The sequence below is a fragment of the Falco cherrug genome, chromosome 4, assembly GCF_023634085.1.
Source record: "Falco cherrug isolate bFalChe1 chromosome 4, bFalChe1.pri, whole genome shotgun sequence".
NCBI classification, from domain to species: domain Eukaryota; kingdom Metazoa; phylum Chordata; class Aves; order Falconiformes; family Falconidae; genus Falco; species Falco cherrug.
The window spans coordinates 6,528,406-6,772,280 of NC_073700.1; the positions used below are offsets into that span (position 1 = coordinate 6,528,406).

Sequence of the window (243,875 nt, forward strand, 5' to 3'; positions counted from 1 at the left end):
TGCGGCTGCTCGGGGCACCGGGCGCCCCGGAGCGTGAGGCTGCGGCGCGGCCCGCTCTCCTCCCGCGGAGCTGCCCGGGGACCGGAGCCCCCAGCCCAGCGCGGGCAGCCCCGGCAGCGCTGAGGGGCGGGGCGGGCAGAGCGGGCGGGGCCGCGGGGCCGGGGCTCGGCCAATGGGAGAGCGGCGCGGTCGGTGACGCGGCGGGGCGGGCGGGAGGCGCAGGAAGCGCGGCGGGGGGGGGCGCGGCCTCGGCCGCCGGTCGCGACGTCGCCGCCGCCGCCATGCGCCGCTGAGGCGGGCGCTGGCCGGGCCTCGCCATGGGGGCGCCGCCACCCAACGGCAGCCTCGGCCTCACCGACAGCCCCCCGCAGCCGGGCGGGGCGGCGGCGGCGGGGCCGGGAGACCGCGGCTGCGAGAACGGGGCCCTCATGGACAGCTTCGGCATCTTCCTGCAGGGGCTCCTGGGCGTCGTGGCCTTCAGCACCCTCATGCGTGAGTGGCGGCGGGGGCGGGCCGCGGCCTCCGGGCCTCGCCGGCCGGGCGGGGGTGGGCCGCGGCCGGGCTGCTCTCTTCCTCCTTGGGGCGCGGAGGCCCGGGCTCGGTTAGCGGTGCCGCGACCTGGCTGCGGTGTCCCGGGGCCGTCCGGGACGGGCGCCGGGCTGTTCCGGGCCACCGGCCGTGCAGCCGCCGCTGTGTCCGTGCCGGGGTTGCCGGAGCGGGGCCGTGACCGAGGCCTCCTCGCCGTTCCCGGCAGGGCGGGAGCGGGGCGTTAGCGCCGGCCGCAGCCGCCGGAGGGGCCGGCGGGCGGGCCGCGGGCAGAGGCGGTGTCCGGGAGGGTTCCCGGTACTAAACGCGAATGCACTTTCTGAAATGGGCTTCCCTAAAGCTCGCCCCATGCTGGCAGGGCTGACCGCGGCGGGGGGGGCACGTATTCTGCTTCGAATGCAGCCAACAAGATGCGGCGGTGTGTGTGGAATCACTCGGGTTTAGGACTTGCAAAAGAAAATGGGCGAGGCAGCGTCACCTTACCCCAAGCGTACCTCGTCATGTCATCAACAGCAAAGGAAGGCACAGCTGTCTGAATCCCAGCGCACTGCACCGCGCTGTCTCAGGGTGCTGGACCTTGGAGCTGGAGCAGCCGCTGCGCTGGCGTGGCTGTTCGCCGCAGCTCAGCTGATGAGCAGTAACTTGTCACGCTGCTCATTTGAGTTTGGTGAGAAGACGAGAAAGGCTGGAGGCTGTCCTGACGTCAACCCTGCCGGCTCTGAGGGAATCACAGCAAGGCGCAACAGTTCTGGTAGACTTTTCTCTCTATTCCATACTGCAGTTAACCTTTTCCTTGAGGAGTGAAAAAGAAGCCTAGTGCCGTTACTCAGCTGACCATGAAGTTTCTGTTAACAAAATGTGGGAGAGGAAGAAGGGAACGTCCGTGGCAAGTGTTTTACAGTTTGATCCAAAGACCAAGATCCTGTTTACGTTAGAATTGCACTGATACCGTTTCATGCTAGCATCATGCTATTGTGGTTAAGTCAGAAGTTTGCTAACACACTGTATTTGCATACTTTAGTGTTTCAGTCACAGTTAACAATTGCATTGCTCGTATAAAAGCTATGCACGTAGCAGTCATTGTTATGTTATTCAATGACAACACTAGTCACTGGTGTGACATTTGGTCAGTCAGAGCATCCTCGTAATTAGAAGTTTTGGTAGTTTCCAAACAAAAGTACCTCTCTTTAGGAAGATGAAATATATATGCATTATTGGTTTTAAAGAGGAGAGATACAAATAGATAATCCTTATGGATCATGCATCAAAAGGTGAAGAACTGCAAATGGATAGTATCTTTTTTTATGGAAATGGTATCACTTTAGTCATTTTACAATAGCACAGGAATACTCAGTGAAAGCAAGAAAAAGTAAACAGAAAAAGTAAAGACTAGGAAAACAAAAGCCTAGTTGTTAGCTGCGCTTCCTAACTTTGATTACATACTTTTAAACCATGAACTCTTAGGGGGAGACTTGACGAAATGCTTGCGGTTGTAGAAGAAGGGAGTGAAAGGAAGGTAGCCAATCCTCACAGTGGTACTGGTGAGAAAAGGAATGTGTTTCCAAAGTGTAATAGAGCAAAAAAGTAGCAACTTGTTGTGTTTACAGAAGGATAGGTATGTTCTTCTCAATTTTGACAGCCATGTGCTCTTCCACCTTATTTTGGGCCTCTGCCCTAGCAGGAGGAGCAACTGGCCTCACTACATGGAGCAGTTACACCAGTAAAAGAACAGTTCTCTCTCAGTGAAGTGCTGTGCTGGAGGGGTGGTTCTGTTCTGTCTTAGTTTTGTTGAATGTTTCTGTCCTTTTTATATCAAATACAAAATGCCTGGTGCATTGTTTCAAAACCTGTAAAGTTGTCTCAACAAAGAGGACTTATTGTGATCCATGTGGCAGATCTGATGTGACAGAGAAGCAGGAACTTGTGGCTGAGAACAAGAGGGAGAGTGTGAGCTTTCCTCAGCAGTCACCTTGGCACCTACGCAGTGGTTCCTGTCCCTGAGCTGCTGTGGCTGGACTTCTGGAGCTGGATCACAGAACCAATACAGCAAGAAAAATAAACAGGGAGACATGGTTAGTTTTAAGCATTAGTGTTTCCGTGCTTTGGTCCTCTAGCTGTCCGCCACAACAGAGGTGATAGTGCTGAGGGAGAAACAAGTGGCTGTAGGCAGGCACCACTTGAGACGCAGCACCGCTGTCAGGTCAGAGGCGGGCCTCCCTTTTGGACAGCATTCCTTCTCTGTATGCGGCTGTATCGCTTCTCCAGCTCTCAGCCGTAAAAAGTCAGAGAACTGAAAACACATGACTGGCTGGTATTTAAAACTAACTTCTAAAGAACAAGTCACTTGCCTTTATTTTCTGAAAGGGAGCCCTCAGAGATACTCCAATACTTGGGTTGCAATGAATGGTGCAGAACTCTCTGTAGAAAAAGACATGAAAGTAACAGCAACAGAGATACATTGTACAATTGCTGTACACACAGAGGCTGTTTTCCTTTGAAAAATACTTGATTTGACATGTAAAGAATAAGAATTTTTGGTAAGTGGCTAAATCAAAGGCTGACCCAGATTTGCCCTTTTCTAGATGAATCTTACCATGCTTGCATTCAGTGGAACAAAGAAAATTAAAAAAAAAAAAATCTGATTGTAGTAACTAGCTGTAAGAGGAGGAGGAGGGCCTTTTCTGTGCCTCATTGGTAGATGTTCATCTACAAGTGACTGAAGGATTGTTCTTAAAGCAAAATTATTTAAGATGCAACGCTCCAGTTTGCCACCTTCTTGTGCATGCCCCTACTGAATTGCTGTAAAGTTATACTATCAACTGACCTGCCAATGACATAAGTTAAACTTCATGTTTTAAGGGCTAAAATGCGGTTAAGTGTCAGGTTTTTAAGTTGTTGGAAGATGTGGTGACTCTCTGTCAGAGGGAGCATGGAAACTGCATTGCTGCAACTATCATCTAATACTACAAGGAAAGGTTTTTACCCTAATCACAGTATTAGCCTAACTTGTGCATGCCACTGCTACTGAATTGGCACAACCAAGAAGTGACAGGAATGGAGAATTTCTTGCTTTGAGCTCATCCTTTGACAAAATGATCATTTGCAATTAAATCTGGTTTCCTTTGCAGTTCTTGTGCTCTTGCTCTGTCACATGAGGAAGAATAGCTTAACTTACTGTCTTACCTCATAGTAGCCTTTTTAATGAGTGATTTTTCTTCTATTACTTTCAGATTCAAATGTACAACCTGTCGTATCCTCTTCATCTTTTTGTTGTAGAAGATGCTTTAGCTACTTATCATCTATTCTGACTTTATATGGGAGCCTCCCTAACCGCCAAAGAGTAGAAGTTTGCCTTTATTTTTGTTGCTATAAGTTGTTTAAGGCCTCCCAAATCCACTTCTTAGTCACTCTGATCTCAAGTCTTCTCCTCCTGTTCTTTGTGTAAGGCATTGTGCACTGGAGGAGCAAGGTCCTTTTCTGGTTTCTGAATCGGTAGGGAATATACTTAATACTATCAGAGCCCACCAGTGTGTTGTCTTTAGTCACTGTGAATTGATTCTTACTGCTCAGAGTTTAGTCCTCTGCTGTGAAGCTAAAAATGTGTTGAAACAGTTTCACCCAGACACTACAGACGTGCCAGTATGTCAGAAATCGTACTGACGTCCAGTGAGACAACTTTTGTTGTTTTTCTCTCAACCATAGGCTCTAACACCCTGTCAAAGGGAACTAACTGGTTAAAAACTACCCCTTTCTGGCAAATCTGCTTGGAATGGCAGCCCTTTTGAATTCTGGTCACTAATTCTCAGGTCTGTTAGCCTGCTTTTTTTGAAGTCTGTTACTAAATTTTGCACTTGTCCCTCCTGCCTAAGTATGTGTTATTTTCCACCCTAGTTTATTTAAGCCAAGCCACATCATAACAGGAAGTCGTAATGGGTTTTCCTTGATGGAAGAGTTGTATGTTTATGCTTCAGGTCAGTAAGCCAAAGATAATATTTGTTTCAAAGTTTGCCATTATAATGCTTGTATCTTATTTCATGGGGATATTGTTTTAAAATGACAGCTTTGCTGCTTAGGTGGTTTCTGGTTTTTTTTGGTGCAGGGAAGTTTTTTTATTACTGATGCCACAAAGCTGGTTTAAAAAATATATATATATATAATTATTATTTTTTTATGATGTGATATGTTTTGTCAGTAATTCCAAGCACCCCCTGAGCATTCTTTGGTTAGGCTTTTGTTGATAATGAATTATTAGGGAGTGGTGTTGGCATAGTATTCCCTCACATGCATTATTTACAGCTACACCTTACATTGTACAATTTCTATTAGCCGAACCTGCAGAAAGGTATGGGGGGGAAGAACCATTGCTCATCCCGTTCCCCTGTCTGACACAAACTGTTTCAAGTATTTCATCTTGAATATGTAGTTTCTTTACTAAGCTAGTTTGCCAGAAGATTGGTACTTTACCAGAGTGTGGCGATCTTTGTTTCAGATACTTAAAAACAGGTGAGAAATTAGATGTGAGTTGTACTGATGAACTATTGAAATAGAAGAGTCATCTGGTCCTCTGCAGGTAAAAGGTTTGTGTCCACCTGTGAGGAAAATAAAAATATGCTGTAAAGGAGACCAGAGCGTGTGGGTCTGTTACTGTTTTACGACTTTAATACAGTTTGAGTCTGTACTCACGCTGAGAAGGGTGAAAGCTTCTGTGTTAACAGAAGTGAAATGATTGGTACAGGTGTAGTGGATAGGTGAGTAGGTGGGTTTGCTGTTGAGGGTCATAGCTGGGAGAAAAAACCCAAACAATTATTGTAGAGGATACCATGTATATTTTTTTATGTCCTCTCTTTGCTTACAGTGCCTTAAGAGAAGTACCTTAAAAACTACATCCTTAAGGTCAGTTTACTTTACAGCAAGGTTTTCCCACCTGATGAGCCATGCAAGGAAAATGAGTGCTTCTTCATATAATAAGCTATCTTAGTAGGTAGTTTAGTAGAATTTGAAATGCTTTAGCCAAAATGTGATTTTCAGAGGAATGATTTCATGTTTGCATGAAGGTAGAATTTGAAATGCTTTAGCCAAAATGTGATTTTCAGAGGAATGATTTCATGTTTGCATGAAGGTAGAATTTGAAATGCTTTAGCCAAAATGTGATTTTTCAGAGGAATGATTTCATGTTTGCATGAAGGTAGAATTTGAAATGCTTTAGCCAAAATGTGATTTTTCAGAGGAATGATTTCATGTTTGCATGAAGGTAGAATTTGAAATGCTTTAGCCAAAATGTGATTTTTCAGAGGAATGATTTCATGTTTGCATGAAGGTAGAATTTGAAATGCTTTAGCCAAAATGTGATTTTTCAGAGGAATGATTTCATGTTTGCATGAAGGTAGAATTTGAAATGCTTTAGCCAAAATGTGATTTTTCAGAGGAATGATTTCATGTTTGCATGAAGGTAGAATTTGAAATGCTTTAGCCAAAATGTGATTTTTCAGAGGAATGATTTCATGTTTGCATGAAGGTAGAATTTGAAATGCTTTAGCCAAAATGTGATTTTTCAGAGGAATGATTTCATGTTTGCATGAAGGTAGAATTTGAAATGCTTTAGCCAAAATGTGATTTTTCAGAGGAATGATTTCATGTTTGCATGAAGGTAGAATTTGAAATGCTTTAGCCAAAATGTGATTTTTCAGAGGAATGATTTCATGTTTGCATGAAGGTAGAATTTGAAATGCTTTAGCCAAAATGTGATTTTTCAGAGGAATGATTTCATGTTTGCATGAAGGTAGAATTTGAAATGCTTTAGCCAAAATGTGATTTTTCAGAGGAATGATTTCATGTTTGCATGAAGGTAGAATTTGAAATGCTTTAGCCAAAATGTGATTTTTCAGAGGAATGATTTCATGTTTGCATGAAGGTAGAATTTGAAATGCTTTAGCCAAAATGTGATTTTTCAGAGGAATGATTTCATGTTTGCATGAAGGTAGAATTTGAAATGCTTTAGCCAAAATGTGATTTTCAGAGGAATGATTTCATGTTTGCATGAAGGTAAGAGAGTACTATTAGGGGGAATAATGTTCTAGGGAGCAGGAACTTGAGAAGGAATCAATCTAGTGGCCTTTCAAAAAAAAAAAAAAAAAGTCAGCTTAAAGAAAACTACTAGATAGAAAAGAACTAAAACATATAATTTGCAGTTGTTTTCTATATGAATTTCCTTTTAGCTTGAGCAGCTTTTAAAAAAATGTGAAAATATTAGGGAAATGGCTTTGATACCCCATAACATCAGCAGTGAATACAGGATTCTGAGTAACAGTAACAAGTTTATCCTACATGGTGGTTTCCTAAGACGTAGGGCAGTGGCCCACTAGCAAGGTGGTGTTTTATCAATAAAGGTATTATGTAAGAAGACTTGATATCCCGACTCAATAGTGTCTCATCCTTGTAAGTATATGCTCTGAGTGACACAGTACATGTTCACGTGAATTGCTGAGGACCACCTCAGAAAGGCTCTTCGCACAACTGATTTTAAAACTTGTCTCCTACAGAAGCTTCAAATCACAAATAGGATCTTTCATATTTACAAAGATACTAACAGTATTGTACTCACTGGGTCCCACTTTGAAGAATGCATTTGGTTCTTTTTCCTGGAACTCTTCACAAGTGCAAGTTCCTGGTGAATTGTCAGACACGTGCAGAACTTACATTCCGGTGCATGTTTGGGGATTACCGAGTGTTGGGCACTCTGAAATTACCTGAAGGACTGCTTTCCAGTATGGCAGCAATGGGGATGAATCCCTCTTAGTGTCAAGGAAAACTGTTAAGATATGCTATTAAACTAGGTTAAAAGGCAAAATTTGGGGAAGGAGCGAAGGGAGAGTAAGTTTTTAAAAAGGCGGAGGTGAAAAAAAAAAAAAAAAAGTCCAGAACTTGGAAGTAGCAGGACTTTCCCATGCGAAAGCGAGCGGGTGGCGGGGCCGCAGGACCCCTGGGCGGCCCCGGGGGCGGCCGGGCGGAGCAGGACCCTGGACAGCGCCCGGCCGCGGAGCCGGACCTGGCGGCGCTGCGGGCTTGGCGGGCTGACGTGAAGCCGTGATGCCACCCCCCATCGGGCTGGGGGCCAGGGAGGGAGCAGAACTGGGGTGTGACGGTCCTAGGAAAGAAGGTGGTTTATCCTCTTGCTCCTCCGGGCCCAATCCGTGGTAGTCAGCAATGATCAGTATCTCAGTTGGCTACAGTAGCTATTATTCTGCAGGTTAAGTGGCCGCTGTGACTGCAGGACTTGGAAAAGCCCTGTGAGGCCACAGCCAAGTACATTATGCCTTACAGTGATCAAGTGTGTTATCCCCACATGGTGACATGTCGCTTGCATCTATATTACATGGCTGCGTCTTGTTTAAATAAAACATCAGTTTTTTCAGTATCTCTGTGACATCCTTATCCATGTTGAAAACAGAAATGAAAGATGTACTGTGAGCTGCAGCAGGAAAAAACCCAAATGCAAGCACGTGGGTAAATTAGCTAAGTGCATTGTTTTCTTTTACCGTGCTAATGTTGCGGTATTCTTTACTATATGAAACATCTAGCTGGGATGAATTATGTTCATTGTGAGCTCTCCAGAAAAAGACAAATCTTGCCAATAAATTTCATGTTGTACAAAAGCAAGTAACAGTAGTGTTGGGAACTGCTTAGCTGATCCTTTCTAAAGGGAAGCAAGTAACCCGAAACAAAGTTAGGAATAAAAATTTTGGATTTGTTTTCTGTTTTGAAAACAGAAGACCGGTCTTGTTTTGTCGCATAGTTAGGTATGTGTCTTTGTGTTTACTGACAATGGGAGAGGCAAGTTTTCATCACGTTTAGTCTTGCTTAAGCTATATTTCCTTGTTTTTTTGAAAACAGACAACTTGCAAGCAGAATCTCTGTTGGATATAGATTGTAATAGTACTTTATTAGGTGGCTTAACATCCTGATCGTGTCAGGTTATAAATATTTTGGTGTCACTAAATGTAGCCACTATTCTTGAAATGCCGTGCCAGTAAAAGTTAAGGGGGGGGGGGGGGGGGGGAGATGCCCATTTAGACAAATAATCTGTAACTTGCACTTTTCATTAACAGTTGACTGATGTCCTCTTTTGTCTTGTTGGCTCAGAACATACTACATTTTCTTATTACTCAGCTGATTGCTGGGTATAATTGTACTCCAGATAATAAGCTTGTTCTAAGTATAATTACACATGTCATTCACATTATGAAATGTTTAGAAAAAAGGATAAGTTATGCTGACATTTGTAAACTATTAAAATGAGAAATTATCCAGAAACTCTGAATCTGTGTTTAATTAGAACTAACTTCTGGACCGTTAGCTAGACCGTTGTTTAATTGTAAACTGCATAATGAATGTGTTCTTGAGTAGTGTTTTATAATTAAATTTGTAAGGAGCTGATTTGTACAAACACAGTGTGCATTTTTGTGTTCTGCAGTGATATTAATTTCATGGTTAATGAAGTTTGCATTCTCAAACTGGTATTTAACAAGGTCTTATCTGTGTGGATTTTGTTGATGAAATGAAAAATCAGGTCTGCTTTCTCATGCCTGCTGGTAGGAAACGCTTCACATTCGCAAAGATTTCTTGATCACGGCAAAATGTATTCCCTATGAAACTTATTATGTTAAATCTCTCTGGCAGACTGAATATAAGCTTGGAGCTTGCATGAGACTGCCTTTGCAGGTAGTGTGGTATAGGGATGAGGTTTTACGGTTTAATCGGGAATAATTAAACATGTTCACGCTGTTGGTCAAGGTACTGAAGACCTGTTTTTCTACCAGTGACCCTGAATCACTTGTTGTCATAACCTCATACATACGTTGTCATGTGAAATGAATGCTGAGGATGAAAACATGCTAAAATGGATTCACAGTTCAGATTCCTCATAGTTCACATACATGGTTCAGACTCAGTTACAGGTGTAAGTTAGGTCACAAGCGTTCTGAGCTAGAGTAGGAAAAAGTTATCCCAGGGAAGGTACTAAACTTGTTTTATTTTGTTGTTCATGGTGGATTTTTTTTTCTCTAGATGTTGCAATTTTTAAAAAATAATCAAATATTTTTATAATTTGAAATGTTTTGGCTTTGGGCATCTTAACTTCTGTGAAGTTTTTGGCTACCCCAGACTCTAAGATACCACCTTATTGCTCTCTACAGCTACCTGAAAGGAGGTTTAGCAAGGTGGAGGTTGGTCTCTTCTCCCAGGTAACAAGCATTAGGACAGAGGAAATGGCCTCAAGTTGCACCAGGGGAGGTTTAGATTGGATATTAGGAACAATTTTTTCACCTGAAGGGTTGTCAGGCATTAGAACAGGCTGCCCAGGGAAGTGATTGAGTCACCATCCCCAGAGGTATTTAAAAGACTTGTAGCTGTGGCGCTGAGCGACATGGTTTAGTGGTGGGCTTGGCAGTGCTGGGTTAACATTTGGACTCTGATCTTCGACGTCCTTTCCAACCTAAACGATTCTATGATTTTAGGATTCCTCCTCTTGTTGGCTCACCTGGGAGAAGAGGAAGACAGTGTTACGTTTCCTTGTTTTATCTGGTCACAGGGCATTAAATAGAGCCCAGGAGGACTTGGGAAGCAGCAAGGTGCTCAGGATGTGAAGATTTGTGAAAAGAAGTTTATTTGTGTACTCCTTTTGTTTGAAAGGTCTCTCCATTGCTGTGCTCCACTGACACTGTTGAAAGAGATGAACCAATGGAAGTAAGTGGAAATTGTTGGTGAGAGGTGAACTCGAGAGAGGCGATCCTGAACTTTTAAGGGTTTCACATGTAACAGTTCTATAGGACTAACGTCGGTTTGGTAACTGGTACAACTTAAAAGATTGTCCTGGGCCTCAGTGCTCAGAACTTGGCCAGGTACTGTTCTATAGGGTTCATCTTACCAATTCTGGACAGGCTAGTCAGTCACCTTGAATGTGAGTACTTTACAGAAATAACCTTTACTTGTTTTTTTGTTGTTTTACTTTTTTTTTTTTTTCTATTTGTCAAAAATATTTTTTCCATTAAAAAAAATTAAAATTACAATCAAGTATTCACAGCTAACAACAAATATCCTCTGTCTCTAATAATTTTTGAAGATGATATGCTCTAAAATTTTAATTACTTTTTTAGAATAATTGCTCTTACTTTCTTTCTTGGGCTGGAAAAGCTACTATGCAACATCTTCCAGCATAGCTTTCTTGTTTTGAGGAGGATGGTGTGACTAGCAGCGTATGTTATGTGTCTAGGTTTCTAATACTTTCTTTGAGAGGTAATTGTAATGTTAGAAGATTAAATAGTCTAAGAAGCTTCCAAATTAAACAGGGGAGGAGTGGGGGACAACACACACCCACTCTCCTCCACCTGAACCTAAAAGCTTGAGCCTTCTTATGGCAGTGGTTTTAGTGCTGGCATTAGGTTTTGGTGTTTTTATGAAACTTGCACAAATGTTAAGAAGTGTGAAGCTTTATCATTAAAAAGAATGCTCATGCACATGGAAATTATTACATGTGTTCACCTTGATTTCAGAAATTTAATTTATGCCGTGGATATCTAACTGTTAGATATGTTGTATCAAAGTAGTCTGCATAATTGGCCACTGACTCTCCTTTCATGCTATTTCATTGTCTGTAAAGAGAGTGTATGAAAGCAGGTTGTATATTTTTTGTTCTTTTTAAAACAACTGGTATTATGTGAAATGTCTTGCTTGCATCAATAGTTTCAGCAGCCTAGGAAGAATGAATCTGGTAAGCCAAGCTACTTACAAATTAAATGGACTCTAAACATATCGTGTATGTCCACCTTTGGCCTCCACGATTTAATATATTTGCTTTTTATAGTTTTCTATAAATGGAAACAGTTTTCCTTTTGCATTCATTTTCTGTATATCTGAACTTAAATTTTGGGTTTGCTTTCTGCTTTTCAAACTGCTACAGTTACTGGCTTAATTAATATTTTAATGTATGATGAGTGAGCTTGTAGCTGTGCTTTGGCAGTTCCAGCAGTTCCCAGGAGCTGGTTTAAAACAACCAGCTTGAATGACTCAAAGTTCATTGATATCCGTTGTCATACTAATAATGTTAGGAAAGCTTCATGTATTATTGAGTGATCTTGTGAATGCTGTACGTGAAAACAGTGTTGTGAATCGTAAATTGCTGCTTAGTGCACATTAATATGGATTGATTCTGTTTGGTTTGCACTAAATAATTCATGTTTCCCAAATGGTTCTTATTTTTAATAGAAAAAAATCCACTTGAACACAGCAGACTGTATTTTTCAGCTCTCACTAGGTGTGTGGATCACATGGTAGGAATGGTACATGCATTTCTCTAGCAACCTACCCTTTTCTTTTTTTTGGTGTGGTTGTTTAATAACACCTGGTTCAGAGTATAAGTATTTGCAAGAGACCTCTGTATTAAATTTCTAAACCCAGTCTCGCAGGCACTTTTAGGGCTGGAAGTTTAGATTTACTTTGCTTTAATTATCTCATACCTATTGAAACAGAATAGCATATGCTTCTGTCTCTGAGAGTGCTGGGAAACTGTGATTTGTATTATGACCTTTCAGATAGAGCACATCTTGACTGAATGGTGCTACATATGCTAAATGCAAAGATAACAAATGCTTGTCTCCAAGATCAAATCTTGTCTTACAACTGTAGTATTTGTATAAATACTTCCTAAGCTACTTGTGCTATTTATCTTGGAGTTCTTAAATCAGTTACTTGTAACCCTTTATTTTTAGTATTGTTATAGTATCGGCATGCCTTTCAGGATGTAAAGGGCTGAATACTTTTGTTTAAGTAGTGTGTGTTACATGTGTTTTCTGACTTGTAAAGTGCTGGGCTGTCTGGGGAGATAGCGAGTAAATCAGCAATTGTGAGTGAGAACTTGTGTCTAATTCTTTGTCTGCTAAGTTGGTTTACCTATTTTAAAATTAAGCTTTACCTTTAAAATAAAAAAGGGCCAAAGCTCAATTACAGTAGCTGTTGATGTGGTATGTCTGGGTTGCATGCGCTACTAAGACACATTTGTTCCCTTTATTGACAGCCAAGTTAATGTTTCTGTCAGAACCACACTATCATGTGCTACCAGGCTGTGTGAGATCAGCCTTGGTGAAATTGTATTAGACTGAGTTGTATGTGACAGGTAGTATGACTTGTTTGTGTGTCCCTCAGCCAATCTTTACAAGCTAAGCATTTGGAAAATTATTTTTTTTTTAAGCTTAAAATATGCATGTGTTAGGAATAAAAGCCCACCAACTGCATGTAATGCATTTGGCTACCCTTCCTGAAGGAGCAACGTAATCTGTTTTATTCCAAAGCTCAGGTTTTGGGTTTTTTTCTGATAATGATTTGTCCTCTCCTCCCCTGCGTTGTGAAGGGAGCTTCACTGTGTGATCTCCATTCCCTTAGCTATCACCAAACCTTTTTTGTAGGGACAAAATGCACAGGTCGGTTTTAGCTGGGTGTGGAAGCAGGTAGGTAGTAATGTTTTTACAGAGGTTACTTCCAGTAACAGTAACTCTCCAGCATTTATCCAGCAAGCACTGCTGCCCATTTGATAAACTATGTGAAATCCAGTGCTGGCACATCGTTTTCCATCACCTTATGTCATCTGTGTGAGACAAAAGAGCCCTGGTCATGAGATATCTGGGCTTGGCGGATGCTTGGCATTAGCGTATTTAATGTTGCAGTAAAACAAAATCCCTTGTTCTCTGCTCTCACAAGAGTGTCAGTCAGACCTGTTTAACTATCGCCAGGTTTTTGTGGCTAAAAACTGTAGCCGCAATGTTATTCTAACTGCTGCCATTGGAACGAAGAGACTGGGATAAGATCTGCAGTTTTGCAGGTACCGTGGGGCTGTCTGGACACTGAATCATTAGTCTTACGATGTCCCTGAATAACTAACTAGCTGGGTCATTAAACTTTATTGTGTCCAATATTTCTATAAAGTTTCTGCCTGGGTGACTGTCTTTAATGGACAGGTTCTTAATTACACACATATCTCTAGAGAACCATTGAGGCCAAGGACACAGTAGAGTTAAGAAAAGGGGTTGGGTACTTGCATGGCTAATACCGCTTTTTGTCTTACAGAAATTTTGAAAATCCTTTTTGCTGGTGAGCTTATGCACTTCATAGTATGTCAGTCTTTAACACTGACTAGAACAAAATTTTCCTCTGAGTGAGTTATTCCATAACTTTCTTCATCATGAGGAAACCATGGTTTCTGCTGTCATTCTTCAATACGTGTGATTTTCGTTATATGTATGTACGCATACAGATGTAGCTGGCCATCAGTTGCTCTAGTCCAGTATAATTTCTGCTTTAGTATAATTGGTGTCCAAGAGTGTTGACAAGTCTAGGTCATTAAGCAAAAATATAATTAAGATCTTGGGAGTTCTTTTGTAGGGAATTAAGCAGCAGGCTTTCAGGGTATCCTGTGTTTGAGCATCTCAGTTGTAGTTAATGTAGGGCATAGGAAGAGAGGGAGCAATTGCAGTAGGGCAAAAATTGAATTACCAAGACTGTAGCACGTTTTCTTTTTTGTTTGGAGAAATGAGCAGCAAGCCAAAACTACTGGCTCTTTTGGTCTTTTTTTGCGATCACATTTATTACCTCTCTTTAAACACACACGCCCCATGTTCCCATTTTTTTTAAGCTATGAATATAGGGAGATGCTGAGTTCGTAAGTGTCAAAAACTTTTGGCAGTCAAGTTATATGTGGTTTATACATTTGTACACCTTTTTGTAAGGCATCATTGTAGATCATTATCATTAGGCATGTTGTTTCTTGCAAAATTAATTTAAAAAAGAAAAATTCTATATTGGGGAAGTCTGTAATTTCTTATTTCCTCTTTGCTGCTACCAAGAGAATAACGGGGGTGATAAACAGCAAGACAAGCCTTTTAAAAGCTTTGCTTTAGTGGGAAAGGGAGGGGAGTTCAAATGTGTGATAAAGATCACAGGTAACATAAAATCCACCGATAGTTGTCATTCCGTGGTGGTGGTGTGTATTTTCAGGAATTATTAGGGTGTCTGTGCCTATTCATTACATATGGTTCCCACTGTTGTGGGGGAAGTGTTGATACTAACAAGGAGAATAGTGTTTTTGACAGTCTTCCTAAAAAGAATTTTAAAAAATTGAAATCTGGCCTGCATATGTAGTTGATTTTTACAAGTTTTTTACAGTGTTAGAAATTGCAGGATCAAATTTATGATGCATATGTTCTCCTGATTACCAAATGTTCCGAAAATAGTTCACTTGTCTGAGAGTAGCCATATGAAATTCTGCATCCAATTCTGAGTTTGGATGCTAAGGCTTGGTGTAACTCTTCAGCTGTTACTCCATACATAATTAGCAAAACAGCATTCTACTGGAAACTTTAATACTTGTCTTGCATGTTGGAAACCATGTGAATTAAAATCAAAGTAACCCCACAGATCACAACAGTCTTGCACTGTAAGGGCTGTGTTGGAGGATTTGGTTGGTTGTAATGTGTTATTCAGGAAGCCCAGCAAAGCCAACCTGCTGGAGGAGATGGAACATTCTCATGATATAACACTGTACGAAAGCTCAAACTGCAGCAGATTTCTCACTGTTAAAATTCTGTGCATGCATATGTATGTGTGTATGTATAGGTTTTGGTTAACCACACTTTGGTCCTTTGGTAACTGGCTCAATCTCGGGAACTTTTAAGCATCATATCACAGAAAGATGACTCGTAGACTTACAGACCAGTTTTTGTTGGAAGAGAGCCTAAATGTCACCTGCCCCCACCTCCTCCTCAGAGCAGGGCCAGCCTGTGTCCCCTTGCTCAGAGCATCGTCCAGGTGAATTTTCAAGGTCTGTGAGACTGAAGTCTTTGCACCCTCTCTGGGCAACTTGTTGCAGAGTTTAATTGGTCTCATTGGAAACATTTTACTTCCACTATGTTGGAATTTCCTTGGCTGCAACTTGTGGCTGTTTCCTTGTGCCTGTTGCCTGTACGCCCGCAAGAAGGGTCTGATTCTGTTCTCACTGAAAGTGCCCACGCACGTGCGCAGGTTTGCATGTGTGACGTGTGAATGTGACCTTACCCTCGCTAACTTTTCCTACTTTTGGTTTTCTTCTTCTGTTTGCCTAGCTCAGCTGTGGCTTTGCTGAGATCTGGTGGCAGAAATGTGTAGCAGGTTTATGAAATGAAACATTTTTCTCACATGCTTTGTCTTTGACCTGGTTTTGAAGAAGTTTTGAGAAGCAGTGGACATACAGATGAAATTCCCAATTGTCGTCTCAGAAAAGCAGTGTTATTGTAGTACAGCTGCGGAGAACATCAAATATGTTGAATATTCTTTAGCTTGTTTTCCTTTTTTTGAATTTCAAATTAATGAGCTAGTGAAATCTTCTTAGATCTTTACTGGGATCAGAAGGTTTCTTATTGTGAACTTCCAGAACACGTGTCTAAGAAATGCAGTGATACATGCTATGTAAAAACATTTCATATGTTTGAGTTGAGCCAGTTTTGCGCTGCTGCAAGAGCAGCCACCCAGAAGCGTGGAGTTCTTGAAACCATGTTGAAGTTACTTCACATCAGAAAAATTTGCCCTCTGGGACGTTTGAGGAAGTGAAGGAGGGAGAGAAGGAAAGGCTGAATTCCAAATGCAGATTCAAGTGTTGCTTTTCATATTGACAGATTGAAGAGGCTTTTTGTTTCTTGTCTCTGTTCTTATATATGAACATTTATCTTTATTCTTCCCTGTGAGTCTTCAGTTTTCTGGAATACTGACTGCAGAACTCCTGTGTTAAAGTAACTGTTGGAAACCTTTCCACAGTACTCTGGCGTTAATTATTTCTAGAATTTCAATGAAATGGGAAGATGATTCAAGGAACTTGAATTTTGCATTAGCAATACTCTGCCTTATATGCTTATCTATTAACTGTCCATCTGGCAGCTCACATGCTTGTTGGCAGAAGTGCTTTTGTTTCCTTTCTTGAATGTTTCTGGCATGGAGCGTATAAACAAGCAGCACTTCTTTCTTCATTTATAATTCAGTATGAAATTCTGAACATTATTAGTTAATTAATATTAAATATGGTGAATTCTTGCTAGTGCGAGTATAGCGCTCCGAATTGAAGCATATGGAGTGGTACTGTCTCCTCGGAGTGAGAAGTTGGCAGATTGAGATCCATCTGTCAGCTGACACACGCACCAGTGCACGTCTCTGAGTTTACAGTGAGGCAGTGCAGACTGCCAAGAGAAACTGTGAGAGGGGCTGAAAACTTCGACAATCGTGGCATATTTGGGGGGAGGGCAAGTGGGAGAATTGCTTTCCCCTCCCCAATTTGATAGATGCTTAAAAAATTTACAGAAGCTTTATCTGACAAAATGTGCTGGCTTTTGGTTGCAAAATTAATTTGTTAATATTCAGCTCTGAGCTTACCAGTGTGATTATCTACAGCCTGTCATTTTTTTGCTCATATTACTTACTGGGAAGGCCCCAGGTGTCTACAGCCATCCAGAAAGCACGCTCCCGTGCTGGGGGAGAAGTTGAATTGCTGTCGACTTCAGCCACTCTGATGTGATAGCCCGTTGTGCCAGATAGGCAGCGTAACCCAGATACTGCGCAGGGGTGTGCAGGAAAATACCTGGCAATATCTGGTATGTCAGAAATACCTGATGCTCACAGACATAGAGCTGCAAGAAACTAGGCTGAGAAAACAACCCTGTTTCCTCTGGATCTACTGGGCTTTCAAGTGTACAGGTACACATTCATCAAGTAGCAACTCCTAAAGCATTTAAACAGATTATCTCATTTCATTTAGCGGGGGATGGAAGTATGTGGTGTGATCAGCCATTTAATACATTCCCAAAAGACATCTGAAAGCCTCTAGGCTTTCAGAGCTAACTCTCCTGTTTAATGTTAACTCAAATGAAATGTTATGTTCTCGGAACTGGCCAGAGAAACGTGGACCTTCTGAAGTCTTTTTCTCAGTATGGATAAAATTTGAAGTGGTGTTAGTTGAATTGTTTTTGAGTATCCTCTTCCAAACAATTGTTTTGTGGATACTTCAGAGAAAGAAACGAATCCACAGGCTTATACAGCTTCTTCATAGTAAAAATAGACGTAAGTCTAAGCTTGGAATTCCCACCTCTCCCCCCCAGATATGCAAATCTTACCAGTTTATTTTCTATTTTGTCTGCAGAAAAAGATCTTGCACAAACTCCACAGTAAGTTGAAACTTCTGTTTCTTGCATTTATTTTGTGATGCTTTGTGGCTTCCTGTTGTTGTGGGAAAGTGGCACTAAAGTAATCCATAGTGTGACTGGGGGGGACCGGTCATAAACGGCAAACTCCTTAACTTAGCTGGGTGTTGCTCATTTTTAGCAGAAGTTTTATATTTATGGCATTCTGTTCTCAGAGGAAACTGCTGGCAAATGTTGCTATTACAGCTTTAGCTTTGGTGTAAATGAACGGTCTTTTCCTCTTGTCACTTTTTAATTTCTAACGGTCAGATTACACAGGAGTGAAACACAGTTTCTCTCTCTCTCTGCTGTCGGAAGCAGTGACGGAAAAATGGCAAGCTGTTAGCTCACTGCTCCCTGGAAATGCTGCCCCTCCACCTCAGCGGTGAATGTTTATGTATTTATTTAATTAAAGGCATTCAGGTAATTACATTAATGCTGTATTGTATGAGGATGGTTGGCTTTGGGTGAGCTTGCCTTCCTTGTGAAAAAGTTGTGATTGATTCATAAACCAAAACGTGTTTTAAAGGCTTGGAAAGCCCAGTAAGCATAATTTACATGCAACATCCTATTTGAAACTTAAATTCATCTCTAATACCTGGAGAAGCAGGTCAAAATACCTACTGATGGTTTGCCTGACCTATACCTGCTACGGTTTGTGCCTTTTAAGACAGAATTTCTGCAAGTTGAAGGGGAGGAGGGAAATTGAGGCTTAAATTTTCCTTTTGTTTAAAAAATAAATAATTTTTGAAATAAGAGCCTAAATAATTATTTTTGAAGACTATATTGAAGGAGCTGGTGAGTGACACCGAAACGTGGACAGAAGAAGGAAGTAAACCCCATCCTTAGTGGAAAGGTTTTCCGTTACCCTGTTATCTTTGGTTTGTCTTTGGGATATATAAGGAACTAGTATCTTGCAGCTGTAACAGAAAATAAGTCTGTATTGCAGCATGAGGCCAGGTCAGGCAAAAGCGAGGCTGCCACAGCTCCCTGCCCCAAGTCTGACCTCTGTTAGGGCTGAGCACGTGTTCCCAGTAGGGAAAAAGATTTTCTTGCCCAGAAACAGTTAGAACTGGAATTTCCTAAAGATAGGACAAACTGCAGATCACACAGTGCTACGTATGAGCAACTTTTTATCCCCTTATCCCTCTGTTTTCACACACTTGTTCCTCCATGAGTCATCTAGATCCTTCCTCTTCCCTGCTTTTGGTTCCTCCCCTAAACAACCTGTAGTAAGTCTTGTGCAATCACCAAACACTTTTCCCCTGCATCCCGTAGTGGTCCCATGCCCTGATGCACTGACCACCTTTGTCCCAAAGGCGCTCCAGAGCCGGCTCCCCAGGATGGGGGTCAGCCCTGGCTGGTGGAACTGAGGCTCTACTGGGACAGCTGTCCCTGCCTCCTGAGTCTGTGATCTGTTCCTTCATCTGCCGTTGGGTCCTGCTCCTCCGCGCTTGTGGCGATGGACCTGGGAGCAGCTGGGCAGGCTGTGAGAGGAGCCTTCTATCAGATAACTGAACACTTTTATAGTATAATGTGTTTCAAGATTGAAATAGTCAATTTTATGTATTTTTTGTTGTTATATAGTTGGCAGTAATTTTAATACTGGATTATTTTTTTTAAATAGTTTTTAATATGTTAATGAGTATCAACCTTTTTGTGAAGGAATTATCTGACTGAAAAAATCTGCACTGCTTTCCTTTTGCAATTCAGTTTGCCCACAAAGGTCTTATTTGTCATCCATAAAATAAATATACTTGATTAGAGGATATATTTGTCCTGTTACTAATGAACTTGATTTATTCCTGATATTATAGATTGCCCCTATATTGTGAGAATACTTTCCAATTTGACTTTTGCTCTCCAGTGAGCAAAAGAAACGGTCTTTTGTAATTCCTGCTTTCCTATCGGAAATTAAATTTTCTGGATGGGCGGTCATAAAAGCTAAGGCCAATGACATAGTGGTTGGTAATATATTGGTTTTTCATGTGAGGTGTGTTGACAGTCAGACGAGGGATCTGTAAGGACGTGAAGGTGACGGAAGGGAGCCAGTTTCTTTAAAAATGTATCCTTAGAGATTGATAAAGTGAAATGCAGCTGTGTAAGATCTAATTTATCAAAGAATGTAATGTTTCTGAAAGATGATTTGCTTTCATTTTTCTATATTTTTGTTGCTTTGAGAGTTGCTGATTGATTTCAATTATATTTTTTTTTTCTTAGTAAAACGCTTCAGAGAACCAAAGCATGAAAGACGTCCCTGGAGGATATGGTATGCTGCATGCTTTATTCTTAAATTTGTTGTTTCATGCATGTTTTAGAAATGGAGGAAATAATTGTTTGCATATGATGATTTAAAAAAAAAAAAAAATGATGGCAAGAAATTGGTGACTGACAGCGAGGAACAAAAAAGGCTACCAAAATACATGAGCCAACAAAAAGTTCTCTTCTGTGTGTTTCCCTGCTAGTTCTTTTCACTAAACACTTCCAAGTATCTCTCTGAAGGTGTACATTTAGACATAAGCTTGTGCTTGCTTCTGAAGATGGGAACTTAACAGTTGCCCCAAGATGCCTCTGAATGTCTACAAACTTACAGAAGCTTATAGGAAGCTCTTGGCTGGGCTTAAACAAAATTCCATGTTCTGTAGCTATGTATAATATTGAAAGCAGTATGGTAAAAGATATAAATAAAAAAGGCATAAAATAGCACCATCTTTTTTATTACTTTTAAAAAGTTGTTGGCTTGTAGTAATGCCAACGTAACCTGTACTAGTTTTGAGACTGATGTAAACATTAAGCTGTCATTCCAGTTGTTGAAGACTTCAGTGGTTTAAATTACTCTCATACAATGCTGCTTTTCAGGACTAATCCTGACCTTTATTTTAGCGAAAAAATAAATACAAAATCTTTGTGTACTACAGTCTACCTCAGCCTGAAGTTCTGAGAAGTGCAGTGATAGCCCTTAATTTTTAAGCAAAGAATCTTGTTCTGGGACTTGAGTACTGTTATTTATAGTATGGTGTACTGATTAGATAAGTAACTCACTGGCTTCCTGCCTCATCTTCAACACTCTGCTCTCAATGTCATGCCATGAATGCGAAAGAATAAAGTTGTCAGGGAGGGGAGATGAATTCAGGTATACAGTGTTGCTTGAATCTGTTGGGTTGTTGGGATTCTTTTAGACATGGAATCAACAAGCAGAAGGGCTGTTGGTCTGTATAAAGAACACACTTGCCTACAGAATACATTTGACACCATTCCTATATTTAACATTTAATGAAACATTCACTGGAAGTTCTGCTTTTGTGCAAAGGATGACTGTAGAAGAACGGTAAGGGCTAGAGTCACTAATGAATCAGTACCCAGGTGGGTTTTTTTTTTTATATTTTCCCTGTAAGTAGCAAACTGTTTTCTCTCTGTCATCTGCTTTGGAGATAATGTTTTCAAGGTTGTAATTCTTTTGCAGTGTGGTCTAAGCTGTTGTACTACAGATAAAATTCAGTGAGACCATTTCATGCTTTCAGGTGAAAAATATGTTGGCTTTTTAGTGAAATACTGTAGATAAAGGACTCATTTGCCAGCTATTAAATTGTTCACCAACAAGCATGTGATGAGAATTTCATTTCTGCCTGTACCATAAACTTGCTAAAAATGCATAAACATGAAAGGACTGAAATATCTGCTGCGGCTGGGATACTCATTGTTTACAGGAGGTTATTAAAGACTTAGCTAGATTTTGTGAAGTTTAGCTCTTTGGTAATGCACATGATACCAAGAGGATATCCCAAGACTTTAACATGACAGCGCTAAGGGTTCAAGTTAGCATTTGGTTTACTGTTAGCAATACCCGTGGAAAAAAGGGGCAGAACTTAAAATTAAACATTGCTAAGTAAGCTAAATACCATGACTCTTTATCATTCTGGTGTTCTTATTTGAAGATTAAGTGAATAATTGAGATGGAATTTTAATTAAAATAAATTTGCAACGTCTGATTGTGGTGTAAACAGTTTTGTGTGTCTTAAAAACTGTTTTTACTCTATACAGGTTTTTAGATACTTCCAAGCAAGCCATAGGGATGTTGTTCATCCACTTTGCAAATGTCTATTTATCAGACCTTACAGAAGAAGACCCTTGTTCACTGTGAGTGTTTAATTTCAAAATGATTGGTCTTTATGGAAGTTCTGCATTTGAGTTTAATGGTGTACATTGATGATAATGCAAGATAAACCTGAGAAACCAATTTTCATGGTAAAAATCAATCACTTTCAAAAACCTTTGGTTTAAGCTTAGTTGATCAAGTATCGGAGTTTCTGCTCTTTTAGTTCATGCCTAGCAGGGCCTGGGAAAGTGTTTTCTGGGCTGTGTATAGATATTTTAGACTGAGGAGAAACTCTTACTACTTCTCCCTCTCCAATTAATAAACAAGGACTTAGGATAAACATTGTAATACAAGGCTGTTTACTGAAGGAGGTGCTAGGGATCAAAGGAAATTAATAGAAAGTTGTGTACGCTGACCACTAGCTGCACTGTTCACTGCAGCGGGGGGGTTCATATACAGTCCTGTTGCTTTCAGGCATATTTAGCAAAATAACAAGTCGTTCACGGTTGTATTTTCTTCTAAAACCTACATTAGCTACTGCAGTATTATTTTCATTTTGTTAAAAGCAGGAAATCTTGCTCTGTACCCAGGCAGTTAGTACAAAAATTAATTTTGCAATGTCACGCTTGGAGAAGTGTGACTAAGTAGATAAGCATTTCACTGTAGTGTATTAAACCTGAAGATTTTATGACTAAGACCCTGTCATGCTCTTTACAGGAGCTCCTGAAGCAAATGGCAGTTGTTTGGGTTTGTTCTTGATAGGGCTCATGCTCGAAGAAGCTTACACATTCCTGGTAATAGAAGCTGTGAAATTGTTTCTAAAAGCCTAGTAATTTCCCCTTTAAAAACCAATCCAGTTCCTCCAGTGGCACCTGCTCACTGTTGTCCTTTGGTAAACAAAGGCATTGCGCAGCTCAAGGAATATGCTTGTGTTGCTTCACAAACCTGTTTTATAACCCTTATTCCTCCTTGGTTTCTTCTGTGTTCCTACATGCTATAAATGTGCAAGTAAAACACTAGTTTGCTCTTCCCACCACAAAGCATTTTGGTAGAGAAAATGCATTTATTTTAACACACTTAACTGTAAAGTTCAGGTTATAATTGTGACAGTTTCAATAATTCCAGGCATCATTGGTAGGATTTTTCCTTGCTTACTGATTTAAGAATTTCACAATAGATTTAAAAACTGGCAGGTGTAAATTGCTTTCATTCCATTTTTATATATTAAAGTATATATTCAAGTAAGCTAACCAAAGCGTGTCTAAAATTGTTAGTGTTTAAATCTAAAACTGTTGTGGTTTAACCCCAGCCGGTAGCCAAGTACCGTGCAGCCGCTCGCTTACTCCCCCTCTGCCCCTGAGAGATGGGGAGGAGGCTTGGGAAGGAACGTACAATTGAGGGTTGAGATAAGAACAATTTAATAATGGGGGGGGGGGGGGGGGGAATAAAAACAATAATTTTAAATAATTTTAATGAAAAGGAAGGAGAAGGGGAGAGCAACAAAATCCAAAGGGAAGGGAGCTAAGAAAACAGGTGATGCACCATACAATTGCTCGCCACCCGCTGACCGATGCCCAGCGGGTCCCGGAGCAGTGGTCAGCAGGCCCAGTCAACCCCTCCCAGTTTACAAGGTGTTCTGTGGTATGAAATAGCTCCTCCAGCTGTCCTGGCTGTACCCTCTCCCAGTTTCTTGTGCCCCTCCAGCCCTCTGGCTGTCAAGGGCTGAGAAACTTGAAAAGTCCTTGACTTAGTATTAACATGACCCAGCAACAGCTATAAAAGCATCAATGTGTCATCAACATTATTCTCACACCAAATCCAAAACACAGCATTGTACCAGCTACTAAGAAGGAAATTAACTCTGTCCCAGCCGAAACCAGACCAGAAGCTCAACAGTTTATTACAGTATTGTAAAATTAAAAGTAACTTTGTGCTGTGTACCAGGTTTTCAAAATAAAGGGTTTGCTAACATGTGCGCTCTCCTCTACATGTTTTAATATAGTCTACATATATTTTTAATACCACTTTTCATACAAGTGTAACATGACACAAAACAAGAGGGTGTGGTGTAGAGAACTGTTATTCACTGTTCTCGGGATAATAAAAATCACAGTGTGGAGCTCTGTAATTTCTTGGGCAATGATGCAGGCCCTCCTTGTTAGCAGAAAGAAATAGCGTGTAGTATTGATCAAAGCCACTTGCCCTTTCTTGGGAAACATAGATCTTAAGTGTGTGAGTGGGTCAAAATTAGTGAGTAAAAGCAACATTTCTATCTGTGACTTTAATAATAATTTTACTCAGGAAGTTCAAACACGGATAGTTTTCTCTTCTTTCCTGTTTTGTAGTTTGAGTTATTTTCAGAACAAAACCAGAAAAAGGTAGTTTTAGAAAACATTGTGGTTCAAAGCTTGGAAAGAACTACAGCTGGAAGTTGCCAGTTGTTTGGGAATGTAGTGCTGCAACTCAGGCAGGTGGGTGATCCTATCACAGCTGATAAAGCATCTGTTAAAACACCTTGACAGATGGGTGGTTGTTTGAAGAATTTTAAATAGAAAAAGCAAACAGCACTCTTCTCCTGTGGTGCAAGGTACTCAGCTGGCTGTATGCTGTGCACCGGGAAGTTTGTGTGAAGCCCAGCCTTTTCCTCGCTGAACGCTCAGCCAGATGCATTTCTCCAGTAGTGGCAGGTGTTGTTTTTTTGTTGGTGGTGCTGGTGCACCGGTTACACATGAGCAGGGCTGATGCTGCGCATCACATGAGCACGTTGCCGACATGTAGTGAGCCTGATGCGCTTGGGAATGTCAGGCGTGCTCGGCTTGTGTTGTGAGCTGCAATTTGATGTGAAATAGGTGTTGGCATAGCTCTTCTCCCTGCTCCTGACGGCTGCCTTCCTGCAGACTTACAGCAGCCTCTTGTGGCCTTAAAATGACTTGTGTAGGCTTGTAATTGCTGAGTTCCCTCTGCCAAGCACTAAACCTTGATTTTAATGTTTGTCTAGTACCAAGTTCATTAAAACTCTAATCTGACACACAGCTATTAGAAAATAACTACTTTTTTAAAAAGTTTATGTGTAAGTCTTTGCTGAAACAAGGCATTATCTGTTTCATTTTTTGGTTTTGAGCTGCTCTTTGAACGGGATTTTGAGGGTTAGAACAGCTTTTCCTTTACTGTTTTGAATGCACGCATTCGGTCTTTGCTTTCCGCTTTCTGATACTATTTTGTCCATGTGGATTTGTCGCCACAGCCAGCCGAAGCCCACAGGTCTCTGATTTGTATTTTTATCCCTGCAGATAAGTTCCTATAGACTCTAGAGTTTACCGTAAGCATTTGGAATTGCGAAGTAAGAATCTCAGTAACAGGGATTTGCTATGTGTCTCTTAGTGGGCTCTTTCTCAGCTGCTGGTTTCTTCAGCTAAAATCAGTGATAGTAAATAAACAAAAGTGACGAACAAAATGGTCTGATTTTTAGCTGTGCCATTTAACGAACCTAAGAATTAATTTGAAACCCATATTAATCTCTGGTTTCTTGAAACATAGGTAAGATCCCAGAAGCTCTTCTTGAAACAAACTAGTAGTGCAGCAGTTGTGTGTCCATTTGAGGGGTAGTTAGTTGGATTTTGTTTCTGGGAAGGCTTGTTCCTGATTGTTTCAAATGTTTATTGGACAAGAACTGACGTGCAAGAAAGTAAACTACTTTTCTCCCTAACACTAAGTAAGCTGAAATTTGGCCCGAGATAGTGACTGTACCCTATAGGCATGATAGGCTAGGAGAGGGCTCCCTCAAGCAAGAAAAACTCTCTAGTTGTGTCTTTTCCCATCAGAATGAGAGTGTTTGGGATTGAAATTTTTACCTTCAAATTCTTTGAGGTGTCTGCAGCTTTTCTTTTTATTCTTTTTCCTTTTATTCCTTTGGGTTTATTCAAATACAGGTTTTCCATGCAGAATGAACTAAGCAATGGGAAAAAAGGAAATCTAGTTTTAATTTAAACAAGTAAAGCAAATAAAATGAGTATTGGAGTTTTATATAGAGTAATGTACATGCACACACCAGAGTTCATGAAAATACAGGCATAAACAAAATATTAAGACTCTTCTAAAACTATTTCAATTATAGGCTATGTAATTACAGAAGCGAGGAAATGACTATTCTCAGTACTCTGGCTTCTCAACATATATATAGATCTTTTATCAGTCGTGGTGTTAAAATACACAACTTGTAGAAAATGGACTCCTGCTCCTTGTTTTCTTTTACATTTTTCCTTTCAGGTACCTTATCAACTTCTTGTTAGATGCCACTTTAGGGATGCTATTGATCTACATTGGTATACGTGCAGTCAGCAGCATTGTGGAATGGCAGCAGTGGGAGTCCCTTCGCTTTGGTGAATATGGTAAATGTTTCTCTTCTTGCACTGAAATGTTTTTCAGGATAGAATCTCAGAATATTTCAGCTAGTGGTTAACTCATCTTAAAATCATTACACAATGATTATAGTGATCATTTTGATATTTCACGTGTCATGAGGGTTCTTTTAAGCCTGTATCTTGGCATGCACCTTCTGCGTTAGCTCAGTAAGTCTAAGCATTTAGTGAGTTTGGAACAACTACTTGAATATTTTTTTAGGAGCGATCGAACAAATTATGATATTGTGTAATCTCATGGTAAAAATAACAGCATGATAAATTTACTCTGAAACGCTTCTAAATACATGACAGCTGGAAGGTCATTTCCTGTTAAAGCTTTGATGGAATCGCATGCTGGTGTCTGAAGGTACAGGCTAAGAGCTCTGCCAGCCCTCTTTGAAGTAAACGACCACATACTTCAAGTGAAGAGAATGGCAAGGTTGTCCTCAAGTGATGTTCACTCAAACTCCTGCATGTAAGGCTTGTATCATTGATGAAAAATGCTCATATCTTTTGTACAGGCTAAGGGATAGACTAGTGAAATCACTTTTACATGGAGTTGCTTTGTCTTCCATTACGTTAGCCACAGAAGGTGACTGATCTGCAGCAACTGCAGATTTGTGGGTGCAGTTGAGTATCATACATACCCAACATCAACATTTAATTCTGTTCAGCCTGTTATCTTCATATTGCTTAGTCTGGCTGGTTGGGAATGGAAGTTCTGTATAGAAGCTAAAAATTACATTTGAAGCTCCTTGAGATAGGAATGAGAGGTGAGGTTGCCTTGTAAGAGAGATATGGCTCTTCATCAGAGAGAACAAACAAACCCTGTGGTTTCGGGGTGGGGAAAGTTAAAATAATGTTTTCCTAACAAAGTAAAACCTTTCATAGCAGTTTTGTAATTATCATTGGTAGGTTTTTTTTTGGTTTTCCAGGTTTCTTTGTTTTATGATGACAAACACCTATCTTAGGAGAAATAACTGCCTATACCATTAGGGCATTTTTTTTTTGTTAGATTTGTGTAGATTTAATGTGTATCCTGTAGGATATGGTTTATGACTGTTTAATCTGTTTAAATCAGCACTGCCACAACCCTGTTTATTGGCTTTTTTCCCCATGTGCCACAGTCCAGTATTTTCATTCTCTTCCTTGGACTGGTGCACATTTGGAGCTCTTCCCTGCTCTTCAGGGAACTGATTCAGAGGGCTAAACCATCAGAAAATTCACCATATGTAGAAAAGTAAATAGTTCCTCCAGCTCAGTCCCCAGACTTGGGTCTTTAAGAGATTAGGTAAGTACAGGTGCCCAGGGAAGGGAAAAAGGCAAGGAAGGAGCTGAGATACTGCTGAGCTACACCTTCTACTGAGCTTTAAGACCTATTGCCCAAAGTCTCTTTTTCTGATTTGGCTTGAAGCCATTTCAAGATGTTTGATCAGCTTTCAAGCCATATAAAATTGGCTTTTCACTCAGACGAAAAAAGTTGGTGTTTCCATTAGAGTTATAAGTAGGTACGTAATCATGCCAAATACTAGATTTTATTTCTTCCTAATACCATTCTGTTGTTTCCTGTGTAATCTGTTCTCCTCTCCCATTTTAATGTCCTTTTAACAATAAGTGGTCTGTGTGGATGGGAACGTGTGAGGAATATATTTACTCTCCGCAAATTTGTGTCTCTCATTCACTTCCAAAATGAACCTGGTTTTTATTTTAGTTATCAGGCATTTGTGACTGCAGTAACTAAGCTTTTAAAATCAACAAATGAACTTGTTACTTTTATTCTGCTGCAGAGGTGGTCTGCAACTGGTCTGTTATTGTCATTTTGAGTACGGAGATCTGAAATGCCTAAGCTGGTTTATCGATTATATCTTCTTTCTGTGTGTCTATAAGTGATATATGAAATTGTATAAGTTGTCTTTACTTAGTTGTTCTTTCCAACTCATCAGATCACTTGATTAGTGACTAACTTTCTTTTCTGTATCCTCATTAATGTGCTGGCCTGTCCTTAGTGTGTTGGGTTTTTTTAATCAAGCTATTGCGAGGACTATTAAAAAGCATATTGTAAATCTGTGTTTCCATTAATCATGTGGGAGAGGCTTCTGGTATAAAAAGAACTAGATAGCAGATGGGAAGTTATTAGTAATGACTGTGCAATAAGGTTAGACCCTGTGTAAGAAATCCGTCTAAAAAGGACAAGTTGCACCGGATTATTTTTTGCCCTCTTTGTTAAGTGCTACTGTTGTTTCTAAAGTTAAAACCCCTCTTGCCATCTTATTTAAAAATTTTCACTTTGGCCCCAAGAAAACTCTTTAATCATTTGAAATAATCTTACGAAAAATAAGACAAGTAGGATAGAAGGAGGGGCTAAAATTGCAGTCCTGTGGGGTCACAAGTGTGTTTAAACTTAGTATTTTGAAGTTGCATGTGGATGCTCGGCATGCATGGGTGGTGAGGTGGCTGCTTATGGAAAGGTATCGGAGACTTGCCGCGTTTTATCTGAAGTGGTAAAGCTGAGCCCTCAGCTTGGAGGTCAGTGTGATTTCAGTTTGTTTACAAGTGTGGGAAAACAAACAAGAGTAGTCCATCGTCCTGTCGTCCTGTCCCCCCCCCCCCAAAAAAAAAAGAAGAAAACACCACAAGTCTCTTCTTGTGATTGAGCGATGTTTGTGTTTCTAGAGCCTAAATAATCATTTGTCTCGAGTTAATGCTCGCCGTGAGCTCATTTCCCTTCTTAGCTCTATTACTTGATCCCTGGTGATTCATTACTTGAAGCTGTCACAAAAATAGCAGTGTCCTGCTGGTTTTAAAAGCCTTTTCTTTATATGGAGGATAGTTTTTAAAGCATAAATGCCTCAAGTAAAGAATGGATACCAAAATAACAGCATTCATAATGGTTGCTGTTTGTACAGCCAAACAGCACTGCACGCTGATTTACAAACAAAGTAGCACAACGCTCCCTCACAGGCTTTTTTACGTCAGAATTTTTAAGTTTACTAGATTTGTCTTTGTATTTCCAGTTTTGTATTTTCAGATTCGTTACACCAGCAGCTGGATTTTAATAGAAGTGTTACTATATTTGCATATGTAAAGAGGAGAAAAGCAGTCATGATCTGTACTGAAAAGAATGTTCCTGCATTCTCCTTCCTGTCTTGTTTTAGGCTACCTTAGCTGCTGCAAGTAGAAAACAGGCGACCAATTCCCTCTTGGTGACAATGGCAACTAAATAGTGCTGTGATCTCTGATTCTTGGGTGGCAAAGCTTAGAAATTGTATTTGATGCATCTTTTCCCTCTAGTGCTTTCTTTGCAACTTGCAGAGCAACTTGCTTATAGCCATATAGGGTGGATAGTGCTTACTTAAAAATTATTTTGGAATTATTTTGGAGTAGTTCTGTGACTTGGCATTTTCTTAAAATAGTATCTCGGGATTTGAAAAACAGAGAGAAGTTACAGAATAGGAGAACTGCATGTATTTTGTTCAAGAGCTGTCTATGAACGTGCTTCTACAAAGTGGCTGATGAAATAGTATGGACTAGTTTTTCATTGCCCAGCATTTTTAAAAAATGCTGCTACAGTTGTAATTGCTGAGGATTCAGAATTTTTCATTTTCAGTATTGCACTTTTCTTGCACTAACAAGATTTCTACTGGTTTGCTAGTTTATTCTAGACATGTAATTTATTCCTAACAGGTATAAAATCAGAATTTAAGAAAGACTGTCAGAGTCTTTAGAAATTAAATTAGAGCTTATGGCTTCAACATTAAAGTTCTAATTTCAATTTGAGTACTGAATCTTTGAATGTACAAATGTCTCAGATACTCTTGGGAACACCTCCTGGATGTGGTGGTGGTGTGAACTTCTGCTTTTCCCATGCATTGCATATTTTATAAAGCTGTAGGGAAAAAAAAATGTTTGGAAGGGATCTCCAGAGGTGATATAATCCAGCCTCTTGCTCAAAGCGGGTTGTTCACGATATGGTCCAGTCCAGTTTTTAATTTATCCATGGTCTGAGATTTAAGAATCCCTTTGAACAACATACTCTGTTGTGTTGAAAGCTTTTTTCCTTTATGTCAGAATTGTGGAACCATCCGTCCTGCTTGTATCTGCCCAGCTTTTCTAGGAGGATGCTGTTGGGAGACTGACTTGGGAAATTGTTAGTAGGCAGCATCCCTGTTCTTCCTACTTGTAATTAGAACTGAGAGATAATTTTGTAGATGCAGTAGGGCACACAAAAATCCTCAAGTAGAATTCAATATACACAACTTCTAATTTCAGTCGTGTACTAAAAAACTCCCCCCCAAAAACAGTGTCCCTCCCCACAATGCAAAACATCATGGAACAAAATGTTCACTGGTGATAGCACACAACACTCTGTATTAAGAGTTTCAAAATTTTGGGGCATACAAAATCTCATGTGACAGAATTGGAATAGATGCAAAGTTGCTATAGCCGTCTCTGCTTTTAGGAATTAAATACAGATTAGAAAAGAGCTTAGAATAAATTGGTAAAGTTTCAATGGTAAGTCTGTAGCTAACGCTATTTTTTCCCATATTTGCTAGTTAATGAAGGAAACTAGAGAAGGCTAATAAAAATGTGGCGTATAGAAATTAATTGCTAAAATTTGATTCTCAAATCTAATTCAGACCTTGTATCTTCAGAAGAATCACAGTTGCTCAAATTTGAGTTAGAAAATTTGGAAAAGGAAACATTAGTAATTTTTTTTTTTTTTTACAACAGAAGCCATAAACTGCTGCAGTATGTAATTGTAAAACATGAAACATTTTGACATTCTTCTCTTGGACTATTGAGTGTTGATCACTAGCTCTTACTGTAAAACTTGTTTAGGAAGGTTTCTTTGTTTTGGACTTCAGTCTGATATATCAGTTTCTCTTCACAGCTTTTAAGCAGCAAACAGTAAGTCTCAAGACTATTACCAAGTATTTATACTGAAAGCCTTCAGAAATGTTCCAGAAAAGGAAGTAGCGCCTATCCATTATGCATTACAAATACATTAAAGCATCTGAATTTCCGTTGCTGGTTATTCATCCCTAGGCTAAAAGTTTTAAGCTGCCTTTGAAAATGTTGCAGAGGTTATTATGAAGACTAAAGAGCTAACACCCTCCTCCAAAGCTTCTTTTCAGCTTCCAGTGAAGTGCTGCTTTAAGCTGACCTGCAGAGCTTGTTAGGCATACTGGTCCTCTTTTTTTTCCCTGGGTGTTTGGGTTTGTTTTTTTTTTCCTCTCTCTCTCTCTTTGCTTTCATAGAGTATGATAGTTACATAAGTTTTCATATTCAGATATTTGTGGTCTTCATTCTGTCTGGCAGATAACTTAATGCACTCAGGTTTTCACTCTGCTACAATGGGGTACAGCAGAATTTCAAACCTTTTCAAAGTGAGACTAAAATGTGGTCTTAATTTTTTGTTCAATTAAATATTTCATAGCGGCTTTTGCACCTATTGCTTCAATTACAATTGGTTAGTTATGATAACTAACTATTCAGAGAGGAAAGATATGTTTAAGGTAGCCTAGGGAGAATGGCAGAAATCATGCTTCTACTTGGACTGAAGGGAAATAATTTTTTTATTTTGGGGGGAAAAAAAAAATTCCCCAGCTATGTTTCCCTTATGGTTTCCCTTCTAAGAAACCTAGTACTTCATGACAGAGGGTCAACAATAACAATGTGATGAGAAATAGATGTAATGCAACTACATCTGTCTTGCTTTCATCAGATTCTGTAAAACAGGGAGCATATAACCAGGTACTGCTGAATCAGGTGATGTCCCGTTATGTTCGGTTTCTAAGTGATACTTTTTGAAAGTTGGGATGAGGCTGAAGGAGGGGTAGGAGCAGCACTAAGGAAATGGGAGAAGGCAGTTTAAGAGGCCATAGCTGCCGTGCCTCTTCTAATAGTGCTTTTCTAAAATGTTTGCTGTGAAGTAAAATCAACCCTATAGCATATATTGAACTTTTCTTCTTTCTTGCAGGTGACCCGCTGCAGTGCAGTGCTTGGGTGGGCCAATGTGTTCTGTACATAATGATAATGACATTTGAGAAAACCATCATCATTATAGTGCTGCTTATACCTCAGTGGAAAGAGGTTTGTATTGTACAGCGTTTTACAGACAGATTGATCCCAGGTAGAAGCTGCAAAGCGATAGACTTCTAATAGTGTTTATTGGTGTGGCTCAAGCATCATAACTGTCTACAGTCAGTGTCCTTTAAATCTGTGGTAGTGGCATGTTCTTTTAGTTTGGTCAGGTGTTCTGGCATCCATTGCCATCCTATCGTATTTTGGAGGTTCTTTAAATAGTGCAATACATAAAATTTTATTCTATCTTCTTTTCTGAGTGCTGTTGAAGCTACTAAGTTGTTCTTCCTTTTCTTCATTCTTTAACCCTTACTTACAGCTACTTTATATTACTTTTTGTAGGGTTCTAAAGAATTTTTTTTTGCCTGCCCTTGTTGACAGATCTAAATTGTACAAGTTTAGAAATGTGCAATGGATTAGTGAAGCCATTGCTGATGATTGGATGAATAATTAAATTTTGATAGAATATGTGCAACATAATATTCAAAGTGATGGTGCATGGTGTTAGAGCCTGTTAAACCAGTTAGTCCCTATTGAAGGCTCCTGACTTCTTTGGGAACTGTCTTCTCTTTACTGTGTATTTTTTAAAACTCTTCTCTGTTTGGATTTCCTAAAGATGGAACTTAAAATGTGTTCCTGGGGAACACACAGCTCTAAAATGTTCAAGACTCTTCCAACACAGCTCTTCAGGCTTCTGTAAACAAAAATGACAGAGATAAGTTTCTTGTCAGCCCCACTTATCTGTGGTGATTTATAAGCTGTCTGAAGTACTTTCCTTTTCTGCAAAGCTGCCCTTTTTTGGTTCATTACAAATTGTTTCTGTAGCATTAGCTAGTACACGAACAATTGCACTTAGTAGTCCAGTTATGTGCACATGCTGCCATGATCTGAACTTAATCTTTTTCTTTTCACAGGTAGCTTTATTGAATCCTATAGAGAACCCCCAGCTGGAGCTGGCTATCGTCATGCTGATAGTGCCCTTCTTTGTTAATGTTAGTACCACTTGTATGTTTCTGTGAGATGTTTACTTGGATATCTTTCTGCCATGTGTGTGTGGGGGGGTTGTTAATGAACGTTAGTCCTTAAAGCTCAGTGTACCTTGGTGCTTAAGTTAATTTTTAAAGAGCAGGGGTGTTAAAGAGTGGATGAAACATCTGGATATGTAGATTTTACAGAGCTGAAATCCATAGCGAGCTAAGTAACCAGGCTCAGGAGGGGTGCAGAAATGCCTTATAGACCTCTTTTGGCCTGATGACTTCAGTAGATTGAGTGTAATACTGAAATACATACATAGAAATCATAAAATTACAATGAAATTTGCTTTAGGAAGCAGTTGGTCTAAGGACAGCTGTGAGGTGTCCTGTGTCTGACCGTAGCTAAGAGCAGCTGACCCATGATGGAGCAGGGAGAAAGGGCAAGTGCGCAATCATCCTTCCCAAAGTGTACTCTTCCAGCAATCCGGGATTTAGGGATTAGAGCCAGAGATCTCGGGTGTCCTTGCATTTAATAACTGTTGGTGATACTTTTTCTTTCGTTAATTTGTTACAGCATGGATTTTATCCTTTGAGAACCAAAAGTCCGTTGCACTAAGGTGTCTGCCTAAACATTCACATTTCTACACGAAGAGTTAATATGTGATTGCTCTGAATAGCAGCTACTCTTCTTATTTTCTTCTCTTCTACGAAGGAATCAAGTAGCTATGTTATAGAGCATTCACGTAATGTGTAATAAGCCATGTGACTGCATGCTTAAATAAGATTTTACCTGTTCGGCCAATTCAGAATTATTGTCAACTTTTCCTGATTCTGCCCAAATACTGAATGAATGAACGTACGCTACTCTGAGGAAAACTGAACTGTCACTCCCTTTTTCTTTTTAACAGGCATTAATGTTCTGGGTAGTAGATAATTTTCTTATGAAGAAAGGGAAGACAAAAGCTAAACTTGAAGAAAAGGAAGCAGGACAAGATTCAAGAAACGGAAGTAAAGTCCGATACAGGAGAGCAGCATCACATGAAGAGTCAGAGTCAGAAGTATGTAGAGTTAATTATTGTAATTAATGCAATATCAGTCCAGTTTACCCCTCACACCATTGATTTCAATGTAACATCGTCACCTTAGTTTTGATCTTCCTTGCATGTACCTCTAACAGTAGTTCCTAGCACTGACAGCTGAAAACCAGTTAAGCAAAATGGCATTGTGGCACCACTCATGGTAGTTAATTCCCTTCCAGGTGGGCAGGAAGACATAATAATATGTTTCAATATCACTGGTGAACGGTGTTACAAATGCTTCTAAAAAACCCACACACAGAATACAAAAATAATAGACAATTCTGATTTAAAGAGGGGTTAACAGCTTAAAGTGAGAGGAAGTCGGTGGAGGCAACTGGCCTTATTTTGCAGAAGTATTTACATCCTTGCCATAGCATAATTTTCTTCTAAATTGTATTAAGTGGGCAGTTTTCAGTGCAGTTGAAGGACAAGGTGGTATCTTTGAAGGTAAGTTGGTTTAGCTTCAGTTGGTTAATGCAACTTTTCTGCATTAGTGAAGTACTATTGCTATGGAGTTTTCTTTAATAAAATGACTGCCATATTACCAGCGTGGACAGAGAGCTTATATATTCTCTCTTGTTTTAACAGCAAGCTGCCCCCACTGTTCTGGATGTGCCCCCACTGTGCTAGAATTGCTTCTTTGGGTTTTGAGTCAGCGATTGTAGTGGAGGTTAATATGCATGTGTCTGTCTTCGAAATTTACTGCAGGTTCCACATAAGGGTGTGTTTGATCGTACTGGCAGTAAATCCAAATTGTGTTCTGTAAACTCTCTCTTGAGCAAATAAGGAGGTGCTTTGCAAGCATAAAATAGCAAAAGGTTAAAAGTAGAATGAAGAAAGTGTGTGACTTGGGTCCATGTTACTTAGAAGCCAATTTGGTTTTAGATCCTTATTTCAGCAGATGATGAGATGGAGGAATCGGACGCTGAAGAGGACCTGCGTAGACTGACCAACTTAAAACCCATTAAGAAAAAGAAGCATCGTTTTGGTCTGCCTGTATGACACGTTCCCTGACCTGTGTGTTTGCAGGTTTCATGGCAAAAACTTCAGTCAGTGGGGTTTTAATGTTGCAATTGCATCTCCCTTTTCATATAAACTGACTTAAAAGCAAGGTCTACCAACAGAATGCAAAGGGTTGGAAGACTTCCAGTTCAGTTGCACTACAGACACACTGACCAATTATGCAAGAATGTCTTTTCATCATGTGTGAGAAACACAGCGTTGTTAAGAACTGGTCACGAAGGGGATTCGTATCTGACGTTTCAGAGAAGATCATAGAAAACAGATACAGCAATCTTTCACTTGCAGTTACTGATGATACAGTTTAAGATGTTCTCAAAAAGACATCAGAATCAACTAAGTTAAAGGAGCGTGTTTTATTACTAAAACTGGCTTTTGCAGCATAATTCCTAGAGCAGAATAGTTTATGGTTACAAGCTGTAACTTAATGTTATTTTTTTAAGTACAAATGTTTACTTGCTACCGGGTACCTATGGAATTAATAGGTGGAACAAAGATTTTTTTCCAAGTCTCCTCAAATCTATTTGACTATTTTATATTTAAGTTATATTTTCATACAGTTGTATTTAAAGGTTCTCTTTGTCAGTGAAAAGGGTGCAGTTCCCTTTTTTGTGCAGAACAGGTTGGAAGATTTGTAGTGAAAATTTTATTTATCCTTGTGTCCTGGTTTAAGACAAAGGGATTGCAAAGGGAAAAGCTCTCTGTCACTGCTGAAGTCACCAAATTATCACTAAAAATGCAGTCCTAAGTGTGCTTTTGACCACATAATTTGAAAATACCTTTTTTAATAGAAGGTGGTGTTTGAATATTTGACAAACGTGCACTTTAGTGTATAACAAGAATCTGTTGTGATAGGTTATTTGTGAAATGGATATCTACGGATGACTCTCTGTTTCTACAAGTCTCTTGTGCATACCTCTCAAATGACCCAAAAGAGATGGAACATTTCTTATACTTTTCTTTATATAGGGCCTGCAGTACAGGACCGCGATCTGATTGAAGCAGTTGTGCTACAATATTTCAAATAATTCTGTCCCTTGTTTTTTTGTTGGAAAAGAAACCCTCGATTTAATGTACTTAAAAAAAAAAAAAAAAAAAAAAAGATTTCTGCTGTTTAATTTCCATGAAGTCTTATTCTTTAGTAGTGAAAAAAACCCGGAGAGGTGTAATACAGTTGTTACTACAGAATTTTTGTCATTTCGGTGTCTGTCTTCCAGTAATTGACAACACGTGCTGATCTGAAACCTAGCAGACATGTTTTCAGTGACATCCTTTTGCTTTGCGTATTTTCTAAGTGATTGTTTCTGACAGCTTTCCTTGCATAGTTAAACCTTGCGCAGGACAAGGTGATGTGTCGAGAGGTGACAACAGACCTTAGTTGCAAATCTGTTGTAGTATCTGGACATCAGAAATGTTCCAAGCCTTAAACCAAACAGTTTCATTGGAAAACTGCTCAGAACTTTTTAAGATTTTTTACATTTTTTATAAATTTACTAGGTCTTAATGTGACTTATTATCCAGACCACTTAAAAGGGCCTTAGTAAATACCGAACTGTGCGCTCCCGTACTTATAGTCACTATTCCAGCATTCCTTTTCACTGCTTGGCTGCCGAGGTGAACACAACGTTCAGAGGCTTCAGGTACACCTCAGCATGTCCAGCCGGCTAGAAGGGACATTTTACCAAACCTAACGTTTGCGAGTTTAGTTGAGCCACTGACCTTTGTTACTGTGCACTGAAATGTAATAACTGCAATAAGTTTAAGTACTAGTGTTTCTTCTAGATTTAGTCTAAAAACTAATGATGAGGGAAGCTTAATTGGGTTATTCTGAAATGGGAGGTGGGGAGATGGGGAGATGTCCCTTATCAGCGTTGCCTCTGTTTTAGGCTTTTGGGGTTTTGCGTGTGACTTGCATCTTCTCTTGACTGCCGCTGGGCGGGTGCATATCTCCAAAAGCACAGTACTTCAAGGAATTCATTTTCATCAGCAGAATAGTCACACGCAGCTCGCTTTTCCAAAGGGATTTAAGAGCTAGGTCTGGCTCTTGTCGCAAATGTCAGCATTTATTTTTTTAGCATAGGATTTGTTCTATTTCAGATAGTGAAATAAAGTTATTCAACATGGGCTACGTACCACTGCACAGCCATCACTATCCTCGTCAACCATCCGAGATAACTGAGCAGCGCACACAAATATAACTGTACGAGCTTTCCTTTTATCTTTGTTTTCCCTCCTTTTCTCCAGTCAGTTAAATTATCAAAATTATTTCTATTTCTAGTCCTCATGTTTAGCCTGTGAAGTGTCAGTATATAATTATGGCCTTAACCGTGTAAAAGTATTTGTTTTGAGCAGACCTCAAAATTATTGACCAAGTACAAAACAGTTTAAAGCACTACGGAGCAGTTTCTTGAAGGTGGTTACAGCAAAGGTATATGAATGCCTAATTTTTCATGTCTTAAGTGCTTAAATGTCACTTGGTTTGAGATTTTTATATGCCTAGCAAGATGATGTAGTAAAGCACTATGAGCCAAAGAGACAGAAGTATTTTAAATACTGCAGTAGTAACAGGAGGAGCATATCTTCAGAGGGGAAAAAACAGCTCTAACTCTCTCTACTAAGATAAAAATTTTATTCACAACCTCAGCCCAACAAAACAGAAACTGGTGTTTTTCTCTATTCATTCTTTATCATGTGAAAGAGATGGGAAATGTAAAATTGGCAGTTTTCCTCTTTGTAAGATAGAAATTGGAATTCCTGTAGTAGGTACAAGCAGAACAAGCACTTTTGTATGAAAAGCTTGTATGTGTGAGAAGGAGGTACGTGCCTGGTGCTTCACTATGTCTTACTGTTCGTTGAAATGTATTGGCAGTACAGTCTGAAATAATTTTTTCATAGAGTTGATCGAGTAACAATGTTACATCGTGACGAGGTTTGCATTACCCTCAAACTGGCGCTCTAAATTTATGCCTGGTAAACATACTTCAGGACAGCTCACAACAAAGGTTTAATTCAGGCTGTGCTTAAAAAAATGTGATTCTGTTTAATGAAAATAAGCTATGTAGTATATGCCAAAGTAAGAGAAAGGGATTGTAACTTAGAGAAGAGATACGGAAGTATTGGTGGAGATCGAATATACCGTGACTGGTCATTAACTGTTTCTAGTATCCAACCTGTGATACATCTGCATAAACTTAAAACACTGGTGTCGTCTAATAAGTGGTTTTCAAGTTCTGGCTTTAGTATGTTCAGGTCCCCCTGTCTTACTTTAATTAGGTAAATGCTGTATGTTAACGTTGCTAACTAAAACGTACTATAGCTTTTCTTCAGGGAAAACTCAGAAATTGAGTTGCAAATTAGAGCAATGCAAAGTGATCCCCTCCGGCAGGTGTCTGCTCCCATTCCAGCTGTGCCTGGGGAGTTAAGCGTGGGCTCTCCCGCTCTGCTGAGAGCTGAGCATCACAAGGAATTTCTGCCACTGTGCTTGACTAACCCGTGTTTGCAACTTTGCTGTGCTTTTTACGGGAGAAATCGGTAATGAAAGCAAATAAATTCAGCCACATCGAGTCAGAGTAGATCTACAGCATAGGCGTGCAAACTTTTTTAGGTAAAGTTTCCAGTTCAATTACTGAAAATGACTACTATGGTTTTACAAAGTAAAACTGCAGTATCTTTAAAAAAGGGACTCTTTTGTAGGTGTTTCTGTCTTGCGTGGGTATCCGTCTCAAACTGAATGTTGGGTTTGTTTGTAAGTAAATTCAGAGTATAGCCTATGTGAGCGAAACCAACAGCTGTATTCTGCTGCCCTCTGTTTGGACCATATTGTTTAATCAGTGGTGTTACCTTAAACTTTTAAGGGTATCTGATGTAATTACATTGTATAATGGTTTACAATAAAGTTTGACTTACTACAGATTTGTACACTTGTTTTATACTTGTTCTGGTTAAAAGTGTGCGTGCTCCAAGGTTTATGATGTGCATTGTGGGAAGCAGTTTTTACTACTGGAGTTTAAATTCAGAACCGTAGATCTAACTTTTTGCGCTGTCATATTGGCATTAATTTCAATATATTCACTTACTTTAATAGCAGGTCCCATTTCAGTTGGAGGGACAACTCTTCTTAAGTAGCAAATTTTGTTTACAACTCTAACAATCCGTGCAAGTTCCTCTCTAATGTGTTCCCTGAGGGGGGAGTACTGCATCCAGCTCTGGGCCCCTCAACGTGAGGACGTGGACCTGGTGGAGGGAGTCCAGAGGAGGCCATGAAGGCGACCAGAGGGCTGGAGCGGCTCTCCTGTGAGGACAGGCTGGGAGAGCTGGGGCTGCTCAGCCTGGAGACGAGAAGCTCCGGGGAGACCTCACAGCAGCTGCCAGTCCCTAAGGGAGCCTACGGGAAAGTGGGGAGGGACGTGTTACAAGGGCACGTAGTGGTAGGACACGGGGGAATGGCTTTCAGCTGGAAGAGGGTAGGCTTGGATTAGACATGAGGGAGAAATTCCTTACTGTGAGGGCGGCGAGGCGCTGGCCCAGGGTGCCCAGGGCAGCTGTGGGTGCCCCATCCCTGGCAGTGCCCAAGGCCAGGCTGGACGGGGCTGGGAGCAGCCTGGGCTGGGGGGGGTGTCCCTGCCCGTGGCAGGGGGGCTGGGGCTAGATGATCTTGACGGTCCCTTCCAACCCAAACCATTCTGTGATTCTTGCCCTCTGTGTGTGCACTCATGGAGAATAATAATTGGATTCATATTGAAAATAAACCTTCGATGTGCCACCTGGGAACTCCTGAGGTTGCGGAATGTTGACCCGAGGCCTTCTGGAGTGTAGGATGTTGTTAAAATGCTTTAACCACACAGCTGATTATCACAACCTGCTTGTGACTTTTCAGGCAAAGCCAGACCTTTTGGGTGTTGGCAACAAGAATGTGTAAACTTACAAATTTCTGAATGTACCTCCAATGTCCTGCCCCTTGGCAGAGGCATGACCTCATTCAGTACCTTGCTAACCTGTTTCATCTTCTGTTCCCCTTCTGATTTGTTTGCGGCAGGTAGTAGAAATACAAGTGGAGGAAAGATGCCCAAGGATCCTGCTTGTGCAGTGCCTTGTATCATAGAACTCGCGTAGTACCTCCTTGGAGACAGAAAAGGACCACGGGGGGATGTCTAGTTCTAGGACCAACTCACCAAATTCTCTGTGGTTGTCACCGTATCTTAGCTGCAACCCTTCCTCAGCAAAGGAGTTTTCCACTTCATGTTGCAGTCAAAGATGAAAGAGGGTTAACTTGCCTTTTTAATAGCCACTATTAAATAAATGAGCCTATCTTTTTTTTCATTGTCATTCATGCCCCATTTAACAGATCTCAGGACCTCAACCAGGTAACGGAGTTTCTACTCTGAAATGTAAGTAACTGTAGTTTTAGGGAGGGGGGGTTGTAGGGGAAAAATTAGCCCATGATCTGTAAGAGGAAATGATTGTGCCTGTTGTTCAGCGTTGTTTTAGGAAGTGTATAATCGAAGGGAACAGAATTTTCCAGGCTATGGGGGATGTCTTAGAAACTTCAGGATATGCTGCCTGCCTCTGTAGGTGCCTCGTCTCCTACCCCCAAACAGCACGCAAGCTGAAGGTGCTTTTTTGTTTGTATAATGAATTTGTATAAATCAAATTGCTGTGAAAGCCTAACTTTGTTGCTTTTTGGTGAGAAATAACGTAGTACCAATGAGGTGAAGCAGTTTTGAAAGCTGAAGGGAAAACACAGTTCAATGACTTTGATTCTAAATATTTGCTTTAAACACGAAGAATGTTATTTTCTTGTAATAGATAGTGACAAAATGCTGATGCTTATGGGACTGTATAGAAACTTCTTAGTAGAGAAGGAGATTTGTTCCTTTGTACAATAGAAAAAAGCCTGCAGTTTTTTTCTAAAGTCGATGTTTTATTCTACTTTGATACTGCTGTTCTGCAGAATCGTTTCCTCTCATTTACCAAGCTGTGGTGGGTTTAAAATAGAAATTCAATGCAAGGAAATGGCTAAGTGTGTAACATCCAGGCTGCTTCTCAGCCTACGAGTGATTGCCCCGGTAGTGAGGGAAAGGACAGCATCGCCTCAGGCCTGGAAGAGTTCAGCTTAAAGGCAAAATGTGCACCCGGAGGCCCGGGGGATCGTTCATAACCCACAAATCCCACCATCCTGATCGGGTGCTGCTAGTGCTGTGGTACTGACAGAAGGTTTTCATCATGAAAAATACCAATTTTATTTTACCTCCTGTGCTTTTGTCTGTAGCCTAAACAAAACACAGGCAGAGCTGGAGCAACAGCTAGGGCAGATTTCTACCTCTACAACGGTCGACTTTTCTAGTAAAAGGTGTTTGGAGGTCTGCCACGGCTGCCTTTCTCGTAGTGACATACCTGGTGGGGGTCTTCATTCTTCATAGGTGTTGAGTGCAGTTGTAGGAGCTGATTTTTTTGCATGATGGCAAGAATTAATGAAAAAAAAAAAGTAAAAATAAACACCGCACCCAGCCCTCTCCTGGTAAACAAAAAAATAAGTTCATGATTAGAGTTTTGGAGGGATTTTTTCTATTTAATTAAAAAACTATTTAGAGAAAAAATGTTAATGGTTCTGCAAATTGTTTTACTACTCTCAGCATGTACAGTGGGGAACACTGAATTTATTCATGTCTGGGTAAGCTATTCCTATACAGATAACAGGTGAAATGGTTGAGCTTCCTAATACCACTTGAGTAGAAAGTGATTTTGTTCTCTCAGTTGTGTAAGAGCCAGCATCGCAGCAAGCTCAGCAATAGAAGTGTAAGGGTAAGACCATATCCTATTTTATTAACTCTCCAAAACGCACAAAATACTCTTCTGTTGAAGGTCCCTGTGCAAAAGCAATTCAGGGCACCATGTTATGCTTTGGATGTTCGGTTTATATAATCTGTAGTGAATGCATATTTTGTTACTCTGGGAAAGAAACACAAACACTGTCTTTTTTTTTGTCTTTTTTTTTTTTTCTTCCATCAAGAGGATCCAGAGTCAATTTTGTGTCCGTAACAACGTTTTGCCATTTAAAGTTATAAATGGGGCCCCAGCAGGCTCCCTGGGAAGTTGTTTTTGCAGTGGCTCGGGCTTACCCGCGGTCCCGCCGCCCCAGCTGTCTGTCCTCGTCAGCCCCAGTCCAGCCCGGGGCTCGGGGCGCAGCGCATACTGCCAGCCCTCGTCATCGCTAAGAATAAACCTTTCGACAACAACAGCCTCTTGTCAACCTGAATCATCCTGGCTTCTGGTTTGGGAAAATGACCCGGCTCATGACTTCATGTTAGATGCTCTATATAAGACGAGGAAAAAAACAGGCGTTTGCAGAGCTCACGGGCTGGATTCAATCAAAGCCGGGAAACGACCCCAGGAGGGATTACGGTCGGGTGAGCACCGCAGTTATGTCACAGGTACGGGGAGATGGGGCGGCCGGCCCCCGCTGGAGCGCAGTGCCTGGCAAATCCATACTGGTTTAGACTGTTTTCTTGGAACAGCATATGAGCAAGTTCCTCTCGTTAACCAATGAATTTGGCTTTTCTGTTATATGTGATTTGTTTGATCATGAAGCATTAAAATATATAAACAGCATTTAAATAAGTTGTTACAAGGGATTGTTTGATGAAGAAAGAAAGCAGCTGCCCTCTACGCAGTTAATTAATCGAGTTTTAAAATGTTTTACCATAGTTGTTTTTTTTTTTCTTTAAGAAAAGAAAAAACACTTCCACTGCTCTGGTTTGGGATGTTTTGGAGAAGGAGCAATTTCTGCTCTTTGAACATGCTTTCTGAGATAACGATTTGAAATTCTGGCAGTAGTTTTGAAAGAACGTGGCTCTACTGAATCATGCTGCTGTGTAAAGCTTAATGTATTGACATGCAGGAAAAGAGCATTACTGAAAGTTGTAACTTAGGATATGGTATTTGAGACTGAAACTTCATGCTACATGCTTTTATGTTCATTTTCTAACTAATGGTTTGTCTTTACTGTGTTCCCCAATATTTGGTATCTCAAACTGATCTTAAAATTAGCTCAGAAATTTTGGGGGTTTCACCTGAGTGTTCTGTTTTCAACACAAGCTACGCGTGCCTGGCGGAGTTCCTCCCTGCCGAGAGCGTTTTACACGGCGGGTGGGATGGAGAGTAAGAGCACAGGGGCGGTAGAAGAGCACAATCCTTCGACCACATAGGGTCACTCGGTTCAGCTTATTTACTCCAAAGAAAAAGTCTTTAAAAACCCGTCACGCGTCTTGTAAACCAATGCTTTTTGACTTGTGACAGGAGGGGATACAGCGCCGGCTGTGCCCACCGGGAATGGCTCCTGGCCAGCCCCGCTTACACACGCTTGCCCTGGGAGCAGTTAGCGGTCGTGTGGCCACAACCCTGGCAGCTGCCGGTGCTGGCAGGCCCAGGGCTGAGCTCTGAGGCTCACAGGAACCGTTCTGTGCAGCGGTTGTGCTTTTTGGCTGGGGGCCAACCGATCCACAGCAACTATCCTGCTGGGAAATCCACCTGTAATCAAAGCGTGAGAGGGTTTATTTTAAAATAACTGGGTGACACTCAACAGCTGTGCTTGGCCTGGCTGTGTCTTAGTGCATCTCGATGCCTCCTTTCCTTACCCTGCCCCCAAGAAATCTTTTGTCCCAGTGGAAAGAAGCCTTGCGGTTATTGCCTTTTGCTAGCAACGGGTGAAGGATCTTAGCAGGTTTCACATTCCTGTTAACAAAACAAGGGGTTTCTTCCCTTTCTGCGTTGGAGCCAGCACAGGTCTGTATTGGTTGCTTGTGGACCATGCCATGGCCATGGAGGACTGTTTCCATCACGTGCCAATTTTCACTAGATGGACAAACGAAGCCCTGGCTGTAGGGTATTTGGTTGACCAGCTAACGCACCAAAATCTGTTGTGAGTTTTGAAGGGTTTGCTACCACCCTTTCCCCTTGCTTGCTTTGGCCACTCGTAGAGTGTTTTCCCCAGAGGTCTTTGTGAATGTTTTGTTTCCCACAACACATGCGAGCGGGATTGACGGCGAGCTATTCTGAGCGTTCCCGGGAATTTACAGCCGGTAGGAAACATGCCGAAGGCTCCAGTGCAGCCAGCCTGCCCCTGCCAAGAGCCAGGCATGCATGTGCTGTCTCTGCAAGCTCCCTGGGACTCGCTGCTCCAGCCGTTTTTGGGCCTTGAGGGGTTTGTTTCCCTCCACAACTGTTTTTAGCTTTACAGGCAGCGCCTAGAAATGCTTAAGTGGGCTCCACCGCTGCCAGAACCCAGATATCAGAAGCCCCGCATGTGTAGCGATGGTCAGAGAAGTTTCTCGATGATGCTTCAGTGTGCAGATCTGTTAGAGCTGGAATGTGTGGGTCTTTTATTCTTTTAATCCTATCTGCTGTGCCCCTGCGCCCTGCCACAAGGTCTGCCTGGTGGGACCTTGGCAATCTGTCCCTGAAATAGTAAACTGAAGGGGGGATGTTAATTAACCGACTGCTGCTGATTGACGTTGTGTCTGACTTTGAAGTGCTAACGTAGAGGTAGGGACGGGCTGGTATGAACCGATGTTATCCTGATTTTCTTCTAGCAAGATAAACCGCAAACAGGTGAGTGCTTGGATGGCGCAGTGCACCACCTGATGACGCAGGTGTTTCTGTATCGGATATCCTTCTCCTTCGGGTTCCGAGTCCGCTGCTTCTGGTGTCTTCAGTACCAGCTTGTAGACAAGCCCGTTGTGTGCTCAGATACCTTTGTTCCCTACATTTAAGATCAATCACTGTTGGGTCAGGTATTGAGTTTACTCCAACTAAACCAAGCCAGACTTAAGAATTTCTCTGACCGATTTCCCAAAGAAGTAGCGAGTAGGCTGAGGCATAAGCACAGTTTAGTAATGAAGGGTTTCTATACTTCCCAAATATTGGACAGGTTCTTAAATTACCAAACTGTACCTGCAGCATGGCTAGGCAGGGCTGGACAGAGAAAATGTAAAAATAAAAAAGAAAAAAATAATGAAGCAATCCTCTCTTTCAAAGGCTGCGCAATCAGAAGACAATTTCAGAACAGAACAGTAAAGTGGCAACAGATTTTGGGAAGGGCAATGAAATCATGATTGTGCAAAGACCTGGAGTAGCTGAGTGTATGGTCTCAGAATTGAAATAGGTGAAATATTGTATTAGCGTCTCCATGTGCCGTAGCCTTTGGGTTAAGGCAGCTGGGTTCCCAGTGCTTCTAAACATGAAAAACTGACGTCTGAGTGATGCATCTGTTTCTCAGCCAGCCCCTGTGAAAAAGAAGCGTCCTCCAGTGAAGGAAGAAGACCTCAAAGGAGCCAGAGGAAACCTTTCCAAAAACCAGGAAATTAAATCCAAAACCTACCAAGTGATGAAGCAGTGTGGTAAGTCTCCTTGATGGAAATGGCTGAGCAGGCTTCCCAAGTGAAACACTGGCTTCATTGCTCTTTTCGGGTGAAAAGGTGCTCCTCGGAGGCAGCAGCCAGCAGTGGGCTCACGGACCCTGGCCCGGCTGGGCAGGGACGGGGCATCCATCGTCCTGACGGACCGAGGGGAGCCAGCGGAGCCCTGCCCGGGGGGAGAGCCCGGCTTTGCCTCCTGAGCCAGGGGTCGGGCCAAGGCCTGGGACCGCAGCCAGCGTCGGTGGCTGCCAGGTTGAAGACTGGAGGCTTGGTCATAGATGAGGGGATTTCTGGCCTCTCAGCTGGCTGAATTTGATGTGTTTGAGAGGAAGCAGAAACTGGGGGGTGGGGGTAAAGGGCCGATGAGAGTCAAGAGACTGGCTGCTTGCACCGCACACCCCTGGTGCTCTGGTTTTGTGTCCCTTTTCTGCCACCCATGGAAGTACAGGGGAAAATGAAGAATTTTAACCCCTTTTCAGCATAATACCCTGAGCTCAGTAGTTTCCAGTTTCTAAAGCAGCTGCAGGGCTTTGGGGTGGGTCGGTGGTAGTGACCAGCTGCGGGTGCTGTCCCGTGCTCGGGATGGGAGCACTGTGCTTTAAGGTTTGGCAAGTTGATGGACAGACAAAATATTTATCCAATGTGTATATATGTATTTCAGCAGCACTAGTTTTACTCCTCAAATCTGGTGTGTTGCTTTGCTGATTGCCTCTCCTGGTTTTCTTTTCCAAGAACAAATGGGCTCTGTAGCACCTTCCATATTCAGCCGGGATCGGACCGGGGGTGAAACAGTCTTTGAGAAACCCAAAGCGGAGCCGGCCAAGAGTGTCTTTGGCTGACGGCGGAGCCGGACACATCTCACCCAGATGATTGTTGTAACGTTTTCCCAAATCCCTGCCCCTTACACCAAAGTCACTGTAGACCCAAGTAGCTGATTTCCACTGTTAGCCATTAAGTAGGGAATAGACTCATGTCGAAAGGTACAACTTCCACGTTAATTTTTAATATGTGCTTTCTTTCTATGTGTTGAATGGTGTTTGCTCTAATGGTTTAATAAAAAAAAGTTGGATACAGCTTGGCACACTGTGGTGACTCATTTCAGCGTAGGCCTGGACTGATTCTGCAGACACGCTGGCATTACGGGCTATGGCGTACTCTGCCGAATGTGAGGAATACACCCCCGCGTGGCACCGTTTTGGTGTCAGTGCAATTTCCTCACGCTGTGCCCTCACCAAGAGGGAGCCAAGGGCCTGCTTAAAGGGCTGCCACAGGCACCCAGGGATTTCACCCGGAGCCATGCCGACCACCGCGGTGCCCTGCCGAGGCCCCTCAGGGTGGGGGCGTCCCATGGGGCAGCCCCCCGGCACTCCTTCATGCCCGGCCTCCTGCCTGCCGCCCACCTGGCCTCCACAGTGCCGTGGCCCCCGCATGTGGTGTGCCCAAAGGTGAGGTGCCAAGCTGCTGGTGTGCCCCCAGTGCTGAGGGAAGGCTTCCAGCACCTTCCCCAGTGGCTTTTTCCTCATGTCCCCTGGGACGAAGCGAGAAGTGGGATGGCAGCAGCACGGGCGCCGTGTCCCATCCGAGCGAGGGGGCCGAGCGACCGGCTGAGCGTCCGTACGACAGCAAGCACGTGCTGGGTGGCAGCTGGGTTTTTGCAGCTCTGTTGACATCTTGATTTGCTGCATTAAACATCCAACCTGTTCTCCCCCAAGATTATAAACTGGAGTATTGCCTTTCAGCTGGATCTTGGTGCTGGAACGCGGGTGATCCTCTGCTTTGTGGGCGCCCACCGCCCCTCTCGCACACCCCGAGTCCCTGGCGCACAGCTGGGGATGGTAAGGTAGGTGCCACCTTTATTTAAAGAGCTACTTTAATTTTGCATAGGCTAGAGGTGAAAGCGGTAATGAAGGTCTCCATGCACCGTGAAGAACATCACGTGTGCCTTTTGCATCCCAAACACTTGATGGATAAAACACACAGACGACACCCACAAAGCTCCCAGAGAGGGAGCTGTAAGGCAGCTGCAGGTCCTTTGGGTTCAAGGTTTTAGAGGGAGGTTTCCTTAAAAAAATTAAAATATTGCTGGTGCCTCCTCACAGGTAACTCAGCACTGCCTTTGCCTCTGAGAAAGGCCCCTTCCAGAGCTCTGAAGGAAAAAAGAAAACAAAACAAGGTGGGGAAAAAAGTTCCAACCCTGATAACACTGGAGCTGTCTCTGCATCAGGTTTAAAAAAACCCTCCTCAATTAATCTGCGATGAGAAGTTGGCAGGAGGTTGTTTAATAATATAAAAAATGATGGAGAGGGACAAGTGGGGCAAAACGTTATCGCTTTCTGTAGTATGCCACGAGTGACTGAGCTTTGCAGGTTTGCTCGGTGGGGAGCAGGAGAGGGGTGCTGTATTTCAGAACCCGTTTTGGACATGCCGGCGCTGATCTGGCAAAGCACAGAAGCCTCTGTGTCCCGCAGGATTGCAGCGCGGGTGCAGCGGGGGAGCAAAGTAAGTTATGTATTAGAAACCTGGGATTTTCCTAACTGCTTTATTTCCAGGATGTCCTCTGGTTCGATCACTTGTGATGCTTCCCAGTGTGACAGTAAGTGCTCAGGACCAGGTACCTTTTTTTTTTCTTTTTTTTTTTTTTTTCCTGTCTTTTAAGATGAACTTCATTTAAAAAAATATGCATTGGAGGTAAATGTGGGACAAAGTTGCTCCTGGCTTCTGACAGCAAGGTCCATGCTGTCCTGGGTGAACTGGAGGGACACCCCCCCGCCCCGCCCCCAGCCTTGCTGCTCTGCTGGGAAAGTTACTGGCGGCTGCTGCAAAACAGGAGATACTTGTAGGTAAGAAGAACAAATAAAAAGCTGCCTAGATAATTTTTTGTCATCTTTTCCTTTGTCCTTGTGACTCTGCTAAGTGCAATCACAGAAAATGTATTTTCTCCTTTTTCCCTTCATTTTCTTAATAAGAAATAGTGACAGAGAAGTGTCTGAACGAAGCCCCGGGGTGTGAGGGTTTAGATAATTTTGCACTCCGAAGTGTCTCCTGTTGAGATGGTGGGTTTAGTTCCCTCCTCCAAGGTGATCTGAAATCGTGTCACACCATGTTCATTCCTCAGAGCAAGGAGCACCGGGTGCTGCAGGATTGGTGCCCAGTGCCCTGGCAGCAGCGGGCACTGGATGTCAGTGGGGGTGGCTGTCGGTGGAGGCTTGTACAGCAACAGGGCACAGTGCTCAAGTCTGGGGACAAGGCTGAGCACGAGGATTTTCCTGCAACCGCTTCAGTGAGCCACCGAGGGATGCCAGAGGGATTTCACAGCTTCCCCGGGTGCTGGCCGCCTCCGTGGGAGCGGGGCAGAGCCAACCACGCAGCCTAAGTCTGTGCAGTTAAAGCAGCTCTTTAATGCCCGTGGGATTTTACATGTGGGTATTAGAAAACCGATGACAGATCCACTTAATTAAAGCTAAAGCTTTGGCTCTTCAGGATCTTAGACCACTAAGTGTATAAACCCGTGTATCTGAGGGGATTAAAGCATTACATGAGTTGTAGCAGTTAATCAAATGTTTTAATTTTTCTCTGTTAAAATGTACATATTTACATGTCCTGCTATAAACAAGATGGTATTCGCAAGTAGTATAAGCAGTCTGCCTGGAAAAAGTGAAGTTTATTTTTTTTTAAAGTTACTTAAAGCACAGGCCTCGTAAGACGAGGCTGTGCTCGACAGACTCTTCGTGGTGAACTTCTAAATGTCTGTTGACATTATAACTACTGAGCCCTGCGTCAGCATCTCCTCACAAATCCGAGGCCACCAGAAGCATGCTGTCCACCGAGACTCTTTGTAAAATAGCAGAGAAGCAAACCCAGATGCAGGCATTTCCACAGGATCTCTGTGTTAATTCAGGACAATCAATGGCACCGCCTACCGTGGAGTTATAAGGGGAACCTGCTGTCAAACAGCAACACGGAACAGTGGTTTGCGCTGACAGCCTGCAGGTTCAGGGGAGAAAGGACTGTCCGCTACCCGGGAGCTGCCGGCACAGGGCAGAGGGGCAGGGAATCGCGGTGGGAGGGCAGGACTCAGCCTTCATCTGCTCGGGGCTGGGGGCAGAGGGGCGTCTGTCTTGGTTGCATCTCTGCACAGCACCGGCTGCTTACACATCACTCTACCCGTATACGCGTGCTCAGATAAATGCACACAGGAACCAGGGGCTGACGCAGCAGTGGCGTGTGCTTAGAGATCCTCTGAACTACAGCCCTGGGGGATGTTATTTTTTCATGCCCTGTTGACATTTTCAAGATTTCAAACATTTTATTTTCTTGTGCTCGGCATGCATGAACAAATGAAGCCCGCGGAAAGCTTTCCAACCAACCAAGCAAGCCCAGACGTGTGGCATAGGAGTGGCTCCTAGCAGTTTGCTCCCTGGCCCCCCTTTCTTACCTTGATTTCCCCAGCTGAAGAGCTGGTCTTTCCAAGATGGAGGAGAGAACGTTGCTGACATTGGTGGTCTTCTCCTCACTCGTAGTGTTAGCAGAAACTATTGCTCAAAAGGTATTTGCTCTATTTTTATTTTTTTTTTAACAATGAGGTGACTTTTTGAAATGGATTCTGCCCAGGGTCTGGTTACCCCTCCACCTAAAAAACCAATTATTTCCCCACAAGGTGTTAAAAATGCTTTGTAGAAGAGGCAGATGTTATTACTACTCAGAGATGGAGAAATATCTTTTAAATAGTCATGTGAGCTGTCTTGCGTTAGAAGGCTACCTAAACACCGCACAAGTGAGGATGTGATTTAGGAATTGTGCTAATGTAACACTTTCTATAATTATTTATGTACAAAATTGGACTTTTAAGACAATTTATTTTTCCAGGGCTACAAGCCAACCCTTGACCAACAAAAACTTCACAGGAATTGCTCGGAGTGCCTGTTAGATGAAGATATTATTATAAAATAGGAGGTGAAAAGAGTCATCCCGCTCAGTCTGCAGGTAAATTCAGGTGCAGAGCTCTCCCAGCCGCTCACCTTTTGTGCAAACAGCCCCACCGAGCACACGGGTTAGAGGCAGCTTTGCAGCATCTCCAGCTGGATACATCGCAGCTGTGGTAGGGCCGCACCAGGCCAGATGTGCTCCCCTGCACAGCTGCTGCATTCATTTATGGGTGGTTTGTGTCCTCTTTGTACAGGTACATATGTGTACGTACAGGCACTGACGACGCCTCTCTCCCCTGGCAGTCCAGGCAAGGTCTGATACTTTATTTTTACTGTTCAGGTAAATACAAGCCACGACTGACTTTGCTATTTGACGAACAAGGATTATGGCTCATCCAAGGAAGCAAAAAGGGACGTTCCAAGAGGGCCACTCCATGCCTCTCACGGGCCAGCTGGGCAAGCAGGAGCAAGGTTTGAGAAGCCACCAGCTGTAAAATCTCACATGAATGTTGCATGTTTTGGCAACCTCCAAATCTCTGAAAGGCTTGAGATATTTGAAAGGGCTCATCCTTAACATTGATTACTGTCGGATGTGGTGGAGGTTCGTGCATCCAAAAATGCAGCTTGTTGCACAGATCAGTTCATCTGCCAGTGGGATTTCATGTATCACAGTGAGATCTAAGTTTAGAAAGAAAACATAAGGATTTCTTAACTTTATGCATTATGAAACATTAAAATTCTAATGTTTAACAGCAAAGATCTGTTGGAAAAATAAATGTTAACAGAGTCCAAGTTTTACCTATGTTTAACATGTAAATACTAAGTTGCTGGGTCTCTTCAAAGTCTACATAATATCCCCAAGCACAAGTTACTCATTAACTGATCCAGATAAACAGAGTTTTCATTTGAAAATCTGGTCTTCCCAAAATGGAGGAGAGAACGCTGCTGACATTGATGGTCTTTTCCTCACTCATAGTGTCAGCAGAAACTATTGCTCAAAAGGTATTTGCTCTATTTCTTTTTTGACAATATCTCGTTTGCTCAGCTGGTGATCTGGCGGTACACAGGAGCTGGCCAGGTAGCACAGGTAACCACTGGTAACCAGCACCTGTGGCGCCTTGGGTGTGTTGCGATGTGATCTCAGAGCTTTGGGTCCTTTTAAGGCCTTTTTGGTTGTTTGTTTGGGCTGTTACAGTATAAACGTGGCAGGAGAGCATTTGCAGGTGTGTCTGAACATGCTTTTCCGCAGGGATGTAAAATATCAAATGTGAGGGGTCAGTGGGTCTCCCTCAGCCACCTGGTTGGGGTTTGGATCTCGCCACAGTTCCAGCAGGACCGAACAAGGCCCGTTGCACTGCCAGGGGCTTCTGATGGGCACTTAGTAACGCGTGTGGCATGGGAAAGAGGGGAGGAGACAGCTGTTTGTGCTGTCTGGAGGAGCAAATTGTTTTGCATCATGCGCGCCAATGGTCTGATTTTAAAAATATCAATATTTTTGAGCCTTGTCTTGGAAGGGTTTTATTTCCATCGTTCCTATTCACCAAAGTGTGAAATGCCACCAAAATGCAGGTGGGTTTCGGGTGGCAGGGACAGGTCTGGTGGGTGCTGCCAGGGCAGCCAGGGGCTCTGCAAGAAGCCGTCGGTGGATGCGGTGTACGGACCCGTGGTGCCTCAGGTGCCCCACTGCTTTCAGGTACCCCCCCGGGGCTGCTTCCCTCCTGCCCCCTCACTAAGGGCACAGCGATGCCCCTCACCATGCTGCGCCCCACTGCGCCCTCATTTCTGCTGGTCACAGCCTAAAATACTGTTGGGGCTGGGAAGCGCGGGGGGTGCGGGTCCCTGTCCCCTCATCCCCCGCAGCATCCCTGCGGTGCTGGTGGCAGGGTTTGGGCAGGGGAAGGTTTGTAGAGGGCAACCTCCTCCTGTGCTGGGGGGCTGTGCCGCGATGGCCACCACGTGCCTGCACTGGCCCAGCAGGCCACGGCTCAGGGCTCCTTGGTCATGGCAGAGCCTCCCCTCCAGGTGTGCCAGAGGCAGGTCCGAGCGTGGCAGGGCAGCGAGTGCGAGTGGAGGTGCCAGGAATGCTCAGAAACCACTCGATGCTAGAAGAGGCCAGTGGATGCCATTAATTGGCGAACAAAGTAGATGGCGGAGATGAATTATCAAAATAACTAAAGATCAATTCGCCGTTCAAAAGGTTTGTGAGGCTGGAAAGTAAAAATGGAAGTGCAACAATCTGCTTTGATGCTGAGCTTTTTTATTTTTAGAAACTCTTGGGCTGTTGTGAGGCTGGTGATGGCCAGATCAGCCCTTCTTAGTGTCACTGCCGAGACCCAGGTAGGGACTTCAGAACAGACAGACATCCTAAATGTGAAAGAAGGGTGTTTAGAGGTAGTTGCTCCAGCAGATTCCCAGTCCAGCCACCCCATGGGGTGTTCCTGGGCAGCTCCGGGACAGTCCCCTCCTCCCTCGAGCGTTGGGGGCCCTGGGAGCACCAGACCAGGAGAAACACAAGCGCTCAAAGGGCATTGCTGCTTGTGCAACCAGCCGTGGGGCTGGAGGGCCACGTGGGGTTTCCAACCTGCTGAACGTCATATGTGACACGAGGCACCGAGCTGAAAAACAGGCAGCAAAGTCAACAGCTGGGAGAGCAAATAAAGAGTCACTCAAAAAGCGAGCAGGTCTCCTCCATAGGTTGGGTGCTTAAAGAGGCATCTGGTTTTTCTGAGGTTAATCTCAGGCAATGTGTTGGGGTGACACAGCAGCTGCTTCAGGGTACCCCAAGGAGAGAAGAGCACAGAAAAAGGCTCGACAGAAGCCTTCTGTGGAACAACAGCACGCAGCTGTAGCTGCAGATTTTGCGTGGGGCTGCGGTCACAGCTGCAGAGATGCGAATGAGCAGATATCTGGCCATGCTGGTCATGAACCACCACCCCAGCTCCAGCCAGATCTGACAGTTTGTTCCCTCACCAAACTTTTCCAATAACATCCCCCAGGTAAGGAGCAAAAACTGAGTGTTTCTGTTTCAGGCTGGGTTTTTTTTTTTTTCCAGCATGCCATTGAAATCTACAGCCTCCACGTGGACTGCAAGGTCACGTCACGATTTGCTCACACCGTCATCACCAGCAAAATTGTCAACCGAGCTAATGAGTCCAGAGAGGCAACTTTTGAAGTGGAGTTACCCAAGACAGCTTTCATCACCAACTTCTCCATGTAGGACCAGTCCTTGCCTGTGCTGTGGAGGAGGCAGCTCTGGGGGCTGGGGGGTGGAAGCCAGCAAAAAGCACAGAGAGCTGAGCTCTGGAGGGTCCCACACACAATGCTCTGTTGCTCCTGCTCCAGTCTCCCTGAGACCCTGCACGGAGCATCCTCCTGGACAGGGAGGGATGTGGGAGCCAACCACTGTCCCCTGCTCATGCTCTGAGGGAATGCCACAAAGTGCAGCATTCCTCTTGTTTCTTTCCCCAGCGCTTTCCTTCTAATATTAATTAATTTTTATGGAAACCAAACAGGTCTATTGACGGGAAAGTATACCCAGGAATAATAAAGGAGAAAGTTTCTGCTCAGAAGGAATATGACACTGCAGTCTCGCGCGGGCAGAGCGCCGGCCTCGTCAAGTACGTTGCCACCCTGAGTAAGGCTGCTCTGATGCTCCTCGGCGCCTCGTTTGGCTGGGGCAGGTTAAACCCTGGAGCCAGGCACCTCTCAGTGGGGATAAATGTGAAAAGCAGCCTGGGCTTCTCGTTGGGAGGGACAGGGTGTGGGTGTGTCTAAGTTCTCTCTATATACACACATATACATTCACATATATTGATGATTTATATCTGGTCCTGCAATGGTTTTGGTTGGGGGTGTCACCGTTAAGTGCTGCCCTGGGACTTGCTGTCACGTGGGAGCACCTTGCCAGGCCGGGATGATGCTCAGTCGCTGAGGCTGCTTCCCTGCGAGAGCAGCAGACTGTGGCGTTTGAGCCGGCATCACGCTTTCAGGGTTTATTTAATCTGTGCTTCCCGTGTATTCACCCCGCTTCTGCTTGGTCCCAGCTTGAGGCACGCAGAGGTTTCTGCTCCGTTTCTCAGCTTGCATCTGCAGCACCCATAGCACGCAAACGTAATATAAGTAATGTATATAATACCACCCGCCATGCAAAAAATCTTCTCTATTATGAATAAGATTTGCTACTACTTTTATTTATTCTATGCGTCCCCTTGGCCATTATGTAGCACGCTTCATAAACTTTGGCCACCACCAGCAAACCCTCCCGGCAGGAGGTAAGTCTCTCTTCTCCCCTTGCCAGAATCACGGACAGAAAACTGGAGCAGTTTCACGTGTCCGTCAGCGTTGCGGCCGCCAGCAAAGTCACTTTTGAGCTGATGTACGAGGAGCTGCTGAAACGGCAGCTGGGCAAGTTCGAGCTGCTGCTCAAGGTCCGGCCGAAGCAGCTGGTTAAGCATTTCCAGGTGAGCTGCCCCTTACCAGGGCAGGGCAGGGAGCACCGTAGCCCTGTTCCCACCAAGATGCTGATGCCGCCTTCTCTGCTGTCAGATTGATGTGCACATCTTCGAACCCCAAGGCATACGCTTCTTGGCGACGGACAGCACGTTCATGACAAATGAGTTAACTGAGGCGCTCACAAAAGTGCAGACCGAAACCAAGGTAAAGCAGCAGCTGCCAGGTATTGCCGCCAGTGGCAGCTTTATGTTGCTTTAAATCTTTTCTTCTGATTGCTTTGCAGGCTCGCATTTCATTTAAGCCAACTGTAGATCAACAGAAGATAAATCCTGAACTCGACGAAACCCTCCTCAACGGTGATTTTGTTGTACGCTATGATGTTAAAAGAGGTGCCACCGCAGGTGTTATACAGGTAAAGAAGAAATAGAAATAAAACCACTTTCAGATCATAGATAAGTCTGAAGGTGAAGTCAAATCAGCCAAACATCAACATTTACTTTGAAATGCTAAGACTGACAGTAAAAGAACTTTTCTTCAATCCAGGGACAGCACAAAGCGGTGCCGACTTTCGGTAAACCCGCAGACAACAGATGTGTTGCAAGAATGGGTCATCCATGAAAAAATAAATCTTTCAGATTTTGTTTCAATACCAAATCTATACCGCCACTATATAGATGTCTCTTGACATATTTTTGTTGTTGTTGTTGTTATTATTTTGGCTGATCTAAGGTGTATTTGTGGCTACCTACAAATGAAGCTTAGAGGAATGTGATTTATGTAACTATTAAAATGACTGCTTGGTTTTCTTTTTTTCCTTGTGACAACTGAAGCATAACTAAAGAGAACAGAAACTTAAAAATATTTATGGACCAAAGCATATCCTAGGGAGTGAAGTACATTATTTTCCATACCATTTCATTAATATAGTATACTAAATGTGCTAAAAGATGACAGTCGACAAATAGAGATGTACCAATATGCGATAACAAAGAAGTAACATAATATACACTGATAATACAGAGGTCTCACACATATGGCACTGAGGCTTATAATATATGTATTTTATATATACACACACATATACATGCTGTTCTCTTGTAATTTGCTCTCTACAGATAGTGTCCCTTCCAGCTAGGAAATACATTTTGATAGTCCTTTGATTTGAGCTTGCCTAGAAGAACAGAATACTAGGCATGCACCCTTCTCCTTGCTATGCCAGAATGTTAAGATTTATTTATCCAGGTGTCATTTGAACATGATTTCACATGTTGTATTTCAGATTGTCAATGGCTATTTTGTGCATTACTTTGCACCCCATGAAATGCCGGTGTTTCCCAAAAATGTCATCTTCGTTATAGATCGAAGTGGCTCCATGGCAGGCAGAAAAATTGAGCAGGTAACTTACCCCAGAGCGGTGGCCTCTGCTGGCGTCAGGCCCACCCGCCGGCCGGTGGGCGAGGTGGCTGTGGATTTGACTTTTGAAGCACGTGCTGGTTTTGTGGAGAGCAAAATCTTCAGCCGTTACAGAAACACTCAAAAATACGTACGCACAGATTTACACTGTTGGAGAGCAACACTTCTCTGACACGGCTCTTCTCACGGGTATCAAACACTAAGGCAGACAGCACTTTTTCTGTCTCTATCTTTGCAAAATAATATGCTTCTAATTTTTTTCTTTAATGAAGTTTAAAGAATTAGTCTGTTTTACCTTTACCGATGACTGTGTATATAGCTTTGCTAGAGAGCAGACAAGCCTGCTACAGCCCTCACAGGTGCTTTTTTTTGTCCATAAGTTAAGTTAATTGGCTGTTTCTGATGGTCTCAACCTGAAAAACACCATTAGGACTAAATAAAATCATTGGGCTGCATCTTGAGTAGTGCTGCAGGGAAACCCCCTTATTATCCTGCCATTCCAATTCCAGTTCTGGCAGAGAAGCAGAAATAGTCCAAGTGATTGTTTTCTCGTTGGCACAGACGAGGGATGCCCTGCTGAAGATTTTGCAAGACCTCCGTCCAGAAGACCGTTTCAGCTTTATCACCTTTAACAGCAAAGTGGCGGAGTGGAAGAGCTCTTTGCTGCCAGCCACTGCGGAGCATGTGGCGAGTGCTACGGGATTCGTGCAAACTCTTTCTGCTGGTGGAGGTACGAGGCACCACCTAGATGCTTGTAACCACAAACGGGCACCCAACAGAATATATTGCTTAGAATAAAATTGTGATTTTTATCAGTCATAGACTGCCACAGAACTACCGTCAGTGCTCACAAAGCAAGTCGGTTTTTAGTAGTTCTGAGTGGGATAGAAAGGCTGGTTATGGGAGTGGACGGCTTGGCTGCATCACATCTATCAACCATACAAGCCACAAAGCTTCATTTGGGGTTTTTATAACAGAGATGGCTGCAAGATTTCCCAACAGTATATTTGTTCTATGAAAAAATGGCCATTCACTCAGTATTTGACAGCAATCAGCTGATTATTTCTTTTTTTATATATCAAGGGTCCCCTTGTAAAATCAGGGGCATAAAATAAAATGCATCCGAAGTTATACTCCTGTGTCAGCCGCGCTGCAGAAACAGAATAGGCAAAACAGGTGTGAAACCTTTCAATTGGTGCACCGCTCCATGTGTTTTATTATTCACTTTTAAACACATCTAAAAGGCTGTATCTCCTGTTAATGTGATGCTGTTAGTGTTAACGTCGGTTTCCTTATCCCCGGCGCTAACACCAACAAAGCCCACCTGTGCCCAGCTTTTATCTTTGACCTCTCAGATAAGGCTAGGAGACACTTCTTAGATGCAGGTTAACAGACGACAGTGTGTTTATTTAAGTGCTTTTTAACGGCTGTAGACATGTTTGTACTGCCCGTGACATATGTGTGGAAAATGCTCCCAAAAGAATCCTCCAGCATTGCCATCACAATATAATACACTGTAATTAAGCCCAGTAGGCTAAACCCTCCAATCCCCACCTCTCTGAAGTTTTCTTCCTGCAGAAAACTTTAAACAACTCTGCAGGGCCTCTGCAGATGAAGTGCACAGATTTCTTCCGATGATTATCCCTTTCAAGAGAGTGATGCCTGCTTTCTCATTACAGGCACAGACATCAACCGTGCCCTGCTGACTGCCGTGAGCGTGCTGGATAAAGCCGAGAGGCTGCCTGAACGGAGCGTCTCCATGATTATTTTGCTGACAGATGGCCAGCCCACTTCTGGTGAGTAAATACCAGCCTCAGCCTCTTCTCCCCTCGATTCTTTTTTATCTTTTGCACTTGCATCCCAGATGTTGGGAGACACAGTCTGCGTTTCAGGAGAGCTTTGGTGTCAGCAGGCTGGGCTATCGCTGGAGCTGCGGCAGAGAGGGGATGGTTATGGGAGGGCTCCGGCAAGGGCTGCCAAAGGGGATGGCAGAGCCCACCTGCCCACGGCTCCGCGTCCTTTAGCTGGCAACTGCTTTGCTAAATTGGCTTCACAGTTTATAAACTGAAGGGAAATGCTGGAGATACTCCAGGCACAGCTGTAACGTGGAAGTACAATACTTAGAGCCGAAACACAGACATTCTGCATATATTATGTGTGGTCCCATTTGAGCCGAAACATGGCAATTTTGCATATATTATGGATGGTCCCATTTGAGGGGTGTTGCTTAGATTTCTCCACCCTCCTTGCTCCAAACTTGAGATATCTTCAAGGTGCCTCTTGTTTGGTATTCTTTTCCATGTCTAGCTCCTAACTAGTGACCAGCTCTGATAGCACAAACCAGAGGGTTGAGATAGAAATAGTGGGTTAAATAAGCAATAACTCCCCATGCAACGGCACAAACATCACTTGTTCTCAACGGGAGTTTATCTAACTTCTGTGTGGCCCCAGCACCTCTCCGAGACCAGCAATATTAATTCAGCTGTAAGCCCCTGAATAAGATCAGTCCGCCTTTCAGGTCATAGGATCCGTACTGCTTTGGGGTTGGTTTACTTGTTTGGGGTCTTTTAGCAAAATTCAGCTTACGGTGCCACCTGCTCAGCGCAGCCCGAGTCTCAAACACCCTGAGCATGCTGCACATCCACACACCAGGTGAATGCTGTGGCATCACTGCGTATGCTGCCTTCCTCGGCAAAGCAGGCTGGGAGGGAAAAAACAGAGCTGCTCCCATGTGTTGCTACAGGCAGTGCCAGCTCCTGCCTGGAAATGCAGGTAGAGCAGTTCTGCGGCCCTCCAGGGTGAGCTGATGGGGTGAAAATCTTTTCCCTTTATCACACAAGGGGGCTGGGAGAGAAGCACGGCTGAGTTAATTTGCAGTTTGTCTGAATTACCCCATTAACCAATCCATTCTCCGAAATCACACTTAGCATTTTTATGGATACTCGTCTTCCCAGCTTGAACAAGTGTTCCCACCCCTTGCACTGTTGACGTGTAGTGTGTGTCCCTTTTGTCCTAAAAACCCTCCCCTGGCCCCTGCAGCCTTGTAAAATATCTTGCACTTCGCCATGAGGACAGGAGTAGGAGTTAGTACGAGTCATTGGGGGGGAGAATCAGGGTCTAACACCCCATACACCGAGTGGTGCTTTCATCTCCAATTCAGCTAAGGGGATTCTGTCCCATATATTTTTAATATTTGATTCTGAATTATTTTTAAAAGACTTCAGGCATTATTTTCCATTAAACCCGCCGCTGTCTTTGTGTACCTTAAAAAACCCGACCAAACAAGGGTATGCTTGTTGGTTCAATTCCAGGTGAGAGTAATGTGGAAGTAATTCAAGAAAACGTTCAGAAAGCAGTCAGTGGGAAATGCGCTCTGTTCTGCCTCGGCTTCGGGTTTGATGTCAGTTATAATTTCCTGGAGAAGATGGCCCTAAGCAACGGGGGAATAGCACGTCGTATCTATGAAAACGCTGACGCAGCCTTGCAGCTCCAGGTCAGGGCTAAGGAATGTGCCGAAAAGCCATCTACCAGCTACAGCTTATGCCTGGTCTTAGCAGCCAAGCCACAGATTTTCTGAGATGAAGAGTTGGGTTTGAGTTTATCTATTAATTTTGGGGTATCTGAGGGTTGGTACCCCAACCATGACTCAGCGTTGGAGTCCTCCTCAGATCAGCTGCATCTGGTCAAACCTGGAAACTCACTCATTTCTGTACCTCTGCAAACAGACAAATTGTCTGGGGGGGTGATGGTGGGAAAACTTCTGTTCTTGGGTCCCTTTTCAAGCCGCTTGAAGTACCACCTCTGGAAGTTGTTTGTTGTGGTTTCCCTAAAAAAAACGGGGTGGTATGAGGCACACACAGACAAAAGGGCTCTGCAGCACCACCAGCCTGGCTCTTTGGGGTCCATCTGACGAGGCGTTAGAACTTTCGGCACATTCTCTTTTTTGGGAAGCCACTTCTACCAGGTTTGGTTGGCTGTGCAGAGACTGTTTGCTGAACACTAGCCCAGAAAGAGAAAGATTAATCCTCAGGATCAATAAAACTTAAAAAATCTGCTGTGGAAAGTGGCTAAAGTAAAACACCCAGCTGGGTGGGATGGTGATAATGGGGATGCTGCTTGGGTACTTACATTACCATGGGAGATACAGTTTATATGGCATCACCAGCCTGGCTGGACAAGGTGAGCTGAACCTTGGGAAGAAAGGAATTTGGTTTTTTTTCTAGATATGCAGCAGTCTTAGACTGCTGGAGAAGAAGCTTTGCTGCCTTATTTTTAAGGGGGGTTTAGACATTCAACATACTGCTTTGCATAATTTTGCAGTCATTTGTGAACACTCTCTCTTCTCTGCTTCTCTTTAGGGCTTTTATCAAGAGGTGGCTACCCCAATATTAATGAAAATTGAAATGCAGTATCCAGAAAATGCTGTTGAGAGATTAACTAAGAACAATTTTGAGCTGTTTTTTGAAGGATCGGAAATTGTAGTATCTGGGAAAATTAGCAAGGAGCTTGATCTTTTGCCAGTAGAAATTAAAGCTCAGTCAGTAAGTGTTTAGTTTACTGTGAAAAACATATCTCCCTTCTGTCTTTTATGGTGCAATAGGAGACTTCAGGAAGTCTTTTGTGTACAATATGTTCTCTATATTTGGGCATTCAGCTGTTTTCCCATTTCAGGAAAATATTTGAGAATTCAAACAATTTTCCCCTCCTGAATTTGCTACAAACGAAAAACCTTAAAGTATATCCACAAACAAGCAAACATCAATTTTAATCCTTCTAAAACCATACTATTTTGGCCCTTCAAGCATTTTTAGGGAACTGGTTTGTATTTTTATAATGAAGAAAGAAATCTGAATTATTCATCTCAAAAATGTTGAAATTTAACAATTATATACCTCCTTTTTTCAACATTGTTTTGAGTCCAGAAATATATATCCAAAAAAAACTTGGGCTGTTGGGAGTTGCATTTTCCAGTGGGAAAAGACAAAATTGAAGGACAAAAAGGGCACTTTGGTACTGAAAGATGTTCTTTTAAGCCTAATAATATGACTGCAAAAGAAGTCTGGAACTGCTTTTTTGATGGTCAGTTTTCTCCCACTTCAGCATGTTGGTGGCTTGACTCTTAAAGAAGAAGCAAACATCAGAGAGAAGGAGCAAGTATTTCAAAATCAAAGTTACATCTTTGGAAATTTCATAGAGAGACTGTGGGCTTACTTAACCATTCAGCAGCTTCTGGAAAAATCGTAAGCTATTTTAATGTTTTGTACTACAAAGTTTTAACTACTTAGAATTCAGATTCTTAATTCACAAATGATACATCAGAAAACAAAAAGAAACAGAAATATTTCTGCAGATAGTATTAAAAACATAGTATACTGGCAGAAGACTTCATTACTGTATGAGGAACATGGGGTGCCTTTCAGTTTATGATGGTGCTGTATCATTAAATGTGTATATATTTATGTATATACATACATGAAAACATAATATAATATATTCTTCATGACATTACTATGAAATAGATTTTAATCGCATGGATTGTGTTGAGCTGTTGTTACACATCCAAAAATATTGTCTGTAGATAAATGAATGGCAATACTTAGTAAAGAGAACCATAAGTATGTCCACAAGACATTTAATAGTTGATGTACCTATTATTTTTACATATTTGAACCATACATAGGCTCCAGGGTTGCAGACAATTAAGCATCTCCATAATTTCAAGCACGAGAACAGCTGAGTTATCCCAATAAGACTACTTGCCCTTTAATAACAAAAAATATTTGTTGAGACACAGCTAATATGAAAAAGAATCTGAAGATGACCTGCTCACAGCCTCTATACGTTATTTCTTCATCATTAACCCAGACTTTAGTGTTTCAGCACAAGAAGAGGAGCAGAAAGCCCTGGAGGCACGAGCCTTAGAGCTGTCCCTGCAGTACAGCTTCGTCACACCCCTCACGTCCATGGTGGTCACCAAACCCACTGGCCAGCAGCAGATGGAGCTGGCAAACAAACCCACCGAAGCTGGTAAATGGGGGCATCGAATCACCCTCCTGAAACGTGCTGTTCCTGGGGCTCCGGTATAGGCTCATCTTATAGCAATGTGCCACGGCAGGGAGCCACGCCGGAGGCAGGAGGTCAGGGATTAGCTTCCTTCCAAAATAAACCACACGGGCCTTTTTTAAAAGGTGAAGTGGGCCCTACTACTGAAATGGAAAATAACTTGTTTAAGTATTAACTGAAAGTAACGTAACAGCTGTTACTCAGCATTGCTGCCACTGCAGGAATCTGCACTTTCCTCTGTAGCGTTAACGTGGAAAAATGAACACAGGGGAGGAAAGCACACCATCGCTAGGAGTCTGGCATGTGCTCTGTCTGCCAGTCCTCTAACACAAAAAAAGCTCATCACCCGAAGCCCAACACACACTTTTTTTTTTTTTTTTTTGGGGGTGGGTCTGGTTTGCACAAGGGTAAAGTCATTTAGTGTTGACTGTATGATACTGATCTGTCCCTCTTCTCTGTGTTAGATAATGAGAAGCCCAGCAGTTTTCCAGTAGGAGGTAAATGTTTTCTTCTTTTCCAGTAGCATATTTTCATAATAGTCTCTAATGAAAAAAAAAAAAAAAAAAGAAAAAGAAAAAGGAAAAAAACCTGAGCTCGTGGTGGTTGTTCTATAGTGGGAAGTATCTGAGATTTGTTAAAGCATGTGGAGCAAACCTAAGCGATGACTGCCAAGATCCGTGCAAGGTTTGGGTGGATAACATGGGCAAAGGGAGAAAATCTTCCATTCGGAAAGTCTTGAAGGCGAAAATTGTCTTTACTCATGAGGAAAAGTAGTCCTTTAGTAAACAGTAAATGTGATGTTTTCTGCTTCTTCCTACCATGTGCGAAGCATCTGTCAAAAAAGTAAGCGCAAGATACTTTGGAGTGACTTCTGAGGATGACTTAGGTATTCGGGCTTTTTTCTGTCTTTCTGGACATAATACATCTGTTTGAATATTAATTTTAAACTTCCAGCGTTATGAATCTGATAATCTCAGCTATGATAACACATTATAATGGCAATGCTTCTGTAGCGAAGAGCCCTGGGTTTGCTCTAGTTCTTTCACAGAAATGCGCTGAGGGAATTATAATGCTGTTCTCTGAGGGTTGCCTGTTTCAGTGTGGCGCTGGGGACTCCCATAGCAGAAGCCTCCCTGAGCAGAAGCAGGGCCCAGCAGCTGTCCTGCCCTGCTCCAGGGGCACGCAGGGCTTGGCACTGCCCCCCCCTCAAAGCTCCCTCTGGCTGCAAGAGGAGAAGAATATGAGGCCACCCCAGCGGCACAACCTGTTTCCGTAGCAGGCGCCAAGCCCTACATCAGTGATGGGCAGGCAGGCATGGCTGCTGAAGGGCATAGGGATGTTCCTACTGGATCTGGCATTGGTGCCCAGCACAGCATCACTGAGCAGTGTTGCTCTCCATCGTGACAGATCAGCACAGCCAGAGCAGCTGGGGAGGAGAAGGGGCAAACAGGGTGCTGGGCTACTGGGACCACCAAGGGAGGCTTTGATCTTCTTTTTCGGGTGTTGCAGTTTCTCACATTGAGCTCATCTGATTTGTAACTGCCAGCAGCAGTCTGGTCTGGGGCTGCAGCGCTCCGGAGGGACCACGCTGCCAGCCTGCACTGGTGCTGCAGCTCTGCGTGGAGCCGGCCCCTTTGCAGAGCCTCGTGCTGGGTGCTGGGTGCTGGGTGTCCCCTCTCACCACAAGCACCTGCCTTCGCACTGGGACGGGCAACTTGGCTGCACCCACCGCCGCTCGCCCCTCCGTGCCCCCAGGTGCCAGGCGGGCGAGCCCCCCGGTGTCCAGCAGGCAATCAGATCCCTCTTCGTGAATCCCTTCCTCACCAAGTTCTCAGCAGTTTTTGTCCGTTTCCACCCTCTGGCTGGCAACGCTTCCCAGGGGTCACTGCTTGAGTTCTGTGGGCGCCGTTACTGCAGGTAGTTCGCTTCGGGAGCTGCAGCTGGAGAATTACAGATTTGCTGTTTGAAACGCTCCCGTAAGATATGTAAAGCAATCGTGAATAAAATACAGATACTCTCTTGTCTTTCTCCAGATGCTTACAGGCTGAGGAGTGGATCACCTCCTGGTAAGCGCTCTTCCTTTGGTTTTGTTCAGGATAACTTTATAAAGTTCGTTTCATATGTAGGTTCATAACAACGTTACTTTAATAAATACATTTTGATTGTGGATGCCCACTCATACACAATTTAGTTTTTATTATATGTACTTCAGTCCACAGATATTTTATAATGAGCTATAAACTTTTGAAAACAACCTTGGTCCCTTTTCAGAAATAAAAAATAATTACACCTCCTGAAATGAAGTGTGACACCTCCTGAAACTAAATTTGAAAGATCTGGAAAAGCATGTATGAGTTAAGCTGAAGGAAATGGGTGTAAAAAATACTAATTGACCAGTCCTGGGGTTGGCTGTGTGAAGACAATGTGGGGCGCAGCCTCCTGCAAGGAGGGAACCCCAGGATGCTGCAGAGGGAACCCCAGGATGCTGCAGGGACAGAGCTGGGCAGTGCTGGGAGCTCCCACAGCACAAAGCAAGAGGCTGGGGGCTGCCTGCATGGGGTCCGCACACGTGCACGCGTGGCTGCATCCAAAAACGTCACCGAGCAACGTGTGGGAGGGATTCCCTTGCAAAAGGTGGGAAGGGAGATGCAAGGCATGACAACAAACCAGTGGAACATCGGAAAAACCTTTTCTTTCAGGTCGATGGCGCGCTGAGCCCCAGTCCGGCAGCAACAAGAAGCTGTTGTCAGTAGGTAGTTACTCACAGTCGTGTTAAGAGGAGCTGGGGTGGGTGTGCTGGGTCTGGGGAAAACACAGCTCTACACCCTCACACAGCTTGGGCTGAGCGTGCCCCAGCAGCACAGCCGATCCCAACTGGAACAGGCACTGGGCGTTGTGCTTTTTTTCCCCTTTGGGATGTCCTGTTTTAAGCAAAGCTCTCTGTAGAAGTCAGGGAAGAGCTCTGCTAAAAAGGCTTCTGTCACAGCATTCTTCCAGGTTAGCTAGCCAACTTAGAGCAAAATGTTTCATTAAACTCTTCTTACTAATTTTAAGTATTTCAGTTGCCAGGGTAAGAGACAAATTGAGAGCACAACCTCTTGGTAAGTAATACCTATACTAGTCCTATTTTAATCATCAATATAACTGCAATATATAATTTTTCATATAATTTTTTTTCTGACTGCATCAAGTCTATGAAAACCCTTTACCTCTTCTTGCAAACCTTGGCTGGTTCTTTCCACCTAAGTGGAAAATATCCTTATATCCCATGAGAAAGCCTCAAGGATATAACCACCAACAGAAATGTAGTACAGCAGAACTTCAGCCTCACCTTTTTTAAGGGCTCATTGTCCTTTAATAAACTCTAGGTTTAAAAATCTGCCATTTCATTCATATTGAGATGCTGTGTCTGGGTGTGCTTTTCAATAATGATTACTGTGAGGATTTTAATAATTTTATTCTGTAAAAGCTGTAAGTAATATTTTAGGTATAAATTGATAAATTTTGCTGTGCCTGTCCAAAGGGTACAAGCTAGATTTTCCCTTGTGTGCTAATATTGTTCTTCTGCCTTTTCAGCCAACGAATATCCACAGCTTCTCTTGCAATTACCCAAACAAAATGAAATAATCTGTTTAAATACTGATGGAAAAGCACAGCCTCCTGTCCACCTGCTGTCAGACCCGGAGCAAGGTGAGTGAGCCAGATTGCCCCTGGTACCACGGGCAAGGAGAGCCACTGTGGTCTAGGAGAGCAGCTGGTGTCTTTGGGAATAACCCCCCTCTCGTGAAGGGCTGTCACACTGCTGCCTGGCAGTGACCCGAGAGGCTGTGGTTAATTTTTCCTGTTAGCCAATATTAACTTTCACTGTTGCAACAGCTGAGGGCACTTCTCGCAGGTCTGGTTGTGGGTCACCTCCTTCTCCTCCTGTCACATCTGTGGTCTTTAGGGTTTTCCCCTGCCCAGCCCTGGGGGCTTCTGAGGACATGGAGACCCTAAGCCCCACGGTCCCTACATGCTAATGAAAGACGAACGCTCTTAACGTGCTGCGGTTTGTCTGTGGTCCTCGGAGGAGCTGTGGCCCCCAGGCGCCAGTTGTCAGCTCTCTGATTATGGAGCAGAGCCACCCCTGTGAGAGGAGGTGGTAACATGGGGGGAAACGGACTCTGGTGACCCCACCACAGCCCTGGGGCACGTCGAGCTGAAATCCGGCGTACTGTGCCTCCCAAAACTAGATCTAAGACTGAAGCTGTTTCAGCAACAAAGCTGGCGCAGTTTTATTGAGATCACTTGTACCTTAAAAGCACAGTCGCTTGACAAACTTGTGCTGATGTTGTTAAAGGCCTCACGGTGACAGGGAAACTTGGAGACAGAGTGAATCACTTTGTGCAGTTTGCAATTAGCTATGTGAATCCCCCCACACAAATCCATGTCTCCACGGATGAGATCGTCCTAAGCCACAATAACGGGAGCACTCGGCTGCCATGGACGGAGTCAGCCACCTCCACCATCCAGGGGTAAGAAACATCACCCTGTTCTTTCCCAAACTTGAAAATCCATCAGATCTTTTTTCTCATCCAGGCCTCCGTTTTCACGTTGGCTCAAGCAAACGCTTCCAAATGCCCTTACCCAGTGCATAACTCGGCGTTAGCCAAAGCAGGGAACCTTCCCAATGTCCCATTTCTAGTACAGAGAACAAAAAAGGTTTGATTTTAATTCTCCATTCCTTTTGATTTAAAGAAGCAAAACAACCGCCTGCCTTTCTGCTTCAGCGTCAGAGGCAGACCATTTATCTTCCAAAGAAAAGGACCCGCCGCAGCCCCTGCGCCGGCGCTGTGCCGGCTGCCACCCAGGCTCTGTGTGCCTCCAGCCGCCGGGCGGGTACCGCCAAGTGATGGCTTTGACATTTACTGTCTCTTTTATATATCACTGGGCTCCACACAGGCTGAAGTTTTCTTCCTCCTCAGTTTTAGCAATAACTCACATCTGGGCAGCTGACATTTTTTTTTTATTGGGAGGCATAAAGCGTTTGAATAGCTGCCTGTAACTAAGTGCCCGCTGTTGGAGAAAGGGTGCTTGAAACGTAGACTTTGTTTGTCAGACTAATTAGAGCAGGATCCTTCCCCACCACAAGAAAGAGCTAAATGCTGCCAGCTCCACCAGCTTTTTTGCATTGTAGGGATAAAGCTCCGGGGGAACCTGCTGTTGGTCTGGGGCAGCCAGGACACACTGCGCTCCCTCCCTTCCAGGCAGTTCTAGGCAATAACAGAAGTCCTAAAACAACTGCTTTCAATTATTTTTGTAATCCAAACGGAATGAAGAACATGCTGGACTTATGCCCTTCCATAATTTGTCGTCTGCCAAGCAGAGTGATTCCCCTGCTTCAAGCAGCTGAGCCCTCGCAGCCGCAGTGCTCTGCACGCCAGCGCGTGCCGGCGTGTTTTTGTCGCACCAGACCCGCAAGGGACAAAGAATGACGGAGGATGCTGGTGTTCCGCAGGCCAGCCTGGGGTCAGCATCAAATTAACGGGTTAGAAGAAAGGCAGGGTCTGAAAAAACCTATGCTTTTGATGATGAAAAAACCTATATATATTCTAAATTTACAAAATATCTAAGAAAAAATTATTTCACTTGTCCATAAAGTGGATTGAATTATGTTATCTAGTCTCCCTTTTTACTCCTCAAAATGATGAAAAGGTATTCTTTTTTTCCATCCAAGCATTTCTTGTCATTATGGATAATGAGGTTTTTCACCAGCGAACAGTTCTCCTCTGTTGGTGTATTTGTATGTGACCTGGTAAGAAAAAGACCTGTTGGGCAGCAGACAGAAAAGATACGTTACTTAATATTTTCTAGCTTAAAAATCACCACCCATAGATCATGAAAAATGCAGGAAAGGGACAAAAAGTAAAAATTAAATTATTTTAATTAGTTAATGTCAGCTAGTTAAATACATATTCTTTCTTCATATTCTTCTTGGAAATAATGTTATAATTTACTTCCTAGGCTGAGAGTCTCAGTCGAGAAGGAAAGGAGCGTTACAGCATCGTTGTCTGATGCGGTCACAGTAAAAATTTCCTTGGTAAAGTTTCCAGATGATTTCCTTGGGCTGTATTTCTTGAACACCGACCGCTTTTCTGACCAAGTCAGCGGAGTGCTGGGTATGTATCTTTACGAATGTATGTAGCAAAGATGCTGGGTATGTATCTTTACGAATGTATGTAGCAAAGACAATATTGTAACTAAGGTCCTGAAAGAAGAATATAGTGGGGGGGGGGGGGGGGGGGGTCAGCCACATCGTAAGCCCTTATTCAGATTTTACTTACTTCGGTCCTGACAAGCTCATGAAAAGCATGAAAAGGAATGCTGTAATTCGGGGGTTCAAGAGAAACTTTACATTTAATTTATTCTTTTCAGATAACTAACATCACCCTTTACTGCACCCCTCTGCGAGAAGGGGAGCTCTCACCCAGGAAACATAACATAATGCTTTCTGCTCACTGCTGGTACCACCCTAAAGAGACTAGTATGGCTTTAGAAAACATTACAATAAAGCTAAAATAATAGTTGGGCTCAACCTCAGTAGTGCTGTAGAATGGCATAATTTATGCAGCAAATTCATTTGATGTCAAATAGTGGACTATAAATAATGGACATAAAATTGTGAACCGTCAGGGTTAGAAAATGAAAGCCAGCTGGTTCTGAACCTCTCAACTCCCAAAATCCTGATGGGACTGAAGTTGAAGTTGTTTCAAAAACTTTGCAGAGAAAAAAAAAAAAAAAAAGAAAAAGAAAAAGAAAAAAAGAAAAAAGAAAAAGAAGTAGTGAAACCCCATCAGAGCAAGGCTGAGTCTCTCTGTGGAGGGATGCTAGGGATAACAGGAGAAACACAGGAATATTCTGAACTTATAAGGGAGCTTCCAAATGTGGTCTGTTTGTTTGTTTGTTTTCTGAGGCAGACAGCGGCTTTCCTGGTGTTATAGCTGCCATTACGGTTAAATGAACACCAATACTCAGATATTTTGTATTTTAAAATTATTTCTCTGTGTGTTGCTTAGGTCAGTTTTATTCAAAAGTGCGATTTGAGAACAATTCCAACATCAATCAGCGAGCGGACGAAAGACTCCTAAGTGTGTCTGGATCTGAGCACAAAGTTACCAGGTAACAGATCTGGGATGAGTGACGGACATGCTTTGAGATGCATTTTGTCACCAAACAGCGCAGATCAAAACAAAATGAAACTAAAGGGAGTGTTTTCCTGTAAGAATACGCCCCTTTGGTGTAAATAATAGGAACTTGTGCTTGAGTTTTTCTCTAACAGCCTGCATTTGTTGCTTGTTCAGTGATGCTACAGGGCTCGAGGTTCCTATTTCATAGGGAGGGGAAAATCATTCCCTGGGGCTATGGTTTGTGTGAAAAATGCCTGATAAAGTAAGGTTCTGCTGCACGTTTACGTGGAGGGTGTTTCTTCAGTTGGATTTACCATGAGAAATTTTTTTTTTTTACATTTCCATTGCTTGTAGCAAGTTCCTGGGATGTGGAAGGAATGTTGTAAGCGCGCGGCTTCTGCTCGCTGTCCCCACAGACCCCCCACCGCTGCCCCCAGCCCCGGCACACGCAGGCCCTCGGACTCCTTGTACCATCTGCAGGCCAGAGGTTGATGCTGGGCCTGCCTTCTGATTATTTTATCACAAATTTCTCTTGGTTTGCTTTTGTTTCAGGCAATACAAGAAAGATTACAGGCTTGAGTCAGCCAGTGATCCTGTTCCCTGCTGGTCGATAGATCTAACTCCCTAGAAAAGAGTATTCTGGAACAGAAAACTATGCAAATGATGCGCTTCCAAATGTTTTTGATACTTTGGCTCATCAAGAAAACCACACAGTTAAAGCCTTACCTGTTACTATATACAAATACCACAAATATTTTACCTTGAAATAATTATATCCAAGATGAGTACATGCTTGCTTGTTTGTTATTTTAAAATGGTTTATAATACTCAATGTGGTTATGTCATTGAAGATTTATATGAATGAACTGAATAAAATTGATAATTTCAGCTCACAGCTTGATATGGACACACAGACCTAGGTTTCCAAATGAAAATAAGTCATGGCATCACCCAGTCCAACAAATGTGTCACACAAGCTAAAGGAGTATTAGTTTACCATTTCTCTCATTTTTTTATTTTACGGAGAAAAACCCCTCAGCCTTGCCGCATTAAGAAGGTTCTTTTAGAGATTGATCCGCAACAGTGGTCAAAGCTGATGAAATCGGCAATAGGACCACGCGTGGGGAGGACAAGGCACACACCGTCCCATTCAGTGCTGCAAAGTTCCCAAGGCTCTGCTTTAAATCCATCCGCAGAACAGACCTCTGGCTTGTTGCCAAAGCCAGCATTTCAACCCTGAAATTTCGCAGCTTTTTTTGGTGCCGTTTCATACAAGATTTTGCAGACATTGGAAGCCGTTTTACATATAACAAATGACTCAAAACAGCCCGTGGTGCACAGGGGTAACAGTTCAGAGGAGACATACGCACAGAAGCTTCTGCCCATGGAATGCAAGTTGTAGTTTTAGTCTTCAGGTTTTTTTCATAAATTTTAATTCCAAAATGATTTTGTGTTTTAGAATTTCCTATGTTACCTTTGACCTATAAATATGCCGGCACTACAGAAGGTTAAACAAAAATTGCTTTCTATCCTGCCAATAACATATAACTGGAAAAAACTTATTATTTTAAAGCAATGGACTAAAAGAGAAGCAATTTTTTGCCAAAGTCAGTAAGATAAAACAAACTATGTAACTAGAAGCCCGGTTTTTGAAAGAGTTGTGTAGACGTGTTGCCAAGGCATGTTTTCGTGAATTGCTTGTACCTTTGAGATGCAGGTGTCGCTGGACAGATCACATGGCAAACAATGTGGAATTTGGAAACTGGAAACACTGGATCACTTGCTTCACCACATCGTAAACAGGCTTACCAATTTGAAAGGCAGGAGATTATTTCCACTATAAATTAACTTGGTGTTAGAATTACATGCTATTGATGCCGGGTTTTACCAGCAGACTTACTGCAAATTAAAAATTCCCTGCTCTCAGTTTTAGGATGTCTACGTGTTCCCTCCTCCACCTGCCCGCTAACTGCAGGCACAGCAAACAGTGTGGAAGTCAGGGAGCAGTGAGGCATGGCCAGAGGGCATATTTCACTCAGTCCCCACTGCTTTAAGTGAGGCTCAGGTGTGTGCAGACCATTTTTGCGAGCTGCTCTTCTAACCCACCCCCTAAAACCTGCAATGCCTGCCGTTCCCTATCGCCCCGGCAGCCCGCTGCCCTGCTAACCCGCATCTCCCTTGCTGCGAAGAGGCAGATTCCACAAAGAGGCAGATCCTGCTAACCTCGATGGATTGGAAGCAAAACGGCTCTCAGCCTTCCTCACAGCAACTTTTTACGCAGTTGGTGGGTTTTCCCCCTTTTTTTATAACAGCTCTGCAAAGCTGTTCCTATCCTCCAAACGTGCATCCGCACTGCGGCCAGCCCTGCTGATGGGGCCTCTCGGGTCTCAGCGGTACCCAGAGGGGTGTCTCTTCCACAGCAGCCCTGTGTCACTGGTGTGCCTGGCTACTGCGATGCCCAGCTCCTCTCTGCAGTGCTTCTTCCCCTCTACACGTGCGCTTTCCCTTCCATGTGTTGCATTCCACCCTTTTTTCACCTGAATTGGATCTTAATTTGTGGTCGAGTCACTCACCTGCTGTCCTTTCCAAGCCCTGAAGCGAGTTCTGATGGGCTTCTGATTTCCTACGCTCCTTTCTCTTGCTCAAGAAGCTGAAGGCAGACACAGTAATGAATATTTTGCGTTCTATAATTTCTAATTCCAGTGCAGAATACACAGTATATTTCACACTCTTCTCTTTTAACCAATATTGCAGGAGTAAAACTTTTATCTAACTGTAAGCATCCATCTGCTACTTCTCACTTATTGTTACCTTGAGCTATATTTGCAGTTATCTCCCAGGCTGCAGGAACCTTGGAAGAACTACATACTAAAAAGGAGATTTTGCTGTCTCCTCCGGTGTAAGTGGGAGTTTCAGGCTGCCCCAGAAGCCACACAAAAGGACGCCAGAGCCCCCGAGGTCAGCTTCTGGCTGACAATTCAGTCGAAGCCAACAAGACTCCTGCCAGCTCCAGAGATTTGTCTCGCCCCCCTAAATTAAACAGGAAAGCTCTGGCTGAGGCTGCGCTCAGTGTTGCCTCGTGCCTAAACTTTGCTAGCCGGGTAGGTCGAGGTCTGCGTCCGCTGCTCTGGGGTTTTGTGTTAATGGAGCAAGCGAGTGCAGGAGCAGCCCCACAGCTCCTATCTCAGCATCCAAAATGGATCATTGCTTTATTTTATCGTACTCCAACTAATTCATTATGTTAGAATAAAACTTCAGAACCATGTAAACTTAACCTTACTAGCTTCAATTTTCTAGTCTTCTCTCACTCCTGCCTGTTTCTCTCCCTACCTTCCCATTTTTCAGTTTCTACCTTCTATAGAAACTGGTTTTTCATCATTTGTGTCTGAATTTAGCAGGCAGAGATATCTAGCCACCGTGACAACCCCCCTACCCACAAGAATGGATTGTTTTTCTTCTTTTTCTAAAAAACTTCTGCTTTTAGTAAAAGATTTTGGTTCCAGGAGGCTTGTCTCTCCCATAAATTTAACAGTAAGTATATTTTTCCTCTGTTTTTTTCTTCCCTGATTTTTCTGTTGGATTTTTGTTCACCTCTACTTTTGTTCTTCCAATTTAATCCATCGCATCTGATGTCATCTCTGTTTTTCCCACTACAGTTCTCTTCCCTCATGTGTGCCTGCATTCTAGTTTCCCACAAGCTGACTTTCTCTCCTTGTCTTACCATACTATGGACATTTTCTACTTTGCCATGTAAGGCTATGATTGCCTTGCTACAGCTGATTTAATTGAAAAACAGCTCAAAGAAAGAAAGAAAGAAAGAAACCTACTTATTTTTTGCTTTAGAACTAATAGCTTAAACTTTGCAAAATTAAGATATAAATAACTGGGACACTGCTTGCCCTGAAACATGTACATAAATTCTGTTATGGGAACAGAGGGAGGAGTGTTACTGGAAGATTTTGCTGGCATTCCAGTAAAGGGTCTTACAGGAAAAAGATACTGTCCAAAAGACAGCTACTCTTACTTAAATCCGAGTGCTGTTTGGAACTGTGATATTTCATTGATTTATAAAGATCTGGGCATTCAAAAGTTAAGTGCAAATTAAAACACTAAAGTACGGAAGCCCTGGATGCTAACAGCCATCTCGCATGATGGCACTGCACCGGCCCTCAGCACCACGCAGTCACGTGCTCAGATGGTTTTAAGGACCACTGAATTGTCCCAGAATATGCACTGGTCTGTCAGCTGTCCTCGTGTTGGATTTCATCCTGGGCTTTGTGAAACCAAATGAAAACATTGATAGCTGTTGGAATAACGGAACAAGGCATTAAGTACTAGTCTTTTTATTTAAATTGCTCCTGACACTCAATTCTTGATTTAAAATTGGTTAGAACATTTCTGTTACATTTTACAAAGTAGAATTTTAAGTCACAGTTTTAAAACTAGTAGATTAATTCAGTAAAATGAGGATATTTCGGGGGATAAGTGTTATCTGTCCACAAGGAGAATAGCTGTTTAGCCCTTGAGATTTGATCGAATATGCAGCAAAACTCTCTGTGAGAACCCGTCTTATCTTGGCATTGCCAAACATGGTAAGTTTATGTAATGTTAATAGTTTTTAAACACGAAAAATACTATTCTTTCAGACAAATACTCTGTATGCCCATGAATTTGGAGGAAGTTGTAGCTGTTTAAAACAGACTGGAAACAATATAGTCTGTATGAACACCATCTATCAGCCCAGCTCCATTGTTATGAACAAACCAGCAAGGAATATCAACGCCGTGCTTAGGATCTGTTCTGTAATCCTTCTGCCAGCCCCTGTAAGGGAAAACACAGTCATGGGAGTATCAAAGCAGAAACTGCACTTCGACAATGTAATCTTTCCCAAGTCTTTGCTAAAGACTTGATTAGTTTTCTACCTTGTTACCGTCAGTTCATTATTTTTAACAATCATTGTAGCATCTGGTTTCTTGGGATCAGACCCAGGATGAAGTTCAAGTATAGTGAAGTCAATGCGGTGGAAAAACTGTCCTAAAAATAGAAGCCAAAATTACCATTTCAGGCATGTTGCACACATTAAAACAGAAACAAACCAAACAGAAACCCAGGAATTTCCACATTCCCATGTTGTTTTTGCACATCCCTTCAGGGTTTTGAATGGATAAGCAAACACCAAGTTTCATGCGAGGTTGAACATATGCCTACGGTCTTATTTTCTTTTTATAAACCATATGCATATCATCTGGATCTAAGTTCCGACTTCTGAGCATGCAGTAAAATTAGCCTTTTCTAAATATCCTTCAAGATATCCTCACCTTGTGTCTTGTCTATTCAGTTGTATTTATCACATACTCTCCACGTCTTTAGCCTTTTTTTATCAAATAATGCATGTGTTGATCTCTGAAATTTTTGGATGTGATTACGCTCAGAACAAGGCTGACATCTAAGGAATTTTTGTACTCCTGCCAGGATTAGCTTTTGCACAGTTTTGCCCTATCTGGGCTGGTGCAGGATGCTGCTGGTGCTTTGAGCACTCTAATGAGCATGGTGTTTAGATTACTTAGCGAAGTATCGAGGCAAAGTCAAAGATAATGAAAATAGTGATGAGATGTGTAAGCTGGTGAACTGTAACATGGTATCCCCACGTCATGTGGGCTTTTGCAATTTTCTTGCTACTTAAGAGTCCATACCATAGCAGAGCAACTTCTGTGTGGACAAGTCCTTTAGCCTGAGGAGACCAGAGCAGGAAAGCATAAGTAACTTTCTGTCCCTAATCTGCTCTTTTTCTGTTTTGTTACAGCATTTCCCATGACTCATGGATCTAACGTACTAGCACTGATACCTTGACTTGCTCTCCTCAGGCCTCGAAGTGCATACCAAGACTGAGAAGAGTAAGTTCACAGCAATTCATATTTCTCCACAGTGAGTAAACTGATAGACCCAAAGTGAATGTTTGCTGCCCTTACCTGATTTTCTAAGTCAAAATGGGAAGGCTAGGGAAAATGGCTGCTACCTCTGCCTTTTCCCACAGAGAATGCACACCACCAAACCCACTACACTGGCAGAAAAAAGGATTCAATGGGGTCAAAATTTTGATCTCTGAGTTACCAACTTCACCTTCTAGAATAAAGAATGTTAGTTACCATGGGGAAAATCTTAGATGATAGAAGCCATTCTGTCATTTTAATATATGCTAGTAAATCAAGCTGTAATTTAAAAACTTCTTTTCTTACAAGGATGCAGCAATTGTTTGGCAAATTTTGATCAAGCAAACACGTGTATTTTCTGAGTACTTAGAAAAAAGGTGGTGAGATGAAAGGAGAGATCAAACCATCCAAGAGACCGGAGGAATAGTGTAGCAAGAAAAAAAATATAAATCTGTAGGTGGGATTGAGCAAGATAAAGAGCTTTAAAAATGCCGGTGAGGACAATCTAGTGGTTTCAGCAGCAGCAGAGGAATTTATGAAAAGCTAATGTATAAAGTCTGAGCCCAGAATATTTTGTCAGAAATCTTAATACAGCTGATCAATATCATCTCAGTTTCCTCCATTACCTCGGTTCAGAAAGGCTAAGTACAAGATTGTGTCTAAATAATTATGTAGCCTCATAAAGAAAGACAAGCATGAAAACACTGAATGAAATTATACCTAATAATCCATGGGTCTGTTCAGACAGTTTATCACTTTCCAATACATACAGTCCTAGGAAATCTTGATGGAGAGGATGTTTCTTCCATACTTGGTGCAAAACAATAACAAATGAGACACCGCTGCCCATTGAAAGCACCAGATTTTTTTCTCTATTAATTGTCAAAGTTAAACTGAGGAAAAAAGAAAAACTTGACTTAGGGCATTGTGCTTCCCAGAGTTTACAGCAATGAGAAACAACTTCAGAAGAAACATGTCCAACAAACAAATATGGCTTTATAAATTGCTCCATGTTTTTTAAAATAGAGGTTTTGCTGCCTAGTTTGGTCCGTGTGAATCTGTGTGTGTACACAAACAGTCCAAGACTCACACTAAATTACACTGTAAAAGGCTATGCAGCCTTCCAACATTTCAGCAAGATATTTCTACCAACACTCATCCTATAACTGTGCATTTCATCACAGATTAGTGATATGTAGTTACAGCACCTCATGCTCAATAATAAAAGTGTTATCGATAAAAACATCACTTCCTTGCCCAGATGTGACCTGACACCTTTTCCCTTTGTTTTTCACAAAAGACAATTCCTGAACTGTCTAGGTTAGTGCTGGGCTAAAGATTTGCTTCTGATTGTGTTAGTGATGTGACCAATTTGGCTATCATAATAAAAAAAATAAGCATGCTGTACGAATAAGAGTTTTGCTCTGGTGCTCTTCCTGTTGCAGTGCCATGCTTTGAAAAGTTAGTAATTCTGTTCCAGGTACACAATGAAAATGTAAATGATAATGATGAGGAGTTGCTGCCCATTCCTTTTCTAAACTTTTTTTTTGCACAGGTATAAACGATTCTGTGATAGATACATCTCATGAAAAACATACCTGCTGACAGGGCAAAATGTACCTGTTCTAGAAATACTACAATTTCCATTTCTTAAAAAGGAGATATTTTACAGCACATTATTATGTCTGTGAAAGATTACACACTATGTCTAAAGTTACTCTTTAAATATTTGCAAGACAGTGTTGCATTAAGCACACAATACCACATCTAGCTTTACCTTAGTCATAGTAATAGAAAATCAGGGAAAATTCTTTACTTATTTATTCCAAGCAGAGGAATTTATGATTAACCATTCAGCAGTTACACAACAAAGCAGAGAGCAGAATCCAGCGGGACTTGAATTGGTTTCTTTTGCATTTTTCAGGCATTTTTCACATTATTTTCTTTTGTATATTCAGACAGCAAATCTTTTAAGTATGTTATTGATCAACACTAACGAAAGCGTAGAAAGTAATACAGGAGCCTGATATTCTTTCTATGAGCCTTACCCATCTTGTTGCACGGTGACTGAGTCAAGCCAGGTGAAACCTGTTTTTTCATTGCCATTCTTAATTGTGATCTTCTCAGGAGTTACTATCAGTTGTAAATGCAGGTACTTATTTGCAATGCCAATTTTCCCAAAGTATGTGTTTTGGATCTTTGTGTCATTATTTGCTCTCTTATCACCAATGAGTTCTCCATTGACTGTGATGCCTAATATAAATAGGAAACATCAAGTATTGTTTTTAGATAGGACCTGATCAACTGGTGTCAATGAGTGTCATGGAAATTTTATCAACAACTCAAGGAAACAAATATGAGTTGAAAAATAGATCAAAATTACTTGTGCCTATTTGTGCCAAAGTAGGGTAAAGCTCTGGGTGCTGTTCTGTGGATTTCCACAAGACAACAATCACTTTATTGAAAAAAGTTTAGTATTACCTAGAGCCCAAAGAGTCTGTGATGGGCACAAATAGCCTGTGTGACAACAGTCTCTCTTTACCAGCTATTCTATGAAATGGCAACCTAAGGATTGTTTTATTGCTTGTACTACTACTCACTGAGACAAATGATGTCACTCAACTCTCACAGTGGTTTTAAATCAAAATTTAAAAGTTCACTTTGCTCCAAGAAGTGAAAACACAGTCCATGGTAATGGTATGCTATCACAGCTACAGGAACTCTTATTAACTTTGCTGGGGAAAAAGCTTACACAGTATAAAAGAAACAGCCTTTAAACACAAGACATTTTGTTGTAAGTATCCTGATTTACTGCCTTTAAAAAACCTAAAAACTCACCTGTAACTGGATCACTTATTAAATTTAACACAGTACCCGGGTTTTCATTGATATTGAAACAAATGGCGTCATCTTTTTGTGGCACTGGTACAATGAAGTGTGGATCTCCATCAACTGTAAAGGTAAATCACTGGTATTTGTATAGTGATACACAGGTTCAAAGTTCCACATGAACATTTAACACTGTGGCAATGGAACTGCTGATGCTGGGGATCAGCAGGAACTGGTCCCTGCACAAGCTCTATGCCCAGCTTAGTCCAGCCCATACTCCAAAGGAGTGGTGGGGTCCCAAGGAAGCTGCTACCACCTCCCCAAAGTGAACCGTATCCTTTCCCCCCCCCTCATCTTTCCCAGGTACGTGACATATATCCTGGGTCTCTTCACCATTGCAAAATGTGGCACACGGCTTGTAGGTTCAAGATGGCCACCTCTATGTGCTTGTCCCTCAGGACCATGACAGTATTGCTGAGGGCAGAAAGTTCATCTGAACAGAGAACAGGCAGTTATCAACACAAAGCCTAGCAACGGGAGGGAGGACTAAGAAAATGACTATATATAAGCTCAGTGACTTGACCTTTAAAAGACATTTAAATATGTTTAAAGTAAATTAAAATACTAGCACACTGGAGATGAAAAATGACTGCTTTTGTAGAAAGAAATTATCTAAAAGACTCTTAATAGTGCAACGTAGTCTTAAAAACCCTCTTCTGCTCTCCTTCTAAGCAGATGCTACTCAAACTACTCACCACTAGTATACCATGTGGGGTGTGCTGTATATAGGTAAGATGGTTGTGAAACTGCAGAAAGTAAAGAAAAAATATATTACAAAAGCTCACATCAAAATGGAATATTTACACACTACCTGCACAGCTCATGTAAGATATTAGGAAGTTGGTGTGCTAGGTAAATTGCTAATTCCTTCCTAGTTTTTAAAGCATATAGTCCATGGAATGTCGGTTTGTGCCCTTTTTGAATCAAGCAAAGCTTCAGGATAGAGACAGATACCACTCATAGTCTAAATTGCTTTGAGGGTTTCCACAGGGCCCAAGTCATGTATCTGTAGGACACAAATGTCTCAGACTTAAGGATTAAGCTGTCTATCAGCAAGGAAATACAGCATCATCCATTGAAAACTTTTGAGGTTTTGACATTTGTTTTTTTCCAAAATGAACTTAAGTCTTTTCAATTGAGACTTGAGAAAACTAGACAGAGAGACACTGAGACTAATCTGCAGAGCAAAAGCTGAAATCTAACTCTCCCATTCCCAAGACTGCCCAACCAGCCATCTGAAGGGTCAGCTGCTGTCTCTCTCTCGACTAAAACCATTTCTTTTTGTATAAGTAACTGAAAATATTCATTTAGCCGGAGATGCTGACATCATACTCCCTTGCTTTATGCAATTCCAAAGGAGATTCCAAATTCAAGTCCATCCTCTGTTCTTGGGAAACAGCTTTTAGGAAAAATGGTCCTTTGATGAACTGGCATTTACTGCTTAAAAGCTGTTTAGCTGACACTCTGTCATCTAGTATTGTTCAACCTTTAAGAGTGGTTTTAGCAGCGAGCACTATTTTAGCAGTGAGCAGAATCTGATAATCTTTGTTAAAATACAGTTGTAAACCCAGAAAAGGCAATTTTTCCCTTTCTGGTAACTTCATTTGTCTGAATCAACTTCCTTTGACAGATGATGCTTCATTCAGAAATTGTCATTAAACTAATTACTTACCTGGTATAATATGTGTGTCAGCCTGTGCTGTGAATGAAACAAAATGTTATTTTAGAGGTTAGACAGACTAAAAAACAAGCTCTCCCACTTCCCCTCTTCCACCAAAACCTTGTAATTATTCTAAATATTTAAAAAAAGAAAAACTTAGCCAAAAGTTTTTATTTATATATATGTTGCATTTAGTACTGCAACAAAGCAAATGTGATGAACAGGCAGAAAGCACACCCTACTTTTCAACAAAACTGTTACTTCTCCAAAGGCATGTTGTTTGCTCTGTAAGGGGCTGGGACAACCTGCTCTTCTCTGATTCCATTATGCCATCTTGTTCTAAACTACTGCTGGGAAGTCAGTGAGATTTACCACCTGCTTCCACAGTTTTCTAGTCTTCTCTTTCTATGTCTGAAGCTATGGAGTGGTGTCTGAAGACAAGGGCTTTGTGCTGAAGAAGGAGCAATCACATCATCACTGAAGTTGTCTCTGGATGCGAGACTGCTGCTCACAAGTAACTGGGAGCCAGCAGCCCTGAAAGCAACTCCTTTGTACTGGGCCTGAATTTTGTGATGGTGGAACGCTGCAATTATCAGATTAGGAGGAACCACACTGAAAATGGTACTAACAAACTTTTCCAGCTTGAGGGATTCACCAAGAATTTTATGAAAATATTGTGTCCTAGATCAAGTAAGCGATTCAGGAAATCCATCTCTAACAGTCAAAAATAGTAAGTAAATTTGATAAGAAATGTACATACCTTCAGCTGTTACCATGGGCAGATAAGAAGTAAAGGGAAGAAAAAAGAGAAATTTACAGTTTCAGTTGTATGATTAGACATGAAGGATCTTGACCCTGTGTAAAACATACTCTAATAAAAAAAAATAATTAAAACAGTTTAACAATTGAACCAGGTATCTTCAGTATTTTACAGTTCCATTTCTTCCCAATGATACACTTCAATATTTGCAGATCAAACAGAAACACACTGAAAATAAAAAGCTGTTATGTGGGGCAGCAAAACTGCAATTAATTATGCATATGGCAAGAGCACTATTAGTAATTGTTTTATTGTTATCCATTTCCACATTACAAAATATTCCTTACTGGTTTTACTCTTTTACAGTTTTCAAGGCATTTGCATCATTCTATTAACACTGACCGGATGGTTCAGTAATCCTATTTGTGAACCTAGGCTCTAGCACGTGTAAAAAATTATTTTTGTTTCTTAAACAGCAGCACTTTTTTGAGTATTTTCTCCTATTGCTGCTCTATACTCTCTATATACAAAGAGGATTTACTTGGAAAGAGTTTGAGAAAAGGGCCTTTGTACTACAAGTACCTGGAAAGGGAAAACAAAAGAGCTGAAGATCACACTGAGTGGATGCCGCTTCTGTCAGATGTTTGGCTAAGTTTTTCCATCTTAAGGAGTCGAGCTGTAAACTTTAAAGTTGTTATGTTGTATTGTGACTTGAATGTTAAATGAAACATGACATGTTTTTATGTCAGTATCCCATTATGATTGTTATGAAAAATACTGCAAAAATTTTATCAGAAGAATGACGGTAGAATTAGTTAGAATTGAAGGGCATTTAGCAATAACTGGTTTCAGGACTTAGCGCCGCTGAAAGAAAAACCCACTAACCTCCAGTAAGCATTTCTGTTATGCTAAAAGGCCTTAAGTTACTATGCCAAATTCAGACAAGAAAGTTTTTCATCTAGAAGCCAGCAGAGAGCCCACACAGAGCCTGGGAGGAACTTTTAGGGGCACTAAGCAAATGTTGGGGGAAAAAATAATGGATGTGAACAGAAGCAATTGAGAAGCCTAACAAGAGGTTGGTCTGACCTGTTGAATAAGAGAGAAATGAGGATTGCCCAAACAACACACACAGATGAGGGCAGGGTTGCTTTGGGCTGCACTGAGCAGACAGCATTTGCTTTACTCTGCTAAAAAGGAATAATTTTTTTTCACACAGATCAAACAAAGAGGCTGAACTGTACATAAGCGCAGCGTTTTGCTGAGCAAGGAATTAATAATTAGCCAAAGTATCAGAGCTGAGAACAAATTGTGCACTTTCAAGATAATTGCGCTTCTCTCTGCAATATATACGAATACTGTGTTTTACAGATACAGTCTCCATCTTTTCACCACCTGATACATCCTGCACAAGGAAGATCTCATGCACGTTTTTCCCTTTCATGTAGAAATTACTACATCTACCCCTAAACTGAAATATGTAGAAAATGATGTGAACCAAATTGAACATAGCTGGATTATTAGATTAGAAATGGGTTTTGATTTTCAGGGGGTTTTATGTAACAGTTCATATAATTAGCTTAAGATATACTTATTTTGAATTGATAGTATTTTGTCTGTATGACTTAGTAATGAAGAATGGTTTGATGGAAATGAGCTTTACAAAGAAAAGTAATTTTGCATAAACCATACACATGCAAGGTTTGGAAGGTAGATTTTTCAGATACATGTTTAAACCTGTACCCACGTGAAAGCCTTTCTTTAGGGGAACATGAAAGGAACACCTGGTTTCTCAAATATAGACATTTTCACAATTTTACTTTACCTTCAATGGGCTTATCAGCAATCCCATCTTGATTGTCATAGTCTTCTGGCTTTGTTACCACCATGGATGTCAGTGGTGTTACAAACTTGTATTTTAGTGAGAGATCCAGGGCTTCAGCTGTAAGATTCTCCTTTTCTTCTCCTGTAGCTGCAATACTGAATAGAGACTCTAGCATCAATGATTGCTAAATTACTCGCTGAACTCTGGATTAGGTATTTTTCTTTAAAGTGAAGTTGTTTCTCTGCAGCTAACATCCGTAAGGGATAATATTTGTTGCAGTCTAAGAGCACATCTGGTTCCACTGGCTATCCAAGAAAAAGGCAAAACTGTCCTTAATATTTGTAGTAACTTAAAATTGTTTAATTTGCAGCTTGGGCCAGGAATACTGTGATCGGGGAGGAGAATATGTTGGGGGATTTTCCTTACTGTTTTTTATGCTTTCCCATTGGCACCTCAGCATGATGTGAATTTCGGCTTCACATCTGAGAAGTTGCACCAGTCAGATGGCTTAACAGTTTCATAGCTAAGATGTTATTCTAATTACCGTTTTTCCAGGAGTTGTTCAAGGGTGAGATAAGCCCAGAGCCTTTCAATGTATTCTCCAAATATGTATTCTTGTTCCTGGAAAGCTTTAGCTGTTTGCTCAGCATCTTGGTGTGTAGTATATGACAGGGCATCATTAGCCTGTTAGGAATAAGGAAACTTTTCTGTATCATAAGCAGCCAGGGACTTCAGAACCTCCCAAAATCAAGACCTTCACATCTGAAAATCTTATTAAATTGAAAAACAGTCTGGTCCTGCACAGCACTTGCCCCTTGCCCAGGAAATTGTCAGTGTTGCGTCAGGATCTTTGTTCCATTGCTTCTGTGAAGGTTAGTAGTGTAGCTATAGGACGTAATGAGGTTTCCAAATTCACGTGGCATTTTTGTGCGTTAGAATTTGGCTACTCAGGATTTAAAGAACTTTGATTATGACGCCACTTTCATACAGGAACATATGGCTAACTTACTAATAATACATTATTTGTATTTGAAATATACCTAATTCTATATAATATATTTAATACACCACAGTGCATGGGACATATATGCAGTTCACAGTATTTATGATAACACGCTCTATAATATGCTTGTGTTTCTTGAATATCGGGGCAAATACTTTTACAGAATCCAGCTCTGGAGAGGTATTTAGGTCACTTGGTTTGTATTAGAAGTAAACTTCTATTTTAAGAGAAAGGCATTTCAAACAATCAGCTGGCTTATCCATCAGTTTTCTTCACCCAATGAAGACTATTGTATGTGAGCACTGAACATTTTGCTCCTGAAAGAACCAAGTAGGGTATTTAGAGAATAAACTAATAAAAAACAAACCAAAACAAAAGCCAAACAAACAAACAAAAAATCTGTTAGCAAAGCTAATCCAGGCACACTGCACAAAGTTGTCCCAGACTGACCCTAGTACACCTGACTGAGTTAGGCAAGTAATCTGCAGTTTTAAAAGCAATTACTTTAGTGTGTTTAGTTTCTGACTTACACAGTAATGCATCCTGCCACTGAGGTAAAGAAATTCCAGTAAATATTTTAAGTATTGCCAGGTTTGAACATTCTGCATACCTTACTGAAGTTAAAGAAATCCATACTTACGCCTTCACCTCTCACATCTACAGCCAAATAGTTTTGGTTGTTGTCTATAAAACGCCCAGCCACCACAATCTCAGACCCATCATAGAAATGCTTAAAACTGTTTTTAGTTAGGTCTGATATTTCATTTTCTGGGTAGTTCAACTCCACATCTGTGAGCATGGGATTTGAAACCTCATCATAAAACCCCTACAGGATTAAAAAAAAAAAAAGAAAGAAAGAAAGAAAACATTTAGCTATCATTGTTTCTTTAATTAATAAGTAGATCTGTACCCAGAATCACCCTGCTATTTCAGCAATGAAAACTAGAAGTGTATTTTAGAAGAAATATTTAAATATTTAGTTAAATCTCAGAGTATAAGGCCTAAAAAATCTAAAATAATGGAAATGAGAAAGGACATTCAAACTTTTCAGTCTCATTAAGAAAGAGGAAAAATATCTGAGAACAGCAAGCTGTGGATGATGAGTTCTATCAATGTTAATCAAGAGGGATCCCAAGCTTCCCCCTGTTTGATAGAAGTAAGTTTCTAGATCCATTCCCTACAGAGACTGAAATGACAAAAGGAGACTAGGTATTTGATTTTGGCAGAGCTTGCAATGAAATCTGGTATCTAAATTCTTTGGTGAATTTTTCAAATGGCTGCTATTGGAATGTGAGAAGTAACAAAGGTCAACTCTGCACTGCATATACCCCTCCTCATGCTTTATACAACTATAAAATGCTTCCATGGTATGGTAAGATACACCTGCTTGCAGTAAGTTCCTATAAAACAAAATATCTAGAGTCTTTATGCTCTGTCATCCTTCCTTTGATGTGACATTAACTACATGATCTGTGAGGTATGGGAGATATGATGACTGCAGCAATTGTGCTGCACATGGAAGTGTCCTCCAGAACCATGATTTGTGTCACTCTATGCCAAGTTTTGAACCCTCTTCCATAGCCCACAGCATCTCCCTTTTACTGTCCTCCTACTTTCTGCTTATATAAGGGAAAGGGAAAATTAAATACAACTAATATTCTGATTACAGAAGACTTTTAATTATCTCAGTAACAGATTACATTTTGATTAGTTCAAAATAAGAACATTGGTATAGTTTTCCAAATTTATCTCTCATCTAATTTAGGTGGTGATTGCTGTACCTGGAGCTGTAAGGCTGCATCAGAGTCAGGATAAATCCGACGAGCCAATCCTTTATTCTCCAGCGCCATCTTCTCCAAGAAGTTGTAGTCAACACCATAGCCAAAACCAAGATTGTATAAGGTATATTTTCCCTCAATGGCTTTTTTAACATGTGCCTGAATGTCCTGTGTATTTGATATGCCTGCATCAAACCAGAAAAAGTTCGGTTTTTCTTCATAGATAAAATTATCATATAGCCTGTTTGAATTTCTTAGGAAAGAAATTTCTTATCAAAAACTTGGTTTAGTAGTATAATGCTGGTATAGTAGCATTTAAATCATTCAAACATCCGTAAGTCAAAGATGGAGGCCAATTTGCATTTTTTGTTAGTTAACTCACTCTATTATTCCATCCAAGAGAAACTTACCTACATTTGGTTGGCCATCTGTTAACATGATAATTATAGAAGCGCTTCTCTTGGGCACAAGCTTTCCTTCATGAGCAGCATTCAGCATATCAATTCCCCTCATTATACCACCATATAAATTTGTCACTGCAAGGTAGACATAGAAATCTGGTTTCAGCACAGACAGTCAAAATACAGGCCCATTTTTCACTGGAATCTGATGAGATCTCATTGCAGTATGAAAATGAAATATTTGGGTTTGCAAGCAGGAGGATATTTAGACAGAAAAATACCTGGACTTTGGAAACATAAGGAAAAATAGCTGTTGCATTCTGATAAATTTCAACTGTAGGATTGTCTCACCAGTAATTAAAAAAAAAAAAAAAGCTGTAGCATTGTCTTCACAGACTGAATTGACAAATTAACTTACAAAACAACTTAATGTCAAGTCCAGTAAAGTACTTACTGCCTTCAGTGTCAATGCTCCGAACAAACTTCCTTGCTTCATCCAAATTCTCAGGAGTGGCTTTGATTAATGTTTCTTTCCAGGTGTGTACATCACTACCAAACAGTATGAAATTGAAGAAGTCATCTTCTTTAATGTCATCTAAGATTTTTAGGAGTGCTTCTCTTGTCTATAAGACAAAGAGATTTAAATGTATGGTTCAACATTTAATGAAATCGGCACTTGCAGATTTTACATGACTAATGTCTCAGCATTTGGATATTTTCAACTTTTATACAGTATGTCCTGCAAAAATTCTGAGCTTGTTTTGTCCTTGCCAGTCTGCGTCTATTTCAGAGTCACTCTAGTGAAGTCAGCCAGTTGCAATTACAACTGGTAAATCTTTTTAGCTGAAAGAAAACTCAGGTCTTGCATCATGGATCATTGCTTACACTGAGGTAAGATGGCATGGCAAATTGAAAGCGATGGGAAATGGGTACAGGTTGGCAGAAAGGTTCATATGCAAACAAGCATGGATATCTTGATGCAGCACCAAAACCTGAAATCTCTGCGAACGAGGAGTCCTGTCTACAAAAAGAACTGCTGCTTCCCAGAAGAGATGGAATGAATAACATAGATAATGCACATAATACTGTATACACATTTTAATTTTGGAGCTGTTCAGTACTTGTGATGGAACTCTCTGGAAATGTTGATATTGAGACTTTTGAACTAATAATATTTATGAGTAAGTAAACATAGCCTAAATGTATAGAATTCTGTTCTACACTAACACTTCAAACTAGTACTTATGGTGCTGAGCACTAGAAAGGTCACAGCATAAAACCACTTGGTGTAGCTCAGGCAGCGTGTATGCACTATAAGCCATCCCGTCCCTTCCATCACAACAGAGGCTCTTTTATTGGGACTGTATAGTAATGTAAGAACTTACCTGTTGTATTTCTCTTCCAGACATTGAGCCACTAATATCTATTATAAAAATAACATTCTTGGGCAACTTTGGAAGATTTGTCGGTGCAAAGAAGTGTACAAAGTAGCCATTGACAATCTGAAAAATAAAATGTAAAGGAAAAAAAATAAATTTTTGCATATTATAAAGATAAAATGGATAAAGAAGAAATTACTTTTATTTAGTTTCTAGCCCCTGAATGGAAAACAAGGTTTTAATGGCCCTGACTAGCCTCACCTCTGTCCAGGCCCAGGAGCTTCATTTAAGCATGAGCTTGGGCCTTTAGTCCCTGCCTGAGCTACACTGTAAGAATACCTGCCTCCAGCTGTGTCACAGCCATACCTGTTCTTGTCCATGGACTCCACTGAGTTAGATTCTGCCCTGCAGACTGACTTTCCACCTTGACCTTGGGCTGCCTCATCACCACAGAGTTGCCTAATGGCTTGGACTCTCAGTTGAATTTGACTGCCAGCTCTGGGTCTGTGTGCTCAGGTACTGTAGGGAGTGGGCTCATGGCTGGCAAAGCCCCTGGGCTGCCAGTTGAGTTGTCACACTCAGCTCTCTGCCCTTTAGGGAACAGTTATCCCTTGTTGCTCCCTGACATTTACCATGCAAGCTAAGCGGTTCAACAGTTCAAAATTCCCAGCTGTCAGATTTACCTGCAAACTGTCTGGAGTTGCTCTCTTCACATCATATCTAACAGTAAAATCCCCATCCAAGACAGACTGTGAGCAATTTGCGCAGGTTCGCTGCTGATCAAGAGCTGGTTTGAAAGAGACATGCCCCTGAAAAGAAAAGCTGTCATTAGATCTGAATGTTGAGAGCTGCAAATTTTCTACAGAACACAAAGAAGTTTGCATTTTTAAAAAAACTCGTATATTGATATTCACATAAAAATAACCTGTTTTATCAGGTAGGTATTAATTTATATCAATCGGTATTTGTAGGGGAATTATAGAGGAATGAAGGCAGGTTAATTAACATTGATAATATACAGCTGTGGGCTTGCTTCAGGGGCAGCTGTTGGCCAGTTGGCCAACATGGATAATGTGCAGCTGTGGCTGGTTCCTGCTAAGCAGTTAAATAGCTCTAAGGGGGATGGAAGAGGAGCCCTGGATGAAGAGAGACCTGGAAGAAGCAGAATCCAGATGCAGCAGAGACAAGAAGCAGGGTGGGCTGACCTGAAGAGGACTGAGAAACAGCATGGCTGGTAGGTGAACTCTTGAAACCTTGTGGGGGGTTGGTAGCTGTGCCAGGGCAAGTCATGGGAACTACTTACTGAAATTAACCTGGTATGGGGTGGTAAAAGCCTTGTTGCAGCTGGCTAGTTTGGATAGTGCTGTGACAGGTATTTGATGGGTAACTGATATATGAAGTCTGCTATCTAGAGCTTCCTTCGTATATTTACTCCCCCATCTTCCTTGGTTCAGCCCTCCGTTCCAAATGACACCTTTGATAAGGTTGTTGGGTAGCCTATGTCTTAGGAATTCTGCTACCTCCATACATGAGAAAACTACCTGTTACTGGTTCGGTTCTTCTGTAAGAAATAGTCTTAGTATCCAGGTTTCCAACTACTGCTGTGGGACAAGGCCTACTCCTTTGGGTACAACACCATGCTAACAGCTACCTGGCTTCTGAACGGCATGGAGATGGCCTTCAACTTGCTAGCTTGGAATTCAGAGCTCAGACTAACCTTTACTGCGTTTTCTCTTTTTCCCCCGCCCCCCCCCCCTCACTTCCATTGCTACCACTGACATTATTATTTCAGAATTATAACTGTAATAAGTTACAGAATGCAGTAGCCACTGTACCTTTTTCTCTGAAAAAGTTTTTTTAATAATGTTTTGTAGATCATTGGTGATGAATGTTCCCTCTGCTTCCAGCTCAGTGATACCCTGGGGCTCAAAGATATTTACTGCAATCTGAAATATTAATTGAAAATTCATTGTCATTGATTACTGCCCAATATAAAAACATAGCCATTTACAGGAGTATCAACAGGCAACCACAGATGTGACAGGGGAATTTTCATAAAAGCAAAACAACTTACTTTTGTAATTCATAATAACAGTCCAAATCCACACTTGTGTGGACACCCCATCAGCCAAACAGGTCTTTTTACACATAGAAATTAAAAATAAAGCTAGAAACCTTAATAGAAATGTAACTTGTTTGAAAGCTAGATACTGGAATTTTGCAAAATGTCAATAAATATTATAGTCCTTCAAAAATATAACCCAGCCATTAGCTGTGAGTTGTGCCCAACTTTGACCTATATTTCAGTATGCCTTCTACCACAGTGGGTTTAAAATAATGCTGCATAAACATTTATGATGTTGAGTTTTGTAATGACTCTTACACAGCATTTTCTGGGCATACAAAGGAGAAAAAAATGTGCCTTAGACCTGGGTTTTATCAAGGCAGATAGGAGTGATATAGACAAGTTTTGTCACGCAAAAGGTGTGGTATTCTAGAACGTGATATATGTATTGCTGTAATTTAAGATTATGTAGTTTCATGGTAGTGGGAGAAAAGTGTAGTTTATGCTGGAAAGGCATTTGTAAAAGCTGCTCTTCTTCTATTTTACCTCAAGGCATCATAATGGCTTTTTCAGGTTTCCATACATGGCTTCTTTTGGAGGCTTAGTAGTTGAGCCAATTTGTCAAGCTTACAATAAAAACCTGCACTAAAGCATACTGGTGTGCCATCCCCACAAGATTCATTAGAAAAACTGTCATGGCCCTTTAGCTCATGGGAACCCATGGGAATGACCATGGTACTCAGCTTTCAATGGATGTACAGAATTTCATCATCTCTGAAGTTATAGTCCAGTTTGATACAGTTTGCCATTTACCTCAAAATCTTTGACAAGCTGCTTAGGTTTTACTTTGATGAACATCTCATATTTTCCAAACTGTCGCTTCAGCAGTTCCTCATATGTGAGTTCAAAAGTGACTTTACTGCCTGCTTTAATGTTGACTGAGACTGTGAATTTTTCAGTTTTTCTTCCTGAAGCTCTGTATTTAAGTGAGTAAGAAAAAGAATATCTTTATCCTCTTTCACAACATTTATTGTTTTGGTTGGTGGAGTATAATCTTCAAAAAAAGAGTAAAACAAAGTTAGGAATTTTGATCTATTGCTAAAATCATACTCAAACTCTAGAATTTATTCAAGTTTCCCAGTGAGCTTAATCCCAGGAACAGGTCATACAAAGTCAGTGAAAGCTTCAGAAAATGTCTTTCATAATATACGGATACTGCCTGCATAGTCAGAAGTTGCATTTCCTTTTCATAATCTATAGTACAATAACTCTTTAACTTAATGATTGTTGTTTGGTCCCATAAAAAGCAAACTTCAGAAACAGGCCAGTACAAAGTATTTCCAGTCTCACAATTTGGGATGATGGTGTGGAACCCACACAAGACATAATTCTTACTTGACAAGACCAGCAGTCTGTCCCTTTGAAACAGCCTTCTCATACTGCTTTTTTGCAGCTTCTTTTTCCTTTATAATTCCAGGGTAAGTGACACCATCAATTGTCCTGCAGATGAAAAAGTCCTAGTTTAGCTGAACGATTTGTACCAATACATGACAAGTTACTGCAGGGAATTCTCTGGTTATTGATTGGTTTGCTAAAACGCACTTCAGGAATATGATATTGCCAAGATTTGAGCACCTTCACTGAAGCTAGTCTTCTCAGTGAATTTAGCTGGAATGAAGAGCTCTGTGCTCAGTATCTTAAGAGAATGTGAACAAATGTTTACTTTGAAAGTTAATTTGATCAAAACAGGGCTGATAGCAACACTACTTACACCTGCCATGTTCCTACACTTCAGCAGCTTGACTATCTCATCTCATCTAATGGCCTCTCTACATGACTCACTGGTCCAAGTGTAGGTGTCCACAGCAGAGCATTTCATTCTTAGATTCTCTACACCATTAAACGGGCATTTCTCATAAGGGATTCATCTCATCCTATAATAAAAGTTCTAGCATGCATTAAGAGTACTTGTGCTCTAAAAGCTACTGTTTCTTTTCACTGGAAATAAAACAGGCATTGTGTGATTAGCAGAGATGGACTTGTTTAAACTGAATTAAATCTCATAATGGTGTGAGAATTGCATGTTACTGCAACTAAAGGTATGAATGTAAAGGAATAATTCTCTCTATTTCCTGCCTTTCATTCAAATATGGTTTTTCAATGAATAGAAAAATTAAGCTATAATGCCATCAGGGAAATAAAGCAACGGAACTTTTCTGGTTTGATAACACCAGGGTAAGTGGTATTTTGGAAAAGGTAAATGGAGCTCCAGAGAAGATCCCCCATTCCCTAAGGTCCATGATGATGAAAAGAAATACCTGAAAATTTGTCATGTTTTCTATAGATGTGCCAATGTTTGCCTTTCTCCAAGTGTCTTGCATGTCAAGTTAGTAATCCCAGAAAATTGCCTAGGAGGCATTTAGAAATCTATCAAATGGTAATGTAAAAATGAGCAACTGGGTTCAGTTTCTCCCAGTTGCATTTGCACAGATTTTTAGTCTTCTCCAACAATAATGTCAAAATTACGCACATGCTGAAATTGGTAATGAAGGCTGTCTTAGGGAGTTCAACATCAAAGACTACTTCTTTGTGCACATTTCCACGATTGACAGCTCGACTGGTGATGACATTGTGGGCAAATCGGGAAGTTACTTTACTATCAATTTTCATGCTGTAGATTTCTATCCCGTTGACAATCTGTAAATTGAAAAAAGAAAAGAAGAGCTAGCTGTTACAATGATGATTGTGTTGATCAGCCATAACCACAGTTTTTAAAACTAATTGCAGCAGAACATTCTATCACTCCAAAGCAAAACAGGAAAGACCTACAACTGGGTTTCCTTGGATATCTACCACACTGCCATCACAGTGTTATCCCACAAGTTATAACCATAGGTGTAGAGGAATTATAGAGGACTGTGTGAAAAGTTTATTTGTAAAAAGGTTGTAATGATTGTTAAAAACATGAGGTATGAAATGTTAAAAAGGGGGTGGGAATGGGAATTGTAGAGGAATGAAGCTGGGTTAATTAACATTGATAATATACAGGTGTGGGCTGGCTTTGGGGTGGTGGGTTGGCCGATGTAGACAAGGTGCAGCTGTGGCTGGTTCTGTTAAGGGGTTGAGAGCCAATGGAGAGAGCAGCTGAGGCAGAGAGAAGAGAGAGTGTGTGTGCCCTGGATAAGGAGAGACTGGGGAAGGCAGCAGAGGGACTGGCACAAAGAGTATGCTGGTATGTGATGGTAAAAGACCTTGTTGCAGCTGGCTAGTTTTGAGAGTGCTGTGACACATAGCCTCTTTAACAAAATACTACCACCACAGCAAAGATACTTGCATTATAAGAATATTTTTTTTTTCTCTACTGAGACTGTAACTTTTTTATGGTTAGTCAAAAAGCACAACAGCCTACTGCTGCCTCACTGTATTAGTGACTGTAATTATCAGCCAAGTGGATGATATCTACAGCAGGGATATAGGTAGTCATCCTGTTTACAAGTAGACCTAAACAATTCCAGGCGTCTCAAAATTCCATTTTATGTTACTCTTAACTTCTTCACTACTGAGGCTCATTCTCATTTAAACAAGGAAATGGGTAGGGCAATACTTAATTTCTTGGAATGCTCAGGTACAATGTTGCTGGACACTGCATGAAAGCATAGGTAACAACAAATGTGACTCCTTGGGCAACTCTGCAACAAGGTCTGTTTCTTGCAGCAAAACCAGCACTGGAAAGAACCTTGGAGGTTTTTTAGTGGGCCTGATCTCTGACTGATTGATTAAGAAGGTCTCCAAAGAATTAAAGCATTGCTGGAGTCCAGGTGCCCAGTGGAATCAGCCTCACAGGTGAGGTCTCTTACCTTCCTTAGAAATAACTGCAACATAAGAGTAAAAATAAAGCCGACATAGAATAGTTGTCTGCTAGAGTTATAGAGTTGACTTCAAACAACTTTGCTATTTATTCTAATACAACAAGGTTAAAAATCTTTTGCTCATTCTCTTTCCTTGTCCAGGAGTTTCCATCAGAGCTTGAAAAAGAACTGTCTGGTTAGTCCAACTACCTAAAACAAGTAACTGTGGGCTACTCCCCTCATCCTACACACTCAGAAATATCCATTTGCTCAGACTGGACTCAAAGAAACATGTTGTGAATGCAGTAAGAACATACTTGTCACTATACATCTTTCTCAGTAGCCTGGACAAAACCAGGTTTTACTCACCAAGTCATTATCAGTGTTTCGCTTCTGTAAAGAGAAAAACAGAGGAAAAAATCATGACTACGGTAGGAAAGCTGCATTTAGAAATAAATCACTTAGCACCTATGTAGTTACCTTCTGCTTCCAAGTCCAAATAAATTGTCCAGGAGAAGGAAAGCTTGAGAAAGGTCTTTATTAGAAAACTGAAGTAAATTTGAGGGAAGAGCAAGTAAAGGCATCTGAGGCAGGTATAATTACTTTGCTTATAGAGCGTTCACAGTTCTGGTGAATCTTTTGGATTTCAATTGATGTTAGTGTATTTTAAATACTGTGGGTTTGAAAGATATGTTAAATCTTGAATGTTGCTGATTTTGTATTTTGCTGAAGTGACACAAGAAGTTATCTTCTTTCAGCTGAAAAACAGTAATGGACCATCTGAGACATGAGGGGAGAGTGAGAGGAAAAGACTTGAATGTTCAGTGCCACTGATATTTAAATGTTGTTGAGACTAAAGAACAGACTAAAACCTCTTAATATGGCTTCCTTGAGCATAGGTTGGCTGTGTGGTGACATCAAAGTAAAAACAGAGTATCTCATCCTGAGGGTGGCATCTTTTCCTTGGAAATTCCTACTTCCGGGTCCTGTGGTATATGTTTTGCCTTTTCAAACTAATTTCCCTTTGGAAGAAAAAAGGAGGTTGTATCAAAGCATAAAAAACCAAGTTTGTACACTTTTTTCCAGTCACATACACTATCCAAACTATCAGTCAGACCCATCTGTACACTTTCAGACTTGTGCCTAAATTTTTCCTGTTGACCCCAGCAGACTCTCATTTTAACAAAAATAGTAAGATGGTCATTCAGCAGGCTTACACAGAGAAGAGGCAGTAGCTATGAAAGGTTGCATCAAGGGGGGGGGGAAGCTGTTAGAACTTTTTTTGGCATATTTGCTCTAAAAGAAGGTGCAAAGATCAGAAGCTCCACAAAAATACCATGTTCTCTTGTGAAAGAGAAAACAGGCTTAGAACGTACATACTGCATCATGTTAAAATAACAGCTTGTGTAACTCTGTTCCCGTAAGCTTGGCTGCAAATACCTTATCTCTTTTGGCTCTAAGAGCCTCATGGGTTATATTTTGTGCAAGCATGTTTACCTGCTCCACCGAATAGGGGGGTAAAGACACAATGAAGTATCAAGTCAGATACACGTCTCCAGTACTTTTAATCTTTCATAGGAGTTTTACAGGTTGGAAAGTGAAACAGAATTATTTTTTTTTATTTTGGAGTCTTTTTCAAGACACTATAATATATCTATGGTAATGCAAAGGTTTTGGGGGAGGCTTGTAAGAGTCTGGCCAAAAATTCTGTGTACATTTCTCTGGGTTCCTCGTTCAAATAATATAAAGTATATAAAAATGGGAGAATCAGCTGACTTTTCTGTAGTGTTTCTGCATGTATGGATGAAGCATTGCACCACAATTTGGTCATTTTCCACTTAGAAAGGTTTTAGCATTGCAAGACATACAAAGAACGGGTAGTGTGGTAGTTGGGAGGACAAAGCTAAATGATATCAGGGCTACATAATGGTTAAATAAGAATCCATGGCATCTCCAATTTGCAGCCATAAATCTCAGGCTGTTTTTTTAAAGTTAGATATAGTATTTTCCTGATTTTTCACAGAAAAAGTCTTGGCGAAGACCATAATCTAATCAACAGAAATTGACAGTAAATTGCTTTGTCCAGTTCCTCGCAGCAATGTACAATGCTCCCTAGAGAGATTTGCTCTCTGTAACTTTTCATAGTATGTAACTACTGAGAGAGAGGAAAATAATCTATTGAGGTGAGGAGTAGTGGCTGGCAACTTCAATGAAGCATATTTGGCAGAACATCAGGCAGCAGGGCCTTACTCGGGGATCCAGTCAAAACCAGAATGGCCCCTTTAAGGGGCAGATATATATTTCATGTTATGCTAACATGCAAATGTTTTGAGAAAAATTCTACCATGTTATTTGGGTAGTGTACATATTTATCTGGATACCATGTTACATCTCTGTTTTCTGCGTCCTGGAGGCCTCTTTTCACTGATACTTTGCCTTGCTTCACAGGTGCTAGTCAGTTCCCTGGCAGCACCAACTGTTTTACACATTTAAATATAAGACTGCTAAACCATTTTACTATTATGTGGTGATGACAGGGAAAACAAAGTGATGCTTTTAAGAGAGATAGGAGAGCCTCTTCAGAGCCGATTTAAAACTGAGGCTGATTGGAGGTGAACTAATTCAAGCCCCAAGTGTGATCTTGTGTTCACTGGTAACAGAGAACACAAAGCTCCTGGTGGCATCACTGTGTGAACTCTCTGATAAATGTTGATAAAGGCCAGGAAGTTAATCTATGAAGAACAGGAGCCCCATACATGGTTGACTACTTACCTTGATGTTTCTGACATGTGTTTCCCAAAAGGATGATGATGCAAAGGCAGGAGTCAGTAACAAAACACAAAGCAGTAGGTGGGTTTCCATTCTGGAAAAAAGTAAGGTTCCAATTTGAACGATATGCATAAATATATATAATGCTTTGTTTACCAAAAGTTAATATATAACCCAGTGTGAACAGTGGGATTAAACATTAGGCGTTTGGGAAAAATCAAATACTGAATTTAAAATTTGCATAATCTGCAGAATACTGTTACAAAATACTGTTACAGTATTTACAGAATATTTCAGCAATGTCTCTACTATGTAGTATCTCCAAACGGAAATTCAACAGCCATTTCTGCACAGGCAACTGAGACTGATCTCTGCTCCAGACCCACTTTTCCAAATGAAACCTGTCATCTTTCTAACTCTTTCTTAAAGCCTGTCCCTGGCTCAAATGTATTGCAGCTGTAACAGAGCTTGCAGTCTCCTAACCCATTTATGCTTCTCTTCAAAAACTGCCTCCTGTAATCCTGTCTATCGCTCAGGTGCACGGTTTAGGTATCATTATTTAACCTGTGTCCCAACTAGTCTAAAACTTCTTATTACACCCTCTCTTATTCACCTTCATTGCTGAAACCCCGGTTCCAGCTCCCAGGGTCCTGCACCTTGCACAATTAATACCCGTTCAGCCCGCTGCTGAAGGCCCGTTTTATTCATTACCTTGACAGTGTTAATTCTCTCTTAATCTTTTCAACCCATTTCATCTCCTCTGTTACATGAAACACAAACCTTGAGGACTGGGAGTTAAACGCTTGGTCATAACAAAACATCCAAGCCTACAGAATCTGGGGTATTCTCTGTGCCGCAGTCGGCTTTCTGACATGCGCAGGCCTGTGAAGGACACAGCATAGGCTCCGAGGCTCCTTTTTCAACCAGTCTGGAGTTTAAAACGCAATTTTCTGCCCCCTCCAAAGGTGAGGGGCAGCTGGGCAGGGCGGTGGGCTGTGGTGGGGCGCTGTGACACGGCTGCCCGCGGGGCTGTCCCCGGCCTTCTCGGGGCTCAGCACACCGGTCTCCTCAGGCACCGGCTGTGAGGGGCGGCTTTTGTCTCCCAGGCCGTGACCAGAGGCAACGGCAGCCTCACGACGAGCGCTCGGCGCCTGCCTCACACCTCCCTCAGGCTCCCGGCGCCCCCGCGACATGGCCGCCCCGCCCGTACCTCCAGCGGCCGCCGCAGCGCCGCCAAGCGCTGGCGCCCGCTCTGCTCGCCGCTCTGCTCGCCGCTCCGCCGCGCTCTATGGCAGCGGGGAGGGCCCCGGGGGCGCCGGCTGACGGGCACTGAGCGGGCCCGGACGGCGGGAGGATGCCCCTGGCTGCCTACTGCTTCCTCCGAGCCGTGGGGAAGGGCAGCTACGGGGAGGTGAGCCTGGTGCGGCACCAGCAGGACAGCAAGCAGGTAGCGAGGGGCTGGTCGTTAGGGCGCTCGGCTGCGGCCGCGGGTTGGTGTGAGGGGAGAACGGCCGGGGGTGCCGCCGGGGCCTGCGCTGAGGCCGGGGCCGGGGCCTGCGCGGGGTGCGCGACCTGTGGCCCGGCCTTGGCCTGTGTGTGGCCCTCACGGCAGCCCCGGGTACGAGCAGGGCGGTAGCCCGGTGTCGGGGTGCAGCCGTGGCCGTGACCTGGCGTTGGGGTGCGACTGCAGCCACGTCCCTGCCGAGGTATTCCTGGTGTCCCTTATCTATAAGACTTTTATTAACGTGTGGAGAAGATTTCGCGCCCGCCTCCCCCGCCCCCCATCCACACACACACACACTTTTTAATCTCAGAAAAACCCCAAACAAACAACCCCCCGAAATCCTCACTTTTTTTTTTTCTTCATTTAAATAAAACTGCTTATTGGGTATTTTAAGACATTTAATGCTGTGTTTTGGGGAGGAAAGCCTAGGTTTGGTATTCCTTTGGGTGACAGGAAAATACAGCCTGCTTTTTTTAGCGTGAAGCAGAAGAGGTTGCCCTTGGTTTGTTACTGCTTGTGCAGCCTCTTCAAGCTGTGCGTGTGTGAAGATAAAAGTGATAGCAAGGATGGAAAAAGCAGCTGGTGTTGGCTTTTGCTGGCATCAGCTCTGCTGGGGGAAGACAGGTTTTGTGTTTGCTGCATCAGCTGTGGCAGAACTTGGCAAAATTTTGGTTATTGTCAGTATTTAAGTGTACGCATTTTTTTTTCTTTGCCTTTTTGTTGGAAATTTGAAATAACCTGTCTTATCTGGCCAAAGCAGATGTGTTTGATAGCAAATGCAAGAGGATAAAGAAATGGGGACGGAGAACATCCACAGACCAGTACTGCAGAAACCTTATGAGCCTTGTGCCCAGGATTTGACTGGAGCTGATGGGAGAAGTGTTTGTGCCCAGTGGTCATCAGAGGGTGCGTGCCTTCTGGATGAAGGCAGGGATGAGGCTGGAATCCGAAGTGAATCCCAGCAACCTGTGGGTTGGGTAGCAGCGATGGTAGCACTTGTTCCCTCCAGGCCAGTCACCACAGTGCATAGTCCAATGTCTGCAAAGAGTTGCTAATCTTGTTGTCCTAAAAGTCAACAGTGCATTGAGGTGACTTTCAACCGTATACAAGTCCTTGGATTTCACCTCTTTGTCATGCTGGCAAAAAACCGTGCTGTCATGCACGTTGGCAAAAGCCTTTTTTCCTTATCGTTGTTATTTTATCTTAAATATTTGATGCGTTTTGCTATGTCTCATCTTTTGCCAACTTTTATGAACTTCTGTAGCAGGGATTTTTTTGTGGTGGCTTACATAGTGCTATGTCTTCTTCAAAATAAATACTTTATTTAAGTATATTTGCTGTTAACAGAGTGCTGGGGTTTTTTTGTGGAGAAGGTCAAGTGGCTCCAAATTTTTAAAACAAACAAATAAAAGAAAATTCAATTAGTACACAATTCAGTATCAGATAAGGTGGAAGAGCATTGTAATAGACTTCACGGGAATCTTGCCAAGATAACGTGCTCATTAAACCAAATATAACCAATGCCATGTTTAAAGTTAGGCTATGTGTATGCTTTTTGCATATTAGTAGTATATTGTCTAAAGATAGATGCTGATACAAAGCTAAAAGCTTTCGGTTTCCATGACCAAGGATACAGTTAATGATGACTTGTCACACAGAACACAGTAATTACAGCATTTCTATGTTATTTTAAACTTGAGTGATGCTGTACGCCATTAGTTTTGTTATATTCCTCTTGGGGGCTGTGTATTGTCACAGGTTTTAAGAATTGAAGAGCTTGTATATGACAGACCTCTGAAACACAAAATCAAAAGATGCTCTTGATTTCTGCATAATTGGTTGCCTTGGTATACAGGGTAGCAGTCTTCCTCAACACTAATTGAATGTGCTGAGCTAAAGTAATAGGGCCAACCTGGAAGTAGTCACCCTAAGCAATTGCCAAGGACACTGAAATTGAATAAATAAAATTTTTTTGAGATGTTTCAATGTAAAAGCTCTCCAGATAAGAATGTGGTCAGGTGTATACCAGGGTCTGATTGTTCTAGAGAAGGATGATGCCCTGAAAGTGATTACCACAAAACCTGTATCAGGAAGGGGGGCAGATCAGACCTAAATATTGGTGCTCTGTATGATGAACATGTACTATGGATTTTATTGTCTCATCTTGAGCTTCAATTATACTTCTTCTAGAGCCTGACATTTCGTAGAAGTAAGTTCAGTGTAATACATATTAGGGTAGTAAATAGCAGCTTTCGTGTGTAGTTTTAAAAAATTCATAACCCATCTTAAAACAGAGTAAAAGAAATTTAGAAATGAGCATAAGACCTTTTGGCTCTTTCAGTATGACCAGGAGTAGTTCATTTCTTCTTGAGTAAGTTTAAGCCTGTATATGCAGAAACTCCTAAATGCAACAGATAATCTGTTTTAAGGCAAGTTTTTTAAAAAGTAAATTGTGTCTGCTCTCAGGTGTTTGTGAAAGTATTTTCTCAATGTACCCCTAACTGTACCAGCCCTCCAAGTGCATCACTTGCTACCTTTCTTTTCTTGATAGAAGCTTTTTTCCCGTTCTCCCATGCTTCACTGTTTTGTAGAGTTGTTGTACATACCAATTAATCCCAAGTCAGTTCTGTCTTGGGGGTCTCCTGCCAGGTACAAGTTTTGTAAGAAAAGAGTGAACAGACCTGAAGAGTTCAGCAGCGTTATTTTGTGCATTCAGCAATTCAGCTGGGTATTTCTTGTGAATATGACAATGGGGAATTTGTAATCTAAGCCTTGAAACTGAGGTTTTTAGTAATTCTTTTGATCTTGGAATGTGTGATCTATGTTTGGCGGAGCTGTGAGATGCTAGTTCTTGAGTTTCTCTCTCTTTTCCTTAAAATAAAATGAAAGGGGTTAGGTTTGGTTTCCTAGCAGAGTAGGACAAATTAAGTCTAGCCAGGTGACTTTTGTCCTAGACATCCACTGCCATTATTTGCATATGACTGCATACTTTCCTTAATGTTATATTTTTAAAGTTGCTATTGAAATGGCCTGTTTTGAGAGTAACTGTGATGCATGAACAGGTATTTCAGGCTTAGGAGGCAAATGACACACATGGAGAAAGAGAGCTGGGGAAAAAAAGATAAATGCGAACATTAGTCAAAAGAAAGCAAAACACCACAAAATTCCTGTGCAGTTTTATTCAGGGAGATGAACAGAATAGCCACGCTTTCTCCTTTTTCACGGTGTAATGGTAGAAATGACGTATAACTGCTAGACAAATTGCAGTCTCCATATAGAATAATGTGTGGAGATTTCAAATACTGTATTTCCTTTAGATTTGGGGAATTCCCTAGGGCTTCTGTATAATTATTTTAATCTCTTATGTTATACCTTGCCTTTTCTTTTACAGTATGTCATCAAAAAGTTAAACCTTAAAAATGCATCTGTCCGAGAGAGGAAAGCAGCAGAACAAGAGGCACAGTTGTTATCCCAGTTGAAACACCCAAACATAGTCACCTACAGAGAGTCCTGGCAGGGGGAAGATGGCCTATTATATATTGTTATGGGCTTCTGCGAGGGAGGAGATCTGTATCACAAACTTAAAGAGCAGAAGGGCAAGCTTTTGCCTGAGAATCAGGTGGTGGAGTGGTTTGTCCAGATTGCTATGGCACTACAGGTAAAATAACTTACAGCTTTGTCACCTTCGGATACAAATTTAATTTGGCTCTTTCTGCATTGAAAAATCCCACCGTTAGGCTGCAGTCTGAATTCCAGTTTGGCATGGTTAGCATCTAACTACAATGGTTATTAGTACATTAAAAATGTTCACAGGTCATTGCAGTCAAATTAACTATTTTAGTTAAGAAATTGCTGTGACATTTTATGTCTACAGTTTTGTATCACAGAGGTAAACAGTGGTAACCTCCAGGATGTTTGTAATGCTAGTTTGAAATGCTTCTTTGGTTTGAAATTTTAGATTAAATGTACAAAATGTAGTATAAAAAAAAACCCAGTCATTTCAGAAGCGTTTTGTATTCTGTGGTTTTGCTGTGTTTTTTAATGGTAAGCTTTGACTACTAATTAATAATTTCTATTAAATCTTATCTCACTCTGTTAAAATTTAGTAAGTGGAGGCGATCAGACTTTAAAGGCAATTGTTACTGTAATAAAGACCAGATATATAAAAGTTAACACTAAGAAATAAGAAATTGGACAGAAAATTCTATCTTTAACGTTGCCTGTTGTGATCAGACGTATGCAAGTCTACAGTACTGCCCGTTGGTTTTATTAAAAGACTAATTTTTTTCCCTGCTTACACAAAGCTTACATTGTATTTTCTACCGAAATTTTATGCTTAAGACTAAGAAATGATTGTCAAGAAATGGAGGCACTGAAAGTGAGTTGAGGTCTTGTCTTTACGTTTGTATTTCCTCTCTTCTGCTGGCTTGTTAGAGCCACACAGGGAGATTTTGCTAAAGCGGTGCCAAGTTTTGGGGCCGTGCCTGTATAAGTCATTCCTAATATTAATTCACAGATACTGTTTTTAGATGGGTGCTCCTAACTTTGATAATGATGCATATGTCTTTTCTGTATTTGCATTTTCCCTCTTTGACTTGTGTAACGTGATTTTACTTTTCAGTGCAGAAGAACCAATTAGGAGTTACTTAACTCTATTTGTATGTTTTTTTCCCCCCAGTATTTACATGAAAAGCACATTCTGCACAGAGATCTTAAAACTCAAAATGTTTTTCTGACACGAACAAATATAATCAAAGTGGGTGATCTGGGAATAGCCAGAGTGTTGGAAAACCAGTGTGACATGGCCAGCACTCTCATAGGCACACCATACTACATGAGCCCCGAACTCTTCTCTAACAAACCCTACAACTACAAGGTAGAGTATGTTAATGCAAATGTTTCCATTTCATTAGGCACCTTGCTTTGTCTGAGAGCTTTACAATCTTATCTATTGTTTTTAAGTTCTTACTGCTTCCAACACTCTTTAACGTCCCCAAAGACCAAAAAAAAAACGGGAGAGATTGGCAGGAACCTTTATTTCTGGAATTGTGTTTGCTTCAATAAGTGGGAATTCATAGCACATGATGAGTTAGCACAGCCAAGGTGTTCAGCACGTTGCCTGCCTGTACCTATCACAGCAGGCCAATATAAACAAAAATACCAGTCTATGTTAGATAGCTACATTTTCTAAATTTATTATATAACAGAAAGAAGCTTTATTCTTAGAAGTTTGTATTAGACGTAACAGCAGCATTAAACAAAAAGAAATTTTAAGTAGAGAAGTAAGCAGTGTTGCTGTGAATTTTAAATGCAACAAAATAAAGCAAATGTGCTCTTGTATACTTGTTCAGCTCTTGCTGCAAGCCACATACACCATGAGTGTCTGCAATGAGCAAGAGCTGAGGGGAAGCTGTTCTTCCAATGAAAAATCAAAATATTTTCATTTGCCAGTTAGAATCAATATTGTACTTAAAAAAAAACAAAACAAAACAAACCCGCTCCAAACAGCAGCTTTCTACACTTTTCAGAGAAATCTGGTGATATTTGGAAGAAAATAATTGTTGATCAAAAGTAAAAGAGTAAGACTGAAGCCGAAAGTTTGCAATGGAGTTTAATAGTTCATTGTCATTAAAGGCCTCTTTGAAAGCATGTGACTAAGTCTGAAGATAAACTACAATTAACAAAAAAGTTCCCCAAACTTTTTTTTTTTCCCCTTTTTTCAGTCTGATGTTTGGGCATTAGGCTGCTGCGTTTATGAAATGGCTACACTGAAACATGCCTTTAACGCTAAAGACATGAACTCTTTGGTTTATCGAATTATTGAAGGAAAGGTAAAAACTTATAAACTATTTTTTATCTGTGCTTGGATTTTCTGTATATAACTTGAAGGTTATATTATTATCATCAAAATATTGCATGGAGTTAAAAATATTTTGCATGTTACATGCATCATCATGCATGTTGTAAGACTTCATGGTGGTATACAATGCAGTATCAGACACAGGGAGTTACGATTTGTAGGTACTGCTAGAGTTCCTTGTTACCCTTTTGTGTAACTAGTGTATTGATTAATTTTCAAAGTTCTGAGGTGGCTTACTTTCTTAATTTTATTCTGATTTAAATATTGTGCAAAAAAATAAATCACTATTCATGTGATGCCATTTTCCTGTTAGGTATGACTAGCTTATTTAAGTATCTGTCTGTCTTTGGCATATAATGAAGTTAATATGAATTTATTTTGTATAATTTTTTAAGCCTATTCATGGAACTTTAACTGCTGATATTAAAAAATTATGAACATTTCTTAGAGAAAACACTTAGGAATTCTGTATTCTGTTTCATGTTAAGCACTTGAGTAGCTTTCAGCAAATAAACAACGGGACTATTGTTTATGCAAAGTATGTAGCTGAATATAACTGTCATACATAAATAATCTAGCAGTAGCCCCTAATGACAAATATATTAAATAATATCAGACTATTCCCTTCCCTTTTACAGTTGCCACCCATGCCAAAGGATTACAGCCCACAGTTGGTAGAAATAATACGAACTATGCTCAGTAAAAAACCTGAGGAAAGACCTAGTGTGAAAAGCATACTACGACAGCCGTATATCAAGCACCAAATTTCTTTGTTTTTGGAAGCCACAAAGGCGTAAGATACTTCCATTTGAGTGATTCTGTGCAAAATACTCACGTTATTGTGGTCTTTGTTTTACAATTTTTCCTAATTTTTGTAGCAGGATAAAATAAGTTCTATTATTTGCAGTTACAAGGCATATGAACATAAGCGTTTCTTTAGATTCTTGGAGAAACAGGAGGGAGTTAGAATGGAAACTAAGTTTTTTTTCTGAAAATGCAGAATAAAACTGTGCAATGTTTAGAACTGCACATCTTATTCAGAGAGTTTTAAAAAAAGTACCACCAATATCTTCAAGGAAATGATAGAAAATGTACATCTTTCTATATGGTTCTTTGAGGACATTTATCAGCTGAGAGGTGTAATGCCAAGTTCCTTTTAATATTCACTGATGTAATTATTTCTCTTTGTCAGGTTTAGTCAAGTCTTTTACTACTTCTGGATAGCACTGATATTAGTGCTATGCAGAACAAGTATACATTGCAGGCAGAGTCTGAATGGTGTTTTTTCAGCTCCTTTTACAGAAATGAAAATAGGTATGTAGTGTACAGTCTGTTGAACATGCCCAGTATTTTTATGTAAGCTGTTTAGTGGAGTGGATTTTGTTTAAATTAGTATAATCTAACAAAATGTCTTAAGGTTTTATTGATGGTGATTGAATGAGCAACTTTTCTTTTCTTTACAGGAAGGCATCCAGAAGTCATAAGAAAACAGTGAATTCCAAGCCAAAAGATCCTTGTTCTGTGGTCTCAGTAAAGAATGAATCTCATAGCAGGAATGTTACACACCAGAATCACTCCTTTGAGCAAGCCAGGAAATACAAAGTTGAGAGATACAGATTTTTTTTTCTTTTAAAAAAACGAAACAAAACCCACTTGCTTTTCCTAGAGAAAAAACTCAGTTTTATAAGAAGTGCCTTGAGTGTTCATGAGAACATAGATCTGATTCTTAGCAATGTGTAAAATTCATATTAAAGAAGGAATTGTGTTTAGACAAGCGTGGAAGTAAATAAACAGCTGTGGATCAGTGAAACTAATGGCAATGTCTGAACTATAAGGTGTTAACATCCAGTTTTTCATCTGTGGGTCACTGTGAATTACTAATGGAGTATTTGAGGTCAAACATTTGATGACAAATGGTAATAATTTTTAAATATGTGCTTTTGACTGGAAAAATTTGATTATAGTTGCAACCAAAAATTCTTTATTGTTGGAATTCTTTCCAGTGCTTAGAAAAAGTCTTTTGTAATGGTTAATTTTGTACATGTTTTTTATTTTCTGTGATGAGTCTGCTATATCTGCCTTTCAGTGCTGAAATACCAAATGTATATGGTGTAGTACATCTTAAAAACTGTTGGTACTTGTTGGCTTCTCCCTTACGGAAGAGCCAAGGGAGTACAACTTTTCTTTTATGGTCTAGGTGTACTGCATGTGTATAAACCAATGCCTGAAAATAGGTCCTGCGCAAATACGGTCTGTATCTCTTTAAAAATGTGGGCTGGGCTTTTTTGAGGCTCTCAGTCTGTTATTTATCATAATTTCATTGCAGTTTATGAACTCTGGTATGTTAATGATTTTTGTTAGATTGTTCTTTCATATTTGTGTCATACTCAAAAGGTAATTAGTTTTTTTGTTTTCCTTTTAACTCTAGAATGAAGAAGATCGCATCATCAAATACAAAGCCACCAAATTATGTCCTTCAGAGAAACCAGCTGTTGAGCTGGAAAGAAAACTGAGCAATAATGATTTGAACAACCTGGGAGACTCCTTGGCTACAGTTAGTGAAGTCAATATTGATATCTTACCATCTGAAAGGATAAAGTATGGAATTGAGAAGTGTGACAGCGAGTATATTCCAGAGAATAATAAAGCAAAGAATTTAAATATTCCAGGGAACTCTAAAATAACATCTGGTGGGCCAGTGATTAAGGAAGATGAACTACAGCAAAGAGCAAAGCAAGCTTTTAAAGCTGAAAATACTGAGTCTAAGCAGTCTTCTGTTGATGCTATAGAAGAAGATGGTGACACTTTGAAACTCCTGCAGCCTGTATCAAAAGACCAAAAGCAAACTGACCTGGTAATGCATTTATGCCTAGTTGAAGTAGACACTGAAATAGGTTTAACTAATGGCCAGCTCTTAAAATTTAGAGAGCTGCTGCACACGTTTTTCTGTCAAAGTGAGATGCTGCTGATGCAATTATTGAGATGATGAGATACTAATGAGTGGTTAGGAGTCTTGGCTTCAGATTTGCAAAGGAAACATGGTGCAGTAGTTCTAGGCTTGCATGTACACGATGGATATTCTGTTTTTACAGGGAACGACAGTTTTCCAGCTGCAAAGAGAGATGGTAAGAATAGTTTTGTAACGTCCTTGTTCTATGTTCTAAATAGGCCTGGCTAATCTTGAGTTGGACCTGATTTGGATGGGGAGCTAATAAGTGGTGATTGTCTTCTCATTGTATTTTGGTCTATAATGACATTTTCTACCCACTTTTCTAATGAGAAATCATTATCTGTTGTAGAGCTTGGATTCTACTGAAAAGCTGCTAGCACCGTCTGTTCCTGTTGTGATTCAGGTAAGGGTCCTTCTTCGATGGTTTAGTAGCTTAAAAATTCTGGTACTTCAGGTAGTTATTCTGACTGTATCGAGTAAGACTTTATTGTGGTTCTAGCTGTGATGTGTTAAGGTGGATGCAGTCCAAATAGTAAAGTGGACTGTATGGCTTTATTTTTTCTGAAAAGTGTGTAAGTGTAAATATGGAAATGGCATGTCTATATTTTTTAAAAATACTTTTACTTATTAGGATAGCATCTGTGATGGAGCTTCGCGTGATGCTCAGGAAAAAATTGCCTCTCACTTGCAGCCTCATAGTTCTGTCAGTGAACCCTCTCTGTCACGGCAGCAACGGCAGAAGAGAAGAGAGCTGGCTGAAGTCTGTTCAGAGGAGGTGCAGATACTAAAAACCAAATTTCCTTTTTCTTAAGATGCCTGCATTTTTTTGCTCTTTGAAAATAGGACCTATTTTTTTAAAAAGGGTCAGGTTTTTAATGCTGTTCTTGTTTCACGTGGATCTGTATAACTTCATTGGTAACAAAATGCAGAACATGCAAGATGTCTGTGTAAATTAGAAGCTGTCTGTGTAAATCTTTGAAAATCTCAATAACCCTCACAAGTGTGAGGTGGGCGTGCCAGGCGGATGCGAGGAAACACAGTAAACTGTGGGCTTTGCCGTGCTACAATCTTTCCTGGCAGTTTCCATCAGGACTTCTCACTCTTTGTGACTACAAAATATATAGCAGTACCTTTCCTGACCGTTGTGGATAAGGCTGCTTGTAGTGGGTAGCAGATTCCTTGTACTTCAGAACAGACATGTGTAATGGCTGCCCTGAGCTTATGAGTGCAGACTCTAGGAAGAAAATCTTGGCATGCATGTGAGACAGGGCTCCTGTCACTGAGCAGAGAGCTTTCTCTGGGGAAAGGCACTTGGCTGTATGAGGATAGAGAAGGGGGAGACTGGTGATTGATAGCCTGTTTTTTCGCTCAGGGTTTTGTATTTGAGGGTTGCAAAGGCATTGGCTGAAAAAATAGTGGACAAGATGTAGGGACAGAGAGAAGGGAAGTGGATGGAAGCTGAGTTGTTGGAGAGGGAGGGGTGAAGTTGAGAGGTGTAAAGAGGTTACAGTAGGATCCAAAACCTCTGGCATCCAGTCTTACCATGCAAGAATGTCTTCTAGATTACAGAGTGCTTCAAATAAAAATGGTACAAATTCTTGCTCCCTTCTCTTTCAAGTTCAGAACAGTTGCTCCTCGACCTTTACCTTTTCCTTCTGATATGAAGGCAGAGACAGCACAGAGGTGTGCAGAGCAGCGTGGTGCTGAAACCTCTGCATCTGTAAATAACGCCCAAACCAGTCAAGGTGCCATTGCAAAGGTTAGTGCTGAATACTGTGTCAGCTTATTTTTGTCAGTCTTTCCTTCTGAGCAGTCTGTTCTCTGAGTGTATGCACAGTGAGTAAAGAAATGTATAATAGCTTCCTACCTGATAGAAGTCCTGTGAAGCACCTGGTCAGTGGGATGAGAAGATGCCTTGCTGAATCATGGAGGTCAGAAGCTCCTTCTCTAGAGTCCGTATTAGTCTCATTGATCAAGACCATTTTGTAATAAGTAATTAAACATTTGTCAGATGATCAGAAGGTCTACTCTAATAGCTCTCCTTTCCATGTCAGTTGAAAAGGATTTTTTGCTTTTTAGGTGATTAGATAACAAAAGTCATTATGATGATTGCTAATTAAAACCAAATTAACTTCTTTTGAAGGAGCGGCCTTTGTCAGCAAGAGAACGAAGGAGGCTAAAACAGTCTCGGGAGGAAATGTTTCCCTCTGGTAATTTTTATGTTTGCATCCTGACATTTTAGGTGTAAGTAGGCTAATAGCTTCTTTGTGAAGAAATTATAACTTGTCAGTTCTTTACTACCATCTTCAAAAAGATGCAGTAAGGGTCTAGTTATGTGTTAAATAAAAATTTCTGTTAATGTGTCTGTATTTTTAAGCTTTTTGGTTATGTTCAATTATGTTTAGGGGTGACAACTTGTCTTTGAAACATACATGAAGCACAGAATAGACACCTTTCACATAGAAGCCTCAGTGTTTTCTCTTAGCAGAATACCTACCTGCCTGTCTTCTGCCAGGTGATAGACTTCTTGCAGGAGCGTGAAACTAATTCAAACTACATACAGCTAAGTTGTAAATATTGTAAAAATGTCATCCCTCCAGTGATTCCAGCAAGACGAACGTCAAATAGTGCAGTAGTTGAAGCAAAATCACATATGGAAAATCATGTTAAAGTTGCTCAGTCCTCATCAGATCCCAGTATTTCTCAGGTAAACTGGGGTCATCTACTTTTGAAATATTTAAATGCAGGCACAATTTTGGAAGAAAGTGATATTTTTAAAAAGGAAAAAAAAAAATTATGTGTGAAAGAAACTCTTCGGTCAGTGAGAGTGCACAGTTTGCTGTAAATACTGCTTTCAAGTCCTGGGGTAGAGTACGGTTCTCTAATGCACTTTTTTGTTTGGCTAGATCAGCCTTTCCAGGCTCACTGTGCATTTTCACTCCACTTGTCAGAGATGAAAACTGGGGATCTTTTACTGATTGTTAGGGGCTCTCTAAATTGCAGTGTTTATTTTATTCTGGAAGGAAAAAAATATCTGGAACTGTGCTTTAGTTACAGCTCAATAGTCTGCTTTAAATTTCTGTAACAGCACACTGCCTTTAGCCTGGTACATCTAATTTTGCTCTGATAGTGGTGTTTGAACATTTTTATATTTTTTATCTGTAGTCAGGTGTATACATTTATGTACTGGCAATCAGGAAGTGATGAAAAGTGGATACTTTCTGTTAACATTCTGTTCTTTGTCTAATTAGAAAGTCTTTTTTAATGTCTCAAGCGTATGTTTGACAATCTCCTACAACATCAGGGGAATGTTATTAATAAATGCAGAAGAGTAACAGTGAAGAAATTCTAGACTGAAATTCAAAGCAAGCGCTCTTTTTGAAAAAAAAAAAAAAGAAAATACAGTGTTTTGCATGTTTTATCTATGTGTGTATGCTTGTAACTGATACCTAAATGCAAAACTTCATATGCATCCACAAACTGGGATTACACAAGGTTCATAACGCACTAGTTGTATACTCATATGCTAGTGGAGTTTCTGCATGCTGTGCTATGCACTGAACGTAAGACTGTAGACCCACAAGGGATTGAAACCCCTGTATGTTTTATGGAATGCTGGGAACTTACTGAACTGATATAAATTTATTGAAAAATTATTTTTAAGTGTGTATTAAAGACCAATAGACAGGCTAAAGGTAATTACTTTATAGTATAGTTGGCAAAGAACTGACACAGGTGCATGATTTAATTGTTTTTAATAGAGGCACTTGGTGAAGCATTTATAGTGGTTAAACTGCATGACTGAGATGTAATGCTAGTCACAAAAGCATTTCATAAAGTGCGTTGATGATGTCTTGTGTATTAGCTTCTTTTTAAAACCAGAGGTTACACCTTTTAAGTATTACCAAGCTGAGTCTGTAAACGTATGCTTGTTGAAAGCATTTCTTCCATGTAAGAACAGTAATTCATGCCATATTGATAAATCACTTTTGGCTATTAGGATTTTTGTAATTTATTCCCTCTTCACATAGAGAACGAGAGAAACCCATTGCCTGTCTGATGATGAGTTAAGCTCTTCCACAAGCTCCACAGATAAGTCTGATGGTGATTCCAAGGAGAGGTAAGTATTTTGTTCACTACTGTGCAAGAGTTTTCACTGCTATATTGGACCTTGACTTGCAGTGGGGAAAAAATGGCAGGAATTACTTTCATACTTTATCTCCTCATAGTGAGTGATTGAAGGAGTATGTGATGCATAAAGAAAACTAAAACCATGTGACTGTTGTCTCTGTAACTATAAACTGCCCATGCTGAACTTCCTGGGACATGATTGTGTACCTCTAGTTTTTGTCAGCTGTAGCTTCGCAGGAAACCAGTCTTCCAGCATCAAAGGATGCTGTCAGGATGCATTAAAAGTCTGAGTTAAAAGGTGCCAATATGCTTCCTTTCCACTGTGAATGAGGCTGAATTTATGTCTGATTTTGTCAGTGCAAGCAACTTTTCAAAAAAATACTATTTGTGGCATTACTACAGGTGCAGCTACACAGGTGGCAGTAGCTGATAGGATTGTGACTTTTTGCTGGGTGAATGGCCTCTGAGCCCTGGTTAGATGAAATACTGTTAATGTTGCTATTGATAAAAATGCACAATGAGAAGTAATTTGCGTGGAATATTTAGCAGGACCCCACTAAACTTACTGTAAGTCCTCTTGAGTGCAACGTGGGAGTTGCATTGTGAATGGTGACTGAATTATGTCTTACTTCTCCTCTACTAGAAAAAGCACTATGAATGAAATGAATGATTTGGTGCAGCTAATGACATGGACACTGAAAATGGACTCTAAGGAGAACTCTGAATACTGTGTAACCTCAACTCCAGCCCCAGAGTTTAAACTTCATAGAAAATACCGAGACACTTTGATTTTACATGGAAAATCACCTGAAGAATCAGAGGAATTAAAATTTGAAGAGATCTCTTCAGGTCTGTTGCTCTGTTACTGCTTTAAATGAATGGTTGTCAACTGCTAATAAACAAAACCTGCTAGTGGGCAACAGAAGGCAGTCTACTCTTACAAAAAATTCTTCGCAAGTTTCAACAATGCTTACAGAAGTAAACATCTTTTGAAATAATTTTGTGTGTGAAACTGCTCTAGTGGTTTACTTGCCAATGAAAGCAACATGTGATCTTTCTAATTTTTAATGAAGAGAGAAATCTGGTCTGCAATATGATTCCCCCCTTCCCCTGTGACTTAGAAGCTTCCAAAATGAACAGTTGAAGTATTTTGAAATAAGATTTTTAAGGCATTCAAGCGATTTGATAGCTGTAAAGCTTTGTGAATTATGGATAAAGCTGAAATCGTATACGAAGTATTAAACACAGTGGAGGTTTGCACAAATATAGTAGCTCATCCTCATTGCAGAATTTGGGCAAGCTTATTTTTCCTACAGATACAAGTTGCAAGAACTGAGTATCTTTTCATATTTGAGGTCTGGTTTAGACCTTAAGTTATGTATATGTATTCCAAAAAAGCAAGAAAAAAATTTATTTGCTGTGATTGCACTTACTATGCAACAAGAACAAGTGAAATAGCTGAGGGTATGTTTTTGAAGTCTCAGACCTTCTTGAGTTTGTTTTAAATGATAAGGATTCTACTTGTAACTAGTCTGGTGATGGGCAAAGCAATGGGAGAACACTGGATTTCACACTGTTAAGCTGATTCCACATAGCTGAAGTAAAATACATTGAAAGAGTTTGTCTCTAAACAGGTATGGCAGAATGGTAAAGGTACAAATTTCAGTGGTGGTGGTGGGTTTTTTTGGCTGTCAGTTTTTCTCTCAAGTATTCTATAGAGAGATCCTCCAGCTATTTACTTAATATCATTTGGGATGACAGGGCTACTCATTTCTAAGCTGAAATTTAATGAGAACAGATACTTTATTTTCAGAAGGTGATCCATCCAATGAAAGAAGTGTTGGGTGTTGCAATGATTAAAAAAGCAAGCTAGTGTTTTCAGTTCATTCCTAATGGAGGCCTTGTTGGCAGCTTCAGCTGAGGAGCAAAAGATTCAAAGACTGTTGAGACAAACAGGCAGATGGCAGAAATGTTGCCATTGGTGTTTTACAGTGATTAAACTTTCTTATATTTGCTCTAAGTACAAGTGATTGCATTATTAAAATATTTGGTGTAGTACTAGAGAATAGTACCTTTCATTGAAATAGTATTTCCGATATAATATATGGGAACCACCTGAAACAAAGTTACAGGGATGTAATTGTGCAAACTGTCTGCATTGACTTCGTACCATCCAGTGTTAGCACCCGAGTGCTTCTGTTTCAGCATGTCTGTTGGTAGTTTTAGCTAGCCAGTTCAGATAAACTTATTTCATGCAAATGGTCCGTTGGAATTCTGTGATAATATTTGTCATCCCATATTCTTCTGTATAGAGTATGAAAATAGACTGTACTGAAAGTAATTACTGCATTTATTTTTTTTAATTATTTTTTAATAGATATGTTATCAGTTCCTGACAAGATCAGGAGAATGGTTGAAGTCCTGAGGTCTGACGTGGTGCAAGGATTGGGAGTGAAACTTCTTGAGAAGGCATACAGCATCATGGAAGAAGATGATGAGGCGAAGAGAGAGGTGAATGTCTTTCATAATAAAATTGTTTAATTTCTTTATAAACCTAGATAAATGAGCAGGGTCCTTACTCCCCCCTGCTTTTTAGGTACTGATTCAGTAGTGCAAACTACTATTCAAAAAGTGTTCATCTAGTCATTGGCAAGCAAGGGCCCAAGTGTATTATCATTTTTAATGATGAAAAGTGTGATTCTGAATGTAGACTATGTTCAACCACAAATTCTTCAGAAAGCATAGGAGAGCTTTAGAATTATACCATGGTCCCCAAGTTTGTGGAAAATGCAAGGGATGTGAGTAATTTTACTCTGTGATGTTTCTTCAATAGGAATTTCTTTTCACCTGTAATTTTTTGCCTTCACATTACTTGCCTCATGCCCCTTATGTCCAAAGTGAGGAACAGTTTAATATCTGTTCCCAATAGAGGTGAGTAGGCAGTACTTCCAGCTCATTTGATTCAAAACTTGGTTACAAATGAAATACTGCAGACAAATTTAACCCGTGAAGATAGGATTTACATTTTAAATTGTCAGGTGGATTTGGAACTTTCTTGCCTTCAGACAACAGACTCCTCCATTTTTCTTCCCTCCCATCTATGTTGTCAAACTCCATATGCTGCTTTTCAGTGGAGTGCTTTGGTGGTGGTTTTCTGTTAATATTTTGGTAGTTCCTACTTTTTTTCAATGACTACATTTTGTGACTTTTTTTTTTTGCTCTAATAGCTGCAGTTGCGGGAGCAGATGGGAGACAAGTATGCAAGTTACAGTGCGAAGGCACGGCATCTGAAATTTCTTGAAGAAAATGTGAAGCTCTGAACAGAACCTTTTTCTTAAATAAAAGGACTTTACAGCTCATTTGATAGACTGGACCAGCTTATGAAGCATGTTTATCCATTGACCTCCTTTGCTGGAATAAGAAGGTGAACTTGCAAAAAAGTTATAGTTTGTAGTAGTATTTTTCATATTAGAATGTGAACCAGGCTATCACTTTCTCAGAATGGAAACTTTAGTTTTTATTCTCTTAATGAAACTTTTAAGGAGTTGCTTTTTATAGATGCAATGAGGGATGGATACCAAGTTTTGCATACCAAGGAGCATAATAAAAAACTGATTTGAATTTGTCATAGCAAAAGGGTTTTGGAATGGTCGCATACTAAAAGAAATCTATGCCGAGGTTATGGTGTGATGGGCTATAAGCTGTTACATCAAATAGTTGTGAAAATTTAGAAGGGAGAAACAATTACTAATTCTTGTACCACCAAAAGCCCACCAAGTTCTGAAGATTGCCAAGTTAAAGGGCTAAAGGGGGTGGCTGCACTGCTTTTAACTACAGCTTTTGCTTTTGTGTTTCACTGCTAATGCAGTCACCAAGGTGGTGGAAAGTATTTGGTAAAACTGGATAAAATAAGTCTGAAAATGTTTGAAAGGAACAAAGCCATGGTTACCATGGTCCCAGCTGGAGAAATCCCTTTGCCTTACAAATACTAATTCCTTTTAGGAATACAAGTGCCCAAGACCAGGGTCGCTTAAAGAAATAGGCCTCTTAGCTTTTCTCTTTATGCGTCTAGATTGTGTTGCTACACATGCCCAGGCATTGCTATGTACCATCACTATAGAAAAAAACACATGTTCTTTTTCAAGGATAAAGAAATCAAAGGGAATTTGATTTGTAAAATAAAATTTTAAATGCTCAACCCATCTATGCCCTGCCTCTCGCTTAAATATTGTAACCTCCAGCACCTATGATGGAGACCGACATGACAGTAGTGAAGAAGTGCAATACTCATGGATCCTGCTGCCTTTCACATACTCGATGCTGCATGCCAGGTACAAGGTTTCAAGAGCTGCCGTATTATGCAGAGTCAAGATGTTACTTTCTCTACCCAGGCAAGTGTATTTTAAACAAAAAAAATGCCACTGTGAAATTGCCTATCCTGGAACAGTTCCCAGTTCTTAGCGTTTTTCAGAATTGTGGGGTATGTACCATTTTGCAGGACTTGTTACAACCTGACACTACTGACAGCTTTTTTTACACACAGTAAAAAAATGTAGAAGTCCACTTGTATATTCTCTTTTAGGCTGTGGCAACAGTACTTTATTTGATGTGCTTTGTTCTTTTTACTAAAGTACTTGAGATGTGACTCCAGTAACCTTCTAAAGGTATTCCCCCCAACCCGCCTTCCTCATGACTTCATAGAAACTCCAGCCAAAATTCAGAGAGGCCTCATGCTCTCTGCAGATCTTGCAGTACTCATGGTAGTATAGAAAGTAGTAAGAAAAAGCCAAGAATTATCTCCCAGCAGAAATGCATTTAACAAAATTTAACAAAGCAACAACATGAAGAGCCAACATTTTTTAGCTTTTAGAATGTCTCTTTGGCTTTCTGTCTCCTGGCTTCTTCTCTTCTGCTCCCATCTCTTGGACAGGTAGCCACTTCAGAGGATTGCGTCGGTACATAGGCCATGGAGGGAGCGTTAGCTTAGAGAAAAGGAATGAAGTAAGAACATGTAAATCAAGATGCTAGATAAGTGTTTTGTACAGCTTGTTGGGAAAATACTCATTTGTTAACTATTGTATCAATTAGTCTTACAGTTCATACAACTTCATACTATAAAGATATATAGTTTATATTGTATACTCTGTAGTCATGCTTCCGTAAGCACGGCTAAAGGACCCCAGCTCATTGCAGGGAGGAGGATGACAGCACTCACCCTGAAGAAGAATGGATACCCGTGGTCCAGCAAGGCAATGCCAGCATCCCAGCCCCTCTAACACCTCTGTGAAACCCCCTCATTCATTATCTGGCATCACAGATAAGTAAACGGTAGCAAGGCTGACTCCAGGGATGTTTAGATCAAGAAAGCAGCAGATGGATGCTGCTGCTGTAGAATTATAATGGCTTTTCCAAACAGTAGTATGTGTATGTTCGGTAGCGACTGGTCAAATCGAGTTGTATCTGAATGCTTGAAAGGTACAAGAACCACGTGTAAAACCACATTCGGTGTGTGCCAATTAGAATGGGATGCCTCATGTGCATGAATAAGGAATTACTCTTTTAATTCTATACTTTGTGCCCTAGCCTCTCTTCTTGGTCGGTATGGCCCACCTGCAAAACTTCCCTGACAAGCCACTACTGCACAGAAAGCCTCACTGTGGCGTTTCTGTTATCAATGCTATCGGCTTGACTTAAAAGTAACATTTAATTGAAATGAAAAACTTAATTAAAAAGCAGTATTAAATTGCAGCGTTCTCTAAAGTCTTACTGGCATTTGAGAAAAGGCACTTTCTACAGATCCAAGAAAGTGCAAATATATAGTAACAGTATGAATTATATAGCAAACATTTGTCTCTGCTGACAGCACCTTAACGTAGCTATTATTTCAGGTTAAATAGTGCATGTATTTTCTGGGCTGGGGCAAAAAAATTCTCACCAAACATGATAAAGCAAATCCAGCCATAACTATGTAGACAGTCCATCCAAACTGTTCAGTGATGTACCCATAGATGAAACCGATTACCTGAGGGGAAGAAAAAAACAAAAATCAAGCTTTAAAAAAGCAAAGCCATTTCCTGTGCCATGATGAAGTTGAGGGGTTGGGGGGAAGTAGAAAAATGCAGGTGTATCAAAAGCACTGTTCATCTGTCCCTCCATCTTTCTAACCTTGTTGTCAAAATTGTAGGCTAATAATGAAAGTAAAAGATTGAAAGAAAAACTCTTAATCCACGACAGCCCCTCTGATTTTTGTCCAAAGCTTTTAGTAACTCAGGTAAGCCAATCAATCAGAAAAAAAACTTTGTAAGTTACAGTATACTTACTGCAGAGACAAGAATGATTCCTTGAAAAATCTGTTCTGCTAATTTTTGGCCCTTGTAGTCCTGGAAAGAGACATTTTTCAATTAACCAAAACATAAACCTACCAGTTTAACCTGAAAGAGTTTGAACCTAGAGTCTGCCTCACCCCAGGTTCTCAGCTGTTTTGTGCAACTTTCAAACCAGACTGGAATTAGTTTTCTCACAGTGGATTTTAATTACAAAAGCACTAAACTCTTAATTCATGTAACACCTCCCCTACAGTCTTGACCACACTGTCACTGAAATCGGGAGTCAAACCTCTTAACACCAATGCAGTATTAAGAGGCAGACGCTCCTTTATTGCAGCGCTGGGTGCTCGGTGGCATCTCCACAAATCAAGCACACCTGTGTAGATTTCACCGTTAGATTTATACACAAAATCACAAGGTCGTACACTCCCAGTTACAATGATTGGTTAGTAATTTGCATATAATTATAGTATCTGCTGTGTCATCCTCTTCTGCTACTACACTTGCGCAGGGGAAGGGTCTTCACCTGGGCAAGGGTCTGCTTGACCTGTGGGTGTGTTTTTTAGTATTATAATGAAGGTAGTTTGCTTCAGGACACCTTAAAAGGATGTTTTGTTGCCAAGTTGGAAGGCTGGATAGCGGCCTTGCCAAGCTGTCCAATAACTCATCCTATAAGCAATAGAACTGGGTGCTCTGGTTGTTGTCTAGAGGTTAAGGTTATTATGGGCTATAGCATAGGGACTCCACGTAACACAGTCTCGGGTAAGAAGCAGCACAGCAACTCATACATCATTGGTTAGTAAGTACTAACCTCATTCTAACATGGAGGTTAATTCTTTAAAATCAAGATGCTCCTATAGGTAACTTTCACAAACACAAAATATAGGAAGAGTCAGTAAAACTTTCAATTTGCAACAACATCACCTAAACCCAAAAGCAAGTACTGCCTGTTCGGGATAAGGAATGCAAGTTCAAAATACCATTGTAGGTGGCTCAGCAGCACTATGTAAAAGCCCTAACACCGCAGAAGAGCGTTCTCTGGAGAGGTAAAGGACATGCAGGCCTCGCCCCCGTTAGCGTGGCTTCAGAGACCGCGGCGGCCCTGGAGGCCACGGCGCCCCCGGCTCACGCAGCTCAGGCAGGGCGGTGCGGGGCTCCCCCCGCCCGGCTGCGCGTTGCCTTCCCTGGGCAGCGCCTCCAAGCTCGAATTTTCAGAGCAAACACCCGGAACGACACGGGGCGCCCCCCGCGCGGTTCCCCGCACGCAGGCCCCGGGGGGGGAGGGGGAGGGGGGCCCTCGAACCCGCCCAGGGCCACGTCGCCGGCAGCGAGCAGGGCCGAGGGCCCGACGACGGCGGCGGCCGCCCTACCATCTGCGTGGGGATGGAGCGGAAGATGCTCAGCATGGCGGCGGCGGGGAGCGGCGCCCGGCGGCCCTGGCTCTGCTGGTCGGCGCGGTGGTCTCCGGCGGTGCCCGGCGGCGGGTGCGGGCTGCCCGCGGCGCCCTGCGAGGTGGCGGCGGGCGGGCTCGGCGGGTCCCGCGGCCCAGCGCGACCCCGCGGCGGTGCGGCAGCGGCGGAAGGCGCGCGCTGAGCTGGCCGGAAGCGCGGCCCCTCGCTCCTCCCCTGCTCCGCCAGCCCGGGCGGCCGCCTGCCGCCGCCGCCATCGCTGCCGGCCTGCGCCTGAGCCTCGGCCTCCCCTGAGCCGTCGCCGGGAACGGCGGGCGCGACGCGGCGCGGGACGCTGCCTCCCCGGCCACGGCGGCTCCGAGCCCTAGGCCCCCGGCCTGAGGGGCCTTCGGCCGGCAGGTGTGGGGCGGCTGCGCGGCTGCTTGCCCGGAGCGGGTGCTGAGGTGGCAGCGGGCTGGCGGCCCTCCCCGCCCGGGCTTGGGGCTCTCCTCGCGAGCGGCCGGCCGCTGCCGCACCCCGCCGGGGCCGCGGGGCACCGACCTTGGCGGGCATCGCGGCGGGCAGCTGGCGGGGGCGCCTTGCCGCGGGGGCGGGCGGTGAGGGGAGCTGGCGGGGCTCGAGGGGGCGCGGGGGCTCGCCTGAGGCCCGAGGGGGCGCGGGGGCTCAGGGGGCTGCGGCGAGACGGGGGGCACAGCCCTGCGCACCCCCTGGGGGCTGCGAGCCGCCTCACCGGAGTAACGAACGGCGGCAGCGTAGCGTGAGCAGGTGTCGGAGTCACTTGGCGCGGGTTTGTGCTGGCAGCCGTTTCTGGGACAGCCCCCGGCGGCGCTTTCCGCACGGGTGGCTGCAGTGTGGGCAGGAGCCGCAGGTGTGTGCGCACCCTCCGCACCGCTGCCGCCGGCACCGCCAGCGCGCTGCGCGCTTCGTTCTGCGGAGCGCTGCGGCTGCCTGCGGTAACCCCGGCCCCGGCGGGGCTGTGCCCCTGGCGCTTGTTTACATTCGACGCATGGATCGTTCCCCCGGGAGAAACGCAACAGCGGAACGGTGGTGGTGAAGTCGGCCGCACCTAACGGCCACAGCACAGTGTGTGGTGGTTTAGTTTGGGGAGATTTTGCAAGGGTTTTAATACAGAACTGCCACTTGCTGGAATGTTGTTATGGTGCGTGTGCTTTCCGTGGGTTATGTGAAAGCTACTTCACGCGCCAGGATGCGTAGTTCTTGTTCAGATTTCCCTTATTTAACGTTATTTATTTTTTTTATTATTTATTTTATGTTACTATTTTATCTTACTATTATTTATTATTAAACGTTACTATTATGATTATTATTCAACATTAAATAATAAGTGAGTTCAGGTGCATGCCAAAATTGCATCGTTGTATTGTGGCTTTACCACCTCTTATAACATGGTGGTGTAGTACCTTCTTTCATACTTCTGTGATTATTTTCTTTTGATGGCACTTTAGCTGATACTCTGTTACATTTTATGTAGGGGATTTAATGGTTTTGAAAGTGTGTAATGCTGTTTGGTAAAATCTTACAAGCCTACCATAATCTTGCTGGTAGTTAAGTGTGGAAAGAAACATATAATTTGCCTTATTGCTGGGATGCTTTTGGTTCAGTTAATTAAATCAGTTCAACAGCAAAGTAACTAGATGTAATCTTCCAGATTCTTTTCAAATCACTTCTGACTGGCAGGAGGAGTTTGGTGGGGTTTTTTTCTGTCAGTGAAGTAAGTGGCAAGATCTGCATGTCTCCCTTTTTATCTCTGAATTTTTCTTTAGACACATCATTGTCACTGCGTACTTACTGAGATACCGTACTTTTTTTATATACAAATTAATAAATAGGAGGGGAAGAAAAATCCCAAACAATAATAACAATAATTATAATGAGAAGGAAGGAGAAGGGGAGAGGAATAAACACATTTTTCAAATGTGACATACAGTTTTATCTTTTTAAGAGAAGGAAACATACATGGCGTTCGGAATTTGTTTTCACACTTCTGGTGATCATGGGTTTTGCCTTGCATAGGCATGCACTGGAGGTAGAGGGTGACTGCTGTTTTTTTTCTCTTGCAGGTTTGCAGGAACCTTATGCTAATAGGTAAAATAATAAGAGAAAAATGACATTAAGGAAAGGTATGTGTATGTGTGTATGTCTAATGCATATAAAATAATATATCTCTGTTGTATTTTTCCGAGTTTCCCAATCTTGCTCTGGTTATATTGATAAACTTTTTTCTTCTAAATTTTCAGTGAACATTTCCATCCTTATAGTGGCTGTTGTCATATTTTTGCTAGTTCTTCATCATAACTTCCTAGGCCTCAGTGACTTCTTGAAGCGGGAATTGTCAGGTATGTTGAGTTTTATTCTAATTTTTTTAAAGTTTTCCTTTTTTTAAAAAGATTGGTGGGAAAGCACATGTGCTGGCCAGACAGAAACCACCACATTGCTAAAATAGCGTGTATGATAATAATCAGTCATTTGCATAAGAAGATATATTTTTTGTACTCTTTTATGACTGCGTCTTTTCCTGTTCTCATACTCAAGAAACTTCAGCTTGATGGCTTGTCTGTTCTTGCTGTCCTGTGACTTTTTTCTTTGTCAGGAAGCCAGGCGAGATAGCAGTGAGGATTCCTTCTGGCTTTAAGTCATTAAGATATGTTTCAGTTTACTTAACAGCCTTTTCATTTTGGGGAGTCTGCTTTTAAGAACCACATCTGGTCTCACAGAGCCTTTCCATGTCCCCATTAAGTACCAAGTCCCAGTCTGCCACTCCTGGGAGCTGTCACTGCTGAAAGCGCCTGTACAACTCCTACCCCAACAGCAGTTGAATAGGAGCCTGACAGGCCTTAACCAGGAATCAGTTGAAGTCAAAGCTGTTGAGCTCTGTCATCAGGAAATGGCAAACAGATGCATAAGCCCTGCTTTGTGAACAGCAAACTGCTGCTCACAAACTGCCAAGCCCCTGTTTGCCATGTTCCTCAAATTACCTGAAATCAACTAATATGTAATAGTCTAGATCATCTGAAAGGTACCAGTGGTGTTATAAAAAGTGTGGGTAGTGGGCAGTTTGCCAGCTTTTACATGTCATGTGGTCTAGTAATAAATTTCAATGCTGATCTCTCATTTTCCTATCTGCACCCTAAGAGTGTAAATTTTTGTGGCTTCATCTTAGATAATGTAGTGTGATCTGTGATCCCTGAAATAAACATGGGCTGTTTGTGCTGTACTTTGTGCCTTGATGATCTTTGGGAAAAAATGTGCAACAGTGACTTTAATTTAGAATTTCTGTTTTCTTCATTGGTTCCTACCTAAGAGGGAAAGAATGTATAAGAAAAAGAGGGAAGGGTGATGTGGACAAGACTTAGAAGGTGGTTAGGGTAAATGGGAGGGGGAGGTCAGTGAGATTATCGGCACGTCAGAGGGGACCAAAGGCAAGTGGGACCTGCTGTAGTTTAAGCCTCATTTTAGTACCTTGTGCTGTGTGAATATGTATGGTTAAATGTATGTAGTTTATCTGCAAGTGTGATGTTTTCCTATTCATTGACATCTTGGATTCTCAAGAGCAGGTGCTATAATCCACACCTCAGCTGAGACATCCAAGTGCTTGCATAGTAGAAATAATTGAAGGTGTTGGGAATTTTAGTGTGGTAATAATGTCTGTGTTTCATTTGCCTAAAACAAGTATGGGATGCCATTTGTACTCCACAGATTCAAATCCATTAGGACTTCAGCCCATAGATTTCATACCTGCGGTTCCCCAGAGGCTGGCAGATGAACGGAATGATAAGGAGATTTCTGTGGTCATTGCAGCATCAGATGAGAGGCTTGGGGGTGCAATTGCAGCCATGAACAGTATTTACCAACACACCAGATCCAATGTGGTTTTCCATATTGTTACTTTGAATGATACTGTGGATCACTTGAGGTAATGATCTTTTCATTTGATTCCCACAATACTGTAAAACTTATCTCTGAAAAGTGGAAGAGCTGACTTTTTCCTAGAACTGCACTCCTCTAAATTGCAGTCCTATCTGCTGCTGCTGCGTGCAGCTTTTTGACAAGGCTGGTGTGGGGAGTCCTTCGGTCATTCTCTACGGTAATGTTTCAGGGATGGAAGAGAGCCATCTTTTCCGGTGGGGTTATATCCAACCAATGGGACTGCAGTTTGGTGGTGGAGGGGTTGTAAAAGTTACTTCCTACATTTCATCTAAGCAATTCAAATGCTGGCAATGAAGTTTCTCTGGTTTTTTAGGTTATTCTTTGATCCTTTTATTTTACCCACATTTGTTCACACTGATATTTTTTGTGAAGGACCTGTGATAACAGCACCGTGTATTTCTAGTAAAATAAGAAGCAATATCATACTTCCATGTATCACAGCTGTGCGGTATGCTGATAGTGGGCATGCCTCTGCAGTCATACAGGACACCGCCGACATCAGTTGTTTAACCCCAGCCAGAAACTAAGTACCACACAGCCGCTCACTTATTCCCCTGGCCCCAGAGGGATGGAGAGGAGAATCAGAAAGGAATGTGAAACTCCAGATAAGATTGTTGAGATAAGAACAATTTAATAAATAAAATAGCAGGGGGAAAAAAAAATCCCTAACAATAATTATAATGAGAAGGAGGGAGAAGGGGAGAGGAATAAAATCCAAAGGGAGGGGAAAGAAGAAAGCAAGTGATGCACAATACAACTGCTCATCACCTGCTGACTGATGCCCAGCCAGTCCCTCAGCAGTGGTCGGCAGGGCCTGGCCAGCTCCCCCCGGTTTATATACTGTGCGTGATGTTTCATTGTCCTCCGTACCTTCCTGTGGTGGGCTGGGTGTTCTGGCCTCCGTGGGGAGGTGTGGGTTCAAATCCCACTTCTGATACCACTTTTTTTTTATGGAATACCCCTTTGGTTAGTTCGGGTCAGCTGTCCTGGCTGTGTCCCCTCCCAGTTTCTTGTGCCCTGCCAGCCCTCTTGCTTTCAAGGGCTGAAAAACTGAAAAGTCCTTGACTTGGTATAAACATTACCCAGTAACAACTAAAACCATGTTGTCAACAGTGTCCTCATACCAAATCCGAAACACAGCACTGCACCAGCTAGTAAGAAGAAAAATAACTCTATCATGATTGAAACCAGGGCAATCAGCCATACATTGCATTCTACATGTGTGTTTCTTGGGTAGGGAAGCGAGTGGCTGGATCAAGATCTGTGTCACTGTCAGTCAGATCTCTTGCTTTTCATTTGATTTTTGTCTCATTTAACAAGATCTGTGCCTTTCTTCTGTTTGCAGGCTGTGGCTGAGTAACACTGCTCTGAAAAATTTGAGATACCGAATTTTGGATTTTGACCCTCGTGTCTTAGAAGGAAAAGTACAAGTGGATCCTCAAAAGGCAGACACCTTAAAACCAGTGAGGATGATGTTGATTACTTTTTGCAATTATTAGTTAGCAACAACATATTTTGATACTGGCTTTTGAAAGGAACTAGAGATCAAAACCAAATCTGTTAGCATAGAAGCAGTCTTTTATAATCAAAATCCTAAATTTCAGTAAGAAGAAATTCCAGATAGTAAGAGATGGATTTGAATATCTACGTATGCATGCTTAGTACCATTTGTTGCTGCTAGTTGCAGTGAGACACAGGAGCTTGCATGTCAAGCATGCCAGCACCTGAGAGATACTACAGATACACGTGGAGAAATAAGAAATTCTAATATAGTTTTAAAGTTAGTTTATCCAATGCACAGATTCATAGGAAACCAAGAACCGATGGAATTTGTTTATTTTAAATAACTTCTAGGATATCGCTGCCTATTTTACTTCCTTGATAGAAGTTGTCTTGGACATCAGGGCCATAGTTAAGTGCCAGGAGTATCAGTCAGTTTCATATTTATTTGGACAATTTTTCATTTAATTCTTCCCTCCTCTTGCTTTCTTGTTCTCACAGTTAACCTTTGCAAGATTCTACTTGCCCAGTTTGGTGCCTCATGTGGAGAAGGCCATCTATGTGGATGATGATGTAATAGTGCAAGGTATGAGACCTTTTCTTAGCCTTTTGCCACTGGCTTTATGCTGAGGTCGGTATGTAATCGCATACAGTAATCAAACACTTCTGCTTCAAGGAAAGATATAAAACCTTTGTAAAGATGAATGAGTTGGACTAAACTTGAGTGGTTTTATTTGCTGTAGCCATGGCCTGAACAAGAAGTCCCTCAGCACTTAGTCAGGATTGCTTTTAATTTTTCTGTGCTTACTTTCATTTTCCAGATGATATTCTTGAACTTTACAACACTCCATTGAAACCTGGACATGCAGCTGCATTTTCAGATGATTGTGACTCAACCACTAATAAAGTTGCTGTCCGTGGAGCAGGCAATCAGGTTAGTTTTATTCTGATTCTGCAGTGACAACACTATAGATCCCAGACTTTGGAAACAGGCAGTCAGTTTTGATGTTCTTGCAGGTTGATTTCCAAATGCAGTGAACCTAAAGGTGTGGGTCTCCCTACCCAAATAAATTTACTCTGATGTTTGTGTTACAAATCCCACCTGCAGTTTCTGTTTAGGCACAGTAAAGGCACTTCAGATTTTTGCTGTGTTTTATAATGAGAGCGGTTCCTAGTGTGGAACAGCAGGCGATCTTAGAACATCAGAAGGAGAATTTTTCATTTGTGAGTCTATAAAAAGTACTTTTTCTGGGAGTGGTGCTATATTATTAATATGGTATTATTAAGACCATGCAGCATTCCTTAAAATATGTAGTTTATAAAATCATATTTTAACAATGTTAGTCCTTGTAGGCTTGCTTTCTCTTATTTTAAAGGAAGGGGCATTTGCTTTAACAACTTCAAGTAATGCTTGTCTGTTGGGAATTGTGCAAAATTTTTCTTCAACTAGTAATTTGACCATATTTTAAGCCAGTTTCTACTCTCTTTTCCTTCCCCCCCCCCAGTATAATTACATTGGGTTTTTAGATTACAAAAAAGAAACCATCCGAAAGCTTGCCATGAAAGCCAATACCTGCTCTTTCAATCCAGGAGTTTTTGTTGCCAATTTGACAGAATGGAAATTACAGAACATCACTAAGCAATTGGAGAAGTGGATGGCACTTAATGTAGCGTAAGTAGCTTCAAGCTTGAGGCGACAGCAGGTCAAGGGTTGGGTTCTGGTGATGGCATGTTAAATGAAGGGCTGTGTGTGTATCTGTGGATTCCTGTCATGCAGCTGCAAGTGAAAAATCAACTGATTCAGGGCCACACAATCATCCTTTCCCAACTTCTTTTCATCATCTTTTCCAGAGAGGAACTCTACAGTAGGACTCTGGCTGGCAGCATCACGACACCTCCACTGCTAATTGTATTTTACAAGCAACATTCCAGTATTGATCCCATGTGGAATGTCCGGCATCTTGGTATGTATGAAACATCTGTGACACTGCTCCCCCAGCGTGTTTTTTTTCCACACATCTGTAGCTGGACACCTAGTTGATGATGCAGGAAATGGATCTTTTCTTCCTCTATTTTATACCTTGTTCTTTAAGAAATGCTGCTTTGCAATAACATGTTGGGGCTTGGGGGCCTGATCCTTTCTGTTTTATTTTTGAACTGCTAGGGGGATAGTTCTTGAATGGACTTATTCTCAAATGACTTCTCATTTTCTTTTTCTTGTTCTGCGTATAGTATTGTATCTGAAATGATCCTAGGTGTTTCTTCCAAGACTACTGAGAGGAACAGACTTTCTGTTCTGATACTGGTGAAACTCCAATACTGGGAGAGATTTCTTGGGTTTTCTTTCCAATGAACAGTACACAGGCTGCTGAATACATCTGGGTGTTAAGGGGGGTGGGTGGGTGGGTGTGCTGTTAAAGAACCTGGAAGTGAAGGCAGTACTGAGACAGATCAAAGTGACATTCATTTGCAGCTATGATGTTTTTCCCTTTGCCCTGATGTCTGCCTCCTATATTACCTCCTTTCTCCATAAATGCCAAGATTTTCTTTGTTAAAATCGAAGTCAAAATATTGCATGTTGGTGTTTCTGCTGCCTTTATTTCAGACACTAATGCTTCTTTTTAAATAAAAGGGTCTAGTGCTGGAAAAAGGTACTCGCCCCAGTTTGTGAAAGCTGCCAAGCTGCTCCATTGGAATGGACATTTCAAACCATGGGGAAGAACAGCTTCATACGCTGAAGTCTGGGAGAAGTGGTATGTCCCTGACCCTACAGGCAAGTTCAGCCTGATCCGCAGACATTCAGAAGCCTATGAAGCAAAATAGAATCAATTTCAATAACTGATGGCATTTTCTCAGGAAACTTCTGGAGCCAAGCAGAACTTTTTTTTAGCCAACTTGTATTACAGAGCAGTCCTTGCCTTCTGGAGCACAAGGTGATACACTTATTCAGGTGCCGTTCTGAAATGCGCAGGTCCAAACGAGACTCGCTTCACCTGTGTGACAGAAGATGCTACTTCAGCAGCACTACAGAAAGCCAGGATCTCCACAAAGTAGCACTTTTAATAGTTCATTTCTGCCGGTTGGGGGTTCTGCTCTTCGCTACAAGTCTTCTGGAGGAGGATCCTACGGAAAGAAACAGTTTCTTTCATCAGCTACGGAAAGAAACAGTTTCTAAGAACAAGATACAACTTCAGCTGGTGCTCGCACCGTGCAAACCTTGCCCAGCAATGTACTGTAATTAAGTGCTGCTTGGGTTTTGTTCTGGGGCGGGGTTTTTGGGTTTGTTTTCTTATCCTGTGAATTAATTTTCTCAACTACCCCTTCTTGCATGAAAACTCTTCCCAACCAGTTTTGTGTAAGTCTTTCTTGCAGAATTCTGCAAAATTGAATCTTTTTTTGAAAGATGAATTTTTCAAGTATTATTTCACTATGCAAAGTCGTTCTAACTGCCAGTGAACACTAAAACGTTTTTTTAAAGTGGTGGACTTCAAAAATAAAAGCTGATTTTAACATGTTGACACAAACCTCTGGTAAATGGCAATGATTCTAGTCCTGATCTATGAAGTGTGTTTCCTTTGTACGTAAATACCATAGCAAGTGATTGAAACTAAGGTAAATTGATCCCATCTTTGCAAAAGCAATCTCATTCTAAAATTGTGCAAAATGTTTATTTTGGGGATCAGACTGTATGACTTCCACATTAATTTTGTTATTGTTAAGTTCCTTATAGCTCCCTCAAGTGAGCATGGGCATGGCTGTGCTCTAGTTTTTCCTACTGTGCTTTTCCCAGTCTGGCCCTTAAAACTCATCAAGATTCCTGTGCCTTTTTATAGCTGGCTGCCCATCGCCTTTTCTATAGGTAAGTTGTTTTTTTCTTACAGTTGTAGTGTTGAGTACTGGTTATTATTGGCTGATATATCCCCGTAGCTATTGTGCCAGCTGTTCCATTTAATGGTTTTTAACAGGTTTGAACTCAAGCTGTCATTTTTATTAATACAGCTTGTATATGGTCCTCAGTGTAAGATGTTTAGACAAAGGGCTTTATGTTAATGTAGTGACGGGCTGAGTGTTACATGGTCAGAGATACATGTGTATGAATATGGGTTTATTACTGCTTTCTAATTTAAAAGGATTCCCAACTGCTTGATTCATTGCAGTCTTTGCCTGTATGTCTGTTTGTTGTGGATGCTGAGCTGTGGTTTGTTACCTATAGTTTCTTTTCCTGGGTTTTGATGAAGAACCATTCTTGTCCTTGAAGTGGTTAGGAGTAATGAAGTTCAGTTACCAGACTTTCAAAGATTGTATTGGATCAGATGATGTCAGCTTAATTCTGATGACTAGGCTGTTTTAGCAGGTTTAAACTGCATGAGTCTGCATGTGATACTCTGCTTAGGAGGACTGTGCTTCAACATACATTTAGGGGAAAAATAAAACCATCTATTAAAGAAAAGAACACAGAAATCAGACCTTTAATAGGAAGAAAACAGATGCGTAGGAAGAAGATGGTTTCTGTCAGGTGTTTATTCTAAATGCTTAATTTGTTGAACAGCTGCAGGGCCTCTTGGTTAGAATTCTCTTGTAACCCAGTTCTGCTGTAGGCTGAGTGCAGTAATGCATCCTTATTGCACAGGGCTGTGTTTCGCTTTACAGTTACCAGTTGTTGCCGTGTATAACAGGTGTCATCAGAAAATACATTTTTTGTTCAAGAGCACTGTAAGAACAAGAAGCTTGTTCCCCCGTGAAGACAGATTACTAATATCATAATCTGCTGCCCTTCCAAGTGAAAGTGCTGGTATGTAGAGCAGTACTTAGATACAACTTGTCTATCTAGCTGAAATATGTGAAGGTTGGCTAGAAAATGCTACTTATGAAAGTTCTACAAGTTTTGCAAAAGTATACTGAAAAGTTACTGACTTAAGTCGTGCTTTAGGGGTACAGTCTATAATCCTCTAGGAAAAACAATTAAATTTTATGAAGGGAGGGTGAAAACTTACCTTGACATTTAAGTGTTTGAACATTACTAGAATTAAACATTTACCATTGTTTTTCAAAGAAAAAAACCAAAGCATTATCTTCTTGAAACATCTTTCTATAAGGCAAAACTGAACAGACTAACTCAATCTATTAGAAATTTTTAAAAATAGACTTTAATACAGGAAATAAAGTTTAGGACTTAAAGCCAAATAGTGAATTTGCTGGACGTATAAAATCTGTAACGATCAAATGTGATATGCCATTAAGTACATTATTTGACACAGCAATAATTGTGAATCTTTGCAGCAGCTCTGGTATGCGGCGCTCCTCCAACTTCTGCTGCAACACAAGTCTTCATGACAGTTCTGAAAGCCAGTAATAAGAACCTCCAAATGGTGTCTTCACACATAATTCATTATACATAGTCTGTATTAAAATCGTAGGCATCATCTTCATCTGCTGCCTTATCCAAGCTGAATGATAGTGAATGGGAATGTTCGCTTTCTGAGAAAAGAAAATGATATGTTAGTGAAAGCAGTGCAAGTGCTAGAGTACTACAGACTATCCTTTAGGCCAGGGTTTGTAATACAGACCTGCTCTCTGCTTTTCTGAATTTGTAGGACTTGTTTGTCGTTTTCCAAGCTTTGCTTTTCTGGTGACCTGAGCTTTGCCTTCCTGCAAGTCAGAGGTCAGAGATATATGTTCGTTCAGACATCACTAATGAAGTCTCCCATGCAAATGAAGCTTAACAGGGACTGACGAGAGTATGGATGTCCCTTTGTATAGCTGGTCAGGAACACACTGCCTTAGAACTGAGTTAGAGCAAGGTTGTTTCCTTAATTATGCAAAAAGCCCCACCCTTATCTCCAGAAGAAAAGACTTTTTGAGTACTCCTGGGGGCTCTACAGTGCCTACACATTCTCAGTTTATGGCAGGATGCTGAGTGGGTACACTTGGTGTCAGGATCTAAACAGGTAAACCCAGCCTAACAAAACCCTGATTTACCTCTTTGACATCTTTTTTTTCTTCCACACTGTCTTGCTCATCATCACTTTCTGTGAAATCCTCCTCTTCTTCTTCCTCCCCCTCCTTGCTTGTTTCCAAGTCTTCCCACTCTGATGCCTCCTCTATCACTTTATTTTCCTCTATTGTCCCATTTGCCATACCAGCTGACTGGAAAATGATGCTGCTTGCCAGACTGCGCCGTTTTAAAGCTGGGAAAAACACAGAAGCATCTCTTAAGTCACTGTTAGACAGCACCAGATATAACGCCTACCCCCTGAGAGGACAGCCATTTTAGGTCAGGGCTAGAAAAAAAACCCCCAAAACCCGTCCTGCCTACTCCCTTTCACAAGAGGCACGCCCCCATAAGTAGGCAGAACAAAGGACAATTCTCTGAGAGTAGCTTTCCCTGAGGCACCTACAGAAGACTGCTAGGAGCTTAAAGACTTGGATTCGAGTATAGATTGTACTGAGTGAAATGTATTTTGTTGGCCTAATTAGCTAGTGTTTGTGTGCTCTTCAATGGTCTTTTTCCTTATTTCCTATTTAGGAGGGTTAGAAACTAAGAACTAGCAGGGGTAATTTTGTGTTAAGACAGCACACAGATGCACTGTTCTGTTGCATCAGAATCCATTTCTTTCTTAAAAGGTTCATTTTAACTGCATATTGGCAAAGCTATCATATAAACCCCAGGAGGAGCTGCATTTAAAATCTCCCATTAAAACTACTAATGGTAGCAGTGCATTACAGTAACAGTCCTACCTTGAACAGTGTTGCTGTTCTCTTCTTCTAGGTACGTTAAATTAAAGCACTCCTGCATTTCAGCTATTTTGTCTTCTGTAAGATATGGTGGTGGTCTCTGAGATCCTGGAGGTTGCGAGTGGTAGCTTACTTTAGCTCTGGGAAAATAAAATAATCAGCATTAAAAAACAACCAATGACAACATAGTTAAATCACTGTATTTAAAAATAAAACCCAGAGCACAAAGTTCTCAAACTCTTCTGCCTACCTACTAATTTATTAATATCTGTTTAACAGCAGTTAAATAGCTATTTAAATTTGACCCTGAAGTTGTCAAAAACAGATTTAAGTGGATAGCTCGCTCCTGAGAGGGAAAAGAAATGGCACACTTTGTCACCATAAATCATCTGCCTGTAAAATCATGAACTGTAAAATCATGAGCTGTGAAAGCAGATGAACCACCTGAGCAAGGAGAGTAAGTCACACTCAATTACTATTACTGATTCTGAATTACATTTATTCCCACCTTCAGAATATAGGAACCACTATAAATTTCCACAGAAAATGTGCCTTACTCTTTCCTGTCTTTAGAAGAGGACTACATGGACTCAGTATTCGCAGAAGTCAGCAAACAGGCTATGTAGTAAGATGCAACATGCTTTGACTCTTTCCATGTATCTTTCACTACTTTATAAAATTATTGATGTATAGCGTTCTCTAAATCTGTTAGCCAATCCAGCTGTCTTTACCAAAGTAAAATGTTAGAAACCTCCTTTCTGTGTACTTCACAGGACTCAGAGCTTCTGCTGTGCTGGATTAACAACGTGAAAAAAGGTGAGCAGCATAAAGCAAAATTCATAGCATACCTACCCTGTCCAGTCACAAAGTAGTAATTTAGCTATATTCTCTATGTCAGGAACACCTCCCTTTTTCAGCATACCCCTTTTCTGAGCAAGTAAAGTCAAAAACTCTTCTGTGTTCCTGAAATCTGGGATAGTATAGTACATCATTACCTAGTGCAAAAGAAAATGGTGCATTCAGAAAGAGATACCCAATTTTCTCTCAGTTCTAGGAATAAAAGAGCAAATCAAACTGGATTACAATGAGGATGAACTAGTAAGTGAAGGGCTGGTTTTCTTTTGCATGTGGGAGTAAACATTACAAAGCAAAATGCCTACTTCATCAACAAACTCAGCTGAGCTGCCATTCACCCACAGTAGTGGGTGTATAGAGACAGCACAGTGGTTTGTGAAAACAGGGTCATCACAGCACTGAATGGGAATTAGTCTTAGGCTGATCTACTTGAAACAGTGAAATCAGAGTTGGATCTGAGGTCTTCACTGAAGGAGTCAGGAAGCAGTCAGAATATCTTCATTTTTCACTCTGTGATACTGTGATGAGATCTTAAAAGCAGGGTGTTTTGAAGATCAGAAAACTTATTGGGAAAACAGACTGGCTGACAGGATCATGGCATGCTGTTTCTGCCTTCCATTTGTAAGGATGAAAGATCACACTTACGTTGCCACCCTGTGTGATTAGGGGAAAGCAGTTCAAAAGCTACCAGAATTAAAGTGAAACAAACTTTTGCTATTGGCCCAAGAAACATAGAGAGATTACATGCAGTGAAAGGTGTGGAAAAAGATGGAGCTCACCTGCTGTTTACTGCAGTGATTTAGAATGGCATTTGCTCCTTCAAGCACATCTGCTGAGTCTGATTCTTCAGTGTCTATGATACTTCTCAAGGCCAGAGCCAGGGCACTGTTGGAAGGATCTGCAATTATACTTGGACTGTCTAACATCTTTGTCTGTTTATCAATGTGCACAATTTGCATGGACCTATTCAAAGAGAAAGGCACAGTGAGTAAAGGTAACCAACGAGCAAAAGGACTGGTAATGGTGAGGGGTGCAAGACACAAAGCTCAGCACTGGACTGAATGCACTTTCATACAGAGTCAGCTTCAGTGTTTTCTTACATGCTTTGTGCAGGACAACTCTAAATGTACAAAAAAAGCAAGTTTATACACTGCATTTTCTCGTGACAGCTTGCATCACACAGATCAGTATCTTTTATCCTAGCAAATACAGGCGTGCATTTAAAACTGCACACAGGGGCATACTTCACCCCTAATGGATGGAAATCGTACACAAACTCAAAGTAATCATCACAACAAACAGGGAAATCAACAGCTTTTATCAGACTTGGCTTACTTGGTAACACCTCTTGCTAGGCCAACATTGCAAGCACGAACTCCTTTAAGACTGTTGATTATGCTGCTCTTTCCCACATTAGGGAAACCTGAAGAAAACCACATAAAACCTTGTAAGTTAGGTAAGAAAACTCAGCCTATGTAACACTGATCAAAACTGCTTCTTCCACGTGTCTTTGGTAAAGTACATCTTCAGTGTGAGATCAGAGTTGGATCTGAAGTCTTCACTACAGAAGTAAGACAAAGTCTGTATCCTCATTTCTCACACTGATAAGATTTGTGGTGTTACATATAGTGTTTTAGTTATCAGGTAGGAGGAAGGCAACACAAGCTGCATGATGAAAGCAATAACAATCACTAAAAAGCCAATTAACAAGTCACATGTTAGTTGTTTCACCAAATCTATAATACAGGACACCAAAGCTTTATGGGAGGAGAAGAAAACTCCCTTCTGCGTCTCCAGCTGCTTACCTACTACCCCAACGTGAATGGGTTTGTTTTGAGTCTTGCCATACTCTTGAAGAAGCTTCAAAAGGCATTTGCTTCCAAAACATTCAGTGGTTCTTGATAAATCAACACGTGCACGTCTTTTTGTGACCTGCTCCTGCTACAGGATTCAAAGGTAAAAAAAAACCACCATGGTACATGGTCAAGAGCTATTTAGGAAGATAAATATATATGCATAGATTTATTTATCTACTGTAACGTTTCCAACTCCTATCCTCTATTAGATGATGTTACTGTGTCCTTCTAGACAGAAGGAATTAGGTAGCCATCAACTACTACAAGAAAAAGGAATGAACTGACTTAAAGGGCTTGCAATTTCAGTTCAGGCTGTGCTACAGACTTGTGTGACCATAAAATAACCATGTACATTCAGATGGCAGAATCATCTTCACATTCTCTCAAGAGACTTCAATTTTTTTGAAGTATTTCAAAACCTGCTTTCTGCATTGTGGTTTCTGCGTCGTTTTGCAGGAGGGTCTATTTCACTATGCTGTTATCAGAGGTAAGACATGTGAAGCATTATGTATTAATACATGTATGACTCAAATGAGCATCTTTAGAGTTGAGACTAGGACATAGGGAGCTAACACCTTTATCCTCTTCATGAAATCATGTCAGGTGCCACCTTTATTGATGGCCACAGTCAGGACGATTGCAGTAGTATAGCCTGCACCACTTTACCTACAGAACAATTCAGATGTAACTGGTGCAACCATCCTGTGCGGAAGATGAAAAATGCCTCATCTTCCTGCCCTCACCATCTTCCTTACAGTAAAAAAGCCCACTTGCTTTTACTCAAGTCCAGCATCCTGGGCACAAATAACCATACGTATTTCAATAGCAAGTTCTCCCCCACTGCACTGCAAAGCTTAGCCACAGTGCAAAGGCATATCCACCAGTCACAGCGGTATATTCGAACAAGAGAAGGAATTTCAAAGAACAAAAATTCCTGTTTCTCGGCGTGTATGATTGCAAACATATAGGCCATGAGACAGTCTGCAGTGCTCTTACCATTGTCCTGTCCTTCATCAGCGTTGCTGATTTAAAAGCAACCGTTGGAAACTCCTTCTTTAAATAACTCAACCATTTCTCTAAGTTCTCCTTTGGCACTAAATCTGAAAAAAAAGAGGGCAGTTGTTTTACTCCTGTGAATCATAACTGTCACTGTGTGGAGGGAATCTCATGTGGAATCAGGGCCAGGCTGTATTTTGTCCATTGAGTATGTTTCTTTATAACGATGTTTGGCTGAAAAACTCTAGTAAAGCAGTGGGTATGTTCCCCAAAGGAACCCGTGTTACAAATTTTAGTCTTTGTTTTCTGCCTCAAGCAGAACATACCACCATTACATTTTTGACTTTTGGCCCCTGTATTAGGTTTTTAACACTGGGGTCTTGCTAGAGGACTATGGTACAGTGATGTTCTGTGAAGGATTATCACATCATCCCTGCAAAGGCTTCTCTAACAGAAAGGTCCCTTTGCTCTTGCTGTCACTGTTGGCAGTTTCTTTTCTTTTTTTGCTGCTGGTAACTCAGAAACTTGCAGCCTTTTTAGCTGGTTTCACGTGCTTTTGCATGGATTCTTTCATACAGCAACGGAAGAGAGAAAATACTTCCCAATGCCAAACTTCAAATCCAGCTATTGCATTGATTTGCTAATCCTTAACTCACCATCGTGGCCTCTGCTTACAGGCTTACATTCACAAAGATGTTAAAAAATCCAAGATCTTTACTTTAAAAAAATTGGCTTTGATTTAGTCAAATTTAGCTGAGACTAACCGATGCCTTCAAAATTTATTGCAGAAGATAGGGGCTAATGTGCATTTACCTGTCTGTGGTAGTTTCTTAGCAAACTAGACTTAAAGGTGGAGGAAATGTGACCCCTTCAGCAGGGCAGTGAGCTCAGAGTTGGATCTCATGTCTTCAGTGGAATGTCAGATTCCTTTAAACCTTCTTCATAGCTCACCTACTATAGAACCACACAGTGACCAAGTAACACTTGAAGAAAACCTGTGCTGCTTACCAATTTTGTTCAGAACCAAGAGTAGCTTTTTGTCTCCTCCACAGCAAGTTACAGCTTGCTCCAGTTGAGGGCACCGGCAGCCCATTGGATCTCTGGCATCTAAAACCTCTAGAACAACATCTGAGGCCTCAATCACCTAGGTTAGGAAAGAAGAGAGAAGACTATCAAACAGGACATGAGAGACCATTTGACAGATGACAACTCTGGAATAGCAGGGGAGGTTTCATGCAAGTGTTCTTGTTGAGCAACTTTCTTCTGAACTACAAACCAGAAAGCTGAAGCAATTTTCATCTTTTTCCTCTAAAGGTAAGAAATCCTTAGATACCAGTACCTCGTTACTATAAGAGCTCTTTGATGACTCATTATGTATTGACATTGGCCCAAAAAAGTCTTAATGCCTCAAAGTGCTGTATATCCTAGTAGCTTATACCAGGTAAAACTGAAACCCTCACAGTTTCTGTCGTAAAATCCCTTACTTAGTGTTGGAAGTTTATCACAAGCAACCTTTATACTGTCTAGCAGCTGTACAGTAATGCAAAAAAGGAAAATAACAAGTGGTCTCATTGCTGACTGTCATCAAAATACATAGAAATAGCTGAAGTGTCTCACCTTCTTGAGCTCCCTGCAGAATGATTTCTTTGAGTTTTTATCCAGCAGTTTGTTAGTCTTTGCTTTAGACTTGGCAGAGGATTCCTGAATGCAAATAAAAATGAAAGGGAACAATTTTATTGAGAATTAGTGTATTATACTTGTGCACATGTACAGCAGAAAATGTAACACGTAACATACTGCTTAAGACGACACAGTTTCAAGATGACTTTTATTGCTTCTATAAGCTTTGAAGAATCAAAATCATACCAGATAACCTACCTTTCCCTCTGCTTTTTCCTTGGTTTTGGCTGCTTTTTTAGCTTCAAGCTTCCTCTTCTTTTCATGTTCTTTCTGTCTGTTGAGCTTCTGCTTTTGTTTTAGTTCTTCAAGCTGATTGCAAACAAAACCCAAGCAAGATAAAACATATTTGAGGGTGGTAAGGAAGATAGTTCTTTCTCCCTATTTAGTTATTTCTGACCAAAGTTCCTGAGGCATCTTAGAAGTCACATCTGTCCAAGTGACACTGGGAACATTTTTTTGCACTCTACACTGAAAAGAATACTTTGCCTCCAATTGCCTCAAAACCAGAGGCAACACATCCGCTAGCTAGACCCCAAAACCAGCCGTGCAGCAACCACATTACAACCCATATGGGTGCTGCTCTCATGTCACATTACTCCATGCTGCAGATAGTAGATCCTTATTTTCTGTGTAATCACGTAATGCCAGGACTTAACTTCTAGTATTCTGATGGGACATCTACGTATCTTAGCATCACAGACAACTCAGATTACATTAAAAAGAACACTTGCAGCGTGTTTAATAAACACAGTGATGAAATGGAGGTTAAAAATAAAAGAGTAAATTGTTACACACTGTATAACGCTGGAAATAAAAAGTATTATTTTTCCAAAGGACACGTCTGCTAGGACAATTTGCAGTCTACCATGACTGCACCTCTGGTGTGCGCATGTGCATGCAAAGCTTCCTTGAAGATAGGAATGGTCTCAGTTCTTGTCCTCTTTACCACAAACTATTTTACCCTCTGCTTTCTTTGCTCCGCTTCCCGTAGAAGCTCTTCCTTAAATGGTGCAGCGCTGGGAACACCGGGATCTTTCTTGGGCTTTTTGCGTCCACGTTTTTTGGCCTCCTTCCTGACTTTTCGGTGGTGTTCTCTGATCTGAAGATGGGCACAAGAATATTTTCTCAGTCTAAGGCAAAGAAAAATGGGATGTATCCTTCCTATTTAAAGATACAGAGTAGAAAGTAGTATATTTCTGACTTTAGATTGCAGTGTGTCGATTGCATAATGTCTCATCGTAAAGCTACGCTTGATGTACCAGCCCAGAATAATACAAAATGTAACGCTGTAAAACATCTACACTCCCTGCTACATCATCGGCCAAAGGTAACTGGAAAGCAAATTGCTCGCCATAGTCCCGACTCCTTCACATTCAATATAACATCCCCATTGCGTACACGTATAGGTACAACACGGTTCTGTAATAATATATATAAAATGCTTTTAGCGTTAAACTCATCAGCACGGAGCTTTAGTTGGACCCCCTCTCCCGCGCCCCACGGGCAGGGGCCGCCCGCCGGGACTCACCTTCTTCTGGATCTTGTAGCGCTTGTGGCAGGTGAGCCGCTTGCTGGCCTTCCTCAGCTCTGCAAGACATCGCGCCGCTCAGCTCGCGGGGACAGCCCGGGGGGCAGCCGAGCTCCCACCGCCACCCATTCCCTCCAGCCCCCCTGTCCGATTACCCCGCCCCGGGCCGCTGCCGCCACCTCCGCGCCCGCGGCCATTTCCCCGGACCCGGGCCGCCGCTCGCCCCCGGCGTCCCCTCGCCTCAGGGCGCTCGCCGGTGCTACTGCCCGAGGCTCGGCCCGCCCCGCCCCGCCACCGGCCACCGGCGCCCCCGCCCGCCGCTCACTAGGCCGCTTCATGGCGCCGCCGGGCCGCGCTCGGCCGCGGCCCCACGTGGAAGGCCGCGCTCCTGCCTCCTCCCGCCGGCGGGCGCTGCCGTAAAGCGAAGCGGCCCTTCCTCGCCAGAGGTGTCGCGCGGGCTCGGCGCGTTTGGCGGCCGGGCGGGCTTTGCGGCAGCGGCGGGCTCGGCGGTACCGAGCGGCGGCGGCGACGCCGACGGCGGCAGCAGCGGTGGCGGGGCGGGCGGCGGAGGGCGAGTGCGGCCGCGGCTGTCGGAGGCGGAGCGGAGCCGGCTGGGTGAGCGGCGCGGCGCCGAGGTCGCGCAGGCGGGGCGGCGGGCCGAAGCCAGGAGGCCGCTGCCTCCCTTTGTGTGGCCGCCGCGGGGAAGCAGCGCCGCCCGGCCGCGCAGCAGCTCCGCCGTGGCGGGGCCCGCGCCGGGCCCGGGGGCACCGAGCCCCTCCGCCTTCTGTCACCTCCCCCGTCCCCGCCTCCCGCAGCGGCCCGGGCCCTGGGCGCGGGCCGCCCTGCGGCGGCCCCCTCGGTGTCGCTGTCCCTCACCAGTGTCCCGACCCCGCTGGCCCCGGTGTTTCCCTCAGCGCTTTGCTCCCCGCTGTGCCGGCCCCGGGCCGAGCTCGCAGCGGTGACAGCGGCGGGCGGGTGGCTGAGGGCCGCTCCCGGGGCCTCCGGCGTGAGGCCCGGGGCAGGGGGCGCGCCCCGCCCGGTGTGGGCGGCAGCGCGGGGCGGGAGCGGGGCCCCGTCCTGCCGGGCCGTGAGGGGCCGGGCTGGCCCCGCGCCCGAAAAGGTGATTTTCTTTGTCTCCTCCTTCCCCTGCCGACAGTAACACCTCACAAACCGGGCAGGGGGCGAGCCGGCTGCCGGCAGGGGCCCGCCTGCGGGGGGCTGGGGGACGTGACATGTTTTGCCTCTGCTGCCCGTCCCGGTGCTGGTGAAACGATCACGGTGCTGCGGCTCTCGCTGCTTCACCAACTTTGTCCTTTTATAGCGCCTGGCTGCTGCCGGCCCCCTCTTCCCGTGGTGTAGCTGGTTTCAGTGCGATCGGTAATGGGTGGAAGGGGGGTCTGGCTGTGTTTCCCTCCTTTGTTCGTTTGTGAAGTTTACCATGGTTTGGTGGGTATTTCTGTTGAGATGGGGGAGATCTGATAGCGGTAAGATACTTTCCATGATATCCGTTGGCTTTTAGCTTTTTTCTTCTTGGAGGAAGAACATGAAACGTGTGCTGGAACCTCGTCGCCTTGCTTTAAGCGTGTTACCTCAAATGCACGTAAAACTGTTCATTTAATAAGGTTGAACTGAGTAATACTTGTGGTGATCGGTCTAGTACAACTTTCAGGAGAGGCAGTCTTCTACCCGTTGTGTATATATCAATATACATGCATGTTAGTAATGGCCAAAGCATTTCTTACAGAGATATCTGTGCTTATGTGACATTTTAATGAGTGGTGTGAGCAGTTATTAAGCAGACGCTCACGCTCCTGTTGTGTAGGACATGGCTTGTTTGTGGCGGTGGAGATTCTTGGTGTGATAGCTGAGAGATTTGTGAGCTAGCAGTTAGATTGCAGAAGAAAGTCTAGGAGAGTGTTCTTAAGTAAAACAAAATACATTTCTGTCCACAGTAGGACTGTCTTGTTTGTAAGTGTGGAGATCTAGAAAGAAGTTTGCATTTTGGGGCCTGACATTCAGAAGGAGTTTTACATAAACAGTTCTTTCACTGAGTATTCATGATGTTGTTCAGACTGGTGCATGTTTTGCACCTTCCTCTGTTGTTAGAGGAGAAAAATGGTTTTGGAGGCCATGTACGGAATGGCCAGATGTCTTGATTGTACAAGTGCAACCCGCATCTGTGTGTGGCTGAGAGCTGCAGTGTGCGTGCCTCAGATAACTGATGTGGAGAAGCCTATATGCAGTTTGCAGGCAGATGCTGGTGGGGGGGGTGTCCCCAAATCTTTGTTTCAGGGTGGGATTTTACTGAGTATACTTCCAGGTTCCTGGGTGAACCAGAATTATTGATTCCAGTATTCCCTCTTGCCTTTCTTTCACAACCAAGAACTTGTGTTTTCTAGCAGCCTCCACATCAGCAAGCGCCTGATGTTAGCAGTTTGATACTGTAGCTCTCGGATAAAAGTTGGAGGCAGTGCCAAAAGTGACAGGCTAGTTGTCCGTTCCTGAGATGAACTGCTACCTAATGAAGCATGGAGTTTCTGTGTATGTGCATGTTTTGAAAACGTCCAGAATTCTGAACAGGGGAACAATCTCTCTGGGGTTTGATTGAAGAGAGTACTTGTATGAACTACATAGAAGCAGTCATTTCATCATAAAATGGTTCTGTACATTTCACATGGAATTTCTGAAAAAAATCAGACTTGGAGACTGCTTGGAAATTGAAAGGGGTATATTTTTAGCGAACCTGTAAGGCTGGGTACTTAATGTTGCTTACTTATGAGGATAAAAATCTACTCTGAAGCCTGATGGAGATGCATCATCATTAGAGAGTCTATTAAATGTTTCTTGACCTTAAAAATTATTTTCTTATTCTTATAAGCACTGTATTACTTCATATTCAGTAAGTTTTACTGCTTACTGGTTTTTACTCTCAGGTCAGATATCACTTATGTTTACTCACTGCTCTGCTTGATGAATCATTCTCTAGCAAGTGGCTGTGAAATCTGCAGTATGTATTTAGGAACAGTAGAGAAATGTTGTTTTACTGTAAAAATGACAGAAATGTTTAGCATTCTGTGTACAGAATTACTTTGTAGAGTTTCTGCTAGCGTAAAAAAGTTACCTCTCTTTCTTGCTTTTTTCTGTGTCACTGTAATTATTCAATTTGTTCTTTGAATATATTCTTCAATTATCTATCTACTCTCAATTTTCTTCTCTCTCTTTCCTTTTTCTTGTCTTCTAGTTTTGACTGTACTAACACCATTGCTGGTTTGCTACTCTTAGAGTGTTACCTTCTCCTGATATCTGTACTTGGCCATCAGACACTATGAGGAGACTGGCTTTTCGAGGTGCTGGTTGTACTCTGGTAAATCTGGTAAATTATTGATTGTATGTGCACCATTCTCCCTGTTCCTCTGCCTAGCCTTTCGGGTTTTTTTATCCTAACTGTTAATTATTCCTACCTTATTTTTATTCATCTTGTTTGTGTGCTTGAAACTAAATCTGTCCCTAACATAAATGCTCTAATGCGGTTATGTTGTGCTGCCGTACCTTGTAAGTCAGCTGCTTCCTAGAAGAAATTCCTTGGTTTGGTTGGAAAATAGGTATAGGCTGGGGTAGATGGATCTCTTCTGTCTTCAGCCTTTGAGACAGCTACAAATAAAGGTATTTTTCTGATGCTGTCACTGGAAGTTGGGAAAGACCCAACAACTTGTTTGTAAATCATTGTAGTTGTTGGATGGTGGTTATTCACTTGTCACTGTTCGCGTTGGTAAATGGAAAACGATGGCCAGAAAAGGAGGTGGCCTTTTCTACTTCTTGATTATTGAGCCATTTGTCCTACACAGAAGGTGGGAGTGGTAGGTCACACAATGGTCCAGACCTTTTTTTGGCTTGAATCTAGTTCAGGGTATTCAGTAGCCATTTTCATTTATTTGTTTTCTTTGTGGGTTTTTTTTGTTTGGTTGGTTGGTTGTTGTGTTTGGTTTTTCTTAATTTGACATGGAATTATGTGCGTTTACACCAGAACATTTCTCTGTACAGCTTTTTCCTTTGAAACAGCAGTTCTTGCTTAGTTATCATGCATGGAACAAGGTACCAAAACGTAGATAGTTCAAGAGCATATCCTAGTAAAAGCTGCTAAATTAATCTTCACCATGAGGCCTAGGCTTTCCGACATTGCTGTCATCAGTGATTATAAAACTGTAGAACCATTTTGATTTCCCTTTACTTTTGCAAATTTTCAAAAATCTGGTGTTTAGATATATGGCTTAACTGAACGATAGTATATTACAAATGTATGTGACTCATTCTGAGCGCTGCTAGCTTTGTAGTTAGCTCTCAGCAGAGAATTTGGATGCAATGCCATGAGTTTAAGAACATCTCTCTTCATTATAGAAGAAGTTGGATTCCATGGGTTCCAAGAGGCGAAGAGCTACCTCACCTTCCAGCAGCGTCAGTGGAGGAGATTTTGATGATGGCCACCACTCCACAAACATACCAGGCCCAAGCAGAAAGAGGAGGAGACTTTCCAATCTCCCAACTGTAGATCCTGTTAGTACCTTCTTATTATGCACAGGTTTTTTTCTTAGGGTTACTGTATCCCTGCCTGGGAAATGCTGGGTTGTAAAATGGATGATCATATGTAGTGCACATACGCTGGCCCTGAATCTCTTGCTGCCTTGGCTAAGCTTGTTATTATCTCCCCAGTTTCATCTTTTTCTTTCCCTTTTTCCCTTTGCTGCTTTCCTTTTTTTGCTGATGATTTTAGCAGATGGAAGGATCTTGGAGAAGATGAAATCACAATGTGCAGAAGTTGAAAGCTGTGTCTGAATAGCAAATGCAGAGAGACATAAGTGAGGAACGGCACAGACAGTGATTGCTGAAGTGCACAATGTCTCTCTTATGCTTTTGAGTTAGCAGTCTAATTTTAATTAATTGCAGGGCAGAAGAACCCCTGTCGTTGTTTTAGGTGTCTATAACTTGGGAAGAATTGTACTGAATTAATTTAAATTTTGGGTGTTTTACTTAGAATTAGCATTGACAGAAGGCTCCCTATGTTCAAAACAATAAATTAAAATTCTGCAGTACCTGGCATACTTGTCATGTACTGTACTAATGTATGAGATGCACCAATTTTGTCACACTTCTGCTTTAAGGCATGCTGTGGACTGGCAGCTTGTCTGTCCCATTGTTAGTAGGCTTCGATTTGTTACCTCCTTAAAATTTTCTCCTTTTTCATTACTTTATTGTTCTTGCATTTTAGATTGCTGTATGCCATGAACTTTACAACACCATCAGAGATTACAAAGATGAACAGGGCAGGCTCCTTTGTGAGCTTTTCATTAGGGCACCGAAGCGAAGGTAAGACCATGGTTCTGGTTAAGCCTTGAACCTGAGATTTAATCAGGGAGTAAGTGTTTATTGAGGAATACTTCAGCATTAATAGCTGTGAAAAAGCTAAGCTAAGTTTGTCATAGTTTCACGCCAGTGTTTGATCCAAGTTTTTGATGTAATTATTCAATGACACATGCTAACATTGGTGCCCTTTTTCAGTCAAAAAAGGATACACTGAATCAATTCAAAATGTTTCTTGTGACACCTGCCTAAAACATCTACGCCTTTCACTATAAAATATTCCACCTAAGTGGTGGAATGTAATACTAAGGGCATAGCTTTGGAGGATGAATCAAGTGACCTTTGAAAATGCAGGAGGTAAAAATCAGTCTCTTTATTTTATCTTAAACTCGGAAAACAGAGGATGATAACGGAACGTGTAATAAAGTCTACTCTTAGACCAAGGGTCAGATTTTTTAGTTGTAACAAAAACATATTGAAACTTCCTTTGTGTTAGTCATAGACAAGTACAAACTTTAGTGCTGTAGTTTTGATTTTACTGCTTGGAATTTAATGCCTTTTTTTTGTCATTACAACAGAAATCAGCCAGATTATTATGAAGTGGTTTCTCAGCCAATTGATTTAATGAAAATCCAGCAGAAGCTAAAGATGGAGGAGTATGATGATGTGAATGTGCTGACTGCTGATTTTCAGCTTCTCTTTAACAATGCGAAGGCTTACTATAAGGTGAGGAAAATACATACAAAGGCTTAAATTCATTGTTAAAGTGGTAGAGTTGTTCAAATTCTTCCTTGGTTTGGCCGAAAAACTTTTCAGTTTAGTCTTTATTATTGGTAAGAGAAGAGCACGCATTGCAGTTATTTGCATGTATTTCTGTAAGGTTGACTGTGTCTTTGTAAGATGTCCTACTATAGCAATTTTTCTTTGGAAAACGATAAATTAACTTGGGAAGGATTTTCATGCATTTTTACAAAAGAGGTGGAAAGCAAAAATAGAGATGTAAACTGAGAAGAATACTCTTCTAACAAAGCCTTTCCATTTTACAACACACTCTGTGTAACCTTTTGAAATAGAAATTGATTATTTTTTTTCCTAAAAAGAAGAGTTTATAAATAACAGCAACCATACAGTAGGAGCATTGAATCTTTCTTTTTCATTGGCCGTATGAAAAAAAGGCACATTGATTATCGTGGTCAGCGATGATAGATTGTGAGTGTATGTGACAATGCATTTCATCAAGGGTGCAGCCCCTGTGTCCATTCCCCCAAACTGTGTGTGTTTTATTTTAGATATTAGTGGGTTTTTATTGCAGTTGCCCTAAGGAAGTGGGAAAAAATTGGATTAATCTGGTTTAATAGAAGGCTATGTTAAATACACAGAACAGTGAAATTGTATGTAGTGACTGAGATGATACAGCAAATCTGAAACTGCTAACATTACCTTTCATATATCTTTGACTTTGGAGATGATCCAAATGACTGCTTTCTGAATAATCCAATCGGCATAACCAGATGACATTCAGAAAAGCAGTGTTTATTTTGTTTATGTTTGTATGTGTGTGTGTGTAGCTTTTCGAAAAGCTATCATATTTATGGATTAATGCATTTGCACATTCTGGTTACAGTAGGAAAAGTATAAAGATTTCAGAATTCGCTCTGTACTCCTGAAGCTTTGCAAGGCGTTTGCCCATTGATGTTGGCTTTCTCATGGTCACTACATGAGGGAGAAGGACTTGAGGGCAGGAAAGAATGATGAGTTTTACAGAATGTGTGCTGCCTTTGCCTACAGAGTAGTGGACTCATAATTTTGCCTGTATCGTAAAACTCTTGTGTGTAGAATAGAAGTAGGTAGCCATCCTTCTAGGATGAAGGACTGTTGATGTTTCTAGAGAAATAGTGAGTTCTGAGCTGGAGGTATGGCACACAAACATAACTTCTTCTTTTGTCATTTTTTACCTTACCCACACAGTTCCAGTGATGCATGTAAGACAAGGATGGCTGATTCATTGTCAAGGTCTTTACTGCATCAGGTGTGTTGTTAGCCGTGCTACATTAAAATGGAAGCCTTTGGTTTTTTAGTATTTTGGTTCGAGTCTTACACTTTTGAGCATCTTGCATTAACATGGAAGGAAGCAGGCTAGCGGAGCAGAAGACCCTTCTGGTATTCTGGTCCTCATAATTGACACCTGGCTTAATGTCTTGAGAATATTTAAGCCTAATAAGGCAAGTTTAAGAACAGTTCTCATGTTAGTTTCTCATTTGTATTACAAGCCATCAGAGGCTGAGAGTGAAGTAAGAAGAGCGTAATCAGCAGTAGTAAAGTGGCGTATCTGCAGGAATACCTGAAATAGAGGTTAAGTGACAGAGGAAAGGGAAAGAAAAATACAGAAGAGTGGAAAAGCTGTCTTTTTTTCTGGGTAGTGTTCTTAAGTAGTAATGTTAATAGGCACACGCTTGTCTGCCGCTGCCAACTCTGTATCTACAAAACTTAATTTGCTGACTAATGCTTCTAGCTCTTCCAAAAATTATACCTACATGTGTACTCAGGTGGTAGCATGTTGTCAAGTTCTTTGGAATTTCACAGTTAATGCTCAGTGTAAATCATTGCAGTGCTTTCAGAGATACTGGCTCATTTATTGGCATTCTTCTTTTGTAGAAAGTAATTTTCAAGTGCTACACAATGGCAGCAATATTGGCTTAAATCACATTTCTGGCATCCTGATATTTAGTCTATTTTAGATATTGATAGTGTTACGCTTCAACAAAACCTAGTTATTTCTCCAGATTTATCTAATAGGCTTGTCCAAGCCTCAACTCAAGTAATTTTATTGCTAAGTTTTCTGAAAGACTTGGAGTGATAGAGGTGATATTTTCTAGTTCTGATTGCAATTCTTAACATCACTGTTGAAGAACGACTGGAACAGGAATTTCCCAGGTTTTCTATTATTTATTTAATGCATTCAATACCTTTCAACCAGTAATTTATAAATTTCCTTCAGATTAGAATGGTCTGAATTTTGAGTAAAATATTTGATTTGTTTTTGCAGCCTGATTCTCCTGAATATAAAGCTGCCTGCAAATTATGGGAGTTGTATTTGCGCACAAAAAATGAATTTGTTCAAAAAGGTGATGCTGAGGAGGAAGACGAAGATGAGGAAGGACATGACAATCAAGGCACAAATTCTGAATTAGTAAGTGTGGGCACGACAGCTGCAGGTGGAGGAGGCCATGGCTGTGTATGTCAGCTGACTCTGAGAGGGAGATTGGCCTCCATATGTGAAAAAGCATTAAGTCTTTTCATAGTTAAGTTATGCCCCAAAAAGTATTTCTTATACAAGTTTATTAGTCAGTAATTTCACAGCGTTGTATGTGTGTTTCACTTTTGCCTAGCAAATAAAAATGTTACAGGGTTTTCTGATAGGGATAAGATGTGGTTCTCATTTAGTGGAAACTAGTATGTGTGCTTGATATCATGCCAACATTGAGGTTCGATGCAAGCAAGCTTCACGTCTAATGACATCATTTTCCAGCATGTGTCCCACTCAGCGCAGCTGTTCTGGGAGTGTTTTGTAAGCCAGATATGATGATAGGAAGTTTGGACTTGTCTGGTTTTCGTGATGTAGGGATGCATGTTTTCATTAATGTTGATAACCAAGTCTATCCTATGTATGTAAAGTATGTAAAGTATGTCTGACAGTCTGCAGTGTTAATGTGAAATTAAGTTTTCTCATGTGCTTTACCTTGATGCATAAACAATGCTGTCCTCAAAAGTTGCATCTGTGTTTTATGGCTGATTCTTTTCTGTCTTTGAAAAGTTAATTCATATATTTCAGTGCAACTTAGAACACTCCACTATGGCTGCTATTAAAACTTCTTGCCATTTCATTTCTTACTTTAGTCATCGCCAGGTTACCTGAAGGAAATTCTTGAACAGCTTCTTGAAGCTGTAGCTGTTGCCACAAACCCATCAGGACGCCTCATAAGTGAACTGTTTCAGAAACTTCCTTCTAAAGTGGTGAGTATTTTAATAGTACTGGTTGTGTTCTAAGTTAGAAACTTGAACATTTATATAACAACAGATTTTAAATGCTGTGATGTGCACACTCAGGATGCAGTTTTTTGTTACTGTCTCACTGGTGGCAAACTCCAGCTGTTTTTAGAGCTTCTTTCCCTTTTTTGCTCCTATCCACTTGTTCCCAGCCCTTCATTGCAGACTGGGGCTTGGCCTCTTGTGCCAGTTTAGGTAATTTGGTTTTTTTGCTGCAGAGTTTTTAATCTTCTTTTAAAGATGTGTGATTTCACTGTCCTGTTTCAGGGTGTGGCATAACAAGTTTAACCAGGAAAATAAATGCTCTGAAAACTGTCACCATGTATTTGGCTTTCAGACAGAAATGTTCCTTTACATCAATTTATTGATGAATTAGAATTCTTTCTATCTGCCTTATGATCTGGCTTGCCCAAATTGGAGCCTAATGCTATGTTTATGAAGCTTACACTATTCTTACCTGTAATTCATCTAATAGCTTGTTTTGTGAGCTATTAGAACAATAGCTTTGTGACTGTTTATAGTAACATATAAATTATTTTTGTTTTCCAGCAATATCCAGATTATTATGCAATAATAAAGGAGCCCATAGATCTTAAAACTATTGCCCAAAGGATACAGGTACAGTATGAGCGTATTAACGTGTCAAAGTATAGACTTGTTCAACAGAAAGCATTCTGAAATTATTAGAAACCAGAGTTTATGGCAGTAGGAAAGACAATGTGTTTTTCCCCTGCTATTTAAAAATCTGAACACTATGCTGATTTAATGTTCTCTCCTGGGTTAATGCTGCAGAAGTAGCTGTGTTGAAGATCCAGCATTGTAAACTGTAGTGTGCTGGCATTAAGCCAGAATATCTTGGGTTCCTTGATGTTTAATGGTTTAAAGTCATTCCTTGGCAAGTACTGCTAATGTAAAACATTGAAGTATTGAAGCTTGGTCGTGCATTATCATCACCTACCTTTGTTCTGGTGCCATAAATAGATGTTTTGTACTGATGTGTTTTTCATCTTACTTCTCTAGTAATTTGAAATACTGTTGTGTAATTCTAGCATTTTGTATAATAGTGAGGGATAGCACATAGACTAATTGAACTGGAGAATGAAGGGTTCTGACAAAATGTCATTTTACCTTTGAAGTTGTGGTAATCTAACATATTAAGTATTTTTTCAATCTTTTACTTGGCATTCATGAGCTCTAAGGCCTTAGCAGTTAAGTTTGTTACTTTCTTTTTTGATTACTTTTTCCAGATACTTAGCTGTCCTCTTTTTTTTATGCATATGTTCTTGTTTTTCTGCAAATGTTCGCTTTATTCTGTATGAATTCCCTTTGCCTTTCACTATTGACTTAGTTCTCATGCTATCTGAAGGCTGCCACTTTAACCAGTTCCATTTTTTGTTGTATAGAACGGAACCTATAAAAGCATTCATGCAATGGCCAAGGATATAGATCTTCTGGCAAAGAATGCTAAAACCTACAATGAGCCTGGATCACAAGTATTCAAGGTTAGTTTCAGTTGTTCATAGTTTGATTTCAGTTCAGATTTTCTTTACTACTTTCCCTGCTGATTAATACTTAAATGAATCTTTAGCATAAGGCCCTAGACTCTTGTTTTATCTTTTTTTAAAAAATAGCTATTGGTGGCTTTTCCTTTTTATATATTGCTTTTAGTATAATTGGGGTGTATGTAATTTTTTTTTCTTGCGTTACATGATTTTTTCCAATTAAATTTATCTTGGGATATGAGTTACATGACTCCTTTGGAGGAATGGAGGGTCCCTGTACTTGCGATTGACATTGAAATGGCTGAAACTACAGGTTCCAGGGATAGCAGTAGTAACCAGCTGTTATCTTTTTCCAGATTGCAGGAACAGGTTATGGTTTTCATCACAAGCTTCTAAACGAGTCATGCCTTCTTTGCATAGTTTTTGAAGTTCCTTTTCCTTTTAGCCATATTTTTGTGACCAAATTGCATCTCCTATCTTTTTCATACTTGGTTCAATAGCATTTTGTATATGAATTACCACATTGCTGTTCCATGTGCTCTGGAAGTAAGAGAATTTCAGTGGCAAATTATTCCTTTGTGTGCTCGGATTTTAAGGGCCTTGTAGTGGGAGACCTTGTGTATGTATAACACTATTATGTAAGTGGTTCTTGGACTTTTCCAATTGCACTTCTGTTTGGGTTGTAGTTTCAGTTCCTAGTGATATTGACACACTTGTAACCTCACTCAAAACTTGCAGTCTCTATTTTGTGAACTGTTACTCCGAGTATCAAGTTCCACAGGTGGAGAATCAGCAAGCATTGTAAAGCTTGGTAAACTTCTTGATTGCAAAGGCCCAGAAACTCATTTGCCTCTTTTTTTTTTTTTAAAGTGGTGTTCGTGTATATTTGCATAATGCAGATATTTTTTTTGTAAAGATGTGATAAAAAATGACCTTGAAGCTGCTCAGCCATTCTAGTCAGTTTTTACAGACCACTGTGGGTCTATTTCAGGTAGCCTTTGTTCTGTGCTTCTTTTCTCATGCAGAATTTTTTTATATGTAAGTGAAAAAGCCCTTCATTTTTGTTTTAGATTTTTAGATAGATGGATATACCTGACTAGAACATTCTTCACTTTCAACATTAAACAAAAAATTTCTTTTAATTGACAGGATGCAAATGCGATTAAGAAAATATTTAATATGAAAAAGGCTGAAATTGAACACAGTGAGTTGGCCAAATCAAGTCTCCGAATCAGGTACTGCGAATAGAGTTCTTTTTATAATCTCACATAAAAAATCTCTGTAGACATTCCCTGAATTTTGCTGTGGAGAGTATAGTGGGAAATAATTGCTTGAAAACTTAGTTTATTGTTGTTTTAGAAGTTATAAATTGTAAAATAGTTTTTGGAAGGAAACTTTTTATTTAAATAATTTTGTGGTGAAATATTTCTGTGAGGTATTTGATTATGAAAACTAGTGTCAGTGGATCTTTTATAACTTAAGCTATGGCCAGCTTCTACCACGTGTTTATAACTTAATAACAGAAAAGGAATAGGGAGGAACAAGGTGCTTTGTTGTGTTTTGCTTTAAAAAAATGCTGGATATTCTTGAACCTTCTTAGGAGCTGAAATGTAAGAGCTCACAGTTGATTAGGTAGGAGCAGAAACATAGGAACAAGACCTCTGGCAAAAGATATTTAGAGGGAAGTCCACATTATATAAACTCTTGTTTGAAAACGGGTATCCTGTTCCTCTTTTCATAGCTAGAAATAAGATCTGGATTTATTAATCAGTGAAGTATAGATTTGGTTTTGAACAGGCAAGTATAAACCACTGATTGATATCTCTGTTTGTTTGAAGGAATGATTTTATTTAGGAAACAGCATTTTCTTCCTGTGAAAATCTATAGTGTACAGAGAAATGCCATTTTTAGATGTTTTAGTCATTTTAGATGTTTCTTACCTGAAATGCAATTGTATTCTTGTATAAACTTTTTACTTACAAGTAACACTCAAAAGTAGGCTTACATATTATTTGCCCATATGAGACAATGTAAAAAAATAAAAGCAATGTCTTGCAAGTAATCCAAATGGTTAGCAAACTCTTTACAAGGTGGACTCTCTTCAAGATTTGAACCATTCACTGGCATTTGATGCTGGAAAATAACTCCTCTCATTTCCTCCAAAGGTTTGTATGGTACTACTGAAAACACTAGCACTCCCTTACTTTACTGAAACGCAGTTTAAACTTTTTTGTTGTCTGAAGAATGTGTAGATGGTGTCAGTATTAAAAGTATTGCGTAGGCTTATTACCTGATGGATTATTGCCATTTGGTGCTTCGAGATGTTCAACCTGTGTAGTGGGTTTTTTAGCACGTTTCCTGTGTTTGGGTGAATCATTTTTGGAGTATATAAAAATATAAAAGCAGAAATACTGTTAGGGAGTAATTCCTGACACATTTTAGTAATTTTCCTTCTTAAAAGTATGTGTAGTGCCAGAAAACCTTGATTCTACAAACACTGAATGTACATATGCTGGCTTTGCAGTAACTAGAATGACATACAGGCATAGAGGTTTTTCTATTGTGATTTTATTTTATTTTTCTCACTGTGTTGGCCATTGATGCAGCTCAGGACGTCACATGTATGTGTCACGTTTAACTTTGAATTAACATTTTTTCTTCAAAATAAAGCTGCTTGCGTAAGAAGGGATGACAGATAAATCACACTGATACTTGTTAGTGGAATTCCTCTCTTGCACTGCCAACCCATTTCTACTTCTCAGTTAACCTTATACTAGTTGTTCTCTTATGTACTGTGTTTGTTAGAGACCTGCAAATCCTGAAGTAATCTGAATGTCAGAATAACTGACAACTCCCTTCTTTGTTTCTCTAACTTGGCAAAGGAAAAAAAAAAAAGTAAACGCAAACCTGAAGCAGCCTACGATAATATTGGGCTGAATGCAAAAAAATATGGGGTGAGAGAAAAGTCCAAACCTTTTACCTGCTGTTCTGCATTTCAGTGATTGCTTTTTTTATTGAACCAGTATTCTTTTTTGTTTCTTTTGCTGCATCTGCATCCCAGAATCATTATTTTTTAATTAAATTCCTAACTGCTTAATTGCCTCAAAGAGAGGGGTCTCCTTTACTGTATCGTTGATTTTGGTAAAATACCCCCATAAGTTCATTTAAAGTTAATTTGCTATATTTTTCTTCTAAATTTACATCTGTTTGTCATTGATGATCAGGCTCAAATTCATCATAACGCTACTAACCTAATTTTTGCAGACATGTTGCCTCTGTGTCAAAAATAATGCTTTTCTATTGCAGCTTTCATTGTATCCTTAGTCATACTAAATTGCTCTTTGTTGGTGTGTTTAACTGTCCTCCCTTAAATAAAGTGGCAAAATAAAGTTGCTTAACAATATACATTGTCAAGCAGCTGGACAGTGATTTTGTTAAGTGTTGATAAAACATGATTGAATCTGTATGATTAGCTTTGTTTGGATGCTAAGGTACATTTTGTTGGCTGCTTTCACTGCTGATGTAGGCTGAGCTGTTTACATAGCTATTAATCCTGAATCTAAGTGTTACCTTCCTCTGACTTTATAAACAAAACTGTTATCAATGCTGGGGCACTAAATGTATCTTAGTATTACTTTACTCTTAGCTTTAAAACATGTTATGTCTGTCTCCAAACCTTTTGGCTGATCTATCAAAGTAATTCTGTAAAAAGCTTTGTCTTTGCTGCATCTTTTCTTGGGTCTAAGGTGGACCTCTTTTTTTTTTTTTTTTTTTTTTTTTTTTTCTTCCCCCCCTTCCCCCTTCCCTTTCCCTTTCCTTGGCTTGTCTCTTCTACCTTAAGGACTCCATCAAATTTGACTGCTTCCAAGCTGACAGGTCCTTCCTCACAGGGTAAAGGCAGTGTTGGTGATGAGAGAAATTCTTCTAACAAATATTATCGGTAAGTAAATTGGACTTGGACAAAAAGCTGGGCCATCATCATATGGAAATACTAATTTTTTCTGGTTTGTTTTGGGATTTTTTGTTTGTTTGTTTTCTTTTTAGTGCTCTTCAGTATTGACTCCAATACTTTTGAGATTCAAATATATTCCAGTCAAATATCTATTATGATGTAATAAGTTACTTGGTTGTAATTACTCTTCCATGTTTGATTTTATATTTAACACTTAAAAACACCTGCCATGAAATACTTTCTATGCAATTATCTCCTTAGAAATGTTCTGAAGAGCAATATGTTAAGCTTCATTACGAAATAAAGCAGGTGAAAAAACCTCATGGAAATGTGTTGTAAACCTAGAAAAAATACATTTGGAGACTAAAAAGAAATAGTAAGTTAGACTAAATAATTAAGAGCTGGATAGTGGAAACCAGTGAAACCAGTAAAAAGAAAGTATTGACTTTGGGATGCATTTATGGCAAAGTTGCTGAGTAGACTGGATTACTGGATGCTGGCTTGTTCTTTCAGTCATCAGCTGAGAATTTTGGTACCTAGCAGAGGTCTCATGCCTACAGTCTCTGGGTTACTGTCTTGAAACAGTGCTGCTCCTTGCTAATTCCCTGTGTGTATACTCTGAAACCATGGTTTAACACAGCAGCTACAACGGTCTTTAAGGGATTGAGCATGTGTATAGAGTTGGTGTCACTTTAAGGTACTGTCCTTGTTTTGGCTGGAATAGAGTTAATTTTCATCCTAGTAGCTGGTGTAGGATGGCATTTTTGATTTAGGAGACAATAATGCTGATAACACACTAAAGTTTTAGATGTTGCTAAGCGGTGCTTACACTAAGTCAAGGACTTGGCTAAGTCAAGGACAAACTGGCCAGAGGGATATTACATACCATATGGCGTCATGCTTGGTGTATAAACCAGGGGGAAAGCTGGCTGGAAGCTGCTGCTCAGAAACTGACTGGGCATCGGTCAGCAGGTCGTGAGCAATTGCATTGTGCATCACTTGTTTTGCATATTCTAATTCTTTTATAATTTTTCATTATTATTATTATTATCCCTTCCTTTTCTGTCCTATTAAACTGTCATTATCTCAACCCATGAATTTTACTTTTTTTCCCCAGTTCTTTCCCCCATCCCACTGCAGGGTGGGGGAGTGAGCAAGAAGCTGTGTGGTATTTAGCTGTCTGCTGGGCTGAAGTGCAACAGTTGTTTTTGACACCCAATGTGGAACACAAAGGGTTGCGATAACGATAGGTCTGACCAGAGTGTGTTAAATTTTTTTATAGACATCCATTATATTAGTTTAATAGTCACTGGTCACAGTGTTGATTTGTTTGCTCTCAGAGTTGCGTTCTGTAACACTTTACTTGCTGTATGTGTTCCCTGCTGTGCTGTTTATCACCTCTGGGGACTGGGTTAAGGTTATCATTTTGTTGTACTTCGTAACACAGGCTTATGAAATGATAAAATTACTGGTCAGGAGACCAATCGGGTATTTGTGTTTGGCATTGCCACCATTACCGTACTTTGGAAGCCACCTATTGGAAAATATTAATAATTACACCTTTCACCTCTTCTCAGAGAGCCCACCTGTGGGGGAGATGCCTTCTTCCGTCTTCCCCTTGTCCTCTAGGCTGATTACAATAGCTCTTGAGAATTTTTAATATCCTTGGGATGTTCCAACCAGCATGTTCCTATTGCTGTATCTCCTGAACATGCTTCAGATCTTGTTTAGGGTTAAACAACTATTTAAGAATATCACCCACAGAGCTCCCCTGAGGGCGGATAGTTATGAGTGGCAGGGTGTTGGGTATGGGCAAGTGTCTGGGATGGTGGGCACCTCCAATGTTTTGGAATTTCACCCCTGAACAAGTGCAGAATCCTGAAAAAACAGTAAAATATGTGGAAAAAGCATGCTGTCACCCTGGTAATTCCAGAGAGGCACGAACCACTGCAATGTGCTGGGGTCTGGCCCATGCCTACAGACCCCTGTCTAACACTATTCAGTACCCTCAAGGAGAAGAGAAGGTCTCTGGATCCGATGACAAAACAACAGGCACAACGGTTACTCCAGCCTCTGTGACAGGCACCGCCTCTGTGACAGGCACCACAGTTATTCCAACCCCTGCGACAGGCACTGCAGCTGAACCGAATAACCAACCCGTACCAGTATCAGTCGCCCCTATACATAAGAAGAAATACTGGAAATAGTCTCATTTAGCAAGGGATGAAGGAGCTTCTTCTAAGAGGGAGCAGGAAGAAGAAGCGGATGAGGCAGACTACTCCAAAGCAGGGCCATTGTGAGAACAGGAGGAGTAAGAGAGGTGTTTGCTGACCGGGGAGAAGGAAGAGCAAGAACTCTTAATCAAGGTGGTATGCACCTGGTCCCTATCCCTTAGTAAGCTGCAAGATACGTGAGAATATTTCAGCCATCATCCAGGTGAGCACAGTGTCACTTGACTGCTCTGATGTAGCGATAATGGGGCCAGTAGCCTGCAATTTGAGGATAAGGAGATCAAACAGCTGGGATCACTTTCTAGGGAAGGGGGCATTAACAAAGCAATTGGAAAAGGGATAGGAGCCCTCTGCCTCTGGAGGTGACTCCTGTCAGGCGTGAAGGAAAGGTATCCCCTCAAGGAAGATGCTACATGTCACCCAGACAAGTGGACCACCATGGAGAGAGGTATTCAGTACCTGAGGGAATTAGCCATGCTGGAAGTGATTTATGATGACGTGGACAACAAACAGTTACGCAGAGACCTAGATGAAGTCAGGTGCATGTGACCCCTGTGGCGGAAGTTTGTATGGAGTGCCCCATCGTATGCCAACTCATTGCTAGTAATGGCCTGGAAAGACTGAGAGGGACAAATGGTGGATGAATTGGCTGGCCAACTCTGGCAACATGAAGAACGTCTCTCTTCCTCCCTCACCTCAGCTGTGGAGAAACTGGTCCAGCCAAAGAGGGTAGATCCTGCTCCCCATATGTACAGACCAGTTATCTCAGCTATTAGTAAATGTTCCTCTGCTCAAAAGTGAGGTTATAGTGGGTACACATCATGGGCCACCCTGTGGTTTTACCTGTGTGACCAATGGACAGGACATGAAGAGGAATGGAAAATCTACCTTAACCCTAGAGGCACAGGTACGTGAGTTGCAAGGAAAAACAATTGCAAAAGGAGGTTCCTCCAGGAAAATTGCTGCCCCAAGTCTCGGGTGGGCATTTCTCCAGATGGAGTGGAAGGGCTGATCTTACTCTTGATCTTGATGAAGGGACTTCTGATTTGTATTTGTAGGAAGTGAGTAGTGAATCCTATGACCAGGACTAGATGGAGGGGCCCTGCCTCCAGCCGTGTGGAGGAGAGGGACAACTGGGTTTACTGGACTGTCCCAACAGCAAACTGTTTTGGAGTGCTGAAAATGCCTAAGGTGGGCATGGTGGAGTGTGAGAGGATAGCCTATACAGCTTATGGTGTTCTGAATTTCTTCATGTAGACAAATCCCTATACAACAGGATCAAGTAACAAAGTTACTAATTGAGGGAGACTTGTTATCATCCCACTTCTGCCCCAATAATTTAAATACTCAAGTATTCAAAATAGGACAGAAGATAGCTAGCTGGAGCTCTGGCTCTCTAATTGTGTCCGGTTTTTCAGTTTGATGGACTGCCGCTTAAAATAGAGGCAGACTTATGGTTCGTTAACAGTTTCTCTTGTTAAGGGCTCTGGTCTTCTCTTGCATAGTCATGTCTGTGTTCCTGATAATGTAGGCAAGCGTTGGGAGCTTCACTTGTTTACTTACACACCCTGGGTGACTGTTAATGGTTAACATGATAACCCTTTTCTTTTTTTTCTTAATTTTGCAAATTTTTTTTTTCTCTTTTATAGTAACAAAAGATCAGCCCAAGGTGATCGTTTGTCAGCAATAACCATGGCGTTGCAATATGGATCAGAAAGTGATGAGGATGCAGCTTTGGCTGGTAGGAACTGAAATGCAGTTTCTCGATATATTTTCTTTAATTAAAATGTTTGGAATAAGAAAAACTGTAGAGCTCCTTTAAAATTATTTCAAAATATAATTTCAAATTTATATACTATATTAAATATGTAAAAATATAAACATATATTAAATAAAATTTCTGAAAAGTATCTAAAAATATTTTGCAGTGTTTCCAGACTCAGCATGTTATTCTATTAAATCCAATCCTTGTTTCCTCAAAGTACAAGTTTGTAAATGTACTGCTGGTAAGATAGGGTAGGCCAAACCTGCTTGCACATTTTGAATTCAGTGTGTGTGTTTCCAAGTATACTTATTCAAGCTTTAGGAAACTAGCTTATTTTCATTCCTTCTAATGCGAAACCGAAGACGAGACACTGGAGAAGACATTGGGTGCTCCTTGCAGTAAAAGAGATTTACAGTGCTGCAGCTGTCTGACAGAAATCTTGCTCATACTGGCTTGTTCTCTCTTGCTCTCTTGTGTCATTGGGTCTTCTAAGTACCGGTCAGGTTTTAATTTTTTAAGGTGAAGATAATCTATATGAGGTATAAGGAAAGATAAATATTAGAACTTAATTTAGAAATACTTGGTCTAGACTAGCAATCCTGAAATCTTGCATGAAAGTTTATGTTAAAACAGAAGCACAGAAAAAGGCATGCCTTTGTACAGCATCCTTAGTTTCATAATAAGCATGCTTTAGCGTTGTACTGTAAACATATATGCCATAATATATGCACTATATCAGATATTTCTGTATCAGTCATAAATTGTTGTAAGTTGTCTTTTAAGTTAGCCTGTCTTGATAGTTACATTCTCAGTAACTTCCTTGCATTCATCTCAGAGCAGTTTCTGAAATGTTTTTGTACGTATACCCTTGTTTTATTTTTTTGTTCATGCTATTCCTGCATTGATGTGAAAGGATGCATCTCTTCAATGTATATTCTTTTTGGCATTTCTTTCACACTTGGTAGTTGAATTGTACTGAGCACTGTTTTCCAGTGGATGGATATGCTGTAGAATTTTTGGGATCGTTTTAGATTTTGCTGGAAGCAGAAGCATTTTTATTCCTGGTTAGCCCAGAGTTCAGTTACTGATGCAGAGCAGCTGCTTTCTGGGAGTTGAGGAGTATTTATTAGCTTGGTTCAGCATGATCATTAGCTGCTGTTTTTGCAAATTGTAATTCTGTAAAAACACATAGCTTTTTATGTCTTTATGTGATTTAAATTCTTGAAGTGATTTAAGCACTTTCAGGTGCCACCTTTACTATAGACATCACTGTCATTTTCATGGTGCCTTTCATATGCATCTGAGCTTTTTGCCTTGCTGCTGCTGAAGCTCTCCTATCTTTATTGCCTTCGCCTAAGAGGCAATGTCAATTTTTTTGGCAAACCTTTGTCACCCTCAAGATTTTCTGTCCTTCCAGCATACTGCTTGGACATCCTTATGCTTTCAGTCTCTGGATGAAAATGATGTTTATTTAAACGAAGTAGTCTTTTTATTAGTTGCTCTGGTACCCTGTCTTTTTTCCTTCCTCTAATGCTTGTTAAAATAAATGAGAAGTAGGCTGCATGACTGAACATTAAGAGGACTTTCTTCTTGATGCAGAGAACTAAATCTGTATGAGCTTCTTTGCTTAGGCAGCTGCTACAGTCAATGAACACTATTTGTTTCGAACTTGGAGTTTATCCTCACAGTTTCAGGGGAGGTCATGGTGTGATGGAGCTTGTAGATTTCTAGGTCAAATGTACTAGAACATAAGCAGCTTCTGCAGCTGACTTGCTCTTCATTGTAAGTCTCTAAAGGCAGGCATAGATGGTCATTATGTATTGCTTATAAAGAAGTATTTCATTTTGTCAACAAAGCTATTTTAGTTATGATTATTTCATTTAGAGATGTCCTAAGACTGGATGCTGCTTTTGGTTTTACTAATGTCTTCAGTTAGACTTTGAGCATTCATTGTTGTCTAGGTGCTTTGGGACCACAAAGGAGTCCGTATTTAAAGCAATTCACTGATTGAGTAAAGACTAATTTTCTTTCATATACATTGAAATACTTCCCTCTCTCCCTGCTCCTTTTCTGCCTCATCATTGAGTAAGAGTATGTGTATATGATACATACATTTATATCTGATAATAAAGCTCAGTTCTAGTTGTAAATTAGATGGCTTCCTTCATTAGGAAACAGTCACTGTGGCATGGGATGGACAGCAGGAAATACATTTTTGGGGGGACTGCTGAATGATGTTTATTTTGTGGTTATGGCTTACTGTGGGTGGTTTTGTTTTTCTTTCTGTATCTGCTAGCTGTAGTTGTGGTAACAGTTGAATGAAAGGGGAATAACTGACTCTTACTCTGCACAGCCAGCATGGGCTTGGTGGGGATCTGGGACCTGGTGCTACTGCACATTAAAAAAATCTACAGTCTTATATTAGATTGTTTGTTCCATAGCAAAATATGGACTTTTGTGTCTTCTGATCTGAATAATACATTCTCTTTCAGTTCTTAAGGTAACAGGTTGCATACTAGAACGCTATCATTGTCTGAATAAGTGAGAATATATAATGTTTGACACATCACTTTTAAAGAATATAGACATCATAATGAAAACATTTATAGTTTTATTACAGTGTTATGTAAACACTTCCCTTTTAGTGCCTCTTTAATTTACTTAGGTTTTTATTTTAGGGAACACCTTGTGTTCTACTTTTAATACACAGGACATATGTTTCATATTTAGGGTCTTGAACTGCTCTGTTGCTGGCTGCCATGTGTCTGAGAACAGCGATATTCTTGACTAGTGTCTTATTTTTTCTCTTTCATAAAAACAAATGATTCTGCTTTTTCTATTCTGTTTCTTAACATTTTGATGGAGCACTTGGAACTGAACTGTTTGAGTAAACAAAACCAAAGACAGTAGTATTTTGCTACATAATCTTATTTTGGAAACTTGCTTTACCTGATAGCGTTCTCTTAGCTGTTAGCATTTATCTCCATGTTCACGTTGATATGTTAGGTACAGGAAAACGTAGGGCTACCTCCCATCTTGTTTCTGCCTGAGTTGTTCTGTCCAGCTCCTGCTTTGCTGGCTACTGTGTAGTAGACGCTAGGGCAATAAGTGATGCTGATTGGCATGCAAATACATAATTGGGATAATTTTGAGTGTCTTCCCTGAATCAGTAACAAGTGTCTGTTATGTGTTTGCACATCTACTGAGGTCTGCTTGGTTTAGCTTTCATCTAACTTGTCTGGTAGGTCCCACACATCATACAGTCTCATAGAGCTGCAGTGTCAGACTGCAGAGGGAAAATGATAGTACTATGTTATTATGCAGTCAGAGTGTCCCCTAGCTTTGTTGGCATTTCAATATGTCTTTACTGAACTTGGATAGAAAGCTTGAAACTTGGCCAGCCTCCACTGAGCAATAATGAAAATGCCAGCTGGAAACTTGGCGTGAGTGTTGGAGAGCTGTCTTTTGTGCAGCTGAATTACCCAGTGTGTCATCTGCCAAGCTTTCCTTCAAACTTTACCTCATAAGAGGGGTAAAGAGTGAATAATATAACTCTAGTTTGCTAGTATGTGCAAAACCACATAGACGTTATGCCTGTCTGCAAGGTACAAATTACATCATTTGTATCACTGAGAAGCATGGAAGGCCATTTATTGCTTCCCATCCTGTTTTTCCACTACCAGTGTGTTTTTTTTTAATTCTTGTTGTGTTTCTGTTGCTTATGTATTGTTTCTCCTAATTCTATTTGCAGTAAGTGTTAGTTCTTCATAGCGTTTCTTTCATTCGTCCTAATCCTGAAGCATAATGTATGCTTTGTGTAGGTGACTAGGAAAGTTTGCTATAAAATTTCTAAGTATTTTATTATGAAATGATTATCCTACTTATATAATAATTCTAAAATATTTATTTCTCCTTCATTTTGCTGCATATGAGAGGCACACATTCAGACTTTAGTGTCGGGTTTTTTTCTGCTAAACTTCACAATTTTTGAATTGAGCTGTGATTAATACGGTTGAAAGGATTACAGAAGTTTTGAAGTCACCTTTTTGATATCTATGCAAAAAATCATTTTTAATTTGGCCATTTTGCTTAACAGGCTAGGCATCTTTGAAAATTCCAGACATAGTTTATCAATTTGTACTCTTGTAGTGAGCTCTTGTCAGGTAGCAGAATGGCAGTAGTTCAATATACAAGTGTATTTGGTGCAAATACTGGTATGGTTTGATGGGTAAATAAGGACACAGCTGTTGTGTAGGTAGTGTGTGGTTAAATAAGCCTGTTATGTAGTCTCAGATATGAACACTTGTCAGCATTTGTAGGTAGGTAGCAAGGGTACATTACCAGTGACAGAACTGATCTCATCTGATAAGAGAGGTTGCAATACCTAGATAAAGTGCTTTTTTTGGTCAGCTTGAGGCTTGTAAGATGTATTTGTGATGTCCTTTTCTGAGGTACGAATCTGACTGGCAGAGAGTGGCTGAATACCCTGGAGCGAGGGACTGCCTTTTCTGGTTTAGATCTTTATCCATGTGAAAAGTCACCACACCACACAGACAGACAGACAGACAGACAGACAGACTGACTCAGATTTGTCCTGCTGAGTTTTCCATTTATCTTTTCTCTCTGTGCAGCTGCTGCTCGTTATGAAGAGGGAGAATCTGAAGCTGAGAGCATTACTTCATTCATGGACACTTCTAATCCGCTTTATCAGCTTTATGACACAGTTAGAAGTTGCCGAAATAATCAGGGCCAGCTCATATCTGAACCCTTTTTCCACTTGCCCTCCAAGAAGAAATATCCTGATTATTATCAGCAAATTAAAGCACCTATTTCATTGCAGCAGATCAGGTAAGAAAACAATGCAAACTACATCTGGTGGGAAACTATCCAACTATTTCTTTTTATTTCTCAATCCTATCTTGTGGTCAAGTTGTCAATACCTAATGGAGTGTATGCCATCTTCTATATTTGGTTGTTTCTTGTTTCAAGTCAATTTGCATCAGTCTTCCAATCATTTTTTATAGCTGGCTGCTGTTTGGTTTATTTCCCGTGGAGTTTCATTTGTAACGTGCCTGAAGAGTTGCCATATCAATAAATCTGAAGGCTAGGTGGGCATTAGAGATGAAAGTTTCTGCAGAATCCCCCATTATTCTCCTCCCTTGACCCAGATGGATTGGTTACCTCTTTACTGCCATGTTTTTTAAATTAATAGTCTTCAGCAATGTGAACTTTAGAAAGATAGTTGCCATTACATTCCTTTTGTCTAGGTCACAATGTAACTGTGGAGAATAATTGTGTTGGTTCGTGATGTAGCTAGTCTGGACTGAAGTAAGCACTACACCGTTTACAAATCTGAGCCATGAAAGGTTCATCAACTGCTAGCGCGCAGTTGTCAGATTAACCTGAGTGAAAAGAAGTGAGCAATATTTTTTCTCTAGTGGTCCAAGATAAGCTAATATGAGGAACATGTGTCAGGGTCCTGAGTGCATTAACAGACCTTAATGGCACTGGCTAGCCTTGGGTGGCCCTGGCCTCCCTGCCCAGTGGCCACTGGGGCTCCTGTCCCTGCCTGAGCCACACTGTGGGAGTTCTGGTCCTCCAGCTTTAGTGAGTGAGGACTAGACTCTAACACTGTTCATGGGTTTGTAATCCACTCTAATACAGAGGTCTGTAGATTTTAGTTATACCATAACATGATCTGCTAGACTTGGGATAGTTGTTGAGTAAGCAGTGTCTTTGTTAAATCATAAGTAACAGAAAGTGACAAAGCTGCTTTGTTGTTGGTTTGGTTTTTTTTAATCTGTTTTTGTTTTAACCTGTCAGAGGGTGTTTTGCATGTGCTGGAGAACAAGTATGGAGCTGCCACACTGATTATCTATCCATCAGTGACTTTAAAGCATTTTTTCTTGTCTTAGTACTGAGCTGTTGGCTCAGCAAAGTGTCTTGTCTTGTTTTGAACAAAGCACAAAATGGACTTGATGGAGGGCGGGGTGGGGGGAAAGGTGAAACTGAGAAAAATTATTGACAGTTGTCAGGAAGCTTTTTGTCTGAATATACCAAAGAGTACCAGCACAAATTATGTATAAACAGATTTAATTGAGAGAGACTTTCCATTAAAAATATACTTGATATCAGTTATAGGACAAATAATTTGCCATAGAGAGGCTGCTGCACTTCTGTTCTCCTTACAGTGCAGGCAGGTTGCATTGGCTGTGTGAGCAGTACAGAAATTCCATGCAAATGTATGAAGAACTATAGACAAAAAAAGACTTCTCTTATTGCCTGATAGCTTAGAAAATAAAAAGGGACAGTCAGTCTTGTAGCTCACATTAAGAGTACAGTATTTATAATAGTGCAACTTCTAGCAAATTATGAAATTCAGCAGTTCTTTAAGTTACTACATAATCTTCACTTCTTACTATACCTACAAAGCCTTGAAGTTGTGCATATGTGTACTTAAATGATGTGCTTTAGGGAAAATAGAAGCTAGCATGGTTTTATTGATACTGCAAATAGGTCTTCTGGTATTCAAAGCTGCCACTTATTAGGGGTGGAGGTTTTTTGTGTTTGGTGTTTTTTTTTTTATTGGTGGTGCAGTTTTTTGTGTTTTGCAGGTTTTGGTTCTTTTCGAGATGTACATTCAAAGAGCATATCTTCTGTTCACAGATGGGGACAGAAAAGTTAATTGTCCTAGTGAAAAGTTGAAGATGGTGGAATAAAGCCTGGCATTCCTGTCTCATATCTGTGTTGCTTTGGTGTCTGGCTACCTAGGCTATCCTGCCGGAGTGAACTGTGAAATATGTGGCTGTTGCAAATTTTACAGCTAGTCGTAGATTTCAGGAGGTTTTGTGTGTGTTAAATACAGGAAAACCCTTACAAAATAATGTATTATCTCTGGAGGGAGAGTATGGGTGTGTTTTGTTCCAATTAGATGTACATTATACCTATCTCAGCCTCTCAGTCACTTTATGAGCATTATGAACCTCAGTCATTTCAGCTGAGTGCTGATCCCAAGCTGTTCCTGGATGTGGGAGGTAATCCTGCTGATGGTTTTAGTTTTCTGCGACTCTCCTCCTGACTTGCTCTTTACAGAATCACAGAATAGCTGAGGTTGGAAGGGACACTATCCAGTCCAACCCCTGGCTATGGCAGGGTCACCTAGAGCCAGTTGTCCAGGTTCTGATTATCTCCACAGACAGAGACTCCACAACTTCCCTGAGAAACCAGTGCCAATGTTTGACCATCCTCACAATTAAAAAAAAAAAAAAAAAAAAAAAAAAAAAGTTTGGGTTTTTTTTCTTGTGTTCAGATGAAATTTCATGTGTTTCAGTTTGTTCTTGTCACCTCTTGCCCTGTCAGCAGGCACAGCTAGAGGAGCCTGGCTACTTTTTCATTCCCTCCCGTTAGGTGTTCATACACACACTGAGACTCTCCTGCCTCAAACAGGACAAAACTCAGAGCTGTAGAACAAGAACATCCTATTTTAAAAAGAAAGGTATGACCATGTGAAGGCTGTGACTTTCAGCTGTGCTAAAAGTGCGTGTGGTGTGGAGGTTAGTTTGCAAGGTTAACGTTGCTGGTGAAGAGTCTTTCTGTAATTATAAATTACTGGAGTAGCTGGGAACTAATGCGGGAGAATGTGCTCAGTTACCTGCTACATAAGCGCTAGATCCTGGCACGCTTACAAGAACCGTGTTCCTTATAAAATTTTACAGCGTTAGTATGATCCCTGAGGCAAGTGGGTCAGGCTTTTCTACACCAGAGGAGGGAAGTGGTCCAGGGAATTGCCAGGCAGCAGTTCTCTCCTAAAGCACATCTGAGAGAGTGGTGTGGGTGTACAGGCACTGAAACTGGTATCTTCATTGGCACGTTTCTGTCTTGCACTCCAGAAAGCTGGGGTTATAGTTGAATTGTAAAACAGTGCGTGGATCTAGTGTAAAACGCAGGGGGGTTTGTGTGATGTCTACTTATTTGAGGATTTGAAATGCATTTTTCTTAGAAATGTGCATTCTTTTGGAGAATGGTCTGTGACACAGGAATCTAAACATTACAGTTCACTGCACTGGGATGTGTTGAGGTTCTCCTGAAGCTGTGAGATTTGTCGTGGCTCTTTTTGCCTTTGGATCAAATATTAATTATTTGAGTTGACTAATAAATATTGAATAATTAAATACATTTAAGTAAATATGATCATCAATTCAGTATCAGTATATATCAAGCCTATTTTGCCACATAATTTAACCAGTTCTAATAATATGACGAATAAAGGAGTGGAACTTAGCAGTCTCATTACTTCAAGGTGTCTGGATTAAAGCCTGAATGGTTTGTAGAGAATTTTTTTCTTGTTTTCTCTTTTAATAACAGAGCTTAAGCCCATCACAAAATAAGTTCTAAAGTTAAAGAAAAATAACATTTACATTAACATTTTATTGTTACAGTGACTTTGGAAAAATGATATGACACTGTGTTTCAGGTTGCTTGATTTATGAATGTGCCAATAGGGAAAATACTTGCTACAGAGAAAATGTCTCTGTAATATTTAGAATGCCTTGTAAATTTTCACTTCATGTGAGATTTGGCATTTCTTTCATTCCTTTTTGCAGTTAAAATAATTTAATATTTGCTGAATGTTGTACATTTTTTTTTAAATCTTCTGTCTGTATAATTTTCCTACCTTAGCAAGTACTGTCAGTGCATATTGTATGTAAGGCCTGTATAAAATCACAGGTCCAAGTGAACAAGTTTGCTGATGTATTGTGTAAGATGACCCTCAATAGGGCACTTGTCAAATGCCTTTCCTGATCACGTGCATTCTTTGTTACTGTTCTGGGTTTTTTTCCCTTAAGGAGGCAGGACTAGCACTACGTAATTTCTGAATGAAAGGAAAGAAGTTACATGGAACTGGTTTTAGCCCTGTGTTTGAATTTCTTTCTAGGAATTTTTTTAGGCATACTATGTGTCTAATAAGATGGATCTTTTGATTATATGGTGAGAATATCTTGCTTGTCTTCAGTTCTTTCAGATATTTCACCTGGAAGGGCTGACGAGTTTCCAGCAGACCTTTTAGGGAGTTCAATGCCAGCTTACTGTATGTTTTTTTAATTAGTATTCTAATTTTGACCAAATTAACTGTCATGCCAGTGTTAGTTTGGGCTTAGTGGCCTTCTGAAACTGTAGCTTACCTTTTTAAACTATTTTTTTTCCCTCATTTTGCAAAGGTCATTATGTTTCAAAGGATATTCTTCCAAGCTGTACTCATGCTTTTAGGTACAATTCTATCACTCAGTCATTACACAGAAATCTTTCTTAGTTTCTAGCCTGTAAGTTTAGTTTGTATTATATTGGCACTGGCTTTCTGTTGAGCCGTGGATTTTCTTTGTTTTAACCTTGTTTTGTGGAATAAACTGATGCTTATAAAATTCTTTCAAGATTGGCGAGATGACTTTTTAAAAATGCATTGTGAAGCTGTAACTCTGTAACTCTAAGTAACTCTGTAACTCATACTCTAAATCCAGAAAAGGCACGGTACTTGAGTTCTGCTGAGTTTGGGTATAATTGAGTCTGTTCAAAGTACTTCTGTGAATAGCCTTCTTAATTAATCATCCTATTGTTTGCTGACAGCAAGTGTATTGGAGAGGGTGGTAAAGTAGGAGGTTATTTGCAGACTAGAACAGGATTACTTTTGTGCCAGTACATTTTTTCATTCTTCATATGTGTGGTTGGAAGTTTTCTAGCTTTCCAAACCATATGGGCTAAGTCTGGATTTTTACTTTTGTTGTCAATCTTTTCATGAATACAACTGTGAATGTAGGTTGTTTACTTCAAATCAGATGGCCCGCACCTTGATTGTTTGGTTGTGGATAAATAAATGCTGATAGAAGCAGGATTTTATTTCCTGGTAAGATAATTTGAATGACAGCTCATTCTTATTTTGTAAGACATTTCCTCTTCTTCTTGTCTTCTGGCTCTAGGTTAAGATTTAAAGGACTAAGATATAATTAAGCTGCTTTTTTTCACTTGTTGAGCTACTGTCAGGGCCCTTGCCTTCTCCATCAACTTAAAGATTTTGTTTCTACAGGGCCACGAGAGAGCAGAGAATCAGTCCACGTAGAACGGTATATTTAAGGCTAATGGCAACTTCATACGTTTGTTCTGCTTTTTGGTGCTTCAGGGTTAGGTGACTGCATTGTAATGTGCATAGGTCACTACGTGAATACACACGGATTAAGCTAGTGTGGGATATCAAGGCTATGTGGAGAGTGGTCTAATTTTAGACGAAGCATGTGATGGTGGTGTTCTGGGGTCTGCATGAGCTACCTCTGTCTTGACTGGAAGGGTAAAACAAATCCCAGATTTGTTAGCGACAGGTGGCTTGGGATCTGCTGATATGCAGAGTCATCAGTTTCTTTTACCATATCATGACATTGTACAGCACCAGTTCAGAATTCTTTTTTTTTGTAAAAATTAAATTGTTTCAGACAGGATATAATAGTACCTAGGAAACACTATTGCCTTGCTTGTTCTGCCTGCAGCTTGCTCTCAATTTGTTCTGCTTCAAAGGATATGGTAAATTCCCCCTTTCCTCAGTTTGATAAAACTGGCACCTAAACATACAGAATTTGATTGCTCAGGTTATGTTACTTATCAGTAAATCTGATTTATAGTATTGTGCTGACAGTGTTACTTGATAGATTCTGAACTTAGAGGTGATAAGGGAGTAGAGTTGTCTGTTGGCTTTAATATCTCAGGAGGGTGGTCACTGATGTTGAGTTTTTTAGCCAGTGTAATACTGGACCTTTCAGGGCAGCTCTAAGTTTGGTACAGAAAAACTCCAAATAAAAGAGGAGTTAGTATCGAGTGATAGGAGGGAGAAAAAATTTGAAGAAGTGGTACTTCAATTAAGATGTGGTCCTTTAGGTTACTCTTTCAGAAAGCTGAATCCAGACCTCGCGCAACAGCAGTCAAAATGTGAACTTGCAATTCTGTCATTCTAATTTAGTAAATTAATTGGAGGACTAGGAACTTTTACAGTTTTTATTCTTCCTGCTGTCTAGTCTCTCCAAACTTGTTTTACTTCTCTGGAAGAAGGCAAACATGCCAGAGTCGCACGAGAATGTTTATGAGCTCCATGCTACTAATAGTTAAGCAAAATCTGAGCCAGGAGCTGAAAAGCAGAACTGTTGCATGCAGACTTGCTTACTTGCAAGAGAATGAACTACTGAGTAGATCTTGAGAGGATAAAAAGATATTTTTATCCCAGCTTTGTTGGTAGGATTTCTGAAGCATGATTCCTTGCCCTCTAGCAGCTGTCTTTATCAGTTTAAAGCATTGACTAACAGACTTTTTTCTCCCCTTGGAGTTTGTTGGTCAGCATTTCTCTCTAGTGCTGCCCCTTAATTGATTTCTGCACAAGACTTGCTTTTGAGGTTTTTTTAAATGTTCTTAGCCTCTAAAGTAATGTAGTTGACCTGAGTACCTTTTTCTAAGATGCAGAATTGCCTTTAGATATGATTTTTGTTTTCTAATAATCCTTTGAAAGTTTGAATCTATTTTATAAACATCTGCAATAACATCATCAAACAAGGAAATTACAGCTTGTTTACACACCTAATTACCCTGTGTGCCTTGAAAAATTAGAATGTTCTTTAATCTGTTTTGAAAAAAATTAAAAGTCACTTGTGATGTTTTGGATAAATATGAGCTTATTAGTTGGGGGTTTTGATGCAAGTCTTTGAAGCCTTTCTGTTCAATGTTTTCTTGAGTATTCTTTTTAATGATGTGTGTGTTTTATTAACACCAGCAAGTGTTTGTGTGCTGAAGTCCTGTAATTGCTTGTCAACATCCTTGTTGGACTACAAGAATTAATTACGTCCATTTTACTCTGTAGATCTTGCTTTTTGTACTAGAGAGCGTTCAGATTAGCTGGAGATGACGTTAAGGTGGCCTTTGGTGTTGTCACAGTGGCAAGAACGTGAAGTAGACTCAGTGTTTTACATCCTCGGTATTTCTGAGCCTGTGGATTAGGGCAAAATAATCCTGAATTTAATGGGCTTTTTATTTTGTTTTTAACTTTTTTAATACCAGTCATGTATATCATGTATACAAATAATTCTTGGAGTTTTACAAGGTAGAAATGCAGGCTGACTTGGCCTTTTCTTCGTGGTAATTTAATTGGTACCCATGCTCTTTTGCTTTTGCGGGGTGTTTTTGGTTGGGTTTTTATTATTATTCATGGTTTTTACTAATCTAACAAAAATTATATTGGTAACTCTGTTTTTTGGAATTGCAGAGTGGGTGAAACTGACAGGGAAACTTTTCAATTATCTGTTGCTTCAATTGGAAACAAAAATAATTTAAGAAATAATGCATAAAGGTTTGCAAGATGCTGGTGTCTTAAAAGTCTTAAAAAAGACAGATGAACTAAAAATGGTTTGGTTTAAGTGAGAATGGAACAAGTAATTTTCTCCACATCTTAAATTTAGGATATTTGTCCAAAATTGTCTTTTGCTTTTCTCATAGTCATTGAGGACACACTAGTGCTTCAGATCTGAAAGAAATGAAAAAGAAGTAGGCTGCATTTCAGTAAGGCGCATGCAGCTGCTGTCCTGGCAACATGCAGTTAGTTGGATATTTCCTGCAAAATGCTTTTGCATCGTGACAGCTTTATAGACACATGCACTTCTCGGTTTTTATAGCAGTTTCTCCAAGCGTGATTTCCTAATCCTTGGCTGACCAGAGAAAGAGTCCTGTTTAACAGAAGTTGAACATTTGTTAACTCTTTGTTCACTGGTTCAGCTGGAAGGTCACATAGGCAGGCGAGGTTTGGGACTAAAAGATTTATTTTGTGGTAGTGTTTATGCTGCATCAGGCAGGTTCACATTCTGCTAGGTCCTGTAGAAACCAGACTAGGTTTAAAGGCATTGTATAACCGGTGGGCGAGACAGGGAGCGGGCAAGGAAGGAGATGTGAAGGAGGATGACTGCATTTTGTGTTATGATAGGGGGTTTTTTTTGTGTGTTGCTGCAGATGGCTGTTTTCTGTTGTGTTTAATGAGGTATTGGAAGTCGTAAAAAAGTTGGCTAGAACTTTGAGCACTTGAGCAAGGAAATACGAGAAAACAGATTAAGTTACTGGCAAACTTGGTGCACTGATTTGTCTGTTCACCGTATGAAAAATGACTTTTTTTTGGTCGTTAGTCCTTTTCTAAACTGTTTTCATGTGAAGTGCACTTTGTGGGTAGCACCAATCAACAACCAGGTGGTTCTAAGAGAAGGCAAAAATTGGAGGGAGTTAACATGGGAGGTGATGGTCACTTTTGACTCTCACTGATGAGTAGAATTGACATGTAGGGAAGACAGCATTTGTGGATGTGTGAGGCTAACTTGTCGCACTGACATCATACCCAAGCCCCACAGGTCACAGCTAAGGTATACTGGAGTAGTCTCAGCAGGTTGTACTTGTGCCTCATCTGTATCACATCTCATCTGAGTATGGAAACAGGACTTCAGTTTGCACAGCTTTGAAGAGGGCAGCTTTCAGATTTATTAAAAGCATTCTTTAAGAGGAGATACATTTCTCTAATATAATTGCAACTGGAAGGTATTACTGCAGCATCAGAAAAAAAGAAAACACGTTCCCATAATTAGAGCTCTTTGGATATTGATTTAGCATGAAAACGAAGATGTTAAAGAACTCCTTTGTAATGTGTCATTTGTAAAATACCTAATTGCTGTTTCTGTTGTGCAGAACCAAACTGAAGAACCATGAATATGAAACTTTAGATCAGTTGGAGGCTGATCTGAACTTGATGTTTGAAAATGCCAAGCGCTACAATGTTCCCAATTCTGCTATCTACAAAAGAGTACTGAAAATGCAGCAGGTTATGCAGGTATGTGGAGTAGAACAATCAAAAGGATATAACTTCACACATGAATGTATTTCCCTAGTGAATATTTTTTCCAAAATAATTTTTAAGTAGACCTGTATTTGCAGTAGAATTTTCTTCCTTAGGGGGAAGTATGGTAATGAAGAGCATCATAGGGTGATTTTTCTTCAGCACACCTGCTGTCTTCTGTGATTTCTTTTCATCACTTTTATTCCTTACTATGAGACTTATCCCAATTAAGTTGTAAGAAAATTGATGATGTGAGGGTTTTTTTAGGGTTTTCAGGTAATTGGAGGATCTAAAACACCTTAATTTTCATGAAGTGTTCCAGCTAAGTGCTGCAGTCTGAAATGGCATTGTTTTCAAATTGGTTCCTCAAGATTTTTTCTGACAGTTAAAAAGAATTATAGTGCTATTTTAGTTGGCCAACTTACATTAAGTAAATCACTGGAAATATTTTGATGGTTGTTTAGTCTCAAAACCTGTAATTGCATCTTTCTTTGTGCATCTGTTCTATTCTGATGTTTAATACTGTTCTGGCAATGTCCAGCAGTGAGTTTGGCTTCAGGGATTTGTTCTTTTTTCAGGCAAAGAAGAAGGAGCTTGCTAGGAGAGATGATATTGAGGATGGGGACAGTATGATTTCTTCTGCTACATCTGATACTGGCAGCTCAAAAAGGAAAAGGTACGCATTTCTGCAGGTCCTGCAGACCATGACATTGCTACATCTTCTATTTGTTAAAGAGAATATTAAGCCATGGGTTTTAGCATTTGTGTAAGGATTTGTAATTCTGAAACTTAACCTCATTAAGTGTTGTTTCTAATTAATACAAAACTATTTGCTGACTTTATTTTCCTTTGTTGGCCTGTTAGTTGGCAGTTGTCGATATGACTTCAGTAAGTGGCATGGACAAGGTAGTTCCACTGAATTAGGTAATTTTTTCAAATGGATTTCCAGATTTTTGTATGTGTTGTGGTTTTTTTAGCCTACTGTATAGACTTCATAGGTTGCTGGCAATTTATTACTTCTTTTCTACTACTTCTCCAATATATATGACCATATATGTAATGATTGCAGAGTATAATTAAAGTTAACACTATAGGTCAGTAGTTTATTTGGAAGTTTATAGTATTACGCTACAAATATTTTAATTTGGTGAAGTCTCCTGGCATAAACATTTTCATTTTCCATGACCTGAACTCTGCTTGAGGAGTTTTCATCATTAATGTTAGAGAATTGTTTCTCTCTCCCTTCTAAATTTGCACTTCTCAGTGACTTACCTGTCAGCAGCTGGGCCAAAGAAGGCATTTGACACATGGAGATATAATAGTTTGATTATTTTGGATACTGTAATGTAAACAAAATTCATGATTTAAAATACATTCTTTTAGTGAACAATAATGATGCTTTGTGGAATGTTCTTTAACAGTGGTAGCTGTTCTGTAATTAATATTAGTGATGTATTTCACTCCAACAAGGGATGGTTTCTCTAGTCTGCCTTGTGGTATGAGTTGAAATAAGTTTCAGTTTCTGATGTTCTTGCAATAGTAGCAACTGCCAGTATAAAACTGTAATTCAGCATCATTCTTTGGTGTTGCTTATGATCTTCAGCTTCCTGTATTTTTAGTTCTTTGTTTTGTCAAAGTGACACTTGTGGAGGGAGAACAGGAGTGAAATAGAGCATCAGCAAGGATTCACTTGAGAGCAATCAAGGAAGTGCAACAATGTACACTCATAGAAAAAATCTGCAGAGAACAAATGTTTATGTGGAATTGGAAGGTGGTGCAGTTTAGGGATGCTAGGAAGAAGAAATGTACTGGAACAGTAAGACCACGGTACCAAATGAAGATCAGGAAGGATCAAATTGCAAAAATTGCTAGTTCTGTGATCTTCAGATTCAACAAGAAGTACTAACCTAATGAAGCAAGTCAGACTGTCATCAGTGTCGTTTTAACCCTGTGTGGCTTTTGATCACCTTGTGCAAGAGAATACAGAAATGTTTGAAAGAAAAAGGCTGTTAGACTTTGTCATCTAAGAACAGTACAAGAGAAAAAGTGGTGTTCATAGGTAAGGGAAATCAAAATGATTCATGCCTGAAGTGAACCTAGAAATGCTTTTGACTTTGTCGGTTCAATACTTGTTACCAGTTTCACTTGCTGAATGATAGGAAGTAAAAGAAGATTGTAAATGCTGCTGAGAGCAGAAGTGAAGCAATGAGAGGAATTCCAAAATGTTGCTGAAAAAGGAAACTAATAACCCAGGCAAAATTAATCCCATTGGGAAAATAATAGTGACACAGAAGAAAGTTGTTTAAATGTCCCCTTTTGTGTATCAGATGCATGACCTGAACCTTGATTATTGGCAGGCCTTTCACTATTTCTGCTTTGGTTTTGCTTTACCTACTTCCATTGAACTGAATGTTAAAACTTGGAAAGATTGTTAAAATGTGGAATGCAGAAGCATGTCTCTGTTCTGGCATTGCTCATCTGCTACTGTGAACCACTGACTAACATTTTCCAGCAGTGAAGATAATGCAGAAAAAAGGTTCTTAACCTATACTTCTATACATTTTTAATTTTCTCACGTGTTGTGACATAAATTTTTATCAGTTAATTTGCTGACCTCACCAAGGAGCAAGAAGTATCTGAGGCATGAGGCTATTCTAGATTAGGTATATTTTAAATGTAGGAGGAAAAGGTCTAGATGGTGGAATGGATGGATGCAGTTTCAATTCTAGCAGGTTGCACAGTGATCTTTTGCACATTCTGCAAATGAAGGTAGTTTTTGTTGTTGCTGTCTCCACAGATAATATAGTCAAACTTACAACTACTTGAATAAGTCTTAGAGATTGCAATTTGGAAGCTGGTTTAAAAGTACTTTGTAGAGAGTGCATTTCTAAGAGTGCCCTTGGCATCTGAGCTGAGGTTACACATTATTAACGTAAGCTTTCCTCTCCCGTATCTGATTTACTTATAGATCAAGTAGTATATGTACAGGGAGCCATACATAACTGTTTTCCTGATAACCTGTGTCTTGTGCTGTCAGATTTCTTGAGACAATCATAATAATAGCTGCACATAGGATGAGTATCAAGTTTGTGGTGATAACATACGTGGCCGTTTTCTACTTGGGTTTGCAGTTTTGGTGAGCTTTATTGACTTGTAACTTCATTTGACTGTGGTAGACAGATATTTAAGCAATTCAGACCCTTCTTCCTACTATATTCTTGACATCCTTATTTTCTTGTATCTGGTACTGAAGAAGATAAATAATTACTCTGAGATGAATATTAAAGACTTGAGCTATTCTGTATTCAGCAGAGGTAGTCATGAAGATACTGGCTGAGGGGTTTTTCCCCGTTCACACTGGACCATGAGGGTTTGGATTCGGAAGCCTAGTCCTGAATTTTTTTCTGTTCTGTCTGCAGCTGGACCGTGCTTAGAGGTCCTTTTGACCTTTGCACATCTGAAAACTAGTTATTTGTTTTACGCTGTAGAACACTTAAACTGAATGAGAAAAAGCATACCTTAAAGTTGGTTTCCTGTTTATTTAGCAGGCTGCTGGTTACGATGCTGTCATTATTTGCTAATGGACCTGTGTTTCTAATACACTGTCTTAATGTTGAACTTCTTGTGTGTGTGTGTTTAGGTGGTTGTGGTGGTTTTTTCATGGCAGAGGATAATGTCATTTTGATATTAGTGGTGGAAGTGGGGGGAAAGCCACTGACATTTTTGTTCTTTTCTTTAATCTAACAGCAAAAAAAATATAAGAAAGCAACGAATGAAGATCTTATATAATGCAGTTTTGGAAGCACGAGAACCAGGCACAGGCAGACGGCTTTGTGATCTGTTTATGGTTAAGCCATCCAAAAAAGACTATCCAGACTATTATAAAATTATCTTGGAGCCAATGGACTTGAAAATGATAGAACACAACATCCGCAATGACAAGTACGTGGGGGAAGAAGCCATGATTGAAGACATGAAGCTCATGTTCCGAAATGCAAGGCATTATAATGAGGAGGGCTCCCAGGTACTGCTTTGATTCTGCAGTCACCCTTACCTCTCTGCTTCTTTGCAGATGTATATGTTATGTTAGGATGGTTTAGCTTTGACTGTTACTCACATCATTTATGATAATTTTTGAACTGAAATAGAAATATGACTTTTTCTTTCTGCTAATATTTAAAATTCTGTCTTCGTCTATAATTGTAGAAACATGAAATGCAACATCCTCCTTTGCGAAGGTTAGACTTACTTCCTGTTAGCTAAACCTCTTCCACTACAAAGGATGTCAGCTGAATGTTTCCTACTATATTTTTTAAAAAACATAAGCTGGTTACTAAATTCTTGTTATTCATCCTCTGTTAGTCACATGAAGGTATTTGCACAGTGAGTAGTCATCAGCTTGTGATTTGGAGATCAGAACCTCTGAAAAGGGAGGTAGTAGTTGGAAAGAAACCAGATATGGTCTTGTGGAAGTGGAGTGTGTGGGAGATCAGACTAGAAGACCTGACTTGTTTAGTGTAGCAAAAGGAGTCTGAAAGGAATATGCTTTTCATTCACAAATACATTGTAGGGTATTTCTGTATTGTGGTATTTCTCAGCCAGCGAGCATGATGTGTGGAACAGAGAAACATGCAGCTATTTCTAACGAGGAACTTGATAGGCTACTGTGCAGGACTTTACGATGAGGTTGTGTTCACCGGGGTTGGATTTGAAGACCCAGGAGGCCTGTTCTAGTCCTTTGTACCTTGATGGAATCACAAAAGTTCAAGAGATCTTTCATTGCTCAGCAGAATGGTTTGATGACTTTGTAGTCTTTGGAATAGAAATGCAGCTTAATTGGATAATTTATTCAAGGTTTATATCTGCCTGATTTAGGTGGTATTCATTGGTTCTGCTTACCTGTGTAAGTCTATTAAAGGTGTACATTTGAGAAATAAGCCCGTCTTTTTAATCAAGTGCTTGGTTTTGCTTTCAGCTTTTTCAAACTAACATTTAAATGTTTCTTGGGGACTAGTTCTAAACTAGTCTAAACACAGTAAAACTTGTTTTGTTTTGCTTTTTGATTACTTTACTGATTAATAGGTATACAATGATGCCCATATGCTGGAAAAGATCCTTAAAGAAAAAAGGAAAGAACTGGGACCCCTAGCTGAAGATGATGATGTTGCATCCCCTAAACTAAAGCTAAGTAAGGCAACCTCATACATTGCTGTGTCTCATTTCAACACTTGATGAAAACCAAACAAGACAGATTAACGGATCTTCCTTTTAGAATAGAAGATATGGTCTGCAAATTGACACTGACATGCAAAGTAGTATTATATTTTCAAAATCATGACAGCAATGGTGTGTTTATCTGTGCATATAATATTAGTTGTTGCATATAACATTTTCTCAGAAAAGTAACTTAGAAAGAAAACTTAGGAATGGTTGGAATGGCTGGCATTTAATCATGTGGTGGTGTCCAAATGTTAGAAGCTGCATTATGTGCTCAGTAACACTTCATCAGCACACTTAATGTGTGCTACTGGGATTGCTTACAATAAGGTACTTCTCAAACTGAGTAAAGCCCTTAATTTCCCTGGTCAAATGTCTGAGATTTCCACAGAATGATAAAAGAAATGCAAGCTTTATTTGGAAAATTACTGAAAAGTAATTAGGAAAATTACTGAAAGCCATGAAAAACACAGAAGTGAAATTTCCAACAATGTCTGTTCCTAGAGCTGTTGCCCATGCAAACTAGGTTTGCTGCTACTCAGATCTTATGTCCCTTTAATATGTGTTCAGGACTTAGCAAACTGAGAGAAGGATAAAATTGTAGAGAAAGGCTTAAAGAAAATAGTTGCACACAGCCCTCTTGGAAACAGAAATGTGCAGCTCTTAGGTAAGGTACAGGTAGCACAGAATTCACAGGCAAAGACTATGCAGTACAGTAACAGAGATACTGAGTTAATAAAAAAGCTAATCTGATGGATAGTCCCATGAAAGGCCTTCCTTTACATTCTACCTGTAATAATCCTCTCTAATTATTACAGTATTAAAGGTAATATATTTTAATATTATAAATATATAATATATAATATGAATATATAAATTGTATATATTTATATATTAAATATAAAAATAATGTAAGTATAAAATCTGTCAAAAAGAAATCTGATGATATTTAGAATGCTTAATTTTAGTGATGGCAAAACCCCCATTATGACTGGATTTTTAACAGCGATACAAAGAAATTTACGTAGAGCTAGTAAGAAGAAATTGAATTTAGTAGAGTTATTAATAACATTAAGTAGGAAAAGGTGTTTTCCATGCTTAAGTCTGAAGAGACCTTCACCAGGTGGACCACATAGTAACCTGATTCTGTCTGCCAAAAATAACATTAAAAAATATTCACACAGTTATGAAAAACAAAGGAAGCTGCATCTTGGAATGGGCTCCGTATTGAGTCTTCTGCTCATACCATAAAGTGGTTCTTCAATAAGCAATTCTCCAATGGAGAGAAGGTGGACAAAGAAGCACGCAAGCTCTGGTTTTGTAATGATTCTTTTTCTTTTTTTTTTTTTTCTTTTTGTCTGCTTAGGTCGAAAAAGTGGCATTTCTCCTAAAAAATCAAAATACATGACTCCAATGCAACAGAAATTGAATGAGGTGTATGAAGCAGTTAAGAATTACACGGATAAACGAGGCAGGCGACTGAGTGCCATCTTCTTGAGGCTGCCATCTCGGTCTGAACTTCCTGACTATTATGTAACCATTAAAAAGCCCGTTGACATGGAGAAGATCAGAAGTCATATGATGGCAAATAAATACCAGGATATCGATTCCATGGTAGAGGACTTTGTAATGATGTTTAATAACGCTTGCACATATAATGAGCCAGAATCTTTGATTTATAAAGATGCTCTGGTTCTGCATAAAGTTTTGCTTGAAACTCGGAGAGAAATAGAAGGAGATGAGGATTCTCATGTGCCCAATGTCACTTTGCTAATTCAGGAACTTATCCATAACCTGTTTGTATCTGTTATGAGCCACCAGGATGATGAGGGCAGATGCTACAGTGACTCCTTAGCTGAGATTCCTGCTGTTGATCCCAACTTCCCAAATAAACCTCCTCTGACTTTCGATATTATCCGAAAAAATGTTGAAAATAATCGCTATAGAAGACTGGACTTGTTCCAGGAGAATATGTTTGAGGTACTGGAAAGGGCAAGGAGAATGAACAGGTGAGCAGAGCCATATTTTTCAGGTATTCTTTGTCTTATCGTGGGATTTTTTTATGTTAATGTTAGAGGCTGAAGTTCTTTTAACGTGTGTGCTTTGCTTGCTATGTGTGTTTAGAAAATCTCAAAAGCTTTGTCATGTCTTCCGTGGAATGTATGCTTTCTTTTAAAAACAAGGAAAAAGTTAGGTTTCTGCTATGAGATAATTTTGACATTAATCTTCCAAAGGCAGACCTCATGAAAACCGGGTTTGTGCTAACTTTCAAATTGAAAGATGAAGAGGAGGAACTGTTCATTAACTGCTTGACCAGGGGATTACTCTATAGGAGCAGTCACAGTTGTATGAGTCAATGGTAATACTGTGCAAAAACTGTGAATGCTTGCAACTTCTTGCAGTGTTTTACTTGAATTAGGTAGCATACTTGGGGATATGCGGGTGAGATCTTGACTTTGAAGGAGAAAAGGTAAAACATTATGTTAAACATCTACTAACAGGAGTATGGGTAATTTGAGTAAGTCAGGTTTGTTAATAAGATTATTACTTAAGTTTTCAAAAGGTAACTGTTTATAGAGGTCCAGTGGGAAACCGTTTTGTTCGCAACTAGTTGCCTTTGATTTTTCAGGTGTTTCAGGACTGCTGTATACAAAAATACTGTTTTGAGTGAGCTCTACTGCAAACTGACAGTAGAGTAGCAGGTGGAACATGACTTGCCAATTTCTGCTGCTGCTTATTATGAGTAAGCACAGAAATCTATGAGTAGAGAGAAGCTTTAGTTTTATCAGTAGGTGTGGCGATTGATGGGTATGTGTTTAGGATCCTGTTTGAGTCTGCAAAAATTATGTTTTTTCCTTGTTGTATGTATTTTTATACAGGACTGATTCGGAGATTTACGAGGATGCAGTTGAACTTCAGCAGTTCTTTATTAAAATTCGGGATGAACTTTGTAAGAATGGAGAGATTCTTCTGTCACCTGCTCTCAGCTATACCACCAAGCATCTTCACAATGATGTGGAAAAGGAAAAGAAGGAAAAGCTGCCCAAAGAAATAGAGGAGGATAAGCTCAAAAGAGAGGAGGAGAAGAGAGGTAGCTACTTTCATTAATTTTGAGTGTGTTAATTGGAAAATGTAGCTATGCAATGTATGCCCTGCTGTTGCTGCAGCTTTGCCTGCCGAAGAGACCTCAATAGTCTACTTGTCCACCAAGGGTCTTGTATTTTAAAGTTATGAGATATTTGTTTTATTTTGATCCTTATCAGCCAGGCCAGTTGGCTTTTAAGAAAGAGATATAATTAGATACCTTATGTAAACTCTTTAATCAGAACACATTGGGATATCAGTAGTTTTATTTCAAGGATATTACAAAAGAAAATAATAATTTTTTTACATAGATTTCTGCTGCTAACAAACTTAGCAATGACTGTTCCAATTGACCATTTCCTTTTTGATAAATACTAGTTTCTTGATGTGCTGCTGATGTTCTCTACAATCATGCTTTTAACACTAGTAAAGGAATGGTATTTAAGTAAGCCTTTTGTGTTTCTTACTTGGCTGCTGTGAATGTGAAGAGGAATGGGCTTGCAGTATTTTGTGGGGCAAGAAACCTACTCTGAAAGGTCCTCTGCATTTCACAGTTTCTGACTATTATTGTCCACATAATCATCGTGAGGCATGTCTAGGGGAATGAATAAAGAGCTTTCATTGCTCCTTCCAGCAGGCGGGAGCAGAGCTGTTAGCTTTTTGTCCTTAATTGTCTTTCTAACATGGTTCATCTTCCCACATAACACTGATGTCAGCAGCAGTAAAGTCTAGTTGCTCCAACCAGGCTCAATGTTATAAGGGGACAACAGCTGTGATGCCCTTTTTCTGTTTTCCTTTGAGAGCTAAAAACCCCAAAGAAAGCGAACATGCCTTTCTGAAGGCTTCTGAGCTCAGTGCTGTCATTGAGTTCCTCTTCACTCACTGGGAGGACTCAATAAAATTCAACTGAAGAAGGGAAACCCAACCTTCAGCAGCACAACAGAAAAGTTAGCAGCACAAAACATGCTTAAACCCATCCTTTATGCTGGAAGTCAGTGGCAGAGGGACTCATCAGGTGTCATGTGGCACTTCTGCACTCAGCGAAGGGTGAGGGCATTCATGTCAGTAATCTTGGCTAACATGGTAAATGTGACATTACTAACATCTGGGTTTTTCCCATCTTGAAATAAGAAGCTGAAAAGAGTGAAGATTCTTCTGGATCAGCTGGGCTGTCAAGCTTGCATCGGACCTACAGCCAGGATTGCAGCTTCAAGAACAGCATGTACCACGTAGGAGATTATGTGTATGTGGAGCCTGCTGAAGCCAACTTGCAACCTCACATAGTCTGTATTGAGAGGCTGTGGGAAGATTCAGCTGGTAAGGATGTCTTTGCTATAGGAAAAGAAATATGGTGAAACTTACTACTATTTAAAGCTTCCAGTTTGAGCTTTTTCTGTGTAGATGTTTTTTATTTCCAGAAGTACCTGTGGACAAGTATGTTTTTCCTGTTTCTGAGTTGCTTTATTCCAAAGGACATTACAAATACAAAGTTCTTGGATCAGTACATGCTTTTCTGTTGTTCATCTCTACCTACTCTCAATTTGTAAGCATCCCAGAGAACAGGCTCTTTTAAGTGGGATGGGGTCCTTGTAATTTAGGTGCAAAAGAACACATGGGGTTTATCTTTGCTGAGAAATCTGAACCGAAGTTGGGAGTGTTTAACTGCAAATGTTCCGCAGAACAGCTCACTTCCAGAATTTGCTTTTGTTAAATTCCAGAATTGAGCTGAACCTTGCATTTCCTAGGCCAAATCAAGCCATAACAAGTGCTATTTTGTTTTTTTTTCTCAGCAGTGATGCCTTCTGTTTGCAGCAGGTTCTTCTCTTAAGTGTAAGGAAGGCTAGAGATGTGGCAGAGTATCAGATAAACATGGTGCACTCTCAGCAATCCTGGAAACTACAGCTGCTGAGAACTGCAGTGGGGTATAGTGGAATTAACAATTTTGATTGCACTTTTTATTAAAAGGGATGGAATGGATGCGTTACAAGGTCAGTTTAAGAAGACCGTGACTTAGATTTGGAGAGGAGAAATGTAAGGCAGGATATAATCAAGGTTTGCAAAATCCTTAAGTGGGTAGATAAGGTGAATGCGGAAATGCTGTTCAAGAAATCCAGCAGTACTAGAGTTAGAGGGCACTCATTGGTACCAATAAATCAGGTTAAATCACTTGTTGCTAAAACATGTGAAAGTCTTTGGCTTTTTAATACAGTGGGTAGTGAACCTCCTGGCTTCCCCAGGAGCTTGCGGAGGCAGATTATATCTGCAGGTTAAAAAATGGGTGAGACAAGTCCATGTACAACAGGTCTAAACCAAATAGTAAGGGGAATAACCAGTAAATAATACACAGATGAAGAAAATAGCTCTCTAACACCCCAATACAATGATTGTAGGAGTGGAACAACTTTAGGGAGAGTGGCCAAGATCAAATGTGTTCTCCTAATAGCCTGTCCTGCTCACTCAGTTGGATGCAGTGTATTTGGGTAGATGGAACATTGGCCAGTTGGATGTTTATGTTTGTTTGTCTGTGATGGGGAAAGTGAATAACATTTTTTTTTTATTCTGGTTTAGTGTACAGGTACAGATTTTCTTTGACTTGGAGAAATAGTACATATTTGTAACTACTTTATAAATCATTGTTAACAATTGTAACAATTGTCACAGCATAACATGGAAGAAATGTTTCTTTAAAGAACTTGAAACGAGTTATCCAAGGTTCTTCAAATAATCAGGTGATTGTTGTGTAGATGCTGAAGCCATTTGAAGGCCTGAAAGTCAAGATTTATAAATAAGAAATGATTCTTCCTTTATTTTGCTGAGTCAGGTTTTACTGGGGAAAAAACAACTGGCAGGCTTTTTAAGCAACCTAGTTTTCCTTACCTGAAACAGTTAAGGAATCTTGTCCTGTTTTAAAAAACAACTTACTGTCAGTATAGCTTACTACATTGCTATTTGATAATAAATCAATCTCTAGTATTTTTTTCTGGCTCATGCACTGGAGAATATGCTATTTAACGTGGAGGTTTTTCTCTTTTTCTCCTCCTCCCCACCCCCACCCCCCCTGCCCCAAAGGAGAGAAATGGCTATACGGATGTTGGTTTTATCGACCAAATGAAACGTTTCATCTTGCAACACGAAAATTCTTGGAGAAAGAAGTTTTTAAAAGTGACTATTACAATAAAGTTCCTGTTAGCAAAATTTTAGGCAAATGTGTGGTCATGTTTGTCAAGGTGAGAGACTATTCAGACTATTTTGTTAAGCAAATAATATGTTCTCTGCTATTTTCTTGAAAAGCTGTAGGCATTCTAACAGAGACATTCTGCTAATAACTTAAATAAAGTAGGACTTACTTGTACCTGTGTACTGGTTTTATTCTTCATTTGGTTCATGAGGTATGTAGTTCATCCAAGTGATGGCGTATGCCGATGCTGATAGGTTTGTAGAATCATGTGCTTATTAGATAATAAGCTAATTGATTTTTCAGAGCACGTAGAGAGAAATTGCAGGTAACTTCTTAAAGTTTCCATAAAAGCATTGTAGATTTAGGTTTGGCAGAGAGGGAGACTTGAATGGCTTGGTAAGATGATGAAGTCTTTTATCTCTTTCTCAAATTTGAGTCTACACCATCCTTGTGCTGAGGATTTTTGGGTTGTTTGCAACAGACCTATCTCAACCAGTGGTTTTGGGAGGTAGTGTGTATGGAACAAAGCGCTACAGCTGCTGAGTACATGAGTGGATATCATGGTCTCATATCAATGAGCATGGAGCCTACTCCACTCCCCCAAAACAAAACAAAAACAACTTTGTGATTGTGTCCTCTTTCTAAGTAAAAGCTCAGAAATCTTGTAAAGGTGGTTTTAGGCTGCAGATCTTGTACTTGTTAATGTACTGTTTGGGTAAATGAAGAAAACCTACCTTTTCTCACATGACAACCTGTACTGAATTTAGCTGCTTCTCTAAGGGTGGAATTTCTTGTTGTTTGCTTTTTATTTTTAATGTAACTTTGATGCCAAACTGGAAGAAAAGAACTCATCAGAAGGGCTATATTTGTCTAAAAGTGTTACTGACACGGAAACAAAAAGAAAACCAGAAAGCATGAGAGGGAGTGCAGTGTGTCTGTGGGGGTTGTGTGTGTGTATTGCTGGAATATTAAATATTTTTTTCTTCAATCTTCAGGAATATTTTAAATTGTGTCCTGAAAACTTCAGAGATGAGGATGTCTATGTCTGTGAGTCACGTTACTCTGCAAAGACAAAATCTTTTAAAAAGATTAAACTGTGGACTATGCCTGTAAGCTCTGTAAGATTTGTCCCACGAGATGTCCCCCTGCCTGTGGTCCGTGTTGCTTCTGTGTTTGCTAATACAGACAAAGTAGATGAGGAGAAACATGCTGAAACATTGGAAGACAGTAAGGTGGGAGAAAGTATCCTTCATCTTGAAAAGGTATGTAAGATAACAAGTGGAACATCAGTTATGTTTGACAGATAAAGAGTGGCAAAACATGAGTCCTCATGACCTCAGTTTCACTGCATACAGACACAATAAAATACATAAAAATATGTTTCTGTTACATATTATGTTACACACATTTGTAAATAAATGCAAACAATATAAATAGACTAAACAGAAAATAAACTGTGTACATACTTGCTAGGTTCTAGAAATGTTTTCTTGTGATCATGTGAAGGGGTTGTTTGGGGTTTTTTAACACTTCAGAAAAGAAAATTACACTTTTAATGTAAAGCCTGTCTGAAGCCTAAAGAATCAGTAGAACTAAAAGCCTAATTTTAGTCCATGGCAATGCTGAAGTGCTTTGTTAGTTAGTATTTCAGTAAAATAGTCAGTAGCTAGGCAGCAGTAAGCAATACATAATTTCTGTTGCTTGTGACCTGTTTATGGTTTATAACTGGTTTATTGTCAAAATGCTTAAGAATATTTCTGTCCGACGTGCTGAGTAAAAATGGCTTATATTGTTGTGTATAGTCATAAAAGAAATAAATTAATTTATTCAATTAAATTAATCTAAAATTGAGCCATAAACAAATAAACTTAAGTCATAAAATAAATCCACTTTATATCTATTTTTCAAACAGAACCTCAGAACAGAATACCCAGCACACTCATTGTCAGCTTTAACCAGACGCTTAGTATATATTATTGTATTTAGTCACATCATGGCAAAAGAAGGAATTCTTTCTACCAAGAGAATGAAAAGTTGTAGGGTCTTTTCCTTCCACACCATGGGGAAATAGCCTGTGTTCTCACTGGCTTTCTGAAATCCTAGGCTAAAAGGCTAAATTGAGGCACAATGTGACTTTTGACTAAAAAGTAAGAAATTAAGTGGGGCTAATGGTATGATTTTGCAAGCAATACATGGAGCATTCATATTATTGTATATGAGAGTTAAGTCATTATAGTTCCATATATGTTAACTTGGCCATATACTCAATTCTTGTCTCTTAAGCATGTTATGGTGCTTTAAAACAAACCATCAAAATAAGCTGACAAGGTTTGGCATGGCCAGTTAACTTCGAAGCAGCAGAACAAAGGACCTGTAAATTACTGTTCTGGCAAAATTGCAGCTTTATGAAATAGGAATGCTTGTGACATACAAGGAAGGTATCTTTGGGTTTGCTATTTCATCTTTAAATTTCAAGGCTTCTCACTTTTGCACGTACAGAACTGTCTAGTGTTTACCTATTACTGGTAATGTGAAGATAGAGCAAAGGTTTTTTTTTTACTTGCACCTGGCATCTTTTTATTTGTGTGTTTGATTTTCCTTCTTCCACAAGTTTCTAAATGCATATTCTTCTGCAGGACAAAGAAGATGTTCCAGTAGAAATGTCCAATGGAGAACCTGGTTGCCATTACTTTGAACAGCTCTGCTACAATGATATGTGGCTTAAGGTTGGGGACTGTGTCTTCATAAAATCACATGGGTTAGTGCGACCTCGAGTAGGACGGTAGGTGCAACTTCTTTATTTGCAGTTTGTGTCTATAAAAAGAAATTGGACAAAAGATGGGTTTGTTGCAAAAAGTATAAAAGAGGATGGGAAAAAAATACCTTCTGAATGAAGTTAAACGTTACAAATCTTAACAGATTGAGGTCGAAGTTTAGCCACTAATAAAAAGGTGATACAGTGGTACAATTGGAATAGGCTGTTCTTTGTACTCATTTTGTGCTGACAGTCTTCCTGAACAACCTAGTGTGTTCAGCTGTCTGATTGCGAGGGATGGCCTTTCATTTATGTCAGTCGTTTGGTTTTCTTTCCAGAATTGAAAAGATGTGGGTGCGAGATGGAGCTGCGTATTTCTTTGGTCCAATCTTTATACATCCTGAAGAAACTGAACATGAACCAACTAAAATGTTCTACAAGAAGGAAGTATTTTTGAGTAACTTGGAGGAGACCTGTCCGATGACTTGCATTTTGGGTAGTTATTAACAACTTTAAATCCAATGGACACTCTTTTCCTACACATTCTGAAGTGATTTATAGCTATGTGTAGGCTTGATTCCAAGTTTTTTTTTTTTTCATATTGAGTGGGGGAGGAGAGGTTAATCAGTCCATTTCTAATATGCATTCCTGTCTTTGGGACCTGTAGTGAGAATTTTCACTGTAAGAAAGCTTTCTTATAGTAAGAGGATTACATGTGTGATATCAAAGTGAACGTTGTCTACAGCCAGAGAACAGAAAACTCTGTTGTTCTCAGTTATTAATGTAATTATTCCAGTATGTGTTACCTGGAAGTTATTCCAGAAGGAGGTTGAAATTTGGTTTGTTGCTTAAGATGATGACTATGTACTTAATTTTGTAGTTATGGTACTGTACGGAATATAGCTGACTAGTGATCACGGGGTTTTGTTATCTTGCAGGTTTTCGTGTTCTTTACAAAAATCCAAAAGCTACGTTAAGTTTGTGTAGGTTTCTCCTGAGTGATGTTATTGAATAGGGATATTGATTGCTGTATTTTCCATAGTTGCACCAAATACTGGGAAACTTCTGACTTACGTGAGGCAAAAACTTGAGTTTCCACACTTTTTGTGAAATGTCTGGAAGCGTGGCTGCCTTCTTACCCAGCTCTTTCATTTCTGCAGGAAAGTGTGTAGTTCTGTCGTTCAAAGACTTCCTCTCCTGCAGACCAACAGAAATCTCTGAAAACGATGTTTTTCTTTGTGAGAGCCGCTACAATGAAAGCGACAAACAAATGAAGAAATTTAAAGGGCTGAAGAGGTTTTCACTCTCTGCAAAAGTTGTAGATGACGAAATATACTATTTTAGGTAAAAATGTCACGGGAATGAGGGTGTCACCTGAGCACACTGTCTGTATTGTGGTGGACTGACCGACTGGCTGCTGAGCCCCCACCCAGCCATTTGCTTACTCCCCTCAGTGGGATGGGGGAGAGAAGGGCAAAAGGAGGAGAAAATCCTGGGTCAAGAGAAAGATGTTTTAATAAGTGAAGCAAAGCTGCACATGCAAAAAAAGCAACATAAGGAATTAGTTCACCACTTTCCATCAGCAGGCAGATGTTTAGCCGTTTCCGGGGAAGCAGGACCTTGACATGTGGAATGCTTACTTGGAAAGACAAACACCGTAACCCTGAATGTCCCCCCCTTCCTCCTCCTTTCCCCCAGCTTTTATTGCTGAGCATGACGTCATACGGTATGGAATATCCCTGGTCAGTTTGGCTGAACTGTCCTGGTTGTCTCCTCTCCCAGTTTATTGCCCATGCCCAGCCTGCTTGCTGCGGGGGCAGAGTGGCAAAAAGAAAAGGCCCTGACAATGTGCTAACACAGTTCAACATTGATGTGTTACTAACACTGTTGTGGTCACAGATCCAAAACACAGCACCGTACGGGCTGCTGTGCAGAAAATTAACTCCATCCCAGCCAGACCCTGTGCATATATAAAAGTCATAGTTGTAGGAGAAGATCAATTTTGACTAATCACACTTCTGGGAAGGAGACCAGGTAACATCAGTCTTTTCATGGTCTTAATACCAGTGGATATTTTCGTTTTCTTCTGACTTTAGGAAAAGTTGTTATGTTATCAGACTGGTAAATTCTCTTGGATATCATTAAAATAACTTAAGTCCCCATTATGGGTTACAAATAGCTTTCCAGTTGTTGAACACTGATATTAATAAAAGAACTAAGTTCTAACTTAATAAAATCTAGGGAAGATGTGGTGTTAACTACCTTCTGTTGCAGAAATGAAAGTATTCGTTGCATTGAAATCCCCTTCTAACTGATGAAAAATACGAATTTTTTTAAAAAATTCCTTCTAGCAAGTGACTGAAATGAAATACTGGCCATAGACACTGAGTGATTTCTGCTCCTTGTTCTGGAAGGAAGCACAGGCACATCCTGAGTCACCATTGTTTCCATATTGATCAATAATAAAGGAAAAAACCTGGGTTTATCTTCAAAAACCTATGCTGTCTCCTGTAAAGTGTGAGTGTATTCTCATCTGCTTTTTGTCTTCCTCCACCTTTCAGAAAACCCATAGTTCCTCAGAAGGAGCCATCTCCACTACTGGAAAAGAAAATTCAGCAGCTAGAAGCAAAATTTGCTGAGTTGGAAGGAGGAGATGAGGACATGGAAGAGATGGGAGAAGAGGAAGGTGATATGACGGAAACACCTTCTATGCCTCAGCTTCAGACTCCGTTAGCTAGTGAATTGGATATAATGCCTTATACTCCACCACAGGTAAGGACCTTCCTTGAGAAACCTTTAAACCTTTATATTCCGCATTCTTTCCCCAACCCAAATAAACAAACAGTAACATTTTATCATATACACAGAATAGATTTATACTTCAGTTTGAGTTCATGGAATTACACAGAGCAGTTTTGGCATATCCAATATGATATCAAGGTGATAATATTAAAGTTCATTAAAATATTTTTAAAACAAATCATTCAGTTGAGGAAAATCTAGGGTACGTTTTTGTGTCGTATGTTAGTGTTATTTCAGATTAGTAGGTTTTCTATGACACTTGTTCAGAAATACCAGTTCTGTACGTTAAATATAATGTTGGAATGTAAGGGTTTAGTTGTAATTTTCAATTTAACTAATGCCCATTTGTAAGATCTTCCTTAAATTTTGAAAAAAATCTAGCATTTGGGGGTTACAGGTTTGCTACATTTTTAGAAAATGCTGTGCATCATCCTCAAAGGAGAAAAAAATACCACTTTTTTAGTATTGAGTTACCATTCTTACTTGGAAATAAGAACTTGTTAAAAAAGAACTGGATGTCCTAGAAGCTTTAGTATTAATTTTCTGATAAATAAATATGAAGTGAAAGAAGAATTGTGTGGTTATATGCTGCTTCAATGCAGCATGAATTATTGCTGCTGTTCAAATGGGGGGACTTTAGATCCCCTTCCCTCTCATGCTGTGTTACTTACACAAGCTCTGGTATTTATGTAACTGAGTATTGAAGCAGGGTGAGGAACTGCTTCATCTGGAAATTGACCAAATAAAAAAAGTTTGTTTGCCACTAATTTTTGAACCCTTTATCAGTCTATCTCATTACCACATCCAAGGTAATGCCGGCATTAAAGAGGCAGTGGGAATGACCTGCTGGGACCAGGAGGGAGTTTCAGACACTTTTGTAACCAGCTGTATGGATTTCTGCTGCATTACATTCAACCTCATTGGTAGTTGGAAGAAAGAATGTGACCCCTGGATAGAAATAACTGTCTTTGGATGTCACGAAAGAGAGATGAAATTGAAAGCTTGGTTTGATTCCGACTTTTTGTCATGTGGGCAGACCATGAAATGCATTTTCCTGTGCAAGGTTGCATTGCTGCTCTCGTTTTAACATGCTGAATTTTTGTAAGTATTGTGAAAACTCTTGCAGAGTATTACAAATAGAAAGCATGTTACATGTATTAGCCAACTAATATAACCATTTAGGAAGGGGAGGGTAACTTTTTATAAATCAAAAGATCATCATTGTTAAGCATGGCAGCTGCTGAAAGCAGTTTAAATAGGGATTATTAGATGTTAAAGATGTTCACAAACTGCCTGCTGCAGCATTCACTGTCTTTTGATCTCCTTTGCTTTCCGCCTTTCTACATAGCTGTGTTTTGCTCAGGTTCCCTTAAGAAGTTTTATTTAAATACTGATATATAATATCTCTTTGAAGCCAGGTTGATAGCTGCCCTGGCAGATTCCTCACACAGGTGATTTGGAAAGAAGAGGCAAATTGTGTCTGAGAGCTGGCATTCAGAGCACAATTTAACTCTAGTGGAGAGATAACATACAGCACAGACATAAATATTCGTCTTCGGATAATCTGTTCTATTTATATCCCAAGTGAAAAGTGTCTTTTTAAACAGAGCTCCTAGATAAAAGGCATGTGTTTGCTTCATCTTCTCTTAAACGTATAGAATTTTATTTAAGAACTGTTAAACCCCAGAACTTTTAAACTTTTTTTTTCTCCTGATAAAGAAACTCTTACTACATCTAAGGATAAAAGGACTCAAGACAAATTAATATGTGATATTGTGGGGCCTGACAAATACATGGATGATGCTCTCCTGCTGCACTTTGCTGTGAATTGAGTCGAACCTACAAAAGAAAAAGATGTGCAACTTCCTTTTTTTGATTAAGCAATATGGCTGAGAAAAGGCATAAAGGGGGGTCCTGGTTTATTTCTTCTCTAAACACATCTAAAACGGAATATGCAGTATCTAACTCAAATGGAAAAGATTCTGTTCATTTAGAAGTGGTTATATATATAAAAGACCAGAGAATACAAGAACGGAATTCAGAATTCTTACAGTTTCTCAAAGTCCTATTTGCCCTTCCAAACTGATGGGTAGGCTTTTACATTAGATTACTGTTACTGAAAATGTTGCAAGCACTATAAAGGCAAAACCAGCTGATAAACTTGTAGCTAAGTGCAGATGTGTAAGAGGCCGAATACATAATTACTTTTCCTGTTTCTGACTTGAGAAATCTCCATCTGCCAATGTGGGCTTGCCTGAGAAGCCAGGATGAGTTGTACGTGCCCTGTGTGTCATCCCAGAACCTGCATGGAGTTCTCTTCACTTCCTCCATCTTAGAGACAAACCTAGAAGACTTTCTCCCCAAAAGACAAGTATTGTCTTTGGGTTCATATTGAAAACATTAAGGGTGGGTTGCCATTTGGAAATTAATCCAGTGAAGTTTGGAGTAACATACAAGTATACCTCAGTTTATCCAGTGCCTGGCTTAAATTGACGAGAAAGATATATTATTTTTTTTTGTAAGCATCTTACTACCACTGGAGCTTTGTTTTTAGCTGAGAGAAGAGCGCTGAACTTCAGGGTCAAAGTGATAATTAGAAGAAGTTAGTAACGTGACCAGAATGTCAAGATAGCAAGAAAACAGTTGCATGTATTTTTCTTTCCTTTTTTTCCTCAACAGGTATTTGGAATCAATTACAGTTTTCAAGATGTTATAAATTTGTGTTTGGCATATGAGAAGGGCGTTTTGAGGGTTTTGGTATATAGGTGGAAGGTGCCTTCAAATACAGGTGGAAGGAGCCTTCAAAAAGGGAGTTCCAGCTGTAGGATCTAAGTGATTGTAATTGTGGTATCTAATAGGTTAGATAAATAAATAAATAAAAAGACAAATGCAGTGGTATCTAATAGGTTGAAGTTTTTGATGACTTAAGACATCAAGGAGCTCTCAACAGGAGCGTCCACAGTGGGAAAAGCAAAGGAACAGAATTTTTGTTACCTATCAACGTAAGAATTGTGATGTGAACCCGCTCTGTAGGTAAATGGTGATTAGCAAAACAGAGCTTTGGGTTTTTCATGGAGAAATGGCAGCTTGTGTAATCAAGGTGAACACTAGAGAGAAGGGAAGGTCTGGCAGGCAAAACCGAGAGTGTTTAGGGATGTGAAGAGGAAGATGGAGCCAGGGAGGGTGGGGGTTGCAAAGGCCGAGGAGGAAATAGGGAAGCGTTTCCCTGAAATGTGCAATAGTGAAAAAAATGTTTTACTCAACTTGTGTTGACAATATTTCTGAATAGCACAATGGATGAAATCTGTAACATAACACAATTATTTTTTTTCTGTTTTGGCCTTCCAAGTAGTCACTTATTTGCTACTCAGCCTTTCTTAATCCTCTTGTTCCGCTTGGAATGGTTTTAGTTGATAGTGGGCATTCTATGTTGTCTTACTGAGAATTTTTTGAAGCCTCAGTTATAAAGGTGGCATTACATGTGGGTGGGTTGAAAAGCATCAAAACACTGTGATTTTCCCCCTGCCCCGTGTACTTCTCATAAGTGTTTGCGTGTGCTCTTGTCATGCATCAGTAGATGCAGTCTGCCTTTAGGAGCTGTAAGGTTGGATGGTCCTTGTGGGACTAGGTTCAAGAAAAATACAGGAATGTTGTAAAATACTGTTTCTTACAGCTTTGAATTTTGTATGTCAAGAAGCTTCTCTTTTGTACACTTGTGGTCATAACTGCTTTTTCTCACAGTCCACTCCCAAGTCTGTTAAGGGCAGCACCAAGAAGGAGGGATCAAAAAGGAAGATCAACATGAGTGGGTACATCTTATTTAGCAGCGAGATGAGAGCTGTGATTAAAGCTCAGCACCCAGACTACTCCTTTGGAGAGCTCAGCAGGCTTGTAGGAACTGAATGGAGAAACTTGGAAGCAACAAAGAAAGCAGAATATGAAGGTAAATAAAAACTAAGATGCTAAACTTTTTTGCTTTTTTTTCTTTCTCAACACATTCATTACTGTTACTCAGATGACAGGTTTAATAAAAGAAGATATTTATGTTTGTATTCTGGACGTACCTTAAAGAGAAGTTCATATTGAGAGATGACTGAAGAGGAGCAAAGAGCATGTTTAAGTTATGTAGTACACAACTGATAATTTAAATGTCTTTGCCGCGAATAACCAAATTAACAAAGATCAAGAAAAATGGGGACAAATTAGAAGTAAAGGGCCATGAAGCCCCTGGGCTGGAAGTCAGTTGGAAAAATTGGTTTATGAAAGTTTCCTTAAACGAGGACTGGGGGGAATTTTGGACAAGAAGCTCTTCAGAGCTGTAGCAGCAGGTAAGAAGGCTTACAGCGCAGCGGGAAAAAGTTCTTTTGATTAGCAGTACATAGAGTCCTAAAAAGCTTTGATAGAATGAAATCAAGGATACAGAATCTGTTACGATACTGTAAATATGACCTGTTCTTCAGTGTCAATATTAATTAGCTGTTGTAACTGATTTTGTTGAGACATTTCATATCCTGAAGTAAGCCTAGGAATATTTCACAGTCATGAGACCCCCTTCCCCCTTCCCCCTTCCCCCTTCCCCCTTCCCCCTTCCCCCTTCCCCCTTCCCCCTTCCCCCTTCCCCCTTCCCCCTTCCCCCTTCCCCCTTCCCCCTTCCCCCTTCCCCCTTCCCCCTTCCCCCTTCCCCCTTCCCCCTTCCCCCTTCCCCCTTCCCCCTTCCCCCCTGATGTTGGTCATTGTGTTTCAACTTGATTTGATTAAATTAAAACACAATTGATCCTTAACAGCAGGCGCTTACCCAACCCAAATACACTGGCTTAACATCCATAGTTAGTAGTAGTTAATAATGTATCAATGCTTCCCATATTAAACCCATTTTTTTTAAGCAATTGTTGCAATTTTATTGGAAGACAGTGCTACTTTGGATAGGAGAATTTCAACACCCTGGAAAGTTATTGCCCAATTAAGTTATACCTTTGCTTTTTCTAAAAATGAGATTCGATAGGTTTTCTGCATACTCATAACTTAAAGGCTGCTTTGATCTTCAAACTAGAGAATTGCATGCTGTCACTTTCCACTCTCAGCCGCCTCAATCCTTTCTGAATTTGCAGTAGTACCTCTTTGCAGTTCTGGAGGGTAATATAGCACCACTTGGCTATGTGCAAGTTTCCTTTGCAAGTGCTGTGAAGAGGAATGGTAATGTTCTTTCTTTGTGAAATTACTATGGCCTTACTTTTTTCCTGTTGTAGTTCCCTTTAACACCCTTCTAGGTGAACATGGTATCTTTTTATTGACAGACCCCTCCTTACAGCCTAGTTCTTAAGCAGTAGGATGGCTAGCATGTCAACGCTTCCTAGCTTAGAGCAGCTTGATGTCTTGCACTTCTGCAGGAAGACACAGCTGTAATGTAGCGGTAGCGACAGTGTCTGTCCGCTGTGTTAATGATTGCCTCTGCACTTCCATTTTAATCCTGTTTCTCAAATTTTCCAAAGCTTTTGCGTTTTGGGTTGCAGTTTCTTTGGCTTGGTGTCTGCCCAGAACTAGACTTACTTTTATTTGATTTTGAGGGATTGGGATGGGGTTACAAAGCGTCCAAACTGTGTTTGCTTAGCATGTGTGAAAGGAAAGAAGCTCCTGTCCTTCCACTGTGGCAAGTCAGAATTCATGTGCTCTCTAGTGTGGACGTGCAGCAGGAAGCAGGGAACAGGCACGGTTTGACACCCCAGTGAAAAAGTGCCTTCCCACATTCTTGTGAAAACGAGTTTGCATTTTAGATCCGTTTTGACCCACTGAAAATTTCATTTGGTGTATGTGCAGGATAATAGTTGTTTCTTCAGCAATAGCTGGGCAAAGAACAGGCTGCGTTGTGCGTGGCTAACTGCACTGTGAAAACTCCTCAAAATAAAATAAAAATAATGCATGGGATTGGAGTAAAGGCCTGTTTTAAGGAAAAGCTCTGTTCCAAGCAGAATGTCTCTTTTGTCTCTCTTGAGATGTATTGGAAATGTTGTTTGAATGATCTCAAGTCTTGGCCTAAACGATTTGGGTTTAGTATTGAGTATTATGTGAATGCTCAAGGCTTAACTTTTAGATACCTGCTACAGTTCCCTTTGGCAGTGGTGTTTCATCTGTTAGTTCCGTGGCAGTTCACGGCATGGGCAGAGGCTAGGTAAAACTCAAGTGCTGTCCTACATCAGGTCCTTCTTCAAAGCTCAGCACTCTGAAGTCTGATAAAGCTGGATGCTGAACAGTAATTTCTCATTCATCAGAGTGTCTCCAGAACTTTTGCTTTTGTCTGACGATTTTTTTATAGCTGGCCGGAAGCAGGTGAGAGTCAGAACAGCTGCTTCATCTTGTCCCCAGATGCTTGCTCTGCTCTTAAAGAGGAAAATTATCATTTTTCTACTTCAGGATCTACCTTTAAGTGTCTTGTGTATTTTGTGCTCGATCACATGTAAGTTACCTGTAGTACATTTAGGAGTTTCTGTGCGTCGTCATCTCTTTCCAAAATGACAGAAGTGAAAAGAAGGAAGGAAACGCCTTTAGAAATGAAACTGGTCTTTCAGTGTATGGAAGTAGTGCTAGAAGCTGCACAAACAGGTTCTACAGGTGACAAATGTGTGATAGACATTTGAAGTCATACACTAGAGAAAACGAGTAACATTGGCAGGATGCATAACTTAATCTCCTTGATGAACTTCTTCTTAGCCTTTGTTTGACAGAGGACCTTGATTGCTGTTTTGGTGGCAGTTTTCATCTTTCACCAACTGCAAGAGAACTTCTAGCCCTGCATTCACTGTTATTAAAATTGCTGGAGATGTATGCTGCATTCATTTATTCTTTGTCGTTCCTCATTGCGTCAGTCAGATACAATGTTCAGAGTAAACAAATCAGCAACTTGCATGCCCCCACACACCTTGAGTAGGCATTCAGTATATCTCCTTGTTTTGTTTGCTTGGGTTTTGGTTTGTTTTTTTTCTTCTTCCCATGACCCTTTGCCCTTCCCTTAATATAAAATTGTCCTCTGGTCAGATTCCCCTGCAGTAGATCTTTTGTTCTTGCAGTCACAGTGAGAAACTTGATTGAGATAATGACCAGATTCATCGTACAAAGGACACACATGACCTCCAGTGAGCAGCACAATGTGAGTTAGACATCTTCAGAAAAAAAAAAAAAAAAAGAAAAGAAAAAAGAAAAAAAATAACTCAAAGGGGGCCAAATGGGGAAAATGACAGAAAGAGGCAGAGAAAAATCTTTTTGGTTCATCAAACTGCTGCTTGTTATGTTCCAAACACTAAGGACCTCTCTACACTAGGGAAACTTTGCAAATGCTTCCCAACTTTGCCACCACTTTTCAGCTGCATCAGTAGTAAAAATACCCGAGGAGCCCAAGAAGGAACGGGCCACCGGCTGGCACTGCTATCTGCTATTTGCGTCTTACTTTAGGGCACGCCTGGTAGACATGGTGCTTAGAATTCCCGCAGCAGCTGGTAGCGGATCTGCGTGATTGCTGCCGGCCTTGGCTGCAACTGGTTTAGCTGAGCCAGTGGTGTCAACAGAGGGAACGTTTTGCCATGTTTTCCTAGTGCGGACTGAGCCTAATGCTGGACTGCTGCTTCATGTTGGTAACACTGGTGTTATTATCAAATTTGTTCTTTGACTTTTAAAATTTTTATTTTATTATTTATTTTTATTTTTATTTTTATTTTTATTTTTTTTTAGAAAGAGATAAAACTTTGTGGAATATTTTTCATGAAAGGTTCTCTAAAAGTCTTAGCTGCAGCCACATGAAATCAAATCATATACTGTATAAAAAGATTCATCTGTTCTACTTTATATTTGACTAAACTATGCCAGTGTTTGACTAGTCCTTTTTAATGAACAGATAATATTTTGAAATTCTGGGTTACAAAACAGAACTGAAAATCTAAAATACTTTTACAGAGCGGGCAGCTAAAGTTGCTGAGCAGCAGGAGAGAGAGCGAGCAGCACAGCAGCAGAATTCCTCCCCCCGGGCAGGCACTCCTGTCGGGGCTCTTATGGGGGTGGTGCCGCCACCAACACCAATGGGAATGCTCAATCAGCAGTTGACACCCGTTGCAGGTAAAACGTAGGAGCTATGACCATTTTTTCCTCATCCACTATATCAACCCCCTTCATAACTCTGAACACTCTCTTGGGTCACTTTGTTCTTACGGAAGAAAAAGCTCAGCCTCTTCAGTCTTTCTTCATTATATACATAACGCCAGCGGTAGCCTGGTAGTCCCATGTTACTTGCTCCAGTAGTGAGTAGCCTGTTGAAAATGCAGGGAAGAAGGGTCCTCCTTGTGCGGTAGTCCTGTTCTGTGTGTGCAGTCGTGTTTATTCATTCTGCTTTGCAGAGTTCATATTTAGCCCTGCTGTGGCAGGAGAAAAGCGAGCTAAATACTCTTCTAGTGCATGCAACATCAGTGGAAGTGTAAAGTAGGAGCCGATTTTTATTATTATTTTTTATTTATTTATTGTCAGGAAGGTAAGAGGCAAACAGAATCCAAACTAGATTTTAAATCCAAGCAAAAGCTTTACAGAATTGCCAATTAGACACCGGTAAGCAGAGCAGGCTAGGATCTAGAGCCGTTGCAGAAACAAATAGGAGATGCCAACATTGCCAGTTTTATGAGGTGATTTTTCAGAATAGAGCTGAGCTCAGAGGACTCTTCCACGAGGTTCCTGTTGTTTGGTGTGTGGTTATTACCAGTTGTAATCTGTCTTGAGTTCATAGAGGGTATGCTCGGAGTAAGTATTTTTCAGGATCAGATCTGAAGACGATGTAGATTCCACTGGAGATTCTTGTATGGGAATCAGCCATACATCGGTGAGAAAATGAATTAGCTATGACCTGATAGGTTGTTTTCCTTCCCCCTTTTCTAATTAAAAAAATTAGATTACTTCAGTCAAGGTCAAAATAGTGCTGAGTAGGTAAAAATAAGTATTTGGAGGGCTTTTGTTTTGAGTTTTGGGGTTTTTTTACCTTAAGGCATTCCAATTATTCCATTTATTCTTTTGTCATTTTTCTTTTTCTTTTCCGTCTCACAGGCTGTGGCCATATTTAAAGCTGAAGCCTGAGGCATTTTTCATCATGGTCTCTAAATCCCTTTTCAGTAAATAGGCTGCATGGATGTTTAAACCGAAGGCACATTCCTTACTTGGTTCATGGTCTTCAGATTACAAAGCATTTGTTTACACTGAGTTGTGTTTTTCTTTTGTTTTTTTCACTTTGTTCTGGATAATTTTCCTCTGAACTGTTTGCAGTTGGTATGTGTCTGTGTGTTGTGTACACATCTGTGCATATATTAAGAAAAAGGGATATAAAAAAGTCTCCAATGCTGTTCTCTTTAGTGAGTAATCTACTTCAATCTAGAGTGTGTAGAAATGTCATCCTCTTGTGGTTGTGTTTTCTTGGTTTGGTTCTTGGTTTTTTGGCATTGAGTCAGTTTTCTAATTTTTTGGAGGTAGGTGTTGATGGGCAGTAATACTTACTATTAACACTTCCTTAAAACTTTCCAAAAATGTGCATTCTGCAAACTACACGTGCTCACTTCCTGTGGCAGCCTCCTCAAAAGCCAAGCTGTATTTAAGACCATCATCTTATTTGAGCAGTTAGACATTCAAGTCTCTTCACTTTGGCATTGTGAAGTACTTCCTTAAAGTAGATGATCGAGTGGATCTTTTTACGCTCTTTCTGTTTTTGTGGCCCATTTGAAAAACACAGTCTTTCATCTTTTGGTTTCCGCAAGTCTGACTTAGAGGTATCTTATTCTGTTGAGACCTCTTTTACATCCTCCTCCATCATTTCATTGCTCTTCTCTAGTTCAGAGAACTTCTCCATCACGGAAGTTCATGGAACTTCTTTATGGCCCATGGGTCCAAAAAGTCTGGATGCCTTCTGAGATGCATTTCTCTTAGCATGCAGCACTCTAGGTACTTGTAAATTTATGCATTAGGAAAGTTTATTTAGTCTTACATTGTTATAATAAAAAATGAGAAAACAAGTAATTTGACAGACTTCATAAATCACATCTGTGGGAGCTGGAGATAGTTTGCCCATGTTTACTAGTTTAAAATCAAAGTGGTAACTCATATATGGGGTATGAAAGTGGCTGCTCTTATAACCTTGTGATGAGCTACAGGAACTGATTACTCATGGAGATTTGACAATAACTATTAATGCAGCCAGTTGTTGAATGAGTATTTTATTTGGAAATGTAGAAATGAGCTTTCATGATTGATAAATATGGGTTTGTTTCATTGGAGCTTTTTTTGTTTGTTTGTTTTAAAGCTTCAAAAGTGTATGTAAATACATTGAAGATGTGGTTACAGTTCGGGGTGCGCTGGAAGTACCGGGCGGTGGCTACAGTGAAAGCCCCTTATGCTAGGGATGCTTTCGTTATTTTTCTTCTTTTACTTTTTCCGTTAGAAATATGGATTTCACTCTGTTAATAAAGAGGTACAGATGAGCTTCCAGTATTTGCAATAGGTACCTAAGACCTATTTAGTAAGTGTCAATCTAGGTGTCCTGTGGAAACTGAAGTTTTGAGGGAGATCACTTCTTTGTTTTTCTCGTCGTTTCCTGCATATAAGGCTTTTGGAATTTCAGGTTTCTTACCTTTGTAACCCTTCCTGAGGAACTGACAAATTTAGCTTTTATTTTGGAGCTGGTTGATCTGTTTCGATCCTGAGCTTCTGACAGCTTTGTTTCCAGTCAGAACTGATATGAGTTTTAGGCCAATCTTATTCCAGAAATCCCTGTTCTCAGAGCTTGTTTTATGACTTACTGGGAGTGTGGCATAACTCAGTAGGTGGTTTCTTGGGACCTGCTATAGAAGCCCCAGCAATCTTGCATTTCTAGGCTTATCTCATCTCTCTAGACCTGCTTCTGTCCTCTGCCATCTTTCCGTTGTCTTTCCAGCCCCTTTCCTTGGTTACCTAACAACACATCCATTCAAATCAAAAAGCCTAGAAAACGGGTGAAGGACAAGCGTGTTACGTTTCAGGACCTGATAAACATAGCGCAGCTATATCCTGTAGTATCACCTCATGGGTAGCAGCAAACCTGAGCCAAAACCGGAATAAGCTCTAAATTGTCTTCCCTCACGTGCAGAAAACTAAATTTGTGAGCAGCACAATACCATCTTTGTCGTATCATTGATTTTCTTATAAAGACATCTCAAAGACACTGACAGTGAAAATCTGTGAGGGACTGCAGGTGCTCTTTGTAAGTCCTTTTACTTTGGTTTAGTGCCATGAGTGTCAGCTACTGCAGCCCAGCACATCCAGTGCTGTCGGGTTTAAAATTTGAATTACTTTCTTAGCTCACACTGGAGATAATTGAATAAAAATCACCCGTCACTGCTGTTAGTTTTAAGTATATGAATGCTGTAGGGCTTGTGCGTGTTAATTTTGCATATGCACTGCAGAACAATGTACAGGGTTTTGGTTTTGTTCCAGTTGGCTTTGCTCTCTGAGCTAGCCCAAGTAGCAGGGCTGTACGTGAAGCTTGTGTAGTTAGTGTTGTGTTTGTAATCTGTATGCAGATGGCAGAGCTTTAAGCTGTATTAAAATTGCTTGTGTTAGTAACATTTAATTGTGGCTGAATTTATTCCTTGTGTTAACATATCTGAATATTCAGCATTTATTGCCCCATGAGAAACATATAAATACACTAAATACTAATTCATCAGAAGTATAGTGTTTCATATTTATAACTTTATTTTTAATTTTTGTTTATTTTGCAAGATACTAATTGTAGTATCGTCTTGCTGTACTAAAGGTGCTTTTTTTTTTTTGTGGATAGTGCATGTCTACATGATTGTGTAGATCATATTGCATGTTATTGATGCATGTTTGAAATTTGTTGTGTCCTTCAAGGCATGATAAGTGGCTATCCACCGGTGCTGCCACCTTTGCAGGGCCCAGTTGATGGCATTGTTAGCATGGGCAGCATGCAGCCACTTCACCCAGGGGTGCCCCCACCCCACCAACTTCCGCCAGGTATGCCAGGCATCCCAGGCATCCCACCACCCGGTAAGAATGTCATCCTCATTCGCTCTTATTTCATTTTCATGTACTTGGCGTTTAACCAGTTGTTACAGAAATTATCTGCAGCTTGTTTTGGTCATAGCTTTTGTTTCTGAACATTGCAGGTTTGTGTAGCTGCAGCACACACGATGCACTGCTGAATGTATGAGGTATATGCAAGATGCTGACAGAACAGCATGTTCAGTAAACCAGCAAGGAACGGTTACTGGAGAAATGCAGTGCTGTTCCAGCAGTGGTTTTGCTCCAGCCAAAAAACATGACAATTGTGCTTGAGTTTCAGAGGTCTGAAAAGCTGAAATCAGCCTACTCGTATCCTTATGTCATTTGAACAGCATCCTTTCACTCTTCCTTTTCTTATTTAAAGTGGGCTTATAAATGAAATTTATTGCTCTCATTCCTTACCAAACACTTTTTTTCAATATGTTAATATTAATCAGTAGCCAGACTGAACTTAAATGAACCTGGTCATGTAAGACCCCTTGGCCATTGGGGCACTGATGTGTGTCATTATAAAATAACGTTCAGATTAAACCTTGTTGATACAACAGCAACTGGAAACGTGTGGGGGTAAGGTGAACTCAGTGTACTGTTGGCCAAATTTTGAATTGATTTTTGAGAGCATTATCTACTACATGTTTGCTATTTTTTTGCCATGCTTTCCATGAAAAGTGTGGCTGAATGAAACAAACATTTTTTCAGTGTTAATGCCATTAAGGTGCCCTCTTTATGGGGAAAAATTTTCATCTGCCTCTGACCCTGTTTTCTGCTGATCCTTTCAGTTTTTACCTCTGATAACTCCTATTTAAAAGATGTGCATCCCATATGTTCAGCAGTTAAACAAGCTGTGGACAGAAGTGGTCTCATTTGCCTCCCCCTACCCCACTTGCAACTGTGTTTATTGGAAACGCTATTAAGATTTTCATCTGTATGTAAATTGTTTTGGGTTGCGGTGGGTTTGTTTTTTTGTTTGCTTGTTGCATTTTTAAAGTCCAGCAGTATTAGGTGTGCAGCTTGCAGCTTCGCAGGTGTGTAAGATTTGTCATAATGTCACACAGAGCAAGTAGGAAAACAGCTGTGTGTCTGTGAGCCTGGCTCCGACTCACCAAGGCAGTGACATTCAGCACATACCAGCCAATACAAATGTTTGGGAGGTGAATCCAGGACAATGCATTTCTTTGAGGAGTTTTTCCCACTAGAGAAGTGGGCTGTTATGGATGGTGTTTAAAACTGCGAGGATGTGGATTAGGGGAAAAATAATGCCTGGGAATGCAGAACCACACGTGAAGTGGTGCTAAATTGAGCGGGGTGGGCTAGGGGCGAAGCCATGCTCTGATGCTGGACAGGTGAGGGTGCCCTCATCCAGACCTCCTCACTTGGTACCAAAACCAAAATCTGTGCCATATTCCACAACCTATAATCGTCAGTGTTTTTGCCAACTTCTGTCTTGCTGTTAGTACAGATGCATTTAAAATGGGGCTGTGATGAAATGGAAAATGCATTTGAAATATGCTTTAGTGTGCAAAATGCAGTAGCACGTCTTTTCATCACTGATACAGAAACCTGCATGCAAATTAAACCCTCAGGAAAAGCACAGTTAGTTTGCAGCTTTTCCAGTGAATGAATATGAGAAGTGGCATAAACAGAAAGAAAAGCAGCAGCTCACATAACTTTCATTTTTTCACACCAAAGCATCTGTATGTAAAATATCAGGAACTGCGTGACTCTCATTTAGATTTGTAACTTATTGTATATAACACTGACATGGGTGTTTTCTGCTGCACTCTGTACAATAGGGAAAAGTCTCAATATGTTTGAGAAAATCTAGCAGGTTTTATTTTTTTGAAATGTGTTTCAAATATTCATCAGTCTTTTGTATAAGACTATTTAAGCTTAACCTACAAATTGAGTTTTATATTAGTGAGATCTAACAGAACTTGTGCAATGGCTTTGATTTTCTCCAGATGTGAATGCATTTTATAAAACTGAACACAAGGAAATGTTAAATGTTGCTAAAGCAAATCAGCATTTCCTTTCTTAAAGGATTCCAGGAAGATCCTGTCAAGCTAAAGATGTGTGTTATAAATTAAAAGATTTAGTTAGGCAATTGCTAAGTAACGTGGAAAAAAAAACCCAACTGAAAACCAAAAATTATTCACTTTGCATTTCTTTAAATTAATTCAATAGGCCACTTATCAATGCTTGGTGGTTGTCATGTTGGGGGGTTTTGTTGGTTTCTTTTTTTTTTTTTTTTTTTTTTTCATTCAGAAATTTTTAAAGTGTTTTTTTTTATTGGGGGAGTGGGGGGTATTTGAATGTTGTACATCTGCTTAAAGTGAGCAATGATATCAAAGTATAACTTCTTACTGTAGAAGACCCAAGAGGTATTTGTCACTGCTCTGGAATAAGACTAATTATTTTATATTTTGGAATATAGGTGTTATAGGCCAAAATGTGTCCCCCATGGTAGGCACTCCAGCACCTGGAGCAAGTCCTTTTGGACAGCAGGTGAGTCATTTTTGCATTATTTATGAGGCTCTAAGGCTCTGAATTAGCATTTGAACAACATCTCAGTGAAAGCATGTCGGGATGGACATAGCCTTTCCCAGGCAGAACACAAACCATATGTACACCAATGTATTTAGAACCAGTTAATATCTTATGCTAAGAGTGTATGTCTGTATTTGTTGGTCAAATTGTTATTAGAGGAATTAATGAGGTTCTGTCCAGTGGGATAACCTGTGCAGTATAAGCAAGACAGTGTTTTGTTTCCTTTTCCTTCTACTAAACTGAGTCATTTCAACACAGTGTTAAACTGCTGATAATTTAGGTTTTGCATGCTTTGGTGATGCAGAGAGGATGCTGTTTGCTTTCTCAGCTGTTGATGGGTGGGTAAAAACTCCCTTGTTGTTTACTCCCGTATTTCACAAACTGATGAAGCAAATGTTTATTGGCAGTTCATAATTTGTGAGTTTGGATAACAATGATGATCAGATGTTCCTTCTCAGTGATAGATGCAGAAGAAGTGTTCAGTACATTTCCAATTGTGTTGACTAAATTTTTGCATCATAAAGAGAAATGTGATTTTTGACTAGAGGGCGTAAAGAAAACCAGAAGTTGAGTGAGAAAGTAGTAAAGTGTATATGTCATGGCATCAAGTTATTCCAGACCACAGGATATCTGTGCTAAGAGTTCTCAGTACTGCTACTTAATCACAGTGATGGGAATTCTTCTGTGTGACTGTGATTTTTATGGGGTTTTGTGGCCTGCCTGCAATTTTTGCCTGACAGTAATTAACATTTATTCTGTGCAAGTATCCCAGACAGCCAAGGATCAGGGTCAATTTGGATTAGAAGTTTTAGAGATAAACCCTGCACTTTACAGACCACACAGTTTCTGATCAAATTAGAGAAAGCATGAAAGAAAAAGGAGGCAAAAGGAGTAATTTAGGTTAAGAGGAGAGAGGAAAAATGGTGGGTAATTAGAGTATCTTTACATAGATTATGAACAGTGTTGTCTGCTAGATACGAGTGGTTTGTTTGCACTTTCTCTGTGCATCTCGGTGACCCCAATGGATAGCCCTGGCTGAAGTGAGTGTTTTGCAGGGATATTTCATAATGCCTTTGCTCATAAACCTCTTTTGAAGCTCCGTTGTGCAAGGGTGACCTGATGCACAGATGCAAAGCAGCTACCCTGCAGTTCCCCCAGCTGTGACCTGTCCGTTGCTTTGTCATTGCAGATGGGAATCCTTGGCCCGCCGGGACAGCAGGCACCCCCTCCGTATCCCGGCCAGAGCCCAGCAAGTCAGCCGGTTATGCAGCAGCCCACAACTCCCATGTTCGTCTCCCCTCCACCAAAGACACAGAGGCTTCTTCATTCTGAAGCCTATCTGAAATATATTGAGGGGCTTAGTGCTGAATCAAATAGTATTAGCAAGTGGGACCAGACACTTGCAGGTAAGGCTTTTGATACAGTGGGATTTTTCCAGACAGAACACGCTTCTTTGTAACCATTAATATTTTTTGCTTTTATAGAAAATGCTGAATAAGTCTGCTTACTTAATAAAATGTAATTGTTAAAAACAGACTAGGAGTATATATGTTATCAGCAGGCTAATTCCATCGATGGGTAAATCTAAGAATCGTATGTGCTAAATTACTAGGGTAAAAGTTGTACTGTAGAATTATATTTGCCTTTTTCTAGAGAAATTGTGGTGAATATCAAAGCCAGTAGATAACAAGACCATTTCTTGACCTTCTAGCACGAAGACGAGATGTCCACTTATCAAAAGAACAAGAGAGCCGACTCCCTTCACACTGGTTGAAAAGTAAAGGGGCTCATAGCACAATGGCCGATGCATTATGGCGTCTGCGAGACTTGATGCTACGAGACACCCTTAACATCCGTCAGGCGTACAACATAGAAAATGTTTAGTCGCATAATTGCTTCTTTCTTTGATACCGGCATATAAGGAGTTTTGTGGAACAATAGCTGTTTTAGTTACTGGGTGGGAAGAGATAATCAACAATAATTTGTATTGCATTTTACTGTACATTGCAAGACCATTTTTATATAAGGACACTTTTAATAAGCATATTTCACTTTTTGTTATATTAAGTTGACTTTATCAAATACACGGATTTTTGCATATGTTTCCTTTGTTTGAAAGGCAATTTCATAATTGGTTAAGTGTAGTCAAGGATTCATCTTTCTTATACTTTGTTGCTGAGAATCTGATGCCATTGTTTTTATATAAAAGAAGAAAAAAAGAAAAAGTACAGATTGATACAGTGGAATATGAAATTAGTCGTAGTTTACATCTTAGAAGGATGTGTGTACATGTGCTTGTGTGTGCTAGCCACTTCTGGCAGAAATCTCTCTTGGATGTGAACAGGGAGGATCTCTTAAAAGAAGCTGAAGGTAAGCTGTGATTGACACTAGGGAAAATGACATTTCAAGTCAATACCAAGGCAGCTGAGTGGGCCACAGCAATTGTGGAAGTACTAGTGTGGATGGGACGAGGGTGTCTTGACTGCTGATGTTGTCCAGTCCTGTCCAGTAATTTAATTGTGTAGCCAAGGCCATTGTGATCCTAAATCAGTAACAGAATACATGTGCTGGCATGCCCTTAGAAGGTGAAATGTTTCATGTACCATGGCCTGCTTTGGGGGTTCTGCGATGTCCCCAACACCGAGCAGTGGGAGGGGGAAGTTTCCTCCCTAAGCAATTCTGTCTGCATGTGGAAGAGGCATGCAGAACTTCAAACCAGTTCAGGTCTTGGAAGGTAAGTTAGAGGAGAAGGGAGTTGGTGTAGTTTTCTTAGTGAAGTAACATGATGTTTTTAAATTCACACATATTCTGTTAATGATTGGGTATCGTAAGACATGCTTTCTTTAAGTGTATTGATTCACCTTAAAGTTTTGCAATGCAAAATTTGAGAAAAATTTTGACATTTAAATGTATGGTATGTATGAGTTCAGCATACCAAGTACATTGGAGAAATAGAATTTCTGCATTGCAGTCTTCAGAGGGTTTGGGGGTTTTCTTTTTCTTTTTTTTTCCTTTTTTGGTTTTTTGTTTGTTTGATTGTTTGTGGGGGTTTTTTTGCTATGTAAGGTAGGTATAGACTCTTGCCAAATTTCAGGGTTGTGGCTGCATTCTGCTAAAGACTTGCCTGTCCTCCTAACTAACCAACCTTTTGGACTGCAGAGTTGTTTCTTTAAAGGTAAATCCTTTCATGTATTTAATTTTAGAAAAAGAATTAATACTTTTAGATTGCATCAAGTAACTGAGAAAGCTATGTTAAGTTGAAAAAATTGTTGGCAGGAGTGTGGTCGTTGCAATTCAGTCCAAAAGAACTGATTTACTGGTACACATCATCTTACTGTTAGAAATGTTCATCATGTGGGGATGGTTTTTAAAGTCTTAATAGTACAGAACCTTTTCATTTCAGTGTATTTGGCAGAGGGTTAAATATTTTCCTTCAAATACTGGATACGTTGGATTTTGTTTTGCTGATGTAATTAATACTGATGAGGGAAGTGACATGTGCAAGTATAAACTGTTGTTTAATTTTACTGGCTAATTCCTCTCCCTCTCCTATTGCAATCCTCCAGTCATTGCACAGAAACCCATGTAATTACAAGTAGGCACTTAAGGACAGTTTAAGTCAAATGTGCAATGGATATGAAGCAAATGGAGCTAAGCAACATATAGGGAAATTACGATTTTGGACTGTACAAGTAGCACACCTGCGGTACAGAAATTCCTTACTGGCCTTTGTAAATGATCAGTTTTATTTGACGAAGTAGAAACTGAATAGTCTTAAACTACCCCCATATATACAGTGTCATCTTAAAATGTGTTCAAATTGCCAGAGGCTTTGCAATTTTTAGCCACAAAGATGGGACGCTGAAGTGAATCAGGCAGCAAACCCTAGTTTTTGAGTATTTGGAACTATCATGGATTGTACTAATACACCACCAGATTCTCCTACTTCTCAGCATGAACAAAAATTACACCAAAGAACCTGGGATGGACTTTAGTTAAGTTATTGTTTTATTTATTTTCTTTTGAGGACTGGATGGGACTCCCTTTGGAGCCTGTATAACTCAGATGTTTAATTTATCTGAAGGTCAGTGATGAGCAGACTTGCAGCACTGGCTCTCTCCTGCCCGAGCAGCTGAAGCCCTACTTACACTGCTCTTCTCGGCCCAGGAGCAAGAGATTGGAAGTGCAAACAAAACCTGGGTCCTCCCGCAAGGCAGTGCAGAGCACTACCACTAAGCCACTGGGCTGGCCCTAATCAATTATTGTAAGCTTTGTTTATTTATTTCAAAATCATGTCTCTATATTGGAGGCATTTCAGTCAATTGCAGTGAAATTTAGGATATAATGGCTACAGTCTAGAATTCAAAACCAGCAAAAGAAACTGTTTTCTGACTCTGGTTAAAAAAAAAAAAAAAAAGAAAAAAAAAGAAAAAAAGAAGACGTATCTGTCTGTCTCTCTTTGTGGGTGTCTGAACCCCTCATTTGTTTTCCACTGCCGTTCATTGTACTGGCGTAAAGAAAACTTTCATATTAAACTAAAAAGTATGTATGGGAGATGGTTGGCTTCTGTGAGAGTGGAAAATAGTTTAATCTAGGACCGGTATTTTCATAAACCAGTTGGAGATGACTAATAATTATTTGTTTTCTTCTTCAGTCCTTCCCTTCCATGAGAAAATTTACTGTTTGTGTAAAAAATCAAAACGTTGATGTTGGTGACTTTTTTTTCAGTGTATGTTTTCGGACCTGGTTAATCCATGCTTGGCTTTTCATTAGCTCTTGTACTCCTGAAGGTTAAGCTGCTAACCAGGTTTATAACATGTATGTACCATCACTTTGTTTACCTGAGTCTTTTTAATTTGAATAAAAATAGTTTGCAAAGTGTTTTGGATTAACCAGGTTTGAGTGTCCCATCAAGACTCTTGTTAGGATTTTATTTCAAGTAATTCTGGCTGTTGCTGATCCAAGTTTTCTCGAGTCCATGGTACGTGCATGCTTGTGTGTGAGTAAAGAATTCTTTTTATATTGTCCTGTGTATTGCAAGTTGTGCCTGGAAGGTGATAAGAACAGTGTTGCTGAAAAATATGGTTGCAAATTGAGCCATAAGGAGTATGAACAGTAAACCTTGAAAAACATGTGACGCATTGGGAACAAGCTGAGTGGATATGATAAGACTGAGCCAGTCCCAGGTGCCCGCACATAAATTGCTTTGAAAATAAATAGCAAGCCTTTATTTAATACTGGAAGCTAACCTGGTTCAGGACTCTCTTTTATGTAGCTGTGTAATAAAGGAAATTAGACCAGTAATACGGAAAAAGCATCTTTTATACAATAAAATTAGAAACCAGGATAGAAATTTTAATACCACAGTCTGCACGAAAAATTAAGTTATAGCAACCTCTCAAGGGGCCTCTGACATAAAATTTACAAAGAGCTATTTAAACAACCAGAACAGATAGCATTATATTTAATTAACACGCATTCATGTCTTTGACCTGGGGGATAAATGCTGCCTCTCACGCAGGCTGCCAGCTTTACAGACCTTCCACCTTTCTAAAATTTGATGGTGCAGTTGCACAGAGGAGACTTAATTCTAATCCTCCTCCACATCTTGTTGGCTCAGTCTGAGGTACTGAGGATCATCCACAGAAGTTTGAAGCCCCCCTCTTGGCTGCAAATGCACTAAATAGGAGTGGTGTTTCAAAAAGGCTGGGTACTGAACGTCATGTAACAAATGGGATCTGATTAATTGATAACGTGACGTTTTCTGATTAATAAACTAAACCTCATATTCCTTTTGCTTACTGCATTTTCCAGCAAGTCTAATTCGACTGTCATACAAAGAAATAAAACGACAGCTGCTGCAATGCATTAGGATCTGGTGATCCTGGGTAGATTCCCAGTATCTGTCAGGCCTTGGAGACGTGGTGGTCTCCCACGGTCGGTCTTCCCTGTGCCAAGAGGGATCAGAAATCCAGTGCAGAAGTCTGGCTGTGCAGATTATCATCTGTTAAAGGAGGCAGCGTAGGAGAGACAGGAAAAGAAACAGAGGAGAATGTGCTGAATTATCCAGCAGCATGAATAACCGGTGTGGCTGAGCTCAGGTTAAGGTAAGTGCGATAAAAGCCTTGGACAAAAATGGTGAGGGAGGGTGAGCCCTTCGGGAAGTCTGCGCAGCTCTCAACCGGGAGGGTTCAAATTCAGTTTCCATGGGGTGATTTTGGGGAGGACTGTGATTTAATCCTCATTCTTGGTGCAAAGCACCAACACCCAGTAAGGGATGAGGGAGTTCCTCTGGACCAGTCATCCTGCCAGTGCCTGTTGCATGCAGATTTTTGTGCCTTTCTGGGAAGAAGCTGGGGTGGGTCATAACCAGAGCACAGGTACGGTTTTGTAGCTGTGTATGAAGTCTGAAGTGGGAGCTCATCTCCACTGACTACGATAAAAGTTTTGCTCTAGGGAAGAATTCACCAGCACATAACAGATGACTGGCCTTTTTCTACCCTTCCAAAGCTGGGACAGAACTGCTGCAGCCCTGTGCCAGGAGTACAGGCTGGGCACCTACACGCTTCCTCTACCAGAACTTTTCAGTACTTCCCAGGCTTGCTGCAGTTCTTTCAGCAGGCAGCATCCTTGGGTGCACAACAGTGGGGAAACAATCAATGAAAGATCTGTTCTTTCCACAAAATCATTCTGAAATCTGCAGTAGATTTGTCCCCTCTAATGCTGGAGTGGTGAGCGGCATTCCTCGTACCTAAGTGTTGCTGTTTGTTCGTGACGACTATTGACCGCTGCTGCCCGCGTTGAAATTTTCCATGCTTGATATCTGTATTGGCCTGACTGCTACAATTTGGAAAGCTTTCAGGAGAAATGCTTCGCTAATTCTCAATTTCCTGCTGTGCCTGCTGCAAATGAACACGAGACCACTGTTCTTAGATGCTGAGCTGCGTTCTGGGCTGACAGCAGATGAACTCCCTGAAGAAGGAATGGATGCGCTCAACCCTAGAGCTGGCAGGGGCTCAGCAGCATTTAAAACGAAAGCTGTGTTCCTGGCTTGCTCCCAGTGCGTAGCAGCAGCGGCGGCGTGTTTCCAGTGCTGGCCTGAGCTCCGAGCCGAGGGAGAGTTCTTGCTTCCTCCCATTGCCCACCACTGCAGCAGACAGATGGGGGAGGATGGGGAGGAAATGGGGACACGAGTGCCAGAAAGATGGTGGGAAAGAGATCGCTGGGGAAGGCAAAAAGCACAGAACTAGGAGTCAGCGGGGATAAAACTGAGAAACCAAATTAAGACCTTGGCCACTGAAGATTGGGTGTAAATAAAAATTGATACTAGATCACCCAGTGTGCTCAGTACTGGAATGGCTGGGCACTGGGGCCTTACAGCTAGTCTTACTTCCAGCATTAGTGAGAGACTGGCAAAATCACGGAATAACAAAGGATCAGCACTAGCAAACACACTGTGGAATGAAAAATACACACAGTTGAGATTTCTAAATGTCAAGTCTCATCTGTCGTAACAGATCTGTGTTGCCTGAAATGATACAATGCCAGCCTCGAGAAGGATTTTATTCCTGCGCTGGTCACAAAGAACAGTGACATACAACTCCCTGACGCCAGACTTCTTGTGAGCAACTGCAGCCTGCCTCGCTCTATGTTTACCTAGCTGGAGACACCCAAGACAAATATCTTCCAGAGATGCCTGGTACTCTCTGCTGCAAATGGGAAACACTGCTGCAAAATGAGCAAGAGATCTGAAGTGAAAAAATGGACCTCGATTCACTAAGGTCTGTGAAACACACTTGCTGCTGTTACAGGAGTGCTTAAGCCAAGCCACAGGCGGTTTTCACAGCAGGCTCCGAAGTACTAAGAAGGAACTAGGGCACAAGCTCGCTCTTAAAAAACCCAAAGATACTGAAAAACTTACTTGTTCTATAGAAGCCAAGCACAAGAGAGATCCAGAAGGCTCAAGAAGTAAAGGCAGGTAGAGCTAAAGCTCAGCAGTTCTCAGAATCCAGCTTTTTGTTGATGCTTTATTCTTTAATGTATTGCTACAGTCAGGATTTACTTCAGTGCAACAATCTGTGACTGGAAAAAGAAGCTTGTGCAGGAGTCTTTGAACTTGGGCTCTACCTTGGAACCAAAGTTAAAATCTAGGTTCTTATTACTCCTGAAATGGAAGATTTTTCCAAGTAATTCATTTGCTGTCAAAATACACAGCAGCACGGTGACATCATTAATTCTCTGACAGTTTTTTTGTCTCCTGAAAACACAAGTAGCGCTACTCCTCCAGATCAAGTCCTTCCTTGGAAGACACAACACAAAGTACAGCAGTTACCCTCTACTTGCAAGTTTGAGTACCTGCACTGTAACATCTTCAAAACAGCCATCATCTCTTCAGTTGATGAAAACTTAATTCTGTGGGAAAAGGCTGCTGGAAATTAGCACAGGAATGCACGTTAAATATACAAACTGCCTTGGGTTTGGTTTTAGGCTGATCTTAAGAATCAGCTTCTTTGTGGAACCCTTGGGATATACACATACCATCAGAAATAAAAAAAATTGCATTAATATAGGATGCTCACTGATTACATTGCAGCAGTCATCCTAGTGCACAGTCATGACGTGTTCCCATGCACCTAAGAGCTAGTGTCACTGTGTTAGGGAGTGAAGGCTGTGCAGGGTACAGCAGTTAGCTCTCTCCTTTTTTTTCTTCTTTGGGGAGACAGGAGTCCTGCAAACAGAATTCAGGTTTGCTGGGACTGCCATTGCATGTTCCTCTGAACTTGGCGCCTGTACACATGGGACTTTTTTCCCCCAACGCCCTCAGGTCAATTCATTGTTAGAGTAGCAATGTAGAGTATTACAGCACTTGCAGGCACTGGAGCCTGAATGCACGGATGACTTTCCAAACAGTGTGGGCTGAGTAAACACTGAGCAGTGAGTCTGTCCTCTTTTTACCTAGTTTAAGTTGTGCCACATCGGGAAGAAAACAAATCAGATGCCAGCATACATTCTCTCATTACAAAGGAAACTATTCTTTCTAATATTATTTCTCCATTGTTTCTAATGTGCTGAGATACTATGTATGCAATATGTAACATTTCTTTCCCCTTGGTCTTGTTGCAAGAATGGTGTCTCATCAAGCAAAGAAAAGCAGTAGCCAGACTGTTTATTCTGTGTAGTTTATTTAGAAGTACTAAACAAACATTAAATAAGTGGCAGAGGCCTAAACACAATGAGCTTCTTGCTACTGTATTTGGCTTAAATACAAAATATTAAGGATAGGAAGTAGATTGAAGAAGAATAAAACTTCCAAAACCATCTGAGAGTGTATTACACAGACTTGTAGATTACAGTTTATCTTGCAGAGACAAAATCTTCTCCTGCAGTCCACGTGGCAGTAACACTTCTTTGGTATTAATACAATTGAAGCATTCAGGACCTGTCCCTTGAAACATTTCTGCTAAAATTCATTTTTTCCCATCCTTGCCTCGTACTGTCTTTCAGATCGTTTCCTACGGTAAACATCATCTGCCAGAAAAAGATTTTTTTTTTTATATTAGCATTTTCCAAGTGCAAGACACTATTAAATGCCTGAAGCCTTTCATTTCTTTTTAAACTCTTCCAGTTTTCTCTTGCAGACACTGACTGACAGGGAACTGAAAATTCAAGCCAACACAAATCCTTGTTACCATTTAAAAATAGCTCATGTTCTCCCTCCCATCCAGGCTAAAGTTCTTCACATCAGTCCTGATGAAATGTTTTTATAGGAAAACTAAGTTTCCAATGTGATACAGTCAATTCCTTGTCTACTTTCCCATGAGGGTGATTAAAAGTACAAATGCCTAAACTAGCTGAAGCGGAAGGGAAATTAAATTAGAGGCACAAAGTCAATGCCTGGGGACTGCCAGCAGGGCTTCAGTATTTTAGCTTTATTTTTTTAATAAAGAAAACAGGAATGTAACCACCCTCATAGACTTCCTAGTTGTTCTTCCTGCCCGAGGCCCCCCAATCACTCCTAAATATCTATCACCAAAATCTGTCAGAAAAAAAAGGTTATCAGTTGTGTGTTGTCATTTCGCACGGACCATGGAGCAGCAATAAGGCTAAACCGCACAATTATTACTGCAGCATAGTATCATTTAGGCATAGCAGTTATTTTTTTGAGATAAGTCTCAAGCTGAAATATCATAGCTGCTACACAGATGTTGTGCTTTAGCTTCTAACTGGACTTTATTGCCCTGCAGGTATGCTTCGGGAATCAACTGAACCACCCCACAAACCCCAGCCTTCAGAAGCCGGCAGGGCAGCAGTTCTGTTTGCAGTGAGTTTGTCAGCTACGAAAACTGTATCAACCCGGTTTATTCTCCAGGAGACTCAGCTAGATTTCCCATGAAACATGGTAGGGCCGATCCTTTTCCCCCAAGTACAGAAACATTTCTAGCACGGTTCCTCAAAGGGAGGAATGCCACATTAAAACTGAAGGCTTTAACTGCTGGAAACTAAGCGCCATGAGCCAAGTTCCTGCGACTCGTTTTCCCGCTTTCTAATTGACACGGTCACATTCGGACTGACCTACACCGACATTCTGACAACCCTGGCGAGTTTTTTCAGTGTAAAAAAAAAAATATAATAATTTTAATTTAGTATTCGAAACCCAGCTGCGTTTTTTTGTTGGCTTCTGCCCGGTGTGTTCCGCCGGGGGGGGGCAGAGCGGGGGTGCCAGGCCCGCGGGAGGGCCGGGGGCTGGCCGTGGCCGTGCCCCTTGCAGCCCCCGGTGTGTCCCCCGCGCACAGGCAGCGCTGCGGGGGCCTCCTGCCGCCCCGCGGGCCCTCACTTACAGAAGGTCTCCTTGCCGATGCGGACGTTGATCATGAACCACTCCATGGCTCCCCCCAGCAGGAAGAAGAAGGGCAGGAACCGGTAAACGCCGAAGCGCCGCTTCCCGGGCACCAGCTGCAAGAGGCGCTTCACCCTCCTGCTGACCAGCATGGCCGGGCCCGGCGCCCTCAGCTCGGCGGGGAAGGAAACGGGGGGAGGGCGTGTGAGCGGCGGGACGGGACGGGACGCACAGCGGCCCTCGGCGCCCCGCGGCCAAACCGCCCCCGGCAGCCCAGCCCGGCCCGGCGCGGTGCCGCAGCCCCAGCCGCCCGGAGCGGGGGTCAAACCAAGCCCGGCCTCGCCCCCGCCACCATGGCAGCCCTCGGCCGCCCCCGGCCCGGCCCCCACGCAGCCAATCAGCGCCGCGCCCCCGCGCCCCTCACCTCCAGCGCGGGCCGCCCGGCCCCCCCAGCAGCCGAACGGGAAGGTCGTCTCGGCGCTCACGTGACAGCGCTCGGGGCGGCTCGCCTCGCCTGATTGGCCAGGGCGGAACGGGACCGAGGCCGGGGGCGGGGCCGCAGTGAGGAACCACCGCCCCTCCCCGCCCCTCTCCCCGTCGCCCCCCGCCTGAGGGGCCGGAGCGCGGCGAGCGGAGCCCGCCCGGGCCCCGCCGCCCTCCGCCCCCCTCCGCCCCCCTCCGCGGGCGGGCGCTGAGCGCCGCCCCCCGGCTCCCTCGCCGAGGCGCGCCCGGCCCCCTCGCACACGGGGTGGCGGGGATTGGCCGGCCGGCGGGTGCCGCCGCGGGCCGGGGCGGCGGGGCGCGGAGCGGAGCAGCGGGGCCAGCCCCGGCCGAGCGCGGGCTGCCCGAGGCTGCGGCGGGACCATGGCTGCGCTGGGCATGGCGGCGCTGAGGAGGGGCGGCGGCGCGGCCCCCCGGCTCCTCGCCGTGGCCGTCTCCTGCCAGAGCTGCCGCCCTAAAGCCAGCCAGTGCCCCGGGGACGGCGGGCACGGGCAGCCCAAGGAGCAGCACCCGCCGGCCGCCGGCAGAGCCCGGCGCGGCGCCGAGCCTGGCCCCGCCGCGGGCAGCCAGCCCCTCCCGGCCGAGGGCGCCGACACCAAGACCTACTTGTGGGCCAGGTACCACGAGATGAAGAAGCTGGTCTACGGTAAGGGCCGCCTCGGCCGCCGGCTGCCACGTCCCGCCGCGCTCCGCCTCTCTCCTTGTTTTTTCTCCCTCCCCCCCCTTTGCATCTCGGCGCCTTCCCCGCGCTGCGGGACTGGGGACGTGCCCGTCGCTGTGCAGCCGCCGGGCTGGAAGCCCTCTCCCTGGCAATGCCTGCCGCCGCCGCCGGGCCCTCGGGGACTGTTATTTCTACCGAAACATGGCCCTGATCATCCTCTCCCCGTCCTGGGCTTCCCTCTGGGAAGATCCCTGGTCTCAGCGTTGCAGGACGTGCAGAGTGGGGTTCTTGACGACTGGCCTCCCTGACACGAGTGTCATCGTGGCAAATGGGCTAAATAAAGGGCTTGTTGCATTTGTCTCTAATTTGCCATGTGGAAACGAGGTTAGACTAGGACAGCATCACTGTCTAGTGATGCTGACTGAGGTGGTGAGGAGTCCAGGGTCCAGCTTGTAACTCACTGTTGGCAGAAGGGTGTGCATGGAGAGGGCTGATGCTGTAGCTGCTAGGATGTCTCCTGATCCTGAGCTTAGTTTGTGTTACAGATGCAAAACACCTTTTACTTATGTGCATGCATGTGTGTTTTTGGTCCTTAGACCAAGAAATTACTGGCTCGGTTGGGTACATGGAAATCTTGCTAAGCAAGGGGAAAACTCATGCCACCAGCCACATCTGTCCATGTGTAAAACAGGGCTGTGGCCTTTTTGGCAGCAGCAGACCTCCACTGTACTAAACTCACCTAAAAATGTGAAAAAAATAAGAAAAGCTTTCATGGCAGAAGGGCAGGAAACTTTCCTGCTGGTTTCTTGATTCTTGGAATGCTGAAGGTAAGCACTGTGGAGAGCTAGGAAGTGTGACTTTGTGTCTGCTGTTCAATAGCTCTCCGTTACCTTTCGTTTCTCTAAGGGTTTGAAGAAGGATGGCAGCCAGCCATAGGGATCTGGAAGAACCGTCTCACTGTTCTGAGACTGACAAGTGCTGTCATGTCTTCCTCCCCACCTTCCAGTAGACAAGATTTGACATAAAAATCAAAAGGCCTTCATGATGCAGAAATGTGAAGGAACTGGCCACTGAATCCTTGCATTCCAGCTTTTGCAGGATGTGAGCTCCTTTGCCTGAGCTGTCGAAGGCAGTACAAGGTGCTGACAGAGGACAGTAGCTTCATGTTAAGTCCCTGCTCCAAGACTGAGCTGTGGTTTTAGCACCACTGCTTGAAAGAAGTTCCAGCTTGCAAGACTTGTCATGGTGTTTGGACATTAATACCCACAAAGGCACTTTTTTTCTTTTCCATAACAGTATTGAAACCATAAATGCAAATTTGTTAATAGGCTGCATCATCATCTCTTGGGAAAATTCTCAGTTTACTGTGTGGCAGATTATGAAGTTTGTGTTCACACAGTTGCACTTTGTTGGGATGCAAAAGATACAGTTATTAATTACTTGAGTGGAGAACTAATTAGCAGGACTAAAGGTCAAATGAAGCTGGGTGAAGTAGCCCATGTGTTACAGAGCAGACTCTTTACAAACCTTCAGGTAACTATTAGACATGTTGAATAAGGCAGCCCTCGTTTGTTTAAAGAATAGTTGCCCAAACCAAAATTTCAAGACTGTGCTGTTATTCAAGTCCTGTCAAGAAGAGACATAAACAGATTTGGTCCATGTTGGTTTTAATTGTTGGTTTGACAACTACACTGAGACGTGCAAAACGTGGCATCAGCCTGTTCCTTTGTTCTTGATTTCAAACTCAGATATAAAAGTGAAAGTCTATGGTTTGGTTATGGATTTGAAAACATCATCACATCTCAATACTTACCAGCACTGAGTTTGAGAAGGCTCCTGTGGTGCCACCTTCTCCTTCCTTATCTGAAGCTCCACCTTTAGGAAGTCCTTTGTCCTATATTGGTTTTGCAGAGATCTCTGCCAGGAGAACTTACGATGTGTCTTCAAACCAGCTTGTGCTTAGGACCTGATTTGTAGAGCAACGTTTCATTTTTGTGCAGAGGTGATTGCAGTGATAAATGCTGACCAGGTTGGACAGGGCAGGATGTGTAGGACAAGAGCTTCTGTGCAGTAAAGCTCAGCAGTGGTACAGGTTTGGTGGCCAGAGCCCAGGCACCAGAAGTTCTCAACTTTATAGAAACATGTCTGTGTTCTGCCAGGCTTGTGTGGTGATACAAACAACAGCACAACATAGCTATACAAAAGGTGCTGCTGAGGTAAAACCTCCCCTTCGTGTTGACTCAGGAGAAGCCATGCTCTTCATTATTCCCCCTGTCTTTTGCAACACTGACTCTTAGGACCAAATTTCATTACCTGTAAGAGTTTGAGGCTACTATTTCCACCTAATGTGCTTTTATTAGGTTTTTTTTTCCTTCTCTGCCAAAAAGAAAACTATAATCGCATTTGTCAGAAGGGTGGTGTTGAGCAAGACTTGTTGTATTCTGATTTGATGATATCTGAAGTGTCAAGGAAGGCTGATACGCTTTCTCAGTAAGCAGTGCTTGAAGTCTTGTACTCTAGGAAGCATCCAATCCTGAAACTCAGTGGAATGGGCAAGTGAGTGAGGATTTGGCTGTAAGCAAGTATATATGTTTTTTTCTAGATCTTTCAAACTTGTAAACATGGCTACAAAACAGCTTTCCTAAGGAAACTTTAAAATAACTTATTGCCTCTGCATGACAAGCTTGATCATGGTTAAATGTGAGAATTACTGAGGATAGAGACAAGTTCGCAGACAGCAAGAACTTGATTAAGCATTGGTAATACTGAGGGTGTAGCTCGGAGGTAGTCCTTACTCTTTTTAGGTCGTGTAGATCCAGAGATACCTTTGCATCTAAATAATGCAAACTGCAGTCAGCGACATGTGCCCATTACATGTGGAAGTGGGAGAGATGACACCCCTGTGTGATCATTGCATTAGTGATTTTGGTGTGGTGCAGAGGTGTTTTTTACAGTTCAGCACATTTTGGTTCTGCTTGTGTTGCTAATTTCAAGCAGGCACAAAGATTGAAGCACTCACTCCTTGTCAAACTAGTAAACTAGTCTAGTGCTATGATAATAAATGCCCTGCAAATTGCTTAGGGAGTGTGCATGTCTCACGGGTTGTGGCACCTATGGATTGAGCTGGGACTGGGAATGACAATTAGCAACCAGAACTGGAGGTGCGACCAGTTATGTTAACTTCCCAATCCTGCTTTCCCTAAATGTAAACACTTTTTCTTGTAAAGAACTCCTATAGCAGCATTTGTCTAGTGCCTTTGTGTATATAAAAAATGTAAAGTTGTCATGAAGCAATATTTTTTAATACTACTTTTGCTTGGTGTTCATTCACTTTTGGTGAGAAATGCCAAAATATTTAGGCATAATGGCATAAATTCAAGAGTATGCTCCAGAGTAATTTTTAGCACTCTATTAATATGGTTCCTCTGTCATTTAATGTTCTTTTAAGTAGTATTTCCCTCTCCCTACCCTCTTGGTAGAGGCGTCTTCAGCGGGTTGGAGGGCTTTGCGGGAAATGGTACAAAACAACACTTAAAAAAGGATAAAGAGGTACTTGGAAGGGAGGAAAACTGGCAGTTTGTCTTTAGAAAGCAAGTCAGTGTGAGCAAAGGGAACTTTTTGATTCATGAAGAATGTGGAGGATGGTGGCCATCTGCTTTTCAGTATCATTCCTTTTCTTGCTAGTCTTACAAAGAAATTAGTGCGATGTCTGCTGTGCTAGACCTCTGGGAGTACAAAGGGTGTGAGAGGTGGGTGTGAGTTGCCTTTTTTTTGTGTGTGTGTATTATTCTTCACTAACATGCTGCATCTGAGGCTGAGAGAAATGGAGTGTTTCCTGCATGATGCTGTTGGTACCCCTGAGAGCTCAGAAAAGCATGGGACGTGCTTGGCACTGGAGCTTTTTCACATCAGAAAGGGCCATATGGTGTCTTGGCATCTCTAACCATTGCTCACAGTTAATTACCTGCTTTTGTTTCCGTCTCTGCTGTCATGTTGGAAATAGAGTGTTATTGCTTTCTAACAATGTGGGCTATTGCCTGAGAAGAGACGCTTGTGCTGTCATGAAGATATTCTGGTTTTAAGCAGCTGTTCAGGGCCCTTAAAGTGGTAAGGTGAAGGCAATGTGTGTTCACCTTGTATTTACACCCACGTCTAAAAAATGCATGAGATCAAACACGCTTTCTTGTGGTCTGCCTTTGTTGCTGAGTTTCATCATGTACCATGGATATGCAGACACTTCCCTTAAAACCATCAGAGTTGCAAACCGGAGCAAATTGTGCAAGTGTGCAGATTCCAGGGGTTTCTATCTATTGCAAGAGCAGGTTTTTTTCCTACTGTCCTCAGATGTACGCATGGCGGTTCTCCCTTAGATCATACTTCCTGGGTGAAGTGCTGAGTAGACAGTGACTAACTTTTGGTATCATCTCCCTTTTCCAGTTAGGACCCAGATGGAAAGAATAGTTGGGATTATATTTTTTTAATAAGCAAAAATGGATTTAATTTTGTTTTTTTCTTACTGTAATTTATTGTATCTGTCCAGCAATCTGTTACGGTGTCTTGGCAGAGGAAAAACCGAAAGCTATCATTCTTGAAAAATGGCATCTCTGTGGGCCTCTGGAGGTGTCATCGGTTTGTTATGACCTGACAATTGCCATGCAAACTGAGGCAAAGATCCCAGGCAGAGAGGAAAAAAAAAAACAGAGCAAACCAACCAAACAAAACCCCAAACTTCTTAAAACCTGGCTCAGGAAGGCAAGCATGGTTGGGCTCTGGTATAGAAACTGATCTTGCATGTGTTCCCAGCTTCTGTCTCTTCCCTGCCCTAGTTTGAGCCTGCGGAGAGACTGTGTGAACTTAAAGAGGAGATGGACACCTGCCGCTCTATTGAGGAGGGTGCTGCAAATGGACATTTACACTGAGCCAAATGTGCAGCATGAGTCCCTGGACTGAAACCCAGAGTTTTTTCCTCCTCTCTAGCAGATCAGTGACTTTGAAACTACTGTAAATTTAAGATGGAGGAGGACGGCGTGGAAAGAGCAAGCTGTCAGCAAGCTGCTCTGCGTTGGTCTGGTGACCGTGATGTGTGGATAGGAAGCACAGCAAGGTGTGGGGTGCTCCGGCAGGTGTGCGTAGGGAACACGCTGTGTGTGAGGCAATGGTGATAAAGTGTTTTGGCTAGCATATGCAGCCTTTTTTGGCTCTTACGAAGTTAAGAGAGAACATGCTGTGTAAGTTAGTGACAAAAATATCCGAGTGGGGTGAAATGGTCTGGGCAGGAGACTGTCAGCGAACAGTGGAGAGGCTCTGTACGTTTGAGGCTGGCAGGGAGGAATATTGCTTCATCCAGTGGGTCTAAATATACGTCATAAATCATACTGTGGCAGTTTCTGCTTATGCTTCTGATCACAGATAAGACTCACTTCATGCGCTTGGCAAATCTTAGGCTACCCTTTCCTTGTTACAAAATCATACTGCTCCCTTAGCTTTTCCTGACTGTAGTTTTGCAAAAGTTGTGGCTGGCATATGTTGTTGAATCTAGATGGGTCTCATGTCTCCTAGGAAAGGAGAGATGAGATTCAGGCAACGATATTTTGTGCTGCTCTCAGTCTATCAAAATGTGTTGTCATAAATGTTTGCAGATGGTGAATGTTGGAAGAGCTTGACCTCTCTGTAGGGATACAGTAGCAGCAAGTGGGTTGCAAATAGTGCTTTCATTAGAAGAGGAAAACTCTGGGTATTTGCACCGTGATGTGATTATGGTTGTGTCAGTTTCCTTGTGAGGAAGAAAAATAACACCCTGCAAATCCCAGAGTATGCTTAGAAAAAGATCTTCCCACAAGTTATCTGGAGGTGAGGGCAGGAAGCGGAGCTCTGTTTGTTTATGGTGCAAAGAGCATTTATGATGAGAAGATGAAAGTTGTGATCATCTGAACCCTATTTATGTTTCCAGTCTTTTAAAAATCCCAGTGGGAAGTACTCTGATTGTGTCCGCTGTCTTCAGCCTCTTCCAGAAACTTTGCCACCAGCAGAGTCACTGTCAGCCCTTCTGCCTTAAAATACTGCTTGCTTTTGTAGTCATTCCTCTGTAGCTGATCTGGTGAATTGCATCTGAAGACCAAAGTCAGTTAGGAGAGAGGGATGGGTATGTTTTGTAATGCATCTCCTCTGAAAAATAACTATTATTATATATCTGGATCCTGTTTCTTTGGTCACCTTTTTGGATTAGTGCTTGAAAATGTACTTTGGACTTTAACCTAAATTCTGTAATCATTCCAGACAGAGTCTTTATTGGGAATGGCTGGTGTCTCTTTCTAATAATGCTTTTTTTTTGTTCTAGTTTCAGATGAAACTTGGTTTTATAGCAAGGAAGCACTAAAGAACCGGCACAGGGGTTCTTGCTAAAAGCCAAAAGTTAAGGTAGGAAGGGAAAAAAAAAAAATCCTACCTGCAGATGCTGTGTAGGATCTGGAAAACGTCTACACTTTTCCTATGATTCAGAGGGAAAATTATCCGTCTTTGAGAAGGGAGGAAACATCTCCTTCCCCTCTCTGTCTCCCAGTGTGGATGTGACTAGGCAACGTACTACAGGGAACTATTTTTGTTGCTCTTTCTCATCTTGCAATGGGCAGCTCTTGTGGGGCAGGAAGCCTGGGGAGGATCTGTTCCTGTCTCTCCCACTGTACTGCAGCTAAAGCTCTCTGCTCTCTAGACTAGCTCTGAAAAAAAGACGTACAGGTAGTTCAGCTTCCAGGTGACTTAACCTCCATTTTCCCAGTGCTCTGGGGAGCAAAATGTTGTTCACAAGCATCTTGAAGAGTAGCCCTGTTTTGAAGTGACAAACCACACGCAGCGTCGGAGGTTTCCACAGCTGTTTATCAGAGGAAAGCAGAGAACTTGTTGCTATCAGCATTACGTGCTCCAAGAGCGTAGCTTAGTGTGGGGTTTTTTTTTACGTTTTGTTGGTGTTTGTACAAAACATTGTTTTATCCAGCCCATTAATAATAATAAAAAAAAGCCCAAACAGTACCTGCAGGATTGCTCTGTGAAGTCTGGCTGCTTCTGTGAGAAACAAAAAATGCCAAAAGACAAACCTCAAAATTCCTAATTTGAAGTCATCTAGACTTTTTAAAGAAGAGAGTTAACCTGTTTGTCTCCAGCAAGTTTTGTGAGGAGCGGGTGTTTTTCTGGTGATACATTGCAGCTACCCTTCCCATTGCTGAGCCTGCCTGAACTGCAGCTGCTGTGAGCTAGAAATCGGACACTTCGGAATCTGGTCTGCTTTGCTTCATGTAGGCCAGAGACCCCAGGACATTGTTTTGCATCTTCCTGACACAAAAGGTCAGTCTTACTGTGGAAGTGGTTAGCACCATCAACAGAGGCAGCCAGCGCTTTCACAGTGTGTTTTTTTCACGGGGAGGATTATTTGAGCGAGTTAATGGCAGGAGCTTTCGACAGCAGCACTGTGCTCCTTTGCTGCTGCTGTGTGGTACTTCCAGCTGCTGCCAGGTCCAGAACAAAAAGTTGACATTTCAGTGATTCTCTCAGTTTCTCTAACCTCTCCCCTTTCCCTTCTCTTAGACCTCCTTCCACCAGGAGTCTGCAATCTCCTCAACCCGGCCGCTATCTACGCTAACAATGAGATCAGCCTGGGAGATGTGGAGATATACGGCTTTGACTACGATTACACATTGGCACAGTATTCTAATTTACTACACTCTATGATTTTCAACACCGCCAGAGACATACTAATAGAGCAATTCAAGGTAACGATGTGCTAAGAATTTCCACTCAATTAAGCTTGCTGCTTTTGTTGGGATGCCCCAGACTGCTTGCCAAATGGCATTCTGCGCATGTGTCAATTACTTGTTTTAATTGAGATAAATTCTGTGTCTCATGATCTTTGATTGCAGAAAGTTTTGTCTGTACATGGAATCGGTTTCCTTTGAGACAACTTACTGTGCTCTATATTCCTGAGGTTTTATAAATATGTAGCAGGAACCTTAGTCTAGAAAGGTCTGGTCTGTTTTACTTAACTATGGAAATGATGCCTACAGAATTGCTGGTTTGAGGTACACATGGTGGATAAACATGAACCGTGGGCCAACACTGAAACCGTACAGGACTTGACATGTGCAAGTCAGTATAGATGACACTGTATAGAATGCCCCATAATGGGCACCCTGATTGCAGTAGGTGACTGGTCTGTGCATTTTCTTCTCATCACGTCTTTCTTTTTAGAGGGACTCTGCAGTGTTGTTGCTTTGCCAAATATATCCACTGACTAGAGCATACTAGATGTGTCCTCACTGCCTGAGCGGATCTGTTACGTTTTCACTAGTGTCCCTTACATGAGAGAAACTAGTTTGGGGATCCTGATCCTTTATGTCTTCCTCCATTCATCCGTCTTCTTCACTGAAGGGGCAACATGCCAGTGCATCTGTTCCTTGGTTGGTTTACTCCTGGGTTAAGACTATGAGTAAAAGTAATCCAGCTCAACAGGAGAAATAATTTTGTTGGTAACCCAATGCTTATGCCTCTAACGATGTCACTGTTTGTCTTCCCAGTATCCAGAAGGGCTTGGGAAGTATGATTACATTCCAGGGTTTGCCATACGGGGACTTCACTATGATGTACAAAAGGTAAGCTGTACAAAGTCCAGTCTCCTGGGCTTTGTCTTCCATTGCGTTATGTTTTTAGTGGCAATACTTTCTGTCATTGCATGCAATAACATTGATCACCAAACTGTCAGTGAGTCCAGGTGGCTGTGCTTTTCATTGTGTGGCTTCTTCTTGCTTATAAACCTTCCAAGGGAGAGATGTCTTTTGTGTTTGCATAGCTTTTAGCAGAATGGGACATCCTAGCTAAGATCTGGTAAACAGCCTTGCCAATTAAAAAGTCAGTTAATTCTACAAGCTAATTAATAGAAAACATAGCCTTGTTTGTGTGATCATTTCTGTCTTTCTTGAAGTTTAAACAACAAACCTCAATCCTGCATCTATGAGTACAGGCCAGGAGCAGAGGCATTATGTCTAACACTAATAATAGAAACGACTTGTCAGGAGAATGCTTTAGGAAGCCTTCCCCACCCCCACCCCAAATAATAGGACTGCCTGGAAAGAGATCCAAGCTACTTAAAATGCATGCTTCTTAGAAGCACGGGCAAGCAAAGTGCAAGCGTTAGCTTTAACCCTTTTCAGTACTCTGGACTGATTCCCTGAAAGCCTGATGCCCAGTGATGTCATGCTGGCTGCTGCAGCCAAGCAGTCAGGTGTAAGCACAGAAGAGAAAGTTGCTTCACTGTAGTAGCTTTTCTTATGCTGAGCTTTGAGCACATTCAGGGAAGCAGGCAGTACAAGCTGGAGTGTATGCGCTGTTCTCCAGCAGTGGGAAGCAAAGAAAATGAAGAAAAAACCCGATATAGAGTTTTCCCATGTCTTTTGTCCTACCTGTGGTGATGGCATGGCAGCAGACTGCTCATGCCTCTGACTTTACAAAGTGAGGAGTAAATCTATGACAACTTAAGTGGGTTTTTTTCCTGTTTAAATCTCTGGCTGATATATCACAGAAACACAGAGCCTCACCAAGCAGAGCACCCCTTGAGTGAGTAGAGGATGAGAACTCTTCTTTTCTCAGGAGCAGAGTTTGCAAAACACACAAAAAACTGGGTAGTGCCTATCTTAAGTAAATCTTTCAACATATTTGCCTGCACTCCTCACAAACTAGTGGGAGGTCTGCCCACGGTGTAACAAGTTGCAGCAATATGGTATTGTGGTAAAAGAAGGTGCCTGAAGGTTGCGAATGCTCTGTGTAATGAATTACCTTGCACTATGGTAGAAACAGTACAAATAATTTGATGCTCTGTCCTTATTCAAGTTGCAGAGGGATATGGGTTTAGTGTGAGGCTGCTTTCCGTGCCCCGATGATTTGTGTTATGGCGTCAGAATGATGGATGGAGAAGGGATGGCTGATGAATAGGGGAGTCTGATAAAAAAATAAATGCAAAGAAAGCTCTTTTACCAGTCTTATGTGCTCTTAAACATCCCTCCTTAAATGTCTGCTGGGGAGAGTAAAAAGTGGTGGAGGGGAGAGCCCTTGTGTGAAGAAAATGACTGGGTGCAGCTGCACTCTAAACCAAAACTTGCCCACTTTGTTCTGCTTAACATGAATGTGACAAGAAATGGATCTCTTGTGCACACAAAGCTCCTTTGGAATGTATGTGATTTTGAAAAGGAGATAAGAAGAGACTGTCTGAGTTACAGAAACCTTGTTCTCTCTGTTTTTTAACTGCATCCCTGTCCACAAACTTTGGAGTGTAAGAGACAGTGATATTTTGGCTCATAGAAAGACAATCTTTTACTGGAGAGGCCAATAAAAAGTCACGGTATGAGTGAGCCTGTGTAAAAGTGGCTGGAGAGTTAAGTGCAGCTTAAAGTACATAATGTGGGATGTTTATGTTGGATTTTATTTTCTTAATGTCATTTGTGTCAAACTTGAAACTTACATAAGGTTTCAGTGTAAACCTACTCAATTCTAACAGTAAATATCTATGTCTTATCACAGAGTCTTCTCATGAAGATCGATGCTTTCCATTATGTCCAGCTAGGAACAGCGTATAGGTCTGTCAGTTTTGAAAATTATTTTCTAAATGCTCATATATGCAAAAGTGGATGGCTAAATCTGAGTGTATATTTGTGGCAAATGGGGGGGGGGCGGGTTTGAGCAGAGCACAGTCTCATCTGGCTTATCCTGTTTGCACTTGCTTCAGATGCTTACTTGGCATATAATTGCAGGGAGTTTTTTTTCCTCAAGCATTTCAAGCCAAGTGTGGGTGGGAAGACCTGGAGCTTTTTGTAATGGTTAATAACACATCTGATCACGTACTCTGCATGATGTCTGAGTTGCAGCTACAGCACGCCTGGGTTAATGTCTGTGAGCAAACTGTGACTAGGAAAGCACCACTTAGGAAAGCACCGCTCCATATGTGGTCCACATATGGCCCTGTCTTCTCCAGGCAGGAGTGTATCCCAGCAGTCATCTGCTGTGCCTTGTCACAAAGCTAAGAGGAGGGTGGTCTGGATGTGCAAACAAAATCTTAAAGCAGCGCAGACATATCAATGAAGTAATGATGCATCAGAATCTGGGCTCAGTTTAAGGCCTAGGTTGTCCTATTTTTCCTTCTGTTACTGTGCAAAGAGAGCTGGGCATGCTTTGAAGTGAGTGGCTAAAGCAGTGCAGAGTAAACTTGTCTCCAAAAAGTTGTGAGACTGGAGAAAACCTTGCCCCAATGTGGAGTGGGGTTGGTGTGTAAGAAGCAGTAGAAGCGTCTATTCATAGATATCGGTAGCAAAGCTCCTGTAAATCCATGTTCTATTTCCTGAGCATGGAAGCCAATGTGTGTTTTTTTCTTGAACTATGCCCTTTTACTGTTAAGCTTTCAGTTGCAGTAAACACTCAAAGAATATTAAGAAGGGAGTTGCATAATCAGAGAGAATTGGCTTCTTTGAATTGGTTAGGATTTTGGGGGGCGGAGGGGAGTGGAGAGGGCAGAGGGGGCTAGTACAGCCCCATATTTCACTTCAGCTTCATAAAGAGATTCTTAGTGAAAACACATTTAAACCTTTTTTTTTTTCCTCCTACTGTCCTTTTGTAACTATCCTTCTTGGGGTATACTTTTCCTAAACTGTCCTTTGCTTTTTGAGCGCAACTGAGGCAACTTTTAACTTCTTAGAGGCTGTACCATGACTGAATAGGAAAGGAGAAAGAGAAAGTTGCTGACTGCTTGAGTAAACAGCCATCAAAAATTGTGCAAGAGGCAAAACCTGCAGCAGTCAGATAACTTGATGTTTGTGAAGGGTACAGCTCATAGCCATACCTGTGATTATAGTGTTTTGGGGAAAACCAGTGACCTCTGTTGAAAGGTCTTAGTGAAGAACTTGTCTTGCTTAGAAAAACCGAGTAAGAAGGAAACCTCATTTTCAGAAAGCTCTTTTCCTACACCTTTGCGTTTCATGGTGGTATACCTCGTGGAAGCAATCTCTCCAAACTGACAGTTACCCAGTGCTGCCAACTCGGGGCCGGGGGTGGGGGGGGTCGATTTGCTGGGACAGTCCTGTCAGCAGGCTGACAGCATGCAGAGAGAAGCCTCTGTCTGAACTCCCGGCTGGAATGTGGATAAAGCTCCTCAATTAACTTGAACGAGCAAACAAGGTGTCTGAAGAATGTGTCGGGGAAAGGTTTTATGTGAATCTTAAGAAACCATGGAGCTGTCAGGCTCTCTGGCTGTTTCTTTTGTGCAAGAGGAATGTGTGAATTTTAGAGAGGAACCTGTTTGTCCCACCTCCTTTCTCTGCAGTTTCTGTAGCTCTGTGCAGACTGGTGATTGTTGACAAACTATTTCTGGTTTGCATCTAGAGGGCTCAAACCGGTGCCTGACGAAGAGGTGATCGAACTCTACGGTGGTACGCAGCACATCCCCCTGTACCAGATGAGTGACTTCTATGGCAAGGTATTGTAAGCCCTTTACTGCTATGATGCAGCAGCTCTTTTAACAGCTGGGAAAACAGAATGAATTGTATGAGCTTGTAAATGACTCCAGCCTCCCTTGGACTGGGAAAGGCTCAGTCCCTAGTGAGCTGCAGTGTGTGTTTTTGTTCTAGTGGGAATTTGCCCCAGAGGTTATTTAGCAGTTTAGCATGTGAAAGCCATCTGTTAAGCATTCCTAAACACCCCAGGGCTATTGGCCTAGATCTGAATGGCTCTGGAGACTGACAGGGAGATGGTCCCTGCTTGTGCCTTGGCCAAATCTAGCTCCTAAGCTACTACCTAAGCAGTCTGCAGCGATGGTGTTTGCAGTGAGTTGTGCAGGAGAGGGGGTACGTGTGTGTAGCAGCAGGGTGCTTGCAATGCCTTTTCTTTGGTGTTGGGTAGGGGTTTTTTCCTTCATGAAAGGGATCTTCCTCCATGCCTCTTCAGACCTACTTAGTGGATGTTATTCATAGGGTCGGCATCCATGAGTACTGGGGAATTTTTAGGCAGAAAAGTTTACTGTCACAGTAAATTACTGAAATTCTGTCCATAGGAGCTGTAGAAATCCTTGAGTTGTCTGAACTAGAGGAAATTAGGAGACATTTTTCTTCCTCAAGTGCCTCGTGCGGTGCAGTGGGCAAGCGGGGCCATTCACATCCCTTTCCCTCCAGAACTGCTTTGTTTCTTGCCCTTTGTTAGTTCTGTTGCCTTAGGGCAAGCTTCCTCTGCTAATATCCCTTTGAGTCTGCTGTGTGAAGTCTCCAGGAAGGTCACTTTTTGATTTCTCTGTCTCTCTTGGGAACGATTTTATCTGAGCGGTTGCTTTCTGCATAAATACATACTGTTTATAGCTCAGTGTTGTTTCTAGCTTTGAAATAGGATGTTTCTGCTTAGAATTTGCTCTCTCTCTGTAAACTGCACTCCATTCGCCTCCCACTGTGCAACTCTCCTCACTCCTGGCAAACCTGAGATGATTTCACCTTTCTTTTTAAATAATTTTAAGTATGAAATCTGCTTTGAATTGTGGCCTTTTGTAGGGCCGGGTGCTCATGCCAAGGTGCCATTCTTTGCTGCTTTGTATGTACCAGATATTTTCTTCTTTCCTGTAGTTAGTATTGAAAAATTCCGTATAACATTTGGCCACAGAAGTAAGGATAGCAAGTTATTCATTGCCAAGAGGTAAATCTCCTCTCCTAGTAGTATAATGAACTTCGTAAACTAACAGGTGGATCCCAAAGAGAATGAAAGTATATACAACTAATGGCATTTGCATACAGCAATGTCTGCTCAGCCTGTGCCACAAACGTATTAGTGGGAAGGCATCTGGGTTTAGATGACTGCTGGTGTGAGCAGGTGCAGTGCGGTTGGTGTGGAATGAGGCTGTAGCAGGGATCTTTAATCTTGTCCTTAGTCTGTCATGCTGATGTTGCTACCTGTGTGGGTAAGAGGAAGGTCTGCCAGGGGGTGATTCCAGGCAACAAGGTGTAAGACAAGTGGGACTGATGTAGCTGAAGTATATAAATACTCTCCCTTAAGAGTTATCTTGATCCTTTGTTGGAAGGAGTGCGTGGACAGCTATCGGCATCCCAACGCCTGCAATAGGTAGGCACAGATCTTGACAGGGGTTAGGCAATGCAGCTAGTGTGGCTTTTGCTGGCAGAACTAGTGATGGCCTGTAATGAAGAATGGAGAACTCTAGGATGTTGTGGAAAAAGCGTATGTAGCATTCTAAAACGATTGTCCAGTTTTCATCCTGACTTGGTCGCTGTGTCTGCTGCAAGGAAGTCAAGGCTACTAAAGGGAATGGGGGGAAGCTGGACTTGCCTTGTAGGATAATGACACAAGGCACAAAAATGAAAGCAGAGTTGACAAGGTTTGCTGTTAACACTGAACATTTCACTGTCTCCTCTATGCTTAAGGTCTTGAAAGGTGGGACAGGTCATTGATGTGCTGCACTCTAAGTCCCACATCTAGTGATTTCAGTAGGAGCTGCCTGTCTTTGTCCCTCTTGCTTCTTTCCCAGAATCCCTGAGCAGGAAAAAAAGGTGGAGGCTGTTTGCAGGAAATTTTGATTTTACTAGTTGGAGAAATATTCCTGTAGCATCAAAACGGACAAAGTCTGTTGAAAGGACTCAGTACCACTAAGCAGCACCGCCATGTGCAGTATGTGGCCCAAACCAGAGGGGGTCCTTTGTGTTACTATGGCTGTAGGTCAAGTTGTCCTACGCTGGCTGGGTGGAAATTTTGTAACCCTCAGCACACTGATAAAGCTTTTGATTGCAGTATATTTTGGTAATAGACCTCAAGAAAAATGCCATTTGTTATTCCTTTGCCCTTTTTGCACCATTTTTCTTGACCCCAATTTGTGCTGTCCCAATATTGCCTTTAGATAGCACTGCAGAGAGTGCATCTCTTGTTCTACCCTTCCAAGACCGGCCTAAACGGGAAATGTTACCGTTATTACATCCTGACATGAGAGGGGCATGTGTTGGTCATTAGACAGCGTGTGCCCTCTGTCAGCTTCCACGATGTGTACCTTGTGTGATCTTCTGGGGGTGCTTTCATGTCTCTCTTTCACGTAGCTATAATAATTGCCTTCTGATGTGGACCAGTATTATCCTAGAGTGTTGCAGTTTTGTGGCTTCAGTCATGGGTTGCTCAAAGCTCACATGGACAGGCATGGCACGACTGGATTGCCTTGGCACCTCTGGTGACCAGGTTCACTGAGAGGTCTGTGCACCTCCTGAACTGCTTTTCATACACAAGGGCTTAGTAAATGTCCCCTTGGCTTCTGGCACTTGAGCGAAGCAAGATGAAAAGATTGATTCCAGCTTCAGCTTACCAGTGAGACTCACCATAGTCCTCTGCACAGGTGGTACAGACTGAATAAACAGTCTTTATTTTACTTGGAATTCCTCTCTGGAGCCAAAGTTGGCTGTTAACCTGCTGATAGGTTTGTGATTGATAGGCAATAGAAATAGCAAAAATATGGGAGAGCTGCAGCCTTGCCTAATGCAAGGTGAGTTTTGCTCGGTCGGGATTTAATTGCCCATTTCCACTTGACCACTGGGCGGGCTGAAGTTCTTTTCCTTTGTGCCTGCTCTGGGTTTTCCGTAGTGACTCAAGGCCAGACAGGCACTGGCAAACTGCTTGCTGGAGCGATTCTTGTGTGGCTGTGTGGAACCTCACTAGGCTGAGGCAGCTTTGGTGCCCGTGTGTCCAGTGTTGCAGCCTGGTTTAGATGAGCAATGGGGCATCTCCAGCAAGGGCCACAGCTGCTTCTGTAGCAGGGTGCTGTCTGTTGGCACCTCTTTTAACACCAAGAGGCCAGGTGGGAAGCAGAGGGCATGGGTTTGTAATAAAAGTTAGTGTATTTTCAAAGTTATTATTACTCCCTACTTCCTGCACCTTCATCTGATGTTGTTTATAATTCTGGGTTTGTTTAACGATTTCTGTGAAGCAGAAGCCTCTCTCTTGTTAAGTGTTAACGCATTAGGTGAGTGTTTTGGTTGAGAAGAGAGGGCTGCTTGCTGGGTGGCTGGGACTTCCCACATGAGTGTTTTGTTGGGTTTTTTTGTTGTTAGACGGTACTGGGTGATGTGAGTGAGTTTGTTTGGCTTTGCATTATAATTTTAAGTATTTTTTGTTTAATGTGTCTTTTTCATTTTTTGTTTTCCAGGGTCCATCACTTAAGCAGTTTATGGACATTTTTTCTCTTCCTGAAATGACACTGCTCTCTTCGGTCATCGATTACTTCATAACTCATGGTATTGAGTTTGACCAGGTGCATCTTTACAAAGATATATCTGTAAGTAAAATGGCAGCTGCCCCATAGCTCCTATCTCATCAGAATTGTGAGCCCTTTGGCTTGGTAGCACTGGTGAGCTCTGCAGTACCCAAACCTAAGGGGCTGTTGATGAGTAGCCTAATATGACAGCATTGTTGCCCCTTCAGATTAAATTACCAGGGAATACTCAAAGCTGTGTTTTCAGAACATGTTAATTTTCTGTCTGTACTACAGAGCTGGTGTTGCTGTACGTTATCTCTTGCAGGAGTGCCTAGACTGGTTAGGTTGAAGGCCCTTCCATAGGAAATATGTCACAAAGCTCGTGTAAATGTTTTCTGGTACTGCAAACTTCTAAGCTCTATGTTTTCCTGTTAATGTCTCATTTTTCAAAGAGGCTTGGTCTGACCACGTACCAAACAGTTTGCTTTATACAGCAGTTGTTGTGAAGCACCTGTCCTTGCCTGCTCTTAGAATCCACCCCTTCCCTTTGCAGCTACATAGTTGTCTGATCCTTTGGGGATGTTTTCCAGTGGGTGACTAGCTTTAAAGAGCCAGTTACTCCAAGGTGCTGCTGCTACCTGTGCCCTCCAGCTTCACTCCCAGCATTTGAAATGGCTGCTTGGGATTATCAACATTGTTAGGGAGTACTGTTTGACAGTTTAGTTAATGCTGCAGGCAAGATGTAAGTGCTTGATATTGCTGCCCTGGGTGACCTCTGTTGACAGATGATGCATCTTCCCTGGTAGCCAAGCCTTATTGCACGCCTTTTTCCATGGAGAGAGGTTTTTGATTTGTACCTCGTGGGAAACTTACGCTCATCCACTGGTAGCAGCCCATACATATGTTGTTCGGTCGTCTTGTGAGGGAAGTGGAGCACCACGCCAGTGCTGCTGCTTTTGTGATAAGGATCCTTGTCAGCTTTGCTGCAGCCAGAGATTACAGCTTACGTTCTGACCTTCTGTTAGTGCTGGATAGGAGCATGCCAGCCAGTTTCCCACAAGACCTTAACATGTTTCTAGGGTGTTAGTTGTTGTTGGTTTTGCTCTTGGGGTGGGGAAGTTGGGAAGAGGGGATGCAGCTGACTCCTGAGGCCTTTTATCAAGAGTGTCTTCTGGACCTTCTTTTGAGGTCTAAATGGACACGTTCCTAATTGAATTCTTGAAAGCACGTGGGTGGTCGCCACCACCTAATATATACTCAATACAGGGCAAATGGTGTGCTCAAACCCTCAAACTCCTGAGTGCTAATCCTGGCATTTGTCTTCACATCCATTGCTGAGGGATGGGTGATTCCTGAGGAGTGGCTGAGGTAGGCAGGGAAGAAAGCTATGACAGAAAATCTGTGCCAGTGCCTGAAATCTATACTGGAAAGTTGGTGGCTGTCCTGTGCTCTCACCACAAGAGTTCTTGCTTTTTTCTGTACGATGAGGATAACATTTTTGCAAAACTTTCCCCTTGACAGTACGTGAGCGCAAGTGGGAAGAGATGGTTTGCAGACATGAGCACAGAGATCTTTTTGTGCTTACACAGACAGGTGTCCGAGAGGACTTGCATAGCCCCAACTGTTATTGCAACACAGGCTAACAGGGGGCTAAGACATGTCTAAACCTGACACTCTTCTGTAATTCTTAGTAGTAATTCTGATTGCAGCTCCTTGTGTTTGGGAGCAGGTTGAGTGATACAGACACTGCGCTGAGTCAAAAGGGCAGACCCTGAGGCAACGGTAAAGTTTGAAGCTGACTTGTAAACCAAGTAGTCTGGTCACACCAGTTTGGTTGCTTCATATTGGAGAGTAAGAACCTCTTTACCCTGCTTTCTCGTAGTTTTTGAGGTTTTGAGCCCTGTTTGACACCTCCCCAGGCTACCACAGTTTTATCTGCAGGAACCTTGTTAGTGCTTTTGCTTTTTGTTCAGTTTCTTTTCAATAAGGCAGTCTCTTGGTGAATGAGATGTGACCTCTGCCTTTTTACCATTCAAATCCACATGGTGGAAGGAGACTCCTAAAACTCTGTTTTGAAGAGGTGACACCTCCTCCTTTGTCATCTCCCATCTAAGTTGTAAATTCTGGTTCTCTCCCCATTTTGAAGGCAGCGATTTTGGGGTGATAAGCAGGTCTCAGCAGCACTGCTGTGAGACCAGGTGACTGTGGGGAGTTGTGTGCAAGTGGTGCAAGTGTCGCTGTAGCAGTGTCAGTGGTGAGTGTGGGAGTCCAGTCTGAAAGGGCAACTCCTGAAGGAGCACATGTAGTGTAACAGGGATTTGAGGGTCCTGGGGAAAGGCAGCATTTCTTTACCTATCTAAATTGTCAGGGATGAAAACGGTACTGTTAAAACAAGCAAAATGTATTGCTGCTCTGGCAATGTCTTTGTGTATCTGGCATATCTCATTGGATGGAGACTTGGGACGAATCTCAACTGGGTGTGTCCAAAAATGTGTTGCATCTTGGCCTCTGGCCTGGAAAATAGAGGATATTTGGATGCCCTTGAAAATAATCTGTTTTAACTTGCCTTCCTCCTGAAAAGTCAGCATCTCTGTTTTTGCAAAAAGCCCTCAGCCTCCTAGTGGAAGCTTCTGCTCTGCCTGTACCCACTGGCCATCCGGAGCTGGGAGCTGTAGCCCTCCTTGGCTTGTGGGGAGCGTTTTGGAATTACAGATGCTCACCTCTGCTGCTGTTCACCTTGGCCATGCTCCCATCCTTTGGGTCACGTTTGGCAGAGCTTCCACAGGCACAGGGAGGAAGAAAAGCCAGCTAGTGTCTGGGCCAGTACAGTTTTGGGGCAGTTGATGGTTTTGGAGTTGCAGTCATGATTGCCTTGATAACAGTGTGTTGACATGTGCTGGTTTCCAGTAGCAGGAAGGCAATTGTGCTTTCACAGATAGGTTTTGAGGTTTTTCCCCTTGTACTGCATCAGCTGAGCTAGCCACTGTGGTGTTCCTTTTGGCATGTTGGTGAGCCTGTTCTCGTTCTCTTGAGCATTAATGCAGCTTTTGTTCATCCAGCAAGAAGCGGGGATGCGTCATTACTGGTTTGGTCCTCAGTGGTGACAGTAGGTTTGCATGCTGGGAAACAGGAATGCCATGTGTAAAACTGAATTTTTTTTTTCTCTGCCCTTTTCTTTAGGATGCTATTAGAGATGTACATGTGAAAGGAGTGATGTACAAATGGATTGAAAAAGATCTGGGTGAGTTAAATGGAGCTCTGGTGCCAAATCCATTTTGATGTGTCTCGTACTATGTGGCAGTCTGTGTAAGACAACTGTGTAGGCCCCACACACAGTCACAGGAGTCCGGGGGACACAGAACTTGATCGTGGCTGGCCTAAAGGCAGCTGAGGGGTAGAGTGGCATTAAGAACCAAATGATATTTAGGGTCAGGTGAAGGATCTATTTTAATGGAGGAAACATCTACTTCATTGGTTGTGTTTCTGTTTCCTTCAGCTCGTAAGTGAGGGATGGCGGTCCTTGACGTGATGTGAACATGCAAAGGTGCCATCTGGGAAGGCTTCCTGGTCATTCAGGGGAAAGCAAGCTCCTGGCAGCAACATGGTCTGGAGTGGCTGTGACTGGCCCTTGTGAGGGTTTGCTTTCAGCCCTCTTTTTTTGCTAGCATTTTCTGTTCCTCAGTCTTTTTCCTCTAGATGCAATGACTGAGGATGAGGAAGGCCATTTTGTCACCAGGATGGTTCACTATCTGCCTGCTGAGGTGGATCTAACTCGGGCTTTTTGCATCCCTTTGTGGTAGAGGGGCTAGGCTGGTTTGTTTGTAAAGAAATGCGGTCATGACTTACGCCAAAACTTTTTGATTTATGATGTCTGTTTTATTCCAATATAGAACAGTATATTCTGCATGGGGATGAAATCTATGCTGTGCTAAACCGACTGGTGAACCACAAGAAGAAACTCTTCCTCATTACAAACAGTCCCTTTAGCTTTGTGTAAGTACCATTATTGCACACTGATGGGTCACCTCAGCACAGTAAGAGCTGTGCACTGCGGTCTCTGCTGTGACCATCGGAAAGTTGTGCGCTAGAGGGTTTTGTGGCAACAGTCACAAGAGTGCTCTTTGGGAACCGGTTGTGGTGAATGTTGCACCCCGCAGCACTCTTTACATCGACTCTCACTTTTTGAAGAAGGTACAAAGCTGTGTAAGGGCACAGTGTTCCCGAGCTGCCACTTTGGATCACCTCCAGCAGCTTTTGCTGCATCACAGACTTCTCAGCACTTACCATGGTACAGGAGAAGGGGTGGGACAGCTTGAAACAGTCAAAGTGCTACATCAATACTCCATGCCATGAGGACAGCCTTGGAGGATTCACAAATCTCTATGCTGCTTCTTTGTTACTGGAATGAGAGTAAATTTATGACAGACTGCTGTAAAGATGCAGTGTGTTGGGTGAAAAAAAAGAGTACTGGCTCTGTTAACTTTTCTGTTCTTTTTTCTTTAGGGACAAAGGAATGAAACACATGGTTGGCAAGAACTGGCGGGATTTATTTGACATGGTCATTGTGCAAGCTGACAAGCCCAACTTCTTCACTGATCGACGGAAGTACGTGTCCTGGGGCAGTGCTGCGCTGCTGCATGTGGGCCTGAGGTTTTGGGCCTCCTTCCCTAGAGCAAACAGTGGTTTTCTAAGCATAATCGAGGTCCAGCAGGCATCCAGCCTTCTGCTGTCTTCTCAGATACTCTCTGAGGAGATGAAAACTGACTGGTCAGGGAATAGGTGGATAGAATGGGTACTGCCACGCAGAAGGCATGTTTCTAAAATTGACTGTCTTTAAGCTTCATCAGTTTTGTCATGGTCTGGGCTTAACTTAGATTTTTAGGGGTAATAATATACTTAAATCTTCAGAAAGAAAAGAGGAGTGGAATGGTATGTATGAGAACTGGCCATTTCTTGGCTCTAGGTCTCTTGAGAGTATGCCAAAACCTTCCCTTTTCCTGTTCCCCACAGCAAATATCTGTGTGGTTTGGGTTTTTTGTTTGTTTTGTTGTTAAGTTACTGGATACATACTGGTTGGTAATTGGCAGCTCTGGAAGCCTTTGTACGTGGCGGCTGGGTTTTGTGGTCAGTTAGGAGCTGCCAAGGGACTAGCTGATAGGCAAGCTGCCGTCCTCGCTTTGCTCTTTGGATTCTTTGCTCTGGGAACTTATGTCTGCTTTGTTGTCTCAACTTAGGACTGACCAGAACTTACTGCCCTTAAGAGAGTGGTCTGTTCTTTCCTCTCTATTTCTTTTCTTCCCCCATTTTCCAGGCCATTAGCATAAACAGGAGTAAACCTACAAAATGGCTTTATAAGCTGTGCTGACCTGGTAAAGGTTTACTTCGTGGGTTGGAAGTGTCTTACAAATATAGTCTGGAGCTGTGATGACCTGGCCCTCTAGGAGATAAATCTTATGGCTGCATGGTGCCTAACGTCCACTCGTGTATTGGGCCAGTGGAGTGACAGGGCACATACATCCAAGGTGAGGGGAACTCCTGATGGCGAGCTGTAGTGAACTGGGAAGTGTCTGCCGCAAGGGAAAATGCAGGTGTGCCCTGGAGACCACGTCTGGTTGAAAAGCCCCTTGCCCAGGTAGGCTGTAGAGTTCATGGTGGGAGGCTGGACTCTTTCTGCCCTATGGCAGCTCAGAATCATACGATACTTCTGGATAAGACTGTGCTCTGCTGGCAGCAGGAGCAGCTTCATACCAAGGCTTTTGATCTGGGAACTCACAGTTTGGAACTTCTATCCCAAGAGGGAGCAATGTTCCTATTGAGCAGGAATGTTCATGGGGGTCAAGTAACTTAAGCCTTGTTTTGCTTCATCTGTCCAAGTGGAAGGTAATGAGTCAAGCCCTCGGGAACAACGGGAGCCAGCTTGGGTCGGCTGCGGACACCATCAACACAGAGGCTGCTTTCCATCCACTCTGCAGACTGCTTTATCCTATTAAGGCATTCCACACTCTGTTGGGCTGGGGCGTAGCCAGACTGGAACAGGACACAAAATGTTAAATGGCAAGGCCTTCTTAGCCATAGCATTTCAGAGGGAGTCATGTTATTATATTTTTTTTCCTTTTTCTCTGTATCTGAAAAGCGAGAAGAGTTGTTAGGGATACTGGCATGAAATGGTTACAGTGAATGGAAGCATTTTGAAAAGATATTTCTCTCTCTCACTTTCCCTGAGAAAATAGTGCAGAAGGTCGCTTCATGTGTAGGGCTTTTTATTACGAGTTGTTACATAGGTAAACAAGTTTTCTGATTCAATTGTTGTGGTTGCTGGGTAACAGTCGCCAAAAATCAAAAGAAGTTGATGTCTCCCCTGGTTTTTTTTCCAGACCTTTTCGAAAACTGGATGATAAAGGCTCACTGCAGTGGGACAAAATAAACCAGCTGGAGAAAGGAAAGATCTACAAAGAGGTAAAGTGTGTGGATGCATAAGGGGTACGAAGCAAGAGTCTGAAATGGTAGGGACTTACAAGACATCTGCAGCTTTGGAAAAGCCTGGAAGTCACTGGAAAACAGGAGAATCTTCTTAGCCAGGGTGGGGGGAAATAATGGGTGCTTCTGTAGGTCACTTGTGGATGTCTGATGTTTGAAAAGCAAAAAATAGAAGTCCTTGAAAAGAGCACCCGTGATAGAGGGCATTTGTAAGAAGGCACGCTCAAAGATCTGTGTGCTGCAGTGGCTGGTGGCAGTGAGAGATGCTCTCTGTCCACATGCAGAGAGCTCTTGCTGACCCGGTAGGACACTGTCCCTCCAAATGCCTCCAGCCTGCTCTCTTGACATGCTGTGGAGCAATAGCGTTGTGATTTGCATGCCTCTGAAAAGTCTTTCAGCTTCTGCTGGGATGTAAGCATTAGCATAAAGGGTCTTTTGCTATACTGGAAAGCCCTGCCAAGGCCTGCGTTGCCTGTCAGTGTGCGATAAACCGACTTCTGAGAGTGGTGAGAGGTGCTTCATGCTGTAGTGTAGGAAAGGCTGCTCTCCTGGCAATCACAGCTTTTCACAGTTGCAGGAAGCAGAGCTGAAATAAGGTGCAGCAGAGCTGACTGGTAGGAAAACTTGTCTGCAGCTCTGAAACAGTTTCCTGCCCAGTTCTGTGAAGGCCATGCTGTAGAAAGGCGTGTAACAAAAGCGATGTATTCCACCCAGCTCAACTGGGCTTGGCATTAGAGGTGGAAAGACAGGGATAAGGGGCAAAAAGGCAAAGTGAGGCCAGTTAACTCAGGGTGTTGGGTGCTTGCCTTTCTGCCCAGGAGGACTTGTGCTGAGTTATCTCTGCCAGGCTGAGTTCCTGAGAAGAAGTGGTAGGAAAACATCCTCTGCACGTGCAGCAGGGGTCAGTGAATGCCCCCTGCCCCACTGTACAATGAAACCTTCACCCTAGGATCTCTGTTTTGACATTGTCCAGTGTGGCCGATAGTGCAGTTTTCCCTTGGCTCTTTTGATGTCCTGGTCCTGAAAGTCTTGTCCTGTTTCACACTCACTCGTGACAGAGGGGTTCCCCAAGATTGAGATAGTTGAGGGTAAGAAGGCAGACCTCTCTGCAATTGATGTGTATGCCAAGATCTTCCACACCTCACTCCAAACTGTCCTCCATAAGGCTGGAGAAGGTAATAGAGTAACAAGGGCGATCAAACAGGGCACAAAGCCTGGCTCCTGGCGCTCTCCCCTTCCTGAAGGACCAGCATGTCCAAAGGATGGGCCGTTACTCTGGTGAACTTGCTGCCTTGGGGTGTTCTTGTAGCTGGTCTGTCCCCTGAGAAAACGTTGCCTCCGGCTTTAGGACAGTTTGTTCTTGGTTGTGTGAGCTGTCCAATCCCACAGGAAGAAACTGTTAGTGAGACAGCGGTCAAGTAGCTGGGACCTGACCGGTAATAGAAAAGTAGGTCATGTTGTTGAGTAGTGCTGTTGGGAAGCCTCTGGCCTGTCCGGTGGGTCTGTCAAAGTGCTCTGCTAGCATCCCATCCTCTGCCAAGAGCTACGAGCTGGGAACATGCAAATAGAGCTCATACAAAGTCTCTGTCCCATGGGCAAGCTTTCCCAGTGGGTTAGCAGCTCCCCCAGGAGTAAAGGTGCACCTCAGCCATGGGGTTTGTTGCTGAATTAAATCCTGCTCTTGGCCACCTGTGTCTTGTGGCCACAGGTTGCTCACCCAAGTGAATGGTGCGTTGAGGAAGGGAAAAGATGAAGGAGGAAGGAGAGATGGGGTAGGGTTTGGGGCTTCTCTTCATTCCCCCCACCACTACGATGTTCATCTGACTGCTTCAAGGTTGTGGCCCATCTGTGGTTCTTGGAACGTCACAGAGCGTGTATCCTGGCTGTAGCCACTCTGTCCCCAGCACTTTTGGTTTCTTGAGTGCCACAGTATGCTTCTTTCTGGCAAGTGTTAGTGGCCATGGACCTTGCTGTGCTGGTGATGTTGTTAGAGGCCTCTGAGCTGACTTGTTCCTGTCCCCTGAAGCACAGCTGTGTGGTGGTTGTGCTGTGGGTATCTCATACAAATGGGACAAATCGGTGTTTTGCACTGGGGACTGGGAAGTTCAAGGGATGGCCCTGTAGTCCCTTCTTTCTGATAGATGTGGGGTTTTCTGGTTGTGACATGTATGTACTCCCATCGCTCCCCTAGTCGGCGATGTCAGGAGGGGAGGAGGACAGCCAGCTCCTGGAGGTCACCTAACAGGTCTGTGGCTCAGTAGAGGTCCAAGCACAAGTTTCCTGGTTGTCAGGTTGTCAGGCCCACTGCTGTTCGAGGTGACGAGAGCACAGCAAAAGGACCATCCTCCACCCAGGGCTGTGGTCCATTTCCCTGCTCTGCCAGTGGCTTCCTGAGCAACGGTCAAGAGAGCAGCAGCAACGTCATGTGCAAGAAACGCAGAGGCCAGCCTGCACAGCTCCAGTGATAGCCTCAGTGACGCTGGAGCAACAGGAGGCCCAGCACCCTGGTTCTGGGTACCCTTTGCAGTGCATACAGTGTGGTGCCAGTGGCCAGATGCAGGGCTGCAGGCCGCTGTGGGCTGTGGCTTGTGTTTGGGGGTTTTCTGTCCAGGCTGGTGCTGTTGGGTAGGCATGCTAGCTCTTTCCTGGCACTGGAGACTGGGTGGAGAGGTTGCTGCTTAGTGCCTTGCAGGTTTGCATTGCTTGCTTGTGCTGGCACAGTCTCGACTGCTGGCGTTGATGGGGCCTTTTCCTTTCCTAGTGGGTTTTGTTTTTGTTGTGACTCATGTGGAAAACTTGTGTGGAGATGGAAGGGGGGTCACTGACATCTCCTCTGTGTGCAGATGGGTGTTTGGAAGGCCTTGAAAGCTGCTCTGTGCTGTGCTTTAGCTGGTGCTTTGGGGGTTGGTTTGTTTTACTTAGCTGTGAGTCTGCCCAAGCTGCCTGGCTTTTCAGCTTGCTGAAGCAATTCCTGTGAACGCATGGGTGGTGTTAGTCTTTTGTGTTGGGATGGCGGTCAGCGATGTGAGAACAGCCTCAAGTGCTCCTGACTCAGTGAGCCTTGCACGATGGTGCTCACCTTGCCTCTGATGCACCCTGCGAGGTGAAGTCATTATCGCCTGAGCCCAACAACTTCTAAACCCAGAACACCTGGGGTTCTTTCTGTCCATCACTCAGACTTTTCTAATTTAGGTGTCTTTCACTTTTGGCCTCTACATGGCCTCCTTTCGTTGCCTTTTTAGTCCACGTAGTCCTCTTGACTTGCTGTGCCCTAGAGCACAGAACTTCCCCTGAATTGCCTATTGGGTTTGGAAGAGTTTCTGCCTTTTTCTGTAGCCTAAGAAAAACTGAGGGATGTACAAGGGGTGTTGTCACATGGGAAGAAAGTGAAATAAAGTGTGGAATGACAGAAACCTCTGGGTTTAGATGGCGGGGGAGTGAGCAGGCTGGCATTTCACGAGAGTGCTCCCATCTGCATGTGGTAAGGTGGCACGTCCAGTTGCACTGAGACCACTGCTGGGGTGACTGCCCAGTACCGTACAGTGAGGATGGAGGCATTCAGCCTGTAACCGTGTTGCTCTCTGTGCTCCTTTGACTTGCAGGGTAACCTCTTTGATTTTTTGAGGCTGACAGGCTGGCGTGGATCCAAAGTGCTGTACTTTGGCGACCATCTGTACAGTGACCTTGCGGTAAGTGATAAGGTCTTTGCTCTCTGGTGAGGTGGGAGCAACCCTGTGGGATTGTTGTGGTTGCAGCGGTGTTGGAGTGTAAGGCAAGGCCCTGATGTATGTGCTCAGGTCTCTGCTATGCTGTGCTGGGTGCTCTATGCAGGCTGTGGCTTTCGGGGCATACATATGACACGTAAGCATCTCCAGTCTGCTGTCGGGCAGAAGGAACCAGTGGAGAAAGGGCTCCTGAAGTACTTTCTGTGGGTAAAGAACATCTGCTGGTCTCTGAATTTGAGAGCAGTTTGTCTGGATCCCACATTTCTAGGTGCTTCACGCAGCTGATTGTGGTGGCCAGGAGATGGCTGTTACTGGTATGACCTGGCATGGGCCATGGATGCCTGTCCCCTGAGAATCTATAATGGGAACAGACCACTCTTCTAGGAAACAGGGTTGTGCTTGGCTTTCAGTCTTTATGTTGAATTCTTTGTTGTTTTTTCACCCTGACCTCTAGGACCTCATGCTGCGTCACGGCTGGAGGACTGGAGCCATCGTTCCTGAACTGGAGACGGAGATTCGGATCATAAACACAGAGCAGTACATGCACTCCCTGACCTGGCAGCAGGCTCTGACAGGGCTGCTAGAGAGAATGCAGGTAAACAGCTCCTGTCTGAGTGGGATGGGTAATATGCTGCCTTCAGAGCCAGCATTTTGGACTTAGCATGGGAATTGGGGGATGTACCACCTTGCCTGCGTTAGCAAAAATATCTCATCCTCCTGGTGCAGTGGGCTCATGGGTTTGGGAGTTACAGTGGAAACTGGGAGAGCTGAGATGTGGCCTGGCAGGACTGATGCAACATGGTGCTTTCTGCTGTTGTCTTTGCAGATGTATCAGGATGCGGAGTCAAAGCAAGTGTTGCTGGAATGGATGAAGGAACGTCAGGAGATCAGGTGAGTATTGTCCCCCTCACTCATGAGGTCTCTCAGGGGCTCCCAGGACTGCACTGGGTCTGTTTTGTGACCTGCTTTGGGGGACAGTGGTGCTGCAGCTGTTGGCCTGTGGTCCTCCCTGGCGTTGCTTGTCTGGGGCGGGGGAAAGCAGCAGTGCAGTCCAGCACCTGGGAGGTCAGACTGGTTTTGAAGGCAAGGTGGGGAAGGGGAGGTGTCGCCCTGCACTGGGAGGAGCTGATGGGCCGGCTGCTACTGCAGCTCCTGGCACTGCAGGAGGGTCCCTGTCCTCCCTGTCCGTAACAGCTACAGTAACACCGCATCTCACTTACTCCTGTAGGAGTGCACTGAAAGTTCATCACAGCCTCACTGCATGGGGACTGGTCTGCATCACAGCCTGTGTGGGATGGTAGCAAAATGTTTCCTGGGAGTGGGGTGGCCCGGGCTAAGGGATTGGAGGGGGAAGACTCTGCGACCATGGCCTTTTATCTTCAGAGCACTCTCTCTTTCCTCAGGTCGCTGACGAAGAACCTATTCAACCCCCAGTTTGGAAGCATCTTCCGCACCTTCCACAACCCCACGTACTTCTCTCGACGGCTGGTGCGGTTCTCTGACATCTACATGGCATCCATCAGCTGCCTGCTGAACTACGATGTGAATTTCACCTTCTATCCCCGGCGCACCCCTCTGCAGCACGAGGCTCCGCTCTGGATGGATCAGCTCTGCACAGGCTGCATGAAAACCCCCTTCCTGGAGGAGATGGTGCACATCCGGTGAAGGGCCAGGTACTCGGGGCAACAGCACGGTGCTAGTCTGTACGGGGGGCCGGGCTGCTCGGCCAGCAGCACCTCTGTCTACCACTAAAGGGCGTTTGACACTTAAGTATGTGTGTAGATGGTGTGTTTTATTTTTTTCCCCTTCACTGGCTCCATCCCTTTCCCTGAGGTGCTTTGCAGGCTGGACAGAGCGTGGGTGCTTGTTGTGCACCATAAAGGAGCCACAGAGAGTCCTCTGTAGGAGTAGGTGAGATGGAGATCCAGTGCTGGCAGTGGGAAGCTGCTACTCCCTGCTCTGTGCCAAGGGAACTGGCTCAGAAATGGAGCCCCGGGTCTCTGGTGCTTGGAGAGTGCGATGCAGCCTCCCACGCGGGCTGTGACAAGGTGTGGCAGGTCTATAGCTGCAGGGATATCAATCCCCGGGTGCTACGGCATGAGGCTTCTGCAGGCGGGCACTGAGGGGACGGGGTTGCTGACTGGGCAACCCGCAAAGTGCATCAGTGACTGCATCACGTATGACAAACCATTGACAGTGTTACCCATCCAGAACTGGTACCAGCAGCCCTTGGCTCCATCCCGCTCTCTGCCAGACTGGGCTGTCCAGCCGGTGACTCTGGCAGGTGACAGTTAAACACGCAGGATGTGCGAGTCCTGAGTGAGAGATGCGTGGGAGTAGGTCAGAAGGTCTAAAAACAAGCGTTTGGTGACATGCCTGCTTAAGTGAGCTTAGTGCCACACGCTGTCAGTATTTTTGGGTTTGGTGCCATGGGACATCGGTATTTTGCCAGTTGATGCAGTATGAGCTGTTGGAACTTGAAGAGGGCAGTGTTCAGGCTGTCAGGGAAGGTGCAGGGCTGCCAGTAGAGGTGGTGGCCTCCCACCTGTTTGCCAAGACATGGCCTAAGGTGTTATGGCAGGGCTGGTAAAGATGTTGGGACCGGGGTGAGTATGAAGTGCTGCTGGGTGTGGGGGGGTCAGAAAGGGGAACGTGGCCATGCAGAGCACTGCGGTGGCTCCTGAGGGACAGGTGGCAATAGCAATGCCAGAGCATACAGGACAGGGGGCAAGGGTGGCAGCCTGGAGGCCCAGGCAGGTCAGAGCTACATTAAGATGTGAGGTGGACAAAGTAGGTTCTTCACCCAGCTTGGGGTCATGCGGGTTTTGGCCAGGCTTCAGACTGTGCCGAGGGACAGGCAGGGTGTTGGGGAGGGGCAGTTATGTGGGTAAGGGTTGGTAAGAGTTTGTGCCACTCTGGTGGCCCGGAAAATGGGAGAATATCACACTGTTGGAAAGCTGGGTGTGTGGGAAGCCCATGGCTAGGGGGTGAAGTGGTAAGAGGTGCCCGTGGAGGAATGTGTGGTCCCCAAAGCATGCAGATGACTGTCACTGCTGTCACTGGAGACAGGGAACAGTTGACGGCAAAGTGCTTGGTGCAGGCTCTGGAGGTGTTGGTTGCATCAGTCTGCCCCCTCCTCCCTTCACTGCTGCACCCTTTGCAGAGGGCAACGGTGCCAGCTTGCTCGCAGGGGCTAGTGGTGTTGGAGGGAAAGAGGGAACAGAGAATGGACACACTTCTTGTGCTCTGGCAGGGAGCTGGCAAGGAAGTGGGTGAGCAGCTGCAAAGTGTGTGTGCTGGGTCTTCGGGGTGCACAGCGTGTCTGTGTGGCAGGTAAGGGCTGCCGGTTTTGCAGGGGGGCTGGAGGATCAGCATGGGGGCAGGCAGTGGTTGCTCGGAGCACAGGGCTGCAGCAATTGCTGTGGGAGCTGTGCTGTCAGTATTGTGGGGCAGCCGAGGGGGAGGAGCCAAGCTGGAATGTTCTGCCAGGAAACTCCTCAGAGAAAGGTGTGGAAGTACGTACAGTATGTAAGTGTCAGCAACTCTCCGTGAGACACACACAC

General features: G+C 41.7%; 11 protein-coding genes, 1 long non-coding RNA gene and 3 other non-coding genes across 35 annotated transcripts; 8 read left to right on the plus strand and 7 right to left on the minus strand.

Moving 5' to 3' along the window:
• Window positions 1-242: 242 nt before the first annotated feature.
• Window positions 243-39,354, plus strand: STIMATE (STIM activating enhancer). Its single transcript, XM_055708611.1, has 8 exons — window positions 243-492; window positions 20,010-20,058; window positions 21,831-21,926; window positions 26,152-26,273; window positions 32,266-32,378; window positions 33,284-33,361; window positions 34,252-34,401; window positions 35,308-39,354. The coding sequence occupies exons 1-8, from the start codon at window positions 318-320 to the stop codon at window positions 35,422-35,424; spliced, it is 900 nt and encodes a 299-aa protein (XP_055564586.1). The 5' UTR covers window positions 243-317; the 3' UTR covers window positions 35,425-39,354.
• A 3,099-nt stretch (window positions 39,355-42,453) lies between these two features.
• MUSTN1 (musculoskeletal, embryonic nuclear protein 1) lies at window positions 42,454-46,927 on the plus strand. Its single transcript, XM_027812617.2, has 3 exons — window positions 42,454-42,872; window positions 45,716-45,836; window positions 46,587-46,927. The coding sequence occupies exons 1-3, from the start codon at window positions 42,750-42,752 to the stop codon at window positions 46,691-46,693; spliced, it is 351 nt and encodes a 116-aa protein (XP_027668418.1). The 5' UTR covers window positions 42,454-42,749; the 3' UTR covers window positions 46,694-46,927.
• A 3,107-nt stretch (window positions 46,928-50,034) lies between these two features.
• LOC129735935 (uncharacterized) lies at window positions 50,035-51,335 on the plus strand. The gene is made up of 3 exons (XR_008731960.1): window positions 50,035-50,400; window positions 50,721-50,837; window positions 51,120-51,335. It is a non-coding gene; the product is annotated as an uncharacterized LOC129735935 (long non-coding RNA).
• A 337-nt stretch (window positions 51,336-51,672) lies between these two features.
• LOC102051445 (inter-alpha-trypsin inhibitor heavy chain 4) lies at window positions 51,673-70,761 on the plus strand. Of its 2 annotated transcripts, XM_055708597.1 has the most exons (23): window positions 51,673-51,781; window positions 53,832-53,992; window positions 54,292-54,396; window positions 55,077-55,239; window positions 55,325-55,435; window positions 55,515-55,643; window positions 56,511-56,627; window positions 57,206-57,374; window positions 58,324-58,440; window positions 59,956-60,137; window positions 61,003-61,185; window positions 61,745-61,884; window positions 62,517-62,671; window positions 63,172-63,204; window positions 63,537-63,593; window positions 64,741-64,773; window positions 65,407-65,460; window positions 65,770-65,808; window positions 66,284-66,397; window positions 67,047-67,221; window positions 68,711-68,865; window positions 69,763-69,865; window positions 70,426-70,761. In XM_055708597.1, exons 1-23 carry the CDS (start codon window positions 51,707-51,709, stop codon window positions 70,499-70,501), a joined length of 2,646 nt encoding a protein of 881 aa, XP_055564572.1. In that variant the 5' UTR covers window positions 51,673-51,706; the 3' UTR covers window positions 70,502-70,761. The 2 variants fall into 2 exon arrangements, with proteins under 2 accessions (XP_055564572.1, XP_055564573.1); XM_055708598.1 differs by lacking the exon at window positions 65,770-65,808.
• A 3,439-nt stretch (window positions 70,762-74,200) lies between these two features.
• Window positions 74,201-97,013, minus strand: LOC102050242 (inter-alpha-trypsin inhibitor heavy chain H3). The gene is made up of 22 exons (XM_055710227.1): window positions 96,958-97,013; window positions 96,181-96,271; window positions 93,778-93,801; window positions 92,091-92,257; window positions 90,956-91,060; window positions 90,374-90,536; window positions 89,331-89,441; window positions 88,179-88,304; window positions 87,502-87,618; window positions 86,571-86,739; window positions 86,126-86,251; window positions 85,719-85,900; window positions 84,578-84,763; window positions 83,479-83,618; window positions 82,930-83,089; window positions 80,365-80,407; window positions 79,388-79,438; window positions 78,642-78,755; window positions 77,852-78,056; window positions 76,524-76,696; window positions 74,796-74,907; window positions 74,201-74,694 (listed from the first exon to the last, which is right to left on the minus strand). Exons 1-22 carry the CDS (start codon window positions 96,996-96,998, stop codon window positions 74,565-74,567), a joined length of 2,736 nt encoding a protein of 911 aa, XP_055566202.1. The 5' UTR covers window positions 96,999-97,013; the 3' UTR covers window positions 74,201-74,564.
• Window positions 97,014-97,404: 391 nt separating this feature from the next.
• On the plus strand, window positions 97,405-114,824 carry NEK4 (NIMA related kinase 4). 8 transcript variants are annotated; one of them, XM_055708599.1, is made up of 17 exons: window positions 97,409-97,624; window positions 101,073-101,339; window positions 102,360-102,557; window positions 103,405-103,512; window positions 104,180-104,334; window positions 105,005-105,143; window positions 105,970-106,395; window positions 106,634-106,666; window positions 106,841-106,894; window positions 107,123-107,266; window positions 108,110-108,250; window positions 108,635-108,701; window positions 109,092-109,198; window positions 110,523-110,611; window positions 111,266-111,471; window positions 113,000-113,133; window positions 113,850-114,824. In XM_055708599.1, exons 1-17 carry the CDS (start codon window positions 97,532-97,534, stop codon window positions 113,940-113,942), a joined length of 2,454 nt encoding a protein of 817 aa, XP_055564574.1. In that variant the 5' UTR covers window positions 97,409-97,531; the 3' UTR covers window positions 113,943-114,824. The 8 variants fall into 8 exon arrangements, 7 of the variants coding, with proteins under 7 accessions (XP_055564580.1, XP_055564574.1, XP_055564576.1 ...); XM_055708601.1 differs by having other exon boundaries at window positions 107,183-107,266; XR_008731959.1 differs by lacking the exon at window positions 111,266-111,471 and having other exon boundaries at window positions 97,405-97,624.
• A 369-nt stretch (window positions 114,825-115,193) lies between these two features.
• SPCS1 (signal peptidase complex subunit 1) lies at window positions 115,194-118,520 on the minus strand. Its single transcript, XM_055708612.1, has 4 exons — window positions 118,319-118,520; window positions 116,943-117,002; window positions 116,558-116,644; window positions 115,194-115,604 (listed from the first exon to the last, which is right to left on the minus strand). Exons 1-4 carry the CDS (start codon window positions 118,352-118,354, stop codon window positions 115,482-115,484), a joined length of 306 nt encoding a protein of 101 aa, XP_055564587.1. The 5' UTR covers window positions 118,355-118,520; the 3' UTR covers window positions 115,194-115,481.
• A 91-nt stretch (window positions 118,521-118,611) lies between these two features.
• GLT8D1 (glycosyltransferase 8 domain containing 1) lies at window positions 118,612-127,329 on the plus strand. 5 transcript variants are annotated; one of them, XM_055708610.1, is made up of 11 exons: window positions 118,631-118,756; window positions 120,027-120,089; window positions 120,439-120,498; window positions 120,616-120,714; window positions 122,075-122,291; window positions 123,651-123,768; window positions 124,307-124,391; window positions 124,627-124,739; window positions 125,311-125,477; window positions 125,657-125,769; window positions 126,438-127,329. In XM_055708610.1, the coding sequence occupies exons 3-11, from the start codon at window positions 120,483-120,485 to the stop codon at window positions 126,626-126,628; spliced, it is 1,119 nt and encodes a 372-aa protein (XP_055564585.1). In that variant the 5' UTR covers window positions 118,631-118,756; window positions 120,027-120,089; window positions 120,439-120,482; the 3' UTR covers window positions 126,629-127,329. The 5 variants fall into 5 exon arrangements, with proteins under 5 accessions (XP_055564583.1, XP_055564585.1, XP_055564584.1 ...); XM_027797653.2 differs by lacking the exon at window positions 118,631-118,756 and adding an exon at window positions 119,021-119,516; XM_055708608.1 differs by lacking the exon at window positions 120,027-120,089 and having other exon boundaries at window positions 118,612-118,756.
• Window positions 127,330-128,258: 929 nt separating this feature from the next.
• Window positions 128,259-137,931, minus strand: GNL3 (G protein nucleolar 3). The gene is made up of 15 exons (XM_055708607.1): window positions 137,781-137,931; window positions 137,456-137,514; window positions 136,889-137,026; window positions 136,126-136,236; window positions 135,865-135,948; window positions 135,256-135,391; window positions 134,248-134,351; window positions 133,201-133,336; window positions 132,731-132,818; window positions 132,175-132,358; window positions 131,393-131,535; window positions 130,544-130,680; window positions 129,785-129,993; window positions 129,373-129,454; window positions 128,259-129,283 (listed from the first exon to the last, which is right to left on the minus strand). The coding sequence occupies exons 1-15, from the start codon at window positions 137,791-137,793 to the stop codon at window positions 129,195-129,197; spliced, it is 1,713 nt and encodes a 570-aa protein (XP_055564582.1). The 5' UTR covers window positions 137,794-137,931; the 3' UTR covers window positions 128,259-129,194.
• LOC114014328 (small nucleolar RNA SNORD19) lies at window positions 131,826-131,902 on the minus strand. Its single transcript, XR_003557781.1, has one exon. It is a non-coding gene; the product is annotated as a small nucleolar RNA SNORD19 (small nucleolar RNA).
• On the minus strand, window positions 132,920-132,993 carry LOC114014326 (small nucleolar RNA SNORD19). Its single transcript, XR_003557780.1, has one exon. It is a non-coding gene; the product is annotated as a small nucleolar RNA SNORD19 (small nucleolar RNA).
• LOC114014325 (small nucleolar RNA SNORD19) lies at window positions 135,125-135,196 on the minus strand. The gene has a single exon (XR_003557779.2). It is a non-coding gene; the product is annotated as a small nucleolar RNA SNORD19 (small nucleolar RNA).
• Window positions 137,932-137,933: 2 nt separating the features above from the next.
• Window positions 137,934-206,884, plus strand: PBRM1 (polybromo 1). Of its 8 annotated transcripts, XM_055708588.1 has the most exons (32): window positions 137,988-138,070; window positions 140,697-140,819; window positions 141,851-142,006; window positions 142,719-142,816; window positions 143,389-143,536; window positions 145,857-146,000; window positions 146,708-146,824; window positions 147,407-147,475; window positions 148,261-148,359; window positions 149,509-149,594; window positions 152,201-152,299; window positions 156,192-156,283; window positions 160,939-161,155; window positions 170,054-170,195; window positions 170,780-170,877; window positions 173,949-174,225; window positions 175,284-175,389; window positions 176,785-177,427; window positions 178,298-178,509; window positions 179,634-179,819; window positions 181,572-181,729; window positions 182,676-182,942; window positions 184,317-184,462; window positions 184,774-184,931; window positions 185,596-185,779; window positions 186,997-187,207; window positions 190,979-191,180; window positions 195,179-195,337; window positions 199,142-199,297; window positions 201,747-201,817; window positions 203,049-203,265; window positions 203,571-206,884. In XM_055708588.1, exons 2-32 carry the CDS (start codon window positions 140,781-140,783, stop codon window positions 203,741-203,743), a joined length of 5,130 nt encoding a protein of 1,709 aa, XP_055564563.1. In that variant the 5' UTR covers window positions 137,988-138,070; window positions 140,697-140,780; the 3' UTR covers window positions 203,744-206,884. The 8 variants fall into 8 exon arrangements, with proteins under 8 accessions (XP_055564566.1, XP_055564564.1, XP_055564569.1 ...); XM_055708591.1 differs by lacking the exon at window positions 140,697-140,819 and having other exon boundaries at window positions 137,934-138,070; window positions 141,854-142,006; XM_055708589.1 differs by lacking the exon at window positions 140,697-140,819 and having other exon boundaries at window positions 137,936-138,070.
• A 4,138-nt stretch (window positions 206,885-211,022) lies between these two features.
• LOC102050894 (ubiquinol-cytochrome-c reductase complex assembly factor 5) lies at window positions 211,023-213,213 on the minus strand. Of its 2 annotated transcripts, XM_055708613.1 has the most exons (3): window positions 213,121-213,213; window positions 212,698-212,869; window positions 211,023-211,387 (listed from the first exon to the last, which is right to left on the minus strand). In XM_055708613.1, exons 2-3 carry the CDS (start codon window positions 212,846-212,848, stop codon window positions 211,320-211,322), a joined length of 219 nt encoding a protein of 72 aa, XP_055564588.1. In that variant the 5' UTR covers window positions 212,849-212,869; window positions 213,121-213,213; the 3' UTR covers window positions 211,023-211,319. The 2 variants fall into 2 exon arrangements, with proteins under 2 accessions (XP_055564588.1, XP_005433895.2); XM_005433838.4 differs by lacking the exon at window positions 213,121-213,213 and having other exon boundaries at window positions 212,698-213,060.
• Window positions 213,214-213,350: 137 nt separating this feature from the next.
• NT5DC2 (5'-nucleotidase domain containing 2) lies at window positions 213,351-242,082 on the plus strand. The gene is made up of 14 exons (XM_055708606.1): window positions 213,351-213,843; window positions 221,437-221,621; window positions 222,423-222,497; window positions 224,419-224,474; window positions 226,270-226,363; window positions 230,063-230,191; window positions 233,291-233,351; window positions 234,001-234,103; window positions 234,614-234,715; window positions 236,485-236,566; window positions 240,190-240,276; window positions 240,767-240,907; window positions 241,139-241,203; window positions 241,716-242,082. The coding sequence occupies exons 1-14, from the start codon at window positions 213,561-213,563 to the stop codon at window positions 241,975-241,977; spliced, it is 1,725 nt and encodes a 574-aa protein (XP_055564581.1). The 5' UTR covers window positions 213,351-213,560; the 3' UTR covers window positions 241,978-242,082.
• The last annotated feature ends 1,793 nt before the right edge of the window (window positions 242,083-243,875 follow it).

What these genes read in the sequence shown, in the direction of transcription:
- STIMATE (XM_055708611.1), top strand. Translation starts at nt 318, where the DNA reads ATGGGGGCGCCGCCACCCAACGGCAGCCTCGGCCTCACCGACAGCCCC. An exon ending in TAGTGCCCTTCTTTGTTAAT is followed by an intron (nt 33,362 to 34,251) that starts GTTAGTACCACT and finishes TCTTTTTAACAG; the next exon opens with GCATTAATGTTCTGGGTAGT. An exon ending in ATGAAGAGTCAGAGTCAGAA is followed by an intron (nt 34,402 to 35,307) that starts GTATGTAGAGTT and finishes ATTTGGTTTTAG; the next exon opens with ATCCTTATTTCAGCAGATGA.
- MUSTN1 (XM_027812617.2), top strand. Translation starts at nt 42,750, where the DNA reads ATGCTCTATATAAGACGAGGAAAAAAACAGGCGTTTGCAGAGCTCACG. An exon ending in GCACCGCAGTTATGTCACAG is followed by an intron (nt 42,873 to 45,715) that starts GTACGGGGAGAT and finishes TCTGTTTCTCAG; the next exon opens with CCAGCCCCTGTGAAAAAGAA. An exon ending in CCAAGTGATGAAGCAGTGTG is followed by an intron (nt 45,837 to 46,586) that starts GTAAGTCTCCTT and finishes TTCTTTTCCAAG; the next exon opens with AACAAATGGGCTCTGTAGCA.
- LOC102051445 (XM_055708597.1), top strand. Translation starts at nt 51,707, where the DNA reads ATGGAGGAGAGAACGCTGCTGACATTGATGGTCTTTTCCTCACTCATA. An exon ending in CAAGAAGCTGTTGTCAGTAG is followed by an intron (nt 65,461 to 65,769) that starts GTAGTTACTCAC and finishes TAAGTATTTCAG; the next exon opens with TTGCCAGGGTAAGAGACAAA. An exon ending in ATTGAGAGCACAACCTCTTG is followed by an intron (nt 65,809 to 66,283) that starts GTAAGTAATACC and finishes CTGCCTTTTCAG; the next exon opens with CCAACGAATATCCACAGCTT.
- LOC102050242 (XM_055710227.1), bottom strand. Translation starts at nt 96,998, where the DNA reads ATGTTTTGTTATGACCAAGCGTTTAACTCCCAGTCCTCAAG. An exon ending in AAACTTTTTCAGAGAAAAAG is followed by an intron (nt 88,305 to 89,330) that starts GTACAGTGGCTA and finishes TTTTCTTTTCAG; the next exon opens with GGGCATGTCTCTTTCAAACC. An exon ending in TGACACACATATTATACCAG is followed by an intron (nt 79,439 to 80,364) that starts GTAAGTAATTAG and finishes TACTTTCTGCAG; the next exon opens with TTTCACAACCATCTTACCTA.
- NEK4 (XM_055708599.1), top strand. Translation starts at nt 97,532, where the DNA reads ATGCCCCTGGCTGCCTACTGCTTCCTCCGAGCCGTGGGGAAGGGCAGC. An exon ending in CAGATCCCAGTATTTCTCAG is followed by an intron (nt 109,199 to 110,522) that starts GTAAACTGGGGT and finishes CTCTTCACATAG; the next exon opens with AGAACGAGAGAAACCCATTG. An exon ending in ATGATGAGGCGAAGAGAGAG is followed by an intron (nt 113,134 to 113,849) that starts GTGAATGTCTTT and finishes TTGCTCTAATAG; the next exon opens with CTGCAGTTGCGGGAGCAGAT.
- SPCS1 (XM_055708612.1), bottom strand. Translation starts at nt 118,354, where the DNA reads ATGCTGAGCATCTTCCGCTCCATCCCCACGCAGATG. An exon ending in GCTCCATCCCCACGCAGATG is followed by an intron (nt 117,003 to 118,318) that starts GTAGGGCGGCCG and finishes GTCTCTTTCCAG; the next exon opens with GACTACAAGGGCCAAAAATT. An exon ending in GAATCATTCTTGTCTCTGCA is followed by an intron (nt 116,645 to 116,942) that starts GTAAGTATACTG and finishes TCTTCCCCTCAG; the next exon opens with GTAATCGGTTTCATCTATGG.
- GLT8D1 (XM_055708608.1), top strand. An exon ending in GATACTGTGGATCACTTGAG is followed by an intron (nt 122,292 to 123,650) that starts GTAATGATCTTT and finishes TTCTGTTTGCAG; the next exon opens with GCTGTGGCTGAGTAACACTG. An exon ending in TGATGATGTAATAGTGCAAG is followed by an intron (nt 124,392 to 124,626) that starts GTATGAGACCTT and finishes TTCATTTTCCAG; the next exon opens with ATGATATTCTTGAACTTTAC.
- GNL3 (XM_055708607.1), bottom strand. An exon ending in CGGAGCAAAGAAAGCAGAGG is followed by an intron (nt 136,237 to 136,888) that starts GTAAAATAGTTT and finishes GTTTGCAATCAG; the next exon opens with CTTGAAGAACTAAAACAAAA. An exon ending in CATTCACGTTGGGGTAGTAG is followed by an intron (nt 132,819 to 133,200) that starts GTAAGCAGCTGG and finishes GGTTTTCTTCAG; the next exon opens with GTTTCCCTAATGTGGGAAAG.
- PBRM1 (XM_055708588.1), top strand. Translation starts at nt 140,781, where the DNA reads ATGAGGAGACTGGCTTTTCGAGGTGCTGGTTGTACTCTG. An exon ending in AAGGCACAAATTCTGAATTA is followed by an intron (nt 146,001 to 146,707) that starts GTAAGTGTGGGC and finishes TTCTTACTTTAG; the next exon opens with TCATCGCCAGGTTACCTGAA. An exon ending in ATAATGAGGAGGGCTCCCAG is followed by an intron (nt 174,226 to 175,283) that starts GTACTGCTTTGA and finishes ACTGATTAATAG; the next exon opens with GTATACAATGATGCCCATAT.
- LOC102050894 (XM_055708613.1), bottom strand. Translation starts at nt 212,848, where the DNA reads ATGCTGGTCAGCAGGAGGGTGAAGCGCCTCTTGCAGCTGGTGCCCGGG. An exon ending in CATCGGCAAGGAGACCTTCT is followed by an intron (nt 211,388 to 212,697) that starts GTAAGTGAGGGC and finishes TTTTTCTGGCAG; the next exon opens with ATGATGTTTACCGTAGGAAA.
- NT5DC2 (XM_055708606.1), top strand. Translation starts at nt 213,561, where the DNA reads ATGGCTGCGCTGGGCATGGCGGCGCTGAGGAGGGGCGGCGGCGCGGCC. An exon ending in ATCTGTACAGTGACCTTGCG is followed by an intron (nt 240,277 to 240,766) that starts GTAAGTGATAAG and finishes CCTGACCTCTAG; the next exon opens with GACCTCATGCTGCGTCACGG. An exon ending in GGCTGCTAGAGAGAATGCAG is followed by an intron (nt 240,908 to 241,138) that starts GTAAACAGCTCC and finishes TTGTCTTTGCAG; the next exon opens with ATGTATCAGGATGCGGAGTC.